Below are 288,358 nucleotides of genomic sequence, written 5' to 3'. Positions count from 1 at the left end.
CAGCCCAGGAGAGTCAACCCTCTGCTGACAGTGAGCCTGCCATGCCTGCGGTAAGCCAAAGGACCCGCAGATAGCTGCCTGCCCTGCCTGTAAGTCCAGCTGGTAGCTGTACCCCTAACGCTAGTGGAGAAAGCCAGGTCGGTCCACCACCAGACAGTGGGTTACGCAGGTCAACCAGGAGCACAAAGGGGCAGATACCCGCTCGCTGGAGAATATAGGGTGCACAAAAACTGTAAATAACCCTGTTGCCAAGTGTTGAAATGTTTGCAAAGTTACATGCATGATTGGTAATTGTGTGTTTCAGTTTCTTACAGTTACCCTGCGGACTCAAAGGTTATGGACTTTTAATAACCGGGACTTTGTATGGACTGCGTTCGGAGCCTGACCAAAGAATGAACTAAGACTGTAAAGGACTTGGGGTAGGACAGACCCCTACCTGGTTAAGGCTCCCCGTTGTGTTGGTGATATGGACACCCGGTCACAGACCACACTGTGACCTTAAGAACTCAACCTGTGCGTCGTTTGTCTAATAATGTTTTATGGTTATGCATATTGTTCTTGTTTCTTGTTTAGTCCCGGAGTACTAAATTTCACTAGGGAAAATGTGTCACCCTGGCCTGGATGCCACAAATATAATAAAGCTATGTCTGAGAGCAAGGGGGAGGTTCTCTGGTCAGGGGAACATTAGCATGCAATACCTCCAGTCTCAGGCCAGTAGGGGGAGCAGGCTGCCCCTATAAAAGCTGGAACTGGGGGCAGGGTTAGGGAGAACTGGACGACCTGTCTCTGGATTGAGAGGTGTCCCAGAGCAGAGAGAGACAGTTGAATTGCACCCTAAGAGGACGTGTGGCGGTAGGAGAGCCACAAGCCAGGGACAAGAGGTGAAGTGTGCCTGTCCTGGCAGACAAAGAACCCAATTTACCAGACTTTGGAGTCTGAGGATGTGAGGATTCCACGTCCTACAGCAGATAACCAGTCCGCAGGGGACTGTATGTTCCTTGGCCTAAGAAGCCCGGAGGTTCCGCCACACCAGAAGGGACCAGCAAAGCCATACCAGGCCGGGAATAGAAAGGGACCCAAGTCGTAGGCCATACGGGCGAGAAGACACGGTGAGCTCGGGAATGTGGGCTGTTACCCTATAGGGAGGAAATAGCCAGAAGGAGCGCAGAGAGCACGGTAGGCCTACACCCTCACCCTGACCAGGGCCAATTTCCCGTTTGTTCTCAGACGTCCAGGCCCCCCCCTCCTAGCCGGGCCTGTTTGTGGGTCAGTTCACCTGTTCTAGTAAAGACCCTGGACTTCAACCTGTTGTCTGTGTGCTCCTTGCTCCTCCAGCACTAACGGCGCTGGGACGCCCTACACCATCACCCCCATCTTCTACTATACTGCCCTGGGGCTGCACTCTTCCCGTGGGGAGTCACACTACCCCAGCTGCATACACCATCAGCCCCAGCGGTCTGCCTTGCAGCGGCGGTTCGCACTGACCGCAATCCACGGGTGGCGTAGTCGGACATTACCAACAGCGCATGGCAGACTACCACTGGTCTGACCACCCTGAGCCACGGAACCGGGTTGCCACTACTACCCCCATCGTTTCCCGATTGCCCGGCCCCGAGTGCCCCACGAGTCAGATACAACGAGGATGGACAACCCATCTGCCGCCGCTGCAATCAACCCGGACATATGGCAAGGTACTGTCATTTAAACGGGCACAACCTGGGGCAGAGGGCCAACCCCCAGGCATAAGATCATCAGGCCCATCGAACTGGCGTGATAAATACATAGGGGGACGTCCGGTCTTGCCTGTGGTACTGGATGGCATTCCTATGAGCGCCCTACTAGACACTGGGTCACAGGTGACTACCATCCCGTACGTGCTCTTTAACCGGTACTGGAATGACTCGGACATAACCAGCTACACAGATGACGACCTGAGTATCATCGCCAGCAATGGTCAGCCCGTGCCGCAGGTGGGATTCAAAGAGGTGACCATTAAGATCGGTAAAGTCGAACTAGCGGCACAAGGACTGATTATTGTGGACATTGACCGTCATGAGAGTCACCCTAAAATAACCTTGGGAACTAACGTGATTGAAAATTGTCTTGCAGAGATAATTCTCATTTTACAGCAAGTTGCCAAGAACGCCAGTTCCAGCCAGCAGCGTGTTCTCCAAAAAGAGATCCGGGCACTGATGAAACGGCAACAGGTGGAATTATCTGGTGGTGAGATTGGTAGCGTGAGAATGTGTGACCCGTTCCCTATTGCCATGCCCCCGAAAAGTGAGATGATGATCTGGTGCCGGGCAGCTATTGGTCTGAGAGGTAGAGACTACCAAGCAATGGTAGAGCCCGTTTACTCAGACAGTAGGCCCACCATTTTGACAGCACGGGGAGTGGTCGATGTACGCCATGGGAGGGTACCTGTCCGCATCGTAAATATCGGGAAGAGAGAAGTACACCTGCCCCGGTATGCCACGCTAGCCAAATTGTTCACCATAAACCAAAATTCTGTAAGGGCCGTGGAACCCTTGCCTCCATCTCAACCAGAGGAAGGTAACGGCTCTAAGAAACAAATGAAGGACTGGTGTCAGCAACTGCATTTGGGTACTGACTCCACTCCCTCACACCAAAAACAGGGAGTCTACCGGGTGGTTCAGGAGTACGAAAGAGTCTTTAGTAAACACCCGCTAGACTTCGGGCGAGTAAAGGGGGTAGAACATCCACCCATAAAGGAAAGATACCGACCTGTACCCCCTGCACACTATCAGCATGCAAAGGGGATGTTGCGGGACATGAAGGAGGCTGGGGTAATCAGGGACAGCTGTAGCCCCTGGGCAGCTCCACTAGTTCTAGTGAAAAAGAAGGACAACACAATGAGAATGTGTGTAGACTACAGAAAGGTCAACCGTATCACACACAAAGATGCGTACCCGTTACCTAGAATAGAAGAATCTTTAGCTGCATTAAAATCTGCTAACTTCTTCTCCACTTTGGATCTTACTAGCGGGTACTGGCAGGTTCCTGTAGCAGAGGAAGACAAGGAGAAGACTGCATTCACCACCCCGATGGGTCTCAGCGAATTCAACTGTATGCCGTTTGGGCTCTGCAATGCTGTCAGGGACACCGGAATTTCGAGACGGTCCTGTTATACCTGGACGATGTCATCGTTTATTCCAAAACCTACGAGGACCATTTGAAACACCTGGCAGAAGTGTTTGATGCCCTGGCAAGCAACGGCCTAAAGGTGAAACCATCCAAGTGTCACCTGCTGAAACCAAAGGTGCAGTACCTGGGACACGTGGTGAGTGCTGACGGAGTGGCTCCCGACCCCGATAAGATCACCGTGATTAAAGACTGGCCATGACCCTCCAGCATAAAGGAAGTGCGGCAGTTTCTCGGGTTGGTAGGCTACTACCGAAGATTCATTCCCGGTTTCACCAAAAAGGCAGCTCCTATGCAGGACCTCCTGATAGGTCAATCCAGGAAGGCCAAAAACCAGAAGCCTCCCTTCAGGTGGGAAAAGCTGGAAGAGGAGTCCTTCCGCCAGCTGAAGATGGCCCTCACGAGGGATGAAATCCTGGCATACCCTGACTACAGCCAGCCCTTTATCCTCCACACGGACGCGAGCAACATCGAGCTAGGAGCCGTATTGTCCCAGATACAGCAGGGGAAAGAACGGGTAATCGCTTACGCCAGCCGAAAACTACGGCCCACGGAGAGGAACCCTGAGAATTATAGCTCATTCAAGCTAGAGTTCCTGGCAGTGGTGTGGGCAGTGACCGAACTTTTCAAGCATTACCTTGCCTCTTCCAAGTTCACCGTGTACACGGATAACAGCCTGTTGACACACCTGGACACTGCAAGACTTGGTGCCCTGGAGCAGAGATGGATGGCCCGCCTGTCCAACTATGAATTCACCATCAAATACCGGGCGGGACGCTCAAATGCCAATGCGGATGCCCTGTCCAGAATGCCAAACTTACCGGACGTAGGGGAAGATCCAGAAGAACTGGAAGAAGTCGAACTCCCTGCGTTCCACCGTCAAGGGATTACCCTGTATTCCCACCGTGTAAGGGACAGACGCTCTGCCACGTTCAATCCCTTACCCCACTACAGCTGGGCGGAGACACAAGACAGTGATCCCGCAGTCCGTCTAGTGAAGGAAATGCTGACACAGGCTGATGCCCGTCTTGACCCAGACGCTCCGGAGGAGACCAAGCAACTGTGGAAGGAGAAAAGTAAACTGTTTCTTTACAAGGAGAAGCTGTGCCGGAGAATGGTCAACTCAAGAACACATGAGCTGGCAGGTAGTGGTCCCAAGACGAGACGCGGCTATGGTTCTGGAGGCATACCATGACGGAGCAGGTCACTTCGGATGGAAGAAGCTGGAGTTCCTGTTGCGTGGACGGTTCTACTGGGTAGGCATGAGAGGAGCCATTGAGAGGTGGTGTAGAGACTGTGGCCCGTGCAACCTAAGAAGGAAGGACCGCGCCAGCCAGAAGACTCCCCTGCAGCCCATCATCACCAGACAGCCACTGGAACTGGTAGCCCTGGACCATGTGAAACTGGCTCCAAGCAAATCTGGGTACGTCTACGCCCTCACCATCGTAGATCACTTCTCCCGGTTCCTGGTGGTGGTCCCTGTCAAGGACTTAACAGCTCAAACAGCAGCTAGAGCCTTCCAGCAGCACTTCTGCCGTCCACACGGGTATCCGGAGCAAGTGTTGACTGACCAAGGTCCAGCCTTCGAATCGGAGGTCTTCCAAGAGTTCTGCAATCTGTATGGCTGCAGGAAGATAAGAGCAACGCCCTATCACCCTCAGACCAACGGACTATGTGAGAAAATGAACCAGGTGGTGATAGACTTGCTAAAAACGTTGCCCCTGGAAGAACGCAGTCTGTGGCCTGAAAAACTGCCTGATCTGGTGGACTTGTATAATTACATCCCCGTAGGTTCCACCAACTGTACCCCGGCTTACCTAATGAGAGCAAGACCTGGTAAGCTGCCTATTGACCTGGATATGGGAGTCCTGACACCTGATGACACCTCGCCAGAGGCAGACTGGGATACAGAACGGCAGCAGCAGTATCAGAAAGTACAGGAGAGCGTCGAGCGAAGTCTGTCTCAAGCAAGAGAAAGGCAAGAGAAGACTTATAACCAGCATGCTCTCGCTGTTCCCCTGGTACCTGAAGAGCAGGTCTTGAAGAGAAAAAGGCGGCTCCACAAGTTGGAAGACCAGTGGGAGAAGGACCCGTACATGTTATGTTCTGCTACCAGAGCTAAGGAAAGAGAGGAGATCTGTCCCTACGATAGAACTCAGCTGAATCCCTACGATGTAACAGGGAACCTGATCCTGCGATCAGACCTGCTAAAGTCCTAAGCTAGTCTGTACGGAGACCTATAGATGTGGGGAAGGAATCCCTACAAGTACTAAGGACTGGGAGGAAAATGGGACACCTCCTAACAGAAACAGTAGCAGACAGACAAACAAACAAAATATAAAGAACAAAGAGGTCCGTAGACCAAGCAAACTAACAGAGTTAGATACAGAGCACAGGCTAGCTAGAAAGTAGTTATACAATGAAGTCCAGCAAAGCCAGAAGGGCGGAGCAGGATTAAATAGGCCAACGAGGTCATGTGACCAGCAAAGGAAAAAACCTAAGAGCAAGGTTCTAACAGTACCCCCCCTTCTAAGAGGATCCTCCGGATCCCCTAGGACCAGGCTTATCAGGAAATCTCCTGTGAAACGCTCTGATAAGTCTGGACGCGGAAACATCATCAGACCTCACCCAAGAGTTATCCTCGGGTCCGAAACCTTTCCAGGCCACCAGATACTGCAAACTACCTCTATACCGTCTAGAGTTAAGGATGCGAGAAATTTCATATTCCCCGTACTCCACCACCGGAGGAACAGAGGCAGAGGCGTCACCATCCGACACAACAGCTTTTTTTAACAGAGAGACATGAAATACCGGATTAATTCTCCAGGAGGTAGGAACCTCCAACCTAACAGCAGATTGGTTGACAACCTGAAGCACCTTAAAGGGCCCTACAAACTTGGGACCCAATTTCTTAGAAGGAATCCTCAACCGCAGATTCCTAGAGGACAACCAAACCATGTCACCAACAGCGAACAAAACCTCCTGTCGTTTCCTATCAAAGTAGTCTTTAGATTTTCTGTTGGCCTCCTGAAGATTACCACGCACATCCGTCCAAACTCTCTCCAAATCACCGGAAAAATTCTCCTCCTCAGGCACGGCAGATCCCAACTTGGAGAACGACCCAAACGACGGATGTCTCCCAGAACAACAAAAAAAAGGCGAACAACCAGCAGAAGAAGATGTATGATTGTTCAGAGCAAATTCAGCAAGTGGCAGAAACTCAGACCACCCCTCTTGATTGTCTGCCACAAAACAACGCAAGAACTGCTCAACATCCTGGTTTTTCCTTTCTGTCTGGCCATTAGATTCAGGATGATATTCGGATGAGAACGACAGATAAACTCCCAACCTGTCACAAAAGGCACGCCAAAAACGAGCCACGAACTGAGGACTCCTATCAGAAACAATGTCAGTAGGAACGCCATGAAGTCTGACAATTTCCTTGACAAAGGCCTTAGCGAGAGTTTTAGCGCAGGGCAGTTTGACGAAGGGAACCAAGTGACACATCTTGCTAAAACGGTCCACGACCACCCAGATGACAGTAAAACCCTCAGAGGGGGGAAGGTCAGTTATAAAGTCCATAGCCAAATGTGTCCAAGGAGCACTAGGAACCTCCAAAGGACAAAGCAACCCCGCAGCAGGAGTATGTGAGGACTTAGATCTAGCACATATAGTACATTGACGCACCCACTTAATGACTTCCTTCTGCCATCCAGGCCACCAAAAACTGCGACCCACCAGTCTCTTGGTCTCAGAGATTCCGGGATGACCTGCCAACCGAGATTCGTGACACTCAATAAACAAATCTCTCCTAAAGGTCCCAGGCACAAACAACCTCCCATGAGGAGTGTTAGATGGGGCATTCTCCTGTGCTTTAAGAATCTCATCTTCCAAAACGGAGTCCAAAGCAGCTATCACAACACCTTCTTGTAAAATGTTCTCCTCTTTCTCAGCACCGACTATGGGAGAAAAACTGCGAGACAAGGCATCCGCCTTAACATTCTTAGTACCAGGGATGTAAGTAACGGAGAAATTAAACCGCGAGAAAAACAGTGCCCACCTAGCCTGACGGGCATTCAGGCGCTTGGCAGCATCAAGATATATCAGATTTTTATGATCCGTAAGAACCTGAACGGGAAATTCCGCACCTTCCAAGAAGTGGCGCCAGTGTTCAAATGCGAGTTTAATAGCCAATAATTCCCGATTACCAATATCGTAATTCAGTTCAGTCTCCGAAAATTTTTTTGAAAAAAAGGCACAGGGATGTAATCCATCCCCGTTATCCTGAGACAATACTGCGCCAACCCCCACCGAAGAAGCATCAACCTCAACCAAAAACGGCTTAGTCACATCAGGCTGCATAAGGATGGGAGCAGAGGTGAACCTCTCCTTGAGATACACAAAAGCTTCAATGGCCTCAGAAGACCACTGAACCGCATCAGCACCTTTCCTGGTGAGATCGGTCAGAGGTTTGACAATACTAGAAAAATTTTTTATGAATTTTCTGTAATAATTGGCGAAACCTAAAAACCTCTGTATCGATTTCAAACCAATAGGCCTAGGCCATTCCTGTACAGCTTGAACTTTAACCGGGTCCATCTCAAAACCTTCGCTGGAGATAATGTAACCCAAAAAACTAATTCTCTGTACAGCGAACTCACATTTCTCCAGCTTAGCAAAAAGCGAATTGTCCATTAACAATTGTAATACCTCACGTACGCTCCGCCAATGAGACTCCAGATCCGGCGAATAAATCATAATGTCATCCAAATACACAACCACATTTTTGCCGATCAAAGGTCTAAGGATGTCATTAATAAGATTCTGAAAAAATGCAGGAGCATTAGTAAGACCAAAAGGCATAACCAGATTCTCAAAATGACCCACAGGAGTGTTAAAAGTAGTCTTCCATTCGTCACCCTCCTTCATGCGCAACAGATTGTATGCCCCCTTAAGGTCAATTTTAGAGAACCACTTGGCCCCCATTAACTGGTTAAACAGATCAGGAATCAATGGCAGTGGGTAAGGATTGCGTACAGTAATTTTGTTAATCTCACGAAAATCCAGACAATGACGTAAACCGCCGTCCTTTTTTTTTACAAAAAAAAATCCAACCGCCACAGGAGACTTAGAGGGCCTAATGTGACCGGCGGCCAAACTTGTCTGTATGTATTCATCCAAAGCCTTCCTCTCAGGAATAGTAAGGTTAAATAAACGACTTTTAGGAAGAGTCGCTCCAGGGACAAATTCAATAGAACAATCATAGTCTCTATGGGGAGGCAAAACCTGCGATTCCTTCTCAGAAAAAACTCTCCAAAAATCCTGAATAGGAACAGGCAATTCTCCCCTATCCAAAGCTGCAGTAATACAAAATTACTGTATTCATCCAAAGCCTTCCTCTCAGGAATAGTAAGGTTAAATAAACGACTTTTAGGAAGAGTCGCTCCAGGGACAAATTCAATAGAACAATCATAGTCTCTATGGGGAGGCAAAACCTGCGATTCCTTCTCAGAAAAAACTCTCCAAAAATCCTGAATAGGAACAGGCAATTCTCCCCTATCCAAAGCTGCAATACGCCCGTTACAACACTTGTCATAACATTTATGGCTCCAGGATTTAATTTCATTGGTAGACCAATCCAGTACAGGATTGTGAAATTTTAACCAGGGCAATCCCAATATTACTGGAGAAGGCAAGTTATTCAAAACTACCAAATCCAATTTCTCATGGTGAACACCATTAATAGTGAGAGGAAATTCACAGACCTTGAGAGTAATATTCTTCAAAGGGGAACCATCCACAGAAACCACAGCAATGGGGGATGATAAAGGTTCGGGTTTTAAATTGAGTCTTTCCAAGAATCCCCCATCAATTACATTCAGAGTAGATCCACAATCAACAAACACCCGAAATTCCATTAATTTTTCCTGAGCAATCGTGGAAGCAGCTAAAAATACACCCTTGGAATTTAAACAGGCAATACGGGCATGACTGACCATTTTTTTTTCTTTCTTCATACGAAGCTCACAGCCTTTAATCAAATGACCAGATTTTCCGCAATAGAAACACAAGCCTTCAGAAAATCGACGGTCTTTTTCTTGAGAGTGAGGTGCCACCGATCCAATCTCCATCGGTTCACCACTGTTAGTACACACATTCTCATAACCAGAAACTGACATAGCAGAGGATTTGCTCTCATTAACCCTTGCACGCAGTCTCCTATCCACCCGTATAGCTAATTGCATAGCCTGTTGCAAATCTTCAGGTGTAGGATAAGCAATTAGCAGGTCTTTAACCCTTTCATTGAGCCCAGCAAGAAATAGACTTTTCAGAGCAGAATCGTTCCACCCTGTTTGAGTAGACCAACGACGGAAATGAGTACAATATTTTTCCACATTACCTGATCCCTGTCTCAAACGTCTTAACTCAGTCTCAGCTGATGCGACACGGTCAGGATCATCATATAATAGTCCCAAAGCAGAAAAAAAACTATCCACTGATCTGAAGCATGTATCACTAGGTTGCAAAGAAAAGGCCCACTCCTGAGGCTCTTTGCGCAAAAGTGACATTATGAACCCTATGCGCTGGGATTCATCCCCAGAGGACTTGGGTCTCAAACGAAAATACAATAAGCAAGCATTTTTAAATGAAAAAAATTCTCGGTGTTCACCAAAAAATAAATCCGGCAAACATACCTTAGGCTCCAAGAAATGTGCTCCAGGACAGTTACTCACGTGCTGACGGAGCTCGGCCACCTCCAGAGAGAGTCCCTGCAGGCGATGAGCCACATCCTAAACCGACACCATGATGGAACAGAAAAATCTTTCCTTAGAGAATTTGCAGGCTGGACTTACTGTTATGTTCTGCTACCAGAGCTAAGGAAAGAGAGGAGATCTGTCCCTATGATAGAACTCAACTGAATCCCTACGATGTAACAGGGAACCTGATCCTGCGATCAGACCTGCTAAAGTCCTAAGCTAGTCTGTACGGAGACCTATAGATGTGGGGAAGGAATCCCTACAAGTACTAAGGACTGGGAGGAAAATGGGACACCTCCTAACAGAAACAGTAGCAGACAGACAAACAAACAAAATATAAAGAACAAAGAGGTCCGTAGACCAAGCAAACTAACAGAGTTAGATACAGAGCACAGGCTAGCTAGAAAGTAGTTATACAATGAAGTCCAGCAAAGCCAGAAGGGCGGAGCAGGATTAAATAGGCCAACGAGGTCATGTGACCAGCAAAGGAAAAAACCTAAGAGCAAGGTTCTAAGAGTACACAGTACTGCCTTCAAGTCATGATAACCCAATAGTCTGTGTAATCAGTAAGGATGGAGGAGAAACCACAGCCATTGTCTCCAGAGACCACCTGAAAAAGTGTCCCGAGCAGCTGCAAAGCCCTGACGAAGATGAAGAGAACCCTCAACCCGCAGAGGAAAGGGAAGAAAAGATCAGTACCGTACTCGGAGACTTTCCCCGGTCCTGGACTCAAATCAACAATGCAGTCGTGGTACCCATCCTCACCTTTCTCCAGCCAGCCCCTCAGGGGCCTACAGAAGAACAGGTTGTGTCAGAAGAGCAGCCGGCCCAGGAGGCAGAAGAATCCATACCAGCAGCCCAGGAGAATCAACCCTCTGCTAGTAGTGAGCCTGCCATGCCCCTAGTAAGCCAAAGAGTACGCAGAAAGCTGCCAGGCCTACCCGCAACACCTTCTACACCCTGTAGTGCAGAACCAGATAGTGGGTTACGTAGGTCCACCAGGAGCACTAGAGGACAGATGCCCGCTCGCTGGAGAGTCTAATGCCAAGTATATATTTAACTGTACATATGTAAATGCTGAAAAAGGTTTATGTTTTTGTTGCCTGTTCATTGATTATGTTTCTCTAGCTACCCTGCAGGTTTATTTGGACTGACAGGTTATGGACCAGAACTACATTGTAGATAGTTGCACCTTGGTGCCTCTTGCGAAGATGGCCGCGAAAGAGAAAAACCTGTCTGGCGTGGCCTCCTTGTGGCCCAAAGTAGCTAGCCTCAGCCTTGCAGCCACGCCCAGGGCCAACGTTTGGGGTTTGCTTTGGACAGGTCCCCTACTCTGTTCCAAGACTTCACCTTGTTGGGTGACATGGACACCCGGTTACGGACACGCCGTGACCTCTAAAGACTAAAACTTCTTGTACATATGTTATGCTACTGTTATACCATGTATTTGTGTTTTCTTAAAAATGTGTTTAGTCCCGGAGTACTAAAATTTACTAGGGGGGAATGTGGCACCTCAGGGGTCTGGTTACCACAGTAATAGAAATATTACGTCTGAGAGCAGGTGGGAGGTTTCCTGGTCAGGAGCCCTGAAACATGCAACACCTCCTGTCCCAGGCCAGATAGGGGAGGAACCTGCCCTATATAAACTGGATCTGGGGCGGGCTTAGTTAGACAGAGACTGGAGTGAAGTTCCAGACACAGGGCGAGAAACAGCTAGGAGCTCTGTAGGAGCAGGAGCTGAGTGCCAGGGACTGGAAGCAGATATTGCTCGTCCTGGCTGAAGAGTCTACGACCGGACAACGGAGTCTGAGGCTGTGGGAACCTCTAAGTCCAGCAGCAGAAACCAGCCGGCAGGGGATTCCAGGTCCTCTGGCCATAGAAGCCCGGAGGCTCAGTCACAAGGAAGGGACCAGCACCGCCATCGAGGAGCGGAGGCTATCAGAAGGCCCCAAGTCACCAGCCATACTGGTGAGCACCACACGGTATACCCAGGGACGTGGGCTACTTCCACTCGCTTACAGCAAGGTAGCCAGGAAGAGTGCAGATAGACGGGGAGGCCTACAACTCCACCTGGCCAGAGGAACTCCTGCTTGCTCACAGACTGACCAGGCCCCTTATGCTAGCCAGTGTTCCCGGGAGGGTCTGCCTTAATATCATCAGTAAAGACCCTGAACTCAACTGCAAAGACTCTGATTCGTTCCTGCTTTCTCACCACATACAGCACTACTAGTACTGGGACGCCCGCGCACCATCACTCCCATCATCCACATTCCCTGCCCTGAGGCCATACTCTTCCCGTGGGGAGTTATCCCATCTTTAGCTGCGCACACCACACCAGCCTCAGCGGACTGCCTCGCAGCGGCGGTACACCCTGACCGCAATCCATGGGTGGCGTAGTCGGACATTAAACCACAAAAACCCTATAAAGACTGCCACTGGTTTGACCACCCTGAGCCACGGGACCGGGTCGCCGCCACGGAGACTACAACCCCCAGAGACCCGGCTCCGGGTAACCCACACGCGTGCACACTCGGCCCAGGGGGCGCGTCATACTTTCAAGAAACTTTTCAGAATAAGCAGTTTTCTGTGGTCATGAGAAATAACATAATTTCTGGCCATCATATGACTTGTATTCTGTATTTTAACCAGTTGTCACATCCGCTGGCTCTATTTCTCAATTTGCAATTGGTTCTGAGCTGACGAGAGGAAACAATCTTCTGTGATCTCTCCCATACACAGCAGACAGGGATGAATTACTACTCTTCATTCCTTAGTTAGCACACAGATAGAAGAAGCAGCAGCATTGAGGAAATTATACAGCAATACTGACCAGTGTAGATAGGAATCCAGCTCTGAGGTAAAAGACTTGTTAGAATGCCCAGCATGATCTATATATCTCCTGCCTGTATAATCACTCCGCTCTTCACTCTTCCCCCTCTAGGAAACCTGACATGTCACTTTTCTGACGCACAAAAGTAAAAGACAGCGTCCATGTCAGGGTGTTCAGTTGCAAAAGAGGTGTTTATTCCACCATCCCAAAACACACAACTTTTCGACCCTGTGTGGGTCTTTGTCAAGTATAGGTGAAAAACATGGGGACGTCCTTATGTAGTGTGGTTCACAATAGTTCACCAATCACTGCAAAGGTTCAACCCCCACATCAATAATAATTAGATATAGTACAAAAAAAAACTAGATCCATACATTAACACAGAGGTTATGTTAAATACGAGATCCATAAAATACAATCTTACTCAAAACAAATATATTAGACCACATATGTATTGTACCTCAGTTCTACAGACCAATCACCATAGGTGTTTGGTTAGGCACCAAAGGAGTATGTCCACAAGCATCTGCATGAACTCCAATCGGATCACACCAGAATGACCTGCCACATCAAAGAAAAGTGATCACATGACCGCACCCATGTGACCTGCGATTCCATCACGTTTGCACAAGCAGCGTACATTATTGGTCTAAATGCACATTTTATTGCTAGAATAACCCCCACATTATGTATATAGACCTCCCCTAACGCCATTTAATATAAACCTTGTAATGGCATAAATTGTAAGTGCACACTGCCTGTCAGCTGCATCTGCAGGACCTACCACATCACTAAAGTGAAGTCACATGACCGAGCCCACATGATCAGCGGTTATTTGGGCGCAGCTATTTACCCGAGCTCCCATTCAGCACTAGGGTAACTACCACAAGGAATAGGTGTGGGAAAGGAGAGAGGGGAAAACACAACATAATGGCTCTGCCATCATTATAACTATGGCAATAATGCACATGCCTATGTACAAAAATGCATAAAAGCCAAGCAAAGAAAATAGTAACTCCACAATAAGACAATCATAGGAGGATCAAAATGCGGGGAAGGGGCCATAGTTTAGCCTACATGTAAATTTATATAAAAATAATAGATATCCCCTAAAGATGTAATTGCTCGATGTCTTCTTCCCCGTACTTTGATCCACCTCCAGATTCATCCCAACAACTGGTCTAAAGGAAGAAAAAGAAAAAAAGTGTTAAAATCACATATACATATTCTATAAAATAGATTTATGACATGTAACTACTCCAGGTGATGTAGAGTTAGAGTGGAGAATCGAAGGGAGTAAGGTTCAAATTAAGCTATTCTGTAAATTATATTCAATATTTGACCCTCTAGGTTGAAGAGTTTCCAATTCAAAAATCCATCTCAATTCCTTCCTCTTCAAAACCTTCAACCTGTCTCCACCCCTCCTCTGTACAGGGACACCATCGATAATCCTGAATTGCAATTGGTTTACGGAGTGTCTGTTCTCAACAAAATGTTGAGGAACAGGCAATTCAGTAAAACCAGTTCTGATTGTACTTTTATCCTTGCCCAGATTTCCATTGTCCTCTCCCCTACATAGTATAGGCCACACGGGCAGGATAAAACACATATATCACATAATTCCGTGGTCATAACACTACTCAGACAACACAGGGTGCGGGTAAAACAGCGTGGCAATACTTTATTAAACATCAAAGCGGACACTAAACACACAGAACAGTCCCTGCAAATACTCAAGATGGTACAAGGTTACACAGTCTCACACTTCCTTCTCCACCCGCCTGGGATAGAACAGCTGCGACTTTGGATACTTCCAGGGCCGACTACCCCAACTAGTGACCCCCCGCTTCTGGCAGGCCCCCACAGAGAGAAGGTAGTGATGCGCCCCCTGGGCCGTGTGTGGGGGGGGATACCCGGAGCCGGGTCTCTGTGTGATGCTGGGGGTTGTAGTCTCCGTGGCGGTGACCCGGTCCCGTGCCTCAGGGTGGTCAAACCAGTGGCGGATCTGTTTACTTGGTTTTTAATGTTTAAATGTCCAACTACGCCACCCGTGGATTGCGGTCACTGAGAAAAGCCGCTGCGGGGCAGACCGCTGAGGCTGATGTTGTGTGCGCAGTAGAGGGTAGTATAACTCCCCACGGGAGGAGTATAGCCTCAGGGCAGCGTGTGTAGATGGTGAGGGTTGTGGTGCATAGGCGCAGCAGAAATGACTCAAAGTCCGTGCAGTGCAGTTCAGGGTCTTTACTGTTGGTAATGAAGAAGGCCCTGCCGGAAGTACTGGCTAACATTAGAGGCCTGGTCAGTCTGTGAGCGAACAAGAGTCCCCCTGGCCAGGTGGAGGTGTAGGCCTTCCCGTCTGACTGCACTCTTCCTGGCTACCCTGCTGTAGTTGTGTAGTAGCCCACATCCCTGAGTGTACCGTGTGGTGCTCACCCGTATGGCGGGTGACTTGGGGCCTTTGGTTCCTTCCGCTCCTCGATGGCGGTGCTGGTCCCTTGCGTGTGACTGAGCCTCCGGGCTTTCTATGGCCAGAGGACCTGAAATCCCCTGCCAGGTGGTTTCTGCTGCTGGATGTAGATATCCCCACAGCCTAGGACTCCGTTGTCCGGTTCTCCGCGTCTTTCTGCCAGGACGAGCTCTGCTCCAGTCCCTGGTCTTCAGCTCCTGGCTCCTACAGAGCTCCTTGCTGCTGCTCTGTCCCTTCTCTGGAACTAGACTCGACTTTTCTCCTAACCCCGCCCCAGATCCAGTTTATAAAGGGCAGGTTCCTCCCCTCCCTGGACTGGGGCAGGAGGTGTGGCATGCAATATTGCTCCTGACCAGGAAAACCCATGCTCGCTCTCAGACATGGTATTTCTACCACTGTGGCAACCAGACCCCTGGGGTGTCACATTCCCCCCTAGTGAATTTTAGTACTCCGGGACTAAACACATATTATGTGTAGCATCGGCGTCTCTGCCCCTTGCTAGGCAGAGACGCCGTCCCTCTAACCTCCCCGCTCCTGGCGCGGCGTCCTCTAGCGCTTCTCTCCCCGCTGCTTCCGGCACGCGCTCCTTCCCCGGCTATGTGCTTATGGCGCGCGCGCTCCCCTCTCTTAAAGGGACCGCGCGCGCCGTCCTAAGGAGTCCCCGGCCAATTGCCGGAGGACCTCCCATATATAAGGCACCTCCTCCACAATGGAGGTGCCCGAGCAAAGTTGTTTGCACTGTGTCTGATCTGTACTTCAGCCCTCAGGTCCCGCTGCTAGCCTGACTTCTCGTCCTGCCTGCCAGCCTATTATCTGCCCGTTACCTGCCAGCCTGCTCACCTGGAGCGCTCACCTGTTACCTGCCGGTTACCTGCCTTCGCTATCTGTCCGCTCACCTGGGAGCATCCGCCTGCCTTGTCTGTCAGACCGCTCACCTGGGAGCGCCCACCAGTTACCTGCCAGTTACCTGCCTCGTCTGTCTGGCCGCTCACCTGGGAGCACCCGCCTGTTACCTGCCTCGTCTGTCTGCCCGCTCACCTGGGAGCACCCACCTGTTACCTGCCAATTACCTGCCTCGTCTGTCTGCCCGCTCAACTGGGAGCGCCCACCTGTTACCTGCCAGTTACCTGCCTCGTCTGTCTGCCGGCTCCCCTGGGAGCACCCACCAGTTACCTGCCAGTTACCCGCCTCGTCTGTCTGCCCGCTCACCTGGGAGCACCTGCCTGTTTCCTGCCAGCCTGCCTGGAGACCCTGCCGTCACTTGCTGTGACCACCTTCCTGGTAAACCTAAAGACTGCTACTTGCCCTGCTTTCTCGAACTGTGACCACCTGTCTGCTACCAGAGACTTCCGCCTGCTTGCCGTGTCCATCCGCCATACCGGTCAGTCCCAGCCATCTGACCCGTGGGAGCCACCTGCTCTCCTACAAGGTCGTCCCCAGAGTAGCACCTGGTCCCTCAGCCCGGATCCTCCCTGGTCACGGTGTCGTTTGCTGCTGTACGGCCAGGGTCGGTTCGGATGGATACCTAGTCACGCCCCTCTGGGTCCCTCCTTGCACCTCGGCACAGAGGTTCCACCACCCGGACCCGTAACAGTTTGCTCGGGCCATGGAACCCGGTGGCACCCAAGCTCCCTCGCTCTCTGACCTATACCAGGAAGTCTCCAGTCAGAGATCCCAGCAGGAGTCCATCCTGAACCACCTGCGGAATGTCAACTCCCGCCTGGACACACTGACTGCTCCACCTGCAACCACAGCAAGTCGCACGACTCGCACCCCGGCAGCACCGCTGCCCACCAATACCATGGCATCCTGCCCCGGCCCCGGACCCCGGCTTTCTGCACCTCCTCGTTTCGGAGGCAACCCCGCTTAGGCTTCATAAACCAGTGCACCCTGCACTTTGAACTGTTGACTCACCAGTTTATCTCCGACCGGGCCAAAGTGGCATTCATCATGTCCCATCTCACTGGGGAGGCACTGGCATGGCTTAACCCCCTGTGGGAGAGAGGGGACCCCCTGGTGTCCGACCTGTCGCCTTTCCTCACTGCTTTCCGGAGGGTCTTCGATGAACCGGGACGAAAGACCTCATCTGCCTCCTCTCTGCTACGTCTCCGCCAAGGGAGTCTCACCATGGGCCAATATGCCATACGGTTCCACACCCTCGCTTCTGAGCTTGCCTGGGATAACGAGGCCCTGGTGTCCGTCTTCTGGGAGGGTCTTTCCGGTCGGATTAAAGATGAGCTCGCCGGTCGGGACATTCCTACCACCCTGGATGACCTGGTATCGCTGGCTACCCGGATTGACATCCGGTTTCAAGAATGCACCAAAGAGACCACCCGTAAGAGAAGGTTTCCCCGCCTAGCTCCTACTTTCCAGAGACCTGTCTACTCTTCTGTCACTCCCCGGGCGCACTCACCCGAGCCCATGCAGATCGACCAGACCAAGATGGTCAAATCTCGCCAAAACTCACGCCGAGCCGAGGGGAGATGTTTCTATTGTGGCAGCAAGGAGCACCTGATCCGTTCTGCCCGGAGAGGCCGGGAAACTCCAGTGTCTAGGACCACTCGGAGAGGTCGCCCTAGACAAAAGTAAGTCCTCTCCAACCCTGACTTTGTCTGTATCTATCTCCTGGGGAGAGAACCGTCACTTTGAACTCGCCCACCTGGATTCTGGATCCGCTGGAAACCTCATCTCCCAATCGCTGGTTGAGAAATACCGTATTCCCACCAAGTCTTTGGCTGAACCTCTGTCAGTCGCCTCCGTGGATGGAATACTCCTTCCGGTGACCATCCTGCTCATCACGGAACCCATAACCCTGCAGGTGGGAATGCTGCACTCTGAGGTAATCTCCTTCCATGTGTTGCCCGGACTCTCCCACTCCCTATTGCTAGGTCTACCTTGGCTCCAGACACATGAACCCGTGTTGAACTGGCATTCCGGTGAAGTACTCCGGTGGGGGCCGCTCTGCCATAAGACCTGCCTGGTTCCGATTCGTCCGGTTCATCCTCCACCTACCCCAGCTAATTTACCCGGTCTTCCGGCTCCTTACTGGCCCTATGCTGACGTCTTCGGTAAAAAGGAAGCAGAGACATTGCCACCTCATAGGCCATATGATTGCCCGATCGACCTGGTACCTGGCGCCACTCCACCCCGTGGGCGTATTTATCCGTTGTCTGCAGCTGAAACCCGGGCCATGTCTGAGAACATAGAGGAGAATCTGGCCAGGGTATTCATCCGGAAGTCTACTTCCCCGGCTGGAGCCGGATTCTTCTTTGTCAAAAAAAAGGATGGCTCGCTACACCCCTGTATTGACTATAGAGGACTCAATCAGATCACGGTTAAAAATAAATACCCCCTTCCGCTCATCTCTGAGTTATTTGATCACCTTAAAGGCGCCAGGATCTTTTCCAAGCTGGATCTACGTCGAGCGTATAACCTGGTCCGTATCCGTCAAGGAGACGAGTGGAAAACGGCATTTAATACCCGGGACGGACACTATGAGTACCGTGTGATGCCCTTCGGCCTCTGCAATGCTCCCGCCGTCTTCCAAGAACTGGTCAACGACATCTTCAGTGACCTTCTTTACTCCTGCGTGGTGGTATACCTGGACGACATCTTGGTCTTCTCTCCGGATCTTCCCACACACCGGAGGGATGTTCGTCAGGTCCTGCTGAGGCTCAGGCAGAACCACCTCTATGCTAAATACGAGAAGTGCCTTTTTGAGCAGACCTCTCTTCCATTTCTAGGCTATGTTATCTCCCAGACAGGCTTGCGAATGGATCCCGAGAAGCTCTCTGCTGTCCTAAAGTGGCCCCGTTCGGAGGGCTTGAAAACGATACAGCGATTCCTGGGCTTCGCTAATTACTATCGTCTCTTCATTCCTCACTTCTCGTCTCGGACTGCTCCCATATCTGCGCTCACCCGTAAGGGAGAGAATCCCAAGGTATGGCCACCCGAAGCTGAGGAGGCCTTCCTTTCCCTGAAGCAAGTCTTCTCCTCTGCCCCTGTGCTGCACCGTCCGGACTGCAACAAACAGTTCTACCTGGAGGCTGATGCTTCCTCCTCTGGAGCCGGAGCGGTGCTCACCCAAAAGTCTTCATCCGGGAGAATGGTAACCTGCGGCTTTTTCTCCAAAATCTTCTCCTCCTCTGAGCGCAATTACTCCATAGGAGACCGAGAACTGCTGGCCGTCAAATTGGCGCTGGAAGAGTGGCGCTATCTGCTTGAAGGGGCTCTATACCCGGTGATCATCTACACGGATCACAAAAACCTGGCATATCTCCAAAATGCCCAGAGACTTAATCCACGTCAGGCCCGGTGGTCTTTGTTTTTTGCCCGCTTCGATTTCATCCTTCATTTCCGCCCGGCGGACAAGAATGTCAAAGCTGATGCCTTGTCCCGATCCTTCCTGTCCTCCAACCAAGAGGAGGAGCCTATGCACATTATCGACCCCTCCAAGGTGATGAATGTGGCCCCCTTGGATTTGTCTCGTCTACCACCCGGCAAGACGTTCGTGGTGGCTCCTGACCGTGAGAAGGTTCTTCGTTGGGGTCATTCTTCTAAACTAGCTGGTCATGCCGGCCAAAAGAAGACCTTCCTACTCATTTCCCGGCATTACTGGTGGTCTACCATGCGTAAGGATGTGGTAGACTTCGTCTCTGCCTGTTCATCTTGTGGACGCAACAAAGTTCCCAGACACTTACCAGCTGGTCATTTCCTGCCGCTTCCCATACCTGTTGCCCCGTGGCAACACATCGCTATGGACTTCATCACCGATCTCCCTGTTTCTGCCGGGTGTACTGTCATTTGTGTGGTCGCGGACCGCTTTTCTAAAATGGCCCACTTCATTCCCCTGCCTGGTCTCCCGTCTGTACCTGAGCTGGCTAAGGACTTTATCCGCCATATTTTCCGTCTCCATGGCCTACCCCTCCACATCTTGTCGGATCGAGGGGTTCAGTTCACCTCACGCTTCTGGAGAGCCACATGTAAACTGCTGGACGTCACCCTGGATTTCTCCTCCGCTTACCACCCTCAGTCCAATGGTCAAGTGGAGCGGATCAATCAGATCCTTACCAGCTATCTCCGGCACTTTGTTAATGCCCACCATTCTGATTGGGTGGACCTCCTTCCTTGGGCCGAATTCTCTTATAATAACCACGAGAGCGAATCCTCTTCCAAGTTCCCGTTCTTTATTGTCTATGGCCAGCACCCCCGGATTCCGTTTCCCGTCTCCGCCTCTGTGGACAACCCTGCCGCGCAGTCTCTTGTCAGCGAGTTTTCTACTATTTGGGAGAGCACTAGGTCCGCACTTCTTCTGTCCTCCGAGCGGATGAAGAGATATGCTGATAAGAGACGTCTGGATCCGCCTCAATTCCGTCCGGGAGACAAGGTTTGGCTCTCCTCCAAACATGTAAGGCTCAAGATACCCTCCTACAAGTTTGGTCCTCGCTTCATCGGCCCTTTCGAAATCCTCAGGCAAATTAATCCAGTGGCCTACAAATTAAAACTCCCGGCCACCTTACGGATTCCCAACTCCTTCCACGTATCTCTCCTCAAACCCGTTGTCTTTAACTCTTTTTCCAACAATCCAGGTACTCCCCCTGCTCCGGTTTCTGCTGAAGACGTCTTTGAGGTAGAGAGTATTCTGGCCACCAAGAGGGTAAGAGGAAAGACCTTTTTTCTGGTAGATTGGAAAGGGTTTGGTCTTGAGGAAAGAACTTGGGAACCCAGGGAGAACATCAACGCCCCGCTTCTCCTTGAAAAATTTCTTTCTGGCCTAAAAAAGAGGGGGCCTAAAGGGGGGGGGGGTACTGTAGCATCGGCTTCTCTGCCCCTTGCTATGCAGAGACGCCGTCCCTCTAACCTCCCCGCTCCTGGCGCGGCGTCCTCTAGCGCTTCTCTCCCCGCTGCTTCCGGCACGCGCTCCTTCCCCGGCTGTGTGCTTAGGGCGCGCGCGCTCCCCCTCTCTTAAAGGGACCGCGCGCGCCGTCCTAAGGAGTCCCCGGCCAATTGCCGGAGGACCTCCCATATATAAGGCACCTCCTCCAAAATGGAGGTGCCCGAGCAAAGTTGTTTGCACTGTGTCTGATCTGTGCTTCAGCCCTCAGATCCGGCTGCTAGCCTGACTTCTCGTCCTGCCTGCCAGCCTATTATCTGCCCGTTACCTGCCAGCCTGCTCACCTGGAGTGCTCACCTGTTACCTGCCGGTTACCTGCCTTGGCTATCTGTCCGCTCACCTGGGAGCATCCGCCTGCCTTGTCTGTCAGACCGCTCACCTGGGAGCGCCCGCCTGTTACCTGCCTCGTCTGTCTGCCCGCTCACCTGGGAGCACCCACCTGTTACCTGCCAATTACCTGCCTCATCTGTCTGCCCGCTCACCTGGGAGCGCCCACCTGTTACCTGCCAGTTACCTGCCTCGTCTGTCTGCCGGCTCCCCTGGGAGCACCCACCAGTTACCTGCCAGTTACCCGCCTCGTCTGTCTGCCCGCTCACCTGGGAGCACCTGCCTGTTTCCTGCCAGCCTGCCTGGAGACCCTGCCGTCACTTGCTGTGACCACCTTCCTGGTAAACCTAAAGACTGCTACTTGCCCTGCTTTCTCGAACTGTGACCACCTGTCTGCTACCAGAGACTTCCGCCTGCTTGCCGTGTCCATCCGCCATACCGGTCAGTCCCAGCCATCTGACCCGTGGGAGCCACCTGCTCTCCTACAAGGTTGTCCCCAGAGTAGCACCTGGTCCCTCAGCCCGGATCCTCCCTGGTCACGGTGTCGTTTGCTGCCGTACGGCCAGGGTCGGTTCAGGTGGATACTTAGTCACTCCCCTCTGGGTCCCTCCTTGCACCTCGGCACAGAGGTTCCACCACCCGGACCCGTAACATTATGAAAACATACATAACAGGGTATAAGCAATAACACAACATATATACAAGAAGTTTAGTCTTTATAGGTCACGGCGCTTCCGTAACCAGGTGTCCATGTCACCCAAGATGCATTTTGAGGGACCCATCCCAAACCCTCCACGTAGGCCCTGGGGTGGCTACAGGGCATCGATGATCCGGCGTTGGACCACGTCTTTAGCCACCTCCACGGGTTTTTGTTCTGTGGTCTGGGACAAAAAGGGGCACTTTACAGGTGCAACTATATACAAGGTACAGTTCCGGTTATTCATTGTCCATAACCTGTTAGTCCATGAACCCTGTCGGGTAACTAGAAAAACACAATTAATATGCAGGCAACAAACATTAAACGTTTCAACAGTTGCAATATACTGGTATATATATCACATTTAAATTCTCCAGCGGGTGGGTATTTGACCCCTGGTGCTCCTGGAGGACCTACGTAACACACTATGTGGTGGTGTTCTTTCTGGGTCCCCTGTTTCCACCCCTTGTGTAGTGGGCTCGCTATTGTCTGCACTACAGGTGTTTGGAGATGTTATGGGTAGGTTGGGCAGCTTTCTGCGTACTCTTTGGCTTACCACGGGCACGGCAGGCTCACTACTAGCAGAGGGTTGGTTCTCCTGGGCTGCTGGTATGGAATCTTCTGCCTCCGGGGCCGGTTGCTCTCCCAACACTACTTGCTCTTCTGTAGGCCCTTGAGGGGCTGGCTGGAGAAAGGTAAGGACGGGTACCACAATAGCGTTGATAATTTGTGCCCAGGACCGGGGAAATTCTCCGAGTACTGTACTGACCATTTCTTCCCTTTCCTCTGCGGGTTGAGGGCTATCTTGGTCTTCATCAGTGCTTTGCTGCTGCTCGGGACACTTCTTCAGGTGGTCTCTGGAGACAGTGGCTGTGGTCTCTCCTCCATCCTTACTGATAATGCATACTTTCGGATTGTCATGACTTGAGGGCAGTACTGTATACTGGTCTTTCTCCCACCAATCATCCAACTTATGGAGCCACCTCTTCCTCTTCAAGACCTGCTCTCCAGGTGCCAGGGGAACAGCAGGAGCATGCTGGTTGTAAGTCCTCTCTTGCCTTTCTCTTGCTTGAGACAGACTTCTCTCAACACTCTCCTGCACTTTCCGGTACTGCTGCTGCCGTTCTGTATCCCAGTCTGCCTCTGGCGAGGTGTCCTCGGGCGTCCGGACTCCCATATCCAGGTCAATAGGCAGCTTACCAGGTCTTTCTCTTATTAGGTAAGCCGGGGTGCAGTTGGTGGAATTTACTGGGATGTGGTTATACAAGTCCACCAGATCAGGCAGTTTTTCAGGCCACAGACTGCGTTCTTCCAGGGGCAACGTTTTCAGCAAGTCTATCACCACCTGGTTCATCTTCTCGTATAATCCGTTGGTTTGGGGGTGATAGGGCGTTGTCCTTATCTTCTTGCAGCCATACAGGTTGCAGAACTCCTGGAAGACCTCCGCTTCGAAGGCTGGACCTTGGTCAGTCAACACTTGCTCCGGATACCCGTGTGGACGGCAGAAATGCTGCTGGAAGGCTCTAGCTGCTGTATGAGCTGTTAAGTCCTTGACAGGGACCACCACCAGGAACCAGGAGTAATGGTCTACGATGGTGAGGGCGTAGACGTACCCGGACCTACTTGGAGCCAGCTTCACATGGTCCAGGGCTACCAGTTCTAGTGGCTGCTTGGTGATGATGGACTGCAGGGGAGTCTTTTGGCTGGCACGGTCCTTTCAGGTTGCACGGGCCGCAGTCTCTGCACCATCTCTCAATGGCCCCTCTCATGCCTACCCAGAAGAACCGTTCACGCAACAAGAACTCCAACTTCTTCCATCCAAAGTGCCCTGCTCCGTCGTGGTATGCCTCCAGAACGATAGCCGCGTCTCGTCTCGGGACCACTACCTGCCAGGTCAGCTCATGTGTCCAGGAGTTGACAATTCTCCGGCACAGCTTCCCCTTGTAGAGAAACAGTTTACTCTTCTCCTTCCACAGCTGTTTAGTTTCTTCCGGAGCGTCTGGGTCAAGGCGGGCATCAGCCTGTGTCAGCATCTCTTTTACCAGGTGGACGGCTGGGTCACAGTCTTGCGTCTCTGCCCAGCTGTGGTGGGGTAAGGGATTGAACGTGGCAGAGTGCCTGTCCCTTACACGGTGGGAACACTGGGTAATCCCACGACGGTGGAACGCAGGGAGTTCAATCTCTTCAAGTTCTTCTTGATATTCCCCTCTGTCCGGCAAGTTCGGCATCCTGGACAGGGCGTCTGCGTTGGCATTTGTGCGTCCCGCCCGGTATTTGATGGTAAACTCATAGTTGGATAGGCGGGCCATCCATCTCTGCTCCAGGGCACCAAGTTTTGCAGTGTCCAGGTGTGTTAACGGGTTGTTGTCCGTCTACACGGTGAACTTGGAAGAGGCAAGGTAATGTTTAAAGCGCTCTGTCACTGCCCATACCACCGCGAGGAACTCTAGCTTGAAGGAGCTGTAATTTTCAGGATTCCATTCTGTGGGCCGGAGCTTCCTGCTGGCATAAGCGATTACCCGTTCTCTGCCCTGTTGGATCTGGGACAGCACCGCCCCTAGCCCGATGTTGCTCGCGTCTGTGTGGAGAATAAAAGGCTGGCCGTAATCAGGGTAAGCCAGGACCTCATCCCCCGTGAGGGCCATCTTCAGCTGGCGGAAAGACTCCTCTTCCAGCTTGTCCCACCTGAAGGGCGGCTTCTGATTCTTGGTCTTTGACTGACCCAACAGGAGATCTTGCATAGGGGCTGCCATTTTGGTGAACCCGGAGATGAATCTTCGGTAGTAGCCTACCAACCCGAGGAACTGCCGCACTTCCTTTATGCTGGAGGGTCTTGGCCAGTCCTTAATCACTGTGATCTTATCAGGGTCTGGAGCTACTCCGTCAGCACTCACCACGTGTCCCAGGTACTGTACCTTTGGTTTCAGTAGATGACACTTGGAGGATTTCACCTTTAGGCTGTAGCCTGCCAGGGCGTCAAACACCTCTGCCAGGTGTTTCAGATGGTCCTCGTATGTTTTGGAATACACGATGAGATCGTCCAGGTATAGCAGGACCGTCTCTAAATTCCTGTGCCCCAGGCAGCACTCCATCAACCGCTGGAAGGTTCCTGGTGCGTTGCAGAGCCCAAACGGCATACAGTTGAATTCGCCGAGACCCATCGGGGTGGTGAACGCGGTCTTCTCCTTGTCTGCCTCTGCTACAGGAACCTGCCAGTACCCGCTAGTAAGATCCAAAGTGGAGAAGAAGTTAGCAGACTTTAATGCAGCTAAAGATTCCTCTATCCTAGGTAACAGGTTGCATCTTTGTGTGTGATACGGTTGACCTTCCTGTAGTCTACACACATTCTCATGGTGCCATCTTTCTTTTTCACAAGAACTAGTGGAGCTGCCCAGGGGCTTCAGCTGTCCCTGATTACCCCAGCCTCCTTCATTTCTCGCAACATTCCCTTGGCATTCTGATAGTGTGCAGGGGGTACAGGTCGGTATCTTTCCTTTATGGGTGGATGGTCTCCCGTGGGGATGTGGTGTTCTACCCCCTTTACTTGCCCAAAGTCTAGCGGGTGTTTGCTAAAGACTCTTTCGTACTCCTGCACCACCCGGTAGACTCCCTGTTTTTGGTGTGAGGGAGTGGAGTCGGTGCCCACATGCAGCTTCTGACACCAGTCCTCCATTTGTTTCTTGGAGCCGTTACCCTCCTCTGGTTGAAATGGAGGCAAGGGTTCCACAGCCTTTACAGAGTTTTGGTTAACGGTGAACAATTTGGCTAGAGTGGCATACCGGGGCAAGTATACTTCTCTTTCCCCAATGTTTAGGATGCGGACGGGTACCCTCCCATGGCGTACATCGACCACCCCCCGTGCTGTCAAAATGGTGGGCCTGCTGTCTGAGTAGACGGGTTCTACCATGGCTTGGTAGTCCCTTCCTCTTAACAAGATTGCAGTCCGGCACCAGATCATCATCTCACTTTTTGGGGGCATGGCGATAGGGAACGGGTCACTCATCCTTACACTACCAATCTCACCACCAGACAGTTCTACCTGTAGCCTTTTAATCAGGGCTCTGATCTCTTTTTGTAGGACACGCTGCTGGCTGGAGATGGCGTTCACCGCAACCTGCTGTAATATGAGAATTATCTCTGCAAGACAATTTTCAATAACATTAGTACCCAAGGTTATCTTAGGGTGGCTTTCACGATGGTCAATGTCCACAATGATCAGTCCCTGCACTGGCAGTTCAACCTTACCAATTTTGATGGTCACCTCTTTGAATCCCACCTGCGGTACAGGCAAACCCATTGCTGGCGATGATGCTCAAATCGTCGTCTGGGTAGCGGGTAATATCCGAGTCATTCCAGTACCGCTTAAAGAGCACATAGGGGATGGTGGTTACCTGCGACCCGGTGTCCAGTAGTGCACTCATAGGAATGCCATCCAGCACCACAGGCAAGACCGGTCGTCCCTCTACGTACTTGTCACGCCAGCTCGATGGGCCTTATGATCTTATGCCTGGGGGTTGGCCCTCTGCCCCAGGTTGGGCCCGTTTAAATGACAGTACCTTGCCATATGTCCTGGCTGGTTGCAGCGGCGGCAGATGGGTTGTCCATCCTGGTTGTAGCGGTCGCTGGGCCTTCCTCTGGATGATGGGATCCTCCTCTGTCGACTCCACAGGGACGTCCTCCGGGCTGGAAGCCAGCTGGATCTTTCCTGGGGAAGACACCTGTAAAGACTGCACAGTTCTGGTTAGCGCGGCAACGCTTTTGGTCAGTTCTTGGACCTGATGGTGCAGGTCTACAGCCTGGTCTTTGTCCAAAGCCTGTGCATCAGCTCCCACAGGCTCTGCAGACAAGGGCGCCGCCTCCTGGTGATAGGTGATAGCAGGGCGCTTGTGGGTTACAGCGCCACCTGGTGCCGGTTCTCGGAGCACCCGGATGGCCCAGTCTTTGAACTGCGCAAAGTCCAAATCAGGGTTCTGCAAGGCCATTACACGCAACTGGGTTCGGTGGGCGCTGGACTGTAGACCCTCAATGAACTGTTCAGTCAACAGCTTATCCTCATTCCGCAAGCTGTCAGGGTCTGCTTGCTTAATGGCTCTCAGGGCCTCCTGCAAATTCAAAGCATAGTCCCGTATACTGTCTTGTGTCCGCTGTTTGCATCCATAAAATTTTAGTTTAATCTCTGCTGAGGTGCAGGTATCAAAAGTGTCCTTTAGGCGGGCCAGTATTTCCCTTATAGTCCCCTTTTTCCTGGCTGACCAGGACTTTACTTCTCTTTGGGCTGCCCCGATTAACTGGCCTGTCAGGATGCTCACTTTTTGTTCCTCGGACAGGGGGTATACTTTGAATAGGCTATACAGTCTTTCTTTAAAGTCGCCCAGGGTATGCGACTCCCCTGAGTACTGGGGTAACCATGCCGCTCCGGGGATATACGGCATCGTGAACGGCATCACTGCGGCAGCAGCTGCGCTGGTGGTGGGAGCTCCCTCCATTCCTGGTGTCTTCCTCCCCCCTAGTTAACTGTGGCCTACCTTCCGTTGCTTCTTCTCCGTAGGCCGCGGCTCCGCAGGTGATCGTCGGGGTCGAGGACCTTGCGTCGCGCGCTGGTGACGTCGGCGTCCGCTGGGCTCCTTCCAGGACCTTGCGCAGTGTCAGTGCGTAAGGCGGGGCTTCAGGTCTCGCGCGCTTTTGGCGTCCACGCCCCTCTTCTTCCCGCGCGGCGTCCCAAAAATGGCGCCCAATGGCGGGAAAAATGGCGGCGGATGGCGGGAAAATGGCTGCGGATGGCGGGAAACTTCACCACGGTAAATATCACAGTCTTTCTTCAGGCACGCAGTACCCGGTGGTTGCGGGCACGAAATCCTGACGACTATGCCAAAGTTGACGCGCCCCCTGGGCCGTGTGTGGGGGGGAATACCCGGAGTCGGGTCTCTGTGTAATGCTGGGGGTTGTAGTCTCCGTGGCGGTGACCCGGTCCCGTGGCTCAGGGTGGTCAAACCAGTGGCGGATCTGTTTACTTGGTTTTTAATGTTTAAATGTCCGACTACGCCACCCGTGGATTGCGGTCACTGAGAACCACCGCTGCAGGGCAGACCGCTGAGGCTGATGTTGTGTGCACAGCAAAGGGTAGTATAACTCCCCACGGGAGGAGTATAGCCTCAGGGCAGCGTGTGTAGATGGTGAGGGTTGTGGTGCATAGGCGCAGCAGAAATGACTCAAAGTCCGTGCAGTGCAGTTCAGGGTCTTTACTGTTGGTAATGAAGAAGGCCCTGCCAGGAGTACTGGCTAACATTAGAGGCCTGGTCAGTCTGTGAGCGAACAAGAGTCCCCCTGGCCAGGTGGAGGTGTAGGCCTTCCCGTCTGACTGCACTCTTCCTGGCTACCCTGCTGTAGTCGTGTAGTAGCCCACATCCCTGAGTGTACGGTGTGATGCTCACGCGTATGGCTGGTGACTTGGGGCCTTTGGTTCCTTCCGCTCCTCGATGGCGGTGCTGGTCCCTTGCGTGTGACTGAGCCTCCGGGCTTTCTATGGCCAGAGGACCTGAAATCCCCTGCCAGGTGGTTTCTGCTGCTGGATGTACATGTCCCCACAGCCTAGGACTCCGTTGTCCGGTTCTCCGCGTCTTTCTGCCAGGACGAGCTCTGCTCCAGTCCCTGGTCTTCAGCTCCTGGCTCCTACAGAGCTCCTTGCTGCTGCTCTGTCCCTTCTCTGGAACTAGACTCGACTTTTCTCCTAACCCCGCCCCAGATCCAGTTTATAAAGGGCAGGTTCCTCCCCTCCCTGGACTGGGGCAGGAGGTGTGGCATGCAATATTGCTCCTGACCAGGAAAACCCATGCTCGCTCTCAGACATGGTATTTCTACCACTGTGGCAACCAGACCCCTGGGGTGCCACAGTAGCAGCAAGCTTAGGAAGCTAGCAGTCCATTGAGGTACAAGGCCAGGAGACTCAAGGGTCCCACCCTGTCTTCTCTGATTGTTTCCATGGGGCGAGGCGACCGGTGGGTCCCTCCTGACAACTCCAAATGTCCCCATGGGTTCTAGGCGACCGGTGGGTCCCTCCTAGCAACCCCAAAACAACATTCATGGGACCAGGTGACTTTTTTGTTCTCACCTGGTCTCCTCAAAAGTATCCATATCTCTCTGAAGGTCAATGGAGCAGATCCGAATCTTTCCATTCAGGGCCGATACCCTTAGGCTAGAATCGTGTAGAATACAAATCTGTGTCTCTTTGGATGCCATGCCATCCATCTACTTTCCTGAAGGATGTCTCTCATACTCCTTGTAAAGTCTTTCTGAATCTCTGTCCCAAGACTGACTGCTACAGAAGCACATCTCCTTTTTAAATACACATCCACAGGTCAAGGGGTTTTTGGAGGCCAGCCTCACATGGCTCAGCTCTCATTGTTTGAGATAGTCAATTTACATAGTTGGTATACAGTTGGCTCTTTAAATCAACATTCATCTGGATTTTAATACAATTAGCATATTAGCAAACAACATTGTTTCCAACCCCAAGAGAAGGTAACAATCATGGTTATACAAATACTGATCTGTTCTTATTGACCAGACACAAATGCACAAAGATAATAGGGTATTTCTCTTGGATTATCAAATCTAAATGTCTGGCTTATTAAGATTTTTCTCTGTATCGTCACATCTTTCTTTGAGGGTATAGTGTTTACCTGTGTGAGGGTGATAAAAGGTATCAACGTTAATCATATTACCACAGCAAGCACATCACAGACAAGGGAAATTACCCAGTCTGGGAGTGCTAAGCGTGGTTTGAACGGACACATGGGAAGGGCCAAAGTCAGACTTGACGAATCGATCTCTCAAATTACGATTACGTCTATAGGACAAAAGAGGTTGCGAAACAAACTCCTGAATATTTGGGAGACCTTTTTGTAAAAGGGGCCAATGTTTATGTAGGATGCTTCCAATTTGCATCCACTAGCTGAACTATACGTGGATACAAAAGGTATCCTTTTGGCATCCCTTTTATGGCCAGCACTCTTTAATAGATATTCACAATTTAATCCCAAAGCCTGAACTTTGCACCTATTGACCTCCCAACCAGGGTATCCCCTCATTCTGAAATAATGACACATCTGTTCCACTCTTGCATCCATCCTCTCCTCGCATGAAACAATCCGTCTCACCCTAATCAATTGACTACATGGAAAGGAACAGATCATCTTGCGGGGGGGTTGCTATCAAAGCGCAATAGGCTGTTTCTATCCGTGTCTTTAACATAAAGGTCTGTATACAAATGGCCCTCATAACTTGTATACCAACGTATCCAAGAACTGCAATTCAACAGTAGAATGGTATAGTGTGAACTGCAGCCCATGGAATACCCGATTCATCTCATTTTGCAATGTAAGGAGCTCATCCAGTCCGCCCTCCCATTTCAAAAAAATATCATCTATATAGCGCCACCAGGCCTAGACATGACACCAATGGGTGGAACTGTACACGTACTTGTCCTCGAACACCGCCATGTAGATGTTAGCATAAGTGGGGGCCACATTGGACCCCATGGCGGTGCCGCAGCACTGCAAGTAATAATCATCCCCGAAAAGGAAGTTGTGTGTTTTGGGATGAGGGAATAAACACCTCTTTTGCAACTGAACATCCTGGAATGGACACGGTCTTTTACTTTTGTATGCTGATGTTTTCTCGAATGGGTTCCTTGAAGATTATGGACGTGTGTCCCTTGCAGTGAGTGCTGCTGACCACCATCTTTCCAGGGCGATGTCACTCTTCTGACAGTCTATCATAGTTGAGTTGTTTTTTATAAACCATATCAAGTTTAGGAGGGAGGGAGAGAGGAAGAAGTGGCTTATAAGTGGAGAAAGAAGCAGACTTTCCTGCTAGGATATATTACCTAGTTACTTATATTCACCTGTATTATTGATTTATGCAAAGTGTGTTTAAAGTACCATTCCTTCTAAGCTCTTTGACTCCTTCCTTAACCAGCTCAAATATGTGACTTAACCTTCAGTTTTGATGGTAGAAGTTCTGTTCTCGCCTATTCCATGTGGATGTGTTTTGGCATTAAAAATTCAGTGTAGTGAGTTCGAACCTTGAATAACATTGAAAGTACCCTCCTAACAAGCCATGATTTAACCCCTTAACCCCCCAAGGTGGTTTGCCCTTTAACGACCATATAGTTGATAAATAACATTTCCCACGTGTCTACTTAACTTCAGCACAATTTTGGAACCATTTTTTTTTTATTAGGGAGCTATAAGGGTTAAAAGATGACCAGCGGTTTCTCATTTTTCCAACAAAATTTACAAAACCATTTTTTTAGGGACCACATCACATTTCAAGTCACTTTGAGGGGTCTTTATGACAGAAAATACCCAAAAGTGACACCATTCTAAAAACTGCCCCCCTCGTGGTGCTCAAAACCACATTCAAGAAGTTTATTAACCCTTCAGGTGCTTCACAGGAATTTTTGCAATGTGGAAGAAAAAAATGAACATTTAACTTTTTTCACAAACATGTTACTTTAGACCCAGTTTTTTTTATTTTTGCAGGGGTAATAGGAAAAAATGGACCCCAAAATTTGTTGTGCAATTTTCCCTGAGCACGCAGATACCCCATATGTGGGTAAAAAACACTGTTTGGGCGCACGGTAGGGTTTGGAAGGGAAGGAGCGCCATTTGACTTTTTGGATGTAAAATTTGCTTGAATAATTAGCGGATGCCATGTTGCGTTTGGGGAGCCCCTCATGTGCCTAAAAAGTGGAAACCCCCCACAAGTGACACCATTTTGGAAACTAGACCCCTCAGGGAACTTATCTAGATGTGTGGTGAGCACCTTGAACCCCCAGGTGCTTCACAGAAGTTTAGAACATTGAGCCGTAAAAATAAAATTTTCCCCTTTTTTGCAACAAAAATGTTTTTCAGCCTCCAATTTTTCATTTTCATGAGGGTAACAGGAGAAATTGCACCATGCAATTTGTTGTGCAATTCCTCCTGAGCACGCCAATACCCCATATGTGGGGTAAAACCACTGTTTGGGCGCACAGCAGGGTTCAGAAGGGAAGGTGCAACATTTGACTTTTTGATTGTAAAATTTGCTTGAATAATTAGCTGATGCCATGTTGCATTTGGGGAGCCCCTGATGTGCCTAAACAGTGGGAACCCACCACAAGTGACACCATTTTGGAAACTAGACCCCTCAGGGAACTTTTCTAGATGTGTGGTGAGCACTCTGAACCCCCAAGTGCTTTACAGAAGTTTATAACATGGAGCCAAAAAAATCAAAAAATCTAACTTTTTCCACAAAAATGATGTTTTAGCCCCAATTTTTTTACTTTCACAAGGGCAGGAGGAGAAAATGGACCCCAAAAACTTTTGTGCAATTTCTCCTGAGTACGCTAACACCCAATATGTTGGGAAAATACAGTGTTTGTATTTTTACAGAGTTCAGAAAGGAAGGAGCACTGTGTGACTTTTTGAATGCAAAATTGGCTGGAATCGAGAGTGGACGCCATGTCGCGTTTGGAGAGCCCCTGATGTGCCTAAATAGTGGAAACCCCCCACAAGTGACTCCATTTTGGAAACTACACCCCTCAAGGATTTTATCAAGTGGTATAGTGAACATTTTGAAGCCAGAGGTACGACACAGAATTTGATAACATTAGGTCATCATACTGAATAAGTTGTCATTAGTCTTGAGCGCAAGTGCTCGCTACTTGAGTTTGCATCGGGTAACCAGGTATACACCATGTATCGCGCGTGCTCGAGTGACATGCTCGAATCCCCGCTCACATGTTTCACGGTTATTAAACACGCAAAAAAAAACATGCGGGGATCGCTCGTGCATGGCAGGCAATCCTCGCAAGGTGTTTTTAGCTGCAAAGCATATGGGGCGGAGACTTGACCACCCGCGATACTCAGTGCATACCCGAGCACCCGATGCAAACTTAAGTAGCGAGCACTTGCGCTCAACACTAGTCGCCATATCGTCATCTTTTTTTTTACTTTTGAAAAAAATCCCAACCCTAACCCTAACCCTAGCCCAACCCTAACCTTAGTCTAACCCTAACCCTAGCACAACCCTAACCCTAGCACAACCCTAACCCTAGAGTTTATTTTTTACGCCGTTCTTCGTGCGGTATAAGTGATTAGACGACTTTATTCTTCGGGTCGGTGCTATTACAGCGATACCAGAATCATATCGGGTTTTTATGACTGACAGCTGTCACGCACTAAAAGACGCATTTTTTTGCAAAATCTAGGTTTTGCATCGCCATATTTTGAGAGCTATAATTTTTCCATATTTTGGCCGACAGAGTCATGTGATTGCTTGTTTTTGCGGGATGAGTTGACGTTTTTATCGGTATCATTTTCGGGCACGTGTCATTATTTGATCGCTTTCTATTCCGATTTTTGGGAGGCAGAATAAACAAAAACCAACAATTCAGGAATTGTTTTTCTTTTAATTTTTTATGCTGTTCCGCGTGAGGTAAAATTGATAAGGTAGCTTTATTCTTCGGGTCAGTACATTTACAGCAGTACCACATTTATATCGTTTTTCTATGTTTTATATAGCACTGTGCACTTACAATTGCTTATTTTTCCCTTCTACCCAGCTAATTCTTCTCTTTTCCATTAGGTCTAGGACATCATGTGATTGAAAATAGACTAGCTAAATCCTTCTAAGGTCTATGTAGAAACAGGAAGTCTATTTTCAATGCGTGAGTCATAAGTCACTGCAAACGTCCCTGGCAGGGGAGAAGAGGGAGCAGCTGGGTCAGGAGTTGAAGAGGGGAATGATTCATGCAGGGAAAGAGACTTCCTGTTTCTACATAGAGCAGAGAAAAGAGAAGAATTAACTGGGTAGAAAGGCAAAATGAGCAATTGCAAGTACACAGTGCTGTACAATATGATGGTTGCAATATATTAAGAGGGTAAAAACTTTGATGGGAGGAGTGCTTCTTTAAGTGCATCATATAGAGAACACATCTGTGACAATTTTTGAGACATTGACAATAATTGTATCTGTTTTGCATTACCAAGGATGTCCTAAAAGATGATCGGCTGGGGGTTTAATGTGGTGTAGGGCGGTAGCCGCGGGTGAGGCACTCGTCTTTAGCGCCCCAGCTTGTTACATGAAAGTGAGGGTCCTGGCTTGGTGTGTGAACTTGTCCTGTGAGGGCCTTACACCCTTGCAGGCCACATATTGTGTTGTGGGCTTGACAGGACCAGATGTTTCACAGTTCAAATTAGGGAAACTACCTTTTCAAAATAAACTCTTTACTAAATGCTAACTTGATAAGGGTTATATAAAAGGGATAGTGGGTACAAAGTATCTTTCCACACAATATCCTTCCTCTGTAGTATACTCTAGAGCTTTCAAGGCACACTATATCTCACTACTTCATCACAACCCAGTTTTAACACTACAGTCCTGATTAACAAGTCCTCCCTTCACTTGCTCAGCGGTCCCGCGTCCTATTTCTTCCACTACTGGTGCCCTGGATCTTCCACTCAGAACTCTTTACTAGTCCCAGTCTCTCAGTCCTGCTAAGGCCTTTTACCTTCTGTTTTGCAAGCTCAAGGTCTCATGACTAGGTGTCTACTAGGACCTGGAAGGCCGCTCTGTATCTTTTGTTACTTTTCCTCAGGATCATTCTATCCCTCTTTCTTTAATCTCCTCTCACACAGGATCACCCTCCAATGCAGCACTGCTTACTCTGCACTCCAAAAACCTATCTCCCTTCCTAGCAGGATGGAGACACTTTCCCTAAGACTATCCTCTCCCACTATGGGCTAGTCCCAAACATTATCTTACCCTATCGTCAACTATCTACATGTATTATACTATACATTACTTATCTAACATTGCTACACATATTGCTAATGCATTACACTATTCACATTACACATCACATCATATAACATCAAATAACATTATTTACAATAACACGATTGGTGTCTTCAGGGGTAGGAATGCAGCGGTCCACCATCCTTACAAGGGCACATGAAACCGGAGTTGAGAGTCATTGCACAAAAGATGAAGAAGGAATCTATTGTCTTCTAGTGATGTTAGTGGGACTGTGAGTTAGCAATTGTAGTTGTATATTGATTATGCATTATCCGATCCCTCATTGCACTATGAAGATGAGAGCAGTATGCCATTGGTTGTATGGTCATTTCTGAATTATTATTACAATGATAAAATTTTGTACAACTACTATACATTGCACCCAAAGGGAAAGTATTGCCTTCCCTCCCAACTGTCCCAACCTTGGCTATTGAATGTTTCTGTACACCTATAGCCTTAGTTCTTAACCATTTACTTTTCCATTCTATAACTTTTTTATGCTTGCTACTTTGATAGCTGTTACTTATAATACCACAGCCTGAAGGACACATATGAAACAATCATGAAAGAAAAATCAAATATACAAGTTTCATAGATCCATATATCACGAGATCATCTGAAAATGAATAGGTGTGGGTGGGTAATATAATCATGAAGGGAAATGTAAATACTGGCCCCATTAAAGCCTACCCCAGCCTTACCTAACTGCAGAGACGGGCAGCCTAAAATTTATAGATTTTATGGTGCCCCTACTCACAGTTGGCTTCCTCTATTAGCCCCTTTGTATATATGCCTATCTCTCACATAAATGGGCTGCCATTGAGAGAGCACTATAGTATTTACTAATGTAATAATGTAATGTCCTCTACCCTCCCCCTGCCTCTCTCCTAAGCTCCCTCTGGTGGTGGCTGACAGTAGCCAGAAGGTTATCTATTAAAGGGATTGTCCAGGTTTGGCATAAAAATCTGCAGGCATTCTATGTGACTGCAGACTTGTGAATCCTGATATTGCTGTCAGGATTCTCCGGTGCCGGCGCTGGAAGCGTGCGGTCATGTGGCCTCAAGTATGTGATTTGCATACTTCCCGCCACATTCCAAGTAGACGTGTATTGAGCGAGGCCGCACACTTCTAGTCAGAATGTGGCCGGGAGTATGCATGTCACATACTTGCGGCCACATGTCTGTCTGCTCCTGGCGCAGGCACTGGAGAATCCTCATAGTGCTGAGCGAGATGAGAAGATTCACAAGTCTGTAGTCACATACAGTGACTGCAGACTTTTGTGCCAAACCTGGACAACCCCTTTAAATCTAAGTCTATTGCTGGATTTGGGGCTCAGTAGTAGAAAAACAGAACTTGGACTACTCTAAAAATGTATTAATTAATACATAATTTTGAAACTGTTTAAAAAAACCTTTTATTGTTTGTTTGCAGCTGCAGAAATAGTTTGCATTGTGGAAACAAAAACTACCAGGACTATATAAAAAAAATCAATGATTATGGAAACAACCTGTTCTTTCCTAGAAATAAGTAAATGTTATAGTAAGAAATATAACTATATAAAAAGTATAATGTACTTTATATGGCACGCTGTGGCATTCATTTTAATTTTTTATTCCCTTTTAAAATTAGGTCAGTTTACATAAGAGCTAAATGGAAGCAATGAGGTGCAGAATGTTCTAGGTCAAATTTATACATTGCACAATCCTGCAAGCACTATTCATGAAAACGTTTGACGCCTAAGACCAAAATGGATTGAAAATTAAACCTCTAATTAAGGTTATTTGAAAGGAAACAGAATGTGTGCAAAATTTAATAGGGCAAATGGAATAAAAAAAAAAAACTAGACATAAATGAAAACATAACAATGAGTTTTAATTCCAGGTGCTAAGTCAAGACTGAAAGAATAACTTTTTTTTAATTTAATTATCCTTTAGACATTGTAAAGTTATAAATCTTTGAATACCCTCCGTTAATTATTTTGCTTCCCTTTCTCTCAAACATCATATTGAAGATGCTGTTTTAACTGCCTCGTTCATGCTCTTTTAAATGCTGATTTAAACAAATCCCGAAATTATGATTTTCTGTGTTTGTGTTTTCGTTTTTCCCCCCTTTTTCCAAGAGCCAGATGAAGTCTTGCTTTTTGTGGGATGAATTGTACTTTCGAATGACACCATCCATTTTACCATGTGATATACTGGAAAAATGGGAAAAAAAATTAAAAGTGTTGAGAATTTGAGAAAAAAAAATGCAATTCCGCAAATGTTTTTTTGGCTTTGTTTTTACAACATTGTGTGATAAAAAAATGTCCTGACATAGGGGTTGAGAGAGAAGGAAGCAAAAAAGGTAATGGCATATGTTAGAAAGATTCATAACTTTGCAAAGAACTGATCAATAATTAAATAAATATAAAGTTTTAAAACTCTAAAGAAAAGTGACTATCCACATCTGTTTTCATGTACAGTAGGCTAACAATGCTCTACATCAATGGGAAAAAAAACAGTGCTAGATTTGTGTTTTTTTTCATTCCACCCTAAAAAATTAATACAATTTAATTAATAAATTATAGATCTACCCCCAAATGATGACAATGTAAAAAACAACCTGTCCTGCAAAAAAGAAAACCATAGCTTTGTTGATGGAAAAATATTAGAGTTCTGTGGAATGTGTTCATTAAAAAAAATAATAAAAAAAAAATCCTACATCCTCACTGCTAACAATAAGAGGTTCATTTTATAATATGTATTCTTAGAACTCAAGTTTTTGTGATACAACACACCAAATCTCAATTCAGCCACCAGTGATAAAATTTTAGGAGCTTATTAAATTTAGCATAAAAACAATAGTACAGTAGAACAAACTGTTTTCTCACTAATGTTAATGATGAACCTTGTGTCAAAGTTGTAAAATGTAAAAAAAATAAATAAATTCATGTAAAAAAAAAAAAAAAATCCTAAATAATAAATTTGTTCTCACTACAATAGTGAACCTGCATTTTCTTCAAATGGTTAAACCCTTGTGGAAACAGCAATTTTAAGCTCTGAAGCAAAAGCGTTTTATTTTCTTTTTGTTTGTTTTATTATTGCTGAGTTCCAAGAGCCTTAACCTTTTAATATGTCCATCATTGTGGTCATCTGAGGATTTAATTTTTCCTACATTCATATTTTTTTATTAAAAGTATAACTACAATAGTTCACTTGGATTTCGTTTTAGCCTATTGTGGTAATAGGCACAAGAAATAAATGACAATACATGTAGAGATACAAAGATGGCCTATATATTACCAATGGCTTCCATTACTAAAGATAACCTAATATTGTAGAAGTACTAAAACATTCAGCTGTGCCAGATGGATAGGAGATAAGGGGTATTGTGTTCCTCTTATGTGCTCAGCTAAAGGCAAATAGATGCCCAAAGACCATACCCTAAAGGAAGTGCTCAAAGAAGCCAGACAATAATATCACAAATTCACAAAAAACGACAGAGGAACCCCCTCTCAGCTCATAGTAAACCCATACAAGGTGGAAAGGTTATACTGTACAGCAAAACATTGATGACCCATAATAATAATCAATAATCCCACAAAGTAATAAAATACTTAGCTTGGTGATGATTGCACAATCCTGACGCGCTTCCCACCCAGGTAGTTTTGGGGTTAATCAGGGGATCTATCAAAAGAGATACGGTAGATGCTGCTATGAACACACTGGGCTCCAGAAACATTGGGACGCACTAAAGTGCCGGTGTGCATGAAAATAAATAGTGCTTGAAAAAAGCATCATTTCCACCATTGTACCAGGAAATGACGCGGGTGCGTACTGGAACATATATTCGATCCAGCATCACCACGCGGTCACTTAGACAGTTCTTAAATGATATTACCTTTTCTTTTTTTTTAGAGATAAATAACACAATAGTTTTATAGTATGGGTTGTTATTGTTGTTTTTTAACATTTTTATTTTCACTTTTTTATATTCTTGTGTATTTACTACTTATGTTCCACTAAGGGACAAAAATAGGGGACTTGACCATGAAATTGCTTGATTGCAGATATACCGTGTTTTCTATTTTTCGGACTATAAGACACAACGGAGCATAAGACGCACCACAAATAAAAAATATATTTTACAAGATGGGGGTCCGTCTTATAGTCCGAATAGGTATGGTATCTTACCTGGGGGTGGTGGAGAGGGGGTCACAGAAGGCAGGGTCCTTCAGAAAGCTGGTGCTCCTGCAGAAGGGAGTTGCATTGGTGGTGGAGCAGCATCGCGGGGTCCTCCGTTCCCTCTCTCAGGAACCCGGCGGCTAGAGCAGAAGAGGTGAGATGGCTTGGGCCCGGTGTCTGGCTGGGGCGTGGCAGAGCGGCGTGGCAGAGCGGCGTGCATGGCTTTCTGGTGGTCGCGGCCATCTTCCTGAAGCTGTGATCTACAGGAAAATGGCCGCCCGAGCAGGCCCAGTGACAATCATTACAAAACCCATCAGTGATCACGTTATGGATGGTTAGACAGAGTTATCTTGCTTCCTGTGCCTAACTGCCTAGATGCCGCAGTCACTATTGACGGTGGCATGTGAGAGGTTGGGAAGCTGTGATAGGAGAGCTCCGATCCTAACCATTGGGCATTTGCTGCTGATGGCTAACATTGCAATTTAAGACATAAATAATTGAAGTATTTATAATGATTATATTACAGACTTACAGTGGGGAAAAAAGTATTCAGTCAGCCACCAATTATGCAAGTTCTCCCACTTAGAAAGATGAGAGAGGCCTGTAATTGACTTCATAGGTAGACCTCAACTATGAGAGACAAAATGAGAAAACAAATCCTGAAAATCACATTGTCTGATTTGGAAAGAAATTTTTTTCAAATTTTGGTGGAAAATAAGTATTTGGTCAATTACAAAAGTTCAACTCAATACTTTGTTATATATCCTTTAATGGCAATGACAGAGGTCAAATGTTTTCTGTAAGTCTTCACAAGGTTGGCACACACTGTTGCTGGTATGTTGGCCCATTCCTCCATGCAGATCTCCTCTAGAGCAATGATGTTTTGGGACTGTCGCTGGGCAACACGGACTTTCAACTCCTTCCAAAGGCTTTCTATAAGGTTTAGATCTGGAGACTGGCTAGGCCACTCCAGAACCTTGGAATGCTTATTACGAAGCCACTCCTTCGTTGCCCTGGAGGTGTGCTTGGGATCATTGTCATGCTGAAAGACCCAGCCACGTTTCATCTTCAATGCCCTTGCTAATGGAAGGTTTGCACTCAAAATCTCACGATACATGGCCCCATTCATTCTTTCACGTACACAGATCAGTCGTCCTGGTCTCTTGGCAGAGAAACAGCCCCAAAGCATGATGTTGCCACCCCCATGCTTCACATTAGGTATGGTGTTCTTTGGATGCAACTCAGTATTCTTTCTCCTCCAAATATGCCGAATTGTGTTTCTACCAAACAGTTATACTTTGGTTTCATCTGACCATATGACATTCTCCCCAAACTCTACTGGATCATCCAAATGCTCTCTAGCAAACTTCAGACGGGCCCGGAAATGTAATGGCTTAAGCAGGGCGACACGTCTCGGACTGCAGGATCTGAGTCCCTGGCGGTGTAGTGTGTTACTGATGGTAGCCTGTGTAACGTTGGTCCCAGCTCTCTGCAGGTCATTCACTAGGTCCCCCCGTGTGGTTCTGGGATTTTTGCTCACCGTTCTTGAGATCATTTTGACCCCACGGGTTAAGATCTTGTGTGGAGCCCCAGATGGAGGAAGATTATCAGTGGTGTTGTCTTCCATTTTCTAATTATTGCTCCCACAGTTGATTTCTTCACACCAAGCTGCTTGCCTATTGCAGATTCAGTCTTCCCAGCCTGGTGCAGGGCTACAATTTTGTTTCTGGTGTCCTTTGACAGCTCTTTGGTCTTCACCATAGTGGAGTTTGGAGTGTGACTGTTTGAGATTGCTGACAGGTGTCTTTTATACTGATAACAAGTTCAAACAGGTGCCAGTACTAAAGGTAACGAGTGGAGTACAGAGGAGCCTCTTAAAGAAGAAGTTACAGGTCTGTGAGAGCCAGAAATCTTGCTTGTTTGTAATTGACCAAATACTTATTTTCCACCAAAATGTAAAAAAAAATTCTTTCCAAATCAGGCAATGTGATTTTCAGGATTTGTTTTCTCATTTTGTCTCTCATAGTTGAGGTCTACCTATGATGTCAATTACAGGCCTCTCTCATCTTTTTAAGTGGGAGAACTTGCACAATTGGTGGCTGACTAAATAATTTTTTTACCCCACTGTAGATTCAATTACAGTGGGGAAAATAAGTATTTGATACACTGCCGATTTTGCAAGTTTTCCCACCTACAAAGAATGGAGAGGTCTGTAATTTTAGGTACATAGGTACACTTCAACTGTGAGAGACAGAATCTTAATAAACATCCAGGAATTCACAATGTATGATTTTTACATAATTAATGTGCATTTTATTGCATGAAATAAGAATTTGATACTGTAGGAAAACAGAACTTAATATTTAGTACAGAAACCTTTGTTTGCAATTACAGAGGTCAGACGTTTCCTGCAGTTCTTGATCAAGTTTGCACACATTAGACTTACAAAAGTATCGGGTCATTACAAAGTGGTTTATCAGAAGAAATATCCGCTAAAATGTAACTTTTAATATAACATGTTTAAAAATCTCCCCAAAAAATAAAAATGAGAAAAATACACCCAATCTGAAAGGGGATACCTATAATGTAATTAGTGATATGAATTGTACACATCTGAGGGGACACCGCCTAAAAGGAGATATCATAAATCCTCTGATATTTTATGTACTCAAAACAACAACAAACAATTGGTTTTGTGCCCAAAGAACGGTTATATAATAAACCTGTTTTCTATCTTACCCTCATGTATCCCTATAGTATGACCCTACCTTGCCTCGGAGGTTGGCACCCTATGCAAAATGACGCCCCCGCTCACCAATGGCTGACCCTAATAGATCCTGTTAATTGCTGTCCTTGATCCATAAAAACGAATAGCAGCAAATGCACTCAATACCATGACGGGTATGGTACTCCATAAAGCAGGCTAAATGTGATTGTACTGTGCCGCCCCAGCCGGCGGCTGATGCCACGGTACTGGTGCATGGTGGCCCGAGAGCTGGTCAGGCCCGACCGGGGGCGCACGACAGTCTTTGTCAATTGTGAGGGTTAATAATAAAATAATAAGAAGGTTTGTGACGCCAGTTGGGATTTTCGGTCTGGTATGGCCGGGCACTGATGAAGACCCCTAGTAGTTACATGGTGATGAGCAGTGCCAGATGATTAACCCTTCCTAACCAGGGCTGACTCCCAGGGTAATTGGAGCAAGAATGGCGCTGCAGAGAATAATCAGAGCTAGACAGGGTAATGGTCAGTTTGTACCTGTTACCGAAGTTCTGCAAACAGTTCCAGAAGATTCAATACAACTCACACAGAGGGTTTTGGTCAGACCTGCACGGTGAGAGTTCAGTTTCTCTGCTGTAATATAATTTAGCCTTCCTGCTGCTAATCTATTTCTAGTCAACGACTCCTTGGACCCTAGAGGTCCAAGATAGCCAGGTACTGGATCCGTGATCCCTTCCAGTGAGCTGGCAGCTCAAATCCTGTGGGAAAACACTTACATCTTCTTACAGCAGTGTCCCTGGCTCTATGCGCTGCTGAGCTCCTGGGCAAAAGCACTCTTCTGCTCATTGTATGAAGACTGAACAGTCTTTCAGTTTAGCATGGACCCTGGAAGTCTCTGTGCTCTAGGGACTGAGACCCTGCCTGATGCAGCTTGTTCTTGCATAGAGAGCACACTTCTCTCCCTTGCACCGGTAACTCCATGATGCTACTTCCTTCATCTTTACTGCTCTGCTCAAAACAACCTCTCAGGAAGCACCTCCTCTCCTCTGAGGGTTCATGCTCACTTCCTGGTTCAGATAAAAGTGCATAATGCCAAAGTAAGGGATCGGGTAACAATGTGTGGACGCAGTTATAACAGCAGAGAAATCAGCCCTCACCATAGCTGGCAATACAGATAAATTATATTACACATGTAGGCATTTTGTGGTGCTACAGACACGAGCGCCACAGTATCAGGAAGGAATAGAGAATAGAAAAGTGGCAGGATGATCATATATGAAAAGTGATATCATGTGCCATCCAGTCACACAGTATATAGTGTAATGGCATAAACTCCAAAAAACAGAAAGCAAGTGACAGGGCATCCAGATCTGTATGTAAATAAACTACAACTTCTGTCATGTACACATATATCTGCAGCCTCTGTCAAATGAACAGCCTCAACATTACAACACCAAATACATGGTTTAATGCCTTAAGAGAAGGTAAACACATATATACCTATTTCCTCTTTCACCTATTCTTTTCCTAAAGCATGTCCCTGCCTTGCTGTGGAGGTTGGCAACCTATCTTGAACGCAAATTGGCTCCCCTGCTCACTGGCGGCTGACCCTGATAGATCCTTTAGCTTGCTATCTTTATTAATCCATGTAAAGCAGGTATGGGTCATATAGACCATTCAAAAATAGTACACTGTTACAGACCATTAAAACAGATGAATGACGCTAGGTGTACTCAAAGCCACCCCGAGTGTGATACCCCAAAAGGTCAACAAACAGTAATTAGATAATGCAGGACATATGAATCAAAAAAGGAAATGATAGAATCACAGGATGATCACATGAGGGAGGTAATCAGATATACCACCCATTATTATACAGATTATGTTGTCATTTATTTGCTGCCTCTGTCACGTTAACAGCCCGGATGTGTTTCCTCTAAGTCATGTTGTTCTTCAGGAGGCTCAAGGAACAAGTGTTACCTGAATCTTGGCATCCATGGTATGCTGTGGCCTAGTTGTAGGTCCAGGAGAAACATGGACAGTCAGTACATTGTGCTCTATACATGGACCTCGAAAGTTGGATGTGTGAAATTAGACAAATGGTGCTTTCACACTGTGTTCTTACCCACGTTCAGTGGTCCCATCAGGATTTATGTCCGAATCCCTCACAGAATGGAGTTTGAGTATTTGCGCCGATGGGGCCATTGACTATGCTGGTGCAGAAGGAGTCACAGTGTGCTCTGTCGTGCATCATTTTTGGGTGTACAGTGGGTACGGAAAGTATTCAGACCCCTTTAAATTTTTCACTCTTTGTTTCATTGCAGCCATTTGGTAAATTCTAAAAAGTTATTTTTTTTCTCATTAAAGTACACTCTGCACCCCATCTTGACTGAAAAAAACAGAAATGAAGACATTTTTGCAAATTTATTAAAAAAGAAAAACTGAAATATCACATGGTCATAAGTATTCAGACCCTTTGCTCAGTATTGAGTAGAAGCACCCTTTTGAGCTAGTACAGCCATGAGTCTTCTTAGGAATGATGAAAAAAGTTTTTCACACCTGGATTTGAGTATCCTCTGCCATTCTTCCTTGCAGATCCTCTCCAGTTCCGTCAGGTTGGATGGTGAACATTGGTGGACAATCATTTTCAGGTCTCTCCAGAGATGCTCAATTGGGTTTAGGTCAGGGCTCTGGCTGGGCCAGTCAAGAATGGTCACATTCAGTTGTTCTGAAGCCACACCTTTGTTACTTTAGCTGTGTGTTTAGGGTCATTGTCTTGTTGGAAGGTGAACCTTCAGCCAAGTCTGAGGTCCAGAGCACTCAGGAAGAGGTTTTCATCCAGGATATTTCCGTACTTGGCCGCATTTAGGCTTCCTTCATTTGCAACCAGTCGTCCTGTCCCTGCAGCTGAAAAACACCCCCATAGCATGATGCTGCCACCACCATGTTTCACTGTTGGGATTGTATTGGGCAGGTGATGAGCAGTGCCTGGTTTTCTCCACAAATACTGCTTAGAATTATCACCAAAATTTTCTATCTTCGTCTCATTTGAACAGAGAATCTTATTTCTCATAGTCTGGGAGTCCTTCATGTGTTTTTGAGCAAACTCTATGCGGGCTTTCATATGTCTTGCACTAAGGAGAGGCTTCCGTCGGGCCACGCTGCCATAACAGCCTGACTGGTGGAGGGCTGCAGTGATAGTTGACTTTGTGTAACTTTCTCACATCTCCCTACTGCATCTATGGAGCTCAGCCACAGTGATCTTGAGGTTCTTCTTTACCTCTCTCACCAAAGCTCTTCTCCCACGATTGCTCAGTTTGGCTGGGCGGCCAGGTCTAGGAAGACTTCTGGTGGTCTCAAACTTCTTCCATTTAAGGATTATAGAGGCCACTGTGCTCTAAGGAACCTTGAGTAATGCAGAAATTATTTTATAACCTTGGCCAGATCTGTGCCTTGCCACAATTCTATCTCTGAGCTCCTTGGGCAGTTTCTTTGAGCTTATGATTCTCATTTGGTCTGACATGCACAGTGAGCTGTGAGTTCTTATATAGACAGGTGTGTGTGTGGCACCCTGCTACCCACAGGTACCACAGAACCCAAAAGGGTGCATGGACGGACTTCTCCACCAGAGGCCCTCATTACATAACAGACACCTCCACCCTTCCACCTCATACCACCAGAGGGAGCCCTGTTAGGGATATATATACTGGACGGTGGAGTTAGGTAGTCAGTGTGTGCTGGACTGAGATCAGTGAAGAAGCAGCATGTGAGCTGCTGTGCTGAGGGCCAGCCTGGGCCTAAAGCACGTGCTGGAGCCTTGGGGCTTAGAGCCGGGCCGGAGGCAAGGAGAGAGGAGTTAAGGAGGCAAAGGAGCATCTGAAGCTCACCCCAGAACACAAGCCGGACACTGGGTCCGCGACTACAGGGTCCTCTATGCCCAGTAGGAATAACCGGTATACCAGGAGGATTCTAAACCCCTGGTCAACCTGAAGCTATAATAATTTAAAGAACTTGGAACCACGAAGGCACCAGCATCCAGGGATAGTGGCAGCCAGAATAAAGTTCTTAGCACTAAGCATGCAGGTGAGGAGAGGGAAAGAGTACTGAAGCTAGGCCTAGTTTCAGGCTGGTCAGAAGCTTCAGAGAGAGAGGAAGAAAGAGATCAGGAGGCCTTATACCCACTCACTGGGGAGAGTCCAGAAGTGCACCCTTCCTATCAAGTACCCTGGACCGTACCTGCCGTCTACACCAGTAAAGGTACTGAAGCGAACCCCCTGTGTGCGTGTCTGTTATTCTCCCCTGGCCCAGCCAGGCCACCTCTCACCTGCATCCCTTCCATCAACCCTGCCCCGGGGGCCAGCTCCGCCTGTGGGGAGCAGAAACATCCCAGCTGCCATCCCATCACCCCCGGAGGTCTGCAGCAGCGCTGGTACCCATTACCAGGAGCCACAGGTGGCATCACAAGACAAAACTGTTAACAAACCCACTTTTAAAGAGTGACCCCAGGGTACGGGCCCGGGAGCCGACTGCCATGACATCCCACAGAAGGTAAAGGCCCGGGTACTGAGCTTCCCCCATATCCCCCTGGGCGAGTCATGTGCCTTTCCAAATCAAGTCCTTTCAGTTTAATTAAACACAGCTGGACTCCAATGAAGGTGTATAACCATCTCAAGCAGGATCACAAGGAAATGGACAGCATGTGACTTGAATATGAGTGTCTGAGCAAAGGGTCTGAATACTTATGACCATGTGATATTTCAGTTTTTATTTTTTAATAAATTTGCAAAAATTTCTACATTTCTGTTTTTTTTCAGTCAAGTTGGGGTGCAGAGTGTACTTTAATGAGAAAAATAAGTAAACTTTTTAGAATTTACCAAATGGCTATAATGAAACAAAGAGTGAAAAATTTAAAGGGGTCTAAATACTTTCCGTACCCACTGCATATGCCTGCTGGAGACAGACACCGAGACATAGTAGACTGCAACTGGGAGTCCGCCTCCATTAGAGGTATACGCTCTAAATAATGTACAACAGAGCATGTGGTGACTCCTTCTACAGCAGTATAGTCAATGACCACGTTGGTGAATCTGCCTGAATCCCGTTTTGCGGGGGAAGGTTCGGACATAAGCCTCGACATGACCACTGAATGTGGGGAAGGATGCAGTGTGAAAGCCCCTTAGGGTATGTGCACACGGAGTCTTTTAAACAGCAGTGTACATCATTTTTGAAGCAGACTGTTTTCCCTGAAGAGTCTTTTTTACCTACTTTTTGGATGTCTTGCAGCTTTTTAAGCGGTGTAAAATGGCCGCCGGACAGGTCCTTGAGGGGAGATATGTATCACCGAGGTTGGTAGCTTCGATGATGTAAACCCGGGAAAGCATGCTCCAGCATGTATAGTGCTGAGAGGGTTGATAGGGCGTATCAGGGCCATTTTTTACGAGCAGTCATAAGAGATGGGTTGAAATGGCTGCTCACATATCCCCACCACAGGGCATGGTTTTTGTACATAAAATGGAGACCAAGTGTCTCATTCAGTGTCTGTGGCTGGAGGTGTGGAGACCTCCAGTGTGTTTGTGCTAAAGGACACTGAACATGAGCGGGAGAACCTGCACTACTGAATGGACTGTTTATTTTCTGTTTTGTTACTCTGTGCCGGTCAAGGCTGTGTTTTGTTTTGCTTATGCGGAGCAGTTTGTGAAGTTATAATAAACCCGCCTTGGACATTTTTAAAGAAACCGCTTCCTGTACCTACCTCAAAAGCAGCAGAGTGAGTGAAACCCTACAGCGGTTAAAAGAAGTTACAAAAGACGAAACTTATGCACAGCAACTAGTTTTGACATTGCTGTACATTATGTTTATTCTTTATGGCATTTTCTTTAGCTCTTTTTCAGACAGGATCCAGGCAGAATAGGCTTGAAAAACCTAACGTATGCACATACCCTTAGAAGAAGTACAGTCCATGGCTGATCTTAGTAGACATTTACTGTACAGAAGGAATGAAAAGCCAGTCTTCTTACATGGGACTTGGATGCTGACATTCAGTTGAAATATTTTTCACATTGATATGGACAGACTTTAGTCTGCTGATGCACGTACAAAGCAGTGGGTGGATTTGTATTCCCCACAGGCCTGTAAGCATATTATTGAATCACTTCTGCTTGTTAACTAAGCAATTTCAATAATGAGAATTTACAGTATAAGGGTATTGTTGTTTATTCCATTTACTCATATATTAGTATAGTTACCAAAAGGTGATCAGAGTTCACAGCTAGAACAAGAGTAAGAATGTGGAATGACTGATAAAGTCGAGATTATGATGTGAAACAGCGTTTCTTCTGAGCTGTGCACCCTGGAGAGGATAGAGTTAAAACAATATTCGATAAGGTCACTGACCCCAATAGCAGCTAAAGTTATCTGCAGGGTTTGATTTTTTAACCTTATGGTTTCCGGGACACAGAGCTAAGAAAAAATAATAAAAATATATTTTTCCATCAGCTGAACAAATATGATGGTGCCAAAGAACTTACCATAATAGAGGCAATATGCTGACATTTCCAAAATGTTCTCCTAATTGTTTTTGTCAAGGGAGACATAGCCAAACTGTGACAATAGAAAAGTGTAGCAGTTATTCAAAGAATTAGATCAGGAATCTGTTTGATTATTATGGGCAATTGTTGGATTTCTTGGGATGAAGAAAATATGGTCTGCTGCTTGTCTCTGACTCACAAAATTCTCTGCCCGTGGCAAAACATACTTGCCATGGGAAATTAAGAGAAAATGAAGGGTAAAGTCATGTTCCTGGCGGTGTGGACTTGTTTCTAATATTGGAAATTAGTGAATGATGACTTCACTGAGACTAGAATCATAGAATGTTAGAAGGGACCTTCAGGGTAATCGTGTCCAATCCCCTGCTCAATGCGGATTCACTAAACCATCTCAGATAGATGTCTGTCCAGCCTCTGTTTGAAGACTTCCATTGAAGGAGAACTCACCACCTCTCGTGGCAGCCTGTTGCACTCATTGATCACCCTCACTGCCAAAATTTTTTTTCTAATATCTAATCTGTATCTTCTTCCATTCAGTTTCATCCCATTGCTTCTAGTCTCTTTGTACAAATGAGAATAAAGCTGATCCCTCTACAGTGTGACATCCCTTCACATATTTGTAGAGAGCTATTAAGTCTCTTCTCAATCTTCTATTTTGCAAGCTAAACATTCCCAAATCCTCTAACCGTTCCTCATAGGACAATGTTTGTAGACAGGAAACCATCCTGGTAGCTCTTCTCTGAACTTGCTCAAATTTTTCATGTCTTTTTTAAAATGTGGTGACCAGAACTGGACACAGTATTCCAGATGAGGTCTGACCAAAGAGGAGTAGAGGGGGATAATTACTTCACGTGATCTAGACTCTATGCTTCTGTTAATGCAACCCAGAATTGTGTTTGCCTTTTTTGCTGCTAATCGTGGAGAGCCACTGGAAGCCTTGGTTTAACCTCCTGTGGTCCTTGTGTCTGCTATATCTAACAGCCTGATTCCTTCTAAAATTAACTCCTTCGTCCGAAAGCCTGTTTTCACCTTATTGACCAAGCCAACCTTTACAATTCTGAGCAGTGTCAATTTATTTGGTAATTACTCTGGAATGTTTAAACGAATATCAGTGATTCTGAGAATGTTTTTTTCGTGACACATTGTACTTTATGTTAGTGGTAAATTTAGGTAGATTTTTTTTGCTGTTTATTTGTGAAAATATCAGAATTTTGGCGAAAATTTTGAAAATTTTGCAATTTCCATACTTTCAATTTTTTCTGTCCTTAAAGCAGCTAGTTATGCTGTACAAAATAATTTATAAATAACATTTTACCTTTGTCTACTTTACATCTGCATAATTTTTTTGCTAGGAAGCTAGAAGGGTTAAAAGTTTATCATCAATTTCAAATTTTTCCAACAAAACTTACAAAGCTTCTTTTTTTAGAGACCACTTCATGTTTGAGGTGACTTTGAGGGACTTATATGATAGAAAATACCCAAAAGTGACACCATATTAAAAACTGCGCCCCTCAAAGTGCTCAAACCCACATTCAAGAAGTTTATTAACCCTTTAAATGCTTCACAGGAATTAAAGCAATGTGAAAGGAAAAAATGTACATTTAAATTTTTTACCTAAAAAATGTTTACTTAGCCCCAAATTTGGCATTTTTACAAGGGTAGTTGCAGAAAATTAACCATACAATTTATTATGCAATTTCTCCTGAGCACACCGATACTCAATATGTGGAGGAAGATTACTGTTTGGACACATGGCAGGGCTTGGAAGGAAAGGAGCGCGAATTGATTTTTGGAACGCAAAATTGGCTGGAATAGATAGAGGACTCCATGTCGCGTTTACAGAGCTCTTGATGTGCCTAAACATTGGAAACCCCTCACAAGTGACCCCATTTTGGATACTACAACCCTCAAGGATTTTTTCTATAGGTGTAGTGAGCACCATGAATCCACAGGTGCTTCACAGAATTTTATAATGATGAGCTGTGAAAATGAATAAAGACATTTTTCCCACAAACATGTTCCTTTTGCCACAAATTTTTCATTTTCACAAGGGTCACGGGAGAAAATGGACCATATAATGTGTGCCTCAATTTGTCCTGAGTACGCTGATACTCCATATGTGGTGGAAAACAATTGTTTGGGCGCACAGCAGGGCTCAGAACGGAGGGATCTCCTTTTGTCTTTTGGAGGGCAAAATTGGCTCGAATAGAGAGCGAACGCCATGTCGTGTTTGGAGAGCCCCTGATGTGCCTAAACAGTGGAAACCCCCCACAAGTGACCCCATTTTGGAAACTACACCCCTCAAGGAATTTATCTAGAGGTGTGGTGAGCACCTTGAACTCACAGGTGCTTCACAGAAGTGAATAACGTAGAGCATTAAAATAAAAAAATACATTTTTCTCACATACATGTTCTTTTTGCCCCAAATTTTTCATTTTTACAAGGGTAACAGGAGAAAATAAACAGTAAAATTTGTTGTGCAATTTCTTCTGAGTATGCCGATACACCATATATGCTGGAAAACTACCTTTTGGGCACAAGACACTGCTCGAAGAGGAAGGAGCGCCATTTGGCTTTTTAGCGCAAAATTAGCTGGATTAGATAGCGGACACTATGTCTCGTTTGCAGAGCCCGAGATGTGCCTAAACAATGGAAACCCCCCCACATGTGACCCAATTTTGGAAACTACACCCTTCAAGTAATTTATCTAGAAGTGTAGTGAACACCTTGAACTCACGGGTGCTTCACAGAATTTTATAATTTTGAGCCATGAAAATGAAAAATGTTGCTTCAGCCCCAAATTTTTTTATTTTAGGGTAACAAGTGAAAGTGGACCATAAAATATCTTGTGCAATTTGACCTGAGTGCGCCAATACCCCATATGTGGTGGAAAACTACTGTTTTGGCAGACACAAGGGGCGGAAGGGAAGGGGTGCAAATTGAAGAGGCACTGACATGCAAAAACAGCAAAAATCCCCAAAAGTGACCCCATTTTGGAAACTACACCTTTTGAGGAATTCATCTAGTAGTATAGGGAGCATTTTTAACCCTCAGGCAATTCCATGAATTGTGTAATATTGGGCTGAGTCAATGGAATATTACAATTTTTTCCACAGAAATCTTACTTTGGCCTCAAGGTTTCAATTTTCAAAACGGATAATAGGAAAAAATTGACCACAAAATATGTTATTCAATTTTTCTTGTATACACCAATATTTCATATGAGGTCGAAATCTACTTTTGACGTAGAATACAAAGCTCAGAAGTGAAAGAGCGCCATATTGTAGTGCACATTTTGCTGGAATGGTTTGAGGCTGCCATATCACATCGCCAGAACCCATAAGGTGCCAGAACAGCAGAACCCCCATAAGTGACTTAATTTTACAAACTACACCTCTCCATGAATTCATATAGTGGTGCAGTGATCATATTGACACCACAGGTGGGTCACAGAATTTTATACCATTGGGCGACAAAGAAAAAATAATTACATTTTTATTACAAACATTTTGGTTTAGCCCCAGATTTTACATTTTCACATAGGAAAATGGGTAGAAATTACAACAAAATTTGTCACACAATTTCTGCTGAATGTGGCAATACGCCATATGTGGCTGTACAGTGCTGCTTTGCCACACGGTGAGACTCGAGAGGGACGGAGTGCTATTTGACTTTTGGAGAACACATTATCACAGAATAGTTTGCGGACTTCATATATAGAACTCAAATGCCAGAAGAGCAGAATCCCCCCTCAAGTTACCCCATTTTGTAAATTACAATTCTCTGGGAATTTATCTACAGGTGCAGTGACAATTTTGACCCCATGGGTGTTTGCCAGAAACAAGCAGCAATGAATGTTGTTGAGTGAAAATTTTCAATCCGCCAGTGTAGTGCCCGTACATTGTGCCCAGCTCGTGCTTCTGGAGACATGAACCCTATAAATTAAGCGGGCTGTCATAGCTACAGAAATGCCAAATGTGAATGCTAGCTGTGATTTAAGCACACTGGGGCCCAGAAGGGAGGGACATTAGGATTTGGGAGCGCAGAATTCACAGGATTTCTTTTGGGGAGTAAGGAGCCATAGCTCTTTTCCAGAGCCTTTGTACTACCAGTAGTGCGGAAGCACCCTATATTTCCATTGACAGATGACAAACCTGAGTGGAAACTTGCTTTTTTGTGGATTGAGTTGAAGTTTTTATTAGGGAACATTTTACATAACATTTTGTATCACATTTATCCTTTGCTTTATGCTGAGCACTTATATTGGGGTTTCCATCTAAATCTCAGAATGGCGTGATTCTGATGAAACACCGAACAGATCCATTCACTATAATAAGGCAACAGAGTTACTGTAGATTCTGTCTGGTCTCTGTTCAGCGGAGCCCTTCTTTTCAGACATACACAAAACTGTGGTCGACCGCGCTTTTATGCACGCATAAAAAGACGGACACCACCAGATCATAGGCCAGACAGCTTCCACAGTGCCACCATTTGACTCATTATAGATAATCTTCACCTGGTGTTCTGTCTGAATCACGTATTTCAGAAATTCACATGGAAACCCTGGTGTAAGCACTCAGCGTAGAGCGCAGGATAAATGTGAGCCGAGCCTTACCGCGATCTTTGTGAGGCAGAATGAACAAATCGACAGCAGGTAAAGAATTGGTTTTACTTATTTTTACGCCGTTTCTCTTACGGTATAAGTGATTAGGCGGCTTTATTCTTTGAGTCGGAAGGGAACTAGTGGAACAGTTTTATGGGTTGGGTTTTTCTAGAAGCAGCGATACCAAATATGTGTACTTTGTTTTTACATAAATATATGTATTTATTGGATTAATATTTGTTCTTTTTTTGTTCTTTATTTTGGGATTTTTTTCTAATATTTTTACAATTTTTAAATCCTTTTTTTTAACTTGTTTTACCTTGTCCCAGAATACAAGGAGGACAGGGAGGAGACGTGTCAGCTCCTGCTCTGAGCAGGAGCTTACAGGCTATCATATCTGAGTGATCCCACTGCCATCTTTCTGCTCGGAGTACCATGGAGACCATCGACACAACGCGATCGCAATCGCATTGTGCTGATCAGACCAGAGAGGGACTTTCTTCCCTCTGTATGCCGATCGATGTCGCTGTCACTATTGACAGTGTAAGATCATGTAACTAGACAGAGGAGCTAATGAGTAGGACTGAAAGGCAAGGTATTTGTGTGTTGAAGTAACAGAGTTGTGTGTGTTGGTGTAGCAGAACTGTGTGTGTGTACACTGTGGGGACATCATTCTATTTGGTGATTTCTATGGGGGGAATGTACTGTGACAGCATTATACTGTATGTGGTGATATAGGTGTATCATACTGTGTCTGTGGGCTTTGGGGTGATCTGTATGGACGTATGCTGTGTAGGGGGATGTACTGTAGGGACATCTTACTGTGTGTCAGTGCTGGTGGGACATCATACTGTGTGGGGGGAGGTTTTGAAGCATTAAATTGTTTGTAGGGTCTGTAGGAGAATTATATTGTGTGTGTGTGAGGCGGTATGTGTATTTTATTGTGTGTGGGGTGCTTTATACTATGTTAGGAGAAAAATATAGTTGGGCCATCATACTGTGTGTGGAAGAATGCACTCTGGTGTCATCCTACTGTATGGGGATACTGTAGGGTATCATTGTGAGTGTGGTGGGCAATTTTTAGGCAGCATACTGTATGGGGGGCACTGTGAGTATATCATACTCTGTGTAGGGGCAAAGAAAGTGGTATCATACTGTGTGGGCACATATAAAGGACTGAGTGAGATTAGGGTAGTGGCTTAGTGTAAAATTTAAAAATATGTGTCCATCTTTACTATGCTTTAAAGTTGGCACATATGCACACGTAGGAAAACTCCTCTTTTGTAGCTGTATCCAATAAAGGGCATCTGGGCAAGGGTTGGTTTCAAGATATAACTTAAGGTGAACATATATATACCTTAAAAAGCAGAGAGCCGGTCATTTGTTTGGCCGACAGCTATTTCTTCTGATTTCCCCATATATATTAATATTCAGGTGGTTTCAATAGGGAGAGAGGAATAAGACATTGCAGAAGCTAAAAAGATCAGGAGTTTGTATTTAGATTGCCAAACCTTCTCTCCCTCGACATTATAAGTCTGGGAGACATGTGAGGCCCTACACACATTATTGGCCATACCGTCAGATTCATCCTAGCATGTACGGGAGGATTTATTGTATGCAGGGACTGGTATGAGAGCATATCACTGTGTGACACCCCAGGGGTCTGGTTGCCACAGTGATAGAGATATTACGTCTGAGAGCAGGTGGGAGGTCTCTTGGTCAGGAATCCTATGCATGCCACACCTCCTGCCCAGTCCTGGGAGGGGAAGGACTTCCCCTATATAAACCTGGGGCTGAGGCAGGGTTAGAGAGTTGAGAGGGAGAGTTCAGCCAGGAGGGCTGACAGGGAGCTGTGGCTCCGGCTGGGCCCAGCTCCTGGGCCATGCCAGAAGTAGAGAAGAGAAGCAGCATAGGAAGAAACAACAGGAGCTCTGTGGGAGCAGTGTTACAAAGAGTCAGGGGCTGGCAGCTGCAGAGCTCGCCCTGACTGAGAAGATTTCTTAACGGACCCGGAGTCCGAGGCTGTGGGGACTAACTCCTACCCAGCAGCAGAATCCGTCAGGCAGGGGATTTCAGGTCCTCTGGCCAAGAAACCCGAAGGCACGGTCACACGCATGGGACCAGCACCGCCGTCGTGGAGCGGAAGCTACTAGAAGGCCCCGAGTCACCGGCCATACGGGTGAGCACCACACGGTACACTCAGGGACGTGGGCTACTTATACTCGCTTCTAGCAAGGTAGCCAGAAGAGTATCGTTAGTTTGGGAGGCCTACAACTCCGCCTGGCCAGGGGAGATCCCATCTGCTCAAGGACTGACCAGGCCCCAACCGCTAGCCAGTACTCCGGGAGGGTCTATCTTTGCCACCAGTAAAGACCCTGAACTACACCGCATCGTCTCTGAGTGGTTCCTGCTACCCCCATCATCCACGTCGGCTGCCCTGAGGCCATACCCCTCCCGTTGGGGGTTATACCATCCACGCTGCACCATCCTTCCACCGGCCTCAGCGGTCTGCCCTGCAGCGGCAGCTCCATAGCTGCATTCAACGGGTGGCGTAGTCGTCCATCATCTACCGCTGATACAGCGCCACTTAGTCTGACTCCCTGGGCACGGACCGGATCACCGCCACGAGACTACAACCCTCAAGAGATCCGGCTCCGGGTAAGCTCCCGCGTGCGCAACGCAGCACGACACAGGCCCAGGGGCGCGTCAACTGCATGGCTAGGAAGATTTCATACTCATGAGATCTAAACTTAAGGTAAAAACAAAATGAGCAAATATGCTATAGTAAGTAAGTAAATAATTAAATATTAATAGTACATGTGAATAACATAGGGTACTTAGTTGACACTGTTTTGATTAAAAAAAACTTAAACGCAATCCCACCGCGACAAGATGTACTCACTCAGGATGTTCCAATCTCTAATATGAAACTTCACCCTGTGTCAGCAGACCTCAGTGTACATGTCTGATATCAAGCAGTCAGTGCCTGATACATGCTGTCTGTGGATCGGGCATGTATCAGCTGTCAGCTTCCCTTTAAAGGTGTTGTCCATTATTGTCCTGCCACTTCTGAAAGGGAATCTGTCAGTAGGATCAACCCTGCTAAGTCGTCTATATGGGCATGTAGGTCATAAGAAGCTGAATAAAATGATACCTTGATATCTGCAATCCAATATGTTTGCATTAAGCATTAGTTGAAATTTCAATGAATCCATTCTTCCCTCTACCCGTGAAATGTTCCCTGTGCCATTGGCTACTACACAACCCCATGATTGATCTACCCCCATGCTTAATTGTTGGCAAGATGTTCTCTTCCTGAAATTCTGTGCCTTTTTTTTCTCCACACATACCTTTGATCATTGTGGCCAAAGAGTTCTATTTTAACCTCATCGATCCACAGGACTTGTTTCCAAAATGCATTAGGCTTGTTTAGATGTTCTTTAGCATACTTCTGATGCTGAATTTGATGGTAAGGGCGCAACAGAGGTTTTCTTCTGATGAATCTTCCATGAAGGTCATATTTGTGCAGGTGTCTCTGAACAGTAGAATAATGTAGCACAACTCCAGAGTCTGCTAAATTTTTCTGAAGATCTTTTGCAATCAAGTGATGGTTCTGATTTATCTCTCTAGCAATCCTACTAGCAGTTCTCACTGAAATTTTGCTTGGTCCTCCAGACCTTATCTTGACCTCCACTGTTCCTGTTAACTGCCATTTCTTAATTACATTTCGAACTGAGGAAAGGGCAACTTGAAAACGCTTTCCTATCTTCTTATAGTCTTCTCCTGCTTTGAAGGTCTCCACCATTTTTATTTTCAGAGTGCCAGGCAGCTGCTTAGAAGAACCCATGACTGCTGATTTTTGGCACAAGTTTAGAGGAGGCTGGGTTTTTATAAAGCTGGGAAATTTGCATCACCTGACCTTTCCTAACGATGATAGTGAACAAGCCATAACCCTAACAAGCTAATTAAAGTCTGAAACCTTGGTCAAAGTTATCTGAGCACACAAATCTCCAAGGGTGCCCAAAATTTTACACCTGCCCATTTTCCCTTTTGCAATTTTTTAAAATTTTAAAAATACCAATCTAATTTATTTTTGCCTAACATACAAAAGAAATATGTAATCTTTAACTTTAGGCCTTTAGGGGATCATTTCATCTTCAACTTGCTTAACTGTTCACAATAACAATAATTTTGACTAGGGGGGCCCAAACTTTTACATGCCACTGTGTCAGGTGTCAGTTTCACTTTATCTACAGTGCTCCATAAGCGTGTCGAGCGTGTGCCTCATTGTCAGACCGATAACAATGGTCCACTGAGTCATGTTGTGAAGGAACAGGGTTATTTCAATGGTAATATATTAAAAATGTATTATTTTGCATTGCATGTTCAGGAGAGGGTGTTGATTTTGCATAAGATTTCAGGAGCTTTAATGTGGTAAAACTACGGATTTGACAGTACCACATAATACATTGTGTGCACTACTTTTCTACGGCTTTTGTGATAGATGGCACTATTAACCGTCCTATTCTTGTAGGAACATTTTTACTATTGCTGAGTATTTAGTCATAATCTGGTCTGCAATACAATCTACAGACATAAATCACAAAAAACTCTTTTCTTTCTTATAATATTTTTGTTGACAAGTTTTTTGTCAATAAATGGCTAAAAGAAAGAAACGAATGTGATGAGAAGTGACTCTCGCTATGATGAAAGCCCCTCTGCAGGTTTGTTTCACTATGACTTGAATGTGTGATAAAAGGTGCCCGCTCTGCGTATGGAAACTGTTAGGTGGCTATTGTCAGGCGCTTATGTTGTGGGGGAGCCCCAGGTTTGGTCTCAGATGAGGACTTGACTAAAAACCTTATGTTCTCGTTCCACAATAACGGAATCTGTTTTTATTACGTTGTCACCTCTGTTCAGTTATTATCAGTTCACCCAAATGAGTTCTCAAGAATGAGAAGCAGAAGAGGAGGATGGGGAGTGATGGTGGAGAGGACACAACTATAGCAATGAGATGGGGTATATAATAAAAAAGGTGCAATAAAAAGATTAGCATATCCTAGATGTCACCCAGCTATCTTCGGGAATCTCCAGTGTCATAGACTTGATTAGAGCAGTGGAGGAAATACATGACCTGCTGCTCCATTCAATTCCTCCTAGCGGTGGTCTTGAGACCAAGGGAAGAATCTTGCGATTGGTTGGGGTCTCACTGAACAGATGATAACTAGTGATGAGCGAGCACGCTCGTTACTCGAGATTTACAAGCATGCTCGGGTGCTCGCCGAGTATAGTCAGTGTGCTCGGGTGTTATGTTTGAGTTGCGTCGAGTGCTTGATTTGCGTCTGTTTGACAGCTTTAATACATGTGTGGAATGCCTATTTCTTAGGCATTCCTCACATGTATTAAAGCTGTCAAACAGTCGCAAATCATGCGCACAGCACGACTCAAATATAACACCCGAGCATGCTGAAGATACTCGGCAAGCACCCGAGCATGCTCGCCGAAAGGGTTAACAGAACATACTCGCTCATCACTAATGATAATTAGTGATGAGCGAGTACCGTAATATTCATAATCGCTAAACTCGTAACGAGTACTTTGTAATAATCGTGTATTCGTTCCGAATAGCGAGTATAATGTAAGTCAATGGGAAATGCGAGTAATTTTCTGCTGGACCCTACAAACGGGTCTGGGGGCCTGAGGAACAGGCTGACATGGATGAAACAGAATGAGAAGAGCCTGGAGAATATGCCTGCATGCATTTCTGACTCACATATGATTTCTGGGAATAAGTTTGTCGCAGTATTACGCCACTTTTACAGACACACAAGAACAACTACCAAACCTAACCTAAATTGCATTTAACAGGCCAAAAAGGTTAAGAAACAGATTTTCTTGCACAATCACTTATATATAAGGCTAAATAAACCAGAGAAATCCCAAAAATATCCCTTTTGGCCTTTGTTCACGCATACTATTTTTTCACCTTTTACAATTGTGAGGGCCCTGACTTATACATTTTGTAGGTCCCTCTGTCATACATCATTTCTAGTTCGCTATTCCCCAGCACTTTACAAGCACAGCTAGAACGCACCAGTAGGTATGTTGATCTTTGACCTGACAGATCTCAGGTGGCTCTGTAACATGCGTTTTGGAGGGACAGCTGTTACTTAGACATTTCTAGATAGTGGAATGCATATTCCATAGCAGTTTACAATGAGCCCATTGTAGCATTGGGCTTGACCCTCCTCCTCCTCCTCCACCATGTGATACTGCGGCCCTAAATTTGAATGTTCAGAGGGCCTGCAGTAGACAGGAAAGCTGAGTTTTGAGAGAGCCCTTGTGAGGCCCTGTAAAATACATTTTGAAGTGCCCTCCTTTAGAGATTTTGGAGGTCCCTCTTGTGTACAATACATTTGAGAGTGCCCTCAATTATTCATATTGTAGGGCCCTCACTCTGTTATTTAACTCATTTAAGGACAGAGACTACAGAGAAAAAGTCCAAGAGACATGGAGAACTAGAAGGTAGCAGGAGTGTGGCCTGCAATCCTCAGGTATTGCTGAACTCTGTGAACTGGAAAAATAAAGCTGCACTAGTTAACTGGATGACGAGCTCAAATATATCAATTGTGCAAGTCAATGCACAAAGGATATATGGTGCCCCCCTCCAGGATGGGTTGGAGAAGCTTCTCCAAATGGCTCAGAGATTTTGATTGTCAATATTCCCCAGATTATATAGGAAGAGAAGACTTCTTGATACTGTACTACTTGGTCCAGTGCAGAATGTGCATCGTATTTCCAAAAATTATTCCTGGGGGCTGTGTCATAGGTGCAGGAAGATTTCATGACAAGGGCCTTCCTTGTCAAACATTATCTACGATGGAGTACTGTAGTAGTTGTGGCCCTCAATTCAAGTTTTCAGAGGGCCATCAATCGGTCATCAACAGTCAGTGTAAATTTCTATTGAATATATATCCCCTATCTCAGTCACAATGTGGCACAAGCCAGGCTTGTTTTTTTGTCAAATAGGGTGACTGACAGTACATTTCTATTGAATATGTATCCCCTATCTCAGTCAAATGTGGCACAACCTGTGACAAGGGCCTCCAATGTTAGTTTGGTAGGACCACTGTACATTCCAGATTTGTTCACTGCACAATGTGCATAGGGTTTGTAAAAATGAGCCCTATGGGCTGAGTCATGGTTGACGTAGGTAGCCACCATCCCAAGGGCCTCCAATCACAAATACTAGTTAGGCTGGAGTAGGAATACTGTCCTGGTTTGTCCACTGCACAATGTGCATAGGGTTTGTAAAAGTTAGCCCTTTGGGCTGAGTCATGGTTGACGAAGGAAGGAAATGGGTTTTTATGGGAAGGGGGTGACGTTAAAAGCAGTAGCATGAATCTGCATTTTTGGTGAATTTAGTTTGGCTTGCTGTCATCTGGAGGGATTACAAACTGTGGAGAAATCCAGTCCTTGTTGAATTTAATCAGAGTAAGTCTGTCTGCATTTTCCGTGGAGAGGCGTGTGTGCCTATCAGTGATGATTGCCCCAGCGGAACTGAAAACACGCTCAGACAACACACTAGCAGCCGGGCAGGCCAGCACCTCCAAAGCATATAAGGAGAGGTCGGGCCAAGTGTTCATCTTAGACACCCAATAATTAAAGGGAACTGAAGCATCAGAAAGGACGCACGTATGGTCACTTAATTACCCCTTGACCATGTTCTGCAACTTATCCCTTCTTGGCAGTGTAACAGGCAAAGAGAGCCCTCGCTGTTGTGCTGGTTTATTGAAAATTGCCCAATTTGTGCACATTTTCCCCCCACCTCTGTTGGAGCTGGTGTTCGTGTCTCTCCCCATTATCCCTTGGTATTGAAAAGAGTCGGTAACTCTGCCAGCAGCATCGTCTGAGGGTGATGTTTTCAGCAACTGATCTACAACGGCCCTCTTGAACGATTCCATTGTAAAACTCTTTGGTGACTCTAAAAGGAGAGAAGGAAATTTCTCCTTGTACTGTGGATCGAGAAAGGTGACCAACCAGTATAGGTTGTTGGATAAAATGTGTATCGCGCAAGGGTCTTGCCACAGACACTTACACATGAACTGTGCCATGTGGGCCAAGCTGCAAAAGGGGAAATGTTCTGTGTCCTCAACAGTAGAAAAAGTACCCATCCTCTCCTCAATCTGACTCGCCTCCTCCTCCTCCGCCTCCTCGTCCTCCTCTCCAGCCCATCCAGCCTGTACAGACACGAAGCTTGGGTTGGCTGTCCCCTCTGTAGCATTACGAGTCCCCTCGGTAGCACAGAAAAACAAGTCCTCTCCCTCCTCATCCTCCTCATGTTCCTCCTCATCACCCATTGTTGCCTCAGAATATTGGCTGGGCTGGGTAGTAACACCCACTGGGAAATTTGGCTCCATACCAACATGCTGGGCACTCAAAGCTTCCTCTTTGAGAATATGCAGTGATTGTTTCAAGAGACACAGCAGAGGGATGGTTACGCTGATAATAGCCTGATCACCGCTCACGAGCTTGGTGCAGTACTCAAAGTTCTCAAGAACCTCACAAATGTCAGCGATCCACACCCACTCGACAGTTGTTATGTGTGATGGCTGACTCTCAGTCTGACGGGCATGCTGAAGCTGGCATTCAGCTACTGCCCTCTGCTGTACACTAATCCTCGCCAACATATGATAGGTGTCGTTCCACCGCGTGGGCAGGTCGCAAATGAGTTGATGACTTCAAGTGCTTTTGCAGCGCTGTTAACGCAGCAAAAGCGTTAGAGGAATGGCGGAAATGGGCGCTAATATGGCGCACCTTCTCAACTAGGTACGGTAAGTCACGGTAAGTTTTCAGAAATTTCTGAACAGCTAGGTTCAGCACGTGAGCCATGCATGGCACGTGTACCAGCTTGCCGACCTTTAAAGCCGCCACCAGGTTACGCCCATTATCGCAGACGACCAGACCGGGTTGGAGGTGCAACGGGGAGAGCCACTGATCGGTCTATTGTTTTAAAGCTTGCCACAGCTCTGCTGCAGTGTGTGCTTTCTGGCCTAAACAGATCAGCTGCAGCAGAGCGTGTTGCCGCTTTGCCGATGCGCTGCTGCACAGGTCCCAGCTTGGCAGTGATGGGGAGGGTAATTCAGCAGAGGATGAGGAGCAGGAGGAGGGGAGAGAGAAAGTGGAATATGAAGAAGCGCAAACTCTGACAGAAGTTGGGCCTGCTATTCTTGGCGTGGGTAGGATGTGTGATGTTCCCGTTTGCGCCTTTGTCCCGTCCTCCACCAGGTTCACCCAGTGTGCCGTGACCGAAATGTATAGTCCCTGTCCACAACAACTTGTCCAGGTGTCTGTTGTTAGGTGGACCTTCCCGGTTACGGCGTTGGTGAGAGCACGGTTCAGATTGTTTAACACTTGCTTGTGTAATGCAGGGACGGCACACCGGGCTAAATAGTGGTGCCTGGGAACACTGTATCGTGGGGCAGCCACAGCCAAAAGATCACAGAAAGACTGTGTTCCCACAATCCTAAACGGCAACATCTCCACAGCTAGCAATTTGGAAATCTGCAAGTTTGGTATTTGTGCCTGGGTATTTACGCTTTCTTTCCAAGCTCTCAGGCACAGACAATTGGACGCTTTGCTGGGACAAGGAAGTGGATGTGGTTGATGTTTGTTGTGTGTGAGCAACCGCAGCTTGTGGGCAGAAGGTATGAGCGCCTGCTTCCTGATCAGCAGATTCTGAAGGACATAGCCCAGGAGACAAGGCATTGGTTTGACTCGCAGACGCAGATTTGGTACCCTTGTGTTCCACCCACCTACTGGGGTACTTGGCTGCCGTGTGATTTCGCGTACTGGTGCTGCTTAGGTTGCCTTTGCCCTGGCCTCTGCTCAACTTGTTATGGCAGATGCTACAGACTACAATGTTTTTGTCTGAAGGACTTTCAGAAAAAAAATCCACACAGCAGCTGAATGCCCACTTGCCCTGACTTGGCGCACAGCGGGGGGTGCTCTTGGGAACAGTTGACCCAGTTCTCACTCTGGGCAAACCACGAAACCACGACCCCTTGGTGCCTGTGTTGGTGCTACATATCCATCTTCCTCTGTGTTGCTGTCATGGCTATGCATGCCAACAGCCCAGGTCAGATCAGTGGACTCATCATCGACATCTTCGTCTTCCATCTCATCCTCCTTCCCAGTTGACATTGTAGGCTGACCTGATGGCAACTGTGTCTCATCATCATCAGCCTCCACCTCTGGAGGCAGTAAATGACGTTCCGCCAAGTGGCTTTCTTCTAGCTGTAGGTCCTCAAATACTTGAGCATCAACGCATGCCACCTCCTCTTGTCCCTCTTCAATGCTAACAGTGATAGGCCAGGGCCAACCAAAGTATAAGTACCAAACAGATCCTCAGAGTGGCCAAGCTTGGAGTCATATGTCTCCTGTGACTGATAATGGCAGGAGGAAGGAGAACCAGCTTCAGTATTGGATGAGCCAGCCTTCTGTGCATCCACAGTGGACTGTGTGGTCGTGGAAGATTTGTTCCTGCTTGACAAATGCATAGAGGCATTGTCTGCTATCCAAGACAGAATCTGCTCTCGCTCTTCTGGCTTCCACACACGTTTACGTTCCAGACCGGGAAATTTTTCCAGGAACATAGTGGATGCATCAAGCTTCTTCTGACCTGACACAGACTGAGTGCCTTCTCACGCACCACGTCCACGTCCCTTAACAACAGGCTTTTTTGGCATTTTGGGTTTTGTTGATAGATTTTCAGATGTTGATGGCACAAGCAAAGCTGGCTGTCACAGCCAAAATAGTGGTTAAAATGGCCTGGTGCGTGCTTTGTAGCGGGCAGTAGGAAATGTTTGGACTACTGCTTTGTGCAGGGCACTCAATGATTTTTTAAGTGGACTAATATGGACATAAGGCAGGCTGACACCCCAAAATAGTGGTTAAAATGACCTGGTGCGTGCTTTGTAGCAGGCAGTAGGAAATGTTTGGACTACTGCTTTGTGCAAGGCACTCGATTTTTTAAGTCAACTAATATGAACAGAAGGCAGGCTGACATCCCAAAATAATAGTTAAAATGGCCTCGTGCGTGCTTGGTAACAGGCAGTAGGAAATGTTTGGACTACTGCTTTGCGTAGGGCACGAAAGACCTTTTTAAGTGGACTAATGTGCACAGCAAAAGCCAGGCTCTGACTCCTAAAACAGCAGGGAAAATAGACTGGTGCTAAAAAAAAAAAAAAGGCAGCACAAAATGCTACTTCTGTGTGTGCTGGAAAAATATTGCTTTGCCTCTGACCATAGCTGTATTAAGATGGACACTGGAAGAACACTACCTAATACACTCCCTACCTAATACACAATCTCTCCCTCCCTGTACTCTGACTTTGTTGTGTGCCTTCAGCTCTGAAAAGAGCTATTTTTTAGAGGTATTATGGAGCTAGTGAGCGGCTCCTTTAAACACTGAGCTAGTATACATTGCAGGTAGCCCTTAAAAGGGCTTTTGTTTTATCAAGAGGCCTAAACACTCTCCCTAGCAGCTCTGCGATCTCTCCCTAGGCTATTACAATGCAGGCTCCAGATGCAATGTGCACCAAATGGCGGCAGCAGGGCTTAAATAGACCCTATGACGCTGGGCGGCCAGCCAATCACAGTAATGCCACAAGCAAGATGTCTGCAGCATTACTGTGATTGGTTAAGAAGCCCAGCATATTTAGTGGCTGCAAAGGAGGCGCCAAAACTGCAGGGCAGGACATCTGCATATAGTGAGGCAAGTACACAAATGCTCGCAATATAACGAGTAACCCGAATACTGTACTATCCGTGCGAATAGCGAATAGTAACAAATACACTCGCTCATCACTAATGATAACTTATTTAGACTGAAAAACTCTTTTAAGGTATGGGTTCACATATATCTGTTGAATCAGGCTCTGTGTTTTTTGCCTAATGCAACACAACAGATTGAAAGTGATGGCAATACTGATACAAAAATGTACCATTTGACATAGGGTATTTATTTTTTACCATTTACCCACAAGCACTGATCTGTTGCAATTAGTGATGAGTGAGTGTATTCGTTACTATTCGCTATTCGCACAGATAGTACGGTATTCGGGTTACTCATTATTCTGCGATCATTTCTGTACTCGCCTCGCTATATTCGGATGTCCCGCCCTGCAGTTTTGGCGCCTTCTTTGCAGCCACTAAACATGCTGGGCTTCTTAACCAATCACAGTAATGCCTCAGACATCTTGGTTGTGGCATTACTGTGATTGGCTGGCCGCCCAGCGTCATAGGGTCTATTTAAGCCCTGCCGCCACCATTTTGTGCACATTGCATCTGGGGCCTGTATTGTAATAGCCTAGGGAGAGATCGCTGAGCTGCTAGGAAGAGTGTTTAGGCCTCTTAATGAAACAAAAGTCCTTTTAAGGGCTACCTGCAGTGTATACAAGTTCTGTATAGAGTAGGGAGGGAGAGATACTCGAGCAGAGACAGTTTAAAGGAGCCGCTCACTAGCTCCATAAGACCACCAAAAAATAGCTCTTTTCAGAGCTGATGTGGCGCCCTGCTGTGCATTAGTGCCACAGATCCTAGAGGGGTGCATGGACGGATTCCTCCACAAGAGGCCCTCACAGCATACACACACCTCCACCTTCCACCTCAGACCACCAGAGGGAGCCCGTTAGGGATATAAACAGGGAAGGTGGAGCTAGGCAGTCAGTCAGTTCCTGCAGTAGATGAGCCGGAGAGGTCAGCCTGCAGTGGAGCTCAGTCTAGAGAACACAGCTAATAGTTCAGCAGTGGAGCACAAGGCTCCTGCAAGCTAGACTCAGGGAGCTCGGTTAGAGCCCAAGGCGTGCCGACGCCATAAGAGCGGTGAAGCGGGGCAAGCTGCCGCTAGTGTGTATAGCCTAGTGAGGGCCTCGAGCGAGGCCGAAGGCTAGAGGAGTGAATAGCATTGGGGGCAGAGGAGCTGTACAAGCTCACCCCAGAAAACATATACCGGACACCGGGTCCACGTCTACAGGGCCGCATATCCCCCTGTAGAGACAACCGGAGACCCCTGGAAGACTTCAGGTCCCAGGATCACCCAAGAGCTGATACGCACCAGAGCCAGGAGTCACGGAGGCCCCGCAAGTTGGGAGCGTGTACTCCAAGAGAAGGCCCTACCACAAAGTCAGCCAGAGCAGGACAGAGACAAAGTTAGGCCTAGCTCCAGGCAGGTCAGAAACTTACTACACAAAGGCAAGAAACAGGAGGCCCTATACCCACTCACTGGGGAGAATCCTGATATGCACCCTTCACCCTACAGTGCTCCGGAATGTGCCTGAACTTACATCAGTAAATGGTACTGAAGTGAACTGTATGTTTGCCTATCCTTCTTCAGACCCGGCTGGGTTCCCCCTGTCCTGCATCCCTACATACACGCTGCCCTGAGGCCTAGCTCCACCTGTGGGGAGCTATACCACCCAAGCTGCCTTAACACGGGCCTCAGTGGGCTGCCGCAGCACTGGTGATCCTCACCAGACACCACAGGTGGCGTCACGAACTTTCATATAATTATCCACCCTTTAAAAGAGAGGCCCAGGGTACGGGTCCGGGAGCCGACTATCGCGACATCCCCCAAAACTAACAACAAGGCCCGGGCGCCGAGTCGTCCCCATCCCCTGGGCGCGTCATCTCTTTCCTGGCGTCACGAACAGGATTCCGTGCCCGCTGCAACGACGGAGTGTTGTGCCCGTTGCCACCGGGTACTGTGCGCCTTTAATCAAAAAAACTGTGTATTTAACTGTGGCGAAGATTGCCGCCATTGTTGGGCCGCCGATCGGGAAGAAGGGCGTAACCGCGGGAAACTGAGAGGCGTACTTGCTGAAGCGCGCGAAGCCCCGGACACGCCCCACGCCTCGACATCAAACCAGGAAGCGCCAGGTCCTGGAAGGAGCGCCGGTGAACGCTCTGACGTAGGACGGAAGCGATGCAAGGTCCTGAAGAAGACCGTCACCTGCGGAGCTGCAGCCTACCGGAAGAAAAGAAAAGTAGGTAGGCCACGGTTCGCTAGGGGGGCGCCAGAATGTCCGAGGAACAGCACAACGCCGGAATACCGGTTAACCGCCCTGATGTTCAACCCGAGCTCGACGCCGAGCAGGCCGGAGCAGCCGCTCCACCAGCAGGGCCTGTAACCCCTGTCATACCCATGGCCCTACCGTACATCCCTGGAGCGAAGTGGCTCCCCTCAGTACAGCGGCAAACCAGATACCCTGTCTGGATTTAAAAGGAATATATGCGGTATACTGGACATGTACTCTATGACAGGCAAACAAAGAGCCTCTGTTGTATTAGGACAATTGACTGATGCTGCGGAGCGAGAAGTAGAAACCTGGTCGGCCGCAGATCAGGAGTCAGTGTCCGCAATCTTTAAAAAATTACAGACTGTATTTGAGAATCGTACTCAGACAGACCTCCGGATGAGGTTCTACAATTGCTCTCAGCAACCGGAGGACAGTGTTCGGGACTATGCCTGGCGTTTACAAGGGGCCCTGCGAGCTCTGAAACAGGTTAGTCCAACCAGCATCAATGATGAAAATAGAATGCTGAAGGAACAGTTTATCCGGGGGCTGAGGTCTCAAGAGGAGAGCAGGACTGTGCGTTGGTGGTCTTTGGATCATCCGGATGCCACCTTTGACACCCTTAAGGATATGGCTATAAAAGGACTGCAGCCCCTGGAAACAACTGCTATCCAATGTTACCAGGGTGGGGCCACCCCAGTGCCTGCAGCGTCCACCTTTTTCCCGGTGGCTGCTGAAGCCAAGGTTCCAGCAACGTTCCCTAGTGAGCTGGACAGCCTGCGCTCTGAAGTGCGTCAGTTGAGCAAAACTCTGACCACTGTACTGAGTGCCCTGCAGCTGCGGACGGAGCCCGAGGCAGAAGGAGGGATCCTGCTAGCCGACAGCCCTGAGGATGTCCCCTGGATGAGAAGGTGGAGGAAGACGACGCCACCCCGTGGAAGGACCAACAACCTGCGCCACCCTCAACGAGAGTTTGTCTGCCACCACTGCCAGAAAGCAGGCCACATAGTGCGCGATTGCCCTTTAAACAAGCAGACTCTGGGTCCGAGGGCCAACACCCAGGAATAGACTCAACAGGCCCCTCAGACTGGCACAGCAGGTACGTGGGAGGAAGACCTTTCCTGTCCATAAACCTGGATGGCATTGCGATACCTGCCTTGCTGGACACTGGATCTCAGGTAACAATTATGCCTGATGTCCTTTACAAGAGATAATGGTCCATGGACAGTCTCCAACCCCCAAACCCAGATTTTTCAGTATATGCCTCTAACGGCCTCCCTCTTAACCTAGTCGGGGTTAAGGATGTGACGGTAAAGGTGGGGAGAGTGGAGCTGAAGGACCAGGGACTCATAGTAGTAGAGACTGTCTCTGATGACTCAGGACTGAATATGGTACTAGGCACTAACATTGTTGGTAACTGTTTGGAGGAAGTGGTGTTTTTGCTCCAACAGCTCGCTAACGCCGCCAGACCGGGGCAGAGAAGAGCGATCCAGAAGGAGATCCGAGCCCTGATGTACCAGCAGCAAGTAAAGCTATCCGGTGGTGAGATTGGTAATGTGCGGGTAACAGACCCCATACCCATTGTGATTCCCCCAATGAGTGAAATGCTTATCTGGTGTAGAGCAGCACTAGGTCTTAAAGGACAGAGCTACCAGGAGGTAGTAGAACCCCTTAGCTCAGAGCACAGACCTACACTCTTAACTGCCAGAGGGGTAGTGGATGTACGCAATGGGAGGGTGCCCATCCGTCTTCTCAACTATGGGGAAGATGAGGTCAGATTACCACGCTATGCCACTGTTGCCAAGATACACGCAGTAAATAACAACTCCATACACACGGCGGAGTCCTTAACCTCACCAGACGAAGTGGAGGATAATGACCCGGCAACCCAGGTGGAGGATTGGTGTCAACAGCTCCATGTTGGGACAGACACCTGTTAGAACCTTGCTGTTAAGTTTTTTTTTCCTTTGCTGGTCACATGACCTTGTTGGCCTATTTAATCCTGCTCCGCCCTTCTGGCTTTGCTGGACTTCATTGTATATCTACTTTCTAGCTAGCCTGTGCTCTGTATCTAACTCTGTTAGTTTGCTTGGTCTACGGACCTCTATGTTCTATCTATTTTGTTTGTTCGTCTGTCTGCTACTATTTCTGTTAGGAGGTGTCCCATATTCCTCCCAGTCCTTAGTACTTGTAGGGATTCCCTCCTCACATCTATAGGTCTCCGTACAGACTAGATTAGGACTTTAGCAGGTCTGATCGCAGGATCAGGTTCCCTGTTACATCGTAGGGATTCAGCTGAGTCTTATAGTAGGGACAGATCTCCTCTCTTTCCTTAGCTTTGGTAGCAAAACATAACAGTAAGTCCAGCCTGTAAATTCTCTAAGGAAAGATTTTTTTTATTTATTTTTTTTTTTTTTGTTCCATCATGGTGTCGGTTCAGGATTTGGCTAAACACCTGCAGGGACTCTCTCTGGAAGTGGCCGAGCTCCGTCAGCACGTGAGTAACTGTCCTGGAGCATATTTCTTGGAGCCTAAGGTATGTTTGCCGGATTTATTTTTTGGTGAACATCGAGAATTTTTTTCATTTAAAAATGCTTGCTTATTGTATTTTCGTTTGAGACCCAAGTCCTCTGGGGATGAATCCCAGCGCGTAGGGTTCATAATGTCACTTTTGCGCAAAGAGCCTCAGGAGTGGGCCTTTTCTTTGCAACCTAGTGATACATGCTTCAGATCAGTGGATAGTTTTTTTTCTGCTTTAGGACTATTATATGATGATCCTGACCGTGTGGCATCAGCTGAGACTGAGTTGAGACGTTTAAAACAAGGATCAGGTAATGTCGAAAAATATTGTACTCATTTTCGTCGTTGGTCCACTCAAACAGGGTGGAACGATTCTGCTCTGAAAAGTCTATTTCTTGCTGGGCTCAGTGAAAGGGTTAAAGACCTGCTAATTGCTTATCCTACACCTGAGGATTTGCAACAGGCTATGCAATTAGCTATACGGGTGGATAGAAGACTGCGTGCTAGGGTTAATGAGAGCAAATCCTCTGCTATGTCAGTTTCTGGTTATGATAATGTGTGTACTAACAGTGGTGAACCGATGGAGATTGGATCGGTGGCACCTCGCTCTCAAGAAAAAGACCGTCGTTTTTCAGAAGGCTTGTGCTTCTATTGCGGAAAATCTGGTCATTTGATTAAAGGCTGTGAGCTTCGTATGAAGAAAGAAAAAAAAAATGGTCAGTCACGCCCGTATTGCCTGTTTAAATTCCAAGGGTATATTTTTAGCTGCTTCCACGATTGCTCAGGAAAAATTAATGGAATTTCGGGTGTTTGTTGATTGCGGGTCTACACTGAATGTAATTGATGGGGGATTCGTGGAAAAACTCAATTTAAAACCTGAACCTTTATCATCCCCCATTGCTGTGGTTTCTGTGGATGGCTCCCCTTTGAAGAATATTACTCTCAAGGTCAGTGAATTTCCTCTCACTATTAATGGTGTTCACCATGAGAAATTGGATTTGGTAGTGTTGAATAACTTGCCTTCTCCAGTAATATTGGGTTTGCCCTGGTTAAAATTTCACAATCCTGTACTGGATTGGTCTACCAGTGAAATTAAATCCTGGAGCCATAAATGTTATGACAAGTGTTGTAACGGGCGTATTGCAGCTTTGGATAGGGGAGAATTGCCTGTTCCTATTCAGGATTTTTGGAGAGTTTTTTCTGAGAAGGAATCGCAGGTTTTGCCTCCCCATAGAGACTATGATTGTTCTATTGAATTTGTCCCTGGAGCGACTCTTCCTAAAAGTCGTTTATTTAACCTTACCATTCCTGAGAGGAAGGCTTTGGAGGAATACATACAGACAAGTTTGGCCGCCGGTCACATTAGGCCCTCTAAGTCTCCTGTGGCGGTTGGATTTTTTTTTGTAAAAAAAAAGGACGGCGGTTTACGTCCTTGTCGTCTGGATTTTCGTGAGATTAACAAAATTACGGTACGCAATCCTTACCCACTGCCATTGATTCCTGATCTGTTTAACCAGTTATTGGGGGCCAAGTGGTTCTCTAAAATTGACCTTAAGGGGGCATACAATCTGTTGCGCATGAAGGAGGGTGATGAATGGAAGACTGCTTTTAACACTCCTGTGGGTCATTTTGAGAATCTGGTTATGCCTTTTGGTCTTACTAATGCTCCTGCATTTTTTCAGAATCTGATTAATGACATCCTTAGACCTTTGATCGGTAAAAATGTGGTTGTGTATTTGGATGACATTTTGATTTATTCGCCAGATCTGGAGTCTCATTGGCGGAGCGTGCGTGAGGTATTACAGTTATTAATGGACAATTCGCTTTTTGCTAAACTGGAGAAATGTGAGTTCGCTGTACAGAGAATTAGTTTTTTGGGTTACATTATCTCCAGCAAAGGTTTTGAGATGGATCCGGTTAAGGTTCAGGCTGTGCAGGAATGGCCTAGGCCTATTGGTTTGAAATCGATACAGAGGTTTTTGGGTTTCGCCAATTACTACAGAAAATTCATAAAAAATTTTTCTAGTATTGTCAAACCTCTGACTGATCTCACCAGGAAAGGTGCTGATGCGGTTCAGTGGTCTTCTGAGGCCATTGAAGCTTTTGTGTATCTCAAGGAGAGGTTCACCTCTGCTCCCATCCTTATGCAGCCTGATGTTACTAGGCCGTTTTTGGTTGAGGTTGATGCTTCCTCTGTGGGGGTTGGCGCAGTATTGTCTCAGGATAACGGGGATGGATTACATCCCTGTGCCTTTTTTTCAAAAAAATTTTCGGAGACTGAACTGAATTACGATATTGGTAATCGGGAATTATTGGCTATTAAACTCGCATTTGAACACTGGCGCCACTTCTTGGAAGGTGCGGAATTTCCCGTTCAGGTTCTTACGGATCATAAAAATCTGATATATCTTGATGCTGCCAAGCGCCTGAATGCCCGTCAGGCTAGGTGGGCACTGTTTTTCTCGCGGTTTAATTTCTCCGTTACTTACATCCCTGGTACTAAGAATGTTAAGGCGGATGCCTTGTCTCGCAGTTTTTCTCCCATAGTCGGTGCTGAGAAAGAGGAAAACATTTTACAAGAAGGTGTTGTGATAGCTGCTTTAGACTCCGTTTTGGAAGATGAGATTCTTAAAGCACAGGAGAATGCCCCATCTAACACTCCTCATGGGAGGTTGTTTGTGCCTGGGACCTTTAGGAGAGATTTGTTTGTTGAGTGTCACGAATCTCGGTTGGCAGGTCATCCCGAAATCTCTGAGACCAAGAGACTGGTGGGTCGCAGTTTTTGGTGGCCTGGATGGCAGAAGGAAGTCATTAAGTGGGTGCGCCAATGTACTATATGTGCTAGATCTAAGTCCTCACATACTCCTGCTGCGGGGTTGCTTTGTCCTTTGGAGGCCCCCAGTGCTCCTTGGACACATTTGGCTATGGACTTTATAACTGACCTTCCCTCCTCTGAGGGTTTTACTGTCATCTGGGTGGTCGTGGACCGTTTTAGCAAGATGTGTCACTTGGTTCCCTTCGTCAAACTGCCCTGCGCTAAAACTCTCGCTAAGGCCTTTGTCAAGGAAATTGTCAGACTTCATGGCGTTCCTACTGACATTGTTTCTGATAGGGGTCCTCAGTTCGTGGCTCGTTTTTGGCGTGCCTTTTGTGACAGGTTGGGAATTCATTTGTCGTTTTCGTCCGGATATCATCCTGAATCTAATGGCCAGACAGAAAGGAAAAACCAGGATGTTGAGCAGTTCTTGCGTTGTTTTGTGGCAGACAATCAAGAGGGGTGGTCTGAGTTTCTGCCACTTGCCGAATTTGCTCTGAACAATCATACATCTTCTTCTGCTGGTTGTTCGCCTTTTTTTTGTTGTTCTGGGAGACATCCGTCGTTTGGGTCGTTCTCCAAGTTGGGATCTGCCGTGCCTGAGGAGGAGAATTTTTCCGGTGATTTGGAAAGAGTTTGGACGGATGTGCGTGGTAATCTTCAGGAGGCCAACAGAAAATCTAAAGACTACTTTGATAGGAAACGACAGGAGGTTTTGTTCGCTGTTGGTGACATGGTTTGGTTGTCCTCTAGGAATCTGCGGTTGAGGATTCCTTCTAAGAAATTGGGTCCCAAGTTTGTAGGGCCCTTTAAGGTGCTTCAGGTTGTCAACCAATCTGCTGTTAGGTTGGAGGTTCCTACCTCCTGGAGAATTAATCCGGTCTTTCATGTCTCTCTGTTAAAAAAAGCTGTTGTGTCGGATGGTGACGCCTCTGCCTCTGTTCCTCCGGTGGTGGAGGACGGGGAATATGAAATTTCTCGCATCCTTGACTCTAGACGGTATAGAGGTAGTTTGCAGTATCTTGTGGCCTGGAAAGGTTTCGGACCCGAGGATAACTCTTGGGTGAGGTCAGATGATGTTTCCGCGTCCAGACTTATCAGAGCGTTTCACAGGAGATTTCCTGATAAGCCTGGTCCTAGGGGATCCGGAGGATCCTCTTAGAAGGGGGGGTACTGTTAGAACCTTGCTGTTAGTTTTTTTTTCCTTTGCTGGTCACATGACCTTGTTGGCCTATTTAATCCTGCTCCGCCCTTCTGGCTTTGCTGGACTTCATTGTATATCTACTTTCTAGCTAGCCTGTGCTCTGTATCTAACTCTGTTAGTTTGCTTGGTCTACGGACCTCTATGTTCTATCTATTTTGTTTGTTCGTCTGTCTGCTACTATTTCTGTTAGGAGGTGTCCCATATTCCTCCCAGTCCTTAGTACTTGTAGGGATTCCCTCCTCACATCTATAGGTCTCCGTACAGACTAGATTAGGACTTTAGCAGGTCTGATCGCAGGATCAGGTTCCCTGTTACATCGTAGGGATTCAGCTGAGTCTTATAGTAGGGAAAGATCTCCTCTCTTTCCTTAGCTTTGGTAGCAAAACATAACAACACCACTCCTGCCCACCAGAAACAGGGGGTACACAGGGTGGTTCAGGAATACGTGCAGGTATTCAGTAGTGTTGAGCCACCCCCGTAGTGTTCGAGTTCGGTTCGGTTCGTCGAACACCCGTGTGTTCGCCGAACTGTTCGTCGAACTGTTCGTCGAACACCTTCGAACACCGTTAAAAACAATGGCAGGCAAACAAAAACACATAGAAACACATAGAAAACACCTTCAAAGGTGTCCAAAAGCTGACAAACTGCTCAGAAGACATAACTAACACATGGAAAAGTGACAAGTACATATAGTCATGCGAAAATAAAAGAGGTGGAGGAGTAAAAGGAGGGGAGACACAGATATAGGCATGTCATGCCCTTCTAAAATCCAAAAAGTGAGAAGCCGACACGGCCAGTCCGCTCCTGCCCGTGCCACCTCCGTGTCGCCGGGTTTGTGCCAGAGCCGCGGTGAACCCTTACGGCCAGCCCCCCTCTCCCAATACTGGTGCCTGTCCGCTGGTGGGTCGAGCGAGCCCCCCTGTGGTGGAGGCAGCTCTAAGCTTTTTAATTTAAATTGTCTCTCTAATTTGACTGAATACACTTTAAATCCATTTACAAGGATCTATTGGAGGGCAAGTCTCATGCCAGCAGCCGCGTAATTCCAGCTCCAGTAGCGTCCACTAAAGCTGCTGCAGTTAAAAAGCTTTTATAAGGATCGAGCTCGGCTGTCCACCGCAAGGCATCCTAATGCCAGTCCCAGCCCCTATGCCTTGGGGTGCCTCCTGATGCTCTTCACTAAGTATCCCATGGTCCCGAATCATTTCCTTTGAAAAAATTAAGTGTCTAAACTACAGGTGGTGTAGCTTGCTTAACAGCCGGGATAATCCGCTGACTAGCAGACACTGCTACTAGGCACAAAGTATTTCCTGGGCTAGATGCAGTTAAAAATTTGTAATTAGATACTCTCGTTGGATGCTGAGAAAGCATTCCATAGAGTCTCCTGGCACGCCATATATGATTCTCTTAAAAAGCTTGGGGTAGGGGTCTAGGGGACCCTTTTATAGCCAAAATCACGGCCCTGTATCGCAATACGTCACCTAGGCTGAAGATAAATGGAACTGTAGCACCCTGAGGGCTCGGTTGCTACAGACGTATTGCACCTCACCCAGAGGTGTGATATCTCACTCTCAGGTAAGGATGGAGTGTGGATCAGGACCCGACACCTGCATGCATTACACCACATTGCCGTGGGGCAGGGCGACCAATATGCCCCTGAGATGGGCACGACAGTCCCTGTCCCTGGCTGGAGTGGGGGGAGGGAACACTGAGGAAGGGGAACACTGTAGTGCAGGAGCAGGGAGGAAGCAGTTCCTGGGTGCATTGAGAAGGGAGTATAAAAGGTGGGCACCATCTTAGTTCAGTGCAGAGAAGTCTGAGCAGAAGTGGCAGGGAGCAGGGGCTCTGCATGAGCTCTGCTCCGGAGGCGGGCCTAGTAACAGAGGCCCAGGCCTGGAAGAGGGAGAAGGAAGGAAGAGGAGCGGAGAAGGCTCCAGGAACGAGGAATGAAGGGATCCCAGGGGTGCGGACAGGCGAGTCGCCACCGCACGCCCGAATCCACCTGCTTGGAGGGGTCAGGCCAAAGGGGGAGACCGGTCCCCGAACTAGTGGAGGCAGGAAACGACCCTCAGCTAGAAACCGGAGGCTCTGACATTTTATGTGGCGCAGCCCCTCGCTACACCCGCTAGGAAGGCACCACATAGGGTCAGGGAAACTGGCGCCAAGTTTACCAAGAGGAGGCTCGAGGCAGCCGGACAGAAGTGTTGGTAAGAAAGGCCAGACAAAGGACACACAAAGGGGGTCCTGTGAAGTGCTCCAAAGTTATCTGGGAGTTGTCTGAGCCCCTCACCTGGTGAGCACAGTACGACGTGGGCAGCCGTTACCTGCAGACGTGGTCTGGATAATAAGAACTGTGAGTAAAGGCCCTGGACTGCATCACTGACTCCGTGTCGTTACTGCTGCTGCCCTGCACCATCACCCCCATCCTCCGCATACACTGCCCTGAGGCTATACTCCTCCCGTGGGGAGTTATGCTACACTCTGCTGCACCCACAACACCAGCCTCAGCGGTCTGCCCTGGAGCGGCGGTTCACTCTGACCGCAATCCACGGGTGGCGTAGTCGGACATTTAAACATCAAAACCACATAAATAGTTCCGCCACTGGTTTGACCGCCCTGAGCCACGGAACCGGGTCGCCGCCACGGAGACTACAACCACCAGCATCCACCAAAAAGGGTCCGGCTCCGGGTGTCCCAAGGCCCAGGGGGCGCGTCAGAACATTTTCATCACCTTTCACAATCACCAATGGGACAAGGCAGGGATGTCCTCTGTCCCCTCTCTTATACATCCTAGTGACGGAGCACCTGCTCTCATCAATTCGCCATAACCCCAATATTAGGTGGATTGAGGTGGGAGGCACCGAGTACAAGTGCTCTCTATTTGCTGATGATGTCCTAGTATATATCACTCAATCACATATATCCATCCCTGCTGTTATGGCTGAAATAGATCACTTTGTTACATGGTCAAATTTTAAAATCAATGCAGCGAAGTCTGAGGCCCTCGATGTCTCCCTCCCCAAATCCATATAGGATTCCATCCAGTCCAACTTTCCCTTTGCCTGTCCCTCACAGGGTATCAAATACTTAGGAATTCCTATTCATAGAGACCTCTCCCATCTATGTTATCTTAATTTTGGGCCCTTTATTGAACAACTCCATACAGACCACGGTTGGCAAGTTAGAACTGTAAGATTCACTACGTGAACCGCTGGTGTTTTGTGGAAAAGCACATGTACACTGCGTTCCAAATTATTATGCAAAAAGTGTTTAGGAGTGATAAGGGAAGAATTTGTTTGTTTGTCAGTTAAACTCATTGATGGTGATGTGTGTCAGGGCTCTTTATATCACTGTAAGCAATTGCAGACACCTGTGCTAATTAGTTTGGCAGGTGTGTCCAATGAAAGGCAAGACTACTTAAGAAGGCTCTCTCACATTATTAAGCAGCCTACATTTTCTGCCAAAATGGGAAAGAAAAAGGATGTGTCGGCTGCTGAGAAGCAACAAATTGTGGAGTGTTTAGGTCAAGGCATGACTACAATCAACATTGTGCGATGATCAGGATGAAGTGTCTTGGCAATCAAGAAGTATGTAGCTGATTCACAGTACACACGTGTGCGTGCTGATAAGGGCAAATTGAGGACTCTTTCCTACAGGCAATTACGTCAGGTTGAAAGAGCAGCGGCCAAAAAGCCTTGTCATAGCAGCAGACAAGTTTTTGAAGCTGCTTGTGCCTCCAACGTCCCCCGAACAACAAGATGCAGGGTCCTTCAGAGGTTTGCAGCTGTGCATACGCCATCCTGTCGACCTCCTCTATCCACTTCACACAAGCAGAAACGGCTCCAGTGGGCCAAACATTACATGAAGACTGATTTCAAAACAGTTTTGTTCACGGATGAGTGCCGTGCAGCGCTCGATGGTCCAGATGGATGGAGTGGAGGATGGCTGGTTGATGGACACCCCACGCAAACACGGCTACAGCGCCAACAAGGAGGAGGTGGAGTAATGTTTTGGGCTGGAATCATGGGGAGAGAGATTGTCGGCCCCTTTAGGATCCCTGAAGGCGCTAAAGATGAACTCCATAATGTATGTGGATTTTCTCAAACAGCACTTCCTGCCATGGTTCAAGAAGAAGAACCGTGTATTTCACAGCAAGATCATTTTTCTGCATGATAATGCACCATCTCATGCTGCACATAAAACATCTGCATCTCTGGCTGATATGGGCATAAAATGGGACAAACTTATGGTGTGACCCCCATGCTCCCCTGACCTCTACCCCATTCAGAACCTTTGGAGCATCATTAAAAGGAGTGTCTATGATGGCGGGAGGCAGTTCACATATAAGCAACAGCTCTGGGAGGGTATTCTGTCCTCATGCAAAACAATTGAAGCAGAAACCATCCAAAACCTGACAAATTCAATGGACGAGAGAGTTCAGAAGCTCCTTTCGAACAAGGGGTCCTATGTGAAAATGTAACATCACCTAGAATAAAGTTTTGAGTTGAAAACTGTTTGATTTCAGTTTCTAACAACCTGCTAATGCTTATAATTTCAAAAATGACCATTTTTTTGGTCTTTATTAAAATGAAAAGGTTGATCGAAAAGTTTGGGGGATCTAAGAGTGTGGCAACCCAGTAGTCATGATTACTTCGAATTCTAACAATATGAGGGTCATGCTGCAGGTAGTGCAGCAAGAAGGCACTTATGTGTCTTGCGCATCTCGGAGCCCCAAAATTATTTTCCGGGCTAGATGCAGCTAAAAATTATTTTTAATTTTAAATCTGGTGAAGCTTTAGTATAGATGGCCTAATAGGATCAGTGCTGCACACTGCTACAAAGCCCAAATTATTTTCCAGTCAAGATACAGATAAACATGATTAGTAATTTGAAAGCTTAAAACGGTTGGTAGGGTGATTTTAACCAATCATCAAGCTTTTACTCTCCCCAGGATGACACAGGGGTAGAAAAGTCGTTTCGGATCCATGATTTGTTCATCTTTATGAACGTGAGTCTGTCTACATTATCAGTGGAGAGCCGCGTGCGCTTATCTGTCAGCACACCACCAGCAGCGCTGAACACACGTTCAGACAGAACGCTGGCTGCGGGGCATGACAAGATCTCCAAGGCGTAAGTGGCTAGCTCCGGCCATTTATCCAGATTGGAAGCCCAAAAAGAGCAAGGGTCCAGTGACACAGTCGTGGCTTCAATGTTTACTTGGAGATACTCCTGTACCATCGTCTCTAGGCGTTGACTATGTGTCAGACTTCTTGTCTCCTGTGGCCTTGCAAAGGATGGGCTAAAAAAGTGGTGAAATGATTCCGCAAAATTGATGTTACCAGCAGATACTGTGGTTCTGTTACGGTTTGAGTGCTGAACACTTGACGGTCCCACGGTTGGCAAGTTGGAACTGTGAGATTCACTACGTGCACCACTGGTATTTTGTGGAAAAGCACATGTAAGATTCTGCAACAGTCTCTGCTGATACTCCTGCATGCGTGCATCCCTTTCTATGGCAGGAATAATTTCTGCAAATTTACTTTTGTACCGGGGATCTAACAGTGTGGCAACCCAGTAGTCAGGATTATTTCTAATTCTCACAATTCGAGGGTCATGTTGCAGGTAGTGCAGCAAGAAGGCACTCATGTGTGTTGCGCATCCAGGAGCACCAAGTCCCTGTTGTGTTGGTGGCGAGGTAACAATCATGCTTCCTTCCTCTGTCCTCTCCCCCCAACCTCGCACAACAGAAATGTGATCAAGGTCTCCCTCATCTGATGAGTCTTCCATCAGTTCGTCCTCCACTTCTTCCTGGGCTCCTGCACCTTCCTCACTAGTTTGGCTGCTACCATGCGCCCTGGTAAAACCATCTCCCCCACCCTCACATGCCTGCCGCCTTGGTGCTGCCGACCGTCTGGACCTTGCAGATGTTAGCCCTTCCGCATACAACTCCTCCTCCTCTACTTCCTCCACCTCCTCTTGTGCCACCACCTGACTCCGAATTCTGTTTAACATGTGCTCCAGCATGTAAATCACCGGAATAGTCATGCTGATAATGGCATCGTCAGCACTAAACATCTTCGTCGCCATTTCAAAACTGTGCAGAAGGGTGCATAGGTCCCTGATCTGAGACCACTCCTCCAGCGTGATTTGCCCCACCTCTGAATCTCGTTGGCCCAGGCTATACGTCAGAACGTATTGCACCAGGGCTTGTCGGTGCTGCCACAGTCGCTGCAACATGTGCAGAGTTGAATTCCACCGGGTAGGCACATCGCATTTTAGCCGGTGAAGTGGCAGGCCCAACGACTTCTGTAGAGATGTAAGTCGCTGAGCTGCGGGATGCGAACGGCGGAAGTGAGCACACAGCGACCGTGCCCTCTGCAGAAGGCCATCTAGTCTGGGATAGTGGGCTAAAAATTGCTGGACAACCAGGTTCAACACGTGAGCCATACAAGGCACGTGTGTGACATTGCCCCGGCGAAGGGCCGCACCCAGGTTTGCAGCATTGTCGCACACGGCCTTCCCTGGTTTCAGGTCCAGTGGAGACAACCATTCATGAAATTGGTTCTCCAGAGCTGACCACAACTCCTCAGCTGTGTGACTCACATTTCCCAGACATTTCAATGTAAAAACCGCCTGATGACGTTGAGCCCTACTGACAGCATAGTAAGGAGGTGTGCAGGATCCCTTCTGCGCAGTTAGAAAGCTTGTGGCATGACCAGACAGGCTTTCGGTGCAGGTGGAAGACCGAGAGGAGGTTGAGGAGGCAGAAGCAGTGGAGGAACTTTGACATAAAGAGGATTGACGCACAACTCGTGGGGACGGCAAGACTTGGACAGCAGCCCCATGTCCTGCTGTCACCATAGTTACCCAGTGCCCAGTCAGCGACATGTAACGCCCCTGTCCATGCCTACTCGTCCAAGTGTCTGTGGTGAAATGCACCCTGTCACACACAGAGTTTCTCAAAGAAGCGGTGATGTTGTGTGCGACATGCTGGTGGAGCGCAGGCACACCTTTCTTTGAGAAGTAGTGCCGACTGGGCATCTGGTACTGGGGCACTGCGACGGACATAAGGTCTCGAAAATCCTCTGTGTCCACCAGGCGGAAAGGCAGCATTTCTGTAGCCAAGAGCTTGCAGATGGTGAAATTCAACCTCTTAGCTTTCTCATGGCTAGGAGGAAATGGTCTTTTACTTGTCCACATCTGAGGGACCGAGGGCTGGCTATTGTGCTTAGACGGGGTTGATAAGGGTGTCCCCGGCAAACTGCCGGTCTGTGAGGAAGATGCAGGCGGACATGTTAGGTTGCCTTGATCCAAAGGTGGTGCTATCGATGTCGGACAGCGCTCAACACCAGCTGGTGTTCCCACCTCCAAAGAAAATGATGACCTGCCAATCACGCTGGCTGTTGCGGGTAAAGAGGTGGCAGGTCTGCGCCCCAAAACAGGTGTGACTGCTGTCCCCCCAGTCACAGAGGATGAAGAGGCCGCGGATGCACAAGATATGGCAGACGGTGGTTGGCCCGGCCGGCTAGGCCGCATTGTAGCACACTGAGCTTCCCACTGCAACTTATGCTTCATGTCCATGTGCCGGTTCATGCATGAAGTACTCAAACTCTGTATTTTTTGGCCTCTACTTAGCTTTTGCTGACAAATGTTACAGATAACACGAGTTGGGTCATCTTTATCGATCTGAAAAAATGCCCAGGCTATGCAAGGCTTAGCACCCATGCGACCTGAAGAGCCACCACGACTTGTGGTGAGAGGCAGAGTTGTGTTTGAGGATGCAGTTGTTGACGTGCTTCCAGTACTACGTCTCTGTCCAGGAAGGCGCAACCTGACCTCGTCGTCACTAGCATCTTCCTCCACCTCCTCTGCTGACCTCATCTCTTGGCTGACTGTGGGTTGACAGTAAGTGGGATCTCCAACCTCATCATCATCACCCTGTGTGTTATCACACCCGTCGTCCTCAGAGCCAACCTGTTCCTGCCCTGACAAAAAACTAAAGTTGTCGCTCCAATCAGGTATTTGAGTCTTATCATCGTCTTCCTCATTGTCTTCACCAACAGGAGTTACAGTTTGGGAATGAGGGTCTACATTATGGTCAGAACCTTCTGCGTCTGGTCCTGGATCCGACTCATAAAGATTCTGGGCATCAGTGCAGATCATTTCCTCGTCTGGATTCACAGAAGCGCTGGAGTCGACCTCTGATTCCCAGGCTATAGTATGAGTAAACAGCTCTGCAGACTCAACCATCTGTTCTACCTCATACTCAGACGGGCAGCTGGAGATTTGGGAGCTGTGAGGAAGCAAGTGCGATTTGGGTGACACCTTTGAGGACTGGAGTATTTGTGATGTTGAAGTTGATGTGGAGGAGAGCCCACTTAAAGGAGCACTTGATATCCGTTGAAGCACCTGCTGTTTTTGTGCCTCATCTGGAATTTGTAGCGATTGGCGTGGCCGTAAGAAAGGGATCTTATCACATTGTCCGCTAAAAGAAGTAGACATTTTAGTTTGGCTGGAAGATGGTCTTTCTTCTGCAGATGTTACTGTTGCTTTAACACCTACCCCACGGACACAACCTTTTTTCCCCTTCCCAACACGCCTATTCCCCTTTCCACCAGCAGCAGGCCTTTTTCCACTCATTTTGGTGGTTAACTAATTCACAACTCTGGAGTTGTTTGCACAAAAAAACAATGGATGGTAACCGAGCAGAGCTGAGTGGCCAAACTGTGGTATTAGGCCAAAACTATTGGCTGGGTTAGATGCAGAAAAAAATTATATTCAATTTGCAACCTGATGGAGGTCAGTATAGATGGACTAATACAACAAGTCCCACACACAGCTAGAAGCCCAATATTTTTTCAGAGGTAGATGCAGAAAAAATTGTATTCAGTTTGCAACCTGATGGAGGTCAGTATAGATGGATTAATAGAACAAGACCCACACACAGCTAGAAGCCCAATATTTTTTCAGAGCTAGATGCAGAAAAAAATTATATTGAGTTTGCAATCTGATGGAGGTCAGTATAGATGGATTAATAGAACAAGACCCACACACAGCTAGAAGCCCAATATTTTTTCAGAGCTAGATGCAGAAAAAAATTATATTCAGTTTGCAACCTGATGGAGGTCAGTATAGATGGATTAATAGAACAAGACCCACACACAGCTAGAAGCCCAATATTTTTTCAGAGCTAGATGCAGAAAAAAATTATATTCAGTTTGCAACCTGATGGAGGTCAGTATAGATTGATTAATAGAACAAGACCCACACACAGCTAGAAGCCCAATATTTTTTCAGAGCTAGATGCAGAAAAAAATTAGATTCAGTTTGCAACCTGATGGAGGTCAGTATAGATGGACTAATACAACAAGTCCCACACACAGCTTGAAGCCCAATATTTTTTCAGAGGTAGATGCAGAAAAAATATATTCAGTTTGCAACCTGATGGAGGTCAGTATAGGTGGACTAATAGAACAAGTCCCACACACTGCTAGAAGGCCAAATATTTTTTCAGAGCTAGATGCAGAAAAAAATTATATTCAGTTTGCAACCTGATGGAGGTCAGTATAGATGGATTAATAGAACAAGACCCACACACAGCTAGAAGCCCAATATTTTTTCAGAGCTAGATGCAGAAAAAAATTATATTCAGTTTGCAACCTGATGGAGGTCAGTATAGGTGGACTAATAGAACAAGTCCCACACACTGCTAGAAGGCCAAATATTTTTTCAGAGCTAGATGCAGAAAAAAATTATATTCAGTTTGCAACCTGATGGAGGTCAGTATAGATGGATTAATAGAACAAGACCCACACACAGCTAGAAGCCCAATATTTTTTCAGAGCTAGATGCAGAAAAAAATTATATTCAGTTTGCAACCTGATGGAGGTCAGTATAGATGGATTAATAGAACAAGACCCACACACAGCTAGAAGCCCAATATTTTTTCAGAGCTAGATGCAGAAAAAAATTATATTCAGTTTGCAACCTGATGGAGGTCAGTATAGATGGATTAATAGAACAAGACCCACACACAGCTAGAAGCCCGATATTTTTTCAGAGCTAGATGCAGAAAAAAATTATATTCAGTTTGCAACCTGATGGAGGTCAGTATAGATGGACTAATACAACAAGTACCACACACAGCTAGAAGCCCAATATTTTTTCAGAGGTAGATGCAGAAAAAAATATATTCAGTTTGCAACCTGATGGAGGTCAGTATAGGTGGACTAATAGAACAAGTCCCACACACTGCTAGAAGGCCAAATATTTTTTCAGAGCTAGATGCAGAAAAAAATTATATTCAGTTTGCAACCTGATGGAGGTCAGTATAGATGGATTAATAGAACAAGACCCACACACAGCTAGAAGCCCAATATTTTTTCAGAGCTAGATGCAGAAAAAAATTATATTCAGTTTGCAACCTGATGGAGGTCAGTATAGATGGATTAATAGAACAAGACCCACACACAGCTAGAAGCCCAATATTTTTTCAGAGCTAGATGCAGAAAAAAATTATATTCAGTTTGCAACCTGATGGAGGTCAGTATAGATGGACTAATAGAACAAGTCCCACACACTGCTAGAAGGCCAAATATTTTTTCAGAGCTAGATGCAGAAAAAAATTATATTCAGTTTGCAACCTGATGGAGGTCAGTATAGATGGATTAATAGAACAAGACCCACACACAGCTAGAAGCCCAATATTTTTTCAGAGCTAGATGCAGAAAAAAATTATATTCAGTTTGCAACCTGATGGAGGTCAGTATAGATGGATTAATAGAACAAGACCCACACACAGCTAGAAGCCCAATATTTTTTCAGAGCTAGATGCAGAAAAAAATTAGATTCAGTTTGCAACCTGATGGAGGTCAGTATAGATGGACTAATAGAATGATGCTATGCCCAAAAGATTTTACTTCACTAGGTGCAGTAAAAAAATTGGTATTCTATACACAGGTGGTATATCTTGCAACACAGATAGGCTACTCCACTGACTAACACACTCTGCAATACGCCAAAAAGGATTAGCTTTGCTAGATTCAGCCAAATGCTGTGAAAAAAACTTGCACAGCACTGGCACAGACCTGCCTGGCAAAAACTGATAGGAACTGATGCAACCTAGTCCTGAAAAGGACTCCAATTACAATTAGTCTTTACTCCCACAACCTATCTATTTAAGAGCACAGACCTGCCTGATAAAAGTCGTAGGAAATGCTGTAACCTAGTCCTTAAAAGGACTGCAATCACAACTATTCCCTACTCCCAAGCTATCTGTAGATTTGTGCGAAAATTGGCTTGAAATTAACAAGGTATAGCGCACACAGCAACAGCGGTGCCGTCTAACACGCAGCTGCAGCAGTGAGAAAATGGTGGCGACGGGGAAAATGGCTTGGTCTTATAGGGCAAGGACATGTGACATACACTGCCAATGACACATGCCCTTGCTTGTGTGAAAAAAAGCACTTCGCTCCGTGTGTGCGCTGCTGATAGGCTGACAGATTGCACCTCCCCACTGTAAATGCGGGAAAGAGAAAAAAAAATGGAGATCTTCATTGTTCCTGCAGAGATCCATCCCCTGCCCCTCCCCCCACCCCGCTGTACACTCAAACTGCGTATTAACATTAATTTTCATCATTACTGAGAAAAAATCCAGTTATGATTTTGGTGCACGAACAGTTATCGAACATAACCTCGAACAGCCGAATTTTTCTCAAATTGTTCGTGTTCGCCGAACGGCTCGAACACCGCCCAAAACAGCTCGAATTTGAGATTGGCGAACAGTTCGAGTAGAACAACGCTCATCTCTAGTATTCAGCAAGCACCCACTTGACTTTGGGAGGATTAAGGGGGTACAACATCACATCCCCACAAGCAATCATCCACCCGTCAAAGAACGTTACAGGTCTATACAACCAGCACACTACCAGAAAGCCAAGGAAACGTTGCACGACATTGAGAAGGCAGGGGTAGTAAGGGATAGTTGTAGTCCCTGAGCAGCTCCCCTAGTGCTAGTCAGGAAAAAGGATGGAAGCATGAGAATGTGTGTGATTACAGACAAGTAAATCACATTACACATAAAGATGCATACCCTTTACCATGTATCGAGGAATACCTGGCTGCCTTAAAGTCTGCAAATTACTTTTCCACCCTTGACCTCACTAGTGGGTACTGGCAAGTAGCTGTGGCTGAGGAGGATCGGGAGAAGACCGCCTTCACCACACCGATGGGACTCTGCGAGTTCAACAGTATGCCGTTTGGACTCTGCAATGCCCCCGGAATGTTCCAGAGATTGATGGAGTGCAGCCTGGGACACCGCAACTTCGAGACTGCGTTACTATACCTGGATGACGTGACAGTGTACTCCAAGACGTATGAGGACCACTTGAAGCACCTGGCGGAGGTATTTGAGTCACTGTCCCGGTATGGGATGAAGCTGAAGCCCTCAAAGTGCCACCTGCTCAAGAGAAAGGTACAGTACCTGGGGCATATTGTCAGTCCAGAAGGGGTAGCACCAGACCCGGAGAAGGTCACTGCCATCCAGAAGTGGCCGGAGCCAAAGAACCTCAAGGAGGTGCGTCAGTTGCTGGGACTAGTAGGATGCTACTGGAGGTTTGTAAAAGACTACACTAAGAAAGCAGCCCCTCTGCAAGACCTCCTGGTAGGACAGTCCCCCAAAGGCAGAAATCCCCCATTCCACTGGGGTAAGGAGCAAGCAGAGTCATTTCAGGAGATGAAGGAGATCCTGACAGGCAACAAGATCCTAGCCTACCCTGACTACAGCCAACCGTTCCTGCTGTATACTGATGCCAGCAACGAAGGACTGGGAGCTGTCCTAAGTCAGAAGCAGAATGGCCAAGAGAAAGTGATAGTGACGCACCCCCTGGGCCATATTCTTTAGGGGAATACCCGGAGCCGGATCAGATGGGGGTTGTAGTCTCCGAGTGGCTGTGACCCGGTCCGTGCCCAGGGTGTCAAGCTCAGAGTATGTGGCAGTCCTACAGATGTTACAAAGTTCGTTATGTCGACTACGCCACCCGTTGGATTGCGGTCACTACGGCCGCCGCTGCAGCAGGGTCCGCTGAGGCTGATGGTGTTGGTGCAGCTTTAGATAGTATAACCCCCAACGGGAGGGGTATGGCCTCAGGGGGTCAGGTGCAGAGGATGGGGGTTGTGGTGGTGCAGCGTAGATGAAAATTAAAGACAGAGTCGGGTTGTGCAGTTCAGGGTGTTTACTTACTGCAGATATTCCGGTCACTCCGGCCTTGAGTGACCACCCGAGCCGTGCTGCGTCCACCAGGTCCTGGATTCAGCCAACCCCCAAGCAAGTCCGGAGCGTGTCCCTGAGTCCTCCTTCTTGTCCTTTCTTCTGGCCGTCCCCACCAGGGATCCACCTAGGTCCAGCTCCCTCGGGCCTTCTGTTGGGAGACCCTTGGCCTTGGGTTCCCTGACCCTACACGTGGTTTGCCTTCAGGGTGGATGTGGTGGGTGGTCGTGGCAGATCCTGCCCACGGCCTCCGGTCTCTGGCTGAGGTATGCTTTAGCCCCCACCAGTTTGGGATCCGGTACCCTGTTGCCAACTCTTCACCCTGTGGTTGTATTTGGGGTCTCAGAGTTCCTTCTTTCTCCCCCTCTGGGTCTTTCTTTCTCTCCTCTCTCACTCTTGGGCTGGGGCTGCTCTGCTCTTCTGCTCTCTTCCACTGCTCTGCAAAGACTTACTTCTCACAGACTGACTGACTGACTGTGGCTGACTGACTGACCCTGATCTTAGATGGTGCCCACCTTAAATACTCCCTCTATGTGTGAGCTCAGGTGACCAGCACCCAATGAGCTCCTATCTTTACCCAGGCTGCTCCCCCTATCTGCCCCTACACTACTGGGATGTACCACCCCCCTCCCACTCCAGCCAGGAACAGACTCTGTCGTACCTGCACATTTATAAGTGGGAGTACCATTGGTCTGTTCCTCGGAAATGGGATGTGTGTAGTGCATGCAGCTTTCTGAGCTCAGCTCCACACTCCATCCTTACCCGGGAGTGGAATACCACACCTCGGGTTGAGGTGCAATACCCCTGTAACAGCCGAATCCTCAGGGTGCTACATTCCCCCCTGGTAAATCACAGCACGTCCTCGGGCTGTAAGATATAAAAACACCAAAACATACAATTTTTGCATAAACAACATAATAAAAACATATAAAACATATATATCAGCAATAAAACTTTTTTCATAAATAACATTCTCGTAGACTTCTCTTGCTTCTAGCTCCTCCTCCGGACACTGTGCAACGTGTGCCTGGGAAAAGTGCAACAGTTTCTCTAGAAAAATTGTTTTCCTATAAAACCGGTAGGGGGCGCTTTAGGAAGCGCAACTATATACAAGGAAATATGGCCGCTCTCAGTCCTCGGTCAGAGGGATTAAGGGAAATACGGGTAACAGTTCAATTCTCTGGTCCCAACGGGGACTATAATAGCAGCAACGGTTCACTGTGCCCCGACGGGCAACTATATACAGCTTCTACTCCGCTGTACTCAACGACGACGTCCTCCTGCTCTTTCTTTGTGATCCACTTTAGCTTCAGACCCGTCCGGGTCCTCTTGCTCCTCCTCACACCGCAGCTCCTCCTCCGTCAGGCGATGCACATGGAGGGTGTAGGGTCCTTTGGCACACTTGTGCCGGGTGAAGGTGACCTCGTCCCCTATATAAAGGTCACGACCTCTGTGTCCCTCCGGTAGGTGGGACTCAACGTCTCTTCTTGTCACGAAGACGTCACCTGGGGTGCGGTGATCTCGGATGAAGCCCCACCCGTGCTGCATATTGAACTTGATCACAGTCCCGGTGGAAGGGGGACCATGAGCTGCACGGGGACTCCTCCTGGCCCGGCTCTTCTGCTCCGCGCTCTTTATTTGGGCTTGTTGTTCCCGGACCCGCCTCTCTCTCCGCTCCCTCTCAAAGACCTCGAGCTGCTGCCGGCAGCACTCTGCACGCTCCGCTGCAGCTGCCCGGGTCTCCTGAGTGAACCCCATGAGATCTTCTCCGGTGGGGTCCCACTCAAACTGTGCCTCCTCTAGCGGGGGCGAGGTCCTTTTTACGGGCTTCGGAGCCGGGATCAGGGGCTCACACATGGGCCTTGCCCTCTTTTGGAGCTCTTGTTCGTAGTACTCCCTGGGCCAGACAAAGGGCTGCCCGTCCGGCCATGTGTGTTGGGCGAACAGATCTTCTCCCAGATGCGGCACTCTTGATGTTACGGGCGCTGCGGTGGTAGCGGCGCCCGGGTTGCCCAAGCCTTGCGACCAGGCTTGGGGCACTTTGAAAGTAAAGGGCACCGTAAGGACGGCGGCGCCCTGTGTTACTTGGCCCTGCGACCAGGCCGGTGGCTCCGCGGAGGTAGGGGGCGCTGTTGGTATTGCGGCGCCCGGGAGTACTAGGCCTTGCGACCAGGCTGGTGGTACTTCCTGCTTGGTCACGCTCGGGGTCGAGGCGTGTGACGTCACAGGGGTCGCGGCTCCCGTTTGAGGCCTAGTCTGCGGCGGTGACGTTGCAGCGACGGGCACGGCAGGGGATACTTCGGGCTCTGCGACGGGGAGCTGGGGCAGGTACGCGGTTTCCCGGTTTGGGGTAGAGACGTCCCCTTTACCTGCCTCCCTTCGTTCGGCTCCCTTCTCGGCGCCGTCTCCGGCCTTCTTTCCTCCTGCGCCATCCTCAGAGGTGGTCTGTCTCCTCGTCTCGGGTGGCGTGCTCCGCTGACGAGTTCTTGTCTGCTGGACCATCTCACGGCTCCATTCTGCTAACGTCTCTCGCTGCACCAGGGCCATCCTCCGTGCGAGGCCCTCCAGCGCGATCTGTGCACACTCCCGATCTCGGGGGAGCTGTGCCAGGACCTCCACTAAGCCTAGTGGGGTCGTTGCTTCTAGCAGGCTCCTGACCAACGGGTCGCTGCTGCTCTGCTCTCCTTCCGTTGTCTCCAGCAGGCTCCTGGCCAGCGGGCCGGTGCTGCTCTGCTCTTCTTCCATCTCCGGGTAAGCTTCTTCTGGACTCAGCTCTAGGCTTCTTGTCTCCGGGTGCGCTCTCTCCAGACTGCTCCAGGCGACACCCATCTTTGCTCTCTTGTTCTCAGTCCTCCCACTTCGAGGGCGGTCCCGGGGCCACTTGGTGATTGTCAGCTCCAGGGGCAGTTCTTTCACACTGACAGACACCTCTAGCATCACAGTCTCTGTTGGTGGGGGCGGTTTCCACTTTTGGCGCCATTTTCGGTCCTGGCCCACGATGGGAGGTGGCCTCTTGCCACCCTCTGGCACGCCCATAATGGCGTCCGCTCTTCCAAGGTGGGAAACCTTTGGAAATGGCGGGAATCGTCTCCCAGTGGCGGGAAACTCTGCAGATGGCGGGAAAAAGCTGTTAATGGCGGACAACCGGCGGGAATCGATCTGTGATGGAGTCCGATGGCGGGGACCCTCCGGAACCGGCAGGAGACTTCTTTTTGAGGTAAACTTGTTCTTTTCTTCAGGCACGCAGTACCCGGTTGTTGTGGGCACGTAATCCTGCCGGCTACGCCAAAGTTGACGCACCCCCTGGGCCATATTCTTTAGGGGAATACCCGGAGCCGGATCAGATGGGGGTTGTAGTCTCCGAGTGGCTGTGACCCGGTCCGTGCCCAGGGTGTCAAGCTCAGAGTATGTGGCAGTCCTACAGATGTTACAAAGTTCGTTATGTCGACTACGCCACCCGTTGGATTGCGGTCACTACGGCCGCCGCTGCAGCAGGGTCCGCTGAGGCTGATGGTGTTGGTGCAGCTTTAGATAGTATAACCCCCAACGGGAGGGGTATGGCCTCAGGGGGTCAGGTGCAGAGGATGGGGGTTGTGGTGGTGCAGCGTAGATGAAAATTAAAGACAGAGTCGGGTTGTGCAGTTCAGGGTGTTTACTTACTGCAGATATTCCGGTCACTCCGGCCTTGAGTGACCACCCGAGCCGTGCTGCGTCCACCAGGTCCTGGATTCAGCCAACCCCCAAGCAAGTCCGGAGCGTGTCCCTGAGCCCTCCTTCTTGTCCTTTCTTCTGGCCGTCCCCACCAGGGATCCACCTAGGTCCAGCTCCCTCGGGCCTTCTGTTGGGAGACCCTTGGCCTTGGGTTCCCTGACCCTACACGTGGTTTGCCTTCAGGGTGGATGTGGTGGGTGGCCGTGGCAGATCCTGCCCACGGCCTCCGGTCTCTGGCTGAGGTATGCTTTAGCCCCCACCAGTTTGGGATCCGGTACCCTGTTGCCAACTCTTCACCCTGTGGTTGTATTTGGGGTCTCAGAGTTCCTTCTTTCTCCCCCTCTGGGTCTTTCTTTCTCTCCTCTCTCACTCTTGGTCTGGGGCTGCTCTGCTCTTCTGCTCTCTTCCACTGCTCTGCAAAGACTTACTTCTCACAGACTGACTGACTGACTGTGGCTGACTGACTGACCCTGATCTTAGATGGTGCCCACCTTAAATACTCCCTCTATGTGTGAGCTCAGGTGACCAGCACCCAATGAGCTCCTATCTTTACCCAGGCTGCTCCCCCTATCTGCCCCTACACTACTGGGATGTACCACCCCCCTCCCACTCCAGCCAGGAACAGACTCTGTCGTACCTGCACATTTCTAAGTGGGAGTACCGTTGGTCTGTTCCTCGGAAATGGGATGTGTGTAGTGCATGCAGCTTTCTGAGCTCAGCTCCACACTCCATCCTTACCCGGGAGTGGAATACCACACCTCGGGTTGAGGTGCAATACCCCTGTAGCAGCCGAATCCTCAGGGTGCTACAATAGCATACACAAGCAGGAAGCTCCGCCCGACTGAGAGGAACCCAGAGAACTATAGCAGCTTTAAGTTAGAGTTCCTGGCCTTGGTCTGGGCCATCACTGAAAGGTTCAAGCACTACTTAGCCTCCAGCAAGTTCACTGCCTACACAGACAATAGCCCCTTGACCCATCTTGAAACAGCCAAGCTAGGAGCCATGGAGCAGCGATGGATGGCTCGGCTGTCAAACTACCAATTCATAATTAAATACCGGGCGGGCCGCAAGAACGCCAACGGCGATGCCCTGTCCAGGATGCCTCACCAGTCAGACACAGAAGAAGAAGTGGATGACCTGGAGGAGATTGAGCTACCTGCCTTTCACCGGAATGGGATGATCCACGAGCAACGAGCCTCCAGGAGGCAGCGTGGGAAGACGTTAAACCCTTTGCCTCACCACAGCTGGAAAGAGACCCAGGACAGTGACCCGGTTGTCAGCCGTATTAGGGAGCTGATAACCCAAGAAGGTTTCTCCCTGGAGAAGGATGCGTCTCTGCAGGCAAAGCAGCTGTGGAACGAGAGAAGCCGGCTGTTTATCTATCGTGAGAAGCTGTGCCGGAGGTACGTCAATCCAAAAACCCATGAGATGGTATGGCAGATAGTGGTCCCCAAGACAGACATCCAAATGGTGTTGGAGGCCAACCACGATCAGGCGGGGCACTTTGGCTGGAAGAAGCTAGAGACCCTGCTGAAGTGTCGATTCTACTGGGTAGGAATGCGCAGCTCCATTGAGCGGTGGTGCCGAAACTGTGGACCCTGTTGCCTCAGAAGAAAAGACTACAGCAGCCAGAAGGCACCCCTGCAACCCATCAAGACGACTCGACCCCTGGAGATCGTGGCCCTGGACCATGTCAAGCTGTCACCCAGCAGGTCAGGGTACTCCTATGCCCTGACCATGGTGGATCACTACTCCAGGTTCCTGGTGGTCGCCCCCGTCAAAGACCTGACAGCAGAGACAGCAGCAAAAACATTCCAGGCGTGTTTCTGCAGACCCCATGGATACCCTGAGCAGGTGCTGATGGACCAAGGCCCGGCCTTTGAAGCTGAGTTGTTCAAAGAGTTCTGCCATCTCTACGGGTGTAAGAAGATAAGAACTACACCGTACCACCCACAAACCAATGGTCTCTGTGACAAGATGAACAACATCGTCATCGACCTGCTGAAGACCTTACCACTTGAGGAGAGAAACCAGTAGCCAGACCTACTACCTGACCTGGTAGATCTGTACAATCACATACCTGTAAGTTCCACCAATTGCACTCCAGCATATCTCATGCGAGCAAGACCAGGAAAGTTGCCCATGGACCTGGAGCTCGGTGTTGTAGAACCAGAAGCAGATGTGACCACTGAGGACTGGGACAGGAGCAGTACAGAAGAGTACAAGCCTGTGTCGAAGACAGTCTCACTCAGGTGAGGGACAAGCAGGAAGCTCAATACAACAGAGGTGCCCCAGCAGAACCCTTCACACCTGGTGAAGTAGTGTTAAAAAGGAAGAGAAGAAACCACAAACTTGATGACCAGTGGGAGAAAGAACCCTACACTGTGTTGAATTCAAGATTTGATAATAAGAAAACCTGTTTGATTAGCAAAGACAGGGGAAGAATAACTGCTACGTTATCTAGAGACCACCTGAAGTTGTGTCCAGATCTGCTAAAGCCCCAAGGAGAAGTGCCTCTCATTATCCCGGAGGAACCTAAAGAAGCAGTAATCCATACTGATTTAGGAGACTTCCCGGCAGATTGGCCTCAAATAGGAGGAGCAGTAATAATACCTGTGATCCACTTCTTTCAACAGCCAGAGGACCCTCCACAGCAAGTTGAGCCTAGTGCTGCAGGAGAGCCAGCTCAAGAAGAATCCCCAGACGAAGGATCCCTGGCAGGAGAAGAGCAAGAAGGCCCAGCCAATGGTGAACTTGCCAGGCCCAAAGGGAGGTTAAGGCAGTTTCTCAATACCATCCCTAGTAGAACAAACCGTGTATCTGACAATAATGATACCACACAGACCACCACACTACGCAGATCTTCACGTACTACGAGAGGTCAACCCCCTGTCAGATACACTGAGTAAAATAGTTAAACATCTGACAAGTGTAGATAGTTATTGTATTGTATATTACTGTATTATCTTGTATATTGCCATGTATTCATTGCCTCTTATATGCATTTAACTTATATTTTTGCCTTCATTAATGGACAATTCAAGTGATATGGACACTTTACCTATTTACTTCTCATTACCCATATGGGTACCTAAGAACTCTGTGGCTGAGGACTATGCGCAGCCCAAAGACTTTTCTTTGTAAATATTTGCACTCCTTGGAGTGCCCCATTCAGCAGCCTCTCCGGAAGAGACTTGGACTTCTAGGTTGCTTATTCCAATACATATATCTATTCATTACTTATTAATGTTATATGCAACGTTTAAGAATGTGCCTGCCATAAAGGGAAGATTGTTGATGTTTATTGTTTTATAAAATGTACTTCAGCCCGGGAGTGCTGAGCTTTGCTAGGGGGGAATGTGGCGCCCTGCTGTGCATTAGTGCTACAGATCCTAGATGGGTGCATGGACTGATTCCTCCACAAGAGGCCCTCACAGCATACACACACCTCCACCTTCCACCTCAGACCACCAGAGGGAGCCCGTTAGGGATATAAATAGGGAAGGTGGAGCTAGGCAGTCAGTCAATTCCTGCAGTAGATGAGCCGGAGAGGTCAGCCTGCAGTGGAGCTCAGTCTAGAGAACACAGCTAATAGTTCAGCAGTGGAGCACAAGGCTACTGCAAGCTAGACTCAGGGAGCTTGGTTAGAGCCCACGGCGTGCCGACGCCATAAGAGCGGTGAAGCGCGGCAAGCTGCCGCTAGTGTGTATAGCCTAGTGAGGGCCTCGAGCGAGGCCGAAGGGTAGAGAAGTGGAGGCAGAGGAGCAGAGGGGGCAGAGGAGCTGTACAAGCTCACCCCAGAAAACATATACCGGACACCGCATCTACAGGTGGCATCACGAACTTTCACAAAGTTATCCACAATTTAAAAGAGAGGCCCAGGGTACGGGCCCGGGAGCTGACTACTGTTACATCCCCCAAAACTAACAACAAGGTCGTCCCCATCCTCTGGGCACGTCACTGAAGACACACAACAAAGTCAGAGTACAGGGAGGAAGAGATTGTGTATTAGGTAGGGAGTGTATTAGATAGTGTTCTTCCAGTGTCCATCTTAAAACAGCAATGGTCAGAGGCAAAGCAATATTTTTCCAGCACACACATAAGTAGCATTTTGTGCTGCCTATTTTTTTTTTTGCACCGGTCTATTTTCCCTGCTGTTTTAGGGGTCAGAGTCTGGCTTCTGTTGTCCACAATAGTCCACTTAAAAAGGCGTTTTTTCTGCGAGTAACATATCCAGAGCTATTCTGTTTTGGAAGACAATGGTAGATGTGGGTGCTAGTTGATCAGCTATCCCTTGTAAGGCATCTTTGGAGTAATTGACAAATCTTTGTTGGTTATAATATAGGTAATTTATCCAATCTACGTTCTTGTTAACATTTATTATGGGTATTATGGGCTCAAATCCTGCCTTCACTTGGTCTTGGGCCTTGAATTCGTTTGGCACCCCCCTAAGCACTCCGAGAACATCAATATATATATGTGGGTCAAAACTGCCTTTGGGGTTAACTTCTCTCTTGGCCCTGTATATACCTGCAAACGCAGCCTTTATTTCCTTTTTGGATTCCTGGGACTCAGATATAAGGTAAACAGACATTATTGCTTTAGTTAAGGCACATTCCCCAGTCCATTTGCCTTCCAGTCTAATCCTAATCTTCATACCACCACATTCAAGGAAGTGTTGTACCAGAAAACTGGAATATCATTCTCTTTAGTAATAATTGCTTGGAATGCATGTGTTACCGTAAGAAAGGCTTCCCCCCAGCTACTGTCATCAGAAACAGGAACATCAGGGTTGTGGGTCTGAGACCGCCTTCTTGCAATGGGATGCGTGGACCCATGATGTTCAGCCTTCGACCTTCACAGCCGTAGGTGATGTAAGCAACACTTGGTGTAGGGCCCTTCAAGTCTGGCATCCAGTGTGCCTCGCACGTGATTCTTTATCCAGACAAAATTTCCAGGCTGGATGCTGTGAGTACCTGGTTCAAGATCTGAGTCTGGAATAGAAGAGTATACTGTAGCATGTGTTAGTTTTAACTCTTTAGCAAGTCCGACAACAAAATTCACAAGCTTATCATTCCCTGAACTAAGCTGCTCTGGGTAATATCAACCTATTCTAAGTGGCCCCACAAACAAGATCTCATATGATGTGAGCCCTGTGGGTTGTCTCGGCGTATTTCGGACTGAGTATAGGGCAATAGGCAGCACCTCCGGCCATGGAAGTGACAATTCTTTACTGGCTTTAAGAATTTTGTTTTTTAAAGTGCCATTCATCCTTTCAACTTTGCTGCTACTTTGAGGATGATAAGGAGTATGCAGGCCCAAATCCGCCCTAATCATCTCCCTGATTGATTTGATAACTTCTGCAGTGAAGGCGGGTCCTTGATCACTTTCAATCACTTCTGGAATCCCGAATCTGCAGATAAGTTCTGTCAGAAGCCTTTTCACTGCAGTTCTAGCAGTCATGATGGTTACTGGGTATGCTTCTGTTCAGCCGGAAAACATATCCACCACCACCAGAACATATTCATATCTTCCACCCTTGGGTAATGGCATATGATCAATTTGGATTCTCTGGAAAGGATACTGTGACTTTGCCAGTTTCTTCTTTGTCACATGTTCTGTTCTTCCGGGATTACAAGTGTTACAAATCTCACAGCTCCTAGTATAGTTTGTAGCAAGAGCTGAGATCTCGGGTGCAATATAGAATTTATTGATAGCTGAAATGGTCTGATTCTTCCCTCTATGTACCTTTCCATGAGCCCACTGAACCACTGCAGGATACAGTGCTCTTGGCAGACATATTCTTCTTCCCACTCTCCAGATTCCGTCCTTACAAAACGTTCCTCCCCATCCTATCCATCCTTGTTTTTCTTCTTCTGTTACTGCATTTTGCCGGTCCATTTAAGTCCTGTGTGTCGGATTCTCTTCCAGTCTTTGCTCCTCTTCATCTTCCTCCTCTTCTTCTTCCAACCCCAAATTTCTCATTCCCGTTTCTTCCTCATCCCCTTGTTGTCTCTGACTTCTGGTGAGCACAAACACCTTCTCCCCCCCCCCCCCCCCCGACACCTCTGCTTCCTCTGGAAATATTGGTTCCATAGCTGCTGCTTTTGCTGTAATGTAAGCCCTTGGCTTCCTCTGAATTCAGTTTCCCATGAGCCTTAATTTTGATCACAGCCACTTGCCTAAGTAACTTCAGAGCTTCTAGCAGACTTCTCACTGCCGCTGCATTCCGGATTGGAGCTCCACTGGCTGTCTTGTAGCCCCTCAGGGCCCATATCAGGCCAAAGTTGTGGGCAATCCCGAATCCGTACCTCGAGTCCATGTAGATATTGGCCACTCGACTCTCTGCACACTTGCAGGCTTCGGTCAGAGCATACAGTTCGGCCTCTTGAGCTGACATATAAAATGACAGTGGTACAGCAGAAACAACCGTTGGTGGGGACACCACCGCATATCCGGTATGGTAAGTTCTATATTCATCTGCGTATCTGGACCCCTCAAAATACAGTATCAGATCCGCTTCAGGCAGTGGCTGCTCAGAGACAGTAGGTAGGTGAGAGGTTTCTGCCTTCATGACCTCAAGGCAATCATGGTCACTCGAATCAAGGTATTCATGGTCTTCTGAGGATCCCCCTAAGCCTTCAGGGCAGTCCCCCCTTGACAGAGGAAGCAGAGTGGAGGGGTTCAAGACAGTACATCGCCGAAGAGCTATATTTTCTGGTAAAAGGAGCTCACATTGGATTCTGACACAACGTTGCATAGATAGATGGTTGAGCTGGGTTTGTGCAAGGATATCTTTCAAATCATGAGGGGCCAGTATGGTTGTAGGGTGGCCAAGTACAGCATCTGCTGTTCTGTGGAGGAGTTCTGTAGCTGCCAGCACTGTTTTGAGACATGTTGGAGCTGTTTGCGCCACTGGATAGAATTTACTGGAATAATATCCGATGGGTCTCATGTGGCCTCCATGTTTTTGTGCCAGAACTCCTGAAGCATGGCCACACGCTTCGGAGATAAATAGAAAGAATGGAAATTTATAGTTGGGAATCCCCAGTGCAGGGGCTGAAATGATGAGTTCTTTCAATTGGTCCATTGCATCTTCAGCTTCTTGGTCAAAATGCAGGTCAAGCTCAGAAGAGTGGACCCGATCATATAGAGGTTGCATGAGAGCTGACGCATTAGGGATCCACTGCCTGCAGTATGTGACCATTCCTAGGAAAGCTTGGAGTTGTTTGACAGTTCTCGGGTACGGGATGTCACGGATGGCAGTTTTCCGCTCTTCAGTGAGATGCTTGGTACCTTGGGATATGCAATGACCCCAAAACACAACTTTGGTACAACACCATTGTAGCTTTCGCAGAGTAACTTTGCATCCGATGGTGGCCAGAAATTGGAGCAAAGAATAGCTGAACCTGTGGCAAGTTTGGTCGTCGGGACAACAGAGGAGTAGATCATCGACATATTGTATCAATGTGACTTCAGGGTTCTCACTCTTCCAGGGTTGGAGACAGGTAGTTAAGGTCAGTGTGAATTGATGAGGAGAGTTCTGAGATCCTTGAGGTATAACTGTCCTGGTGTACTGTACTCTTCTGTATGTAAGAGCAAAAAGATACTGACAGTCTGGATGCAGAGGCACAGTGAAGAAGGTGTTTGCCAAGTCGATTACTGTAAAATGCGTTGCCTCAGGGGGAATTTCACTGAGTAATGTATGTGGATTTGGCACCACTGGGGTCTCCAGGCTTGTAACTGCATTCACAGCTCTCAGATCTTGCACCATCCCGAATTTATCCGGCTCTCCTCTTGCAGTTTTCTTCTTCACTGGAAACAATGGAGTATTAGCAGGAGAAACACAGGGAATTAACCCCTTACTTACCGGGGACGTATTAGTACGCATATTTGCGTACCCCCCGTTCAGTGAGGGCTGCTGCGCTGAGCCCTCACTGAACGGAGCACATGTCAGCTGATTCTTACAGCTGACATGTGCCCGCAACAGCCGCGGGTGGAATCGCGATCCACCCGCGGCTGTTAACCAGTTAAATGCTGCTGTCAATCTCCGACAGCAGCATTTAACGCGCGCTTCCGGGTAGCGCGTCATAAGCCCCGCCCACCGGCGACCCCGTCACGTGATCGCGGGTCGCCGATGGGCGTGCATGACAACCCAGGGTCTGCAGCAGACGCCTGTGGTTGTCATGATCTTGTCGCTATGAGCGCCACCTAGTGGTCGGCGCTCATAGCACAGGACCATTTCTGCTGCATGCAGGGGACCTGCTCGTCCCCTGTATGTAGCAGAGGCGATCGGATAGTTGCTGCTTTTAGTCTCCTATGGAGACTATAGAAGCATGCAAAAAGTAAAAAAAAAAAGTTTTTAAAAATATAAAAAAAAATAAAAAAATATAAAAGTTTAAATCACCCCCCTTTCGCCCCATTCAAAATAAAATATATATAAAAAAAAACCCCACATACACATATTTGGTATCGCCGCGTTCAGAATCGCCCGATCTATCAATATAAAAAAAGAATTATTCCGATCGGTAAACGGCGTAGCGAGAAAAAAATTCTAAACGCCAGAATTACGTTTTTTGGTCGCCGCAAAATTGCAATAAAATGCAATAACGGGCGATCAAAACATCGGATCTACCCCAAATGTTATCAATAAAAACGTCAGCCTGGCACGCAAAAAATAAGCCATCAACCAGCCGCAGATCACGAAAAATGGAGACGCTACGGGTCTTAGAAAATGGCGCTATTTTTTTATTTTTTTTTTTACCAAATTTTGGAATTTTTTTTCACCACTTAAATATAAAAGAACCTATACATGTTTGGTGTCTATGAACTCGTAATGACCTGTAGAATAAGAAGGGCAGGTCAGTTTTAGCATTCAGTGAACATGGTAAAAAATAAAAATAAAAAACAACTGTGGTATTGCACTTTTTTTGCAATTTTACCGCACTTGGAATTTTTTTCCCATTTTCCGGTACAGGATATGATAAAACTAGTAATGGCGTTGAAAAGTACAACTCGTCCCGCAAAAAATAAGCCCTCACATGGCCAAATTGACCAAAAAATAAAAACGCTATGGCTCTGGGAACAAGGGGAGCAAAAACGAAAATGCAAAAACGAAAAATGCTCCGGGGCTTAAGGGGTTAATGCTCCTTTCTTGAGTAATTCTTGGATCTGGGCATATAATGACGCTACTTGGGCTGCTTTCAGTGGGTACTTTGGGAGTCTGGGAATCCATGCACCTTCTTTCAGGAAAACTTGGACTGGCGGGACAGGCAGCCGGCCTATATCATCAGGACCTTGAGACCAGAGTTCAGGTGGTATGCTGTCAAGATAATGCTGTGGTATGGCGGTTGTTGCAAATTGAATGACACACAATGGGAGGGCATGTACCTTTGTTTGTTCCTCTAAGGGTAACGGAGTAGAGACATCTAGATGCTTTCCATTCTCTTCATATGATATCTGAGCATTTAACTTCTGGAGTAGATCTGCTCCCAATATATTAAGCTGGCAGGTGTCTGAAACGAGCAATCTGGCCAGCAGCTTCTGTTCTTTCCCATTTGACAATGGAAATATTAGTCGGGATGAGTGTGATTTTCCATCCACTCCCACACATGAAAGGAAATCATCAGATATAAATGATTCATAGGGTAAATCTCTTGACAGTATTGCTGATCTGGCTGCACCCGTGTCTACTAGGAAAGGTAAAGTTCTGTCCTCTACATCAATTTTGACAGTAGAAATAAGTCCAGATTTAGTGGGGGCGTTTTCAACTGAGGTCAAGGTGAGCACGGGTTTGTCACTGTCCTATGCGGAGTAATTCTGGTCTTCCCCCGCAAACCAGCGTGGTGGGTCCCTGTTAATTTGGTACATCTGTTGCGGTGGCTGGTCTCTGTAATTCTGCACAGGTTCTCTTGGCGTTGTCTCATACTCTCTCTGTGGTGGCTGCCGTGATGGCTGTCTATACTCTTGGCGGGAGTACAGTGGATTTCCTTGGTAGCATGGAGAATCTCTTCTTTTAAATTGCGGGTTGTAGGAGAGTGGCATCGAGCCATAGAAAGCATCCTCTCTATTCTCTGGACATTTGACGCGCCCCTGGGCCTGTGTCGCGCTGCGTTGCGCATGCGGGAGCCTACCCGGAGCCGGATCAGTAGAGGGTTGTAGTCTCGTGGCGGTGACCCGGTCCGTGCCCAGGGAGTCAAACTAGACGGCAGTCTATTAGTAGTAAATAGTTGATGACTACGCCACCCGTTGAGTGCAGCCAGGGAGCTGCTGCTGCAGGGCAGACCGCTGAGGCCGGTGGTAGGATTGTGCAGCGTGATAGTATAACCCCCAACGGGAGGGGTATGGCCTCAGGGCAGCCGACGTGGATGATGGGGGTAGCAGGAACCACTCAGAGACGGTACGGTGTAGTTCAGGGTCTTTACTGGTAACAACGATAGACCCTCCCGGAGTACTTGCTAGCAAACGGGGCCTGGTCAGTCTTTGAGCAGATGGGATCTCCCCTGGCCAGGCGTAGTTATAGGCCTCACAAACTGACTGTACTCTTCTGGCTACCTTGCTAGAAGCTGATGTAAGTAGCCCACGTCCCTGAGTGTACCGTGTGGTGCTCACCCGTATGGCCGGTGACTCGGGGCCTTCTAATGGCTTCCGCTCCACGATGGCGGTGCTGGTCCCACGCGTGTGACCGTGCCTTCGGGCTTCTGGGCCAGAGGACCTGAAATCCCCTGCCTGACGGATTCTGCTGCTGGGTAGAAGTTAGTCCCCACAGCCTCGGACTCCGGGTCCGGTAAAGAATCTTCTTAGTCAGGGCGAGCGCTGCAGCTGCCAGCCCCTGACTCCTTGGAACTCTGCTGTTTCCTATGCTGCTTCTTGTCTCCACTCTCCTTGTCTGACTCACCCTGCCTCAGCCCCGGGTTTATACAGGGGAAGTTCTTCCCCTCCCAAGACTGGGCAGGAGGTGTGGCATGCACAGGATCCCTGACCAAAGGACCTCCCACCTGCTCTCAGACATAACATTACATTACTGTGGAAAACCAGACCCCTGGGGTGCCACATTCCCCCCTAGTGAATTTTAGTACTCCGGGACTAAACACATTTAGAAAAACATAACAAGGCAAAAACATTAATAATACAATAAGAAAACATATAAAGATGGTTACGGCGTGTCCGCAACCGGGTGCAGTCTCTGAAGAAAGCAAGGTGTCCATTTCACCAACACAGGGAGACGTAACCAGGTAGGGGTCTGTCCTACCCCGAGTCCTTAACAGTCTCTAGTCCATCCTGGGTTACGCTCCAACTATATACAAGGATTCCCGGTAAATCCACCAAGGTTTCCTAAAAACAACTGGAAACACAAAATTATTCACAAGCAACAATACACAGAAAAACATAAATAAAACAATTTATACACTTTAAATTCTCCAGCGTGCGGGTAACTGGCCTCTAGTGACCCGAGTGGACCTACGGAGCTGACTGTCTGGCCCTGAACTACAGTGTGTAGGAGCTGTCAAGGGTAAACTGGGCAGCTGTCTACCGGCTCTTTGTCTCACTAGGGGTACGGCAGGCTCACTATAAGCAGAGGGTTGATTCTCCTGTTCTGCTTGTGTGGAGTCTTCTGCCTCCTGGACCGGCTGTTCTTCCAGCTCTACCCGTTGCTCCGTAGGTTCTTGGGATGATGGTTGGAGGAAGGTGAGTACGGGTACCACAACTGCACCATTGACTTGAGTCCAAGACTGAGGGAAGTCCCCGAGCACGGTACTAACCATATCTTCCCTTTCTTCCACGGGTCGATGGTCTTCTTGTTCCTCTTCAGGGTTCCTCAGTTGTTCGGGACACTTCTTCAGGTGGTCCCGGGATACAATGGCTGTGGTTTCCCCTCCGTCTTTACTGATGGTACAGACCTTCGGGTTCTCGTGGCTTGAGGGCAGTACGGTGTACGGGTCCTCCTCCCACTGGTCATCCAACTTGTGGAGCCGTCTTTTCCTCTTCAAGACCTGCTCTCCGGGTACCAGGGGAACAGCGGGAGCATACTGGTTGTAAGTCTTCTCTTGTCTTTCCCTAGCCTGACAGAGACTTCGCTCCACGCTCTCTTGTACTCTCCGGTACTGCTGCTGCCTCTCTGTGTCCCAGTCTGTTTCTGGTGAAGTGTCCTCAGGTGTCAGGACTCCCATTTCCAGGTCAACAGGTAACTTACCAGGTCTCGCCCTCATTAGGTAAGCCGGGGTACAGTTGGTGGAACCTACCGGGATGTGGTTGTATAGGTCCACCAGATCGGGCAACTTCTCAGGCCACAGACTGCGTTCTTCCAGGGGCAATGTTTTTAGCAGATCCATTACCACCTGGTTCATTTTTTCACAAAGTCCATTAGTTTGCGGATGGTAGGGTGTCGTCCTTATCTTCCGGCTGCCATACAGATTGTAGAATTCCTGGAAGACCTCCGCTTCAAAGGCAGGTCCCTGGTCCGTCAGCACTTGGTCCGGGTACCCGTGTGGACGGCAGAAGTGCTGCTGGAAGGCTCTAGCTGCTGTTTGAGCCGTTAAGTCCTTGACGGGGACGACAACCAAGAACCGGGAGTAATGATCCACGATGGTTAACGCGTAGACGTTGCCACTTCTGCTTGGGGTCAGTTTTACATGATCCAAGGCTACCAGTTCCAACGGTTGCCGGGTGACGATGGACTGCAGGGGAGTCTTCTGGCTGGCCCGGTCCTTCCTTCTCAGATTGCACGGGCCACAGTCTCTGCACCACTTCTCGATGGTTCCCCTCATGCCTACCCAGTGGAACCGCTCGCGCAGCAGGAACTCCAGCTTTTTCCACCCGAAGTGTCCAGCTCCGTCGTGGTATGCCTCCATCACCATGGCTGCGTCTCTTCGTGGCACCACTACTTGCCAGAGTAGTTCATGCGTCCGGGAGTTGACCATTCTGCGGCACAACTTCCCCTTGTAAAGGAATAGTCGACTCTTCTCCACCCATAGTTGTTTGGCTTCCTCCGGAGCGTCTGGTTCAAGTCGAGCCTCCGGCCGAGTCAGCATCTCCTTCACCAGTCGGACGGCAGGGTCGCTGTCTTGCGTTTCCGCCCAGTTGTAGTGGGGTAAGGGGTTCAACGTAGCAGCCTGTTTACCCCTTACCCGGTGGGAATACTGGATAGTCCCATGACGGTGGAACGCAGGGAGTTCAACTTCTTCCAGTCCCTCCGGATCTTCTCCTTCGTCCGGCAGGTTGGGCATCCTGGACAGGGCATCCGCGTTAGTATTGGAGCGTCCTGCCCGGTATTTGATTGTGAACTCGTAGTTGGACAGACGGGCCATCCACCTCTGCTCCAGGGCACCGAGTCTTGCCGTGTCCAGGTGTATCAACGGGTTGTTATCCGTGTATACGGTGAACCGGGAAGAAGCGAGGTAATGCCTAAAGCGCTCGGTGACTGCCCATACCACGGCCAGGAACTCTAGCTTAAATGAGCTGTAATTCTCGGGGTTCCTTTCGGTGGGTCGCAGTTTTCGGCTGGCATAGGAGATCACTCGTTCTCTCCCCTGCTGAATCTGGGATAGTACGGCTCCTAGCCCGATGTTACTGGCGTCGGTGTAGAGGATGAAGGGCTGGCTATAGTCTGGGTACGCCAAGATTTCATCCCCCGTGAGGGCCATCTTCAGCTGGCGGAAGGACTCTTCTTCTAGCTCTACCCATTTGAAGGGCGGCTTCTGGTTCTTGGCCTTCCGGGACTGGCCTATCAGGAGGTCCTGCATAGGCGCTGCCTTTTTGGTGAAACCGGGAATAAACCTTCGGTAGTAGCCTACCAACCCTAGGAACTGCCGCACTTCTTTTACGCTGGAGGGGCTTGGCCATCCCTTAATTGCGGTGATCTTATCGGGGTCGGGAGCCACTCCGTCAGCGCTCACCACGTGTCCCAGGTATTGCACCTTTGGTTTCAGGAGGTGACACTTGGAGGGTTTCACCTTTAGGCCGTAACTCGCCAGAGCTTCGAACACCTCCGCCAGGTGTTTCAGGTGGTCCTCATAAGTTTTGGAGTATACGATGACATCGTCCAGGTACAACAGGACCGTCTCGAAGTTTCTGTGGCCCAGACAGCACTCCATTAATCGTTGGAAGGTTCCTGGGGCGTTGCAGAGTCCGAACGGCATGCAGGTGAACTCACTAAGTCCCATCGGGGTGGTGAATGCGGTCTTCTCCCGGTCCGCCTCTGCTACAGGAACCTGCCAGTACCCGCTAGTGAGATCCAAGGTAGAGAAGAAGTTAGCAGATCTTAAAGCAGCCAATGACTCCTCTATCCTTGGTAAGGGGTACGCATCCTTGTGTGTGATACGGTTGATTTTCCGGTAATCTACACACATCCTCATGGTGTTGTCTTTCTTTTTGACTAAAACTAGTGGGGCTGCCCAGGGGCTACAGCTATCCCGGATTACCCCAGCCTCCTTCATGTCTCTAAGCATCCCCTTGGCGTGTTGGTAATGTGCAGGGGGTACGGGTCGATACCTCTCTTTTATGGGAGGATGATCTCCCGTGGGGATGCGGTGTTCTACCCCCTTGACTCGCCCGAAGTCTAACGGGTGTTTACTAAACACTCTCTCATACTCTTGAACCACCCGATAGACTCCTTGTTTCTGATGTGAGGGAGTGGAATCAGTACCCAAATGTAGTTGCTGACACCAGTCCTCCATGTCTTTCTTAGAGCCGTTACCTTCCTCCGGGTGAGATGGAGGCAAGGGTTCCACAGATTGTATAGAATTTTGATTAGTGGTATATAATTTGGCTAGCGTGGCATACCGGGGCAGGTACACTTCCCTCTCCCCGATATTTATTATGCGAATGGGCACCCTCCCATGGCGTACATTGACCACCCCCCGTGCTGTCAAAATGGTGGGCCTACTGTCTGAGTAAACTGGTTCTACCATTGCCTGGTAATCTCTTCCTCTCAGACCAATAGCTGCCCGGCACCAAATCATCATTTCACTTTTTGGGGGCATGGCAATAGGAAAAGGGTCACACATTCTTACGCTACCAATCTCACCGCCGGAGAGTTCCACTTGTTGCCGTTGCATCAGTGCCCGGATCTCTTTCTGGAGCACCCGCTGCTCGCCGGAGCTGGCGTTCTTGGCAACCTGCTGTAAAAGGAAAATCACCTCTGCAAGACAATTTTCAATTACGTTAGTTCCTAGAGTTATTTTTGGGTGACTCTCATGTTTATCAATATCTACAATGATCAGTCCCTGTGCGGCCAGTTCGACTCTACCGATTTTGAGGGCCACCTCCTTAAATCCGATCTGTGGCACGGGCTGGCCATTGCTGGCGATGATACTCAAGTCGTCGTCAGGGTAGTGGGTAATATCCGAGTCATTCCAGTACTGCTTGAAGAGCACGTACGGGATGGTGGTGACCTGTGACCCGGTATCCAGTAGGGCACTCATGGGAATGCCATCCAGTACCACAGGCAAGACTGGACGTCCTCCCACATATCTGTCGCGCCAGTTCGATGGGCCTGGTGATCTTTTTCCTGGGGGTTGGCCCTCTACCCCAGGTTGTGCCCGTTTAAAGAACAGTACCTTTCCATATGTCCGGGTTGATTGCAGCGGCGGCAGATGGGTCGTCCGTCCTCGCTGTATCGGTCACTGGGTCTTCCTCTGGCCGGTGGGGTCCTCCTTGGTCGACGCCACGGGATGTCCTCCGGTCCGGATGCCAGCTGGATCTTCCCTGGGGTGGAAACCTGTAAAGACTGCACAGTTCGGGTTAGCGCAGCAACGCTCTTAGCTAGCTCTTGGACCTGATGGTGTAGGTCTGGAGCCGGGTCATTGTCCAAAGCCTGCGCATCAGCTCCCACAGGCCCTGCTGACAAGGGCGCCGCCTCCTGGTAGTAAGTGGTAGTGGGGCGTCTGTGGGTCACAACGCCACCTGGTGCCGGTTCTCGGAGCACCTGGATGGCTCTGTCCTTGAACTGTGCAAAGTCCAGATGGGGATCCTGTAAGGCCATTGCCCGCAACTGGGTTCGGTGGGCATTGCAATATAAACCCTCTATAAATTGTTCAGTCAACAGCCTGTCCTCGTTTCCCACCCCATCAGGGTCGGTCTGCTTTATGGCCCTCAGGGCCTCTTGTAGGTTTAGTGCATAGTCCCTTATACTCTCATGCGCTCGCTGCTTGCACCCGTAGAATCTAAGCTTAATCTCGGCTGAGGTGCGGGTATCAAAGGTGTCCTTCAGCCGGGTTAGTATCCCTGCGACAGTCTTCCTCCCAGGTGGCCAGGATTTTACTTCCCTTTTGGCTGCCCCGGTTAGTTGGGCCACCAGGATGCTCACTTTTTGCTCTTCTGTGAGGGGGTACACCTGGAAGAGGCTATCCAGCTTTTCTCTAAAGTCATGCAGGGTATGTGACTCCCCTGAATACTGGGGTAGCCAAGCTGCTCCCGGGATATAGGGCATGGTGAAGGGCATAACTGCAGCAGCGGTAGCGCTGGCGGGGGTTGGGGCAGTGAAGCTCTCCTCCGTATCCGACATCTTCCTCCCCCCTAGTGGACCGTGGCCTACCTTGCGATGATCCTCTTCCGTAGGCCGCGGCTCCGCAGTGGATCGTCAGGGTTGAGGACCTTCCGTCGCGCTCCTGTGACGTCGGCGTCTGCTGGGCTCCTTCCAGGACCTTACGCAACGTCCGGACGTGAGGCGGGGCTTCAGTTCTCGCGCGCTTTCGGAGTCCACGCCCCTCTTCTTCCCGCGCGGCGTCCCCAAGATGGCGTCCAACGGCGGGAAAACTCCACGGATGGCGGGAAGAAGGCCGAAGATGGCGCCGGATGGCGGGAAACTTCACCGATGGCGGGAAGAAGGTAGAAGATGGCGCCGGATGGCGGGAAACCTCCACGGATAGCGGGAATCTTCACCACTGGTAAGTTTGAACAGTCTTTGCTTTTCAGGCACGCAGTACCCGGTGGTTGCGGGCACGAAATCCTGCCGACTACGCCAAAGTTGACGCGCCCCTGGGCCTGTGTCGCGCTGCGTTGCGCATGCGGGAGCCTACCCGGAGCCGGATCAGTAGAGGGTTGTAGTCTCGTGGCGGTGACCCGGTCCGTGCCCAGGGAGTCAAACTAGACGGCAGTCTATTAGTAGTAAATAGTTGATGACTACGCCACCCGTTGAGTGCAGCCAGGGAGCTGCTGCTGCAGGGCAGACCGCTGAGGCCGGTGGTAGGATTGTGCAGCGTGATAGTATAACCCCCAACGGGAGGGGTATGGCCTCAGGGCAGCCGACGTGGATGATGGGGGTAGCAGGAACCACTCAGAGACGGTACGGTGTAGTTCAGGGTCTTTACTGGTAACAACGATAGACCCTCCCGGAGTACTTGCTAGCAAACGGGGCCTGGTCAGTCTTTGAGCAGATGGGATCTCCCCTGGCCAGGCGTAGTTATAGGCCTCACAAACTGACTGTACTCTTCTGGCTACCTTGCTAGAAGCTGATGTAAGTAGCCCACGTCCCTGAGTGTACCGTGTGGTGCTCACCCGTATGGCCGGTGACTCGGGGCCTTCTAATGGCTTCCGCTCCACGATGGCGGTGCTGGTCCCACGCGTGTGACCGTGCCTTCGGGCTTCTGGGCCAGAGGACCTGAAATCCCCTGCCTGACGGATTCTGCTGCTGGGTAGAAGTTAGTCCCCACAGCCTCGGACTCCGGGTCCGGTAAAGAATCTTCTTAGTCAGGGCGAGCGCTGCAGCTGCCAGCCCCTGACTCCTTGGAACTCTGCTGTTTCCTATGCTGCTTCTTGTCTCCACTCTCCTTGTCTGACTCACCCTGCCTCAGCCCCGGGTTTATACAGGGGAAGTTCTTCCCCTCCCAAGACTGGGCAGGAGGTGTGGCATGCACAGGATCCCTGACCAAAGGACCTCCCACCTGCTCTCAGACATAACATTACATTACTGTGGAAAACCAGACCCCTGGGGTGCCACACATTCTCTTCTGAAAATGACCTGGTTGGTTACAACGGTAACAGATTGGTTGCCTTAGTCTTAAACTCGGTCCTCTGTACATTTGTTTCTCTATAGCTTTAGCAATGAGGAGTACCTTTCGCGGGGACAAATCCACATATTCTGGTCTGAAGTCTGTAAGTTTCGCTGAGATTTCCTCTCTGAGCCCCCTAACAAATGAAGTGACTAGTAGATTTTGTTGGATCCTCTGACCTTCATCGAACCCTTGATCCTTGAACAGAGTATGGATTCTGGTGTAAAATTTTTCGACATTCTCCCCTGATTCTTGTGTACAGTCCGATACACTGGTAGATGAGTCTGTGAGTCTTGGCCCATTGCTGAAGTTGTTGACAAATAGCTCCTCCTGATTGGTAAGTCTCCTTGTCTGTCACTTGGCTGTCATTCGGAGCTACTTGAATTATTGGCCAGAAGGCATCTCTCACTTTAATGCTAGTGATTTCATGAAGATCTTTCCAAGTGGCTGAATAAGTTTGTTGAATTTGTCTGATTCTTCTGTAGAACGCCATAGGGTGTCTGTCTGGGTCAGGTAGTTGTCTAATCACTCCATAAACTTGCGAAGGTGTGAATGCCACATATCTATTATGGTAATCTGGCACTGGAGATTCTGACTGAGAAAATGTTGAGGGAGATACTAGCAACACAGCAACAGGAGGTGGGCTTGTTTGTCTAGGAAATAGTTCATTTGGGTTATCTTCTGAGGTCATCTGGCGACTGAGTGGGTCTGATCTAACTGTGGCACTTTGCACAGCTCGGGTGAGAGTTTGAGATTTATGATAGTCATTGCTGATTAGTCTTATCTCGTCCAACATAGTTAATCCTCTATACTCCCATATAGCTTGGACTATTGCTTGGGCACAGGCTTGCATAGGAAATCCATACATTCCAGAACTTATATCAGGAAGAGCAATAGAAGTAAGGTTCCTTGTTCCAACATAGTTGAGAATATTGATTGTAGCTCTAAGTTGTGACACACACTGATCATGATGATCTTCATCATAAACTGGACCTACTGCATGAATGATAAGCCTGCATGGTAATCTCCCAGGTCTGGTGGCTACCAGGTCTGTTGCCTCAACCGGTCCTGAAGAATGTACAATGCTGTTACAGTCTTCCTGAATAGCATTACCTCCAGCTTGCACAATAGTCTTAGCCACTCCTTCCCTATGTTGTAGTCTAGGGTTTGCTGCATTAACTATTGCATCCCCTCGCTGTGTTACTAGATTCCCCAGACCTGCTGTTAGTACCGTTGATGACTTCCAAATCATTCTTTCTGTTCATGGTTTCCACACCTGTGGGTATTCTTCATCTCAAAGGGTGGCACAGGAATCCTCCTGATCCGGAGGGAATTCTGATATTGGTGTACCAAATGTCACACGAGCCAGTTTATCTTCTGGATCACTTATTGGTGTGGATGCTGATGGTGGTGGTGGTGGTGCTGCCACCTCTTCATCCCATGGCTTCTCCGGTTCAATAGTATTTCTCCTTTGGTTAAGGTCCTGCAGGAACTCCGGACTATTAAATAGAGTTTCGCTGGGCAAATGAGGATAGAGAGGGACATAGTCTTTTGGGACATAGTATGCACCATCCGGAGTGACAACCGGACACACTGATATAGGAGTAAATGTTGCTGTTGATGTTCCGGGTGTAGTGTGTATTGTGGCCTGTATTCCGGGTGCGCCAAGATGGCCGCCACCGGAAGGAAGCACACTACAGGAATGGTGCGCCAAGATGGCTGCCACCGAAAGGGACATCTGGTCAGAGGCCGTAGGTGATGCAATGGGTGTAGCAACATGGCCGCTGCAGGAGGGGTTGAAACTTTTGGGCGGACATACCGTACAGACCAAAAGTTTAAACATACCTTCTCATTTAAAGATTTTTCTGTATTTTCATGACTATGAAAATTGTACATTCACACTGAAGGCATCAAAACTATGAATTAACACATGTGGAATTATATAGTTAACAAAAAAGTGTGAAACAACTGAAAATATGTTTTATATTCTAGGTTCTTCAAAGTAGCCACCTTTAGCTTTGATGACTGCTTTGCCCACTCTTGACATTCTCTTGATGAGCTTCAAGACGTAGTCACCCGAAATGGTCTTCCAACAATCTTGAAGGAGTTCCCAGAGATGCTTAGCACTTGTTGGCCCTTTTGCCTTCACTCTGTGGTCCAGCTCACCCCAAACTATCTCGATTGGGTTCAGGTCTGGTGACTGTGGAGGCCAGGTCATCTGGCGTAGCACCCCAACACTCTCCTTCTTGGTCAAATAGCCCTTACACAGCCTGGAGGTGTGTTTGGGGTCATTGTCCTGTTGAAAAATAAATGATGGTCCAACTAAACGCAAACCGGATGGAATAGCATGCCACTGCAAGATGCTGTGGTAGCCATGCTGGTTCAGTATGCCTTCAATTTTGAATAAATCCCCAACAGTGTCACCAGCAAAGCCCCCCAAACCATCACACCTCCTCCTCCATGCTTCACGGTGGGAACCAGGCATGTAGAGTGCATCCGTTCACCTTTTCTGCGTCGCACAAAGACACGGTGGTTGGAACCAAAGATCTCAAATTTGGACTCATCAGACCAAAGCTCAGATTTCCACTGGTCTAATGTCCATTCATTGTGTTCTTTAGCCCAAACAAGTCTCTTCTGCTTGTTGCCTGTCCTTATCAGTGGTTTCCTAGCAGCTATTTTACCATGAAGGCCTGCTGCACAAAGTCTCCTCTTAACAGTTGTTGAAGAGATGTGTCTGCTGCTAGAACTCTGTGTGGCATTGACCAGGTCTCTAATCTGAGCTGCTATTAACCTGCGATTTCTGAGGCTGGTGACTCGGATAAATTTATCCTCAGAAGCAGAGGTGACTCTTGGTCTTTCTTTCCTGGGGTGGTCCTCATGTGAGCCAGTTTCTTTGTAGCGCTTCATGGTTTTTGCAACTGCACTTGGGGACACTTTCAAAGTTTTCCCAATTTTTCGGACTGACTGACCTTCATTTCTTAAAGTAATGATGGCCACTCGTTTTTCTTTACTTAGCTGCTTTTTTCTTGCCGTAATACAAATTCTAACAGTCTATTCAGTAGGACTATCAGCTGTGTATCCACCAGACTTCTGCACAACACAACTGATGGTCCCAACCCCATTTATAAGGCAAGAAATCCCACTTATTAAACCTGACAGGGCACACCTGTGAAGTGAAAACCATTTCCGGTGACTACCTCTTGAAGCTCATCAAGAGAATGGCAAGAGTGTGCAAAGCAGTCATCAAAGCAAAAGGTGGCTACTTTGAAGAACCTAGAATATAAGACATGTTTTCAGTTGTTTCACACGTTTTTGTTAGCTATATGATTCCACATGTGTTAATTCATAGTAATGATGCCTTCAGTGTGAATGTACAATTTTCATAGTCATGAAAATACTGAAAAATCTTTAAATGAGAAGGTGTGTCCAAACTTTTAGTCTGTACTGTAGGTATAACAGATGAGGATGGGGCACTAGGAGTGGCTTGGGTAGTTGCAAGGGGTGGGCCTCCTGGACAGGGCGCGTGACATGCAACACAATAATCTGCTGACAATGGATTCTCCTGGCGACAATTAGAACACCCCCAACAATTCATTGCGCCGCCATTATAGGGCGAAGGTGGAGGCATGGTGAGGAGGGGAGGAACAGTGTGAGGTCTGGGTCGTGGTGCCCTGCATGCAAGAGAAGTATGTCTATTATCAGGATTCTGCTGACTGCAATATGTACAAGTCCATCCCCCTGTCCACAATTATTGGGCGGTGGCTGGAGAGCAGTATCTTTGTAATACACATAGCATGGCATCTTTCCCTTATTGTCTGTATTTTCTTCCTCCACCCAACCTTCTTTTGACAAATTCTCTGCTGTTCTATACCAAGCCAAAGCTGTTTGTAACAATCCTTCATATTCTAGCTTGCCCTTTTTCTTTTGCCATTCTAGCGGCTGTAACCAGTAGAGATGAGCGTTGTTCTACTCGAACTGTTCGCCAATCTCAAATTCGAGCTGTTTTGGGCGGTGTTCGAGCCGGTCGGCGAACACGAACAATTTGAGAAAAATTCGGCTGTTCGAGGTTATGTTCGATAACTGTTCGTGCACCAAAATCATAACTGGATTTTTTCTCAGTAATGATGAAAATTAATGTTAATACGCAGTTTGAGTGTACAGCGGGGCGGGGGGAGGGGCAGGGGATGGATCTCTGCAGGAACAATGAAGATCTCCATTTTTTTTTCTCTTTCCCGCATTTGCAGTGGGGAGGTGCAATCTGTCAGCCTATCAGCAGCGCACACACGGAGCGAAGTGCTTTTTTTCACACAAGCAAGGGCATGTGTGATTGGCAGTGTATGTCACATGTCCTTGCCCTATAAGACCAAGCCATTTTCCCCGTCGCCACCATTTTCTCACTGCTGCAGCTGCGTGTTAGACGGCACCGCTGTTGCTGTGTGCGCTATACCTTGTTAATTTCAAGCCAATTTTCGCACAAATATACAGATAGCTTGGGAGTAGGGAATAGTTGTGATTGCAGTCCTTTTAAGGACTAGGTTACAGCATTTCCTACGACTTTTATCAGGCAGGTCTGTGCTCTTAAATAGATAGATTGTGGGAGTAAAGACTAATTGTAATTGGAGTCCTTTTCAGGACTAGGTTACATCAGTTCCTATCAGTTTTTGCCAGGCAGGTCTGTGCCAGTGCTGTGCAAGTTTTTTTCACAGCATTTGGCTGAATCTAGCAAAGCTAATCCTTTTTGGCCTATTGCAGAGTGTGTTAGTCAGTGGAGTAGCCTATCTGTGTTGCAAGATATACCACCTGTGTATAGAATACCAATTTTTTTACTGCACCTAGTGAAGTAAAATCTTTTGGGCATAGCATCATTCTATTAGTCCATCTATACTGACCTCCATCAGGTTGCAAACTGAATATAATTTTTTTCTGCATCTAGCTCTGAAAAAATATTTGGGCTTCTAGCGGTGTGTGGGACTTGGTCTATTAGTCCATCTATACTGACCTCCATCAGGTTGCAAATTAAAAATAATTTTTTTCTGCATCTAGCTCTGAAAAAATATTTGGGCTTCTAGCAGTGTGTGGGACTTGGTCTATTAGTCCATCTATACTGACCTCCATCAGGTTGCAAATTAAAAATAATTTTTTTCTTCATTTATCTCTGAAAAAATATTTGGGCTTCTAGCAGCGTGTGGGACTTGTTCTATTAGTCCATCTATACTGACCTCCATCAGGTTGCAAATTAAAAATAATTTTTTTCTGCATCTAGCTCTGAAAAAATATTTGGGCTTCTAGCAGTGTGTGGGACTTGGTCTATTAGTCCATCTATACTGACCTCCATCAGGTTGCAAATTAAAAATAATTTTTTTCTGCATCTAGCTCTGAAAAAATATTTGGGCTTCTAGCAGTGTGTGGGACTTGGTCTATTAGTCCATCTATACTGACCTCCATCAGGTTGCAAATTGAATAAAAAAAATTTCTGCATCTAGCTCTGAAAAAATATTTGGGCTTCTAGCGGTGTGTGGGACTTGGTCTATTAGTCCATCTATACTGACCTCCATCAGGTTGCAAATTAAAAATAATTTTTTTCTGCATCTAGCTCTGAAAAAATATTTGGGCTTCTAGCAGTGTGTGGGACTTGGTCTATTAGTCCATCTATACTGACCTCCATCAGGTTGCAAATTAAAAATAATTTTTTTCTTCTTTTAGCTCTGAAAAAATATTTGGGCTTCTAGCAGTGTGTGGGACTTGTTCTATTAGTCCTTCTATACTGACGTCCAGCAGGTTGCAAATTGAATATAATTTTTTTCTGCATCTAGCTCTGAAAAAATATTTGGGCTTCTAGCGGTGTGTGGGACTTGGTCTATTAGTCCATCTATACTGACCTCCATCAGGTTGCAAATTAAAAATAATTTTTTTCTACATCTAGCTCTGAAAAAATATTTGGGCTTCCAGCAGTGTGTGGGACTTGGTCTATTAGTCCATCTATACTGACCTCCATCAGGTTGCAAATTAAAAATAATTTTTTTCTGCATCTAGCTCTGAAAAAATATTTGGGCTTCTAGCAGTGTGTGGGACTTGGTCTATTAGTCCATCTATACTGACCTCCATCAGGTTGCAAATTAAAAATAATTTTTTTCTTCATTTAGCTCTGAAAAAATATTTGGGCTTCTAGCAGTGTGTGGGACTTGTTCTATTAGTCCTTCTATACTGACCTCCAGCAGGATGCAAATTGAATATAATTTTTTTCTGCATCTAGCTCTGAAAAAATATTTGGGCTTCTAGCGGTGTGTGGGACTTGGTCTATTAGTCCATCTATACTGACCTCCATCAGGTTGCAAATTAAAAATAATTTTTTTCTGCATCTAGCTCTGAAAAAATATTTGAGCTTCTAGCGGTGTGTGGGACTTGGTCTATTAGTCCATCTATACTGACCTCCATCAGGTTGCAAATTAAAAATAATTTTTTTCTGCATCTAGCTCTGAAAAAATATTTGGGCTTCTAGCTGTGTGTGGGACTTGGTCTATTAGTCCATCTATACTGACCTCCATCAGGTTGCAAATTGAATAAAAAAATTTTCTGCATCTAGCTCTGAAAAAATATTTGGGCTTCTAGCGGTGTGTGGGACTTGGTCTATTAGTCCATCTATACTGACCTCCATCAGGTTGCAAATTAAAAATAATTTTTTTCTGCATCTAACCCAGCCAATAGTTTTGGCCTAATACCACAGTTTGGCCACTCAGCTCTGCTCGGTTACCATCCATTGTTTTTTTTGTGCAAACAACTCCAGAGTTGTGAATTAGTTAACCACCAAAATGAGTGGAAAAAGGCCTGCTGCTGGTGGAAAGGGGAATAGGCGTGTTGGGAAGGGGAAAAAAGGTTGTGTCCGTGGGGTAGGTGCAGAAGAAAGACCATCTTCCAGCCAAACTAAAATGTCTACTTCTTTTAGCGGACAATGTGATAAGATCCCTTTCTTACGGCCACGCCAATCGCTACAAATTCCAGATGAGGCACAAAAACAGCAGGTGCTTCAACGGATATCAAGTGCTCCTTTAAGTGGGCTCTCCTCCACATCAACTTCAACATCACAAATACTCCAGTCCTCAAAGGTGTCACCCAAATCGCACTTGGTTCCTCACAGCTCCCAAATCTCCAGCTGCCCGTCTGAGTATGAGGTAGAACAGATGGTTGAGTCTGCAGAGCTGTTTACTCATACTATAGCCTGGGAATCAGAGGTCGACTCCAGCGCTTCTGTGAATCCAGACGAGGAAATGATCTGCACTGATGCCCAGAATCTTTATGAGTCGGATCCAGGACCAGACGCAGAAGGTTCTGACCATAATGTAGACCCTCATTCCCAAACTGTAACTCCTGTTGGTGGAGACAATGAGGAAGACGATGATAAGACTCAAATACCTGATTGGAGCGACAACTTTAGTTTTTTGTCAGGGCAGGAACAGGTTGGCTCTGAGGACGACGGGTGTGATAACGCACAGGGTGATGATGATGAGGTCGGAGATCCCACTTACTGTCAACCCACAGTCAGCCAAGAGATGAGGTCAGCAGAGGAGGTGGAGGAAGATGCTAGTGACGACGAGGTCAGGTTGCGCCTTCCTGGACAGAGACGTAGTACTGGAAGCACGTCAACAACTGCATCCTCAAACACAACTCTGCCTCTCACCACAAGTCGTGGTGGCTCTTCAGGTCGCATGGGTGCTAAGCCTTGCATAGCCTGGGCATTTCTTCAGATCGATAAAGATGACCCAACTCGTGTTATCTGTAATATTTGTCAGCAAAAGCTAAGTAGAGGCCAAAAAATACATAGTTTGAGTACTTCATGCATGAACCGGCACATGGACATGAAGCATAAGTTGCAGTGGGAAGCTCAGTGTGCTACAATGCGGTCTAGCCGGCCGGGCCAACCACCGTCTGCCATATCTTGTGCATCCGCGGCCTCTTCATCCTCTGTGACTGGGGGGACAGCAGTCACACCTGTTTTGGGGCGCAGACCTGCCACCTCTTTACCCGCAACAGCCAGCGTGATTGGCAGGTCATCATTTTCTTTGGAGGTGGTAACACCAGCTGGTCTTGAGCGCTGTCCGACATCGATAGCACCACCTTTGGATCAAGGCAACCTAACATGTCCGCCTGCATCTTCCTCACAGACCGGCAGTTTGCCGGGGACACCCTTATCAACCCCGTCTAAGCACAATAGCCAGCCCTCGGTCCCTCAGATGTGGACAAGTAAAAGACCATTTCCTCCTAGCCATGAGAAAGCTAAGAGGTTGAATTTCACCATCTGCAAGCTCTTGGCTACAGAAATGCTGCCTTTCCGCCTGGTGGACACAGAGGATTTTCGAGACCTTATGTCCGTCGCAGTGCCCCAGTACCAGATGCCCAGTCGGCACTACTTCTCAAAGAAAGGTGTGCCTGCGCTCCACCAGCATGTCGCACACAACATCACCGCTTCTTTGAGAAACTCTGTGTGTGACAGGGTGCATTTCACCACAGACACTTGGACGAGTAGGCATGGACAGGGGCGTTACATGTCGCTGACTGGGCACTGGGTAACTATGGTGACAGCAGGACAAGGGGCTGCTGTCCAAGTCTTGCCGTCCCCACGAGTTGTGCGTCAATCCTCTTTATGTCATTTTTCCTCCACTGCTTCTGCCTCCTCAACCTCCTCTCGGTCTTCCACCTGCACCCAAAGCCTGTCTGGTCATGCCACAAGCTTTCTAACTGCGCAGAAGGGATCCTGCACACCTCCTTACTATGCTGTCAGTAGGGCTCAACGTCATCAGGCGGTTTTTACATTGAAATGTCTGGGAAATGTGAGTCACACAGCTGAGGAGTTGTGGTCAGCTCTGGAGAACCAATTTCATGAATGGTTGTCTCCACTGGACCTGAAACCAGGGAAGGCCGTGTGCGACAATGCTGCAAACCTGGGTGCGGCCCTTCGCCGGGGCAATGTCACACACGTGCCTTGTATGGCTCACGTGTTGAACCTGGTTGTCCAGCAATTTTTAGCCCACTATCCCAGACTAGATGGCCTTCTGCAGAGGGCACGGTCGCTGTGTGCTCACTTCCGCCGTTCGCATCCCGCAGCTCAGCGACTTACATCTCTACAGAAGTCGTTGGGCCTGCCACTTCACCGGCTAAAATGCGATGTGCCTACCCGGTGGAATTCAACTCTGCACATGTTGCAGCGACTGTGGCAGCACCGACAAGCCCTGGTGCAATACGTTCTGACGTATAGCCTGGGCCAACGAGATTCAGAGGTGGGGCAAATCACGCTGGAGGAGTGGTCTCAGATCAGGGACCTATGCACCCTTCTGCACAGTTTTGAAATGGCGACGAAGATGTTTAGTGCTGACGATGCCATTATCAGCATGACTATTCCGGTGATTTACATGCTGGAGCACATGTTAAACAGAATTCGGAGTCAGGTGGTGGCACAAGAGGAGGTGGAGGAAGTAGAGGAGGAGGAGTTGTATGCGGAAGGGCTAACATCTGCAAGGTCCAGACGGTCGGCAGCACCAGGGCGGCAGGCATGTGAGGGTGGGGGAGATGATTTTACCAGGGCGCATGGTAGCAGCCAAACTAGTGAGGAAGGTGCAGGAGCCCAGGAAGAAGTGGAGGACGAACTGATGGAAGACTCATCAGATGAGGGAGACCTTGATCACATTTCTGTTGTGCGAGGTTGGGGGGAGAGGACAGAGGAAGGAAGCATGATTGTTACCTCGCCACCAACACAACAGGGACTTGGTGCTCCTGGATGCGCAACACACATGAGTGCCTTCTTGCTGCACTACCTGCAACATGACCCTCGAATTGTGAGAATTAGAAATAATCCTGACTACTGGGTTGCCACACTGTTAGATCCCTGGTACAAAAGTAAATTTGCAGAAATTATTCCTGCCATAGAAAGGGATGCACGCATGCAGGAGTATCAGCAGAGACTGTTGCAGAATCTTACATGTGCTTTTCCACAAAATACCAGTGGTGCACGTAGTGAATCTCACAGTTCCAACTTGCCAACCGTGGGACCGTCAAGTGTTCAGCACTCAAACCGTAACAGAACCACAGTATCTGCTGGTAACATCAATTTTGCGGAATCATTTCACCACTTTTTTAGCCCATCCTTTGCAAGGCCACAGGAGACAAGAAGTCTGACACATAGTCAACGCCTAGAGACGATGGTACAAGAGTATCTCCAAGTAAACATTGAAGCCACGACTGTGTCACTGGACCCTTGCTCTTTTTGGGCTTCCAATCTGGATAAATGGCCAGAGCTAGCCACTTACGCCTTGGAGATCTTGTCATGCCCCGCAGCCAGCGTTCTGTCTGAACGTGTGTTCAGCGCTGCTGGTGGTGTGCTGACAGATAAGCGCACGCGGCTCTCCACTGATAATGTAGACAGACTCACGTTCATAAAGATGAACAAATCATGGATCCGAAACGACTTTTCTACCCCTGTGTCATCCTGGGGAGAGTAAAAGCTTGATGATTGGTTAAAATCACCCTACCAACCGTTTTAAGCTTTCAAATTACTAATCATGTTTATCTGTATCTTGACTGGAAAATAATTTGGGCTTTGTAGCAGTGTGCAGCACTGATCCTATTAGGCCATCTATAATAAGCTTCACCAGATTTAAAATTAAAAATAATTTTTAGCTGCATCTAGCCCAGAAAATAATTTTGGGGCTCCGAGATGCGCAAGACACATAAGTGCCTTCTTGCTGCACTACCTGCAGCATGACCCTCATATTGTCAGAATTCGAAGTAATCATGACTACTGGGTTGCCACACTCTTAGATCCCCCAAACTTTTCGATCAACCTTTTCATTTTAATAAAGACCAAAAAAATGGTCATTTTTGAAATTATAAGCATTAGCAGGTTGTTAGAAACTGAAATCAAACAGTTTTCAACTCAAAACTTTATTCTAGGTGATGTTACATTTTCACATAGGACCCCTTGTTCGAAAGGAGCTTCTGAACTCTCTCGTCCATTGAATTTGTCAGGTTTTGGATGGTTTCTGCTTCAATTGTTTTGCATGAGGACAGAATACCCTCCCAGAGCTGTTGCTTAGATGTGAACTGCCTCCCGCCATCATAGACACTCCTTTTAATGATGCTCCAAAGGTTCTGAATGGGGTAGAGGTCAGGGGAGCATGGGGGTCACACCATAAGTTTGTCCCCTTTTATGCCCATATCAGCCAGAGATGCAGATGTTTTATGTGCAGCATGAGATGGTGCATTATCATGCAGAAAAATGATCTTGCTGTGAAATACACGGTTCTTCTTCTTGAACCATGGCAGGAAGTGCTGTTTGAGAAAATCCACATACATTATGGAGTTCATCTTTAGCGCCTTCAGGGATCCTAAAGGGGCCGACAATCTCTCTCCCCATGATTCCAGCCCAAAACATTACTCCACCTCCTCCTTGTTGGCGCTGTAGCCGTGTTTGCGTGGGGTGTCCATCAACCAGCCATCCTCCACTCCATTCATCTGGACCATCGAGCGCTGCACGGCACTCATCCGTGAACAAAACAGTTTTGAAATCAGTCTTCATGTAATGTTTGGCCCACTGGAGCCGTTTCTGCTTGTGTGAAGTGGATAGAGGAGGTCGACAGGATGGCGTATGCACAGCTGCAAACCTCTGAAGGACCCTGCATCTTGTTGTTCGGGGGACGTTGGAGGCACAAGCAGCTTCAAAAACTTGTCTGCTGCTATGACAAGGCTTTTTTGCCGCTGCTCTTTCAACCTGACGTAATTGCCTGTAGGAAAGAGTCCTCAATTTGCCCTTATCAGCACGCACACGTGTGTACTGTGAATCAGCTACATACTTCTTGATTGCCAAGACACTTCATCCTGATCATCGCACAATGTTGATTGTAGTCATGCCTTGACCTAAACACTCCACAATTTGTTGCTTCTCAGCAGCCGACACATCCTTTTTCTTTCCCATTTTGGCAGAAAATGTAGGCTGCTTAATAATGTGAGAGAGCCTTCTTAAGTAGTCTTGCCTTTCATTGGACACACCTGCCAAACTAATTAGCACAGGTGTCTGCAATTGCTTACAGTGATATAAAGAGCCCTGACACACATCACCATCAATGAGTTTAACTGACAAACAAACAAATTCTTCCCTTATCACTCCTAAACACTTTTTGCATAATAATTTGGAACGCGGTGTACATGTGCTTTTCCACAAAACACCAGTGGTTCACGTAGTGAATCTTACAGTTCTAACTTGCCAACCGTGGTCTGTATGGAATTGTTCAATAAAGGGTCCAAAATTAAGATAACATAGATGGGAGAGGTCTCTATGAATAGGAATTCCTAAGTATTTGATACCCTGTGAGGGCCAGGCAAAGGGAAAGTTGGACTGGATGGAATCCTATATGGATTTAGGGAGGGAGACATCGAGGGCCTCAGACTTCGCTGCATTGATTTTAAAATTTTACCATGTAACAAAGTGATCTATTTCAGCCATAACAGCAGGGATGGATATATGTGATTGAGTGATATATACTAGGACATCATCAGCAAATAGAGAGCACTTGTACTCGGTGCCTCCCACCTCAATCCACCTAATATTGGGGTTATGGCGAATTGATGAGAGCAGGTGCTCCGTCACTAGGATGTATAAGAGAGGGGACAGAGGACATCCCTGCCTTGTCCCATTGGTGATTGTGAAAGGTGATGAAAATGTTCTGACGCACCCCCTGGGCCTTGGGACACCCGGAGCCGGACCCTTTTTGGTGGATGCTGGTGGTTGTAGTCTTCGTGGCGGCGATCCGGTTCCGTGGCTCAGGGCGGTCAAACCAGTGGCGGAACTATTTATGTGGTTTTGATGTTTAAATGTCCGACTACGCCACCCGTGGATTGCGGTCAGAGTGAACCACCGCTACAGGGCAGACCGCTAAGGCTGGTGTTGTGGGTGCAGCAGAGCGTAGCATAACTCCCCACGGGAGGAGTATAGCCTCAGGGCAGTGTATGCGGAGGATGGGGGTGATGGTGCAGGGCAGCAGCAGTAACGACACGGAGTCAGTGATGCAGTTCAGGGCCTTTACTCACAGTTCTTATTATCCAGACCACGTCTGCAGGTAACGGCTGCCCACGTCGTACTGTGCTCACCAGGTGAGGGGCTCGGACAACTCCCAGATAACTTTGGAGCGCTTCACAGGACCCCCTTTGTGTGTCCTTTGTCTGGCCTTTCTTACCAACACTTCTGTCCGGCTGCCTCGGGCCTCCTCTTGGTAAACTTGGCGCCAGTTTCCCTGACCCTATGTGGTGCCTTCCTAGCGGGTGGAGCAAGGGGCTGCGCCACATAAAATGTCAGAGCCTCCGGTTTCTAGCTGAGGGTCGTTTCCTGCCTCCACTAGTTCGGGGACCGGTCTCCCCCTTTGGCCTGACCCCTCCACGCAGGTGGATTCGGGCGTGCGGTGGCGACTCGCCCATCCGCACCCCTGGGATCCCTTCATTCCTCGTTCCTGGAGCCTTCTCCGCTCCTCTTCCTTCCTTCTCCCTCTTGCAGGCCTGGGCCTCTGTTACTAGGCCCGCCTCCGGAGCAGAGCTCATGCAGAGCCCCTGCTCCCTGCCACTTCTGCTCAGACTTCTCTGCACTGAACTAAGATGGTGCCCACCTTTTATACTCCCTTCTCAATGCACCCAGGAACTGCTTCCTCCCTGCTCCTGCACTGCAGGGTTCCCCTTCCTCAGTGTTCCCTCCCCCCACTCCAGCCAGGGACAGGGACTGTCGTGCCCATCTCAGGGGCATATTGGTCGCCCTGCCCCACGGCAATGTGGTGTAATGCATGCAGGTGTCGGGTCCTGATCCACACTCCATCCTTATCTGAGAGTGAGATATCACACCTCTGGGTGAGGTGCAATACGTCTGTAGCAACCGAGCCCTCGGTGCTACAGTTCCATTTATCTTCAGCCTAGGTGACGTATTGTGATACAGGGCCGTGATTTTGGCTATAAAAGGGTCCCCTAGACCCCTACCCCAAGCTTTTTAAGAGAATCATATATGGCGTGCCAGGAGACTCTATGGAATGCTTTCTCAGCATCCAAGGAGAGTATCTACTTACAAATTTTTAACTGCATCTAGCCCAGGAAATACTTTGTGCCTAGTAGCAGTGTCTGCTAGTCAGCGGATTATCCCGGCTGTTAAGCAAGCTACACCACCTGTAGTTTGGACACTTAATTTTTTCAAAGGAAATGCTTCGGGACCACGGGATACTTAGTGAAGAGCATCAGGAGGCACCCCAAGGCATAGGGGCTGGGACTGGCACTAGGATGCCTTGCGGTGGACAGCCGAGCTCGATCCTTATAAAAGCTTTTTAACTGCAGCAGCTTTAGTGGACGCTACTGGAGCTGGAATTACGCGGCTGCTGGCATGAGACTTGCCCTCCAATAGATCCTTGTAAATGGATTTAAAGTGTATTCATTCAAATTAGAGGGACAATTTAAATTAAAAAGCTTAGAGCTGCCTCCACCACAGGGGGGCTCTCTCGACCCACCAGCGGACAGGCACCAGTATTGGGAGAGGGGGGCTGGCCGTCAGGGTTCACCGCGGCTCTGGCACAAACCCGGCGACACGGAGGTGGCACGGGCAGGAGCGGACTGGCCGTCTCGGCTTCTCACTTTTTGGATTTTAGAAGGGCATGACATGCCTATATCTGTGTCTCCCCCTCCTTTTACTCCTCCACCTCTTTTCTTTTCGCATGACTATATGTACTTGTCACTTTTCCATGTGTTAGTTGTGTCTTCTGAGCAGTTTGTCAGCTTTTGGACACCTTTGAAGGTGTTTTCTATGTGTTTCTATGTGTTTTTGTTTGCCTGCCATTGGTTTTAACGGTGTTCGAAGGTGTTCGACGAACAGTTCGACGAACAGTTCGGCGAACACACGGGTGTTCGACGAACCGAACCGAACTCGAACACTACGGGGGTGGCTCAACACTAGTAACCAGCCCTTATCTGGTAGCTCGCATATTTTAGTTAACTGTTTAAGTTTCTGCACATACTTTTTCCCTTCTTTCGATAAACTCAGCGGTGCCTTTTTCCACATGTATTCACTTTGCAACAACCCATTAATCTTCCAGTTTTCCCATTTTCACAAATTGCTGCATTCAACATCTCATACTGTAATCTACCCCCCCCAGGGTACAACCCACACAATGACATTACTCTTTTGGTTTTCTCTACATATTTCCTTCCTTCTCTTCTAGCAACTATATCTTTGGGGTCCTGTCGCTCCTGATCGAGTGACCCCTGCGTCACAAACAATGTCTTTTGTTTTTTCATGATTTTGGCTTGAGGCGTTCCGTCTCCTTAGACTTATAATCAGACCAGGCAGCTAATACACAAGTAGAATTGTAACAAGTCCCTACATTCCCTACCAAGCACTGAATTGATTCTTTTACGACTTAATGAAGCACTGAACACCCCGCGCACCCGCGTTCTAGTGACGTCTTAATATACGACTTATCAATAACTTCACTCCCCGCGTGTCACATTACTTAATACACGACTTAATAGAGGATTGGTTTGCCCCACATGCCTGCGTCCTAATGACGACTTAATACATGACTTATCAGTAACTTCACTCCCCGCGTGTACCACGACTTAATGCATGACTTAATAGAGGATTGGTTGGCCCCGCGTGCCCGCATCCTAATGACGACTGAATACACGACTTATTAGCAACAATGTCACTCCCCGCGTGCCTGGGTTATAAACAAAGAAATTTTCCTAAATTCCCAAGTGTATACGTGTATGCCCCTGTGTACAAAGATCATTCTAATGGGACGGGAAACCTGATATACCACAGAGCATCAGTTAGCCAGGAGCGACTACACACCAGAGTTCTTGGAATCACACAGCGGGGACCTGCCCAGTCGCACGGGCTGTCCCTAAGGGCAAATCTAGACACCACAAACTCACCAAAGACTGCTCAAAATACGAGTAAGCGCTACGGATTCATTAAATCTGCAGACTTACCGTATTCAGTGATGAGAGTTGATCAGGTTCTCGCTTTGAGCAGTCCCGGCTCGTCCGTAGGTGGTCTGGTGATGGGCACCCCGAGACCATCCCCCTGTCCACAATTATTGGGCGGTGGCTGGAGAGCAGTATCTTTGTAATACACATAGCATGGCATCTTTCCCTTATTGTCTGTATTTTCTTCCTCCACCCAACCTTCTTTTGACAAATTCTCTGCTGTTCTATACCAAGCCAAAGCTGTTTGTAACAATCCTTCATATTCTAGCTTGCCCTTTTTCTTTTGCCATTCTAGCGGCTGTAACCAGCCCTTATCTGGTAGCTCGCATATTTTAGTTAACTGTTTAAGTTTCTGCACATGCTTTTTCCCTTCTTTCGATAAACTCAGCGGTGCCTTTTTCCACATGTATTCACTTTGCAACAACCCATTAATCTTCCAGTTTTCCCATTTTCACAAATTGCTGCATTCAACATCTCATACTGTAATCTACCCCCCCCCCCCCCCCCCCGGGTACAACCCACACAATGACATTACTCTTTTAGTTTTCTCTACATATTTCCTTCCTTCTCTTCTAGCAACTATATCTTTGGGGTCCTGTCGCTCCTGATCGAGTGACCCCTGCGTCACAAACAATGTCTTTTGTTTTTTCATGATTTTGGCTTGAGGCGTTCCGTCTCCTTAGACTTATAATCAGACCAGGCAGCTAATACACAAGTAGAATTGTAACAAGTCCCTACATTCCCTACCAAGCACTGAATTGATTCTTTTACGACTTAATGAAGCACTGAACACCCCGCGCACCCGCGTTATAGTGACGTCTTAATATACGACTTATCAATAACTTCACTCCCCGCGTGTCACATTACTTAATACACGACTTAATAGAGGATTGGTTTGCCCCACATGCCTGCGTCCTAATGACGACTTAATACATGACTTATCAGTAACTTCACTCCCCGCGTGTACCACGACTTAATGCACGACTTAATAGAGGATTGGTTGGCCCCGCGTGCCCGCATCCTAATGACGACTTAATACACGACTTATTAGCAACAATGTCACTCCCCGCGTGCCTGGGTTATAAACAAAGAAATTTTCCTAAATTCTCAAGTGTATACGTGTATGCCCCTGTGTACAAAGATCATTCTAATGGGACGGGAAACCTGATATACCACAGAGCATCAGTTAGCCAGGAGCGACTACACACCAGAGTTCTTGGAATCACACAGCGGGGACCTGCCCAGTCACACGGGCTGTCCCTAAGGGCGAATCTAGACACCACAAACTCACCAAAGACTGCTCAAAATACGAGTAAGCGCTACGGATTCATTAAATCTGCAGACTTACCGTATTCAGTGATGAGAGTTGATCAGGTTCTCGCTTTGAGCAGTCCCGGCTCGTCCGTAGGTGGTCTGGTGATGGGCACCCCGAGACCATCCCCCTGTCCACAATTATTGGGCGGTGGCTGGAGAGCAGTATCTTTGTAATACACATAGCATGGCATCTTTCCCTTATTGTCTGTATTTTCTTCCTCCACCCAACCTTCTTTTGACAAATTCTCTGCTGTTCTATACCAAGCCAAAGCTGTTTGTAACAATCCTTCATATTCTAGCTTGCCCTTTTTCTTTTGCCATTCTAGCGGCTGTAACCAGCCCTTATCTGGTAGCTCGCATATTTTAGTTAACTGTTTAAGTTTCTGCACATGCTTTTTCCCTTCTTTCGATAAACTCAGCGGTGCCTTTTTCCACATGTATTCACTTTGCAACAACCCATTAATCTTCCAGTTTTCCCATTTTCACAAATTGCTGCATTCAACATCTCATACTGTAATCTACCCCCCCCCCCCCCCCCGGGTACAACCCACACAATGACATTACTCTTTTAGTTTTCTCTACATATTTCCTTCCTTCTCTTCTAGCAACTATATCTTTGGGGTCCTGTCGCTCCTGATCGAGTGACCCCTGCGTCACAAACAATGTCTTTTGTTTTTTCATGATTTTGGCTTGAGGCGTTCCGTCTCCTTAGACTTATAATCAGACCAGGCAGCTAATACACAAGTAGAATTGTAACAAGTCCCTACATTCCCCACCAAGCACTGAATTGATTCTTTTACGACTTAATGAAGCACTGAACACCCCGCGCACCCGCGTTATAGTGACGTCTTAATATACGACTTATCAATAACTTCACTCCCCGCGTGTCACATTACTTAATACACGACTTAATAGAGGATTGGTTTGCCCCACATGCCTGCGTCCTAATGACGACTTAATACATGACTTATCAGTAACTTCACTCCCCGCGTGTACCACGACTTAATGCACGACTTAATAGAGGATTGGTTGGCCCCGCGTGCCCGCATCCTAATGACGACTTAATACACGACTTATTAGCAACAATGTCACTCCCCGCGTGCCTGGGTTATAAACAAAGAAATTTTCCTAAATTCTCAAGTGTATACGTGTATGCCCCTGTGTACAAAGATCATTCTAATGGGACGGGAAACCTGATATACCACAGAGCATCAGTTAGCCAGGAGCGACTACACACCAGAGTTCTTGGAATCACACAGCGGGGACCTGCCCAGTCACACGGGCTGTCCCTAAGGGCGAATCTAGACACCACAAACTCACCAAAGACTGCTCAAAATACGAGTAAGCGCTACGGATTCATTAAATCTGCAGACTTACCGTATTCAGTGATGAGAGTTGATCAGGTTCTCGCTTTCAGCAGTCCCGGCTCGTCCGTAGGTGGTCTGGTGATGGGCACCCCGAGACCTACAGTTACCTTCGCGTGTGATCCGAGTCAGTGCACCATTTGTGGAGGTTACACCAATTTTAGATACACCAGGTAACTGCTCTCCTCCAAATTAAAGATGTCCGAGTGCATGCAGAGAAGCTAATTAACCAAATCTGCTAATCTGGTTGACAAACTTCACTCAGAGACTGAACCACGCAAATGGCATAATTTTATCACGTAGACATGGGGTTAAATAGCATTCTCCTTCTAGGTGGGATTAGTAAAATTTATTGCTCTTTTCTGATAACTTGGCACACTGTAATTTGCTCATCTATGTATCTCTTGGTCTGAGTAATGCCTTAGGAATTCCGATGGGAGGGGGTGAGTTTGTCTCTCAGTGCCATCTTTGCCAACTCGACATGAATCTCTCTGTTATCTGCCATGCATATGCATACGTCATTCCCAGGAAATCATTTCTACAATAAAAATAGAAGCTATTAGTTATATATTTATTAACTATTAACATAATCCATGTTCATATACACATTTGCATACATACATACACATAGATTATTCCATCATCGGTATATTGATTTACACTGATTAGGTAATCTATTAAAAGAAACTAATTGATTTTCTATAATATATATATTTTACCTTGACACAAACATTTCCTACTGCCTGCTACAAAGCACGCCCCAGGCCATTTTAACCACTATTTTGGGGTATTAGCCTGCCTACTGTCTATATTAGTCCACTTAAAAAATCATTGAGTGCCCTGCACAAAGCAGTAGTCCAAACATTTCCTACTGCCTGCTACAAAGCATGCGCCAGCCCATTTTTACCATTGTTTTGGTGTATCAGCCTGCCTTCTGTCCATATTAGTCCACTTAAAAAAATCATTGAGTGCCCTGCACAAAGCAGTAGTCCAAGCATTTCCTACTGCCTGCTACAAAGCACACACCAGCCCATTTTAACTACTATTTTGGGGTGTCAGCCTGCCTTCTGTCCATATTAGACCACTTAAAAAATCATTGAGTGTCCTGCACAAAGAATTAGTCCAAACACTTCCTACTGCGTGCTACAAAGCATGCACCAGCCCATTTTAACCACTATTTTGGGGTGTCAGCCTGAATTCTGTCCATATTAGTCCACTTAAAAAATCATTGAGTGCCCTGCACAAAGCAGTAGTCCAAACATTTTCTACTGCCTGCTACAAAGCACGCACCAGGCCATTTTAACCACTATTTTGGGGTGTCAGCCTGCCTTTTGTCCATATTAGTCCACTTAAAAAATCATTGAGTGCCCTGCACAAAGCAGTAGTCCAAATATTTCCTACTGCCTGCTACAAAGAACGCACCAGCCCATTTTAACCACTATTTTGGGGTGTCAGCTAGTGTTGAGCGAGCACTAAAATGCTCGGGTGCTCGAAGCTCGGGCTGAGCTCACCATGATACTCGGGTGCTCGACCTGAGCAACGAGGCCAATTTTAGTCTATGGGAGACCCGAGCATTTTTGCGGCGGCACCCCCGTCAGTCTGTAGAAAGCCTAAAAAGTGCCCAAAACGATAGTGACAGTGCTCAAATGACATGGGGACAGCATGGGGATCGCCCCAGGAAGCATTTCTGACCCCCAGGTCACTGCTGTCAACAACGTGGTCAGAGGTATTAAGCCACTTTTATGGGCTCACAATAAAACATACAAAAAGGAAACTGAAACTGTTTTCCTGTGAAATATGTTAAGGAACATCCTTTTGTGGCGCCCAGCTACGCATTGGTGCCACAGAACCCAGACGGGTGCATGGATAGATTTCTCCACAAGAGGCCCTCACACATTCACACACCTCCACCCTACCACCTGAGACCACCAGAGGGAGCCCGTTAGGGATATATATATAGGGAGGGTGGAGCCAGGCAGCACAGATTAGTTCCTGCTCAGAGACAGAGAGGAACAGAGCTCAGAGTTGAGCTGAGGGCGTGCTGACGCTCAGAGAGCAGTGAAGAGAGCAGCAAGCTGGCTGCGGTGCTTAGGCGAGCCAAGGCCTACAGCACGTGTGAAGGCCTAATGATGGCCTTGAGTGGGCCGAAGGCGAGAGGAGAAGGAAGAAGTAGTGAGGGGGCAGAGGAGCATACCAGGCTCACCCCGATATATATACCGGACACTGGGTCCGCGCCTACAGGGACATTTATACTCAGTAGGAACCACCGGATCCCCTGGAGGACTACAGGTCCCAGGTTCACCAAACGCTGATTGCAGTACCAGGGCTAGGAGTCACGGAGGTCCCAGCGTCCAGCGAGAGTGAGCTCCAAAGAGAAGGCCCTACCACCAGGTCAGCAGGTGCCAAGAGAGACAGTAACCAAGCTAGGCCTAGTTCCAGGCAGGCCAGAAGCTTAGAGAGTAAAGCAACGGTTCAGGAGGCCCTATACCCGCTCACTGGGGAGAGTCCAAAAGTGCGCCCTTCACCTGGAGTACCCTGGAACGTGCCTGCAGCATCACCAGTAAAGGTGCTGAAGCTTACCCCCCTGTGAGTGTCCGTCTTTCCTTCGGGACTGTCCTGCCGTCTCTACCCTGCACCACCATCCATTTTACACCCCACGCTGCCCTGGAGCTAGCTCTACCTGTAGAGAGCCACACCATCCCTGCTGCCGTAACACCAGCTCCAGAGGACTGCTCTGCAGCGGCGGCACCCCTTAGCCGCATTTCATGGACCGGGCCAGCCACCGTGATATACCCCGGCAACCAGAGGCCCGGCTGCCGAGTACCCCACGGCCCTGGGGGCGCGTCATGTTTTGGCGTCACGAACAGGATTGCGTGCCCGTTGCCACCGGGTACTGTGCACCTTTATTGAACTGAACTGTGTGTTAAACTGCGGTGAGGATCGCCGCCATTATCGCACTGCAGCGCGGGAAGAAGAGGGGCGTAACCGCGGGAACCTGGGAGGCGTAATTGCTAAAGCGCGCGAAGCCTAAGACATGCCCCGCCCCTGACGTCGAACCAGGAAGTGTCAGGTCCTGGAAAGAGCCGAGAGGACGCTCTGAGGTCAGACGCGAGCGACGCAACGTCCCGGAAGAAGACCGTCGCCCGTGGAACTGCGGCCTACCTGGTAAAGAAAGTGAAGAAGGTAGGCTCCGGTTCACTAGGGGGGCGCAACCATGGCCGATGACCAGCAAGCCGCCGGAGCACCGGTTAACGCTCTTGAAGCCCAACTTGCGCCCGGCGCTGCACAGGCCGGAGCTGCTGCTCCACCAGCAGGGCTCGTGACCCCGTTATTACCTATGGCCCTGCCGTATATCCCTGGAGCGAAGTGGCTCCCCCAGTATAATGGCAAACCGGACACCCTGTCCGGATTCAAGAGAAAAATATGCGGTATGCTAGATATGTATTCTTTAACTGGCAAACAGAGAGCCGCTGTTGTGCGGGGACAATTGACTGGTGCCGCAGAGCGGGAAGTTGAAACCTGGCCAGCCGCAGACCAGGAATCGGTATTCATCATCTTTAAGAGACTGCAAACTGTGTTTGAAAACCGCACTGAGACAGATCTCCGGATGAGGTTCTACCACTGTGTCCAGAAAACTGCGGGCCCTGAAACAGGTTAGTCCAGCCAGCATACAGAATGAAAATAAAATGCTGACGGAACAGTTCATCCGGGGGTTGAGGTCCCAGGAAGAGAGCAGAACTGTACGGTGGTGGGCCCTAGATCATCCAGATGCCACCTTTGACACCCTTAAGGACACGGCTATAAAGGGTCTGCAACCCCTGGAAACATCAGATACTGCTATCCAGCGTTACCAGGGTGGGGCCACCCCAGTGCCCGCAGCACCCACTGCTCCTTCACTAATGGCCGAAACAAAGATGCAAACAGTGCCTCCTAGCGAGCTGAACAGCCTACGCTCTGAAGTACGCCAGTTAAGTAAAACCCTGGCCACTGTCCTGAGCACCCTGCAGCTACAGGAGGAGCCCGAGCCGGAAGGAAGGATACTACTCGCCAACAGCCCTGAGGATGTGTGGCGCCCCTGAGGGTTCGACCGCCACAGGGATGCTGCACCTCTTCAATGGGGTGTGGTGTTCCTCCTTCGAGGTAAGAACGGTGCAATGGTCAGGACCCCACCTCCACATCCAACACCACACTTCTCCCACCAGAGGGGGCTAGTAGGCACTAGTGTGCTGCCCCTACTGGAAAATGGGAGACTGGGGAACCAAGAGATAGGGGGAACCATTTAGTGGCTGAGGGTGGAGGACGCACATTTAGTTACACTTAATATTTCATATTTAATAAACAGCCATCTTGGGCACAGGGTTCTTTGATTGTGATCTCCATCCCTGAACGTGGCTTCTGGGTGAACCTGCAGCGGATGGAGACACGGCCCTCGTACTCCGGCCTTGAGTCGAGGGGCAGGTTGGAGTTAACAAATGTCTCAACCCGGTCAAGGACCATACCCAAGAAGGCCTGGAGCTTAGGAGTGTAGCTCCACCGCAAAAGGATCCCAGGGGGATGCAGACGGAGCGGTATACGCCACCTGTCCTCGCTATCCTGGCCTAGTCAGAGGGATTCCGGCTGCAAGAGGGGTACCGGCCCCTGACACCTGACTTTGCTACTCCACGTCCTAGTCAGGGAAGCCCAGCAGGCCCAGAGGATCCCACCGGGTAACGGAAGGAGCGGAGCTGCCACCCGTACCCTTTTTCTGAGCGTAGTCCAGAGGGAGACCCGGCCTATCTACACACACAGACAGGAAAGGACTCAGTCTGAAGTCTAGGAACACTCTGGTGCGGGGTCCTGATTAAGCACTGGAATTACTCGGAGGTTGTCGGACCCCCGTCTCTGGTGACTGCAGAACTCCGCGAGGAGCAGGGAGAAGTCTTTCAGCTGCACTCTCCCCCGTAGTAAAAACCCTGGAAGTCAACCCCTATGACCTCCGGACTCTTTATTTCTGCACTGCACCGCACCGCGCAGCACCAGACCTCCTATACTACCACTCCCTCCATCCTCGTCTCTGCCCTGAGGCCCTGCTCTGCCTGTGGGGAGTAGTGTCAACTATGGCTGCCACAACATCACGCCTCTGAGGACTGCAGCAGCGCTGGTGGCCTTCACCAGGTACCACAGGTGGCGTAGTCGTTAGCAACCACTCAACCCTGAAAGCCCATTACACCCTTTTTTTAGTGTGTCGACCCTGGGCACGGAACGGGTCCAGGCCACGGCTGCAACTCACCAAACATCTGACCCGGCTCCGAGTACCCCCCATCTCCCAGGGTAGGGCTGCGAGCGTCACACAGATGTCCACTGGATGAGATGAAGAAGGAGGACAATGCCACCCCGTAGGAGGACAACGCCACCCCGTGGGAGGACCAACGACCAATGTCACCCTCCAGGAGAATTCATCTGCTACCACTGCCAGAAGGCAGGCCACTCAGTGCGGAACTGTCCTTTAAACGAGCAAACCCTGGGGCCGAGGGCCGACACCCAGGAGTAAATCAAGCAGGCCCATCAAACTGGTACCATCGGTTCGTGGGAGGAAGACCTTTCCTGTCCACTGTGCTGGACGGCATCGCAACACCTGCCCTGCTGGACACTGGATCTCAGGTAACCATCATACCAGATGTCCTCTACAAAAGGTTCTGGTCCATAGACAAACTTCGCCCGCCAGCTCCAAACCTTTCCGTGTATGCCTCCAATGGCCTTCCCCTTAACCTAGTCAGGGTAAAGGATGTGGCAGTAAAGGTGGGAAGAGCGGAACTAAAGGACCAGGGACTAATTGTAGTAGAGACTAATCCTGATGATACAGACTTGTGCATGATGCTTGGTATAAATATTGTCGCTAACTGTTTGGGAGAAGTGTTGTTTTTGCTCCAATAGATGGCCGACACTGCCAAACCAGGGCAGAGGAGGATGCTCCAGAAAGAGATCCGAGCCCTTATGTACCAGCAACAGGTAAAGCTAACAGGTGGTGAAATTGGCTATGTACGGGTGACAGACCCGATACCCATTGTGATCCCCCCGATGAGTGAGATGCTGATTTGGTGTAGAGCAGCAATAGCTCTCAAAGGACGGAGCTACAAGGCGGTAGTAGAGCCCCTTAGCTCGGAGCATAGACCTACACTCTTGACTGCCAGAGGGGTAGTGGATGTACGCAATGGGAGAGTGCCCGTACGCCTCCTAAACTATGGGGAGGATGAGGTTAGATTACCACGCTACGCCACTGTTGCCAAACTGTACACAGTAGATAACAACTCCATACACACGGCGGAGTCCTTAACCTCACCAGAGGAAGTGGAGGATAATGACCCGGGAACCCAGGTGGAGGATTGGTGTCAACAGCTCCATGTTGGGACAGACACCACTCCTGCCCATCAGAAACAGGGTGTACACCGGGTGGTTCAGGAATACGAGCAGGTATTCAGTAAACACTCACTTGACTTTGGGAGGATTAAAGGGGTACAACACCATATACCCACAGGTGACCATCCACCCATCAAAGAACGTTACAGGCCCATACCGCCAGCACACTACCAGAAGGCAAAGGAGATGTTGCACGACATGAAGAAGGCAGGGGTAGTAAGGGATAGCTGTAGTCCCTGGGCAGCTCCCCTGGTCCTAGTCAGGAAAAAGGATGGAAGCATGAGAATGTGTGTAGATTACAGACAGGTAAATCGCATAACACACAAAGATGCATACCCTTTGCCCTGTATAGAGGAATCCCTGGCTGCATTAAAGTCTGCAAATTACTTCTCCACCCTTGACCTCACTAGTGGGTACTGGCAAGTAGCTGTTGCTGAGGAGGATCGGGAGAAGACTGCCTTTACTACCCCGATGGGGCTCTGCGAGTTCAACAGTATGCCGTTCGGACTCTGCAACGCCCCCGAAACGTTCCAGAGATTGATGGAGTGCTGCCTGGGACACCGCAACTTTGAGACCGTATTGCTATACCTGGATGACGTGATAGTGTACTCCAAAACGTACTAGGACCATTTGAAGCACCTGGCAGAGGTATTTAAGTCGCTGTCACGGTATGGGATGAAGCTGAAGCCCTCAAAGTGCCACATGCTCAAGCGAAAGGTACAGTACCTGGGGAACAACATCAGTCCAGAAGGAGTAGCACCGGACCCGGAGAAAGTCACTGCCATCCAGAAATGGCTGGAGCCGAAGAGCCTCAAGGAGGTACGTCAGTTCCTGGGACTAGTCGGGTATTACCGGAGGTTTGTGAAGGACTATACCAAGAAAGCGGCACCTTGGCAAGATCTCCTGGTAGGACAGTCTGGGAGAGGCAGAAACCCCCCATTCCAGTGGGGTAAGGAGCAAGCTGAATCCTTTGAGGTGATGAAGGAGATCCTGACCGGCGAAGAGATCCTAGCCTACCCTGACTACAGCCAACCATTCCTGCTGTACACTGATGCCAGCAACGAGGGATTAGGAGCTGTGTTAAGTCAGAAGCAGAATGGCCCAGAGAAGGTGATCGCCTATGCAAGCAGGAAGCTCCGCCCGACCGAGAGGAACCCAGAGAACTATAACAGCTTCAAGTTGGAGTTCCTGGCCCTGGTCTGGGCCATCACCGAGCAGTTTAAGCACTACCTAGCCTCCAGTAAGTTCACTGTCTACACTGATAATAACCCCTTGACTCATCTGGAAACAGCCAAGTTAGGAGCCATGGAACAACGATGGATGTCAAACTACCAGTTCACCATTAAGTACCAGGCAGGCTGCAAGAATGCCAACGCCGATGCCCTGTCCAGGATGCCTCACCAGTCGGACACTGAAGAAGTGGATGACCTGGAAGAGATTGAGCTACCTGCCTTCCACAGAAATGGGATGGTCCACGAGCAGCGCACCTCCAGGAGGCATCGCGGTAAGACGTTACTTTGCCTCACCACAGCTGGAAGGAGACCCAGGACAGTGACCCGGTTGTCAGCTGTATCAAAGAACTGATAACCCAGGATGGTTCCTCCCTATAGAAGGATGCGTCTCCGCAAGCCAAGCAACTGTGGAATGAGAGAAGCCGGCTGTTCATCTATAGGGAGAAGCTGTGCCAAAGGTACGTCAACCCGATGACCCATGAGATGGTATGGCAGATCGTAGTGCCTAGGACGGACATCCAGATGGTGTTGGAGGCCTACCACGATCAAGCGGGGCACTTTGGCTGGAAGAAGCTAGAAACCCTGCTGAAAGGTCGGTTTTATTGGGTTGGAATGCACAGTTCCATAAAGAGATGGTGCCGGGATTGTGGACCCTGTAGCCTCAGAAGAAAAGACTATAGCAGCCAGAAGGCACCCCTGCAACCCATCAAGACAACTCGACCCTTGGAGATCGTGGCCCTGGATCATGTCAAGCTGTCACCCAGCAGGTCAGGATATTCCTATGCCCTGACCATGGTGGATCACTACTCCCAGTTCCTGGTGGTCGCCCCCGTCAAGGATCTGACGGCAGAAACTGCGGCGAAGACATTTCAGGCGTACTTCTGCAGGCCCCATGGATACCCGGAGCAGGTGCTGACAGATCAAGGCACTGCCTTCGAAGCCGAATTGTTCAAGGAGTTTTGCCATCTGTACGGGTGTAAGAAGATCCGGACTACACCGTACCACCCCCAAACCAATGGGTTATGTGAAAAGATGAATAACATCGTCATCGACCTGTTGAAGACCTTACCGCTAGAAGAAAGAAACCAGTGGCCAGACAAGCTACCTGACCTAGTAGATCTGTAAAACCACATACCTGTGAGTTCCACCAATTGTACTCCAGCATATCTCATGTGAGGAAGACCCGGAAAGTTGCCCATGGACCTGGAGCTTGGTGTAGTAGAACCCGAAGCAGATATGTCCACTGAAGACTGGGACACGACACGACAGGAACAGTACAGGAGAGTACAAGATTGTGTCGAAGACAGTCTGAATAGGGTAAGAGACAAGCAGGAAGCACAGTACAACAAGAGTGCACCAGCAGAACCCTTTACACCTGGAGACTTTGTGCTAAAGAGAAAAAGAAGAAACCACAAACTTGATGACCAGTGGGAGAGGGAACCCTACACTGTGTTAAATTTAAGATTTGATAACCGGAAGACCTGTTTAATTACCAAGGACGGAGGAAGAACCACTGCGACGGTATCTAGAGACCATCTGAAGTTGTGCCCAGGTCTGCTAAAGCCCCAGGAAGAAGTGCCTCTCATCGTACCGGAGGAGCCTAAAGAAGCAGTAATACATACTGAATTAGGAGATTTCCTGGCAGATTGGCCCCAACTAGGAGGAGCAGTGATAATACCTGTGATCCACTTCTACCAACAGCCAGAAGACCCTCCACAGCAAGTAGAACCTGTTGGTGCCCCAGAAGAGCCTGCTCAGGAAGAATCCCCGGAATAAGGATCCCCGGTTGGAGCAGAGCAAGAAGGCCCAGCCAATGGTACACTTGCCAGTCCCGTAGAGAGGTTAAGGCAGACTTGCAGTCCCTCCACACCTAGAACTGACAAAATGGGAGGTAATACACACACCAGTACCACACGCATCCCAGTACTACGTAGGTCAACACGTAGCATGCAAGGTCAGACCCCTGTCAGATACAGAGAGTAGAAAGAGAAACCCTGACAGTATAGATAGTTGCCCCTTGGGGTATGTTATTCTTGTGTAATTTTCATGTATGTATTTATTGACTTATGTTTGCCTTACAATGGACAATTTAGGTGACATGGACACTTTTTTTTTGCATTTAGTTACCCGTAAGGGTATATATAAAGGACTCGGCTGAGGACTGTGTGCAGCCCAAAAACTGTTTACCTGTACATAATTGCACTCCCCGGAGTGCCCCCTTTTAGGTAACCACTGAACAAAAGCTTGTTTGGCGTGGCGGAAGACGTGGTCCAACTCCGGATTACCTATGCCCTGCAGCCACACCCAGGGCCTACGTGGAGGGTTTACGGACAGGTCCCTCAAGCTACCTTGTACTTTGCAGTGAAATGGACACCCTGTTAGGGGACTCACTGACAATTGCTCAAAAACTTTAACTATTGTACATATATTTATTATTGTATTATAATGTTATCTGTAACGTGCAAGCAAAGTGCCTCCCATAAAGGGAAGAAATGTTATTGTTGATATGTTTTGGAAAAAAGTGCTTCAGTCCAGGAGTACTGAGTTTTACTAGGGGGGAATGTGGCACCCTGCTACGCATTGGTGCCACAGAACCCAGAAGAGTGCATGGATGGACTTCTCCACAAGAGGCCCTCACACATTCACACACCTCCACCCTACCACCTCAGACCACCAGAGGGAGCCCATTAGGGATATATATAGGAAGGGTGGAGCCAGGCAGCTCAGATTAGTTCCTGCTCAGAGACAGAGAGGAACAGAGCTCAGAGTTGAGCTGAGGGTGTGCTGACACTCTGAGAGCAGTGAAGAGAGCAGCAAGCTGGCTGCGGTGCTTAGGCGAGCCAAGGCCTACAGCACGTGTGAAGGCCTAGTGAGGGCCTTGAGTAGGCCGAAGGCGAAAGGAGAAGGAAGAAGTAGTGAGGGGGCAGAGGAGCATACCAGGCTCACCCCGATATATATACCGGACACCGGGTCCGCGCCTACAGGGACATTTATACTCAGTAGGAACCACTGGAACCCCTGGAGGACTACAGGTCCCAGGTTCACCAAACGCTGATTGCAGTACCAGGGCTAGGAGTCACGGAGGTCCCAGCGTCCAGTGAGAGTGAGCTCCAAAGAGAAGGCCCTACCACCAGGTCAGCAGGTGCCAAGAGAGACAGTAACCAAGCTAGGCCTAGTTCCAGGCAGGCCAGAAGCTTAGAGAGTAAAGCAACGGATCAGGAGGCCCTATACCCGCTCACTGGGGAGAGTCCAAAAGTGCGCCCTTCACCTGGAGTACCCTGGACCGTGCCTGCAGCATCACCAGTAAAAGTGCTGAAGCTTACCCCCCAGTTAGTGTCCGTCTTTCCTCCGTGACTGTCCTGCCGTCTCTACCCTGCACCACCATCCATTTTACACCCCACGCTGCCCTGGAGCTAGCTCTACCTGTAGAGAGCCACACCATCCCTGCTGCCGTAACACCAGCTCCAGAGGACTTCTCCGCAGCGGCGGCACCCCTTAACCGCATTCCACAGGTGGCGTCACGAACTTTTCCAAATCCCATATAATATCCCCCCCTTTAACTGACCGCCCTGGGTCACGGACCGGGCCAGCCACCGTGAAATCCCCCGGCAACCAGAGGCCCGGCTGCCGAGTACGCCACGGCCCTGGGGGCGCGTCACTTTCCAGGGTAAAGACTTGTATATAAGGTAAATTAAATAACCAAAATCAAAAATACTCCTCCACACCTTGGGCTATGTTCACAAGTAGCATTTTTTATGCGTTTTTGCACTTTTGTATTGCTTTCAACCATGACAAATGCATTCACTGGGAAATGTAATTTTAACATTTTACAACCTTATCTGGCCATGTGCTGTGTGACACATGCATACAGTGCTGAAAAGACATGGGAACAGCATGGGGAAGACCCCTGGAAGCATCTCTGACACCCAGGTCACTGCCTAAAAGTGTGCCCATCAGAGGTGATCCTTGCCGCATCAGAAGATGCAGACTTGCAACTATCCCCGTGCAAGTCCTTGTCCCAGGGCAGTGTTCAATTGTACCTCCCCCATTCTTTGCAATACAAGCGCAAGTATGCAGACTGCCATCCACCCACCCCCAGGCTGCAATACCATACTGCTTGGTTGCTTGCACTTGAAATTGGGCCTTTTAGGCATGTGGAGGCGGAATCTGGCCACCACGTCATGGCTGCGTCGGCGGCCTGGTATCCATACTCAGTCCCCAGCCGCCCAGCGGCCGGGTGTCCACGCTTGGTCCCCAGCCGCCAGGGGGTGGCCAGGTGTCCATACTCGGTCCCCAGCCGCCCCGCGGCCGAGTGTCCATACTCGGTCCCCAGCCGCCCCGCGGCCGGGTGCCCACACACGGTCCCCAGCCACCTGGGGGCAGCCGGGTGTCCATAAACGGTACCCAGCCGCCCCTATTTGTCCCGGTGCGCCTTATACACAAGCGCGCATACCAAAACATTACCTGTGCCCTCCCCAGTGCATTCAGTGGGAAGGACAGCCTAACCACAAACACGTGGACAAGTGAATGTGGCCAGGGATGGTCCATCTCACTGACGCCTTCACACAGGGTTAATATTGTGGAAGCCGGGACACAGTTGGACACTGGAATGCAACACATCCTCCAGACATAGAGGATTGCGGGTCCTGGGTCAATCAGGCTTCAACTCAAAGTTCAGAAGGTAGACAGCAGCAGTGGTCGGCCTCCAACACCATGAGTAAATTATTCATGATCATGAGGCCATCCATCTCCTTAGCTTTCTGTTCCTTGGAATGCAAGCGCAAGTAATAATAATAATAATAATAATCTTTATTTTTTATATAGCGCTAACATATTCCGCAGCACTTTACATACATTATCATCGCTGTCCCCATCGGGGCTCACAATCTAGATTCCCTATCAGTATGTCTTTGGATGTATGTTGTAGCGGCTAGGCCTGAGGTGGTCAGCGTTTTGGCGCATATCCTACCTCCTCCGAGGATTGCTGGATGTTTTCCTGCTACTATCCCAGTTCTATGACTCCCGTTAAAACAAAGCTTCAGGTGCTGAATAATGGATGAGGTGGTGGCAAAGGAGAAAGAGCAGGAGGAACAGGGACCATTCACATCAATATCAGGCCAGTCAACCACACATGTCTTGTAAGATATGTTTCTGTACCAAAAGGAGTGGTTCGGTTACACAGTTATAGGGCATACAGTGAATGCAATGCCTACCAAAAATTTCGAGGCACTCCAATGCCCCTTGGAAGTGACATGGAGGTCAGAGGGCCTTAACTAAACCGTTTTTTCCATTTATAGTAACTGGGTCTCCTGTACACTGTTGGCCTAAGCAGTGAATGTAAGGCTTTCCAAAAATTATGAGGAACTGCAATGCCCCTTGAAATAGACGTGGATTACAGCGTACTAAACACCTTCTACCCATTATTGGGGAGTGGGTCTCCCTTAGTATTCGCCTATGCATTGAAAAGAAAAAGCTGACTAAAATTAGGAGGAAATGCAATGCCCATTGGAAGAGTCGTGGAGGTTAAAGGTAATTAAAAACAAGTATTCAATGCCCCTTGGAAGAGACGTGGAGTTCAGAGGGGTTTAACAAGACGGTTTTAATGCCCCTTGGAAGAGACATGGAGGTCCCAGTGGAATAAAAAGACAATATCAATGCCCCTTGGAAGAGTGGTGGAGGTCCCAATAGAATGAAAAGACAATATCAATGACCCTTGGAAGAGACGTGGAGGTCACAGTAGCTTAACAAGACGATTTTAATGCCCCTTGGAAGAGAACGTGGAGTTCAGAGTGGCTTAATAAGACGGTTTTAATGCCCCTTGGAAGAGACGTGGAGGTCACAGTAGCTTAACAAGACGGTTTTAATGCCCCTTGGAAGAGACGTGGAGGTCACAGTGGAATAAAAAGACAATATCAATGCCCCTTGGAAGAGATGTGGAGGTCCCAGTGGAATAAAAAGACAATATCAATGACCCTTGGAAGAGACGTGGAGGTCACAGTAGCTTAACAAAACGATTTTAATGCCCCTTACAAGAGCCATGCAGTACAGCATATTAAAAACATTATTCACATTATTGGGGAATGGGTCTCATATAGTCTTTGCCTATGCCTTCCAAGCAAAAGCTGCCAAAAATTAGGACGGAGGAACTTGCAATGCTGGCAACACGGACCCCAGTCACCCTGGTGGTATAGTGGTGGAGGAGGCTGAGGATAAGGAGAAGAGCAAAAAACAAGCGAAATGAGGAAGCGTATACCCATGTGTGGGTGTGAAGAGGTGCATGGGAATACACCTCCAGAAATAACACAGTGGATTTGACTTTATGTTACTCTGCTTTCATTTGGTGGTGATGAGAAGTCTGGCCCAATCCAGCCCTTGTTTATTTTGATAAGGGTCAGCTTGTCAGCATTGTCAGTTGACAGGCGAGTGCGCTTATCAGTTATAATTCCCTCAGCGGCACTAAAAACATGCTCCGATAACACGCTAGCGACAGGGCAGGCCAGGACCTTCAAGGCGTACAGAGCGAGTTCATTACAAGTGTCCAGCTTGGATACCCAATAATGAAAAGGCAAAAAGGAATCACGGAGGACGCTGGTACGGTCGGCAAGGTACTCTCTCACCATCTTTTGAAACTTTCCACTGCTTGTGAGAGTACCCTGCGCCTCAGGGCCTGTAAGCTGGGCGGATCTCAGAAAACTGTCCCAGAACGATGACAGTGTTTCCCTGCCTCTGCTGGATTGGAGTTGCGTCTCTCTCGCCTGTACGCCTTGGTTGGGCAACGAACTGTGACCTCTGCCGCTAGCGTGTTCAGATGGGAATTTTTTTAACAGTTTTGCAGCAAGGGCCTTCTGGTACTGCCCCATTTTTGTAGACCTCTCCACCTCAGGAATAAGAGAGTGAAAGTTCTCCTTGTAGCGGGGATCTAAAAGTGTCACCAACCAGTAATGACTGTTACCCAACATTTTGACAACGCGAGGGTCATGGTTAAGGCAGCGTAACATAAAGTCAGCCATGCGTGCCAGACTGGTAACGGGCAAGACTTCCGTGTCCTCACCAAGATGACGATTGACCATGCTCTCCTCCTCCTCCCCCTGTCCTCAGGCCACCCACGCTGAACCGACGGTATGACAGTTGTACAGGTACTACCATCTACAGCGCATTATACCACTTCTGTTCTTCCTCCTCCTCCTCCTCCTCTTCTCCCTCATTGTCCCCCAATGCACGTTGGGATGAGATGAGGCTGAGCTGTGTGTAATCGCCCGCTACAGCTTCTTGATCCATCTTATCATACTCTGGCTGCAATGCCTCCTCTATAATTCTCTGCAGAGAGCGTTGCAAAAGACAGACAAGTGGGATGCTGACGCTAATGATGGCTTCATCGCCACTCACCATCTTGGTGGACTCCTCAAAGTTTGTCAGGATGGTACATATGTCAGACATCCAGGTCCACTCCTGAGGTCTTATGTGTGGAGTCTGAACTGAATACCGATGGCCTTGTTGATGCTGGTACTCCACAACTGCTCTATTCTGCTCACAAATCCTTTGCAACATGTGGAGGGTAGAGTTCCAACGTGTGGGGACATCACACACCAGTTGGTGTGCCGGAAGCTGCAAACGCTGCTGCAACACAGCAAGGGCGGCGGAAGCTGTAGCCGACTTCCGAAAATGAGCTGACAGGCGGCGTACTTTGACGAGCAGATCTGGCAACTCTGGGTACGATTTAAGTTTACCCAGTGTGCCGTCAGGGAGATGTACCATCCCTGACCACAAGCACTTGTCCACGTGTCCGTTGTCAGGTGGACTCTCCCAGTAACTGCATTGTTGAGGGCACGGCAGATGTTTTGGGACACGTGCTTGTGTAGTGCGGGGATGGCACACCGGGCAAAATAGTGTAGACTGGGGACTGAGTACCGAGGGACGGCCACCGCCATAAGGTTGCGGAAGGATTCCGTCTCCACCAGCCTAAAAGGCAGCATTTCCAACGCAAGCAGTCGTGAAATGTGCGAATTTAGGACTGTGGCATGTGGGGCGTTGGCTGCGGATTTGCGCTTTTGTTCAAAGGTCTGGGATATGGACAATTGAACGCTGCGGTGGGACGTGGACGTTGATGCTGTCTCTTGAGAAACTGCCATAACAAGCAAAGACTGAGAGGAGGGGGGCATCTTTGCATACAGTATGGACAGGGGATTGCCTTGCACGCACAACAGGGGGTTCTCTTACACGCACAACAGCTGAAAAAGCAGTGGTGACACCCGCCCTGGGGCTCGCCCCACAAAAGTTGGGTGCTTTGCTGACATGTACCTGATCATGCTGGTGGTGGTCAGGCTGGTAGTTTTGTCACCCCTGCTGATGCTGGCCTGGCAGGTGGTTCAAATGGCCTTTTTGGGGTTATTAGCAGAGTCTTTAAAAAAATTCCAGACTCTGGAAGACTTATCAGTTGTACTGGCAACGTCCCTTGTGTTGGCGTTACAGGGAACGGTTGCCCGCCTTCTGTCTGCGACCACAACACTGCTTCTTCCTGCCTGTTGGGGTACTCTGCCTCCCTCCCACTGTGTGCTGCTGGCCTTGCTCTGCGTGTCCTCCTGCCATGTTGGGTCAGTTACTAGATCATCCACCACCTACTCCTCTTCCACTTCCGCACCACGGTCCTCCTCCTGACTTCGTGGCAAATGTGTCTCGTCATCGTCCACCTTTTGTGACAAATTGCCAGCGTCGCCTTCCTGTGGCTGTGGCTGTTCAAATATTTGGCCATCGCTACATGGGATCTCCTCTTCCACCACTTCAAGCGGAGCAGGCAAGGGTCAGAGTGTCCAACTGTGGGATCAGTTGCTGTCTGACGACACTCGGCATGGTGGGAGGAAGGAGCATCAGAGTGAGGAGGAGTATGCGGTCGAGACTCACGGCTACTAAGACTTGACCGTATGGAAGACAGACCGGAGGTGGTGGTGCCCAGGTGACTGGAAGTATTATCTGCTATCCAATTAATAACCTGTTCACACTGATTAGTTCGCAATAGTGGTCTTGTTGTGTGCTTCCCTAGTAATTCGATCAAGAACTGGGAGCGAGAAGATGTGGCTGTTGGTTGTGGCACATTTTCACCTTGGCCATGGCCCCCTCCTCTGCACTCACCATTAGTGTTGAGCCACCCCCGTAGTGTTCGAGTTCGGTTTGGTTCGTCGAACACCCGTGTGTTCGTCGAACTGTTCGTCGAACACCTTCGTACACCGTTAAAACCAATGGCAGGCAAACAAAAACACATAGAAACACATAGAAAACACCTTCAAAGGTGTCCAAAAGCTGACAAACTGCTCAGAAGACACAACTAACACATGGTAAAGTGACAACTACATATAGTCATGCGAAAAGAAAAGAGGTGGAGGAGTAAAAGGAGGGGGAAACACAGATATAGGCATGTCATGCCCTTCTAAAATCCAAAAAGTGAGAAGCCAACACGTTCAGTCCGCTCCTGCCCGTGCCACCTCCGTGTCGCCGGGTTTGTGCCAGAGCCGCGGTGAACCCTGACGGCCAGCCCCCCTCTCCCAATACTGGTGCCTGTCCGCTGGTGGGTCGATCGAGCCCCCCTGTGGTGGAGGCAGCTCTAAGCTTTTTAATTTAAATTGTCTCTCTAATTTGAATGAATACACTTTAAATCCATTTACAAGGATCTATTGGAGGGCAAGTCTCATGCCAGCAGCCGCGTAATTCCAGCACCAGTAGCGTCCACTAAAGCTGCTGCAGTTAAAAAGCTTTTATAAGGATCGAGCTCGGCTGTCCAACGCAAGGTATCCTACTGCCAGTCCCAGCCCCTATGCCTTGGGGTGCCTCCTGATGCTCTTCACTGAGTATCCCGTGGTCCCGAAGCATTTCCTTTGAAAAAATTAAGTGTCCAAACTACAGGTGGTGTAGCTTGCTTAACAGCCGGGATAATCCGCTGACTAGCAGACACTGCTACTAGGCACAAAGTATTTCCTGGGCTAGATGCAGTTAAAAATTTGTAATTAGATACTCTCGTTGGATGCTGAGAAAGCATTCCATAGAGTCTCCTGGCACGCCATATATGATTCTCTTAAAAAGCTTGGGGTAGGGGTCTAGGGGACCCTTTTATAGCCAAAATCACGGCCCTGTATCACAATACGTCATTTAGGCTGAAGATAAATGGAACTATAGCACCTTGAGGGCTCGGTTGCTACGGAGGTATTGCACCTCACCCAGAGGTGTGATATCTCACTCTCAGGTAAGGATGGAGTGTGGATCAGGACCCGACACCTGCATGCATTACACCACATTGCCGTGGGGCAGGGCGACCAATATGCCTCTGAGATGGGCACGACAGTCCCTGTCCCTGGCTGGAGTGGGGGGAGGGAACACTGAGGAAGGGGAACCCTGTAGTGCAGGAGCAGGGAGGAAGCACTTCCTGGGTGCATTGAGAAGGGAGTATAAAAGGTGGGCACCATCTTAGTTCAGTGCAGAGAAGTCTGAGCAGAAGTGGCAGGGAGCAGGGGCTCTGCATGAGCTCTGCTCCGGAGGCGGGCCTAGTAACAGAGGCCCAGGCCTGGAAGAGGGAGAAGGAAGGAAGAGGAGCGGAGAAGGCTCCAGGAACGAGGAATGAAGGGATCCCAGGGGTGTGGACGGGCGAGTCGCCACCGCACGCCCGAATCCACCTGCGTGGAGGGGTCAGGCCAAAGGGGGAGACCGGTCCCCGAAACTAGTGGAGGCAGGAAACGACCCTCAGCTAGAAACCGGAGGCTGTGACATTTTATGTGGCGCAGCCCCTCGCTACACCCGCTAGGAAGGCACCACATAGGGTCAGGGAAACTGGCGCCAAGTTTACCAAGAGGAGGCCCGAGGCAGCCGGACAGAAGGGTTGGTAAGAAAGGCCAGACAAAGGACACACAAAGGGGGTCCTGTGAAGTGCTCCAAAGTTATCTGGGAGTTGTCTGAGACCCTCACCTGGTGAGCACAGTACGACGTGGGCAGCCGTTACCTGCAGACGTGGTCTGGATAATAAGAACTGTGAGTAAAGGCCCTGGACTGCATCACTGACTCCGTGTCGTTACTGCTGCTGCCCTGCACCATCACCCCCATCCTCCGCATACACTGCCCTGAGGCTATACTCCTCCCGTGGGGAGTTATGCTACGCTCTGCTGCACCCACAACACCAGCCTCAGCGGTCTGCCCTGGAGCGGCGGTTCACTCTGACCGCAATCCACGGGTGGCGTAGTCGGACATTTAAACATCAAAACCACATAAATAGTTCCGCCACTGGTTTGACCACCCTGAGCCACGGAACCGGGTCGCCGCCACGAAGACTACAACCACCAGCATCCACCAAAAAAGGTCCGGCTCCGGGTGTCCCAAGGCCCAGGGGGTGCATCAGAACATTTTCATCACCTTTCACAATCACCAATGGGACAAGGCAGGGATGTCCTCTGTCCCCTCTCTTATACATCCTAGTGACGGAGCACCTGCTCTCATCAATTCGCCATAACCCCAATATTAGGTGGATTGAGGTGGGAGGCACCGAGTACAAGTGCTCTCTATTTGCTGATGATGTCGTAGTATATATCACTCAATCACATATATCCATCCATGCTGTTATGGCTGAAATAGATCACTTTGTTACATGGTCAAATTTTAAAATCAATGCAGCGAAGTCTGAGGCCCTCGATGTCTCCCTCCCCAAATCCATATAGGATTCTGTAGCACCCTGAGGATTCGGCTGCTACAGGGGTATTGCACCTCAACCCAGAGGTGTGATATTCCACTCCCGGGTAAGGATGGAGTGTGGAACTGAGCTAGTAGGCTGCATGCACTACACACATCCCATTTCCGGGGAACAGACCGATGGTACTCCCACTAGAGAAATGTGCAGGTACGACAGTGTCTGTTCCTGGCTGGAGTGGGAGGGGGGTGGAACATCCCAGTAGTGTAGGGGCAGATAGGGGGAGCAGCCTGGGTAAAGTTAGGAGCTCATTGGGTGCTGGTCACCTGAGCTCACACATAGAGGGAGTATTTAAGGTGGGCACTATCTTAGATCAGGGTCAGTCTGTGAGACGTCAGTCAGTCAGCCACAGTCAGTCAGTCAGACAGTCTGTCTGAGAGCCTGAGAAGCAGAGCAGAGGAGAAGAGAGAGAGACCCAGAGGCGCAGAGGGGACCCCAAGAGCCCATAAGAGAGCTAATAGGGTGAAGGGTCGGCAACAGGGTACCGGATCCCAAGCTGGCAGAGGCTACAGCACACCTTAGCCAGGAACCGGAGGTCGTGGGCAGGATCTGCCACGATCACCCACTAAATCCACCCGGAAGGCAGACCAAGAATAGGGTCAGGGAGCCCAGAGGAGGCTTGACCAACAAGAGGCCCGAGGGAGCCGGACTTAGGTGGATCCCTGGTGGGAACGGCCAGAAGAAGGGAGAGACAGAAAGGAGCTCAGGACCAGACTCCGGAGTTGCCTGGGAGTTGACCGAGTCCAGGACCTGGTGGACGCAGCACGGCTTGGGTGGTCACTGCTGTACACAGTGACCCGAGCAACACCAGTAAGTAAAGCCCTGGAACTGCATTTTATGCCTCTGAGTCTCCTTGCTGCACCTTCACAACCACCATCCTCCACGGCTGACCCCCTGAGGCTATACCCCTCCCGTTGGGGGTTATACTACCTAAGCTGCACTCACATCATCAGCCTCAGTGGACTCTGCTGCAGCGGCGGCCGTATTGACCGCAAATCAACGGGTGGCGTAGTCGACACAAAAGAACATCTAGTAACATCTATAAGGACTGCCACACACTGAGTTTGACACCCTGGGCACGGACCGGGTCACAGCCACTCGGAGACTACAACCCCCAGCTGATCCGGCTCCGGGTATCCCCAACAGCACTGGCCCAGGGGGCGCGTCAATTCCATCCAGTCCAACTTTCCCTTTGCCTGGCCCTCACAGGGTATCAAATACTTAGGAATTCCTATTCATAGAGACCTCTCCCATCTATGTTATCTTAATTTTGGGCCCTTTATTGAACAACTCCATACAGACCGCGGTTGGCAAGTTAGAACTGTAAGATTCACTACGTGAACCACTGGTGTTTTGTGGAAAAGCACATGTACACTGTGTTCCAAATTATTATGCAAAAAGTGTTTAGGAGTGATAAGGGAAGAATTTGTTTGTCAGTTAAACTCATTGATGGTGATGTGTGTCAGGGCTCTTTATATCACTGTAAGCAATTGCAGACACCTGTGCTAATTAGTTTGGCAGGTGTGTCCAATGAAAGGCAAGACTACTTAAGAAGGCTGTCTCACATTATTAAGCAGCCTACATTTTCTGCCAAAATGGGAAAGAAAAAGGATGTGTCGGCTGCTGAGAAGCAACAAATTGTGGAGTGTTTAGGTCAAGGCATGACTACAATCAACATTGTGCGATGATGAGGATGAAGTGTCTTGGCAATCAAGAAGTATGTAGCTGATTCACAGTACACACGTGTGCGTGCTGATAAGGGAAAATTGAGGACTCTTTCCTACAGGCAATTACGTCAGGTTAAAAGAGCAGCGGCAAAAAAGCCTTGTCATAGCAGCAGACAAGTTTTTGAAGCTGCTGGTGCCTCCAACGTCCCCCGAACAACAAGATGCAGGGTCCTTCAGAGGTTTGCAGCTGTGCATACGCCATCCTGTCGACCTCCTCTATCCACTTCACACAAGCAGAAACGGCTCCAGTGGGCCAAACATTACATGAAGACTGATTTCAAAACTGTTTTGTTCACGGATGAGTGCCGTGCAGCGCTCGATGGTCCAGATGGATGGAGTGGAGGATGGCTGGTTGATGGACACCCCACGCAAACACGGCTACAGCGCCAACAAGGAGGAGGTGGAGTAATGTTTTGGGCTGGAATCATGGGGAGAGAGATTGTCGGCCCCTTTAGGATCCCTGAAGGCGCTAAAGGTGAACTCCATAATGTATGTGGATTTTCTCAAACAGCACTTCCTACCATGGTTCAAGAAGAAGAACCGTGTATTTCACAGCAAGATCATTTTTTTGCATGATAATGCACCGTCTCATGCTGCACATAAAACATCTGCATCTCTGGCTGATATGGGCATAAACTTATGGTGTGACCCCCATGCTCCCCTGACCTCTACCCCATTCAGAACCTCTGGAGCATCATCAAAAGGAGTGTCTATGATGGCGGGAGGCAGTTCACATCTAAGCAACAGCTCTGGGAGGGTATTCTGTCCTCATGCAAAACAATTGAAGCAGAAACCATCCAAAACCTGACAAATTCAATGGACGAGAGAGTTCAGAAGCTCCTTTCGAACAAGGGGTCCTATGTGAAAATGTAACATCACCTAGAATAAAGTTTTGAGTTGAAAACTGTTTGATTTCAGTTTCTAATAACCTGCTAATGCTTATTATTTCAAAAATGACCATTTTTTGGTCTTTATTAAAATGAAAAGGTTGATCGAAAAGTTTGGGGGATCTAAGAGTGTGGCAACCCAGTAGTCATGATGACTTCAAATTCTGACAATATGAGGGTCATGTTGCAGGTAGTGCAGCAAGAAGGCACTCATGTGTCTTGCGCATCTCGGAGCCCCAAAATTATTCTCCGGGCTAGATGCAGCTAAAAATTATTATTAATTTTAAATCTGGTGGAGCTTAGTATAGATGGCCTAATAGGATCAGTGCTGCACACTGCTACAAAGCCCAAATTATTTTCCAGTCAAGATACAGATAAACATGATTAGTAATTTTAAATCTGGTGGAGCTTATTATAGATGGCCTAATAGAATCAGTGCTGCACTCTGCTACAAAGCCCAAATTATTTTCCAGCCAAGATACAGATAAACATGATTAGTAATTTGAAAGCTTAAAACGGTTGGTAGGGTGATTTTAACCAATCATCAAGCTTTTACTCTCCCCAGGATGACACAGGGGTAGAAAAGTCGTTTCGGATCCATGATTTGTTCATCTTTATGAACGTGAGTCTGTCTACATTATCAGTGGAGAGCCGCGTACGCTTATCTGTCAGCACACCACCAGCAGCGCTGAACACACGTTCAGACAGAACGCTGGCTGCGGGGCATGACAAGATCTCCAAGGCGTAAGTGGCTAGCTCCGGCCATTTATCCAGATTGGAAGCCCAAAAAGAGCAAGGGTCCAGTGACACAGTCGTGGCTTCAATGTTTACTTGGAGATACTCCTGTACCATCGTCTCTAGGCGTTGACTATGTGTCAGACTTCTTGTCTCCTGTGGCCTTGCAAAGGATGGGCTAAAAAAGTGGTGAAATGATTCCGCAAAATTGATGTTACCAGCAGATACTGTGGTTCTGTTACGGTTTGAGTGCTGAACACTTGACGGTCCCACGGTTGGCAAGTTGGAACTGTGAGATTCACTACGTGCACCACTGGTATTTTGTGGAAAAGCACATGTAAGATTCTGCAACAGTCTCTGCTGATACTCCTGCATGCGTGCATCCCTTTCTATGGCAGGAATAATTTCTGCAAATTTACTTTTGTACCGGGGATCTAACAGTGTGGCAACCCAGTAGTCAGGATTATTTCTAATTCTCACAATTCGAGGGTCATGTTGCAGGTAGTGCAGCAAGAAGGCACTCATGTGTGTTGCGCATCCAGGAGCACCAAGTCCCTGTTGTGTTGGTGGCGAGGTAACAATCATGCTTCCTTCCTCTGTCCTCTCCCCCCAACCTCGCACAACAGAAATGTGATCAAGGTCTCCCTCATCTGATGAGTCTTCCATCAGTTCGTCCTCCACTTCTTCCTGGGCTCCTGCACCTTCCTCACTAGTTTGGCTGCTACCTTGCGCCCTGGTAAAACCATCTCCCCCACCCTCACATGCCTGCCGCCTTGGTGCTGCCGACCGTCTGGACCTTGCAGATGTTAGCCCTTCCGCATACAACTCCTCCTCCTCTACTTCCTCCACCTCCTCTTGTGCCACCACCTGACTCCGAATTCTGTTTAACATGTGCTCCAGCATGTAAATCACCGGAATAGTCATGCTGATAATGGCATCATCAGCACTAAACATCTTCGTCGCCATTTCAAAACTGTGCAGAAGGGTGCATAGGTCCCTGATCTGAGACCACTCCTCCAGCGTGATTTGCCCCACCTCTGAATCTCGTTGGCCCAGGCTATACGTCAGAACGTATTGCACCAGGGCTTGTCGGTGCTGCCACAGTCGCTGCAACATGTGCAGAGTTGAATTCCACCGGGTAGGCACATCGCATTTTAGCCGGTGAAGTGGCAGGCCCAACGACTTCTGTAGAGATGTAAGTCGCTGAGCTGCGGGATGCGAACGGTGGAAGTGAGCACACAGCGACCGTGCCCTCTGCAGAAGGCCATCTAGTCTGGGATAGTGGGCTAAAAATTGCTGGACAACCAGGTTCAACACGTGAGCCATACAAGGCACGTGTGTGACATTGCCCCGGCGAAGGGCCGCACCCAGGTTTGCAGCATTGTCGCACACGGTCTTCCCTGGTTTCAGGTCCAGTGGAGACAACCATTCATGAAATTGGTTCTCCAGAGCTGACCACAACTCCTCAGATGTGTGACTCACATTTCCCAGACATTTCAATGTAAAAACCGCCTGATGACGTTGAGCCCTACTGCCAGCATAGTAAGGAGGTGTGCAGGATCCCTTCTGCGCAGTTAGAAAGCTTGTGGCATGACCAGACAGGCTTTGGGTGCAGGTGGAAGACCGAGAGGAGGTTGAGGAGGCAGAAGCAGTGGAGGAACTTTGACATAAAGAGGATTGACGCACAACTCGTGGGGACGGCAAGACTTGGACAGCAGCCCCTTGTCCTGCTGTTGACGCGCCCCTGGGCCTGTGTCGCGCTGCGTTGCGCACGCGGGAGCTTACCCGGAGCCGGATCTCTTGAGGGTTGTAGTCTCGTGGCGGTGACCCGGTCCGTGCCCAGGGAGTCAAACTGAGCGGCGACGTATCAGCGGTAGATGTTGTACGACTACGCCACCCGTTGAATGCAGCTATGGAGCTGCCGCTGCAGGACAGTCCGCTGAGGCCGGTGGACGGATGGTGCAGCGTAGATGGTATAACCCCCAACGGGAGGGGTATGGCCTCAGGGCAGCAGATGTGGATGATGGGGGTAGCAGGAACCACTCAGAGACGATGCGGTGTAGTTCAGGGTCTTTACTGGTGACAACGATAGACCCTCCCGGAGTACTGGCTAGCGATTGGGGCCTGGTCAGTCCTTGAGCAGATGGGATCTCCCCTGGCCAGGCGGAGTTGTAGGCCTCCCAAACTAACTGTACTCTTCTGGCTACCTTGCTAGAAGCGGGTATAAGTAGCCCACGTCCCTGAGTGTACCGTGTGGTGCTCACCCGTATGGCCGGTGACTCGGGGCCTTCTAGTGGCTTCCGCTCCACGGTGGCGGTGCTGGTCCCACGCGTGTGACCGTGCCTTCGGGCTTCTTGGCCAGAGGACCTGAAATCCCCTGCCTGACGGATTCTGCTGCTGGGTAGGAGTTAGTCCCCACAGCCTCGGACTCCGGGTCCGGTAAGAAATCTTCTCAGTCAGGGCGAGCTCTGCAGCTGCCAGCCCCTGACTCCTTGTAGTACTGCTTCTGCTGTTTCTTCCTAAGCTGCTTCTCTTCGCTACTCTTCTTAACTCCAGGCTCAGGCCCCTGGACAGGGCCTGCCTGTGGAGCAGAGCCCATAGAGCAGCTCTGCTCCCTGTCTTCTCCTCTCAGAACCTCCCTAACCCTGCCTCAGCCCCAGGTTTATATAGGGGAAGTTCTTCCCCTCCCAAGACTGGGCAGGAGGTGTGGCACGCACAGGATCCCTGACCAAAGGACCTCCCACCTGCTCTCAGATATAACATTACATTACTGTGGAAACCAGACCCCTGGGGTGCCACATTCCCCCCTAGTAAAATTTAGTACTCCGGGACTAAACATATTTTAGAAAAACATAACAAGATATAACAATAACAATACAATAAAGAAACACATAAAGGTGGTCACGGCGTGTCCGCAACCGGGTGCAGTCTTTGAAGGAAGCAAGGTGTCCATTTCACCAAAACAGGGAGACGGTGTCCATTTCACCAAAACAGGGTGACGGTGTCCATTTCACCAGAACAGGGAGACGTAACCAGATAGGGGTTTGTCCTTCCCCGAGTCCTTAACAGTCTTTAGTCCATCCTGGGTTACGCTCCAACTATGTACAGGGTGGCCACTCTCAGTCCTCGGCCAGTGGGGAAAAAGGGACGGCTGTTCACAGTCCTCAGCCTGGTAAGGGATAGGGAATGGCTGCTCACAGTCCTCAGCCTGGTAAGGGATAGGGACACACGGATAACAGTTCACACTTGTCCCAACGGGGACCACACTTCAATCATTTAACAGTTTCAGCAAGTTCTCATACCCTGACGGGTAACTATGTACAGCTCTTTATTTATGCTACTTCCCTTCAGTAGCGGTGTCCTCTCTTTGTCTCCTCCTGATGGTAGTCTTCAGACCCGTCCGGGTCCTCTTGGCTTTCCTCGTATTGGTAGTACTGCAGCTCCTCCTTGGTTAGCCGGTGAACGTGGAGGGCGTACAGTCCTTTTGCACCTGGGGAGTTCAGGCCTTGCGACCAGGCGTGGAGAGGGTCGCCGTTGATGACGCCCGGGGTCAGAGGGTGCAACTTTGGGCCTGGGCGCGGGCTGGTGGTGGTAGTGCCCAGGGCTGGAGGGCTTGGCCGCAGGGCTTGTTGCGGGGGCTGGAGCAGGTCGGTGTCTGCAGCGCCCGGAATCGGCGGCTCCACCAGGGGGCCCGGGAGCAGGCTGACGCTGGCAGCGTCCGGGACAGGGAGACTCCTCTTACCTGCTCCCGCGACCGCTCCTGCGTCACGCGTCTTCTCCCGGCGCTGGTCGGGGCCGGCGACGACTGGGGCACTGCCGATGCTGGGCAGCTTAGTCTGCTGCCGGTCCGCCATCTTGCTGTCCGTTCCTGGTGTCCTCCTCCCCCCTAGTGGACCGTGGCCTACCTTCCGGAGATCCTCTTCCGTAGGCCGCGGCTCCGCAGTCAATCGTCGGGGTAGAGGACCTGGCGTCGCGCTCCTGTGACGTCGGCGTCTGCTGGGCTCCTTCCAGGACCTTACGCAACGTCCGGACGTGAGGCGGGGCTTCAGTTCTCGCGCGCTTTCGGAGTCCACGCCCCTCTTCTTCCCGCGCGGCGTCTCCAAGATGGCGCCGGATGGCGGGAAAACTCCTCGGATGGCGGGAAGAAGGCAGAAGATGGCGCCGGATGGCGGGAAAACTCCTCGGATGGCGGGAAGAAGGCAGAAGATGGCGCCGGATGGCGGGAAAACTCCACGGATGGCGGGAATCTTCACAGATGGCGGGAATCTTCACCACTGGTAAGTTTGAACAGTCTTTTTCAGGCACGCAGTACCCGGTGGTTGCGGGCACGAAATCCTGCCGACTACGCCAAAGTTGACGCGCCCCTGGGCCTGTGTCGCGCTGCGTTGCGCACGCGAGAGCTTACCCGGAGCCGGATCTCTTGAGGGTTGTAGTCTCGTGGCGGTGACCCGGTCCGTGCCCAGGGAGTCAAACTGAGCGGCGACGTATCAGCGGTAGATGTTGTACGACTACGCCACCCGTTGAATGCAGCTATGGAGCTGCCGCTGCAGGACAGTCCGCTGAGGCCGGTGGACGGATGGTGCAGCGTAGATGGTATAACCCCCAACGGGAGGGGTATGGCCTCAGGGCAGCAGATGTGGATGATGGGGGTAGCAGGAACCACTCAGAGACGATGCGGTGTAGTTCAGGGTCTTTACTGGTGACAACGATAGACCCTCCCGGAGTACTGGCTAGCGATTGGGGCCTGGTCAGTCCTTGAGCAGATGGGATCTCCCCTGGCCAGGCGGAGTTGTAGGCCTCCCAAACTAACTGTACTCTTCTGGCTACCTTGCTAGAAGCGGGTATAAGTAGCCCACGTCCCTGAGTGTACCGTGTGGTGCTCACCCGTATGGCCGGTGACTCGGGGCCTTCTAGTGGCTTCCGCTCCACGGTGGCGGTGCTGGTCCCACGCGTGTGACCGTGCCTTCGGGCTTCTTGGCCAGAGGACCTGAAATCCCCTGCCTGACGGATTCTGCTGCTGGGTAGGAGTTAGTCCCCACAGCCTCGGACTCCGGGTCCGGTAAGAAATCTTCTCAGTCAGGGCGAGCTCTGCAGCTGCCAGCCCCTGACTCCTTGTAGTACTGCTTCTGCTGTTTCTTCCTAAGCTGCTTCTCTTCGCTACTCTTCTTAACTCCAGGCTCAGGCCCCTGGACAGGGCCTGCCTGTGGAGCAGAGCCCATAGAGCAGCTCTGCTCCCTGTCTTCTCCTCTCAGAACCTCCCTAACCCTGCCTCAGCCCCAGGTTTATATAGGGGAAGTTCTTCCCCTCCCAAGACTGGGCAGGAGGTGTGGCATGCACAGGATCCCTGACCAAAGGACCTCCCACCTGCTCTCAGACATAACATTACATTACTGTGGAAACCAGACCCCTGGGGTGCCACACTGTCACCATAGTTACCCAGTGCCCAGTCAGTGACATGTAACGCCCCTGTCCATGCCTACTCGTCCAAGTGTCTGTGGTGAAATGCACCCTGTCACACACAGAGTTTCTCAAAGAAGCGGTGATGTTGTGTGCGACATGCTGGTGGAGCGCAGGCACACCTTTCTTTGAGAAGTAGTGCCGACTGGGCATCTGGTACTGGGGCACTGCGACGGACATAAGGTCTCGAAAATCCTCTGTGTCCACCAGGCGGAAAGGCAGCATTTCTGTAGCCAAGAGCTTGCAGATGGTGAAATTCAACCTCTTAGCTTTCTCATGGCTAGGAGGAAATGGCCTTTTACTTGTCCACATCTGAGGGACCGAGGGCTGGCTATTGTGCTTAGACGGGGTTGATAAGGGTGTCCCCGGCAAACTGCCGGTCTGTGAGGAAGATGCAGGCGGACATGTTAGGTTGCCTTGATCCAAAGGTGGTGCTATCGATGTCGGACAGCGCTCAACACCAGCTGGTGTTCCCACCTCCAAAGAAAATGATGACCTGCCAATCACGCTGGCTGTTGCGGGTAAAGAGGTGGCAGGTCTGCGCCCCAAAACAGGTGTGACTGCTGTCCCCCCAGTCACAGAGGATGAAGAGGCGCGGATGCACAAGATATGGCAGACGGTGGTTGGCCCGGCCGGCTAGGCCGCATTGTAGCACACTGAGCTTCCCACTGCAACTTATGCTTCATGTCCATGTGCCGGTTCATGCATGAAGTACTCAAACTCTGTATTTTTTGGCCTCTACTTAGCTTTTGCTGACAAATGTTACAGATAACACGAGTTGGGTCATCTTTATCGATCTGAAAAAATGCCCAGGCTATGCAAGGCTTAGCACCCATGCGACCTGAAGAGCCACCACGACTTGTGGTGAGAGGCAGAGTTGTGATTGAGGATGCAGTTGTTGACGTGCTTCCAGTACTACGTCTCTGTCCAGGAAGGCGCAACCTGACCTCGTCGTCACTAGCATCTTCCTCCACCTCCTCTGTTGACCTCATCTCTTGGCTGACTGTGGGTTGACAGTAAGTGGGATCTCCAACCTCATCATCATCACCCTGTGTGTTATCACACCCGCCGTCCTCAGAGCCAACCTGTTCCTGCCCTGACAAAAAACTAAAGTTGTCGCTCCAATCAGGTATTTGAGTCTTATCATCGTCTTCCTCATTGTCTCCACCAACAGGAGTTACAGTTTGGGAACGAGGGTCTACATTATGGTCAGAACCTTCTGCGTCTGGTCCTGGATCCGACTCATAAAGATTCTGGGCATCAGTGCAGATCATTTCCTCGTCTGGATTCACAGAAGCGCTGGAGTCGACCTCTGATTCCCATGCTATAGTATGAGTAAACAGCTCTGCAGACTCAACCATCTGTTCTACCTCATACTCAGATGGGCAGCTGGAGATTTGGGAGCTGTGAGGAAGCAAGTGTGATTTGGGTGACACCTTTGAGGACTGGAGTATTTGTGATGTTGAAGTTGATGTGGAGGAGAGCCCACTTAAAGGAGCACTTGATATCCGTTGAAGCACCTGCTGTTTTTGTGCCTCATCTGGAATTTGTAGCGATTGGCGTGGCCGTAAGAAAGGGATCTTATCACATTGTCCGCTAAAAGAAGTAGACATTTTAGTTTGGCTGGAAGATGGTCTTTCTTCTGCAGATGTTACTGTTGCTTTAACACCTACCCCACGGACACAACCTTTTTTCCCCTTCCCAACACGCCTATTCCCCTTTCCACCAGCAGCAGGCCTTTTTCCACTCATTTTGGTGGTTAACTAATTCACAACTCTGGAGTTGTTTGCACAAAAAAACAATGGATGGTAACCGAGCAGAGCTGAGTGGCCAAACTGTGGTATTAGGCCAGAACTATTGGCTGGGTTAGATGCAGAAAAAAATTATATTCAATTTGCAACCTGATGGAGGTCAGTATAGATGGACTAATACAACAAGTCCCACACACAGCTAGAAGCCCAATATTTTTTCAGAGGTAGATGCAGAAAAAATTATATTCAGTTTGCAACCTGATGGAGGTCAGTATAGATGGATTAATAGAACAAGACCCACACACAGCTAGAAGCCCAATATTTTTTCAGAGCTAGATGCAGAAAAAAATTATATTCAGTTTGCAACCTGATGGAGGTCAGTATAGATGGATTAATAGAACAAGACCCACACACAGCTAGAAGCCCAATATTTTTTCAGAGCTAGAAGCAGAAAAAAATTATATTCAGTTTGCAACCTGATGGAGGTCAGTATAGATGGATTAATAGAACAAGACCCACACACAGCTAGAAGTCCAATATTTTTTCAGAGCTAGATGCAGAAAAAAATTATATTCAGTTTGCAACCTGATGGAGGTCAGTATAGATGGATTAATAGAACAAGACCCACACACAGCTAGAAGCCCAATATTTTTTCAGAGCTAGATGCAGAAAAAAATTAGATTCAGTTTGCAACCTGATGGAGGTCAGTATAGATGGACTAATACAACAAGTCCCACACACAGCTAGAAGCCCAATATTTTTTCAGAGGTAGATGCAGAAAAAAATATATTCAGTTTGCAACCTGATGGAGGTCAGTATAGGTGGACTAATAGAACAAGTCCCACACACTGCTAGAAGACCAAATATTTTTTCAGAGCTAGATGCAGAAAAAAATTATATTCAGTTTGCAACCTGATGGAGGTCAGTATAGATGGATTAATAGAACAAGACCCACACACAGCTAGAAGCCCAATATTTTTTCAGAGGTAGATGCAGAAAAAAATTATATTCAGTTTGCAACCTGATGGAGGTCAGTATAGGTGGACTAATAGAACAAGTCCAACACACTGCTAGAAAGTCAAATATTTTTTCAGAGCTAGATGCAGAAAAAAATTATATTCAGTTTGCAACCTGATGGAGGTCAGTATAGATGGATTAATAGAACAAGACCCACACACAGCTAGAAGCCCAATATTTTTTCAGAGCTAGATGCAGAAAAAAATTATATTCAGTTTGCAACCTGATGGAGGTCAGTATAGATGGATTAATAGAACAAGACCCACACACAGCTAGAAGCCCAATATTTTTTCAGAGCTAGATGCAGAAAAAAATTATATTCAGTTTGCAACCTGATGGAGGTCAGTATAGATGGATTAATAGAACAAGACCCACACACAGCTAGAAGCCCAATATTTTTTCAGAGCTAGATGCAGAAAAAAATTATATTCAGTTTGCAACCTGATGGAGGTCAGTATAGATGGATTAATAGAACAAGACCCACACACAGCTAGAAGCCCAATATTTTTTCAGAGCTAGATGCAGAAAAAAATTATATTCAGTTTGCAACCTGATGGAGGTCAGTATAGCTGGATTAATAGAACAAGACCCACACACAGCTAGAAGCCCAATATTTTTTCAGAGCTAGATGCAGAAAAAAATTATATTCAGTTTGCAACCTGATGGAGGTCAGTATAGATGGATTAATAGAACAAGACCCACACACAGCTAGAAGTCCAATATTTTTTCAGAGCTAGATGCAGAAAAAAATTATATTCAGTTTGCAACCTGATGGAGGTCAGTATAGATGGATTAATAGAACAAGACCCACACACAGCTAGAAGCCCAATATTTTTTCAGAGCTAGATGCAGAAAAAAATTATATTCAGTTTGCAACCTGATGGAGGTCAGTATAGATGGACTAATACAACAAGTCCCACACACAGCTAGAAGCCCAATATTTTTTCAGAGGTAGATGCAGAAAAAAATATATTCAGTTTGCAACCTGATGGAGGTCAGTATAGGTGGACTAATAGAACAAGTCCCACACACTGCTAGAAGGCCAAATATTTTTTCAGAGCTAGATGCAGAAAAAAATTATATTCAGTTTGCAACCTGATGGAGGTCAGTATAGATGGATTAATAGAACAAGACCCACACACAGCTAGAAGCCCAATATTTTTTCAGAGCTAGATGCAGAAAAAAATTATATTCAGTTTGCAACCTGATGGAGGTCAGTATAGATGGATTAATAGAACAAGACCCACACACAGCTAGAAGCCCAATATTTTTTCAGAGCTAGATGCAGAAAAAAATTATATTCAGTTTGCAACCTGATGGAGGTCAGTATAGATGGATTAATAGAACAAGACCCACACACAGCTAGAAGCCCAATATTTTTTCAGAGCTAGATGCAGAAAAAAATTATATTCAGTTTGCAACCTGATGGAGGTCAGTATAGCTGGATTAATAGAACAAGACCCACACACAGCTAGAAGCCCAATATTTTTTCAGAGCTAGATGCAGAAAAAAATTATATTCAGTTTGCAACCTGATGGAGGTCAGTATAGATGGATTAATAGAACAAGACCCACACACAGCTAGAAGTCCAATATTTTTTCAGAGCTAGATGCAGAAAAAAATTATATTCAGTTTGCAACCTGATGGAGGTCAGTATAGATGGATTAATAGAACAAGACCCACACACAGCTAGAAGCCCAATATTTTTTCAGAGCTAGATGCAGAAAAAAATTATATTCAGTTTGCAACCTGATGGAGGTCTGTATAGATGGACTAATACAACAAGTCCCACACACAGCTAGAAGCCCAATATTTTTTCAGAGGTAGATGCAGAAAAAAATATATTCAGTTTGCAACCTGATGGAGGTCAGTATAGGTGGACTAATAGAACAAGTCCCACACACTGCTAGAAGGCCAAATATTTTTTCAGAGCTAGATGCAGAAAAAAATTATATTCAGTTTGCAACCTGATGGAGGTCAGTATAGATGGATTAATAGAACAAGACCCACACACAGCTAGAAGCCCAATATTTTTTCAGAGGTAGATGCAGAAAAAAATTATATTCAGTTTGCAACCTGATGGAGGTCAGTATAGGTGGACTAATAGAACAAGTCCAACACACTGCTAGAAGGCCAAATATTTTTTCAGAGCTAGATGCAGAAAAAAATTATATTCAGTTTGCAACCTGATGGAGGTCAGTATAGATGGATTAATAGAACAAGACCCACACACAGCTAGAAGCCCAATATTTTTTCAGAGCTAGATGCAGAAAAAAATTATATTCAGTTTGCAACCTGATGGAGGTCAGTATAGATGGATTAATAGAACAAGACCCACACAGAGCTAGAAGCCCAATATTTTTTCAGAGCTAGATGCAGAAAAAAATTATATTCAGTTTGCAACCTGATGGAGGTCAGTATAGATGAATTAATAGAACAAGACCCACACACAGCTAGAAGCCCAATATTTTTTCAGAGCTAGATGCAGAAAAAAATTATATTCAGTTTGCAACCTGATGGAGGTCAGTATAGATGGACTAATACAACAAGTCCCACACACAGCTAGAAGCCCAATATTTTTTCAGAGGTAGATGCAGAAAAAAATATATTCCGTTTGCAACCTGATGGAGGTCAGTATAGGTGGACTAATAGAACAAGTCCCACACACTGCTAGAAGGCCAAATATTTTTTCAGAGCTAGATGCAGAAAAAAATTATATTCAGTTTGCAACCTGATGGAGGTCAGTATAGATGGATTAATAGAACAAGACCCACACACAGCTAGAAGCCCAATATTTTTTCAGAGGTAGATGCAGAAAAAAATTATATTCAGTTTGCAACCTGATGGAGGTCAGTATAGGTGGACTAATAGAACAAGTCCAACACACTGCTAGAAGGCCAAATATTTTTTCAGAGCTAGATGCAGAAAAAAATTATATTCAGTTTGCAACCTGATGGAGGTCAGTATAGATGGATTAATAGAACAAGACCCACACACAGCTAGAAGCCCAATATTTTTTCAGAGCTAGATGCAGAAAAAAATTATATTCAGTTTGCAACCTGATGGAGGTCAGTATAGATGGATTAATAGAACAAGACCCACACAGAGCTAGAAGCCCAATATTTTTTCAGAGCTAGATGCAGAAAAAAATTATATTCAGTTTGCAACCTGATGGAGGTCAGTATAGATGAATTAATAGAACAAGACCCACACACAGCTAGAAGCCCAATATTTTTTCAGAGCTAGATGCAGAAAAAAATTATATTCAGTTTGCAACCTGATGGAGGTCAGTATAGATGGACTAATACAACAAGTCCCACACACAGCTAGAAGCCCAATATTTTTTCAGAGGTAGATGCAGAAAAAAATATATTCCGTTTGCAACCTGATGGAGGTCAGTATAGGTGGACTAATAGAACAAGTCCCACACACTGCTAGAAGGCCAAATATTTTTTCAGAGCTAGATGCAGAAAAAAATTATATTCAGTTTGCAACCTGATGGAGGTCAGCATAGATGGATTAATAGAACAAGACCCACACACAGCTAGAAGCCCAATATTTTTTCAGAGCTAGATGCAGAAAAAAATTATATTCAGTTTGCAACCTGATGGAGGTCAGTATAGATGGATTAATAGAACAAGACCCACACACAGCTAGAAGCCCAATATTTTTTCAGAGCTAGATGCAGAAAAAAATTAGATTCAGTTTGCAACCTGATGGAGGTCAGTATAGATGGACTAATACAACAAGTCCCACACACAGCTAGAAGCCCAATATTTTTTCAGAGGTAGATGCAGAAAAAAATATATTCAGTTTGCAACCTGATGGAGGTCAGTATAGGTGGACTAATAGAACAAGTCCCACACACTGCTAGAAGGCCAAATATTTTTTCAGAGCTAGATGCAGAAAAAAATTATATTCAGTTTGCAACCTGATGGAGGTCAGTATAGATGGATTAATAGAACAAGACCCACATACAGCTAGAAGCCCAATATTTTTTCAGAGCTAGATGCAGAAAAAAATTATATTCAGTTTGCAACCTGATGGAGGTCAGTATAGATGGATTAATAGAACAAGACCCACACACAGCTAGAAGCCCAATATTTTTTCAGAGCTAGATGCAGAAAAAAATTAGATTCAGTTTGCAACCTGATGGAGGTCAGTATAGATGGACTAATACAGCAAGTCCCACACACAGCTAGAAGCCCAATATTTTTTCAGAGGTAGATGCAGAAAAAAATATATTCAGTTTGCAACCTGATGGAGGTCAGTATAGGTGGACTAATAGAACAAGTCCCACACACTGCTAGAAGGCCAAATATTTTTTCAGAGCTAGATGCAGAAAAAAATTATATTCAGTTTGCAACCTGATGGAGGTCAGTATAGATGGATTAATAGAACAAGACCCACACACAGCTACAAGCCCAATATTTTTTCAGAGCTAGATGCAGAAAAAAATTATATTCAGTTTGCAACCTGATGGAGGTCAGTATAGATGGATTAATAGAACAAGACCCACACACAGCTAGAAGCCCAATATTTTTTCAGAGCTAGATGCAGAAAAAAATTAGATTCAGTTTGCAACCTGATGGAGGTCAGTATAGATGGACTAATAGAATGATGCTATGCCCAAAAGATTTTACTTCACTAGGTGCAGTAAAAAAATTGGTATTCTATACACAGGTGGTATATCTTGCAACACAGATAGGCTACTCCACTGACTAACACTCTTTGCAATAGGCCAAAAAGGATTAGCTTTGCTAGATTCAGCCAAATGCTGTGAAAAAAATTTGCACAGCACTGGCACAGACCTGCCTGGCAAAAACTGATAGGAACTGATGTAACCTAGTCCTGAAAAGGACTCCAATTACAATTAGTCTTTACTCCCACAACCTATCTATTTAAGAGCACAGACCTCCCTGATAAAAGTCGTAGGAAATGCTGTAACCTAGTCCTTAAAAGGACTGCAATCACAACTATTCCCTACTCCCAAGCTATCTGTATATTTGTGCGAAAATTGGCTTGAAATTAACAAGGTATAGCGCACACAGCAACAGCGGTGCCGTCTAACACGCAGCTGCAGCAGTGAGAAAATGGTGGAGACGGGGAAAATGGCTTGGTCTTATAGGGCAAGGACATGTGACATACACTGCCAATGACACATGCCCTTGCTTGTGTGAAAAAAAGCACTTCGCTCCGTGTGTGCGCTGCTGATAGGCTGACAGATTGCACCTCCCCACTGTAAATGCGGGAAAGAGAAAAAAAAATGGAGATCTTCATTGTTCCTGCAGAGATCCATCCCCTGCCCCTCCCCCCACCCCGCTGTACACTCAAACTGCGTATTAACATTAATTTTCATCATTACTGAGAAAAAATCCAGTTATGATTTTGGTGCACGAACAGTTATCGAACATAACCTCGAACAGCCGAATTTTTCTCAAATTGTTCGTGTTCGCCGAACGGCTCGAACACCGCCCAAAACAGCTCGAATTTGAGATTGGCGAACAGTTTGAGTAGAACAACGCTCATCTCTAGTGCTGAATAGAGATGAGCGTTGTTCTACTCGAACTGTTCGCCAATCTCAAATTCGAGCTGTTTTGGGCGGTGTTCGAGCCGTTCGGCGAACACGAACAATTTGAGAAAAATTCGGCTGTTCGAGGTTATGTTCGATAACTGTTCGTGCACCAAAATCATAACTGGATTTTTTCTCAGTAATGATGAAAATTAATGTTAATACGCAGTTTGAGTGTACAGCGGGGTGGGGGGAGGGGCAGGGGATGGATCTCTGCAGGAACAATGAAGATCTCCATTTTTTTTTCTCTTTCCCGCATTTACAGTGGGGAGGTGCAATCTGTCAGCCTATCAGCAGCGCACACACGGAGCGAAGTGCTTTTTTTCACACAAGCAAGGGCATGTGTCATTGGCAGTGTATGTCACATGTCCTTGCCCTATAAGACCAAGCCATTTTCCCCGTCGCCACCATTTTCTCACTGCTGCAGCTGCGTGTTAGACGGCACCGCTGTTGCTGTGTGCGCTATACCTTGTTAATTTCAAGCCAATTTTCGCACAAATATACAGATAGCTTGGGAGTAGGGAATAGTTGTGATTGCAGTCCTTTTAAGGACTAGGTTACAGCATTTCCTACGACTTTTATCAGGCAGGTCTGTGCTCTTAAATAGATAGGTTGTGGGAGTAAAGACTAATTGTAATTGGAGTCCTTTTCAGGACTAGGTTACATCAGTTCCTATCAGTTTTTGCCAGGCAGGTCTGTGCCAGTGCTGTGCAAATTTTTTTCACAGCATTTGGCTGAATCTAGCAAAGCTAATCCTTTTTGGCCTATTGCAGAGTGTGTTAGTCAGTGGAGTAGCCTATCTGTGTTGCAAGATATACCACCTGTGTATAGAATACCAATTTTTTTACTGCACCTAGTGAAGTAAAATCTTTTGGGCATAGCATCATTCTATTAGTCCATCTATACTGACCTCCATCAGGTTGCAAACTGAATCTAATTTTTTTCTGCATCTAGCTCTGAAAAAATATTGGGCTTCTAGCTGTGTGTGGGTCTTGTTCTATTAATCCATCTATACTGACCTCCATCAGGTTGCAAACTGAATATAATTTTTTTCTGCATCTAGCTCTGAAAAAATATTGGGCTTGTAGCTGTGTGTGGGTCTTGTTCTATTAATCCATCTATACTGACCTCCATCAGGTTGCAAACTGAATATAATTTTTTTCTGCATCTAGCTCTGAAAAAATATTTGGCCTTCTAGCAGTGTGTGGGACTTGTTCTATTAGTCCACCTATACTGACCTCCATCAGGTTGCAAACTGAATATATTTTTTTCTGCATCTACCTCTGAAAAAATATTGGGCTTCTAGCTGTGTGTGGGACTTGTTGTATTAGTCCATCTATACTGACCTCCATCAGGTTGCAAACTGAATCTAATTTTTTTCTACATCTAGCTCTGAAAAAATATTGGGCTTCTAGCTGTGTGTGGGTCTTGTTCTATTAATCCATCTATACTGACCTCCATCAGGTTGCAAACTGAATATAATTTTTTTCTGCATCTAGCTCTGAAAAAATATTGGGCTTCTAGCTGTATGTGGGTCTTGTTCTATTAATCCATCTATACTGACCTCCATCAGGTTGCAAACTGAATATCATTTTTTTCTGCATCTAGCTCTGAAAAAATATTTGGCCTTCTAGCAGTGTGTGGGACTTGTTCTATTAGTCCACCTATACTGACCTCCATCAGGTTGCAAACTGAATATATTTTTTTCTGCATCTACCTCTGAAAAAATATTGGGCTTCTAGCTGTGTGTGGGACTTGTTGTATTAGTCCATCTATACTGACCTCCATCAGGTTGCAAACTGAATATAATTTTTTTCTGCATCTAGCTCTGAAAAAATATTGGGCTTCTAGCTGTGTGTGGGTCTTGTTCTATTAATCCATCTATACTGACCTCCATCAGGTTGCAAACTGAATATAATTTTTTTCTGCATCTAACTCTGAAAAAATATTGGGCTTCTAGCTGTGTGTGGGTCTTGTTCTATTAATCCATCTATACTGACCTCCATCAGGTTGCAAACTGAATATAATTTTTTTCTGCATCTAGCTCTGAAAAAATATTTGGCCTTCTAGCAGTGTGTGGGACTTGTTCTATTAGTCCACCTATACTGACCTCCATCAGGTTGCAAACTGAATATATTTTTTTCTGCATCTACCTCTGAAAAAATATTGGGCTTCTAGCTGTGTGTGGGACTTGTTGTATTAGTCCATCTATACTGACCTCCATCAGGTTGCAAACTGAATATAATTTTTTTCTGCATCTAGCTCTGAAAAAATATTGGGCTTCTAGCTGTGTGTGGGTCTTGTTCTATTAATCCATCTATACTGACCTCCATCAGGTTGCAAACTGAATATAATTTTTTTCTGCATCTAGCTCTGAAAAAATATTGGGCTTCTAGCTGTATGTGGGTCTTGTTCTATTAATCCATCTATACTGACCTCCATCAGGTTGCAAACTGAATATAATTTTTTTCTGCATCTAGCTCTGAAAAAATATTTGGCCTTCTAGCAGTGTGTGGGACTTGTTCTATTAGTCCACCTATACTGACCTCCATCAGGTTGCAAACTGAATATATTTTTTTCTGCATCTACCTCTGAAAAAATATTGGGCTTCTAGCTGTGTGTGGGACTTGTTGTATTAGTCCATCTATACTGACCTCCATCAGGTTGCAAACTGAATATAATTTTTTTCTGCATCTAGCTCTGAAAAAATATTGGGTTTCTAGCTGTGTGTGGGTCTTGTTCTATTAATCCATCTATACTGACCTCCATCAGGTTGCAAACTGAATATAATTTTTTTCTGCATCTAGCTCTGAAAAAATATTGGGCTTCTAGCTGTGTGTGGGTCTTGTTCTATTAATCCATCTATACTGACCTCCATCAGGTTGCAAACTGAATATAATTTTTTTCTGCATCTAGCTCTGAAAAAATATTTGGCCTTCTAGCAGTGTGTGGGACTTGTTCTATTAGTCCACCTATACTGACCTCCATCAGGTTGCAAACTGAATATATTTTTTTCTGCATCTACCTCTGAAAAAATATTGGGCTTCTAGCTGTGTGTGGGACTTGTTGTATTAGTCCATCTATACTGACCTCCATCAGGTTGCAAACTGAATATAATTTTTTTCTGCATCTAGCTCTGAAAAAATATTGGGCTTCTAGCTTTGTGTGGGTCTTGTTCTATTAATCCATCTATACTGACCTCCATCAGGTTGCAAACTGAATATAATTTTTTTCTGCATCTAGCTCTGAAAAAATATTGGGCTTCTAGCTGTGTGTGGGTCTTGTTCTATTAATCCATCTATACTGACCTCCATCAGGTTGCAAACTGAATATAATTTTTTTCTGCATCTAGCTCTGAAAAAATATTGGGCTTCTAGCTGTGTGTGGGTCTTGTTCTATTAATCCATCTATACTGACCTCCATCAGGTTGCAAACTGAATATAATTTTTTTCTGCATCTAGCTCTGAAAAAATATTTGGCCTTCTAGCAGTGTGTTGGACTTGTTCTATTAGTCCACCTATACTGATCTCCATCAGGTTGCAAACTGAATATAATTTTTTTCTGCATCTACCTCTGAAAAAATATTGGGCTTCTAGCTGTGTGTGGGTCTTGTTCTATTAATCCATCTATACTGACCTCCATCAGGTTGCAAACTGAATATAATTTTTTTCTGCATCTAGCTCTGAAAAAATATTTGGCCTTCTAGCAGTGTGTGGGACTTGTTCTATTAGTCCACCTATACTGACCTCCATCAGGTTGCAAACTGAATATATTTTTTTCTGCATCTACCTCTGAAAAAATATTGGGCTTCTAGCTGTGTGTGGGTCTTGTTCTATTAATCCATCTATACTGACCTCCATCAGGTTGCAAACTGAATATATTTTTTTTCTGCATCTAGCGCTGAAAAAATATTGGGCTTCTAGCTGTGTGTGGGTCTTGTTCTATTAATCCATCTATACTGACCTCCATCAGGTTGCAAACTGAATATAATTTTTTTCTGCATCTAGCTCTGAAAAAATATTTGGACTTCTAGCAGTGTGTGGGACTTGTTCTATTAGTCCACCTATACTGACCTCCATCAGGTTGCAAACTGAATATATTTTTTTCTGCATCTACCTCTGAAAAAATATTGGGCATCTAGCTGTGTGTGGGACTTGTTGTATTAGTCCATCTATACTGACCTCCATCAGGTTGCAAACTGAATATAATTTTTTTCTGCATCTAGCTCTGAAAAAATATTGGGCTTCTAGCTGTGTGTGGGTCTTGTTCTATTAATCCATCTATACTGACCTCCATCAGGTTGCAAACTGAATATAATTTTTTTCTGCATCTAGCTCTGAAAAAATATTGGGCTTCTAGCTGTGTGTGGGTCTTGTTCTATTAATCCATCTATACTGACCTCCATCAGGTTGCAAACTGAATATAATTTTTTTCTGCATCTAGCTCTGAAAAAATATTGGGCTTCTAGCTGTGTGTGGGTCTTGTTCTATTAATCCATCTATACTGACCTCCATCAGGTTGCAAACTGAATATAATTTTTTTCTGCATCTAGCTCTGAAAAAATATTTGGCCTTCTAGCAGTGTGTTGGACTTGTTCTATTAGTCCACCTATACTGACCTCCATCAGGTTGCAAACTGAATATAATTTTTTTCTGCATCTACCTCTGAAAAAATATTGGGCTTCTAGCTGTGTGTGGGTCTTGTTCTATTAATCCATCTATACTGACCTCCATCAGGTTGCAAACTGAATATAATTTTTTTCTGCATCTAGCTCTGAAAAAATATTTGGCCTTCTAGCAGTGTGTGGGACTTGTTCTATTAGTCCACCTATACTGACCTCCATCAGGTTGCAAACTGAATATATTTTTTTCTGCATCTACCTCTGAAAAAATATTGGGCTTCTAGCTGTGTGTGGGACTTGTTGTATTAGTCCATCTATACTGACCTCCATCAGGTTGCAAACTGAATCTAATTTTTTTCTGCATCTAGCTCTGAAAAAATATTGGGCTTCTAGCTCTGTGTGGGTCTTGTTCTATTAATCCATCTATACTGACCTCCATCAGGTTGCAAACTGAATATAATTTTTTTCTGCATCTAGCTCTGAAAAAATATTGGACTTCTAGCTGTGTGTGGGTCTTGTTCTATTAATCCATCTATACTGACCTCCATCAGGTTGCAAACTGAATATAATTTTTTTCTGCTTCTAGCTCTGAAAAAATATTGGGCTTCTAGCTGTGTGTGGGTCTTGTTCTATTAATCCATCTATACTGACCTCCATCAGGTTGCAAACTCAATATAATTTTTTTCTGCATCTAGCTCTGAAAAAATATTGGGCTTCTAGCTGTGTGTGGGTCTTGTTCTATTAATCCATCTATACTGACCTCCATCAGGTTGCAAACTGAATATAATTTTTTCTGCATCTACCTCTGAAAAAATATTGGGCTTCTAGCTGTGTGTGGGACTTGTTGTATTAGTCCATCTATACTGACCTCCATCAGGTTGCAAATTGAATATAATTTTTTTCTGCATCTAACCCAGCCAATAGTTCTGGCCTAATACCACAGTTTGGCCACTCAGCTCTGCTCGGTTACCATCCATTGTTTTTTTGTGCAAACAACTCCAGAGTTGTGAATTAGTTAACCACCAAAATGAGTGGAAAAAGGCCTGCTGCTGGTGGAAAGGGGAATAGGCGTGTTGGGAAGGGGAAAAAAGGTTGTGTCCGTGGGGTAGGTGTTAAAGCAACAGTAACATCTGCAGAAGAAAGACCATCTTCCAGCCAAACTAAAATGTCTACTTCTTTTAGCGGACAATGTGATAAGATCCCTTTCTTACGGCCACGCCAATCGCTACAAATTCCAGATGAGGCACAAAAACAGCAGGTGCTTCAACGGATATCAAGTGCTCCTTTAAGTGGGCTCTCCTCCACATCAACTTCAACATCACAAATACTCCAGTCCTCAAAGGTGTCACCCAAATCGCACTTGCTTCCTCACAGCTCCCAAATCTCCAGCTGCCCATCTGAGTATGAGGTAGAACAGATGGTTGAGTCTGCAGAGCTGTTTACTCATACTATAGCCTGGGAATCAGAGGTCGACTCCAGCGCTTCTGTGAATCCAGACGAGGAAATGATCTGCACTGATGCCCAGAATCTTTATGAGTCGGATCCAGGACCAGACGCAGAAGGTTCTGACCATAATGTAGACCCTCATTCCCAAACTGTAACTCCTGTTGGTGGAGACAATGAGGAAGACGATGATAAGACTCAAATACCTGATTGGAGCGACAACTTTAGTTTTTTGTCAGGGCAGGAACAGGTTGGCTCTGAGGACGGCGGGTGTGATAACACACAGGGTGATGATGATGAGGTTGGAGATCCCACTTACTGTCAACCCACAGTCAGCCAAGAGATGAGGTCAGCAGAGGAGGTGGAGGAAGATGCTAGTGACGACGAGGTCAGGTTGCGCCTTCCTGGACAGAGACGTAGTACTGGAAGCACGTCAACAACTGCATCCTCAAACACAACTCTGCCTCTCACCACAAGTCGTGGTGGCTCTTCAGGTCGCATGGGTGCTAAGCCTTGCATAGCCTGGGCATTTTTTCAGATCGATAAAGATGACCCAACTCGTGTTATCTGTAACATTTGTCAGCAAAAGCTAAGTAGAGGCCAAAAAATACAGAGTTTGAGTACTTCATGCATGAACCGGCACATGGACATGAAGCATAAGTTGCAGTGGGAAGCTCAGTGTGCTACAATGCGGCCTAGCCGGCCGGGCCAACCACCGTCTGCCATATCTTGTGCATCCGCGGCCTCTTCATCCTCTGTGACTGGGGGGACAGCAGTCACACCTGTTTTGGGGCGCAGACCTGCCACCTCTTTACCCGCAACAGCCAGCGTGATTGGCAGGTCATCATTTTCTTTGGAGGTGGGAACACCAGCTGGTGTTGAGCGCTGTCCGACATCGATAGCACCACCTTTGGATCAAGGCAACCTAACATGTCCGCCTGCATCTTCCTCACAGACCGGCAGTTTGCCGGGGACACCCTTATCAACCCCGTCTAAGCACAATAGCCAGCCCTCGGTCCCTCAGATGTGGACAAGTAAAAGGCCATTTCCTCCTAGCCATGAGAAAGCTAAGAGGTTGAATTTCACCATCTGCAAGCTCTTGGCTACAGAAATGCTGCCTTTCCGCCTGGTGGACACAGAGGATTTTCGAGACCTTATGTCCGTCGCAGTGCCCCAGTACCAGATGCCCAGTCGGCACTACTTCTCAAAGAAAGGTGTGCCTGCGCTCCACCAGCATGTCGCACACAACATCACCGCTTCTTTGAGAAACTCTGTGTGTGACAGGGTGCATTTCACCACAGACACTTGGACGAGTAGGCATGGACAGGGGCGTTACATGTCGCTGACTGGGCACTGGGTAACTATGGTGACAGTGTGGCACCCCAGGGGTCTGGTTTCCACAGTAATGTAATGTTATGTCTGAGAGCAGGTGGGAGGTCCTTTGGTCAGGGATCCTGTGCATGCCACACCTCCTGCCCAGTCTTGGGAGGGGAAGAACTTCCCCTATATAAACCTGGGGCTGAGGCAGGGTTAGGGAGGTTCTGAGAGGAGAAGACAGGGAGCAGAGCTGCTCTATGGGCTCTGCTCCACAGGCAGGCCCTGTCCAGGGGCCTGAGCCTGGAGTTAAGAAGAGTAGCGAAGAGAAGCAGCTTAGGAAGAAACAACAGAAGCAGTACTACAAGGAGTCAGGGGCTGGCAGCTGCAGAGCTCGCCCTGACTGAGAAGATTTCTTACCGGACCCGGAGTCCGAGGCTGTGGGGACTAACTCCTACCCAGCAGCAGAATCCGTCAGGCAGGGGATTTCAGGTCCTCTGGCCAAGAAGCCCGAAGGCACGGTCACACGCGTGGGACCAGCACCGCCACCGTGGAGCGGAAGCCACTAGAAGGCCCCGAGTCACCGGCCATACGGGTGAGCACCACACGGTACACTCAGGGACGTGGGCTACTTATACCCGCTTCTAGCAAGGTAGCCAGAAGAGTACAGTTAGTTTGGGAGGCCTACAACTCCGCCTGGCCAGGGGAGATCCCATCTGCTCAAGGACTGACCAGGCCCCAATCGCTAGCCAGTACTCCGGGAGGGTCTATCGTTGTCACCAGTAAAGACCCTGAACTACACCGCATCGTCTCTGAGTGGTTCCTGCTACCCCCATCATCCACATCTGCTGCCCTGAGGCCATACCCCTCCCGTTGGGGGTTATACCATCTACGCTGCACCATCCGTCCACCGGCCTCAGCGGACTGTCCTGCAGCGGCAGCTCCATAGCTGCATTCAACGGGTGGCGTAGTCGTACAACATCTACCGCTGATACGTCGCCGCTCAGTTTGACTCCCTGGGCACGGACCGGGTCACCGCCACGAGACTACAACCCTCAAGAGATCCGGCTCCGGGTAAGCTCTCGCGTGCGCAACGCAGCGCGACACAGGCCCAGGGGCGCGTCATCTTTGGCGTAGTCGGCAGGATTTCGTGCCCGCAACCACCGGGTACTGCGTGCCTGAAAAAGACTGTTCAAACTTACCAGTGGTGAAGATTCCCGCCATCTGTGAAGATTCCCGCCATCCGTGGAGTTTTCCCGCCATCCGGCGCCATCTTCTGCCTTCTTCCCGCCATCCGAGGAGTTTTCCCGCCATCCGGCGCCATCTTCTGCCTTCTTCCCGCCATCCGAGGAGTTTTCCCGCCATCCGGCGCCATCTTGGAGACGCCGCGCGGGAAGAAGAGGGGCGTGGACTCCGAAAGCGCGCGAGAACTGAAGCCCCGCCTCACGTCCGGACGTTGCGTAAGGTCCTGGAAGGAGCCCAGCAGACGCCGACGTCACAGGAGCGCGACGCCAGGTCCTCTACCCCGACGATTGACTGCGGAGCCGCGGCCTACGGAAGAGGATCTCCGGAAGGTAGGCCACGGTCCACTAGGGGGGAGGAGGACACCAGGAACGGACAGCAAGATGGCGGACCGGCAGCAGACTAAGCTGCCCAGCATCGGCAGTGCCCCAGTCGTCACCGGCCCCGACCAGCGCCGGGAGAAGACGCGTGATGCAGGAGCGGTCGCGGGAGCAGGTAAGAGGAGTCTCCCTGTCCCGGACGCTGCCAGCGTCAGCCTGCTCCCGGGCCCCCTGGTGGAGCCGCCGATTCCGGGCGCTGCAGACACCGACCTGCTCCAGCCCCCGCAACAAGCCCTGCGGCCAAGCCCTCCAGCCCTGGGCACTACCACCACCAGCCCGCGCCCAGGCCCAAAGTTGCACCCTCTGACCCCGGGCGTCATCAACGGCGACCCTCTCCACGCCTGGTCGCAAGGCCTGAACTCCCCAGGTGCAAAAGGACTGTACGCCCTCCACGTTCACCGGCTAACCAAGGAGGAGCTGCAGTACTACCAATACGAGGAAAGCCAAGAGGACCCGGACGGGTCTGAAGACTACCATCAGGAGGAGACAAAGAGAGGACACCGCTACTGAAGGGAAGTAGCATAAATAAAGAGCTGTACATAGTTACCCGTCAGGGTATGAGAACTTGCTGAAACTGTTAAATGATTGAAGTGTGGTCCCCGTTGGGACAAGTGTGAACTGTTATCCGTGTGTCCCTATCCCTTACCAGGCTGAGGACTGTGAGCAGCCATTCCCTATCCCTTACCAGGCTGAGGACTGTGAACAGCCGTCCCTTTTTCCCCACTGGCCGAGGACTGAGAGCGGCCACCCTGTACATAGTTGGAGCGTAACCCAGGATGGACTAAAGACTGTTAAGGACTCGGGGAAGGACAAACCCCTATCTGGTTACGTCTCCCTGTTCTGGTGAAATGGACACCGTCACCCTGTTTTGGTGAAATGGACACCGTCTCCCTGTTTTGGTGAAATGGACACCTTGCTTCCCTCAAAGACTGCACCCGGTTGCGGACACGCCGTGACCACCTTTATGTGTTTCTTTATTGTATTGTTATTGTTATATCTTGTTATGTTTTTCTAAAATATGTTTAGTCCCGGAGTACTAAATTTTACTAGGGGGGAATGTTGCACCCCAGGGGTCTGGTTTCCACAGTAATGTAATGTTATATCTGAGAGCAGGTGGGAGGTCCTTTGGTCAGGGATCCTGTGCGTGCCACACCTCCTGCCCAGTCTTGGGAGGGGAAGAACTTCCCCTATATAAACCTGGGGCTGAGGCAGGGTTAGGGAGGTTCTGAGAGGAGAAGACAGGGAGCAGAGCTGCTCTATGGGCTCTGCTCCACAGGCAGGCCCTGTCCAGGGGCCTGAGCCTGGAGTTAAGAAGAGTAGCGAAGAGAAGCAGCTTAGGAAGAAACAGCAGAAGCAGTACTACAAGGAGTCAGGGGCTGGCAGCTGCAGAGCTCGCCCTGACTGAGAAGATTTCTTACCGGACCCGGAGTCCGAGGCTGTGGGGACTAACTCCTACCCAGCAGCAGAATCCGTCAGGCAGGGGATTTCAGGTCCTCTGGCCAAGAAGCCCGAAGGCACGGTCACACGCGTGGGACCAGCACCGCCACCGTGGAGCGGAAGCCACTAGAAGGCCCCGAGTCACCGGCCATACGGGTGAGCACCACACGGTACACTCAGGGACGTGGGCTACTTATACCCGCTTCTAGCAAGGTAGCCAGAAGAGTACAGTTAGTTTGGGAGGCCTACAACTCCGCCTGGCCAGGGGAGATCCCATCTGCTCAAGGACTGACCAGGCCCCAATCGCTAGCCAGTACTCCGGGAGGGTCTATCGTTGTCACCAGTAAAGACCCTGAACTACACCGCATCGTCTCTGAGTGGTTCCTGCTACCCCCATCATCCACATCTGCTGCCCTGAGGCCATACCCCTCCCGTTGGGGGTTATACCATCTACGCTGCACCATCCGTCCACCGGCCTCAGCGGACTGTCCTGCAGCGGCAGCTCCATAGCTGCATTCAACGGGTGGCGTAGTCGTACAACATCTACCGCTGATACGTCGCCGCTCAGTTTGACTCCCTGGGCACGGACCGGGTCACCGCCACGAGACTACAACCCTCAAGAGATCCGGCTCCGGGTAAGCTCCCGCGTGCGCAACGCAGCGCGACACAGGCCCAGGGGCGCGTCAACAGCAGGACAAGGGGCTGCTGTCCAAGTCTTGCCGTCCCCACGAGTTGTGCGTCAATCCTCTTTATGTCAAAGTTCCTCCACTGCTTCTGCCTCCTCAACCTCCTCTCGGTCTTCCACCTGCACCCAAAGCCTGTCTGGTCATGCCACAAGCTTTCTAACTGCGCAGAAGGGATCCTGCACACCTCCTTACTATGCTGGCAGTAGGGTTCAACGTCATCAGGCGGTTTTTACATTGAAATGTCTGGGAAATGTGAGTCACACAGCTGAGGAGTTGTGGTCAGCTCTGGAGAACCAATTTCATGAATGGTTGTCTCCACTGGACCTGAAACCAGGGAAGACCGTGTGCGACAATGCTGCAAACCTGGGTGCGGCCCTTCGCCGGGGCAATGTCACACACGTGCCTTGTATGGCTCACGTGTTGAACCTGGTTGTCCAGCAATTTTTAGCCCACTATCCCAGACTAGATGGCCTTCTGCAGAGGGCACGGTCGCTGTGTGCTCACTTCCACCGTTCGCATCCCGCAGCTCAGCGACTTACATCTCTACAGAAGTCGTTGGGCCTGCCACTTCACCGGCTAAAATGCGATGTGCCTACCCGGTGGAATTCAACTCTGCACATGTTGCAGCGACTTTGGCAGCACCGACAAGCCCTGGTGCAATACGTTCTGACGTATAGCCTGGGCCAACGAGATTCAGAGGTGGGGCAAATCACGCTGGAGGAGTGGTCTCAGATCAGGGACCTATGCACCCTTCTGCACAGTTTTGAAATGGCGACGAAGATGTTTAGTGCTGACGATGCCATTATCAGCATGACTATTCCGGTGATTTACATGCTGGAGCACATGTTAAACAGAATTCGGAGTCAGGTGGTGGCACAAGAGGAGGTGGAGGAAGTAGAGGAGGAGGAGTTGTATGCGGAAGGGCTAACATCTGCAAGGTCCAGACGGTCGGCAGCACCAAGGCGGCAGGCATGTGAGGGTGGGGGAGATGGTTTTACCAGGGCGCAAGGTAGCAGCCAAACTAGTGAGGAAGGTGCAGGAGCCCAGGAAGAAGTGGAGGACGAACTGATGGAAGACTCATCAGATGAGGGAGACCTTGATCACATTTCTGTTGTGCGAGGTTGGGGGGAGAGGACAGAGGAAGGAAGCATGATTGTTACCTCGCCACCAACACAACAGGGACTTGGTGCTCCTGGATGCGCAACACACATGAGTGCCTTCTTGCTGCACTACCTGCAACATGACCCTCGAATTGTGAGAATTAGAAATAATCCTGACTACTGGGTTGCCACACTGTTAGATCCCCGGTACAAAAGTAAATTTGCAGAAATTATTCCTGCCATAGAAAGGGATGCACGCATGCAGGAGTATCAGCAGAGACTGTTGCAGAATCTTACATGTGCTTTTCCACAAAATACCAGTGGTGCACGTAGTGAATCTCACAGTTCCAACTTGCCAACCGTGGGACCGTCAAGTGTTCAGCACTCAAACCGTAACAGAACCACAGTATCTGCTGGTAACATCAATTTTGCGGAATCATTTCACCACTTTTTTAGCCCATCCTTTGCAAGGCCACAGGAGACAAGAAGTCTGACACATAGTCAACGCCTAGAGACGATGGTACAGGAGTATCTCCAAGTAAACATTGAAGCCACGACTGTGTCACTGGACCCTTGCTCTTTTTGGGCTTCCAATCTGGATAAATGGCCGGAGCTAGCCACTTACGCCTTGGAGATCTTGTCATGCCCCGCAGCCAGCGTTCTGTCTGAACGTGTGTTCAGCGCTGCTGGTGGTGTGCTGACAGATAAGCGTACGCGGCTCTCCACTGATAATGTAGACAGACTCACGTTCATAAAGATGAACAAATCATGGATCCGAAACGACTTTTCTACCCCTGTGTCATCCTGGGGAGAGTAAAAGCTTGATGATTGGTTAAAATCACCCTACCAACCGTTTTAAGCTTTCAAATTACTAATCATGTTTATCTGTATCTTGACTGGAAAATAATTTGGGCTTTGTAGCAGTGTGCAGCACTGATCCTATTAGGCCATCTATACTAAAGCTTCACCAGATTTAAAATTAAAAATAATTTTTAGCTGCATCTAGCCCGGAAAATAATTTTGGGGCTCCGAGATGCGCAAGACACATAAGTGCCTTCTTGCTGCACTACCTGCAGCATGACCCTCATATTGTCAGAATTCGAAGTAATCATGACTACTGGGTTGCCACACTCTTAGATCCCCCAAACTTTTCGATCAACCTTTTCATTTTAATAAAGACCAAAAAAATGGTCATTTTTGAAATTATAAGCATTAGCAGGTTGTTAGAAACTGAAATCAAACAGTTTTCAACTCAAAACTTTATTCTAGGTGATGTTACATTTTCACATAGGACCCCTTGTTCGAAAGGAGCTTCTGAACTCTCTCGTCCATTGAATTTGTCAGGTTTTGGATGGTTTCTGCTTCAATTGTTTTGCATGAGGACAGAATACCCTCCCAGAGCTGTTGCTTAGATGTGAACTGCCTCCCGCCATCATAGACACTCCTTTTAATGATGCTCCAAAGGTTCTGAATGGGGTAGAGGTCAGGGGAGCATGGGGGTCACACCATAAGTTTGTCCCCTTTTATGCCCATATCAGCCAGAGATGCAGATGTTTTATGTGCAGCATGAGATGGTGCATTATCATGCAGAAAAATGATCTTGCTGTGAAATACACGGTTCTTCTTCTTGAACCATGGCAGGAAGTGCTGTTTGAGAAAATCCACATACATTATGGAGTTCATCTTTAGCGCCTTCAGGGATCCTAAAGGGGCCGACAATCTCTCTCCCCATGATTCCAGCCCAAAACATTACTCCACCTCCTCCTTGTTGGCGCTGTAGCCGTGTTTGCGTGGGGTGTCCATCAACCAGCCATCCTCCACTCCATCCATCTGGACCATCGAGCGCTGCACGGCACTCATCCGTGAACAAAACTGTTTTGAAATCAGTCTTCATGTAATGTTTGGCCCACTGGAGCCGTTTCTGCTTGTGTGAAGTGGATAGAGGAGGTCGACAGGATGGCGTATGCACAGCTGCAAACCTCTGAAGGACCCTGCATCTTGTTGTTCGGGGGACGTTGGAGGCACAAGCAGCTTCAAAAACTTGTCTGCTGCTATGACAAGGCTTTTTGGCCGCTGCTCTTTCAACCTGACGTAATTGCCTGTAGGAAAGAGTCCTCAATTTGCCCTTATCAGCACGCACACGTGTGTACTGTGAATCAGCTACATACTTCTTGATTGCCAAGACACTTCATCCTGATCATCGCACAATGTTGATTGTAGTCATGCCTTGACCTAAACACTCCACAATTTGTTGCTTCTCAGCAGCCGACACCTCCTTTTTCTTTCCCATTTTGGCAGAAAATGTAGGCTGCTTAATAATGTGAGAGAGCCTTCTTAAGTAGTCTTGCCTTTCATTGGACACACCTGCCAAACTAATTAGCACAGGTGTCTGCAATTGCTTACAGTGATATAAAGAGCCCTGACACACATCACCATCAATGAGTTTAACTGACAAACAAACAAATTCTTCCCTTATCACTCCTAAACACTTTTTGCATAATAATTTGGAACGCAGTGTACATGTGCTTTTCCACAAAACACCAGCGGTTCACGTAGTGAATCTTACAGTTCTAACTTGCCAACCGTGGTCTGTATGGAGTTGTTCAATAAAGGGCCCAAAATTAAGATAACATAGATGGGAGAGGTCTCTATGAATAGGAATTCCTAAGTATTTGATACCCTGTGAGGGACAGGCAAAGGGAAAGTTGGACTGGATGGAATCCTATATGGATTTGGGGAGGGAGACATCGAGGGCCTCAGACTTCGCTGCATTGATTTTAAAATTTGACCATGTAACAAAGTGATCTATTTCAGCCATAACAGCAGGGATGGATATATGTGATTGAGTGATATATACTAGGACATCATCAGCAAATAGAGAGCACTTGTACTCGGTGCCTCCCACCTCAATCCACCTAATATTGGGGTTATGGCGAATTGATGAGAGCAGGTGCTCCGTCACTAGGATGTATAAGAGAGGGGACAGAGGACATCCCTGCCTTGTCCCATTGGTGATTGTGAAAGGTGATGAAAATGTTCTGACGCGCCCCCTGGGCCTTGGGACACCCGGAGCCGGACCCTTTTTGGTGGATGCTGGTGGTTGTAGTCTCCGTGGCGGCGACCCGGTTCCGTGGCTCAGGGCAGTCAAACCAGTGGCGGAACTATTTATGTGGTTTTGATGTTTAAATGTCCGACTACGCCACCCGTGGATTGCGGTCAGAGTGAACCGCCGCTCCAGGGCAGACCGCTGAGGCTGGTGTTGTGGGTGCAGCAGAGCGTAGCATAACTCCCCACGGGAGGACTATAGCCTCAGGGCAGTGTATGCGGAGGATGGGGGTAATGGTGCAGGGCAGCAGCAGTAACGACACGGAGTCAGTGATGCAGTCCAGGGCCTTTACTCACAGTTCTTATTATCCAGACCACGTCTGCAGGTAACAGCTGCCCACGTCGTACTGTGCTCACCAGGTGAGGGGCTCAGACAACTCCCAGATAACTTTGGAGCACTTCACAGGACCCCCTTTGTGTGTCCTTTGTCTGGCCTTTCTTACCAACACTTCTGTCCGGCTGCCTCGGGCCTCCTCTTGGTAAACTTGGCCCCAGTTTCCCTGACCCTATGTGGTGCCTTCCTAGCGGGTGTAGCGAGGGGCTGCGCCACATAAAATGTCAGAGCCTCCGGTTTCTAGCTGAGGGTCGTTTCCTGCCTCCACTAGTTCGGGGACCGGTCTCCCCCTTTGGCCTGACCCCTCCACGCAGGTGGATTCGGGCGTGCGGTGGCGACTCGCCCGTCCGCACCCCTGGGATCCCTTCATTCCTCGTTCCTGGAGCCTTCTCCGCTCCTCTTCCTTCCTTCTCCCTCTTCCAGGCCTGGGCCTCTGTTACTAGGCCCGCCTCCGGAGCAGAGCTCATGCAGAGCCCCTGCTCCCTGCCACTTCTGCTCAGACTTCTCCGCACTGAACTAAGATGGTGCCCACCTTTTATACTCCCTTCTCAATGCACCCAGGAACTGCTTCCTCCCTGCTCCTGCACTACAGGGTTCCCCTTCCTCAGTGTTCCCTCCCCCCACTCCAGCCAAGGACAGGGACTGTCGTGCCCATCTCAGGGGCATATTGGTCGCCCTGCCCCACGGCAATGTGGTGTAATGCATGCAGGTGTCGGGTCCTGATCCACACTCCATCCTTACCTGAGAGTGAGATATCACACCTCTGGGTGAGGTGCAATACGTCTGTAGCAACCGAGCCCTCAGGGTGCTACAGTTCCATTTATCTTCAGCCTAGGTGACGTATTGCGATACAGGGCCGTGATTTTGGCTATAAAAGGGTCCCCTAGACCCCTACCCCAAGCTTTTTAAGAGAATCATATATGGCGTGCCAGGAGACTCTATGGAATGCTTTCTCAGCATCCAACGAGAGTATCTAATTACAAATTTTTAACTGCATCTAGCCCAGGAAATACTTTGTGCCTAGTAGCAGTGTCTGCTAGTCAGCGGATTATCCCGGCTGTTAAGCAAGCTACACCACCTGTAGTTTAGACACTTAATTTTTTCAAAGGAAATGATTCGGGACCATGGGATACTTAGTGAAGAGCATCAGGAGGCACCCCAAGGCATAGGGGCTGGGACTGGCATTAGGATGCCTTGCGGTGGACAGCCGAGCTCGATCCTTATAAAAGCTTTTTAACTGCAGCAGCTTTAGTGGACGCTACTGGAGCTGGAATTACGCGGCTGCTGGCATGAGACTTGCCCTCCAATAGATCCTTGTAAATGGATTTAAAGTGTATTCATTCAAATTAGAGAGACAATTTAAATTAAAAAGCTTAGAGCTGCCTCCACCACAGGGGGGCTCGCTCGACCCACCAGCGGACAGGCACCAGTATTGGGAGAGGGGGGCTGGCCGTCAAGGTTCACCGCGGCTCTGGCACAAACCCGGCGACACGGAGGTGGCACGGGCAGGAGCGGACTGGCCGTGTCGGCTTCTCACTTTTTGGATTTTAGAAGGGCATGACATGCCTATATCTGTGTCTCCCCCTCCTTTTACTCCTCCACCTCTTTTATTTTCGCATGACTATATGTACTTGTCACTTTTCCATGTGTTAGTTATGTCTTCTGAGCAGTTTGTCAGCTTTTGGACACCTTTGAAGGTGTTTTCTATGTGTTTCTATGTGTTTTTGTTTGCCTGCCATTATTTTTAACGGTGTTCGAAGGTGTTCGACGAACAGTTCGACGAACAGTTCGGCGAACACACGGGTGTTCGACGAACCGAACCGAACTCGAACACTACGGGGGTGGCTCAACACTAGTGCTGAACACTTGACGGTCCCACGGTTGGCAAGTTGGAACTGTGAGATTCACTACGTGCACCACTGGTGTTGTACCGGGGATCTAACAGTGTGGCAACCCAGTAGTCAGGATTATTTCTAATTCTCACAATTCGAGGGTCATGTTGCAGGTAGTGCAGCAAGAAGGCACTCATGTGTGTTGTGCATCCAGGAGCACCAAGTCCCTGTTGTGTTGGTGGCGAGGTAACAATCATGCTTCCTTCCTCTGTCCTCTCCCCCCAACCTCGCACAACAGAAATGTGATCAAGGTCTCCCTCATCTGATGAGTCTTCCATCAGTTCGTCCTCCACTTCTTCCTGGGCTCCTGCACCTTCCTCACTAGTTTGGCTGCTACCATGCGCCCTGGTAAAACCATCTCCCCCACCCTCACATGCCTGCCGCCTTGGTGCTGCCGACCGTCTGGACCTTGCAGATGTTAGCCCTTCCGCATACAACTCCTCCTCCTCTACTTCCTCCACCTCCTCTTGTGCCACCACCTGACTCCGAATTCTGTTTAACATGTGCTCCAGCATGTAAATCACCGGAATAGTCATGCTGATAATGGCATCGTCAGCACTAAACATCTTCGTCGCCATTTCAAAACTGTGCAGAAGGGTGCATAGGTCCCTGATCTGAGACCACTCCTCCAGCGTGATTTGCCCCACCTCTGGATCTCGCTGGCCCAGGCTATATGTCAGAACGTATTGCACCAGGGCTTGTCGGTGCTGTAACAGTCGCTGCAACATGTGCAGAGTTGAATTACACCGGGTAGGCACATCGCATTTTAGCCGGTGAAGTGGCAGGCCCAACGACCTCTGTAGAGATGTAAGTCGCTGAGCTGCAGGATGCGAACGGCGGAAGTGAGCACACAGCGACCGTGCCCTCTGCAGAAGGCCATCTAGTCTGGGATAGTGGGCTAAAAATTGCTGGACAACCAGGTTCAACACGTGAGCCATACAAGGCACGTGTGTGACATTGCCCCGGCGAAGGGCCGCACCCAGGTTTGCAGCATTGTCGCACACGGCCTTCCCTGGTTTCAGGTCCAGTGGAGACAACCATTCATGAAATTGGTTCTCCAGAGCTGACCACAACTCCTCAGCTGTGTGACTCACATTTCCCAGACATTTCAAAGTAAAAACCGCCTGATGACGTTGAGCCCTACTGCCAGCATAGTAAGGAGGTGTGCAGGATCCCTTCTGAGCAGTTAGAAAGCTTGTGGCATGACCAGACAGGCTTTGGGTGCAGGTGGAAGACCGAGAGGAGGTTGAGGAGGCAGAAGCAGTGGAGGAACTTTGACATAAAGAGGATTGACGCACAACTCGTGGGGACGGCAAGACTTGGACAGCAGCCCCTTGTCCTGCTGTCACCATAGTTACCCAGTGCCCAGTCAGCGACATGTAACGCCCCTGTCCATGCCTACTCGTCCAAGTGTCTGTGGTGAAATGCACCCTGTCACACACAGAGTTTCTCAAAGAAGCGGTGATGTTGTGTGCGACATGCTGGTGGAGCGCAGGCACACCTTTCTTTGAGAAGTAGTGCCGACTGGGCATCTGGTACTGGGGCACTGCGACGGACATAAGGTCTCGAAAATCCTCTGTGTCCACCAGGCGGAAAGGCAGCATTTCTGTAGCCAAGAGCTTGCAGATGGTGAAATTCAACCTCTTAGCTTTCTCATGGCTAGGAGGAAATGGTCTTTTACTTGTCCACATCTGAGGGACCGAGGGCTGGCTATTGTGCTTAGACGGGGTTGATAAGGTTGTCCCCGGCAAACTGCCGGTCTGTGAGGAAGATGCAGGCGGACATGTTAGGTTGCCTTGATCCAAAGGTGGTGCTATCGATGTCGGACAGCGCTCAACACCAGCTGGTGTTACCACCTCCAAAGAAAATGATGACCTGCCAATCACGCTGGCTGTTGCGGGTAAAGAGGTGGCAGGTCTGTGCCCCAAAACAGGTGTGACTGCTGTCCCCCCAGTCACAGAGGATGAAGAGGCCGCGGATGCACAAGATATGGCAGACGGTGATTGGCCCGGCCGGCTAGGCCGCATTGTAGCACACTGAGCTTCCCACTGCAACTTATGCTTCATGTCCATGTGCCGGTTCATGCATGAAGTACTCAAACTATGTATTTTTGGCCTCTACTTAGCTTTTGCTGACAAATGTTACAGATAACACGAGTTGGGTCATCTTTATCGATCTGAAAAAATGCCCAGGCTATGCAAGGCTTAGCACCCATGCGACCTGAAGAGCCACCACGACTTGTGGTGAGAGGCAGAGTTGTGTTTGAGGATGCAGTTGTTGACGTGCTTCCAGTACTACGTCTCTGTCCAGGAAGGCGCAACCTGACCTCGTCGTCACTAGCATCTTCCTCCACCTCCTCTGCTGACCTCATCTCTTGGCTGACTGTGGGTTGACAGTAAGTGGGATCTCCAACCCCATCATCATCACCCTGTGCGTTATCACACCCGTCGTTCCCAGAGCCAACCTGTTCCTGCCCTGACAAAAAACTAAAGTTGTCGCTCCAATCAGGTATTTGAGTCTCATCATCATCTTCCTCATTGTCTCCACCAACAGGAGTTACAGTTTGGGAATGAGGGTCTACATTATGGTCAGAACCTTCTGCGTCTGGTCCTGGATCCGACTCATAAAGATTCTGGGCATCAGTGCAGATCATTTCCTCGTCTGGATTCACAGAAGCGCTGGAGTCGACCTCTGATTCCCAGGCTATAGTATGAGTAAACAGCTCTGCAGACTCAACCATCTGTTCTACCTCATACTCAGACGGGCAGCTGAAGATTTGGGAGCTGTGAGGAAGCAAGTGCGATTGGGGTGACACCTTTGAGGACTGGAGTATTTGTGATGTTGAAGTTGATGTGGAGGAGAGCCCACTTAAAGGAGCACTTGATATCCGTTGAAGCACCTGCTGTTTTTGTGCCTCATCTGGAATTTGTAGCGATTGGCGTGGCCGTAAGAAAGGGATCTTATCACATTGTCCACTAAAAGAAGTAGACATTTTAGTTTGGCTGGAAGATGGTCTTTCTTCTGCAGATGTTACTGTTGCTTTAACACCTACCACACGGACACAACCTTTTTTCCCCTTCCCAACACGCCTATTCCCCTTTCCACCAGCAGCAGGCCTTTTTCCACTCATTTTGGTGGTTAACTAATTCACAACTCTGGAGTTGTTTGCACAAAAAAACAATGGATGGGAACCGAGCAGAGCTGAGTGGTCAAACTGTGGTATTAGGCCAAAACTATTGGCTGGGTTAGATGCAGAAAAAAATTATATTCAATTTGCAACCTGATGGAGGTCAGTATAGATGGACTAATAGAACAAGTCCCACACACAGCTAGAAGCCCAAATATTCTTTCAGAGGTAGATGCAGAAAAAAAATATATTCAGTTTGCAACCTGGTGGAGGTCAGTATAGATGGACTAATAGAGAAAGTCCCACACACTGCTAGAAGACCAAATATTTTTTCAGAGCTAGATGCAGACAAAAAATTATTTTTAATTTGCAACCTGATGGAGGTCAGTATAGATGGACTAATAGAGAAAGTCCCACACACTGCTAGAAGGCCAAATATTTTTTCAGAGCTAGATGCAGACAAAAAATTATTTTTAATTTGCAACCTGATGGAGGTCAGTATAGATGGACTAATAGAGAAAGTCCCACACACTGCTAAAAGGCCAAATATTTTTTCAGAGCTAGATGCAGATATAAATTATTTTTAATTTGCAACCTGATGGAGGTCAGTATAGATGGACTAATAGAGAAAGTCCCACACACTGCTAGAAGGCCAAATATTTTTTCAGAGCTAGATGCAGAAAAAAATTATATTCAGTTTGCAACCTGATGGAGGTCAGTATAGATGGACTAATAGAACAAGTCCCACACACTGCTAGAAGCCCAAATATTTTTCAGAGGTAGATGCAGATAAAAATTATTTTTAATTTGCAGCCTGATGGAGGTCAGTATAGATGGACTAATAGAGAAAGTCCCACACACTGCTAGAAGGCCAAATATTTTTTCAGAGCTAGATGCAGACAAAAAATTATTTTTAATTTGCAACCTGATGGAGGTCAGTATAGATAGACTAATAGAGAAAGTCCCACACACTGCTAGAAGGCCAAATATTTTTTTCAGAGCTAGATGCAGATATAAATTATTTTTAATTTGAAACCTGATGGAGGTCAGTATAGATGGACTAATAGAGAAAGTCCCACACACTGCTAGAAATCCAAATATTTTTTCAGAGCTAGATGCAGAAAAAAATTATATTCAGTTTGCAACCTGATGGAGGTCAGTATAGATGGACTAAAAGAACAAGTCCCACACACAGCTAGAAGCCCAAATATTTTTTCAGAGGTAGATGCAGAAAAAAATTATATTCAGTTTGCAACCTGATGGAGGTCAGTATAGATGGATTAATAGAACAAGTCCCACACACAGCTAGAAGCCCAAATATTTTTTCAGAGGTAGATGCAGAAAAAAATTATATTCAGTTTGCAACCTGATGGAGGTCTGTATAGATGGACTAATAGAGAAAGTCCCACACACTGCTAGAAGGCCAAATATTTTTTCAGAGCTAGATGCAGATATAAATTATTTTTAATTTGCAACCTGATGGAGGTCAGTATAGATGGACTAATAGAGAAAGTCCCACACACTGCTAGAAGGCCAAATATTTTTTCAGAGCTAGATGCAGAAAAAAATTATATTCAGTTTGCAACCTGATGGAGGTCAGTATAGATGGACTAATAGAACAAGTCCCACACACAGCTAGAAGCCCAAATATTTTTTCAGAGGTAGATGCAGAAAAAAATTATATTCAGTTTGCAACCTGATGGAGGTCTGTATAGATGGATTAATAGAACAAGTCCCACACACAGCTAGAAGCCCAATATTTTTTCAGAGGTAGATGCAGAAAAAAAATATATCCAGTTTGCAACCTGATGGAGGTCAGTATAGATGGACTAATAGAGAAAGTCCCACACACTGCTAGAAGGCCAAATATTTTTTCAGAGGTAGATGCAGATAAAAAATATTTTTAATTTGCAACCTGATGGAGGTCAGTATAGATGGACTAATAGAGAAAGTCCCACACACTGCTAGAAGGCCAAATATTTTTTCAGAGCTAGATGCAGACAAAAATTTATTTTTAATTTGCAACCTGATGGAGGTCAGTGTAGATGGACTAATAGAGAAAGTCCCACACACTGCTAGAAGGCCAAATATTTTTTCAGAGCTAGATGCAGAAAAAAATTATATTCAGTTTGCAACCTGATGGAGGTCAGTATAGATGGACTAATAGAACAAGTCCCACACACAGCTAGAAGCCCAAATATTTTTTCAGAGGTAGATGCAGAAAAAAATTATATTCAGTTTGCAACCTGATGGAGGTCTGTATAGATGGATTAATAGAACAAGTCCCACACACAGCTAGAAGCCCAATATTTTTTCAGAGGTAGATGCAGAAAAAAAATATATTCAGTTTGCAACCTGATGGAGGTCAGTATAGATGGACTAATAGAGAAAGTCCCACACACTGCTAGAAGGCCAAATATTTTTTCAGAGGTAGATGCAGATAAAAAATATTTTTAATTTGCAACCTGATGGAGGTCAGTATAGATGGACTAATAGAGAAAGTCCCACACACTGCTAGAAGGCCAAATATTTTTTCAGAGCTAGATGCAGACAAAAAATTATTTTTAATTTGCAACCTGATGGAGGTCAGTATAGATGGACTAATAGAGAAAGTCCCACACACTGCTAGAAGGCCAAATATTTTTTCAGAGCTAGATGCAGATAAAAAATATTTTTAATTTGCAACCTGATGGAGGTCAGTATAGATGGACTAATAGAGAAAGTCCCACACACTGCTAGAAGGCCAAATATTTTTTCAGAGCTAGATGCAGACAAAAAATTATTTTTAATTTGCAACCTGATGGAGGTCAGTATAGATGGACTAATAGAGAAAGTCCCACACACTGCTAGAAGGCCAAATATTATTTCAGAGCTAGATGCAGATAAAAATTATTTTTAATTTGCAACCTGATGGAGGTCAGTATAGATGGACTAATAGAGAAAGTCCCACACACTGCTAGAAGGCCAAATATTTTTTCAGAGCTAGATGCAGAAAAAAATTATATTCAGTTTGCAACCTGATGGAGGTCAGTATAGATGGACTAATAGAACAAGTCCCACACACAGCTAGAAGCCCAAATATTTTTTCAGAGCTAGATGCAGATAAAAATTATTTTTAATTTGCAACCTGATGGAGGTCAGTATAGATGGACTAATAGAGAAAGTTCCACACACTGCTAGAAGGCCAAATATTTTATCAGAGCTAGATGCAGACAAAAAATTATTTTGAATTTGCAGCGTGATGGAGGTCAGTATAGATGGACTAATAGAACAAGTCCCACACACTGCTAGAAGGCCAAATATTTTTTCAGAGCTAGATGCAGAAAAAAATTATATTCAGTTTGCAACCTGATGGAGGTCAGTATAGATGGACTAATAGAACAAGTCCCACACACTGCTAGAAGCCCAAATATTTTTTCAGAGCTAGATGCAGAAAAAAATTATATTCAATTTGCAACCTGATGGAGGTCAGTATAGATGGACTAATAGAATGATGCTATGCCCAAAAGATTTTACTTCACTAGGTGCAGTAAAAAAATTGGTATTCTATACACAGGTGGTATATCTTGCAACACAGATAGGCTACTCCACTGACTAACACACTCTGCAATAGGCCAAAAAGGATTAGCTTTGCTAGATTCAGCCAAATGCTGTGAAAAAAACTTGCACAGCACTGGCACAGACCTGCCTGGCAAAAACTGATAGGAACTGATGTAACCTAGTCCTGAAAAGGACTGCAATTACAATTAGTCTTTACTCCCACAATCTATCTATTTAAGAGCACAGACCTGCCTGATAAAAGTCGTAGGAAATGCTGTAACCTAGTCCTTAAAAGGACTGCAATCACAACTATTCCCTACTCCCAAGCTATCTGTAGATTTGTGCGAAAATTGGCTTGAAATTAACAAGGTATAGCGCACACAGCAACAGCGGTGCCGTCTAACACGCAGCTGCAGCAGTGAGAAAATGGTGGCGACGGGGAAAATGGCTTGGTCTTATAGGGCAAGGACATGTGACATACACTGCCAATGACACATGCCCTTGCTTGTGTGAAAAAAAGCACTTCGCTCCGTGTGTGCGCTGCTGATAGGCTGACAGATTGCACCTCCCCACTGTAAATGCGGGAAAGAGAAAAAAAAAATGGAGATCTTCATTATTCCTGCAGAGATCCATCCCCTGCCCCTCCCCCCACCCCGCTGTACACTCAAACTGCGTATTAACATTAATTTTCATCATTACTGAGAAAAAATCCAGTTATGATTTTGGTGCACGAACAGTTATCGAACATAACCTCGAACAGCCGAATTTTTCTCAAATCGTTCGTGTTCGCCGAACGGCTCGAACACCGCCCAAAACAGCTCGAATTTGAGATTGGCGAACAGTTCGAGTCGAACAACGCTCATCTCTACTCACCATCACCAGAACGTCCATTTCCACGTCCCTTGCCACCCGCCTTGCCCGTTGTAAATGAAGTAAAATAGCTTACACTTGCACTATCGATGGCAAAAGGGTAATAAAAAGGAGATTAGAACCGTGGAAGAGGAAAACCACAGTTCTAGTTCTCTGGCCTACACTAGAATCTTTTAAACAGATATATTTGTGTCTGAACAGTCAGCGAGACACTCAAACTCTTTTTTTATGTAAAAAAGGCAAAAAGGTGGATTACACCCAGATTTGAACCGTGGAAGAGGAAACCCACAGTTCTAGTTCTCTGGCCTACACCAGAATCTTTTAAACTGATATATTTGTGTCTGAACAGTCAGCGAGACACTCAAACTGTTTTTTTTTATGTAAAACAGGCAAAAAGGTGGATTACACCCAGATTTGAACCGTGGAAGAGGAAAACTACAGTTTTATTTTTCTGGCCTACACCAGAAACTTTTAAACATATATATTTGTGTCTGAACAGTCAGCGAGACACTGAAACTTTTTTTTTATGTAAAAAAGGCAAAAAGGTGGATTACACCCAGATTTGAACCGTGGAAGAGGAAAACCAGTTCTAATTTCCTGGCGTATACCATAGGCGGATTATAATGAGGGCAATCCGGGCTACCGCCCGGGGCCCCGAGCCTGCAGGGGGCCCGCGGCTCCGGGCGGGGTGTCTAATGCCAGATTGCCCTCATTATATGTGCGGGCCGCCGCGGCACATACCGGTAGCAGTGGCGGGAGGGGGGGCCCCGGACCGCTCCCCCAGCAGCGGCCGCCGCTACTTCTTCATCGGCCGGGCCAGCACTGCAGCAGTTAACTTCCCTGTGCTGGCCCGGCCGCGTCACTGCTAGGAGACATGGCCCTCTGCGCGGCCGTGTCTCCTAGCTGTGACATCACGCAGTGCGCGCCCGGCCTGCACTGCTGCAACGGAGATGTCAGAGCAGGCAGGAGGAATGGAGCCGGGGGATGGTGGATGGTGAGTCTGTATGTGTGTGTATGTTTGTGTGTATGTGTGTGTATGTGTGTGTGTGTGCAGACAGATATCACTGTGTGATGTCTGTTCATATGTATTTTTGTGTTTCAAATGTGTTTATGCGTGTATGTATATGTCTGTATATGTTTGGGTGTGTGCGTGACTGCATGCGTGACTGCGTGCGGCCTCCTGCTGAGTATAGTTGGCGCCGTGCGGCCTCCTGCTGTCTCTGGGGGGGCGCCGTGCGGCCTCCCACTATGTATAGATGGTGCCGTGCGGCCTCCCTGCTATGTATAGATGGCGCCGTGCGGCCCCCTGCTGTGTATAGATGGCGCCGTGCGGCCCCCTGCTGTGTATAGATGGCGCCGTGCGGCCCCCTGCTGGGTATAGATGGCGCCGTGCAGCCCCCTGCTGTGTATAGATGGCGCCGTACGGCCCTCTGCTGTGTATAGATGGCGCCGTGCGCCCCCCTGCTGTGTATAGATGGCACCGTGCGGCCTCCTGCTGTGTATAGATGGTGCCGTGCGGCCCCCTGCTGTGTATAGATGCCTGCCTGATATTCGGTACGGATATTAGTCCTCAGAAGGACTGTTTGTATGATTTTGCAGACTTTAGAGACCGTACACTACCTATTTCGCAGTATAAATCTCTCCCTAGCTCAGCAGCACTCTCCCTACACTGTCTGATCCAGAGCGACTGTGTCCAAGATGGCGGCGCCAGGTTTTAAATGCTCGAGGTGACGCTGTGCGGCCAGCCAATCACTGTAATGCCCACAACCAACATGGCTGCAGCATTACAGTGACTGGCTGGCAATCCCTGCATGTTCATTTGCTCTGTAAAGAGCGCCAAACATGCAGGGAGGAGACCCGAACTCCCGCCCGAGTAACCCGAAAATGCTCGGTGCTCGACGAACATCCCGAGTAGTGAGATGCTTGGGCGAATACCGAGCAGTGTTGAGCATGCTCGCTCAACACTAATAAACACGCATCGTCAAACCTGCAGCGGCTCCTAACCGTGGCTACGTACCCAAACTCACCCGCTGCATATCAATTTCTGTAGCGGACACGCTAGTCTCCATTGCAGATTTTGACAGATTGAAGAATCATTATATGCGGTGGATTCACATTTACCGACATCAATGTGCGGCATTAGAACACAGCGTTTTGGATGCATCAAAATATGCTGCGTCCAAAGCACTGCTTCTTGCTGTTCATGCGGACGTAGCGGCTAACAAACCAGCTGTGAGCTGTTATTATTGGCCAGGGAGCAAGTTTGCATAGTGGCACCTCCCTAGGCTAAAAATAGCAGTTTACAGCTTCCACAGAAATTACATGAATGGAATGCTAATGGCATGAATGAAAATGCTAATGAAGATTGGGTGAATGGGATTAGCTGACACCTATATCTTTTGTTTGGTGATGAGAAGGTGTCAATCAGACCCTTTCATCACCAAAGTAAAGAAAAGAGTTAAATAAACACACAGACACAGAGTAAACACTTTATTTGAAATACAACAGACACATTCTTTAATCATTTAAATTAACCAATATACTCACCCCAGTTCTGAGGGTAATCCAAAAAGCAATGTCCCACCAAATAAGTTTATTTAGCTCCAAAAAGCCTTCATTGATGTACAAAAATGCTTAAAAAAATGCTTAAAAAAAACACATCAAAAGCAAAAAAAAGCAATGTCCCACCAAATAAGTTTATTTAGCTCCAAAAATCATTCATTGATGTACAAAAATGCTTAAAAAATGCATCAAAAATATGTAAAAAACGCATCAAATAACGCATCAAAACCGCGTTTTTCCTCATCGTTTTTCCTGCCAAAGTGATGCAGAAACGCTCAGGAAATTTCTGCTTCAAATCCTCATTGTGCCCACATAGCCTTAGGCTACAAAAGAGATAGGTGTCAGCTGATCCCATTCACCCAATTTGGCATTTCAATTCATGTCATTAGCATTCCCATTCATGTAATTTATGGGGTAGCTGTGAGCTGCTATTTTTAGCCTAGGAAGGTGCCACTAGGCAAACATTTTCCCTGGCTATAATTAACAGCTGTTTCATTAGCCGCTACATCCCCACGAATAGCAACAAACAGCGCTTTGGACGCAGGGTATTTTTGATGCATCCAAAACACTGTGTTCTAATGCCGCACATTGATGTCGGTCAAAATCTGCAGCAGAGACTAGCATGTCCGCTACAGAAACTGACATGCTGCGGGTGAGTTTGGGTACATGGCCATGGTCAGGAGCCACTGCAGGTTTGACGCTGCGTGTTTACACAGCATCAAAACCGCAGCATCCAGATGTTACAGCATAGTGGATGGGATCTCTAGAAATCCCATGTCCACTATGCGTGCATCAGAGGCTGAGGATCACCCATGGACACTGACAAGTAGTGTTGAGCCACCCCCGTAGTGTTCGGGTTCGGTTCCGTTCGTTGAACACCGGGATGTTCGAGGAACTGTTCGTCGAACTGTTCGTCGAACACCTTAGAACACCGTTAAAACCAATGGCAGGCAAACAAAAACACATAGAAACACATAGAAAACACCTTCAAAGGTGTCCAAAAGCTGACAAACTGCTCAAAAGACGCTCTCTTTAAAAAAGCCGGCCGGCAATTCAGCAGCGGCATTCACCGATACCCGACAATTTAGACAAGAAGGAATAGAGCATCACAAATAGATTAGATAGATAGAAACATGTCAGTCACATATATAAGAAGTACAGTGACATTGTTGTTTACTGTACTTGTCATTTAGTGTAAAGGATTTATTTAAAAAAATATTAGTATTTTCATGCACTGTCTCTTTAAAAAAGCCGGCCGGCAATTCAGCATCGGTACCCGACAATTTAGAACAGAAGGATAGAGCATCACACATAGATTAGTTAGATAGAAACATGTCAGTCACATATATAAGAAGTACAGTGATAGTGTTGGTTACTGTACTTGTCATTTAGTGATAAAATAAAGGATTTATTTAAAAAAAAATTGGCGTGGGGTTCCCCATAATTTTAGTCTCTAGCGGAGGTTAAGCAGACGGCTGGGGCAGATGTTTGAAGCCTGGGAAGGGGGTAATACCCATGGAGCTTCCCAGGCTACTAATATCAGCCCCCAGCTGAATACCTAGCCTTTACTAGCTAAAAAATGACGTGGGGTCCCCCCCATTTTAATACCTAGCAAAGGCTAGGCAGACAGCTGGGGGCTGATATTAATAGCCTAGGAAGGGTGCCATGAATATTGGCCCCCTCCCAGGCTAGAAACACCAGCCGTCAGCCGTCCCAGAAATGGCGCATCCATAGGATGCGCCAATTCTGGCACTTAGCCTCGCTCTTCCCACTGCCCTGTAGCGGTGGCAGTGGGTTAATAGGGCTGGGGTTGATGTCAGCTTATAACGCCAGCTGACATCAAGCCCAGGTTAGTAATGGAGAGGCGTCTATAAGACACCCCCATTACTAACCCCATAGTCAAAGTTAAAAAAAAACACAAACACCCAGAATAAAGTCCTTTAATTGAAATAAACACACAATTCTTTATTGTTCTAAATTAAACCATACTTACCATCACGCCCATTCCAGCTGAAGCCAACGATCTCCTGCAATAAAAGAAAAATAATAAAGCAACATCATCCTTACCTTTCGATGACAGGACAGCTCCAGCTCTGCTACATCGAGATGACAGGCTGGACCGCAGCAGAAATCTGCCATCCAGCCTGTCATCCCGCAGACACTAAGAAGCGCAGGCATGCTTGCGCTCCTCAGTGTCTGGCTGTGACGGCATAAAGATGAGCCGAGTTCATGTCCAATGAACTCGGCTCACCTCATGCATGTCACTGACAGCGTGGGAAAATTCTCCTGCACTCAGCTCTTCAGCGTGAGAATTTTCCCACGCTGTCAGTGACGTGCATGAGGTGAGCTCATGTCCAATGAACTCAGCTCACCTCATGTACGTCACTGACAGCGTGGGAAAATTCTCCTGCACTCAGCGCTTCAGCGTGAGAATTTTCCCACGCTGTCAGTGACGTGCATGAGGTGAGTTCATGTCCAATGAACTCAGCTCACCTCATGCACGTCACTGACAGCGTGGGAGAATTCTCACGCTGAAGCGCTGAGTGCAGGAGAATTTTCCCACGCTGTCAGTGACGTGCATGAGGTGAGCTCATGTCCAATGAATTCAGCTCACCTCATGTACGTCGCTGACAGCGTGGGAGAATTCTCACGCTGAAGCGCTGAGTGCAGGAGAATTTTTCCACGCTGTCAGTGACGTGCATGAGGTGAGCCGAGTTCATTGGACATGAACTCGGCTCATCTTTATGCCGTCACAGCGAGACACTGAGGAGCACAAGCAAGCCTGCGCTTCTCAGTGTGTGCGGCATGGCAAGCTGGATGGCAGCGTTCTGCTGCGATCCAGCCTGTTATGTGAATGTAGCAGAGCTGAAGCGGTCATGGGAACCATGGAAAGGTAAGGATGATGTTGCTTTATTATTTTTCTTTTATTGCAGGAGATCGTTGGCTTCAGCTGGAATGGGCGTGATGGTAAGTATCGTTTAATTTAGAACAATAAAGAATTGTGTGTTTATTTCAATTAAAGGACTTTATTCTGGGTGTTGTGCTTTTTTTTAAATACTTTACTAGAAATTCATGGCGGTCATGTCTAATATTGGCGTGACCCCATGAATTTCGGGCTTAGGGCCAGCTGATAATACTAAGCTGGCCCTAACCCCTTTATTACCCAGTGAGCCACCGCACCAGGGCCCTGGATGAGTTGGGTACAGCGCCAGAAGATGGCGCTTATATGAACGCGCCATTTTCCGGGGTGGCTGCGGACTGCATGTTGCATGTTTAAGGGATCCTGACCAGGAAACCTCCCACTTGCTCTCCGACGTAATATCTCTATTACTGTGGTGACCAGACCCCTGGGGTGCAACACATGGCTCTTGTAAGGGGCATTGCAGTTCCTCATAATTTTTGGAAAGCCTTCCATTCACTGCTTAGGCCAACAGTGCACAGGAGACCCAGTTGCTATAAATGGAAAAAAAGGTTTAGTTAACGCCCTCTGACCTCCATGTCATTTCCAAGGGGCATTGGAGTGCCTCGAAATTTTTGGTAGTCATTGCACTCACTGTATGCCCTATAACTGTGTAGCCGAACCGCTCCTTTTGTTACAGAAACATATCCTACAAGACATATCTGGTTGACTGGCCTGATATTGATGTGAATGGTCCCTGTTTCTCCTGCTCTTTCTCCTTTGCCACTACCTCATCCATCATTTATCACCTGAAGCTTTGTTTTAACGGGAGTCATAGAACTTGGATAGTAGCAGGAAAACGTCCAGCAATCCTCGGAGGAGGTAGGATATGCGCCAAAACGCTGACCACCTCAGGCCTAGCCGCTACTACATACATGCGCCTGCATTACAACAAAACAAAGCAGATGCTAACTTCTATCATCCTCATCATGCTCCTCACCTTGGCACTCTCAACTCCCCTGATGGAGAAGCCAGGGCCCACCGGAGGAGTCTGATAGTCCGGTGGGCTCGGCCAATGCTGCCCTAAAGCAGGCCAGGCTAAGAAATGTGTGGGAAAGGTTGCCGGGACAAATAGGGGTGGCTGGGGACCGAGTATGAACACCTGGCCACCCCCTGGAGGCTGTGGAGCAAGCGGGGACAACCGGCCACCAGGCGGCTGGGGACTGAGTATGGATACCAGGCCGCCGACACAGCCATGGCGTGGTGGCCAGATTCCGCCTCCACATGCCTAAAAGGCCCAATTTAAAGTGCAAGCAAGCAAGCAGTATGGTATTGCAGCCTGGGGGTGGGTGGGTGGCAGGCTGCATACTTGCACTTGTATTGCAAGGAATGGGGGAGGTACAATTGAACACTGCCCTGGGAATAGAACTTGCATGGGGATAGTTGCAAGTCTGCATCTTCTGATGCGGCAAGGATCACTTATGATGGGCACACTTTTAGACAGTGACCTGGGAGTCAGAGATGCTTCCAGGGGTCTTCTCCATGCTGTTCCCATGTCTTTTCAGCACTTTATGCATGTGTTACACAGCACATGGCCAGATAAGGTTGTAAAATGTTAAAATGACATTTCCCGGTGAATGCATTTGTCATAGTTGAAAGCAATACAAAAGTGCAAAAACGCATAAAAAATGCTACTTGTGAACATAGCCGAAGGTGTGGAGGAGTATTTTTGTTTTTGGTCATTTATTTTAACTTATACACAAGTCTTTTCCCTGGAAAGGATGTTCCTTAACATATTTCACAGGAAAAAAGTTTCACTTTAGTTTTTGAACGTTTTATTGTGAGCCCGTAAAAGTGGCTTAATACCTCTGACCACGTTGTTGACAGCAGTGACCTGGGGGTCAGAAATGCTTCCTGGGGCGATCCCCATGCTGTCCCCATGTCATTTGAGCACTGTCACTATCGTTTTGGGCACTTGTTAGGCTTTTAAAAGACTGCCGGAGGTGCCACCGCAAAAATGCTCGAGTTTCCCATGGACTAACATTGGGCTCGTTGCTCGGGTCAAGCACCCGAGTATCACAGCGAGCTCGGCCCGAGCTTCGAGCACCCGAGCATTTTAGTGCTCGCTCAACACTAGTTTCTATCTATCTAATCTATGTGTGATTCTCTATTCCTTCTATTCTAAATTGTCGGGTACCACTGCTGAAATGCCGGCCGGCTTTTTTAAAGAGACGGTGCATGAAAACACTATTATTTTTTTTCATAAATCCTTTACACTAAATGACAAGTACAGTAAGCAACACTGTCACTGTACTTCATATATATGTGACTGACATGTTTCTATCTAATTTATGTGTGATTCTCTATTCCTTCTATTCTAAATTGTCGGGTACCGCTGCTGAAATGCCAAGAGACGGTGCATGAAAACACTATTATTTTTTTTAATAAATCCTTTACACTAAATGACAAGTACCATAACCCACACTGTCACTGTACTTCTTATATGTGTGACTGACATGTTTCTATCTATCTAATCTATGTGTGATACTCTATTCTTTCTGTTCTAAATTGTCGGGTACCGGCATATGCCGCTGCTGAATTGCCGCTTTTCATGTTTCACTGTGAGCACTGTTCCCATCGATTTGGGCAACCACTGTAATGCCACAACCACCATGGCTGTGGCATTACAGTGAGTGGCAGACAATCCCTGCATGATTGGTGCTCTAAATAGCGCCAGACATGCAGGACACGCTTTTGGTGCAGGAACAGTTATCGAACATAACCTCGAACAGCCGAATTTTTTGCAAATCGTTCGGGTTCGTCGAACAACTCGAACACCGCCCAAAACAGCTCGAATTTGAGATTGGCGAACAGTTCTAGTCGAACACCGCTCATCTCTACTGACAAGCGATGCGTCTTTCAGGACCGCAGCATGTCAAATTCTCTTGTGGAGTCACTAGTCTCCGCAACAGAAATTTTGACCACTAGAAAGTATAGAATGAGGTAAATATTAGTGTTGAGCCACCCCCGTAGTGTTCGAGTTCAGTTCAGTTCGTCGAACACCCGTGTGTTCGCCGAACTGTTCGTCGAACTGTTCGTCGAACACCTTCGAACACTGTTAAAACCAATGGCAGGCAAACAAAAACACATAGAAACACATAGAAAACACCTTCAAAGGTGTCCAAAAGCTGACAAACTGCTCAGAAGACACAACTAACACATGGAAAAGTGACAAGTACATATAGTCATGCGAAAAGAAAAGAGGTGGAGGAGTAAAAGGAGGGGGAGACACAGATATAGGCATGTCATGCCCTTCTAAAATCCAAAAAGTGAGAAGCCGACACGGCCAGTCCGCTCCTGCCCGTGCCACCTCCGTGTCGCCGGGTTTGTGCCAGAGCCGCGGTGAACCCTGACGGCCAGCCCCCCTCTCCCAATACTGGTGCCTGTCCGCTGGTGGGTCGAGAGAGCCCCCCTGTGGTGGAGGCAGCTCTAAGCTTTTTAATTTAAATTGTCCCTCTAATTTGAATGAATACACTTTAAATCCATTTACAAGGATCTATTGGAGGGCAAGTCTCATGCCAGCAGCCGCGTAATTCCAGCTCCAGTAGCGTCCACTAAAGCTGCTGCAGTTAAAAAGCTTTTATAAGGATCGAGCTCGGCTGTCCACCGCAAGGCATCCTAGTGCCAGTCCCAGCCCCTATGCCTTGGGGTGCCTCCTGATGCTCTTCACTGAGTATCCCGTGGTCCCGAAGCATTTCCTTTGAAAAAATTAAGTGTCCAAACTACAGGTGGTGTAGCTTGCTTAACAGCCGGGATAATCCGCTGACTAGCAGACACTGCTACTAGGCACAAAGTATTTCCTGGGCTAGATGCAGTTAAAAATTTGTAAGTAGATACTCTCGTTGGATGCTGAGAAAGCATTCCATAGAGTCTCCTGGCACGCCATATATGATTCTCTTAAAAAGCTTGGGGTAGGGGTCTAGGGGACCCTTTTATAGCCAAAATCATGGCCCTGTATCACAATACGTCACCTAGGCTGAAGATAAATGGAACTGTAGCACCGAGGGCTCGGTTGCTACAGACGTATTGCACCTCACCCAGAGGTGTGATATCTCACTCTCAGATAAGGATGGAGTGTGGATCAGGACCCGACACCTGCATGCATTACACCACATTGCCGTGGGGCAGGGCGACCAATATGCCCCTGAGATGGGCACGACAGTCCCTGTCCCTGGCTGGAGTGGGGGGAGGGAACACTGAGGAAGGGGAACCCTGCAGTGCAGGAGCAGGGAGGAAGCAGTTCCTGGGTGCATTGAGAAGGGAGTATAAAAGGTGGGCACCATCTTAGTTCAGTGCAGAGAAGTCTGAGCAGAAGTGGCAGGGAGCAGGGGCTCTGCATGAGCTCTGCTCCGGAGGCGGGCCTAGTAACAGAGGCCCAGGCCTGCAAGAGGGAGAAGGAAGGAAGAGGAGCGGAGAAGGCTCCAGGAACGAGGAATGAAGGGATCCCAGGGGTGCGGACGGGCGAGTCGCCACCGCACGCCCGAATCCACCTGCGTGGAGGGGTCAGGCCAAAGGGGGAGACCGGTCCCCGAACTAGTGGAGGCAGGAAACGACCCTCAGCTAGAAACCGGAGGCTCTGACATTTTATGTGGCGCAGCCCCTTGCTCCACCCGCTAGGAAGACACCACATAGGGTCAGGGAAACTGGCGCCAAGTTTACCAAGAGGAGGCCCGAGGCAGCCGGACAGAAGTGCTGGTAAGAAAGGCCAGACAAAGGACACACAAAGGGGGTCCTGTGAAGCGCTCCAAAGTTATCTGGGAGTTGTCTGAGCCCCTCACCTGGTGAGCACAGTACGACGTGGGCAGCCGTTACCTGCAGACGTGGTCTGGATAATAAGAACTGTGAGTAAAGGCCCTGAACTGCATCACTGACTCCGTGTCGTTACTGCTGCTGCCCTGCACCATCACCCACATCCTCCGCATACACTGCCCTGAGGCTATACTCCTCCCGTGGGGAGTTATGCTACGCTCTGCTGCACCCACAACACCAGCCTTAGCGGTCTGCCCTGTAGCGGCGGTTCACTCTGACCGCAATCCACGGGTGGCGTAGTCGGATATTTAAACATCAAAACCACATAAATAGTTCCGCCACTGGTTTGACCGCCCTGAGCCACGGAACCGGATCGCTGCCACGAAGACTACAACCACCAGCATCCACCAAAAAGGGTCCGGCTCCGGGTGTCCCAAGGCCCAGGGGGTGCGTCAGAACATTTTCATCACCTTTCACAATCACCAATGGGACAAGGCAGGGATGTCCTCTGTCCCCTCTCTTATACATCCTAGTGACGGAGCACCTGCTCTCATCAATTCGCCATAACCCCAATATTAGGTGGATTGAGGTGGGAGGCACCGAGTACAAGTGCTCTCTATTTGCTGATGATGTCCTAGTATATATCACTCAATCACATATATCCATCCCTGCTGTTATGGCTGAAATAGATCACTTTGTTACATGGTCAAATTTTAAAATCAATGCAGCAAAGTCTGAGGCCCTCGATGTCTCCCTCCCTAAATCCATATAGGATTCCATCCAGTCCAACTTTCCCTTTGCCTGGCCCTCACAGGGTATCAAATACTTAGGAATTCCTATTCATAGAGACCTCTCCCATCTATGTTATCTTAATTTTGGGCCCTTTATTGAACAATTCCATACAGACCACGGTTGGCAAGTTAGAACTGTAAGATTCACTACGTGAACCACTGGTGTTTTGTGGAAAAGCACATGTACACCGCGTTCCAAATTATTATGCAAAAAGTGTTTAGGAGTGATAAGGGAAGAATTTGTTTGTTTGTCAGTTAAACTCATTGATGGTGATGTGTGTCAGGGCTCTTTATATCACTGTAAGCAATTGCAGACACCTGTGCTAATTAGTTTGGCAGGTGTGTCCAATGAAAGGCAAGACTACTTAAGAAGGCTCTCTCACATTATTAAGCAGCCTACATTTTCTGCCAAAATGGGAAAGAAAAAGGATGTGTCGGCTGCTGAGAAGCAACAAATTGTGGAGTGTTTAGGTCAAGGCATGACTACAATCAACATTGTGCGATGATCAGGATGAAGTGTCTTGGCAATCAAGAAGTATGTAGCTGATTCACAGTACACACGTGTGCGTGCTGATAAGGGCAAATTGAGGACTCTTTCCTACAGGCAATTACGTCAGGTTGAAAGAGCAGCGGCAAAAAAGCCTTGTCATAGCAGCAGACAAGTTTTTGAAGCTGCTTGTGCCTCCAACGTCCCCCGAACAACAAGATGCAGGGTCCTTCAGAGGTTTGCAGCTGTGCATACGCCATCCTGTCGACCTCCTCTATCCACTTCACACAAGCAGAAACGGCTCCAGTGGGCCAAACATTACATGAAGACTGATTTCAAAACTGTTTTGTTCACGGATGAGTGCTGTGCAGCGCTCGATGGTCCAGATGAATGGAGTGGAGGATGGCTGGTTGATGGACACCCCACGCAAACACGGCTACAGCGCCAACAAGGAGGAGGTGGAGTAATGTTTTGGGCTGGAATCATGGGGAGAGAGATTGTCGGCCCCTTTAGGATCCCTGAAGGCGCTAAAAATGAACTCCATAATGTATGTGGATTTTCTCAAACAGCACTTCCTGCCATGGTTCAAGAAGAAGAACCGTGTATTTCACAGCAAGATCATTTTTCTGCATGATAATGCACCATCTCATGCTGCACATAAAACATCTGCATCTCTGGCTGATATGGGCATAAAAGGGGACAAACTTATGGTGTGACCCCATGCTCCCCTGACCTCTACCCCATTCAGAACCTTTGGAGCATCATTAAAAGGAGTGTCTATGATGGCGGGAGGCAGTTCACATCTAAGCAACAGCTCTGGGAGGGTATTCTGTCCTCATGCAAAACAATTGAAGCAGAAACCATCCAAAACCTGACAAATTCAATGGACGAGAGAGTTCAGAAGCTCCTTTCGAACAAGGGGTCCTATGTGAAAATGTAACATCACCTAGAATAAAGTTTTGAGTTGAAAACTGTTTGATTTCAGTTTCTAACAACCTGCTAATGCTTATAATTTCAAAAATGACCATTTTTTTGGTCTTTATTAAAATGAAAAGGTTGATCGAAAAGTTTGGGGGATCTAAGAGTGTGGCAACCCAGTAGTCATGATTACTTCGAATTCTGACAATATGAGGGTCATGCTGCAGGTAGTGCAGCAAGAAGGCACTTATGTGTCTTGCGCATCTCGGAGCCCCAAAATTATTTTCCGGGCTAGATGCAGCTAAAAATTATTTTTAATTTTAAATCTGGTGAAGCTTATTATAGATGGCCTAATAGGATCAGTGCTGCACACTGCTACAAAGCCCAAATTATTTTCCAGTCAAGATACAGATAAACATGATTAGTAATTTGAAAGCTTAAAACGGTTGGTAGGGTGATTTTAACCAATCATCAAGGTAGAAAAGTCGTTTCGGATCCATGATTTGTTCATCTTTATGAACGTGAGTCTGTCTACATTATCAGTGGAGAGCCGCGTGCGCTTATCTGTCAGCACACCACCAGCAGCGCTGAACACACGTTCAGACAGAACGCTGGCTGCGGGGCATGACAAGATCTCCAAGGCGTAAGTGGCTAGCTCCGGCCATTTATCCAGATTGGAAGCCCAAAAAGAGCAAGGGTCCAGTGACACAGTCGTGGCTTCAATGTTTACTTAGAGATACTCCTGTACCATCGTCTCTAGGCGTTGACTATGTGTCAGACTTCTTGTCTCCTGTGGCCTTGCAAAGGATGGGCTAAAAAAGTGGTGAAATGATTCCGCAAAATTGATGTTACCAGCAGATACTGTGGTTCTGTTACGGTTTGAGTGCTGAACACTTGACGGTCCCACGGTTGGCAAGTTGGAACTGTGAGATTCACTACGTGCACCACTGGTATTTTGTGGAAAAGCACATGTAAGATTCTGCAACAGTCTCTGCTGATACTCCTGCATGCGTGCATCCCTTTCTATGGCAGGAATAATTTCTGCAAATTTACTTTTGTACCGGGGATCTAACAGTGTGGCAACCCATTAGTCAGGATTATTTCTAATTCTCACAATTCGAGGGTCATGTTGCAGGTAGTGCAGCAAGAAGGCACTCATGTGTGTTGCGCATCCAGGAGCACCAAGTCCCTGTTGTGTTGGTGGCGAGGTAACAATCATGCTTCCTTCCTCTGTCCTCTCCCCCCAACCTCGCACAACAGAAATGTGATCAAGGTCTCCCTCATCTGATGAGTCTTCCATCAGTTCGTCCTCCACTTCTTCCTGGGCTCCTGCACCTTCCTCACTAGTTTGGCTGCTACCATGCGCCCTGGTAAAATCATCTCCCCCACCCTCACATGCCTGCCGCCTTGGTGCTGCCGACCGTCTGGACCTTGCAGATGTTAGCCCTTCCGCATACAACTCCTCCTCCTCTACTTCCTCCACCTCCTCTTGTGCCACCACCTGACTCCGAATTCTGTTTAACATGTGCTCCAGCATGTAAATCACCGGAATAGTCATGCTGATAATGGCATCGTCAGCACTAAACATCTTCGTCGCCATTTCAAAACTGTGCAGAAGGGTGCATAGGTCCCTGATCTGAGACCACTCCTCCAGCGTGATTTGCCCCACCTCTGAATCTCGTTGGCCCAGGCTATACGTCAGAACGTATTGCACCAGGGCTTGTCGGTGCTGCCACAGTCGCTGCAACATGTGCAGAGTTGAATTCCACCGGGTAGGCACATCGCATTTTAGCCGGTGAAGTGGCAGGCCCAACGACTTCTGTAGAGATGTAAGTCGCTGAGCTGCGGGATGCGAACGGCGGAAGTGAGCACACAGCGACCGTGCCCTCTGCAGAAGGCCATCTAGTCTGGGATAGTGGGCTAAAAATTGCTGGACAACCAGGTTCAACACGTGAGCCATACAAGGCACGTGTGTGACATTGCCCCGGCGAAGGGCCGCACCCAGGTTTGCAGCATTGTCGCACACGGCCTTCCCTGGTTTCAGGTCCAGTGGAGACAACCATTCATGAAATTGGTTCTCCAGAGCTGACCACAACTCCTCAGCTGTGTGACTCACATTTCCCAGACATTTCAATGTAAAAACCGCCTGATGACGTTGAGCCCTACTGCCAGCATAGTAAGGAGGTGTGCAGGATCCCTTCTGCGCAGTTAGAAAGCTTGTGGCATGACCAGACAGGCTTTGGGTGCAGGTGGAAGACCGAGAGGAGGTTGAGGAGGCAGAAGCAGTGGAGGAACTTTGACATAAAGAGGATTGACGCACAACTCGTGGGGATGGCAAGACTTGGACAGCAGCCCCTTGTCCTGCTGTCACCATAGTTACCCAGTGCCCAGTCAGCGACATGTAACGCCCCTGTCCATGCCTACTCGTCCAAGTGTCTGTGGTGAAATGCACCCTGTCACACACAGAGTTTCTCAAAGAAGCGGTGATGTTGTGTGCGACATGCTGGTGGAGCGCAGGCACACCTTTCTTTGAGAAGTAGTGCCGACTGGGCATCTGGTACTGGGGCACTGCGACGGACATAAGGTCTCGAAAATCCTCTGTGTCCACCAGGCGGAAAGGCAGCATTTCTGTAGCCAAGAGCTTGCAGATGGTGAAATTCAACCTCTTAGCTTTCTCATGGCTAGGAGGAAATGGTCTTTTACTTGTCCACATCTGAGGGACCGAGGGCTGGCTATTGTGCTTAGACGGGGTTGATAAGGGTGTCCCCGGCAAACTGCCGGTCTGTGAGGAAGATGCAGGCGGACATGTTAGGTTGCCTTGATCCAAAGGTGGTGCTATCGATGTCGGACAGCGCTCAAGACCAGCTGGTGTTACCACCTCCAAAGAAAATGATGACCTGCCAATCACGCTGGCTGTTGCGGGTAAAGAGGTGGCAGGTCTGCGCCCCAAAACAGGTGTGACTGCTGTCCCCCCAGTCACAGAGGATGAAGAGGACGCGGATGCACAAGATATGGCAGACGGTGGTTGGCCCGGCCGGCTAGGCCGCATTGTAGCACACTGAGCTTCCCACTGCAACTTATGCTTCATGTCCATGTGCCGGTTCATGCATGAAGTACTCAAACTATGTATTTTTTGGCCTCTACTTAGCTTTTGCTGACAAATGTTACAGATAACACGAGTTGGGTCATCTTTATCGATCTGAAAAAATGCCCAGGCTATGCAAGGCTTAGCACCCATGCGACCTGAAGAGCCACCACGACTTGTGGTGAGAGGCAGAGTTGTGTTTGAGGATGCAGTTGTTGACGTGCTTCCAGTACTACGTCTCTGTCCAGGAAGGCGCAACCTGACCTCGTCGTCACTAGCATCTTCCTCCACCTCCTCTGCTGACCTCATCTCTTGGCTGACTGTGGGTTGACAGTAAGTGGGATCTCCGACCTCATCATCATCACCCTGTGCGTTATCACACCCGTCGTCCTCAGAGCCAACCTGTTCCTGCCCTGACAAAAAACTAAAGTTGTCGCTCCAATCAGGTATTTGAGTCTTATCATCGTCTTCCTCATTGTCTCCACCAACAGGAGTTACAGTTTGGGAATGAGGGTCTACATTATGGTCAGAACCTTCTGCGTCTGGTCCTGGATCCGACTCATAAAGATTCTGGGCATCAGTGCAGATCATTTCCTCGTCTGGATTCACAGAAGCGCTGAAGTCGACCTCTGATTCCCAGGCTATAGTATGAGTAAACAGCTCTGCAGACTCAACCATCTGTTCTACCTCATACTCAGACGGGCAGCTGGAGATTTGGGAGCTGTGAGGAAGCAAGTGCGATTTGGGTGACACCTTTGAGGACTGGAGTATTTGTGATGTTGAAGTTGATGTGGAGGAGAGCCCACTTAAAGGAGCATTTGATATCCGTTGAAGCACCTGCTGTTTTTGTGCCTCATCTGGAATTTGTAGCGATTGGCGTGGCCGTAAGAAAGGGATCTTATCACATTGTCCGCTAAAAGAAGTAGACATTTTAGTTTGGCTGGAAGATGGTCTTTCTTCTGCACCTACCCCACGGACACAACCTTTTTTCCCCTTCCCAACACGCCTATTCCCCTTTCCACCAGCAGCAGGCCTTTTTCCACTCATTTTGGTGGTTAACTAATTCACAACTCTGGAGTTGTTTGCACAAAAAAACAATGGATGGTAACCGAGCAGAGCTGAGTGGCCAAACTGTGGTATTAGGCCAAAACTATTGGCTGGGTTAGATGCAGAAAAAAATTATTTTTAATTTGCAACCTGATGGAGGTCAGTATAGATGGACTAATAGACCAAGTCCCACACACCGCTAGAAGCCCAAATATTTTTTCAGAGCTAGATGCAGAAAATTTTTTTATTCAATTTGCAACCTGATGGAGGTCAGTATAGATGGACTAATAGACCAAGTCCCACACACTGCTAGAAGCCCAAATATTTTTTCAGAGCTAGATGCAGAAAAAAATTATTTTTAATTTGCAACCTGATGGAGGTCAGTATAGATGGACTAATAGACCAAGTCCCACACACCGCTAGAAGCCCAAATATTTTTTCAGAGCTAGATGCAGAAAAAAATTATATTCAATTTGCAACCTGCTGGAGGTCAGTATAGAAGGACTAATAGAACAAGTCCCACACACTGCTAGAAGCCCAAATATTTTTTCAGAGCTAAATGAAGAAAAAAATTATTTTTAATTTGCAACCTGATGGAGGTCAGTATAGATGGACTAATAGACCAAGTCCCACACACTGCTAGAAGCCCAAATATTTTTTCAGAGCTAGATGCAGAAAAAAATTATTTTTAATTTGCAACCTGATGGAGGTCAGTATAGATGGACTAATAGAACAAGTCCCACACGCTGCTAGAAGCCCAAATATTTTTTCAGAGATAAATGAAGAAAAAAATTATTTTTAATTTGCAACCTGATGGAGGTCAGTATAGATGGACTAATAGACCAAGTCCCACACACTGCTAGAAGCCCAAATATTTTTTCAGAGCTAGATGCAGAAAAAAATTATTTTTAATTTGCAACCTGATGGAGGTCAGTATAGATGGACTAATAGAACAAGTCCCACACGCTGCTAGAAGCCCAAATATTTTTTCAGAGATAAATGAAGAAAAAAATTATTTTTAATTTGCAACCTGATGGAGGTCAGTATAGATGGACTAATAGACCAAGTCCCACACACTGCTAGAAGCCCAAATATTTTTTCAGAGCTAGATGCAGAAAAAAATTATTTTTAATTTGCAACCTGATGGAGGTCAGTATAGATGGACTAATAGACCAAGTCCCACACACCGCTAGAAGCCCAAATATTTTTTCAGAGCTAGATGCAGAAATTTTTTTTATTCAATTTGCAACCTGATGGAGGTCAGTATAGATGGACTAATAGACCAAGTCCCACACACTGCTAGAAGCCCAAATATTTTTTCAGAGCTAGATGCAGAAAAAAATTATTTTTAATTTGCAACCTGATGGAGGTCAGTATAGATGGACTAATAGACCAAGTCCCACACACTGCTAGAAGCCCAAATATTTTCTCAGAGCTAGATGCAGAAAAAAATTATTTTTAGTTTGCAACCTGATGGAGGTCAGTTTAGATGGACTAATAGAACAAGTCCCACACGCTGCTAGAAGCCCAAATATTTTTTCAGAGATAAATGAAGAAAAAAATTATTTTTAATTTGCAACCTGATGGAGGTCAGTATAGATGGACTAATAGACCAAGTCCCACACACTGCTAGAAGCCCAAATATTTTTTCAGAGCTAGATGCAGAAAAAAATTATTTTTAATTTGCAACCTGATGGAGGTCAGTATAGATGGACTAATAGAATGATGCTATGCCCAAAAGATTTTACTTCACTAGGTGCAGTAAAAAAATTGGTATTGTATACACAGGTGGTATATCTTGCAACACAGATAGGCTACTCCACTGACTAACACACTCTGCAATAGGCCAAAAAGGATTAGCTTTGCTAGATTCAGCCAAATGCTGTGAAAAAAACTTGCACAGCACTGGCACAGACCTGCCTGGCAAAAACTGATAGGAACTGATGTAACCTAGTCCTGAAAAGGACTCCAATTACAATTAGTCTTTACTCCCACAATCTATCTATTTAAGAGCACAGACCTGCTTGACAAAAGTCGTAGGAAATGCTGTAACCTAGTCCTTAAAAGGACTGCAATCACAACTATTCCCTACTCCCAAGCTATCTGTATATTTGTGCGAAAATTGGCTTGAAATTAACAAGGTATAGCGCACACAGCAACAGCGGTGTCGTCTAACACGCAGCTGCAGCAGTGAGAAAATGGTGGCGACGGGGAAAATGGCTTGGTCTTATAGGGCAAGGACATGTGACATACACTGCCAATCACACATGCCCTTGCTTGTGTGAAAAAAAGCACTTCGCTCCGTGTGTGCGCTGCTGATAGGCTGACAGATTGCACCTCCCCACTGCAAATGCGGGAAAGAGAAAAAAAAATGGAGATCTTCATTGTTCCTGCAGAGATCCATCCCCTGCCCCTCCCCCCGCCCCGCTGTACACTCAAACTGCGTATTAACATTAATTTTCATCATTACTGAGAAAAAATCCAGTTATGATTTTGGTGCACGAACAGTTATCGAACATAACCTCGAACAGCCGAATTTTTCTCAAATTGTTCGTGTTCGCCGACCGGCTCGAACACCGCCCAAAACAGCTCGAATTTGAGATTGGCGAACAGTTCGAGTAGAACAACGCTCATCTCTAGTAAATATGCATGGTTCAGTGAACACATGTGGATTTACCTGTGTTCAATAGAATGCAACATTTTAGCAAAAAATATGCGTCCAATGCACTGCTACGTCCGGATCGTGGGCACAGAGCCTAAAATTGAAAAAAAAATGGTGTGGGCTCCTGGGTCATTATAATAACCAGTAGAGGGAAAGTCAACCACTGAGGGCTGATATTAGTAGCTGGGGAAGGGGCCATTAGCCAACAATGTTCCCTGGCTATTAATATCAGCCCACAGCTATTTGCTTAGCCTTTACTGGCTAGATTACAGGGGGACCCCAGAAAAAAATTGACGTATGGTCCCCATATAAAATCTAACCAGAAAAGGCTAAATAGACAGCTGCGGGCTGATATTAATAGCCAGGGAAGGGGCCATGGATACTAGCCCCCTCCATGGCTAATAATATCACCCCTCAGCAGTCCCAGAAATGGCGCATCCATAATATGCACCAATTCTGGTGCTTAGCCTCTGCTCTTCCCACTACCCTGTAGCGATGGCGAGTTGGGTAATGGGGTTGGGGTTCACGTCAGCCTTGTATTGGCGGCTGACGTGAGAAAACAGCAATGTATACTGACAGGAGTGTAAAATCACTCCTATCAGTATACATTGCCGCTGAAGTGAGGTCACTGGGGTTCATCAGCTGAAGATCAGCTGATCAGCCCTGGTGAGCTCACCACCATTGAAACATTCTTGAGAACGGTCACGTGACCTCACCGTGGGAACAATCAGCTGACCGCTCACGTGACCGATCAGCTGACCGCTCACGTGACCGATGAGCTGACCGCTCACGTGACCGATCAGCTGACCGCTCACGTGACCGCTCAGCTGACCGATCAGCTGACCGCTCAAGTGACCGATCAGCTGACCGCTCACGTGACCGATCAGCTGACTGCTCAGCTGACCGCTCACATGACCGCAGGTCTTGGCAGTGCACTACTCTGCTGGAAGCTAGCGCACTCCCAGCAGTGTACCGCTGGCCGCTGGGCAGAAGACATCGTCGCCGGGGACCAGGAGGACACCGAGGGGCGCCAGACAGGTGAGTATAGAGGTTTTCTTTTAATTTGTACTTTTTTTTTTTCTTTTTTTTACTGCTGCGGGCACGCCGGTTCAGCTGAGGGGACTACTGCACCCCTCAGCCGCACCACTCTTGCTTTTATCAGCGGGAGCGGCAGTCATATGAGGGGAGTAGTACTCCTCCTCTGCCAACCGGGGCCCCCCGCAGCGCGTTTCCAGGGCGAATTTGCACTCATTAGCTTTAATTGAAACGCATTATACCTGCGGATTTGCTGCGGTTCAACTAAGTCAATGGCTGCGAATTCGCAGTGGAAATGCAGCAAACAATGGACATGCTGCGTTTTTTCCTCAACGGTAATCCTGAGTGGAATTTTCCGCATCATGTGCACAGCACAACAGAATTACCATTGCAATACCTGGCAGACGGATTACATACCATTTTTGCTGCGTTTCCACGGAAAAAAAACTGCTGCAAAAACGCTACGTGTGCACATAGGCTGTGGCCCTACTATCAGTATTTGGTCAGTATGCGGTCAGTTTTTTTTTCTCAGGAGTGGGAGCCAAAACCAGGAGTGGGTGATAAATGCAGAATTGGTGCACTTGTTTCTCTTATACATTTTCTCTGATTGTTCCTCACCTTTTTTTTTATACTGGCCGAATACTGATAGTAGGGCCATGGCCACTACAAGGACAACCCCTTCTCACTTTGAATGTTTGCACCCGTTAAACTAAAAACATCTATACTCACCTCCCAGGCCAGTGCCGTTTCAGCGGTGCCGGCACTCGCGTTCCTGGGGCTTACATTAGGTTATTTCACATGAGCCCTGCAATAAGTCAGTGCTTGCGTTGCTGTCCCCGCCTTCGGACGTATAAGTAATCAATAGGGAGTGAATGGCCAGCTGCAGTTCTCACTTCCGCTTCCTCATAGCAACCTCATGTGAGCCCTCCGCCTAATGAGCACTGGCATTGCTGTCCTCGCCTTCAGACATACCGTATAAGTAATCAAGAGGAAGCCAGAGCTGTGGCTGGCCATTCACTTCCTCTTGATTAACTATACGTCCAAGGAGGGGACAGTGACGCCAGCGCTGATTGATCACAGGGCTCATGTGACATAACAACCTCATGTGAGCCCTGGGAATATGAGTGCAAACACTGCTGGAACGGCATCGGCACGGAAGGTGAGTATGGGTGTTTTTATTTCAATGGGGGCAAAATGAGAAGGGGATGTCCTAAAGGACACTAAACTTCAGGAAGGCAAATTTCCAGCGGTTGAGAGATGATCTTAGTGCAATAAACTGGGACGATATCCTGAGACATAAAACTACACAAATCAAATGGGAGACATTTATTAGCATCCTGAATAGGACCTGTGCACAATATATACCCTATGGGAATAAACATGCTAGAAATAGGAGGAAACCACTACTGCTAAATAGAGCTGTAAGGGGCGCAATAAGTGACAAAAGAAAGTATTTAGAGAACTAAAGCAAGTAGGTAGTGATGAGGCATTAAATAAATGCAGAAAATTAAATAAATTCTGTAAAAAACAAATCAAGGCAGCAAAGATTGAGACAGAGAGACTCATTGCAAGAGAAAGTAAAAATAATCCCAAAGTATTCTTTAACTACATAAATAATAAAAAAAACTAAAAAATGATAGTGTTGGTCCCCTTAAAAATAGTCTGGGTGAAATGGTGGATGAGGATGAGGAAAAAGCCAATATGCTAAATGATTTTTTTTCAACCGTATTTACACAAGAAATTCGCATAACAGAAAACATGATTAGTGATGACAAAAATTCTCCATTAAATGTCACTTGCTTAACCCAGCAGGGAGTACGGCGGCTTCTAAAAATCACTAAAGTTGACAAATCCCTGGGCCCGGATGGGATACACCCGCGAGTACTGCAGGAATTAAGTAACGTCATAGATAGACCATTATTTTTAATCTTTAAATATTCCATAATAACAGGATCTGTACCACAGGACTGGCGTATAGCAAATGTGGTGCCAATATTCAAAAAGGGGACAAATACCGAACTTGGAAATTATAGGCCAGTAAGCTTAACCTCTACTGTGGGTAAAATCCTGGAGGGTTTCCTAAGAGATGGTATACTAGAGTATCTGAAGAAGAATAACCTCATGACCCAATATCAACATGGGTTTACGAGGGACCGTTCCTGTCAAACTAATCTGATCAGTTTTTATGAGGAGGCAAGTTCTGGACTGGACCAAGGAAATGCAGTGGATGTTGTGTATATGGACTTTTCAAAAGCTTTTGATACGGTTCCACACAAAAGGTTGATACATAAAATGAGAACAATGGGGATAGGGGAATATATATGTATGTGGGTTAAGAACTGGCTGTTTAAAAATTCCCCTGTGATGGAATTTTGGCAGAAAAAAAGTTGTAAGTCTAGACACATGTTTGTTTTGCGCAAAAATGAGCGCATTTTTCATTGTTACACCACTAAGAAAAGTGTGTGGGCTTTAGCAAAACAAATTTGCTGTACTATACACCAGAAAGTAGCAACAATTATAGAGTGAATATACACTAGCCCTAGGCTGGCTTAGATATAACTTTCAGACACACAGACAGGTGAAACTATGCATTTTAACTTGAACCTATCAGGTCCGATATAGTGTTAATCTGCAGGTTACTAGTGTTAGGAAGGTACCAGGATGAAGTACAGAAAGTGCAGCACCCAGGAGAAAATTTACTTTATTTCTACCGGGAGCCGTCGGCTTTCAGTCATGCAGGCGTGGCCGGAGCGGTGGCCACACCTCACAAATTTTGAAGACTAGAAAGAGGGATAGATCATGAGATGCACTATGTGTACCAGGGCAGGTTTTGATCCCGCTCCTAGGCACCCCCAAAGTCACACCTATTTAACATTTCTTTCTACCTTGGCAGGAGGAGATGTCAGAGGGGCGATGGAAGAGATGGACATTAGGCAGACGCCCGAAACGTAGACCCCCATCCAGGACTGTCCTGCTGTATCCAGAACATTTGGGACTAAAGATAAGTGTATCGATTCACGGGCCTGCAAATCTCTTACTTTTTGGTGTCTCCGGCTTTTGATCAGTCAGGGCTGGCGCGACATCATCTGTGTGTCATACCCATCTCTAGTTGGGGCCTGCGGGTTTATTTTATGTTCATTCATTCATTGTCTTAGCAGCCGGAATTTTCTCATCTTTATGTAGCTTCACTATATGACATGTTTTTTTTGTGTCTGTAAAGCAGTGTTCACACGTTGCTGAAATACTGTCTTTTGTTTTCTGCAGCTGTCTGTACCAAACTACAATAACAATTTTCTCTGGTTAATGCATTTTTGCTGGATTTTTTTGACTTTTTTTTGCCTTTTCACCCTTATTTGATGCATTTTTTATGCAGATGTGAAGCCACTTTTTATGTGTTTTTATAGTACAGAAATTATTCTACACTTTTTTTAGTCTCCACATAGAAGACTATAAATAAAGAAAAACACCAAAACCGCAAAGTTCAGCAGCATCTTTAGGCGCACACTGGGGGCAGTTTTCATGAAATCACATCTACTTTCATTGGACAGTTAAACACAGCAGAATTTCTGTGCAAAAAAATTACAGTATTCATGCTACATGTGAACACAGCCTAAATATCCAAGCAAAGTTGATGTGATTATATGAAAGCTCCTGCCCTTGGTGATGCTGAATTATGAAATTTTGGTGCTTTTTATCTACAGAGGCTTCTATGTGGAGCCTGAAAAAAAACATTTAAAAAATAAAAAAACACTGCTGCATTTTTAAGCTTAGAATCAAAGCATTTCTGTACTATTAAAAAAGTATTAAAAATGCGGCTTCTCATCTGCACCAAAAACGCAACAAATAAGGGGGAAAATGCATAAATGAAATGCAGTAAACAAGCAAAAATTAGAAAAGATTGTTATTGTGGCGTGTGGTGCGGACAGAAAAAAGCAATAAAACAAAAATAGCATTTACGCTATGTGTGAACATGACTTCAGCATTAAATTTTTATTACATTGTTTATGAGTTTAATACAGAGAAAAAATCAATCACGCCATTTTTTTAAAAAAGTGCACTAAAAATGTCTTTATTTTAATTGTTTTTCATTATTTTTTTTTAGTAATTTTATGGAAAGAAAAAAAATCTCTTTTTTTCCCCTCTTGAGTAGAGATGAGCGTTGTTTGACTTGAACTGCTCGCCAATCTCAAATTCGAGCTGTTTTGGGCGGTGTTCGAGCCGTTCGGCGAACACGAACGATTTGAAAAAATTCGGCTGTTCGAGGTTATGTTCGATAACTGTTCGTGCACCAAAATCATAACTGGATTTTTTCTCAGTAATGATGAAAATTAATGTTAATACGCAGTTTGAGTGTACAGCGGGGTGGGGGGAGGGGCAGGGGATGGATCTCTGCAGGAATAATGAAGATCTCCATTTTTTTTTCTCTTTCCCGCATTTACAGTGGGGAGGTGCAATCTGTCAGCCTATCAGCAGCGCACACACGGAGCGAAGTGCTTTTTTTCACACAAGCAAGGGCATGTGTCATTGGCAGTGTATGTCACATGTCCTTGCCCTATAAGACCCAGCCATTTTCCCCGTCACCACCATTTTCTCACTGCTGCAGCTGCATGTTAGACGGCACCGCTGTTGCTGTGTGCGCTATACCTTGTTAATTTCAAGCCAATTTTCGCACAAATCTACAGATAGCTTGGGAGTAGGGAATAGTTGTGATTGCAGTCCTTTTAAGGACTAGGTTACAGCATTTCCTACGACTTTTATCAGGCAGGTCTGTGCTCTTAAATAGATAGGTTGGGAGTAAAGACTAATTGTAATTGCAGTCCTTTTCAGGACTAAGTTACATAAGTTCCTATCAGTTTTTGCCAGGCAGGTCTGTGCCAGTGCTGTGCAAGTTTTTTTCACAGCATTTGGCTAAATCTAGCAAAGCAAATCCTTTTTGGCCTATTGCAGAGTGTGTTAGTCAGTGGAGTAGCCTATCTGTGTTGCAAGCTACACCACCTGTGCATAGAATACCAATATTTTTACTGCACCTAGTGAAGTAAAACCTTTTGGGCATAGCATCATTCTATTAGTCCATCTATACTGACCTCCATCAGGCTGCAAATTGAATATAATTTTTTTCTGCATCTAGCTCTGAAAAAATATTTGGCCTTCTAGCAGTGTGTGGGACTTGTTCTATTAGTCCATCTATACTGACCTCCATCAGGTTGCAAATTGAATATAATTTTTTTCTGCATCTACCTCTGAAAAAATATTTGGGCTTCTAGCTGTGTGTGGGACTTGTTCTATTAGTCCATCTATACTGACCTCCATCAGGTTGCAAATTGAATATAATTTTTTTCTGCATCTACCTCTGAAAAAATATTTGGGCTTCTAGCTGTGTGTAGGACTTGTTCTATTAGTCCATCTATACTGACCTCCATCAGGTTGCAAATTGAATATAATTTTTTTCTGCATCTACCTCTGAAAAAATATTTGGGCTTCTAGCTGTGTGTGGGACTTGTTCTATTAGTCCATCTATACTGACCTCCATCAGGTTGCAAACTGAATATAATTTTTTTCTGCATCTAACCCAGACAATAGTTTTGGCCTAATACCACAGTTTGGCCACTCAGCTCTGCTCGGTTCCCATCCATTGTTTTTTTGTGCAAACAACTCCAGAGTTGTGAATTAGTTAACCACCAAAATGAGTGGAAAAAGGCCTGCTGCTGGTGGAAAGGGGAATAGGCGTGTTGGGAAGGGGAAAAAAAGGTTGTGTCCGTGGAGTAGGTGTTAAAGCAACAATAACATCTGCAGAAGAAAGACCATCTTCCAGCAAAACTAAAATGTCTACTTCTTTTAGCGGACAATGTGATAAGATCCCTTTCTTACGGCCACGCCAATCGCTACAAATTCCAGATGAGGCACAAAAACAGCAGGTGCTTCAACGGATATCAAGTGCTCCTTTAAGTGGGCTCTCCTCCACATCAACTTCAACATCACAAATACTCCAGTCCTCAGAAGTGTCACCCCAATCGCACTTGTTTCCTCACAGCTCCCAAATCTCCAGCTGCCTGTCTGAGTATGAGGTAGAACAGATGGTTGAGTCTGCAGAGCTGTTTACTCATACTATAGCCTGGGAATCAGAGGTCGGCTCCAGCGCTTCTGTAAATCCAGACGAGGAAATGATCTGCACTGATGCCCAGAATCTTTATGAGTCGGATCCAGGACCAGACGCAGAAGGTTCTGACCATAATGTAGACCCTCATTCCCAAACTGTAACTCCTGTTGGTGGAGACAATGAGGAAGACGATGATGAGACTCAAATACCTGATTGGAGCGACAACTTTAGTTTTTTGTCAGGGCAGGAACAGGTTGGCTCTGAGGACGACGGGTGTGATAACACGCAGGGTGATGATGATGAGGTTGGAGATCCCACTTACTGTCAACCCACAGTCAGCCAAGAGATGAGGTCAGCAGAGGAGGTGGAGGAGGATGCTAGTGACGACGAGGTCAGGTTGCGCCTTCCTGGACAGAGACATAGTACTGGAAGCACGTCAACAACTGCATCCTCAAACACAACTCTGCCTCTGACCACAAGTCGTGGTGGCTCTTCAGGTCGCATGGGTGCTAAGCCTTGCATAGCCTGGACATTTTTTCAGATCGATAAAGATGACCCAACTCGTGTTATCAGTAACATTTGTCAACAAAAGCTAAGTAGAGGCCAAAAAATACATAGTTTGAGTACTTCATGCATGAACCGGCACATGGACATGAAGCATAAGTTGCAGTGGGAAGCTCACTGTGCTACAATGCCGCCTAGCCGGCCGGGCCAACCACCGTCTGCCCCATCTTGTGCATCTGCGGCCTCTTCATCCTCTGTGACTGGGGGGACAGCAGTCACACCTGTTTTGGGACGCAGACCTGCCACCTCTTTACCCGCAACAGCCAGCGTGATTGGCAGGTCATCATTTTCTTTGGAGGTGGTAACACCAGCTGGTGTTGAGTGCTGTCCGACATCGATAGCACCACCTTTGGATCAAGGCAACCTAACATGTCCGCCTGCATCATCCTCACAGACCGGCAGTTTGCCGGGAACACCCTTATCAACCCCGTCTAAGCACAACAGCCAGCCCTCAGTCCCTCAGATGTGGACAAGTAAAAGACCATTTCCTCCTAGCCATGAGAAAGCTAAGAGGTTGAATTTCACCATCTGCAAGCTCTTGGCTACAGAAATGCTGCCTTTCCGCCTTGTGGACACAGAGGATTTTCGAGACCTTATGTCCGTCGCAGTGCCCCAGTACCAGATGCCCAGTCAGCACTACTTCTCAAAGAAAGGTGTGCCTGCACTCTACCAGCATGTCGCACACAACATCACCGCTTCTTTGAGAAACTCTGTGTGTGACAGGGTGCATTTCACCACAGACACTTGGAAGAGTAGGCATGGACAGGGGCGTTACATGTCGCTGACTGGGCACTGGGTAACTATGGTGACAGCAGGACAAGGGGCTGCTGTCCAAGTCTTGCCATCCCCACGAGTTGTGCGTCAATCCTCTTTATGTCAAAGTTTCTCCACTGCTTCTGCCTCCTCAACCTCCTCTCGGTCCTCCACCTGCACCCAAAGCCTGTCTGGTCATGCCACAAGCTTTCTAACTGCGCAGAAGGGATCCTGCACACCTCCTTACTATGCTGGCAGTAGGGCTCAACGTCATCAGGCGGTTTTTACTTTGAAATGTCTGGGAAATGTGAGTCACACAGCTGAGGAGTTGTGGTCAGCTCTGGAGAACCAATTTCATGAATGGTTGTCTCCACTGGACCTGAAACCAGGGAAGACCGTGTGCGACAATGCTGCAAACCTGGGTGCGGCCCTTCGCCGGGGCAATGTCACACACGTGCCTTGTATGGCTCACGTGTTGAACCTGGTTGTCCAGCAATTTTTAGCCCACTATCCCGGACTAGATGGCCTTCTGCAGAGGGCACAGTCGCTGTGTGCTCACTTCCGCCGTTCGCATCCCGCAGCTCAGCGACTTACATCTCTACAGAAGTCGTTGGGCCTGCCACTTCACCGGCTAAAATGCGATGTGCCTACCCAGTGGAATTCAACTCTGCACATGTTGCAGCGACTGTGGCAGCACCGACAAGCCCTGGTGCAATACGTTCTGACATATAGCCTGGGCCAACGGGATCCAGAGGTGGGGCAAATCACGCTGGAGGAGTGGTCTCAGATCAGGGACCTATGCACCCTTCTGCACAGTTTTGAAATGGCGACGAAGATGTTTAGTGGTGACGATGCCATTATCAGCATGACTATTCCGGTGATTTACATGCTGGAGCACATGTTAAACAGAATTCGGAGTCAGGTGGTGGCACAAGAGGAGGTGGAGGAAGTAGAGGAGGAGGAGTAGTATGCGGAAGGGCTAACATCTGCAAGGTCCAGACGGTCGGCAGCACCAATGCGGCAGGCATGTGAGGGTGGGGGAGATGGTTATACCAGGGCGCATGGTAGCAGCCAAACTAGTGAGGAAGGTGCAGGAGCCCAGGAAGAAGTGGAGGACGAACTGATGGAAGACTCATCAGATGAGGGAGACCTTGATCACATTTCTGTTGTGCGAGGTTGGGGGAGAGGACAGAGGAAGGAAGCATGATTGTTACCTCGCCACCAACACAACAGGGACTTGGTGCTCCTGGATGCGCAAGACACATGAGTGCCTTCTTGCTGCACTACCTGCAACATGACCCTCGAATTGTGAGAATTAGAAATAATCCTGACTACTGGGTTGCCACACTGTTAGATCCCCGGTACAAAAGTAAATTTTCATAAATAATTCCTGCCATAGAAAGGGATGCACGCATGCAGGAGTATCAGCAGAGACTGTTGCAGAATCTTACATGTGCTTTTCCACAAAACACCAGTGGTGCACGTAGTGAATCTCACAGTTCCAACTTGCCAACCGTGGGACCGTCGAGGGTTCAGCACTCAAACCGTAACAGAAACACAGTATCTGCTGGTAACATCAATTTTGCGGAATCATTTCACCACTTTTTTAGCTCATCCTTTGCAAGGCCACAGGAGACAAGAAGTCTGACACATAGTCAACGCCTAGAGACGATGGTACAGGAGTATCTCCAAGTAAACATTGAAGCCATGACTGTGTCACTGGACCCTTGCTCTTTTTGGGCTTCCAATCTGGATAAATGGCCGGAGATCGCCACTTACGCCTTGGAGATCTTGTCATGCCCCGCAGCCAGCGTTCTGTCTGAACGTGTGTTCAGCGCTGCTGGTGGTGTGCTGACAGATAAGCGCACGCGGCTCTCCACTGATAATGTAGACAGACTCACGTTCATAAAGATGAACAAATCATGGATCCGAAACAACTTTTCTACCCCTGTGTCATCCTGGGGAGAGTAAAAGCTTGATGATTGGTTAAAATCACCTCACCAACCGTTTTAAGCTTTCAAATTACTAATCATGTTTATCTGTATCTTGGCTGGAAAATAATTTGGGCTTTGTAGCAGTGTGCAGTACTGATTCTATTAGGCCATCTATACTAAGCTCCACCAGATTTAAAATTAAAAATAATTTTTAGCTGCATCTAGCCCGGAAAATAATTTTGGGGCTCTGAGATGCGCAAGACACATAAGTGCCTTCTTGCTGCTCTACCTGCAACATGACCCTCAGATTGTCAGAATTCGAAGTAATCCTGACTACTGGGTTGCCACACTCTTAGATCCCCCACACTCTTCGATCAACCTTTTCATTTTAATAAAGACCAAAAAAATGGTCATTTTTGAAATTATAAGCATTAGCAGGTTATTAGAAACTGAAATTAAACAGTTTTCAACTCAAAACTTTATTCTAGGTGATGTTACATTTGCACATAGGACCCCTTGTTCGAAAGGAGCTTCTGAACTCTCTCGTCCATTGAATTTGTCAGGTTTTGGATGGTTTCTGCTTCAATTGTTTTGCATGAGAACAGAATACCCTCCCAGAGCTGTTGCTTAGATGTGAACTGCCTCCCGCCATCATAGACACTCCTTTTGATGAAGATCCAGAGGTTCTGAATGGGGTAGAGGTCAGGGGAGCATGGGTGTCACACCATAAGTTTGTCCCCTTTTATGCCATATCAGCCAGAGATGCAGATGTGTTATGTGCAGCATGAGACGGTGCATTATCATGCATGAAAATGATCTTGCTGCAGAATACACGGTTCTTCTTCTTGAACCATGGCAGGAAGTGCTGTTTGAGAAACTCCACATACATTATGGAGTTCATCTTTACCCCTTCAGGGATCCTAAAGGGGCTGACAATCTCTCTCCCCATGATTCCAGCCCAAAACATTACTCCACCTCCTCCTTGTTGGCGCTGTAGCCGTGTTTGCGTGGGGTGTCCATCAACCAGCCATCCTCCACTCCATCCATCTGGACCATCGAGCGTTGCACGGCACTCATCCGTGAACAAAACAGTTTTGAAATCAGTCTTCATGTAATGTTTGGCCCACTGGAGCCGTTTCTGCTTGTGTGCAGTGGATAGAGGAGGTCGACAGGATGGCGTATGCACAGCTGCAAACCTCTGAAGGACCCTGCATCTTGTTGTTCGGGGGACGTTGGAGGCACCAGCAGCTTCAAAAACTTGTCTGCTGCTATGACAAGGCTTTTTGCCGCTGCTCTTTTAACCTGACGTAATTGCCTGTAGGAAAGAGTCCTCAATTTGCCCTTATCAGCACGCACACGTGTGTACTGTGAATCAGCTACATACTTCTTGATTGCCAAGACACTTCATCCTGATCATCGCACAATGTTGATTGCAGTCATGCCTTGACCTAAACACTCCACAATTTGTTGCTTCTCAGCAGCCGACACATCCTTTTTCTTTCCCATTTTGGCAGAAAATGTAGGCTTCTTAATAATGTGGGACAACCTTCTTAAGTAGTCTTGCCGTTCATTGGACACACCTGCCAAACTAATTAGCACAGGTGTCTGCAATTGCTTACAGTGATATAAAGAGCCCTGACACACATCATCATCAATGAGTTTAACTGACAAACAAACAAATTCTTCCCTTATCACTCCTAAACACTTTTTGCATAATAATTTGGAACACAGTGTACATGTGCTTTTCCACAAAACACCAGTGGTTCATGTAGTGAATCTTACAGTTCTAACTTGCCAACCGTGGTCTGTATGGAGTTGTTCAATAAAGGGCCCAAAATTAAGATAACATAGACGGGAGAGGTCTCTATGAATAGGAATTCCTAAGAATTTGATACCCTGTGAGGGCCAGGCAAAGGGAAAGTTGGACTGGATGGAATCCTGTATGGATTTGGGGAGGGAGACATCGAGGGCCTCAGACTTCGCTGTATTGATTTTAAAATTTGACCATGTAACAAAGTGATCCATTTCAGCCATAACAGCAGGGATGGATATATGTGATTGAGTGATATATACTAGGACATCATCAGCAAATAGAGAGCACTTGTACTCGGTGCCTCCCACCTCAATCCACCTAATATTGGGGTTATGGCGAATTGATGAGAGCAGGTGCTCCGTCACTAGGATGTATAAGAGAGGGGACAGAGGACATCCCTGCCTTGTCCCATTGGTGATTATGAAAGGTGATGAAAATGTTCTGACGCGCCCCCTGGGCCTTGGGACATCCGGAGCCGGACCATTTTTGGTGGATGCTGGTGGTTGTTGTCTCCATGGTGGCGACCCGGTTCCGTGGCTCAGGGCGGTCAAACCAGTGGCGGAACTATTTATGTGGTTTTGATGTTTAAATGTCCGACTACGCCACCCGTGGATTGCGGTCAGAGTGAACCGCCGCTGCAGGGCAGACCGCTGAGGCTGGTGTTGTGGGTGCAGCAGAGCGTAGCATAACTCCCCACGGGAGGAGTATAGCCTCAGGGCAGTGTATGCGGAGGATGGGGGTGATGGTGCAGGGCAGCAGCAGTAACGACACGGAGTCAGTGATGCAGTCCAGGGCCTTTACTCACAGTTCTTATTATCCAGACCACGTCTGCAGGTAACGGCTGCCCACGTCGTACTGTGCTCACCAGGTGAGGGGCTCAGACAACTCCCAGATAACTTTGGAGCGCTTCACAGGACCCCCTTTGTGTGTCCTTTGTCTGGCCTTTCTTACCAACCCTTCTGTCCGGCTGCCTCGGGCCTCCTCTTGGTAAATTTGGCGCCAGTTTCCCTGACCCTATGTGCTGCCCTCCTAGCGGGTGTAGCGAGGGGCTGCGCCACATAAAATGTCACAGCCTCCGGTTTCTAGCTGAGGGTCGTTTCCCGCCTCCACTAGTTTCGGGGACCAGTCTCCCCCTTTGGCCTGACCCCTCCACGCAGGTGGATTAGGGTGTGCGGTGGCGACTCACCCGTCCACACCCCAGGGATCCCTTCATTCCTCGTTCCTGGAGCCTTCTCCGCTCCTCTTCCTTCCTTCTCCCTCTTCCAGGCCTGGGCCTCTGTTACTAGGCCCGCCTCTGGAGCAGAGCTCATGCAGAGCCCCTGCTCCCTGTCACTTCTGCTCAGACTTCTCTGCACTGAACTAAGATGGTGCCCACCTTTTATACTCCCTTCTCAATTCACCCAGGAACTGCTTCCTCCCTGCTCCTGCACTACAGGGTTCCCTTTCCTCAGTGTTCCCTCCCCCCACTCCAGCCAGGGACAGGGACTGTCGTGCCCATCTCAGGGGCATATTGGTCGTCCTGCCCCACGGCAATGTGGTGTAATGCATGCAGGTGTCGGGGTCCTGATACACACTCCATCCTTACCTGAGAGTGAGATATCACACCTCTGGGTGAGGTGCAATACCTCTGCAGCAACCGAGCCCTCGGGGTGCTACAGTTCCATTTATCTTCAGCCTAGGTGACGCATTGCGATACAGGGCCGTGATTTTGCCTATAAAAGGGTCCCCTAGACCCCTACCCCAAGCTTTTTAAGAGAATCATATATGGCGTGCCAGGAGACTCTATGGAATGCTTTCTCAGCTTCCAATGAGAGTATCTAATTGCAAATTTTTAACTGCATCTAGCCCAGGAAATACTTTGTGCCTAGTAGCAGTGTCTGCTAGTCAGCGGATTATCCCGGCTGTTAAGCAAGCTACACCACCTGTAGTTTGGACACTTAATTTTTTCAAAGGAAATGCTTCGGGACCACGGGATACTCAGTGAAGAGCATCAGGAGGCACCCCAAGGCATAGGGGCTGGGACTGGCGGTAGGACACCTTGCGGTGGACAGCCGAGCTCGATCCTTATAAAAGCTTTTTAACTGCAGCAGCTTTAGTGGACGCTACTGGAGCTGGAATTACGCGGCTGCTGGCATGAGACTTGCCCTTCAATAGATCCTTGTAAAAGGATTTAAAGTGTATTCATTCAAATTAGAGAGACAATTTAAATTAAAAAGCTTAGAGCTGCCTCCACCACAGGGGCCTCCACCACAGGGGGCTCGCTCGACCCACCAGCGGACAGGCACCAGTATTGGGAGAGGGGGGCTGGCCGTCAGGGTCCACCGTGGCTCTGGCACAAACGGAGGTGGCACGGGCAGGAACGGACTGGCCGTGTCGGCTTCTCACTTTTTGGATTTTAGAAGGGCATGACATGCCTATATCTGTGTCTCCCCCTCCTTTTACTCCTCCACCTCTTTTCTTTTCGCATGACTATATGTACTTGTCACTTTTCCATGTGTTAGTTATGTCTTCTGAGCAGTTTGTCAGCTTTTGGACACCTTTGAAGGTGTTTTCTATGTGTTTCTATGTGTTTTTGTTTGCCTGCCATTGGTTTTAACGGTGTTCGAAGGTGTTCGACGAACAGTTCGGCGAACACAAGGGTGTTCGACGAACCGAACCGAACTCGAACACTACGGGGGTGGCTCAACACTACTCTTGAGTACAGGGACGTAGAAATACACTGCTTTGTACAGATGTACCTCTATGTACCAGTATAATCTGCTTCTAAGTTCACTGCCTTCAGTGCAGCTTCAAGTATACCAAATTCTCATATTTTCATCAGTGTAGGCTGTGACTCATAGCTTTAGCTACTGCCTGCAAAGATAGATGTTGTGGGTCTGAATCCCAGTGGAAACCAGATCAGAAGATAATTGTTTATTTAATTTATGCAAGTGTGCGCAGAGAAGAGAGATGCGGGCCCTGTCCTCCGAGCAGTAGCTATGGAGCAATGAAGAAGTCGAAGAGAAATGAGTATTGGAAGTCAGGCCAAAGCCCTGACAGGTAAGGACAGCGGGGCTGACCCTGAAATTGGAACAGTCCTGCTGAATCCGGGACGGTTGGGAGCTATGGCGGTGAATGTAATTGCTCCGGGCACTTTCAGTACTGCGGCCGGGCACCGCCATAACATTTTTAACCTGCAGATTAACCGTATATATATATATATATATATATATATATATATATATATATATATATATATATATGTGTGTGTGTAGATATATATGTATATATATATATACAGTTAATCTGCATTTTAATAAAGATATTTAATAAAGGTACTGCGTATGTTACATGTTTATATAAAAATGCTATCAAATGCCAAATGAACAAAGCAGGAAAAAAAACACTGCATGTAGGTGAAGCAGTCTCTAACTTGTGGCAATAGTTCATGCAGACACCACTAAAATCTTCTCTGCCTCTAGTCCCACTTCCTTTTCCACCACCATAAACTACACAGTCTCATTATATAGACAGAATTACTGGACTTTGTAGTGGTCCCCAGACTATAGATCTCATGTAAAATAACATAATCAGATAGTTCTCACCCTCCCAGGGTCCAGTGCCTGCTCTCTGCAGCTCTTGTCACTGCTGCAGCCAATCACTGAGATCAGCAGTATTTCTGATGTAGACAGCACAGGCTGCAGAGCTCAGCAATTGGCTGCAGCGTTGATGTGCGATGTTGACATGATGTCACTGCTGCAGCCAAAACACAGAGACAGGAGCATCAACAGAGAGCTGAGTACTGTATGATTTTATGATTTTCCATGGTGAATAGATCGATCCGTGGAGTAAAATGTTTTGAGATTCGATTCACAGTTTGCAAAAAAAAAACTTGCCCGACCCCATTTTCCACACTTCTGAAGCATCAGAAATTGGGCTAACACAATTTTGCATTGCAGCTTCCCCATAATGCCCTGCAGCTAATGCATCTAGCGGATTATTATGCCTTGTGCAGTAGTGGTCAATACTGAGGTCATCACGGATCAGCAGTTCCCAGTGAAGAACAGTTTGTAAGGCAGTGTCGTCTAACCTCTCCAGTGTCACTTGATAAGTCCCTTTCTCCTGTAGAGTGTAAGCTCTTATAGCCAGTGGGGTCCTGTCTCTTCTCTCTTCTGTACCGTGTAAGATCTTATGGTCAGCAGGGTCTCTCTTGCCTGTAAAATGTGAGCTCTTATCTGGGGGGGGGGTTCTCTCTCTCCTGTAGACTGTAAGTGACGCGCCCCCTGGGCCATGTTGTTAGGGATACCCGGAGCCGGATTAGATGGGGGTTGTAGTCTCCGAGTGGCTGTGACCCGGTCCGTGCCCAGGGTGTCAAACTCAGTGTGTGGCAGTCCTACAGATGTTATTAGAGTTCTTTGTGTCGACTACGCCACCCGTTGATTTGCGGTCAAAAGGCCGCCGCTGCAGCAGGGTCCGCTGAGGCTGTTGGCATGTGTGCAGCTTTGGTAGTATAACCCCCAACGGGAGGGGTATAGCCTCAGGGGGTCAGATGTAGAGGATGGTGGTTGTGAAGGTGCAGGATGAATCAGCAAGAAGACTCAGAGTCGGGCTGTGCAGTTCAGGGGTTTTTACTTACGGGTGTTCTTATGGTCACTCTGGCCTGAAGCGACCACCCGAGCCGTGCTGCGTCCACCAGGTCCTGGACTCGGCTAACCCCCAGGCAGTTCTGGAGCGTGGTCCTGAGCTCCTGTCTGACTTTCCCTCTCTTCTGGCCGTTCTCACCAGGGATCCACCTATGTCCGGCTCCCTCGGGTCTCTTGGTGGGTACACCTCCTCTGGGTTCCCTGACCCTATGCTTGGTCTGCCTTCCTGGTGGATTTGGTGAGGGTCGTGGCAGATCCTGCCCACGACCTCCGGTCTCTGGCTAAGGTGTGCTTTTCTCTCTGCCAGCTTGGGATCCGGTACCCTAGGTGCCAACCCTTCACCCTGTTGTTTGTATTCTGGGGTCTTGGGGTTCCTGCTTGTTTTCTCTGGGTCCTTCTGACTCCTCTCTCTCTCTCTTGGCCTTGGAGCTGGGCCCAGCCGGAACCACAACTCCCTGTCAGCCCTTCTGGCTAAGCTTCTCTGCTCTGCTCCTCTGATTAAACTCTGACAGACTGACCCTGTCCTAAGATGGTGCCCACCTTATATACTCCCTCTATGTGTGAGCTCAGGTGACCAGCACCCAATGAGCTCCTAGCTTTACCCAGGCTGCTCCCCCTATCTGCCCCTACACTACTGGGATGTTCCACCCCCCTCCCACTCCAGCCAGGAACAGACACTATCGTACCTGCACATAAACTGGTGGGAGTACCGTCGGTCTGTTCCCCGGAAATGGGATGTGTGTAGTGCATGCAGCTAACTGAGCTCAGTTCCACACTCCATCCTTACCCGGGAGTGGAATATCACACCTCTGGGTTGAGGTGCAATACCCCTGTAGCAGCCGAATCCTCTGGGTGCTACATTCCCCCCTGGTAAATCACAGCACGTCCTCGGGCTGTAAAATAACAAAACATCCAAAAACATACAATTTTTTTTCATAAGCATCATAAACATATAAAACAATATATATATATCATAAAACTTTTCATATAAAACTCCTCATTAGAAACATTCTTGTTCCTCCGGCCACGGTGCAACTTGTGACCGGGTAAAGTGCGACAGTCTCTCTTGGAAGAAAACAGTTTCCTATAAAACCAGTAGGGGGCGCTTTAGGAAGCGCAACTATATACAAGGGAATTATGGCCGCTCTCAGTCCTCGGCCAGGTATTAGGGAGGATTGACCGCTCTCAGTCCTCGGTCAGTGGGAATAGGGACACACGGGTTTCAGTTCAATCTGCTGGTCCCAACGGGGACTATATTTTAACTAGAACAGTTCTTATACCCTGACGGGTAACTATGTACAGTCTCTCTCTACCGTACTTCAACGACGGCGTCCTCCTGCTCCTTCTTTAGATTCAGACCCGTCCGGGTCCTCTTGCTCCTCCTCACACCGCAGCTCCTCCTCCGTCAGGCGATGCACATGGAGGGCGTAGGGTCCTTTGGCACACTTGTGCCGGGTGAAGGTGACCTCGTCCCCTACGTACAGGTCACAACCTCTGTGTCCCTCCGGCAGATGGCTTTCTACGTCTCTGCGGGTTACAAAGACGTCGCCGGGGGTCTGATGGTCTCTAATAAAGCCCCATCCGTGCTGCATATTGAATTTTATCACAGTCCCGGTGGCACGGGGACCATGAGCTGCACGGGGTTTCCTCCTGGTCCGGCTCTTCTGCTCCGCGCTCCTTATCTGCATTTGCTGTTCCCGGACCCGCCTCTCTCTCTGCTCCCTCTCGAAGACCTCGAGCTGCTGCCGGCAGCACTCTGCATGCTCCACTGCGGCCGCCCGAGTCTCCTGAGTGAACCCCATGAGGTCTTCTCCAGTGGGGTCCCACTCAAACTGTGCCTCCTCCAGCGGGGGCGAGGTCCTCTTTACAGGCTTCGGAGCCGGGATCAGGGGCTCGCACATGGGCCTTGCTCTCTGGAGTTCCAGCTGAATATACTCCTGGGGCCATACAAAGGGCTGCCCATCCGGGCACGTATGCTGGGCGAACAGGTCTTCACCCAGGTGCGGCACTCTAGATGTTGAGGGCGCGTTGATGGTAGCGGCGCCCGGGTCGACCAGGCCTTGCGACCAGGCTTGGGGCACCCTAAAGGCAAAGGGCACCGTAAGAACGGCGGCGCCCTGGGTTACTCGGCCCTGCGACCAGGCCGGTGGCTCCGCGGAGGTAGGGGGCGCTGTTGGAATAGCGGCGCCCGGGGGTACTAGGCCTTGCGACCAGGCCGATGGTATTTCCTGCTTTGCCGCGCTCAGGGTCGAGACGCGTGACGTCACAGGGGTCGCGGCCACGGTTACTGCTTGAGGCCTAGTCTGCGGCGGTGACGATGCAGCGACGGGCACGGCAGGGGGAACTTCGGGCTCTGCGACGGGGAGCTGGGGCAGGCGCGCGGTTTCCCGGCTCGGGGTAGAGACGTCCCCTTTACCTGCCTCCGTCCGTTCAGCTCCCTTCTCGGCGCCGTCTCCTGCCTTCATTCCTCCTGCGCCATCCTCAGAGGCGGTTCTCCTCGTCTCGGGTGGCGTGCTCCGCTGACGGGTTCCGGTCTGCTGGGCCATCTCTCGGCTCCACTCCGCCAACGTCTCCCGCTGCACCCGGGCCATCCTCCGTGCGAGGCCCCCCAGCGCGGTCTGTGCACACTCCCGGTCTCGGGGGAGCTGTGCCAGGATCTCCACTAAGCCTAGTGGGGTTGCTGCTTGCAGCAGGCTCCTGACCACTGGGTCGGTGCTGCCTGTCTCTCCCTCCATCTCCGGGTACGCTCTCTCTGGACTCTCCTCCAGACGTCTTGTCTCCGGGTGCGCTCTCTCCAGACTCCTCCAGGCTGCACCCATCTTCGTTCTCTTGTTCTGTCTCCGCCCACATTGAGGGTGGTCCCGGGGCAACTTCAGTTCCAGGGGCAGTTCTCTCACGCTGATGGACACTTCCAGCATCACAGTCTCTGTTGGTGGGCGCGGTTTCCGCTTTTGGCGCCATTCTTCGACCTGGCCCACGATGGGAGGTGGCCTTTTCCCACCCTCTGGCACGCCCATAATGGCGTCCGCTCTTCCAAGGCGGGAAATCTTCGGAAATGGCGGGAATCGTCTCCCAGTGGCGGGAAACTCCATGGATGGCGGGAAAAAGCTGCAAATGGCGGACAACCGGCGGGAAACGACCTGTGATGGGGTCCGTTGGCGGGGACCCTCCGGAACCGGCGGGAGACTTCTTTTTGAGGTAACGGTGAACTTTTCTTCAGGCACGCAGTACCCGGTTGTTGCGGGCACGTTATCCTGCCGACTACGCCAAAGTTGACGCGCCCCCTGGGCCATGTTGTTAGGGATACCCGGAGCCGGATTAGATGGGGGTTGTAGTCTCCGAGTGGCTGTGACCCGGTCCGTGCCCAGGGTGTCAAACTCAGTGTGTGGCAGTCCTACAGATGTTATTAGAGTTCTTTGTGTCGACTACGCCACCCGTTGATTTGCGGTCAAAAGGCCGCCGCTGCAGCATGGTCCGCTGAGGCTGTTGGTATGTGTGCAGCTTTGGTAGTATAACCCCCAACGGGAGGGGTATAGCCTCAGGGGGTCAGATGTAGAGGATGGTGGTTGTGAAGGTGCAGGATGAATCAGCAAGAAGACTCAGAGTCGGGCTGTGCAGTTCAGGGGTTTTTACTTACGGGTGTTCTTATGGTCACTCTGGCCTGAAGCGACCACCCGAGCCGTGCTGCGTCCCCCAGGTCCTGGACTCAGCTAACCCCCAGGCAGTTCTGGAGCGTGGTCCTGAGCTCCTGTCTGACTTTCCCTCTCTTCTGGCCGTTCTCACCAGGGATCCACCTATGTCCGGCTCCCTCGGGTCTCTTGGTGGGTACACCTCCTCTAGGTTCCCTGACCCTATGCTTGGTCTGCCTTCCTGGTGGATTTGGTGAGGGTCGTGGCAGATCCTGCCCACGACCTCCGGTCTCTGGCTAAGGTGTGCTTTTCTCTCTGCCAGCTTGGGATCCGGTACCCTAGGTGCCAACCCTTCACCCTGTTGTTTGTATTCTGGGGTCTTGGGGTTCCTGCTTGTTTTCTCTGGGTCCTTCTGACTCCTCTCTCTCTCTCTTGGCCTTGGAGCTGGGCCCAGCCGGAACCACAACTCCCTGTCAGCCCTTCTGGCTAAGCTTCTCTGCTCTGCTCCTCTGATTAAACTCTGACAGACTGACCCTGTCCTAAGATGGTGCCCACCTTATATATTCCCTCTATGTGTGAGCTCAGGTGACCAGCACCCAATGAGCTCCTAGCTTTACCCAGGCTGCTCCCCCTATCTGCCCCTACACTACTGGGATGTTCCACCCCCCTCCCACTCCAGCCAGGAACAGACACTATCGTACCTGCACATAAACTGGTGGGAGTACCGTCGGTCTGTTCCCCGGAAATGGGATGTGTGTAGTGCATGCAGCTAACTGAGCTCAGTTCCACACTCCATCCTTACCCGGGAGTGGAATATCACACCTCTGGGTTGAGGTGCAATACCCCTGTAGCAGCCGAATCCTCAGGGTGCTACATAAGCACTTATGATCAGCGGGTTCCTCTGTCTTTCTATCCCAGTGGAGTGCAAGCTATTATGGTCAGTGGAGTCCTCTCTCTGTCTCTCTGCAAAGTTTTCTCTCTTTCCTCTCCCTCACTTGTATTTTTCAAGCAATTACAAACTTTCCAGTATTGAAATACACTCAAATTTAGAAAAACCCTTTAAAGAAATAATTAACATAATTATTTTTAATAAATGTCATATCATATGATTTATTGTTGTTAAAAACTTCAGTTTTCAAGTTTCCAAATTGTGAAGATGAAATAATAAATTCACTTAAAGGAAACCTGTCCTTGCTTTATTCCTCAGCGTTAGCAGCGTTCATAGTTCAGTCATAGGGGTGGTGCTAGCACGGTTTCAGTCAATGCTCTGTGTATAGAGAGAGGTGGCTGTAACCGCGCCCACAGCACTGAGTGACAGCCGGCTCTAATGCCACACCTGCTGTCAGTCAGTGCGTGGTTACAGACGGCGTTCTGTATACACAGAGAAGTGACTGAAACCCTGCCTGCCCCTTTGACTGAAAGCCCGAGCTTTCAAGGAGGAATGAAGTTCATTTCCTCCCAGGGGTGGGGAGGCAGACACTTGCACAATGTCAGAATGCTATTAACCTGCCGATTAACCCCATATTTGCAGATTAATAGCGTTATTTTTCATGACAGGTTCCCTTTAAACATGGAAGACAGTTTTGCCTACACCACCTTCTGGTTGATATATCTAATACAGGTTTTCCAAGAATTGGGAAAATTGTATAATTGAATGAAGTTGAATAAAATAACACAAGCACCTATACTTATCTGATAAATCTGCTACTGCACTAGCTCCACTGCCTCGATACATCTCTACAGTCTTAGTTTACATTGACATGACTGCTGAAATTAATTTCTGGGCAGCAATGGATTTATGAGGTGAATATGGGATATTTTGTTATTTTATACCATTTCCTTTATTTGGCTTTTTTTCTTATTTGAAAAATTCCTTTAAGTCAATGTTTCGCGTCCCTTGCTGTTTAATAGTTGACAATTTTACAAATCCTCTTAGTCACGGCCTTTTGGAAGACTTTTTGAAAACTATAATTAAGATGCAAAATTAACTTCATAAACTCAGCTGGTCTAAGGGGTAATGTTTCTCTTTGTGGAGAGTTTCAAGTTGGTGTAAGGAGACTTATAGGTCATGCAACACTCCTCTGAAAATTTAAATATGCAAATAGCTACATAATTACATAGGTTCAAAAAAGACCTACTGTAGGTCCATCAAGTTCAACCTTCCTCCACCACTTGTACATTTGGTCTCTAATTTAACTATAACCCACAATGTTATGTGTATTGAGGAAATCATTCAGCCCTTATATAAAAGCTGTTATAGTGTCGGCCATCACTACCTCCTGTGGTAAGCCATTCCACAGTCTGACTGCTCTGACCGTAAAGAACCCTTTCCTGTTTAGGTGCCGGAATCGCCTTTCTTCCACCTGTAATGAGTGCCCCCTGGTTCTTAGTATGGTCTTTGGAAGGAATAAGTCATCTGCCAGTCCTTTATACTGACCACACATCATGTAAATGAGATCTTCTTTGAGGCGTCGTTTTTCTAAGCTAAACAAGCCCAACTTTTCAAACCTCTCATGATATGAGAGGCCTTCCATCACTTGTAATAATCTAGTTGCCCGCCTTTGAACTGACTCGAACTTCTAAATATCCTTTTTAAAATGTGGATCCCAAAACTGGATCCCATATTCTAGATGTGGCCTCGCCAGTGATTTATAAAGGGGTAACAATACATTGGGATCGCAGGATTTTATTTTATCTTTTTATACATCCTAAAATCTTGTTTGCTTTAGCAGCTGCTTCCTGACATTGAGTACTGCTGCTCAGCTTACTTGTAACCAGAATACCCAAGTCCTTCTCCTGTTCTGTACTCCCGAGTACACTCCCATTTAATGTGTTTTGCAGCAATAGGATTACTCCGTCCTAGGTACATTACTCTACATTTATCTACATTAAACCTCATCTGCCAAGTGTTTGTCCATTCAGACATCTTATCCAGATCGTTTTGTATTATTATAACGTCAAGGTCAGTTTTTAATATCCTACATAGTTTGGTGTCAGCTTCTTCAGAGAGAAAGAGAAGGGGAATTCTAGTGCCAATTTGGATCTAATTTAGATCCAATTTGTGCAATTTGTTTTTCCAAAAATAATGTGCAACTTTCCTAGTAAAATGGTTTAAGAAACATAAAATGAAAGGTTTGCAATGTGACCCAAGTCAGATTTTTGAAACTTTTGTTTCAAACAGTATTATTTAAGAAAATCTTTTTATTTATTAAAAACCACAGTATAAAATAAAACTATGCAGTGTAACCATTAGTTTATGGTTAAGCTATCACTCATTATATTCGTGTTTATTTTTGGGGGGGTCTTTTAGTCATTTTGCAAAAAGAACAATAGTTTCCTATTCCTGTTATCATGAAGAAACTGATATGCTGAATATCATAACAATCTAAAATAATAAGTACAGGTAAAACTTTACTCATTTAAAGGGGTTCTCCACTAATTTTATATTGATCATCTATCCCAAGTATAGGCCACTAATATCATATCGGTGGGAGTCTGACGCCCAGCACCCCCTCTGATCAGCTCTTCTCATTACCGACATTGACCGAATATTAGCAGTTGAGCAGCTGAACAGTACAACTGCTTAGTGTCCGCTGTCAGGTATGGAGCATCCGCACCTACTTGATTGAATGGAGGAGTGGATCTGCAGTACCTAGCACAGGCCACTAAACAGTTGATGGAGGTGTAGATTTCTGCTTTGCAATTGCTAAAATCTAATATAAAAGTAGTGGAGAACCATTTTAATGTATGCAAAGTTTTGCATATACTAATCCCTTTACTCCCTTCTATAAGAAACTGGAAAACCCATTCGGACAAGAGAAATTTTAAAATTTCATATCCAAACTCTAGAACTTTTTTTATTTCTTTTTCTGTAGCTGCATGTCATCATGTTGTTGTGGGACATCTTGGTGAATTTTTAGAATTAATTTAGGGGTACATCTTAAGTAGTGTGTATACTATATTTTAAAAGTATTTTGTTATTTTTTTTAACGTCTTAAAGTTTTTTTTTAAACAATTTCTTTAGGACAGCCCTGACAGCCTTATTTATGCCCAGACTATAAGGCAAAACTACCAGATTTGTAGATTACAATGCCAGGATTTATGTGGGTGTTACTCAACTGTCCTGGCTTAGGCACTAGCTCTTAGTTCCTAATCCTGGAGTGAGTTCCCTTTGTGCTGTGACCCGGCAACTACATTTGACATCATCATCCAAGACCTTTTAAGGCAGACTCAGACAGCAATGTATTGCCTGAGTATTCAGTAAATGTTGCATTCAGTTCCACATGTACTTATGGAGTTTTCTTCACCAACCATCCATTTCTTTCAGCTGACCAATCATGTATTCAGTGAACTCCTGCTTGTTTATCAACCCAGTACATTTACTTCCTAGCTCCGACCTGCCGCCTACCTTTTGTCTGCTGTGAGTATAACAAAATCTTCTCTTCTTCCAATGATGCTGTTCACACTACAACTCTGTTTCAAAAGTGAGTTATTTTCCGTGCAATTAAGTATCCTCTTTGCCTGCTCATCAATGCTGTTCTGCCATTAAAGGGATTGTTGAGCATTATGCTGCAAATTTGCAGTCACTCTATATGACTGCAGACTTGTGAATCCTTACATTTCATGCACTGTGTGTTGTCAGGATTCTCTGGTGTCACTAGTATGGGATTTGCATACTTCTGGCCAAATTCCAACTAGACTGTGTCTGGCCTCACTCAGCACACTTGCATTGAGTGAGGCTGCGCCCATCTAGTCGGCATGTGACTGCATGTATGCATACTTACGGTCACGCACCCGCTGCACCTGGTGCCAGCACTGGAGAATAATCACAGAGTGCAATGCGTGCCATGTGAGGATTCACAAGTCTGTAGTCACATATAATGATTGCAGTCTTGCAGACTAAGACCGGACAGCCCCTTTAACTATGTCTGTTGTGAGCATAATACACTGTTCACTGTTAAAATTGGTGCTTTTTACACTACAACTCTTTTGCAAAAGTGAGTTATTTTCTCTGCAATCAAGTATCTAGTTTGCCTGTTTATCACTGCTGCCTAGCATTAACTATTTTTTTGCTGATTGCATTAGTCTCTGCAATTGACTATCTAATTGCTGATAGCTTACAACTCCTCTATTAACCATATGTCTGTTGCGATTGCGTGTCCTGGATCAAGCATATAACTACAGTTTTTGTATGTGTCCACACTCCTGGCTATGTGTCTTCTAGTCTTCCTGCCATCCTACATATCCTACTGATCCACATGCTGTTCAGAAAGTCCTACCCTACTGCTCCATCACCTGTGGTCTATGTTGCTCACCCTGATCTACAGCTTAGAGAATCCACCCACCAGGTGAGCCCATAACATTGGGTTATACAAAGAATGCCCCTACCTTTGCTTAAATATGCTCAGTATTGATCTTGACACCTAAGTTGTTAAACTACTAGAATAAGAGGTTCCTCCAATTCCATCCATTACATTGGGAGTTCAGATGTCAATCACAGCTAGGCTCCACCTCTACTTTCTGGCATATGAAGGGGTAAAGCAATAATCTTTGGTGTAACAACATTCATTCAAAAATGTTAAAGTCATTTTTGACTTGTTGTTTTAATTGAACTTATACAATATAAGAGAAGAGCTACCAGGATGGTGAGCGGACTGCAAACTATGTCCTACGATAAACAGTTACTGGATCTGGGAATGTTTAGCTTTAAAAAAGAAGGCTAAGAGGAGACTTAATAGCTGTCTACAAATATCTGAAGGAATGTCACAGTGTAGAAGGATCATCCTTATTCTCATTTGCACATGGAAACACGAGAAGCAATGGTATGAAACTGAATTGATAAGATATAGTGTTGAGCGAGTATGTTCTGGTCCGAGTATGCTCGGGCCGAGCTCCGAGTATTTACAGCTGCTCGGTGATATGGTTGAATCGCTCCCGTGTGCATGATTTGCAACTGTTTGACAGCTTTATTACATGTGAGGAATGTGTAATGGTTAATAGACATTCCTTGCATGTACTAAAACTGTCAAACAGTTGCAAATCATGCACACGGGAGCGATTCAACCATATCACCGAGCAGCTGTAAATACTCGGAGCTCGGCCCGAGCATACTCGGCGAAAGGGTTAATAGAACATACTCGCTCAACACTAATAAGATACAGATTTGATATTACAAAAAACTTTTTGACAGTGAGGGTGATCAATGAGTGGAACAGGCGGCCATGAGAGGTGGTGAGTTCTCCTTCAATGGAAGTCTTCAAACAGAGGCTGGACAGACATCTGTCTGAGATGGTTTAGTGAATCCTGCATTGAGCAGGGGGGTTGGACCAGATGACCCTGAAGGTCCCTTCCAACTTTAACATTTTATGATTCTATGTTGTACTTCACCTTTCTGTGTGCCCCATAGAGTTAGTCTACTTAGCTAGTTGGTTGTGGACACGATGACTGATCTATGATTCTATGAATATACATTTTACATTTTTATGGCATATACTATACAAATAGTGGTGTACCTATGATATGCATAAAGACTGAAACCTAGAAGAGTTATTATTTATAATGTGCACTTTTAGAGAAGTATAAGAAAGTGAAGACTGAGAATACAAGTAGGTCAGAAGAATTTTGTCTCACTTAGCACACTAAGATTGCTTTTCTCTCTACGCTCTCAAGGTCACTTGTGGTTAGACTTTGACACATTCGCATTGACCACCCCAGAGATAGCCAGATAGTAACAGGAACAGCACGCATGGCCTATGTACTTACCGCAGCCCCTTCCTGTGTATTCGATATAGTAAATATCATGTGTATAAACGTTGTATTTGTTTAATGCACATTTAACATTCAGCACGTAAACAATTTGTTATACCGATTTTCCATTTTCATGTATGTTTTTGCACAGCTCTAAATATGCAGATCAGGATATTCCTTGTAATTTCTGTAGTATCTCGCTGACCATATATTTATCTCACTTCTACTTGTGCCTTTGCAGTGTTACTTCCTCTCTAAAATTTCGATAAACAACTCAGCTCTGCTATTTCACACCTCTATTAGGAACTATACACGCTATAATTATACACATATCTATTAATTTAACTGTTCAAAGCAAGGATATTATAGAAAACTACATTATGTCACATATAAAACTACTAAAAGTGTTTTTTTAAAAGAGATACTCACTATATGGTTAATGTATCATGGATATAAAAACAACATATTTTCATCAAAATCAATGTGAATTATAAAAAAATGCTTAAGGATATAAGAAATTATATGCACAGTATTTCCCTTGGTAGAGCAGCAGTTTGAGTTCCTGGGTTACACAGTGTAAGGAAATGTGCACATTGACAGGTTTTTTTAGGGGTTTTGGAGCAGAAACTTAGTGGAAACTCTACAAATACTCTTAAAAAAAAAAAAAAAAAACTTGTTAAAAGTGTGGAGTTTCTGCTCAGGATTCTTGCCCGATAAACTTAGCAAAAAAGACTCAGTGTGCACATACCCTAATACTTCATTGCAGGCAAAAAGTTGTAACACTAGTCTAGCATTTTGGAGACTATTGTCTTTGGTCATTCAGCCACCCATTTTGGTACAAGTATACAGAGATACTTTTTTTGCTATCTCTCTCCCATCCATCTGCCATTTTGACCAATACCAAAATCTGGATGGTTGGTCTAAATTGTTAATGTATTGAGCAAATTCATATCCTTCATTATACTATAGTGCAGTCTAATATAGTACCCCAAGCCTGAAAACCCCTTAATAGTGTCTTATTATTATTATTATTATTATTATTATTATTATTATTATTATTATTTATTATTATAGCACCATTTATTCCATGGCGCTTTACATGTAAAAAGGGGTATGCATAATAAAAACAAGTGCAATAATCTTGAACAATACAAGTAACCGACTGGTACAGGAGGACAGAGGACCCTGCCCGTGAGGGCTCACAATCTACAAGGGATGGGTGAGGAATACAGTAGGTTAGGGAAGAGCTGGTCGTGCAGCGGTATGGTGGAGCGGTGGTTACTGCAGGTTGTAGGATTGTCGGAAAAGGTGGGTCTTCAGGTTCCTTTAGAAGGTTTCCATGGTAGGCGAGAGTCTGATGTGTTGGGGAAGAGAGTTCCAGAGTAGGGGGGATGCACGGGAGAAATCTTGTATTCAATTGTGGGAAGAGGAGATAAGAGGGGAGTAGAGAAGGAGATCCCGTGAGAATCGGAGGTTGCGTGTGCAGGTAAGCACCGGGAGACTAGGTCACAGAAGTATATGTGGCGCCCCTGAGGGTTCGGTCGCCACAGAGGTACTGCATCTCACCCAGAGGTGTGGTATCTCACTCTCAGGTAAGGAAGGAGTACTGCCCGGGACCCTAGCATCTGCATCCAACACTACATTACTCCAGACCAGCTGGAAGGGCAAGATGTGTTGCGCTTCCTGCTGAGCCCTGTCCCTGGCTGGAGTGGGGGGAACCAAAGTAGGGGGAACCATGTAGTGGGTGTGGGTGGAGGAAGTAGATCAGGGGAGCATTGAAAGAAGTGATATAAAAAGAGGGTGGAACAATATAAAAGGGTATCTTCAGTGAGAGGAAGAGTTGGGAGCAGGAGCTCTGTAGGAGCTCTGCTCAGGAGGAGGGCCTGAGGAGAGGCCCTGGACAGACTGAGGAGGAGAGGAGCAGGAGAGAGGCTCCAGGAACGTGGAAGGGATCCCAGGGGTATGGGAAGTGCTGGAGGCCACCCATACGGTACGCCCGAATCTGCCAGGCGGTGGAGGGGTCAGGTCGCATAGAGGGGATCAGTCCCTAAACTAGCAGAGTTCTTTAAGTCTCAACTAGGAAACCGGAGGCTTTAGTATTTCAGGTACTGCAGTCACAATCCACATCTGTCTCATCACCACAAAGGTAGCCATAGAGGACCCAGGGGACAGAGAAGACGTCGCCCGACAAGGTCCGCGGTCACTGGATTGGGACACTAGGTGTGAGGTGCAGGGAGACGGCCAGAAGGAACACACAGAAGGGGGTCCCGCTATGTACTCGGGAGGTACCTGATGGTTGGCTGAACCCCTCCCTGAGTAAGCACAGGACGACGTGGGAAGTTACCCTGGCCCTGGTAACTTGGAGTCTGAAAATCGTGAGTAAAACCCTGAAGACTGCACCCCACCGTCTCAGTCCGTTATTGCTGCTGCGCCATCACTCCCTGCACTACACTGCACCACGAGTGCTACTTCATATCAACAACATCTACACTGCCCTGGAACTAATGACGTGCCCCCTGGGCCGTGGGGTACACGGCAGCCGGGCCTCTGGTTGCTGGGGGATATCACGGTAGCTGGCCCGATCCGTGACCCAGGGCAGTCAGTAAAAGGGGGAATAGTTTATAGGGGATTTGGGAAAGTGTTCGTGACGCCACCTGTGGATTGCGGCTAAAGGGTGCCGCCGCTGCGGAGCAGTCCTCTGGAGCTGGTGTTACGGCAGCAGGGATGGAGTGGCACTCCACAGGTAGAGCTAGCTCCAGGGCAGTGGGGGTAGTGTGAGTTGCGCTGGGCGTTGTAGAGCCGTGAGGGAGAGATGGCGCAGATGAAAGAAGGGATGGAGGCAGTGCGGTGCAGTCATCCGAGTTTTTACTCACAGTTCTTATGACAGTTCAACTGGTGCACTGTACAGCTGTCGGCCTCCCACGTCGCACTGCGTTCACCAGGCAGGGGTTCAGCACTTCCTCAGGCAGATTAGGAGTACTTGACAGAACCTCACTTTCCCGTGTTCCTAACTAGACCATCTTCACGCTGGGTCTTTCTCCCTCCTGCCCTGCGCTTCCCCCTCTCAATCCTGCTCGGGTGCTCTGAAGTCCCTCCTGTCTCGTCGGAGTTCCTGGACCTGCTTGACCCTCACGGGGATTAGAATGAGGCTTCAGCAACTGACTATAGAAGCCAGAAGCCTCCGGTTTTCCCAGCCGAGACGTAGAGTAACACGGCTTGACCAGGGGCCGGTCCCCTTCTTGCAGCCTACGATCCCACTGTCTTCTGACAGATGCAGGGCGTACGGGTGCCGTCCTGCACTCACCGTACCCCCTAGGATCCCTTCTTAGAACGGAGCCTACCCCTCTGCTACCCACCTGGGCCTCTAGGACTGGGCCCTACTTGTAGAGCAGAGCTCCTAAAGAGCCTCTGCTCCCAGACTGTCTTCCTGAACTGTTCTTCTGAACTGAACTGCCACCCTAAGATGGCTTCCCTTTATATATCTCACACTATAGTGCTCCCCTAAACTGCTTCCTCCACCCACACCCACTACTGGTTCCCCCTACCTTTGGGTTCCCCTCCACTCCAGCCAGGGTCAGGGCTCAGCAGGAAAACGCATTGCATCTTGCCCTTCCAGCCGGCCTGGAGCAGTGTAGTGTTGGATGCAGGTGTTGGGGTTCCAGGCAGCACTCCCTCTTTACCTGAGAGAAGTAGACACCACACCTCTGGGTGAGGTGCAGTACCTCTGTGGCGACTGAACCCTCAGGGGCGCCACACTCGCCCCTGGTAAAACACAGCACGTCCGCGGGCTGGAACAGAGCAAAACAGGGTATATTATTGACATGCAAATTTTTAAGAATGCATTTGCATATAAGATAATAAAACTTTCTTCCCTTTATGGGAGGCACATTACTTTAACGTTACAGAGTATCATAACATCATAAAACACTTTTCATAACGTTCTTGTAAACGAGTGCAAACATAGCAGCATGAGGGACCCGTCTGCAAACCCTCAGCGCAGGCCCTGGGCGTGGCTGCAGGGCATAAGTGATCCTGCTGCTGGACCACGTCTTCCGCCACGCCAAACGGGTTTTTTTTCTGAGGCCCTGGGTTGCTAATATAAAACCAATAGGAAGCACCTTAAGAAGTGCAGAACTATTTACAAGGTCAGTCTTTGGCTGTTCACAGTCCCCAGCCTGGAGTCTGTATACTCTTACGGGTAATTATGAAAAGACACGCTCTAAGAAAAACATTATTTCCAACTTCAACTACTGTACCCTTACGAGTGACTATGTACAATTAGTCCCAACTACTGGCCTAGTAGTGGGGTCCCCGCCTGGGGTACTGCTGATTTTTACCTGACCCAGCCGGGTCATAGGGTATGTCCTGTGGGGGTGTGTCCTCGATGACGCGGTACACTTGCAGGGCGTACCACCCACGCTCCCCGTGGTGACGTGTGTAGGTGACCCTGTCACCGAGGTATAGATTCCGGTCGGGATGGCCCTGTTCCAGCTCGGGCTCCACATCCCGCTGGTTTACGAAAATGTCCCTCGCAAAGTCGGGATCCCATATGAGGCCCCACCCAGCTTTGAGGTCGAACTTCACTAAGAGTCCTTCTTCGTGGGGGTGGGGTTGGCTGACTCCGCCTGACGCACTTGAGCCTTTGTGGCCTTGTTCCGGGCCTCCAGACGTTATCAGCGCGCCCGCCGAGCGCGCCGCTCCTTCTCCAGCTGCTGGAGCTCCCGCCTGCAGAATTCCTTTCTCCGTAGGGCTTCGGCCTTGGTCTCCTGCGGGAACCCCATCAGGTCCCCCCCCCCCCCCCGGTTGTCCCAGCAAAACTCCACTCCGCTGGTGTAGGCAACCGGGGGCGCTGGTGTCGGGAGTAGCGGGCACGGCTGCTGGTCCTCGAACCAGGCGGACCAATCAAAGGCCGGCGCGCTGCACACCCACTCGGGTGCCGGGAGTGGAGGCTCCAGGATGGCGTCAAGTAGAGGGCCCCTGATTTCGGCACCCAGGAGTGGAGGTTCCTGGAGGGCACCAGGTGGAAGGTCCTTGAGTTCAGCGCCGGGGGTGGAGGTTCCGGGCTGAGCAGCTGCTCCAGAGAGGGCATGGCGGAATACGGGAAGTGCTGATGAAGGAGGCCCAGGAGCAGTTCGGCGCTTACAGCGTCCGGGACAGGGGATTCCTTCCTACCTGCTCCTGTGCTGCTCGCGGCCTTCTGGTATTCAGCGGGCTCCGCCGGGGCTGGGGTGCCGCTGCTGGCTTCCGGTGCTGCTCTCCGCCGTGCTGCCATCTTCTCCAACAGCTCGCTCCTCCATCTGGTGACCGCTGCTTGCTGAGCCTTCTCAACTTGCTGGCTCAGCTCCAGGATTTCACTCTGGTGGAACTCCGCGTCCTCCGGGGACAATTTTCCGGCTTCTCCCTCCAGGGTGAGGGGAGTCGCTGGCCACTGCAGCAGGCCAGAGGCAGAGGCGTGCTCCTGGCGTCCGTCCATGCTGGCAGCCGGGTGCGGTCTGTCTAGACTGGTTAAGACCACACCCTGTTTCCATTCCTTTTCTCTTCTTCCCCTCCCCTTTCGGAGGCAGTCCCATGGCTGGTTGCCGTCGGTTACTCCCTGTGACGTCCTCCCTGCCTTGACGGACAAATCTATATGGACAGTCACTGCTGCAAGGGGCAGGGTGTGCTTTTGGCGCCATTCTGGGAGCCGGCCCACGATGAGAGGTTCCATATGGTTGTCTTTGATCACGCACATAAAGGCGCCCGTTCTTCAGGGGCAGGCGCCACATTCAGTAACATAACACAGTTCTTTAGGCACACTTCACCTGCCGATAACGGGTTGGTCACGTATCCTGTTCGTGGCGCCAAGGCTGACGCGCCCCCTGGGCCGTGGGGTACTTGGCAGCCGGGCCTCTGGTTGCTGGGGGATATCACAGTAGCTGGCCCGGTTTGTGACCCAGGGCAGTCAGTAAAAGGGGGAATAGTTTATAGGGGATTTGGGAAAGTGTTCGTGACGCCACCTGTGGATTGCGGCTAAAGGGTGCCGCCGCTGCGGAGCAGTCCTCTGGAGCTGGTGTTACGGCAGCAGGGATGGTGTGGCTCTCCACAGGTAGAGCTAGCTCCAGGGAAGTGGGGGTAGTGTGAGTTGCGCTGCGCGTTGTAGTGCCGTGAGGGAGAGATGGCGCAGATGAAAGAAGGGATGGAGGCAGTGCGGTGCAGTCATCCAAGTTTTTACTCACAGTTCTTATGACAGTTCCACTGGTGCACTGTACAGTTGTCGGCCTCCCACGTCGTGCTGCGTTCACCAGGCAGGGGTTCAGCACTTCCTCAGACAGATTAGGAGTACTTGACAGAACCCCACTTTCTCGTGTTCCTAACTAGACCGTCTTCACGCTGGGTCTTTCTCCCTCCTGCCCTGCGCTTCCCACTCTCAATCCCGCTCGGGTGCTCTGAAGTCCCTCCTGGACCTGCTTGACCCTCACGGGGATTAGAATGAGGCTTCAGCAACTGACTATAGAAGCCCGAAGCCTCCGGTTTTCCCAGCCGAGACGTAGAGTAACACGGCTAGACCAGGGGCCGGTCCCCTTCTTGTGGCCTACGATCCCTCTGTCTTCTGACAGATGCGGGGCGTATGGGTGCCGTCCTGCACTCGCCGTACCCCCTAGGATCCCTTCTTAGAACAGAGCCTACTCCTCTGCTCCCCACCTGGGCCTCTATGACTGGGCCCTACTTGCAGAGCAGAGCTCCTAAAGAGCCTCTGCTCCCAGACTGTCTTCCTGAACTGTTCTTCTGAACTGAACTGCCACCCTAAGATGGCTTCCCTTTATATATCTCACACTATAGTGCTCCCCTAAACTGCTCCTCCACCCACACCCACTACTAGTTCCCTTTACCTTTGGGTTCCCCCCCACTCCAGCCAGGGTCAGGGCTCAACAGGAAAACACATTGCATCTTGCCCTTCCAGCCAGCCTGGAGCAGTGTAGTGTTGGATGCAGGTGTTGGGGTTCCGGGCAGCACTCCCTCCTTACCTGAGAGAAGGAGACACCACACCTCTGGGTGAGGTGCAGTACCTCTGTGGCGACTGAACCCTCAGGGGCGCCACACTAAGCTCTGCCTGTGGAGAGCTAAACCAACTCTGCTGCATTCACACCAGCTCCAGAGGACCTGCTCCGCAGCAGCAGCTCCACATAGCCGCATACCACAGGTGGCGTCACGAACTGTATATAAAAACTATAAATCTCCTGTAAATATTCCCTTTTATCGACCACCCTGGGTCACGGTCCGGGTCACCGCCACTGTGACCTCTCCCCTAGCAACGACCAGCCCGGCACCAAGTAGCCCACGGCCCAGGGGGCGCGTCATATACAGGAGACAGGTTGTGGATGGCTTTGTATGCCATGGTTAGGGTTTTGAACTGGAGTCTCTGGGTAATGGGGAGCCAGTGAAGGGATTGACAGAGAGGAGAGGCCGGGGAATAGCAGGGGGACAGGTGGATTAGGCGGGCAGCAGAGTTTAAGATAGATTGGAGGGGTGAGAGAGTGTTAGTAGGGAGGCCACAGGGCAGGAGGTTGCAGTAGTTGAAGCGGAAGGTGGTGAGGGCATGCACTAGTGTTTTTGCAGATTCTTGATTAAGGAATGTGAGGATCTGGAAAATATATTTGAGTTGAAGTCAGCAAGAAGTCAAAAGCGCTTGGATATGTGGTTTGAAGGAAAGATCAGAGTCCAGGGCTGATTTTAGACATAGTGGGGCCCCGGGCAAAAGTTTAAAGTGGGGCCCCAATTGCTAACATATTGCACCACAAACAGAAACATTTTGGTTGTATTTACGTGTGTTGAGTTCAGGCCGATAAACGAGCGTGATCAACAATATTGAAGTTGTTCGGCACCCGACCTCTTTATATCGGCTGAGGACAAATGATGGGCAAAGAACAATCACTAATAGATAACTCTGTCCCCATACAGTATCATGTTGTCAGCAGTATACTGCAGCTTACACTGGACGATGTGCTGCTGAGAACAATGATTTTTGTTCAGGCATAAATAATGTGACATGCAAAAGTAGTGCTGTTGCTTCAAAAGCATCCAGCAACTATTACAAATAACACAAGCACAGTAGACAGGAAGAGTTGTGCTTCAGAAGCATCCAGCAACTAGAGGGGTTATCACAGTCACAGGAGACAGGGAGTGTTTTAGCAGAGCCCCAGGGGGATTGTGGGCAACTTGTTATTGTAGTCTGGCTGAAGCCATAGAGAAAGGTAGTGTGTTATCTGGATCTGACAGAAGGCAACTGAGCAGGATTCAGATCAGGAGAGAAACTAAACACAGGTCAGATAAACTCCCTGAACTAACAGTGCAGAGTATTATCAGGCAGGAAGATAAGGACTGGAATGAATTGTGTCACAGGGATCATCTCCCTCATCAAATCCCCCCCCATCTCCATGCAGGATAAAGAATGCTATGTACTATTGTGTCCTTGTGAAGGAAAATCCTGTGGTTGTGTATGCATAGAAGTGTGCTGCTAAGAGATCTAATCTATGTTGAATTATGCTACTGAAGAGACTGTAATACTGTGCCTTGTGAAGAAACTACTGTATTGTTACTGGAGCCGGTTGCTCAAGAAACTCAGACTGTACTGTAATGTAATGTAATTGTTGCTGTAATATCCCTGAATTGCACTGGCTGTGCTTCAGATTACATTCCACTGTTTAACTGTTGAAAAAGACTCTTGTCAGATATGTCTGGTCAGCAATTGAATCTATCGTGTGCCTGAGAGAAGCTGCAGCCTATCATTAACCCTGAGTAACGGTTCCCCCAGGATTCCAAAGAATTAATGAAACCCGTCTCGCCCTATCTGAACCGCGGTGTGCGTGTAACAATAATAGAATCACTCAGTGAAAAGGCAGCATTTTGCTTCTTTAGTATAATACACCCCATAGTCCCCCACATAGTATAATGCATACCCCATGGTCCTACATATAGTATAATGCACTCCATAGTCCTCCATATAGTGTAATGTGTCCATAGCCTTCCATACAGTATAAAGCATACCTCATAGCTCTCCATATAGTATAATATACTCCCCATAGCCCTCCATATAGAATAATGCACTTTCTATAGTCCTCCATATAGTGTAATGCATCTCATAGCCCTCCATACAGTATAATTCACACCCCATAGTCCTCCATACAATATAATGCACTCACCATATTCCTCCATACAGTATAATGAACACCCCATAGTCCTTCATATAGTATAATACACTCCCCATAGCCATTCATATAGTATAATGCACATCCCATAGTTCTCCATATAGTATAATGTACTCCTCATAGTCCTCCATATTGTTTAATTAACTCCTCTTAGTCCTCCATATTGTATAATACACTCCTCATAGTCCTCCATATTGTATAATACACTCCCCATAGTCCTCATTATTGTCTAATACACTCCCCATAGTCCTCCATATTGTATAATGCAAAGCACCATATCCTTCCTATAGTATAATGCACACCCAATAGTCCTCCATATAGTATAATGCACTCCCCATAGTTCTTCATATTGTATAATACACTCCCCATAGTCCTCCATATAGGATAATGCAGAGCACGATATCCTTCCTATAGTATAATCCACACTCAATAGTCCTCCATATAGTATAATGTACTCCCCGTAGTTCTTCATATTGTATAATACACTCCCCATAGTCCTCCATATAGGATAATGCAGAGCACGATATCCTTCCTATAGTATAATGCACACTCAGTAGTCCTCCATATAGTATAATGCACTCCCAATAGTTCTTCATATTGCATAATACACTCCCCATAGTCCTCCATATTGTATAATACACTCCCCATAGTCCTCTATATTGTATAATGCACTCCCCATAGTTATCCATATAGGATAATGCACAGAACCATATCCTTCCTATAGTGTAATGCACTCCCCACTGTCCTCAATATAGTATAATGCACTCTCCATATTGCTCAATATAGTACAATGCACTCCCCATAGTATAATGCACCCCATGGTCCCTTATATATTATTATGCATTCCCCATAGTCCTTCATATAGTATAATGCAGGTCCCATATAGTAAAACAGTATAATATACTCCCCACATACCTTGATTGAGGTTCATGTACCCCCCCTCATAGAGTATAATGCAACCCCCCTCATAGAGTATAATGCAGCCCCCTCAGAGTATAATGCAGCCCCCTCATAGAGTATAATGCAGCCCCCTCATAAAGTCTAATGCAGCATTCTCATAGAGCATAATGCCGCCCCCTCATAGAGTATAATGCAGCCCCCTCATAAAGTATAATGCAACCCCCTCATAAAGTATAATGTATCCCCCTCAAAAAGTATAATGCAACCCCCCTCATGAAATATAATGCATCTCCCTCATAAAGTATAATGCAGCCCCCTCGGAGTATAATGCAGCCCCCTCATAAAGTATAATGCAGCCACCCCTCATAAGGTATAATGCAGCCCCCTCATAAAATATAATGCAGCCCCCTCATAAAGTATAATGCAGTCCCCTCATAAAGTATAATGCAGACCACTCTTAAAGTATAATGCAGGTACTCCTCATAGTATAATACAGCCCCCTCATAAAGTATAATGCAGCCACCCCTCATAAGGTATAATGCAGCCCCCTTATAAAGTATAATGTAGCCCCCTCATAAAGCATAATGCAGCCCCATCATAGAGTATAATGCAGCCCCCTCATAGAGCTTAATGCAGCCCCCTCATAAGGTATAATGCAGCCACCACTCATAAAGTATAATGCAGCCACCCGTCATAAGGTATAATGCAGCCCCCTCATAATGTATAATGCAGCCCCCACTGTATAAAGCAGTGATTATATCACACCTGCTGTACCCAGTAAGCAAAGTGACACATCACTGGAATCAAGGTCTCTGTCTGTGCATAGAAAAAACCTGCTGACAGATTTCCTTTAATTTGTTAGCTCTTGCTAAAATCTTTTATTCTGCTATGTTTTATATTCCCATATTGGTATAGACGTGAATTAATCATATACATATGCTCGTATATAATTACAGGGCAATATCTAGGGTATATTACCAGATACAACCCATAAACATGATAAGTGTTGTTTTTTGTTCTTCTAATCTTGGATGAGTAAATAAAAAATGGTGATGGTTGACTATACTAAACAAACTTAGCTTAGAAATGAGCTTGAACACTGAGTAGATAAATGGTATAAGCTACTATAGATACACACAGAGGCATGGAGCCCAGAAAGAGCTGTAAGACCTACATCCAATACGCAACATCTTCAGTGTCAATGCAGTGCGTCTGAGATTGAGCGTGTAACAACCCATTTATTTTTCACGAGAGCTTTAATCCATTGAATAGCACTTGAGTGGCAGCTTAGCTTGCAGTGACTAACGTTATCTCATCACTTGATGCAGAAGGACACTTCAGGATATAATTTAGTAAATCAGAAGAAGGTTACAATCCTCCTTCACGGTAATACCAGGTCTGCAATGGACATTCATGCTTTATAATTTAACAGTTGCTTTTAAATTGTCAACAATGTTTTATACCCGATGAATTCATTAACCAGTTCGTTTCTTCGATAAAAAAAAAAAAAGATCACTTTATATACAGGTGCTTCTCACAAAATTAGAATATCATCAAAAAGTTAATTTATTTCAATTCTTCAATACAAAAAGTGAAACTCATATATTATATAGAGTCATTACAAACAGAGTGATCTATTTCAAGTGTTTATTTCTGTTAATGTTGATGATTATGGCTTACAGCCAATGAAAACACAAAAGTCATTATCTCAGTAAATTAGAATACTTTATAACAACAGCTTGAAAAATGTTTTTAAAATCCGAAATGTTGTCCTACTGAAATGTATGTTCAGTAAATGCCCTCAATACTTGGTCAGGGCTCCTTTTGCATCAATTACTGCATCAATGCAGCGTGACATGAAGGCGATCAGCCAGTGGCACTGCTGAGGTGTTATGGAAGCCCAGGTTGCTTTGATAGCAGCCTTCAGCTCGTCTGCATTGTTGGGTCTGGTGTCTCTCATCTTCCTCTTGACAATACCCCATAGATTCTCTATAGGGTTAAGGTCAGGCGAGTTTGCCGCCAATCAAGTACAGTGATACTGTTGTTTGTAAACCAGGTATTGGTACTTTTGTCAGTGTGGACAGGTGCTAAATCCTGCTGGAGAAGGAAATATCCATCTCCAAAAAGCTTGTAGACTGAGGGAAGCATGAAGTGCTCTAAAATTTCTTGGTAGACGACTGCGCTGACTTTGGTCTTGATAAAACACAGTGGACCTACACCAGCAGATGACATGGCTCCCCAAACCATCACTGATTGTGGAAACTTCACACTAGACCTCAAGCAGCTTGGATTATGGCCTTTCCACTCTTTCTCCAGACTCTGGGACCTTGATTTCCAAATGAAATGCAAAATTTACTTTCATCTGAAAACAACACCTTGGACCACTAAGAAACAGTCCAGGTCTTTTTCTCCTTGGCCCAGGTAAGACGCTTCTGGCGTTATCTATTGGTCATGAGTGGCTTGACACAAGTAATGCGACACTTGTAGCCCATGTCCTGGATATGTCTGTGTGTGGTGGCTCTTGAAGCAATGACTCCAGCAGCAGTCCACTCCTTTTGAATCTTCCACAAATTTTTGAATGGCCTTTTCTTAACAATCCTTTAAAGGCTGGGGTTATCCCGGTTGCTTGTGCACCTTTTTCTACCACACTGTTTCCTTCCACTCAACTCTCCATTAATATGCTTGGATACAGCACTCTGTGAATAGCCAGCTTCTTTAGCAATGACCTTTTGTGGCTTACCCTACTTGTGAAGTGTGTCAATGGCTGCCTTCTAGACATCTGTCAAGTCAGCAGTCTTCATCATGGTTGTGGAGCCTACTGAAACAGACTAAGGGACCTTTTTTAAACACTTAGGAGGCCTTTGCAGGTGTTTTTGTTGATTATTGTAATTTACTGAGATAATGACTTTTGTATTTTCATTGGCTGTAAGCCATAATCATCCACATTAACAGAAATAAACACTTGAAATAGATCACTGTTTGTAATGACCCTATATAATATATGAGTTTCACTTTTTGTATTGAAGAACTGAAATAAATTAACTTTTTGATGATATTCTAATTTTGTGTGAAGCATCTGTATTTTCATGATGTGCCCATCTCACGTAACATTGCGAATTAAATTCTTAAGCCAAATGATGTAATTGTTTACAAATTTTGTTCAAAATTTAGGGGACTGAAGAGGGTCATATAGAAGTTGAGCTATTGAGCCAAATTTTTCATAGTACCCCAGTGATAGCTCAAGTGCTATTATAGCTGCAACAAATTTTCCCTCATAATAGTGATAACTGAAGTGATTACTAGCAATGACATCAACATTCACCTTTAAAGGATTGTCCAGGTTTGGAGTTCAAGTCTGCAGTCACTCTATGTAACTTCAGACTTGTGAATCCTGACAGCGTGCAGTGTGCGCATTGTCAGGACTCTCCGGCTCAGGACCCAGGTGATTTGTATACATGCGGTCACTTTCCAACTAGACTTGCGTGGCCTTATTTAATAAAAGTGAATTGAGCAAGGCCAGAGACATCTTGTTGAAATGTGGCCAGAAGAATTCAAATTGCATACTTGCAGTCACATGACCGCTCACTCCCAACGCCAGAGAATCCTTAAAGCTTGCATTGTGCTCGATGGAGGATTCACAAGTCTGCAGTTCCATAGAATGGCTGCTCACTTGAATCCCAATCCTGGACAACCCCTTTAAGCACAGTGTCCACATAACCTTGATAGTAACAATTTCCCCTAACAAGACAGCCATAGTAGCCGCTAAAGTGGACAGCCATATTGCTCATAGGCAGATTATAATGAGGGCAATCAGGGCTACTGCCTGGGGTCTGAAGCTCTGGGGGGGCCCATGGTCCGAGAACTAATTGCCCCCATTTAACAGCGTTGTCCGCATGTAACCGCCGCGGCCGCAGGTCCTTTATGCTGGGCCCGCCTTCCACATGACATCTGGCAGGATGCAACCAGCATAGAGAGCGTGGGCGCTGGGGCTGAAGCCACGCCTACCGAAGAGGAGCTTCTGCTTGTATTGGTGACTCTGCCGGCTCCCGCACCTGAAGACTGGGGAAAAGCTGCCACTCCTGCCTGCCAGGTTTCCCTCCTCAAGTCCTCGCTCTGCACAGTAGCTGCTGCCTCCACTGGGTCTGCCACTATTTAAAGTATTACAAGATTAACAGGTACCTCATAGAGTGTGTGCCTGCAAACATATTTAAACCTATAGATATGGCGCACACGCAACACAAACACTAATAAAAATCCTTTTATTGATTATATTAAAATATACATACTCAAGCATCACAAAAAAAACAGCAAATAAATCCTCAATCAGAGTAGAAATAACTCTGGGATTGCATCCTATTCCAAATGTTATATATATATACCTCAGTATAATATTACCACAATTCATCAATAGTGCATCATCTGGTTATTAAGGTATTAATGCTCTGGATTACATTCTATCAAGAGTGGGTACTGTGGTAAAATACCCATTTGCTAATTAAATATTATATCAGATACTATAATTATAAACAAATAAAGTGAACAGTGCATAAAGCCTACTATGAAAATGATACATAATACATGAGTTTATTATTTCAAATTATGTGTCTAATTATAAAATGACCAGTGCACAGTTGTATTAGCAGAGAGAAAAATTAGCAAAGTACCAAATTTCCATATTCAGTTAGAGAAAGAATGCCAGAAAAAAGATATAAGGATACAGACCCACCGCTATTGCAACATGCCCGACGCACATTTTGCCTAGCTTTCACGATGCAGGGGGGGCATTATTTTAATTTAAAATGTGTATAAATTATGGGGGATGGGACTAAGAGTAGACTGAAACTACATGGGGCAAATGCCCATGCACACTATGTGCCTTTGAAATTTTGCATGCATAATGTCAAATGCCCCTGCACACTATGTGCCCCTTTACTTTGGAAATTTTGCATGCTTTATGTATTTCTATGTATGATACAAGCAACATTTTCAAGGTGGAGGGGCACAAAGTATGCAGGGGCATTTGACATTATGCAAGCAAAATGACCAAGGCACATACACTGAGTTCCAAATTATTATGCAAATAATATTTTCTCAGATTTTCCCAAATTACCTATATGAATTGCAGTCATTGTAATTTTCCAGTCAAATAACTATTAGAGTACAATTGAAAGGTTTTTGTACAAACTGCTTATGATAACAGTATATTTTAAAAAAAATAAAAAACTCAAACTGCACTCAAAATGCATGTTCCAAATTATTATGCACAGCAGAGTTTTCAACCTTTTCATTTTAATAAAGAACAAAAAAATGGTCATTTTTGAAATTATAAGCATTAGCAGGTTATTACAAACTGAAATCAAACAGTTTTCAACTCAAAACTTTATTCTAGGTGATGTTACATTTGCACATAGGACTCCTTGTTCGAAAGAAGCTTCTGAACTCTCTCGTCCATTGAATTTATCAGGTTTTGGATGGTTTCTGCTTCAATTGTTTTGCATGAGGACAGAATACCCTCCCAGAGCTGTTGCTTAGATGTGAACTGCCTCCCGCCATCATAGACACTCCTTTTGATGATGCTCCAGAGGTTCTCAATGGGGTTGAGGTCAGGGGAACATGGGTGCCACACCATAAGTTTGTCCCCTTTTATGCCCATAGCAGCCAGAGATGCAGATGTGTTATGCGCAGCTTGAGACGGGGCATTATCATGCATGAAAAGATCTCGATGGTCCAGATGGATGGAGTGGAGGATGGCTGGTTGATGGACACCCCATGCAAACACGGCTACGGCGCTAATAAGGAGGAGGTGGAGTAATGTTTTGGGCTGGAATCATGGGGAGAGAGATTGTCAGCCCTTTTAGGATCCCTGAAGGGGTAAAGATGAACTCCATAATGTATGTTGAGTTTCTGAAACAGCACTTCCTTCTATGGTTCAAGAAGAAGAACCGTGCATTCCGCAGCAAGATCATTTTCATGCATGATAATGCACCGTCTCATGCTGCGCATAACACATCTGCATCTCTGGCTGCTATGGGCATAAAAGGGGACAAACTTATGGTGTGGCCCCCATGCTCCCCTGACCTCAACCCCATTGAGAACCTCTGGAGCATCATCAAAAGGAGTGTCTATGATGGCGGGAGGCAGTTCACATCTAAGCAACAGATCTGGGAGGGTAATCTGTCCTCATGCAAAACAATTGAAGCAGAAACCATCCAAAACCTGACAAATTCAATGGACGAGAGAGTTCAGAAGCTCCTTTCGAACAAGCGGTCCTATGTGCAAATGTAACATCACCTAGAACAAAGTTTTGAGTTGAAAACTGTTTGATTTCAGTTTGTAATAACCTGCTAATGCTTATAATTTCAAAAATGACCATTTTTTTGTTCTTTATTAAAATGAAAAGGTTGAAAACTCTGCTGTGCATAATAATTTGGAACATGCATTTTGAGTGCAGTTTGAGTTTTTATTTTTTTAAAAATATACTGTTATCATAGGCAGTTTGTACAAAAAACTTTCAATTGTACTCTAATAGTTATTTGACTGGAAAATTACAATGACCGCAATTCATATAGGTAATTTGGGAAAATCTGAGAAAATATTATTTGCATAATAATTTGGAACACAGTGTAGTGTGAAGGGGCATTTGCCCCATGTAGTTTCAGTCTACTCCCATCCCCCACATTTTATACACCACAATAAGGGTATGTGCCAATGATCAGGAAGTAACAGGGCTTTGGATGCAGTATATTTTCGCTACGTTCAAAGTGCTGCATATGATCAAGCAGGTAAATCCATATGTGTTCATTGAACACATGCGGAGTTACCGCATCCTATACATTCTGTTGGAGATATTTCTGTTGCAGAGACTAGCATCTCCACAACAAATTGGAGCTGTAAATACTGATCGTGGGTCTTTTATGGTACGTGCCCACGATCAGTATTTACAGCGATTTGGACACAGCTCACCAGCGCTGCGTACAAAACGCTGCATTGTACAGTACAAGTGTAAGGGGGAAGACCGGGGTGTGAGTGCTTTCAAAGCAAGGGATCCGGAACTGCCGGGGCCGTGCCTCTGGTTGCAGGGGGAAGACAGACTGCAAGCAGAGGAGTCATGTGACAGGGAAGCAGGGGGTGTGTCGAGAGAGAGAGCTGGGAGGTCAGGTGACAGGGGAACTCCTGGTGTGACTGGAGAGAGGAAGAGACGAGTACGTTTTGCGCGGGAAAGCGGAGCTGGATCAGGCTCAGCAGAGCAGCGTGAGAGGGTCCAGGCTCCTGGCTCCAGGACTGGGAGCAAGAGCCGAGTGCAGTGGACCGGAGGAGTCAGGCCGACTAGAGAAGAGACGCAGGGTCGGTGGAGCCGGGCACGTGAGGTGCCGTGTTATGGACTAGGAGCTCAGCGGGTAAAACTGGAGACCGCCCGCTGCCGCCAGAAGACAGAGCATTGTTTGGGCGGGGACGCCTGAAAAATCAACACCGGCATCAGCGTGCATCTGCCTTGTGAGGAGCGAGAGTCAGCTAAGTGAAAAAAACTATTGATTATAACCGGTTTGACTCTGCTACATCTAGTTAAACTGTGAACTGTCAGTGATAGACTTTGACCTGCTTTTCCCTTGTTTTTCCCCCATATATTCCCCTGATACTCCCTGCGTGGAGATTCATCTTGTTATTATAAACGTCCCCTGTTTATTAACCCCGTATTGGCTGCTCTGTGTTTCTGTGTCGCTGCATGTAAAGTACCCGTGTTACACAAGCACAGTGGATGGGATTTATAGAAATCTCATGCCCACTGTGCTTCTATTTGACGCAGAGTAAACTCACCGGCGGCGCTGCTTTATGAGGCACAGCATGTCAATTTGTTGTGGAGATGCTAGTCTCCGCAACAGAAATTTCCCCAACAGAATGTATAGGATGCGGTAACTCCACATGTTTTCAATGAACACATGCGGATTTACTTGCGGGATCAGACGCAGGTAAAATTCTGCTTCTACGCAAATATACTACTGTCACTATGTCATGGTCTGTAGTCACATAGAGTGACTGCAGACTAATGTTAGGAAGCGAGAAGCCCTTTACAGGGAAACTGTATAGTAAAATACAGTATATGCTATTAACCTGCAGATATAGGGTTAATCTGCAGGCTAATAGCGTTCTGAAGTCGTGCGGCCACCACAGTTAGGCCACAGACACATTAGAGTATATGCGGTATCCTAATGACACTCGTACTTATAGACTTTTATAGGTACGTGCAACCCAAATTTCACACGCAATCGCAGCATGCTGCGTTTTTTTTTTTCAGTCCCATCTTGATCCGATCGGAGCTGAAAAAAAACACACACATAAGCATACCAACATAGATTAACATTGGACCAAATGCAATCCAATTTTTTATCAGATTGCATATGTTAGATTTAATCACAAGTGGGAGTGAGCCCTTACAGTTCCGCTGCCTGGAGGAAATGAACTTTCATCCTCCCGGCAGCCTCAGGCTTTCAGTCATAAAGGTGCTGCTGGGTGACTTCAGTAACCACTCAGTGCATAGTGAGCAGCAGCTGTAACTGCGCCCCTGCACTGACTGACAGCCGGCTCCAATGCTGAGAAGTCTGTCAGTGCTGGGGCGTGGTTATAATAATAATAATAATAATTTTTATTTATATAGCGCCAACATATTCCGCAGCACTTTACAATTAAGCGGGGACATGTACAAACAATAAATTCAATACAAGGTGAGACAGTTTAACAGTTACATCAGGAGTGAGGTCCCTGCTCGCAAGCTTACAATCTACATGGAAATGGGGGGACACAATAGGTGGAAAGTGCTTGTTATTTCAGGTCTGGCAATTATAATAAGTCGGGATTATCAAATAAAGCTGTATGATCCGGTCATCAGCCTGTATGTTAAAGTGCAATACTCAATTACCGAGTGCAGTTATCGAGTGCATGGAGGGTGTAGAAACAGATGAACAGTAGGGTGCAGATTCTGAATAGTATTTAGGAGGGAACAGGGGAAGGTTAGTTTACTGAGTAGTTGAGGTGGTAGGCTTGTTTAAAGAGATGGGTTTTTAAAGCGCGCTTGAAGACATCGGGGCTAGGCATCAATCGGATCGTCTGGGGTAGAGCATTCCAGAGAACTGGTGCAGCACGAGAGAAGTCTTGGAGACGGAGGTGTGAGGTTCGGATTATGGGGGATGTTAGCCTTAGGTCATTTGTGGAACGGAGGGCACGTGTAGGACGATAGACTGAGATGAGAGAGGAGATATAAGGTGGTGCAGAACTGTAGAGAGCTTTGTGGGTGAGAGCAATGAGTTTATATTGGACCCTGTAGTGAATGGGTAACCAGTGTAATGACTGGCACAAGGTGGAGGCATCGGTGAAGCGGCTGGACATAAATACGACCCTGGCTGCCGCATTCAGGACAGATTGGAGAGGGGAAATTTTGGTAAGAGGGAGACCGATCAGAAGAGAGTTGCAGTAGTCCAGACGAGAGTGAATAAGAGCGACAGTAAGAGTTTTAGCAGTTTCCAAAGTGAGAAAAGGTCGGATTCTGAAGATGTTTTTAAGATGCAGGTGACAAGAGCGAGTGAGTGATCGGATATAGGGAGTAATGGAAAGGTTAGTGTCGAATATGACCCCAAGGCAGCGGGCGTGCTGCTTGGGAGTTATGGTTGACCCCTCCAAGGTAATTTCGATATTAGGTAGAGTTAGGTTACTAGAGGGGGGTTACTAGTGGTTACAGCCAGGATCTGTCTCTCACAGCCACGGGTGGAGCTGAGCTCCACCGGCTGCTGTTAGCTCCTTTAAGACGTTTTCCACTACTCAACCCCATCTCAATCCGTATGTTTCTCTTTTGTAAAATAACAATACTCACCGCCGGCGCCATACCAACGGTGCTGCTGGTACGTCACCGGCAGTGAGTACAAGTGTTGTTATTTTACAAGGGGGAACACACAGATTGAGATGGGATTGTCTGAGTAGTTGAAAACCCCTTTAAAGGGAACCTGTCATGTCGAATAATTCTACTAACTTACAGATGTAGGGTTAATCTGCATGGTATTAGTGTTAGAAAGGTGCCCGACAGCTGCACTGAAAGAGCAGCTCATGGGAAAAAAAGGAACTTTATTTATCCCAGGAACCATTGGCTTTCAGTCAAACAGCTGGCTCTGCAATGATGCACTTCAGCGGGAGCTATCAGTCAAAGTGCCAGGGCATGCTTACAGGCAGTAAACTATGTGAGGGTTCATGCTATATGTGCAGGGCTGTGTGTGGACTCATGCTGTATGTACGGGGCTGTGTGTGGACTCATGCTATATGTGCAGGGCTGTGTGTGGACTCATGCTATATGTACAGGACTGTGTGTGGACTCATGTGGGGGCATATTCCCTGGACCTGTGAGCTGTTATCCTCATTGCAGTACCTCTTATGGTCAAAAGAGGGGAAAAAGTGTTGGAAGAAGATGCCATTAAGCTAAGTACATAGCTGTTCAGGCCACATAGGATCTATATATAAATATGATAGTCCATGTCCATAGAAATGTGACTATGAGGGAGGTATATGGATGTTTTGTGGTGTTGTTAATTTCGCTGCCACATGACCGGCCATTTATGATCTCAAGGGTTATTCTTTGTTTGACAAGGGCATCATATGTTTCTTCTTGGACTTTGTTAGAGTTTTTTTCTGGTCAGATAGTTGATAAATATTGAAAAAAAAAAAATATATACACTGCTCAAAAAAATAAAGGGAACACTTAAAGAACAGAATATAACCCCAAGTAAATCAAACTTCTGTGAAATCAAACTGTCCACTTAGGAAGCAACACTGATTGACAATCAATTTCACATGCTGTTGTGCAAATGGAATAGACAATAGATGGGAATTATTGGCAATTATCAAGACACCCTCAATAAAGGAGTGGTTCTGCAGGTGGGGACCACAGACCACATCTCAGTACCAATGCTTTCTGGCTGATGTTTTGGTCACTTTTGAATGTTGGTTGTGCTTTCACACTCGTGGTAGCATGAGATGGACTCTACAACCCACAGAAGTTGCTCAGGTAGTGCTGCTCATCCAGGATGGCACATCAATGCGAGCTGTGCCAAGAAGGTTTAGTGTGTCTGTCAGCGTAGTGTCCAGAGGCTGGAGGCACTATCAGGAGACAGGCCAGTACACCAGGAGACGTGGAAGGGGCCTTAGGAGGGCAACAACCCAGCAGCAGGACCGCTACCTCCGCCTTTGTGCAAGGAGGAACAGGAGGAGCACTGCCAGAGCCCTGCAAAATGACCTCCAGCAGGCCCCAAATGTGCATGTGGCTGCACAAACGGTTAGAAACCGACTCCATGAGGGTGGTATGAGGGCCCGACGTCCACAGATGGGGGTTGTGCTCACAGCCCAACACCTTGCAGGACGCTTGGCATTTGCCACTGAACACCAGGATTGGCAAAGTCGCCACTGGCGCTCTGTGCTCTTCACAGATGAAAGCAGGTTCACACTGAGCACATGTGACAAACGTGACAGAGTCTGGAGATGCCGTGGAGAGCGATCTGCTCCCTGCAACATCCTTCAGCATGACCGGTTTGGCAGTGGGTCAGTAGTGCTGTGGGGTGGCATTTCTTTGGAGGGCCGCACAGCCCTCCATGTGCTCGCCAGAGGTAGCCTGACTGCCATTAGGTACCGAGATGAGATCCTCAGACCCCTTGTGAGACCATATGCTGTTGCGGTTGGTCCTGGGTTCCTCCTAATGCAGGACAATGCCAGACCTCATGTGGCTAGAGTGTGTCAGCAGTTCCTGCAAGATGAAGGCATTGAAGCTATGGACTGGCCCGCCCGTTCTCCAGACCTGAATCCGATTGAGAACATCTGGGACATCATGTCTCGCTCCATCCACCAACGTCACGTTGCACCACAGACTGTGCAGGAGTTGGTGGATGCTTTAGTCCAGGTCTGGGAGGAGATCCCACAGGAGACCATTCGCAACCTCAGCAGGAGCATGCCCAGGCATTGTAGGGAGGTCATACAGGCACGTGGAGGCCATACACAATACTGAGCCTCATTTTGACTTGTTTTAAGGACATTATGACTCGCCCCCTGGGCCGTGGGGTACTCGGTGCCGGGCCGGTCGTTGCTAGGGGAGATGTCACAGTGGCGGTGACCCGGTCCATGACCCAGGGCGGTCAATAAAAGGAGATATTATTTACAGGGGATTTATAGTTTTTATGTACAGTTCGTGACGCCACCTGTGGTATGCGGCTATATGGAGCCGCCGCTGCGGAGCTGGTTCTCTGGAGCCGCTGTAAATGCAGCAGAGTTGGTTTAGCTCTCCACAGGTAGAGCTTAGCTCCAGGGCTGTGCTGAGATGTTATGGATGCTGCGATGTAGTGCAGGGGCTGATGGCGCAGCAGTAATAATTGACAGAGACAGTGGGGTGCAGTCTTCAAAGTTTACTCACAGTTGTTAAGTTCCTCAGGTTGCACTGTCCAGCTTACAGCCTCCTACGTTGTGCTGCGTTCACCAGGCAGGGGTTCAGCAATCCCTCAGGTATTTCAAGAGTGCCTGAAAGGACCCTATTCTATATGACCTTCTCAGCCATCTTTCTGTGCTGGCCCTCACCCTTCTTACCCTGCGCCTCACCAAACAATGTCCCAAGGCGGTATCCTCGGATCTTTCTAGGCAACCTGGAGTTCCCTGGATCCTATGTGGTTACCTTTTTGGCGACTTGAGTGTGGATGTGACAACTGCACCCTGAAAGTACAGAAGCCTCCGGTTTCCAGTTGAACTTTGTAATTCTCACTGATTAGGGGCCGGTCCCCTCTGCGGCTTGATCCCTCCACCGCCTGGCAGATTCGGGTGTACGGGTGTCCTCCAGCACTGCCCGTACCCCTGGGATCCCTTTCCCGTTCCTGGAGCCTTTCTCCTGCTCCTCTCTCCTTCCTCCTCTCCTTCTCAGTCTTGGGCCTCTCTACTAGGCTCTCCTCCCGAGCAGAGCTCCTGCTGATTTCCGGCTCCCACTACTTCTCCTCTCAGACTTATCTGTCCTTTCAAGATGGTTCCCTCTTTTATATCAGTTCTAACAAGTTCTCCCCTGATCTACGTCCTCCACCCACACCCACTACACGGATCCCCTTCTTTGGTTCCTCCCACTCCAGCCAGGGACAGGGCTTAGCAGGAAGCGACGCATCTTGCCTCTCCTGCTGGTCTGGAGTAGTATAGTGTTGGATGCAGGTGTTAGGGTCCCAGGCAGCACTCTATCCTTACCTGAGAGTGAGATACCACACCTCTGGGTGAGATGCAGTACCTCTGTGGCGACTGAACACGCAGGGGCGCCACAATTACATCAAAGTTGGATCACCCTGTAGTGTGTTTTTCCACTTTAATTTTGGGGGTGACTCCAAATCCAGGCCTCCATTGGTTAATAAATTTGATTTCCATTGATGTTTTTTGTGTGATTTTGTTGTCAGCACATTCAACTTTGTACAAAACAAAGTATTCAATGAGAATATTTCGTTCATTCAGATCTAGGATGTGTTATGTGAGTGTTCCCTTTATTTTTTTGAGCAGTGTACTTGAACTCCAATGCCCCTTGCAAGAGACGTAGAGGTCGGAGAGCCTCCTGAAAAATATGTTCCCATTATTAGGAAGTGGGTCTCCTATACTGTTTGCCTATGCACTGAAGCAACGGCCGCAAAAAGTTTGGAGGAACTCCAATGCCCCTTGCAAGAGACGTAGATATGTTGATATGGTACATATGGTGGTGATATGGTGGTGGAGGATGAGGATGCGGAGAAGGAGGAGGACAAGAGCAAATAGACAAAGTCAGGAAGCGTATACCCATGTCTGGGTGTGAATACAGAGGTGCATGGGAATAGAGTTAGACCACCCCCAAAAAAGGCACTGTATTTGAGTTTATGTTACACTGCTATTGTAGCGCCCCGAGGGCTCGGCCGCTACAGGGGTATTGCACCTCTGCCAGAGGTGTGATATTCCACTCCCGGGTAAGGATGGAGAATGGACCAGGGCTCAGTTAGCTGCATGCAGCACACACACCCCATTTCTCAGGGACAGCTCAACGGTGCTCCCACTAGACAGAAGTGCAGGCACGACCGACCATGTCCCTGCTGGAGTGGGGAGGGAGGGGTGGAACACCCAGTGCTGTAGGGGCAGATAGGGGGCGGTTCCTGAGCGTAGGTAGGAGCCCATTGGTTGCTGGTCACCTGGGCTCATGGCTAGAGGGAGGTATAAAAGGTGGGCACCATCTTAGATCTAGATTCAGTCTGTGAGGAGAGGAGAGCTGACAAGGAGCAGCAGCTCGGGCTGAGTGCTGCTCCAGAGGCAGGCCTAGAGAAGAGGCCATAGCCTGAGAGGAGAAGGAGAAGTGGGCCTGGAGAAGAGGCCAAGGGAAGGAGGAGAAGACAGAACAGGAGAGAAGGAGAATAGAGAGAAACAGAAGGGCTCAGGAACAAGAAGGTGGAAGGGACCCTAAGAACCCACGAGAATCCAGGGTAAAGGGTCAGGCAGATTAAGGGTACCGGATCCCAAGTTGGTGGAGGAGAAACTACCCTCAGCCAAAGACCGGTCGTCGTGATCATATATTGGTGCGACACCTCATCAAACCTGCTAGGAAGGCACCATATAGGACAGCGGAGGACGGGGCCCACGTTTAACCGCACAGGTCCGCGGCAGCTGGACAAAAGTGGGTCACTGGTGAGGCAGGCCAGAGAAAGGATAAAAGGGGGTCCTGTGCCATGCTCCTGAACTGCCTGGGGGTTGACCGAGCCCCGCACCTGGTGGACGCAGCACGGCTCGGGCGGTCACTGCCGACAGAAGTGACCTGGAGTACCTGAACTGTGAGTAAAGACCCTGGACTGTAACTTGTCGTCTGTGTGCTCCTTCGCACCTCCAGCACTACCAGTACCGAGACTCTCACTACCATCACTCCCACCATCCACTACACTGCCCTGGGGCCGCACTCTTCCCGTGGGGAGTCACATCATCCCAGCTGCACACATCACCAGCCCCAGCGGACTGCCTTGCAGCGGCGGTTCCTAATAACCGCAATCCACGGGTGGCGTAGTCGGACATTACCTAAAGTACGTACCAGACTACCATTGGTCTGACCACCCTGAGCCGCGGGACCGGGCCGCCACTACTACCCCCAACATCTCCCTATCGCCCGGTTCCGCATGCCCCACGGCCCAGGGGGCGAGTCACTATCATTCGGTGATGTTGAGAAGTCTGGCCCAATCCAGCCCTTGTTCCTTTTCATAAGAGTCAGCCTGTCAGCATTTTCAGTTGACAGGCAGATGCGCCTATCGGTTATTATTCCACTGCCCCATTTTATTAGGTTTGTCCTGAAAAGCACTGTAGCATTGGTCTAGAAGCGTCACCGACCAGTAATGACTCTCACCCAAAATTTGGACATCGAGAGGGTCACGGTAAAGGAAGTGTAACATAAACTCAGCCATGTGTGCCAGACTGCAAGGAGGCAAAACTTCCGTGTCCTCACCAAGAGGACGACTGACCATACTCTCCTACTCATCCTACTCCTGTTCCTCCCCCTCCCTGTCCTCAGGCCATCCACGCTGAACAGACGATATAACAGTTGTGCAGGTAGTACCATCTATAGTGCAGGAAACTAGCTCCTGTTCTTCCTCCTCCTACTCCTCTTCCTCATTGTCACCCAATCCACATTGGGATGAGATGAGGCTGGGCTGTGTGGAATCACCCTGTATGATTCCTTGCTCCATCACATTGTGCTGCGCCTGCAATGCATCCTCTTTAATTGAGAGCAGAGAGCATTTCAGAAGACAGAGAAGCGGAATGGTGACGGTAATTATGGCGTCATTGCCGCTCACCATCTTGGTGGAGTCCTCAAAGGTTTGGAGGATGATACATATGTCTGACATCCATGTCCACTCATGAGGTTTTATGAGTGGCGTCTGACTTGAATACCGACGGCCTTGTTGATGCTGGTAGTCAACAACTGCCCTCTTCTGCTCACAAATCCTTCCCAACATCTGCAATGTAGAGTTCCAACGCGTGGGGACATTGCAGATCAGTTGGTGAGCAGGAAGCTGCAAATGCTGCTGAAGCACCGCAAGGGCGGCGGATGCTATAGCTGACTTTCTAAAATGGGCACACAGACAGTGTACTTTGACAAGCAGATCCTGCAGATCCGGGTAGGTTTTGAGAAACCGCTGAACCACGAGGTTAAGCTCATGGGCCAGGCATGGTACGTGTGTGAGCTCACCAGCCTGTTGCCGCTTGGCTGAGGCAGTGCTGCAGTGCTTCCAGCTTGTGACTGATGTGGTCATTTCAGAGATGGAGTCTGAAGAGGAGGAGGATGAGGTGCAGGAGCTGTAGAATGTGGGGGCAACCCTAATTGACCTAGGGCCCACAATCCTCGGCGCCGGGAGGACGTGTTCCGTCCCAAGGTCCGACTGGGTCCCGGCTTCCACTATGTTAACCCAGTGTGCCATCAGCGAGATGTACTGTCCCTTCCCACAATAACTTGTCCACGTGTCCGTGGTTAGGTGGATTTTCCCAGTAACTGCATTGTTGAGGGCACGGCTAATGTTATGGGACACGTGCTTGTGTAATGCGGGGATGGCACACCAGGAGAAATAGTGGCAGCTGGGGATAGAGTACCGAGGGACGGCTGCTGACATCAGGTTGCGGAAAGCTTCCGTCTCCACGAGCCTAAAAGGCAACATTTTGAGTGCAAGCATTCGCAAAATATGTGAATTTAGTAGTGTGGCCTGTGGGGTGTTTGCTGCGTATTTGCGCTTGCGTTCCAAGGACTGGGGTATGGATAACTGAAAGCTGGGACAAGGACATGGATGTGCTTGCTGTTGGTGCTAGTTGAGAGTTGAACGACAGGTGCAGGGCGGGAGGCATCTTGGCATACGCCATGAACAGGGGATTGGCGTGCACGCACAACAGTGGAAGAAGCAGTGGTGTCACCCGCAGACACTGTTGCTGAACCCTGAGGTTCGGCCCACTTAGTCGGGTGCTTTACTGCCATGTGGCTGATCATGCTGGTGGTGGTCAGGCTGCTAGTTTTGTTACCCCTGCTGATTCTGGCCTGGCAGCTGGTGCAAATGGCCTTTTTGGGGTTATCGGCAGAGTCTTTAAAAAACAACCAGACTCGGGAAGACCTAACAATTGTACTGGCAACTTCCGTTGTGTTGGCGTTATGAGGAACGCTTTCCCGGCTTGTGTCTGCGGCCACCACACTGCTTCTTCCTGCCTGTTATGGTGCTACGTCTCCCTCCTCCTGTGTGCTGCTGTCCTTGCTCTGTGTGTGCCCCTGCCAGGTTGGGTCAGTTACTATATCATCCACCACCTTGTCTTCCACTTCTGCACCCTGGTCCTCCTCCTGACTTTCTGGCAACTGTGTCTCATCATCATCCACCTCTTGTGACAGTTTCCCATCGTCATCTTCGTGTGACCGTGGCTGCTTAAATATTTGGGCATCTCCTCTTGACGGGGGGTCAAGTAGACCGGGTGAGAGGCCCGAATCTATAAATGGAAAAGTGAACAGCTCTTCGGAGTGTCCAAGTGTGGGATCAGTTGTCTCCGGGCACTCATTTGAGGGTATCCACATTAAAATTGGATGAAGGGTTTAGGAGTTTCAGCTCCTTAACATATGCCACCCTGTTTTTAAAGGGACCAAAAGTAATTGGACAATTGACTCCAAAGCTATTTCATGGACAGGTATGGGCAATCCCTTCATTATGTCATTCTCAAGTAAGCAGATGAAAGGCCTGGAGTTGATTTGAGGTGTGGTGCTTGCATTTGGAAGGTTTTGCTGTGAAGTAAACATGCGGTCAAAGGAGCTCTCCATGCAGGTGAAACAAACCATCCTTAAGCTGCAAAAACAGAAAAAAACCATCTGAGAAATTGCTACAATATTAGGAGTGGCAAAATCTACAGTTTGGTACATCCTGAGAAAGAAAGAAAGCACTGGTGAACTCATCAATGCAAAAAGACCTGGACACCCATGGAAGACAACAGTGGTGGATGATCGCAGAATAATCTCCATGGTGAAGAGAAACCCCTTCACAACAGCCAACCAAGTGAACAACACTCTCCAGGAGGTAGGCGTATCAATATCCAAATCTACCATAAAGAGAAGATTGCATGAAAGTAAATACAGAGGGTTCACTACACGGTGCAAGCCACTCATAAGCATCAAGAATAAAAAGGCTAGACTGGACTTTGCTAAAAAACATCTAAAAAAGCCAGCACAGTTCTGGAAGAACATTCTTTGGACAGATGAAACTAAGATCAACCTCCACCAGAATGATGGAAAGAGAAAAGTATGACGAAGGCGAGGTACAGCTCTTGATCCAAAGCATACCACATCATCTGTAAAACACGGCGGAGGCAGTGTGATGGCTTGGGCATACATGGCAGCCAGTGGCACTGGGTCACTAGTGTTTTTTGATGATGTGACACAGGACAGAAGCAGCCTAATGAATTCGGATGTATTCAGAGCCATACTGTGTGCTCAGATCCAGCCAAATGCAGCCAAACTGATTGGTCGTCATTTCATACTACAGGTGGACAATGACCCAAAACATAAATCCAAAGCAACCCAGGAGTTTATTAAAGCAAAGAAGTGGAATATTCTTGAATGGCCAAGTCAATCACCTGATCTCAACCCAATTAAGCATGCATTTCACTTGTTAAAGACTAAACTTCAGACAGAAAGGCCCACAAACAAACAGCAACTGAAAACCACTGCAGTGAAGGCCTGGCAGAGCATCAAAAAGGAGGAAACACAGCGTCTGGTGATGTCCATGAGTTCAAGACTTCAGGCCATCATTGCCAACAAAAGGTTTTCAACCAAGTACTAGAAATGAACATTTTATTTACAATTATTTAATCTGTCCAATTACTTTTGGTCCCTTTAAAAACAGGGTGGCATATGTTAAGGAGCAGAAACTCCTAAACCCTTCATCCAATTTTAATGTGGATGCCCTCAAATGAAAGCTGAAAGTCTGAACTTCAACTGCATCTGAATTGTTTTGTTTAAAATTCATTGTGGTAATGTCTAGAACCAAAATTAGAAAAATGTTGTCTCTGTCCAAATATATATGGACCTAACTGTATATACCGGACACCTAGTCCATGCCTACGGGGTCCCTTTATACCCAGTAGGGACCACCTGAACCCCTGGAGGACTACAGGTCCCAGGTTTACCAAACGCTGACTACAGTACCATGGCTAGGAGTCACGGAGGCTCCAGCGTCCAGGGAGAGTGACCTCCAAGAGAACGCCCTACCACCAGGTCAGCAGGTGCAGGGGAGAGAGAGACCGTAACCAAGCTAGGCCTAGTTCCAGGCAGGCCAGAAGCTTAGTGAGTAAAGTCATGGATCAGGAGGCCCTATACCCGCTCACTGGGGAGAGTCCAAAAGTGCGCCCTTCGTCCGGAGTACCCTGGACCGTGCCTGCATCATCACCAGTAAAGGTACTGAAGCTTACCAGCGCGTGAGACGGACATCTTTCCTCCGGGACCATCCTGCCTCTCTCCCCAGCATCCACCATCTACCCCTACACTGCCCTAGAGCTAGCTCTACCTGTGGAGAGCCACACCATCCCTACTGCTGTAACATCAGCTCCAGAGGACTGCTCCGCAGCGGCGGCTCCCTTTAGCCGCATTCCACAGGTGGCGTCACGAACACTTTCCAAATCCCCTATAAATATCCCCTCCTTTTACTGACCGCCCTGGGTCACAGACCGGGCTATCCATTATCTGTGACTATCGTCACATTATCTGCTGTCCAATCAATAACCTTTTGACACTGCTCTGTGTTCAATAGTGGTGTTCTGCGGTCCCCTATTAATTGGGACTGGAAAGTCGAGGGACAAGATGTAGATGTTTGTTGTGGCACAATTTCAGCTTGCCCTCGTCCTCTGCATGCACCATCACCATCACGTCAACTTCCCCGTTCCTTGCCACGTGCCTTGGCCATTTTAAATGGAGGACAATATTTTCCACGTTCGCTACAAATGGCTGGATTTGAACTGCAGTGATATGTGATACGTGTGATGGAAAACCCCAGTTTTAAATAGCTGGCCTGTAGGTTACTATTTTTCACAGCGGCCTCGTGTCAATAACTTCACTGACACACTGCATCAAAATTTAAATGGAGGCCAGAAATGGCTGAATTTGGAGCGCACTTATATATGATACGTGTGATGGAAAACCACAGTTTTAAATAGCTGACCTGTAGGTTACTATTTTTCACAGCGACCTCGTGTCAATAACTTCACTGACACACTGCAACAAAATTTAAATGGAGGCCAATATTTTCCATGTTCACTACAAATTTCTGGATTTTTATCACTGTAATATGGAAAGGACCTGGCTGTATTCTGCAGTGCCAACAAGCAAATGGAGCAGAAAAATGGTGTACTCTGGATTTCTTTTTAAGCAAATAATCAGGATTAAGATAAATAAAAATTCCCAGGCCCCTGATATCTGGAGCTATGTCTACAAATATCAGTAAGAACAGCAGCAGAAGGAGTGTTCAATGGACCCTCTTGCACTATATGCACTGCAGTCTGGCACATACATTGCCTGCCTGCCAAGCACTGATTATTTGCAGCTGGATTAGTCCTCAGAAGGACTGTTAGTTCAGGTGGATATAGATGAATATGTTATGGATCCGGGTGTTGGAACCTTTGTGCTGAGATGCAAGGAGGGACCAGAGGGGCGTAACTAAGTGCCAACTCGGACTGACCCTGGCCACATGGCAGCTTCGTCGACTCCGTGAACCAGGGAGGGACCAGGCAGGTGAACCAGGTGCCACTCTGGGACCGACCTTGTGTGAGAGCAGACGACTCCCACGGGTCAGGTGGCTGAAGCTGACAGGTATTGCGGATGAGCACGGCAGGTAGCCTGACAGGTGATCCGGGTAGGCAAGCAGACGGGCACAGCAGGTAGCCACACAGGTGATCCGGGTAGGCAAGCAGGCGGGCACAGCAGGTAGCCAGACAGGTGATCAGGGTAGTCAAGCAGGCTGGCACAGCCGGTAACCTAACAGGTGGTCCGGGTAAGCAAGCCGGCAGCACGGTAGGTAAACAGGCTTGCGGGCATGGCTGATAGACAGACTGGTGGTCACTGGAACCTGAGGGCTGAGGAGAGTGTTAGCACACAAACAACAACCTTGCAGAGGCACCTCCATTTTGGAGGAGGTGCTTTAAATAGGAGTGGTCCTCCGGCCATTGGCCAGGGAATCTTTAGGATGGTGCCCGCGGCCCGTTTAAGAGGGAGGTAGCGCACGCGCGCCCTAAGCACAGTGCCCGGGAAGCTGCGCGCGGTACGCGCAACAGCAGCAGGGGAGCTGGAGAACGCCAAACCAGGACCGCAGCGGTGAGGAGAACGGTGTCTCTGCCCGGCAGGAGGCAGAGACACCAGTGCTACAGTACCCCCCTTTACGCCCCCTCTTCTTTAGGCCCGCAAGAAATTTTTCTAGAAGACGAGGGGCATGAATGTTCTCCCTGAGCTCCCAAGATCTCTCCTCAGGACCAAACCCCTTCCAATCCACAAGAAAGAAAGACTTTCCTCTTACCCTCTTGATGGCCAAAATGTTTTCTACCTCAAAGACGTCCTCAGCGGAGACTGTAGCTGGAGTGGTATCTGGATCGTCAGAGAAAGAATTAAGGACAACCGGTTTGAGGATCGACACGTGAAATGAGTTGGGGATCCGTAAGGAGGCCGGGAGTTTCGGCTTGTAAGCCACTGGATTTATTTGGATCAGAATCTCGAACGGACCGATGAACCACGGACCCAACTTGTAAGATGGTATCTTGAGGCGGACATATTTGGAGGAAAGCCAGAACTTGTTTCCCGGACGGAATTGAGGAGGATCCAGACGTCTCTTATTAGCATGCTTCTTCATCCGCTCGGAGGACTGAAGGAGAGCAGATCCACAGTAGTGTCTTCCCAAATCACAGAAAATTCACTGACGAGAGACTCCATGGCAGGATTGTCCACTGAAGAGGAGACGGGAAACGTAATCCGGGGGTGTTGACCGTAGACCACAAAAAACAGAGACTTAGCAAAAGACTCACTCACATAATTGTTATAGGAAAACTCGGCCCAGTTGCGGAGCTGAACCCAATCGCTATAGTGAACGTTGACAAAGTGCCGAAGAAAACTGGTAAGGATCTGATTGATACGTTCCACTTGACCATTGGACTGAGGATGATTGGCCGAAGAAAAATCCAAAGAGACATCCAGCAGTTAGCACGTGGCTCTCAAAAAGCGAGAAGTGAACTGAACTCCTCGGTCCGAGACAATGTGGAGGGGTAAGCCGTGGAGACGGAAGATGTGACAGATGAAGTCCTTAGCCAGCACAGGTGCAGACGTAAGACCAGGCAGAGGGATGAAGTTAGCCATCTTGGAGAAGCGGTTGGCGACCACCCAAATGACAGTACAACCAGCCGATACAGGAAGATCCGTGATGAAATCCATTGCAATACACCGCGTGCAGAATTATTAGGCAAATGCGTATTTTGATCACTTTGATACTTTTTATACATGTTGTCCTACTCCAAGCTGCATAGGCTTGAGAGCCAACTACCAATTAAGTAAATCTGGTGATGTGCATCTCTGTAATGAGGAGGGGTGTTGACTAATGACATCAACACTCTATATAAGGTGTGCTTAATTATTAGGCAACTTCCTTTCCTTTGGCAGAATGGGTCAGATGAGAGATTTGACGGGCTCTGAAAAGTCCAAAATTGTGAGATGTCTTGCAGAGGGATGCAGCAGTCTTGAAATTTCCAAACTTTTGAAGCGTGATCATCGAACAATCAAGCGTTTCATGGCAAATAACCAACAGGGTCGCAAGAAGCATGTTGGCCAAAAAAGGCGCAAAATAACTGCCCATGAATTGAGGAAAATCAAGCATGAAGCTGCCAAGATGCCATTCGCCACCAGTTTTGCCATATTTTAGAGCTGCAACGTTATCAAAAAGCACAAGGTGTGCGATACTCAGGGACATGGCCAAGGTAAGAAAGGCTGAAAAACGACCACCTTTGAACAAGAAACATAAGATAAAACATCAAGAATGGGTCAAGAAATATCTTAAGACTGATTTTTCAAAGGTTTTATGGACTGATGAAATGAGCGTGACTCTTGATGGGCCAGATGGATGGGCTAGAGGCTGGATCAATAAAGGGCAGAGAGCTCCACTCCGACTCAGACGCCAGCAAGGTGGAGGTGGGGTACTGGTATGGGCTGGTATCATCAAAGATGAACTTGTGGGACCTTTTCGGGTTGAGTGAAGCTCAACTCCCAGACCTACTGCCAGTTTCTGGAAGACAACTTCTTCAAGCAGTGGTACAGGAAGAAGTCGGTATCGTTCAAGAAAAACATGATTTTCATGCAGGACAATGCTCCATCACATGCATCCAACTACTCCACCGTGTGGCTGGCCAGTAAAGGTCTAAAAGATGAAAAAATAATGACATGGCGCCCTTGTTCACCTGATCTGAACCCCATAGAGAACCTGTGGTCCATCATAAAATGTGAGATCTACAGGGAGGGAAACAGTACACCTCTCGGAACAGTGTCTGGGAGGCTGTGGTGACTGCTGCACGCAATGTTGATCGAAAACAGATCAAGCAACTGACAGAATCTATGGATGGAAGGCTGTTGAGTGTCATCATAAAAAAAGGTGGCAATATTGATCACTCATTTTTTTGTTTTTTGTTTTTGCATGTCAGAAATGTTTATTTCTAAATTTTGTGCACTGATATTGGTTTACCTGGTGAAAATAAACAAGTGAGATGGGATTATATTTGGTTTTTATTAAGTTGCCTAATAATTCTGCACAGTAATAGTTACCTGCATAAACAGATATCCTCCTAAGATAGCCAAATCTAAAAAAAAAACACTCCAACTTCCAAAAATATTAAGCTTGAATATTTATGAGTCTTTTCGGCTGATTGAGAACATAGTTGTTGATCAATAATAAAAATAATCCTCTAAAATACAACTTGCCTAATAAATCTGCACACAGTGTATGCTGCCAAGGAGCGGGAAGAAGAAGGAGGCGACCGGCTGGAAGGTGCCTAGGTATCTTGTTACGGGCACAAGAGGAACAAGCCTCAACAAAATCCGCAACAACCTTGCACAGGGTGGGCCACCAATAGTGCAGGGCAATGAGCAGAAGTGTCTTCCTCTGGCTGGCATGGCCAGCCAGTTTGGACGAATGGCCCCAGACTAAGACCCTCTTCCGATCCTGAGCCGCTACAAAGGTCTTACCAGGAGGTAGATGAGACAGGTCAAATGGAGCAACAGTCATAATTCTGGAGGGATCAATGATGTGAAGAGACTCCTCCTCCAGGTCGGAAGACAGAAAAGAGTGGGATAGAGCGTCGGCTTTAATGTTCTTGTCTGCCGGGCGGTAATGGAGATTGAAGCAGAATCGAGGAAAGAACAAAGACCATCTGGCCTGACGCGGGTTTAGTCTTTGGGCAGTCTGCAAATAAGCAAGATTTTTATGGTCAGTATAGATGACCACCAGGTGCAGAGCCCGCTCAAGCAAATAGTGCCACTCCTTCAGCGCTAATTTGATGGCCAGCAATTCTCGATCTCCTATGGAGTAATTGCGCTCGGACGGAGAGAAGAGTTTAGAAAAGAAGTTGCAGGTCACCATTTGTCCGGACGAAGATTTCTGGGTAAGCACTGCTCCGGAGGAAGAGGCATCAACCTCCAGGAAGAACTGTTTATTGCAATCCGGACGGTGTAGCACAGGAGCGGAGGAGAAGGCTTGTTTAAGAGAGATAAAGGCATTCTCTGCCTCGGAAGACCACTCCCTGGGATTTGCTCCCTTATGGGTAATAGCAGAGATGGGAGCTGTCCGGGAGGAGAAATGAGGAATTGGTTTTTGGTCTTTTGTCCCTTGGTCCTTGTAGTTTAGTTCTTTGACGGTCCTGGTTAGTTAACCTGCCTGGCTGTCATGTACTGTGATCTCCTACCCTGAAAGTGGATCCTGTGTGGACCTGTAGTGGATGGGGACACAGCCCTCGTACCCCAGCCTTGGGACGACGGGAAGGTTGCAGACGAGGAATGTCTCAACCTGGTCAAGGACCACGACCAAGAAGGCCCGGAGCTTAGGAGTGTAGCTCCACAGCAAATGGATCCCGGGGAGGATGCAGACGGAGTGGCGTACGCCACCTGTCCTCACCACCTGATATATTCAGAGGGAGTCCGGCTGCAAGAGGGGTACCGGCCCCCAACACCCGACCTTGCTACTCTATGTCCTGGTCAGGAAAGCCCGGTAGGCCCTGAGGATCCCACCGGGTATCGGAATGAGCGGAGCTGCCACCCGTGCCCTTGTTCTGAGAGGAGCTCAGAGGGAGACCCGGCCTATTCACACACACACAGACAGGAGAGGATACTGTCTGTAGTTCAGGAACACTCTGGTGTGGGGTCCCGATCGAATGCTGGACTTGCTCGGAGGTTGTCGTATCCCCGTCCCTGGTGACCGCAGGACTCCGCGGGGAGCAGGGAGTCGCCTTCCTACTGCCATCTCTAATGTGAGTAAAGCCTTGGAAGTTCACCCCTATGGCCTCCGGACTGTTTATTCTGCGCTACACCACATGACGCGGCACCCGTCATCCTCTATTACTACCCCCTCCATCCTGTCCCTCTGCCCTGAGGCCTTGCTCCGCCTGTAGGGAGTAGTAATAACGACGGCCGCCAGAACACCATGCCTCAGCGGACTGCAGCAGCGCTGGTGACCTTCACCAGGTGCCACAGGTGGCGTAGTCGGAATCAGCCACTCAACCCGGATAAGCCCATACCATCCTCTTTTTAATGTGACGTCCCTGAGCACGGGTCGGTTCCGGGCCACGGCTGCACCCCATCTCTCCATCATAGGACCCGACTCCGAGTCCCCCATCTCCCAGGGTAAAGAAAAGGGCTTCCGAGTAGAGGCGTCACAATATCGTCCAGGTACACCACCACGCAGGAATACAGGAGATTTTGAAAGATATCGTTTACTAACTCCTGGACATGGCTGGAGCATTACAGAGACTGAAGGGCATCACGTGGTACTCGTAGTGACCATACTGAGTGTTGAATGCCGTCTTCCACTCGTCTCCTTGGCGAATCCGGACCAGATTGTACGCCCCACCCAGGTCGAGCTTAGTGAAGATCTTTGCGCCTTTTAGGTGATCAAACAGCTCCGAGATGAGAGGCAGGGGGTACTTATTCTTGATGGTAATCTGGTTTAGGCCCCTATAGTTGATACAAGGACGAAGAGAGCCATCTTTCTTTTTGACAAAGAAGAATCCTGCTCCAGCTGGAGAAGTGGATTTCTGGATAAATCCCCTAGCAAGATTTTCTTCAATGTATTCAGACATGGCACGGGTCTCGGCCAGCGACAAGGGGTAGATTCGCCCGCGAGGAGGTGAAGCACCAGGTATTAGGTCGATGGGGCAACCATACTGCCTATGAGGTGGTAGTGTCTCTGCCTCCTTTTTATTGAAGACGTCCACATAGGACCAGTAGGGTGCTGGCAGGCCAGGTAGGTTAGCCGGAGTAGACGGCGGTCGAGCAGGATGAACCGGAACCAGACAGGTCTTATTGTATTCCTGACCCCAACGGAGCAGCTCACCTGAGCTCCAATTCAAGACAGGCTCATGTCTCTGTAACCAAGGCAGGCCCACAAGAGGGGATGAGAGAGACCGGACAGTACGTAAAAGGAGATCTTCTCCGAGTGCAGCATTCCCACCTGAAGAGTTACTGGCTCAGTGACCAACAAGATGGTTTCAGGGAGAAGCTTTCCATCCACAGAGGAAACCGCTAAAGGATCCGCCAGACGAATGGTAGGAATCTGAAAACGCTCCACAACGGCCTGTTGGCTGAGATTCTCAGCGGCTCCAGAATCCAGATGGGCAGTCTCGAAGAAGCGGGTATCACCACTGGTAAAGGAAACAGACAGAGTCAAGGGCTCAGAGGAAGAACTCTTGCCTAGGATGACCTCTCCGAGCGGTCCTAGACACTGGAGTTTCCCGGTCTCACCGGGGAAGAGAGGATCTGATGCTCTATATTGTCACAATAGAAGCAACTCCCCTCGGCACGACGGGTCTCCTGGCGAGACTTGACCATCTTTACTTGGTCAATAGGCTCTGGAGAAGACACCCAGGGGAGTGTAGGTTGCGAGACTGGACTTTGGAGGACTGGAGTGAGGAGCAGAGGTTTCCTCTCACGGGTCATCTCCTTAGCGCGTTCCAGAAATGTCAATTCGGGTAGCTAATGACACCAAGTCGTCCAGGGAGGGAGGTATGTCATGACTGGCTAGCTCATCCTTGATCTGTCCAGAAAGGCCCTCCCAAAAGGTGGACACCAGGGCCTCATTGTTCCAGGCAAGTTCAGATGTGAGGGTTCGGAAATGCACGGCATACTGGCCCACAGAGAGACTCCCTTGGCGGAGTCGGAGAAGTGAGGAGGCAGTAGAAGATTTTCGTCCGGGCTCATCGAACACCTTCCGGAAAGCCATGAGGAAATCCTGGAGATTGGACACCAGAGGATCCCCTCTCTCCTACACAGGGTTAAGCCACGCCAACGCCTCTCCGGTGAGGTGAGACATGAAGAATGCCACTTTGGCCCGTCGGAGGTGAACTGGTGTGCCAGGAGTTCAAAGTGCAGCGTGATTTATGAAGCCTCGACATAGGACAGGGTCACCACCAAAACGTGGAGGCGCAGAAAGCTGGGGTTCAAAGCCGGGTGCCTCAGCGCCACTGGGTTGAGGTGCCGCCGGAGCGGGTGCCGCTCGGTCAGAGGCGGACACAGTCGGGGTGGACAGCGCGTCCAAGCGGGAGTTGACTGTCCGCAGATAGGACAGGATGGTATCCTGTTGGGATCTCTGGCGAGAGACCTCTTCGTACAGGTTGGAGAGCGAAGGAGCCTGGGAGCCACCGGGTTCCATGGCCTGTGCAAACTGTTACGGATCAGTGTGGTGGAACCTCTGTACTGAGATGCAAGAGGGACAAGAGGGGCGTAACTAAGTGCCAACTGGAACCGACCCTGGCCACACGGCGGCTTAGTCGACTCCGTGAATCAAGGAGGGATCGGGCAGGTGGACCAGGTGCCACTCTGGGACCGACCTTGTGTGAGAGCAGGCGACTTCCATGGGTCAGATGGCTGAAGTTGACAGGTACAGCGGATGAGCATGGCAGGTAGCCTGACGGGTGATCTAGGTAGGCAAGCAGGCGGGCACGGCAGGAAGCCAGACAGGTGATCCGGGTAGGCAAGCAGGCGGGCACAGCAGGTAGCCAGACAGGTGATCCGGGTAGGCAAGCAGGCTGGCACAGCAGGTAACCTAACAGATGGTCCGGGTAGGCATGCCGGTGGGCACGGCAGGTAGACAGGTTGGCGTGCACGGCTGATAGATAGGCAGGCGGGCACGACTGATAGACAGACTGGTGGGCACTGAAACCTGAGGACTGAGGAGAGTGTTAGCACACAAACAACAACCTTGCACAGGCACCTCCATTTTGGAGGAGGTGCTTTAAATAGGAGTGGCCGGGGACTCTTTAGGACAGCGTGCGCGGCCCCTTTAAGAGGAAGGGAGCTCACGCGCGCCCTAAGCACAGTGCCTGGGAAGACGCCGGCGCTGCAATATGTTGTGGAATACCTATACTAACAGGACGTTCAATGGACCCTCTTTTGCTGTATCATGCACTGCAGTCTGCAACATACACTGCCTGCCTGGTTAGCACGGATTATATGTAGCTGGATTAGTCCTCAGAAGGACTGTTAGTTCAGATGGATATTATAGATATATGTTGTGGAATAACTATACTAACTCTAAACAAGCAAATATGTCCCTGACAAAGCAGCACCTCTCCCTACTCAGCCTGATTCCGGGGTAGACTGTGACAAGCATGGCAGCGCCCAGTCTTATGTATACTGATGATGCTGTGCTGCCAGCCAATCACTGTAATGCCTCAACCAACATGGTTACCGAATTACAGTGTGTGGCAGGCAATCCCTACATGTTCAATGGCTCTCTAAAGAGCGCCAAACATACAGGGAGAAGACCAGAGCTCCCGCCTGAGCAACCCGGAAATAGTCGTTGAGCGCTGAGCATCTCGAGCAGTGAGATGCTCGGGTGAGTACCGAGCAGTGGCGAGCACGTTTGCTCATCACTAGTATACACCAAGCTTGTGGTAGCAGATGAGCATCTCATCCATCAACTCTTTGTAATTGGACGTATGTTTGCTTCCGAAAAATCCTGTTTCCCAAACACTCTTAAAACGATTCCATGCTGCCTTTTCGACAACCTGAAGTACATAATTGAACTTAATGTCCTTGTAAAGCTCCCTAATATGTGGGCCAACAATGACACCCTCTTTAAACTTTCAATTTCCATCCTAATATGAAAAAATGTCTTCGCTTCCATACATTTACTAAACTTGTAAAATAAAAACTAGAGCTAATTATCAATTTTATCTGTCATTTTAGTTTTTAGCAGCATCAAATCTATGCTACCTTTGTTCAATTTACAATTTTGTTGTTGAACAGTGATCAGATCACATACACCCATACAAGTCTATGACATGTCTATGACATTCAATGACGTCAATGACATCCGAGTGCAGTCCGATTTCCACGGACTCACAGAATGGAGAAGAGGGAGAAATGTTGTTCTCCATCTTCTCCTCACCTGTGCTATGATCCTCTCATTTGAGGGAATCTGATCACATTAAGCTGTCATTCTCAAACTCTGATAATTCACATAATCTATCCGATTCTCTCGCATGAGAGAATATAAGCTCATGTGATCCAAGCCTTAAGCATCTTCTGATAGAAAGACGTATTTCTTTGCCTGCTGGAAAATAACGCAGTGTAAACATACACTAAAGGTAGTTTTGAGTGTCTTCATTACTTCTTCACTGGTACTCTACATTCTGTATTGTCCACAGGCAGAACATGAAAGGTTAATAGCTTGCATATTTCCTGATAAGTTAAATATAAAAAGGCCATGAGACTGAAAGAAAAACTCAATTAATTGACCAATTATACTCCTATCACACAAATACATCCTGAGCCAGAAAAACAAGAGTGTTTTATCTTCTGTCTCAGCTGGACAAGTTTCTATATTCTTTAACTGTCTTCAAATTGGTCTCGAGCCATGGCTACTTGATGGATGAATGCTCTATAGGAAGATTGATCTTGTACATGCCTAGATAGGTCTACCAGGGTCTTCTCCACCATTATCTTGATAGTATCAAGCTATCGAGATTCTGGTCTTCTCTTTGTCTTGTTCCTTCTATTCTTCCAACCATGATGTCCTTCTCCAGTGATTGCTCTCTTCGTATGATGTGTCCAAAGTAGGCAAAATGTAGCTTGGTGATCCTTGCTTCGAGTGACCTGTTTGGCTTGATTTTTTTTCAAAATTGATTTGTTTGTTCTTCTTGTCATCCATGTTATTGATAACAACATTCTCCAGCACCACATTTCAAAGGCATCAATTCTTCTTCTGTCTTCTTTCTTTATCGTCCAGGTTTCGCATCCATTACCACTGAAAAGACCAACCTATGAATCCGCCGTGTTTCATCTCAAGTGAAATGTTCTGCGATTTGAAAACCTTGTCCAGTGACTTCATTGTTGACTTGTCCATAGCTATTTTCCTATTGACTTCCAGTGTCATCGCTGCGTCTTGAGCTATCATCGATCCGAGTAGTCTTGAAGTCCTTTACAACTCTCAGTTCATCGCCTTCCACCTCAAATGTGTTCCAGTTGTTACACTCACGCCGCTAGGTTCAGATAGGGCGAGATGGGTTTCATGAATTCTTTGGAATCCTGGGGGAACCGTTACTCAGGATGACCATAGGCTGCAGCTTCTCTCAGGCACACGATAGATTTGTGACACCCCAGGGGTCTGGTTGTCACAGTGATAGAGATATTACGTCTGAGAGCAGGTGGGAGGTCCTTTGGTCAGGGATCCTGTGCATGCCACACCTCCTGCCCAGCCTTGGGAGGGGAAGAACTTCCCCTGTATAAACCCGGGGCTGAGGCAGGGTTAGTGAGTCCAGGAAGAGTAGAGACAAGAGCAGCATAGGAAGCAGCAGAGTCACAAGGAGTCAGGGGCTGGCAGCTAAAGAGCTCGCCCTGACTAAGAAGATTCTTTACCGGACCCGGAGTCCGAGGCTGTGGGGACTAACTTCTACCCAGCAGCAGAATCCGTCAGGCAGGGGATTTCAGGTCCCCTGGCCCAGAAGCCCGAAGGCCCGGTCACACGCGTGGGACCAGCACCGCCATCGTGGAGCGGAAGCCATTAGAAGGCCCCGAGTCACCGGCCATACGGGTGAGCACCACACGGTACACTCAGGGACGTGGGCTACTTACATCAGCTTCTAGCAAGGTAGCCAGAAGAGTACAGTCAGCTTGGGAGGCCTACAACTACGCCTGGCCAGGGGAGATCCCATCTGCTCAAGGACTGACCAGGCCCCGTTCGCTAGCAAGTACTCCGGGAGGGTCTATCGTTGTTACCAGTAAAGACCCTGAACGCTACCATACCGTCTCTGAGTGGTTCCTGCTACCCCCATCATCCACGTCGGCTGCCCTGAGGCCATACCCCTCCCGTTGGGGGTTATACTATCACGCTGCACCATCCTTCCACCGGCCTCAGCGGTCTGCCCTGCAGCAGCAGCCCCCTGGCTGCATTCAACGGGTGGCGTAGTCATCAACCATTTTCTACCGCTAACAGACTGCCGTCCAGTTTGACTCCCTGGGCACGGACCGGGTCACCGCCACGAGACTACAACCCTAAACAGATCCGGCTCCGGGTAAGCTCCCGCGTGCGCAACGCAGCGCGACACAGGCCCAGGGGCGCGTCAACTTTGGCGTAGTCGGCAGGATCACGTGCCCGCAACCACCGGGTACTGCGTGCCTGAAAAGCAAAGACTGTTCAAACTTACCAGTGGTGAAGATTCCCGCCATCGGTGAAGATTCCCGCCATCCGGCGCCATCTTCAGCCTTCTTCCCGCCATCGGTGAAGTTTCCCGCCATCCGGCGCCATCTTCAGCCTTCTTCCCGCCATCCGTGGAGTTTTCCCGCCATTGGACGCCATCTTGAGGACGCCACGCGGGAAGAAGAGGGGCGTGGACTCCGAAAGCGCGCGAGAACTGAAGCCCCGCCTCACTTCCGGACGTTGCGTAAGGTCCTGGAAGGAGCCCAGCAGACGCCGACGTCACAGGAGCGCGACGGAAGGTCCTCAACCCTGACGATCCACTGCGGAGCCGCGGCCTACGGAACAGGATCATCGCAAGGTAGGCCACGGTCCACTAGGGGGGAGGAAGATGTCGGATACGGAGGAGAGCTCCACTGCCTCAACCCCCGCCAGCGCTACCGCTGTTGCAGTTATGCCCTTCACCATGCCCTATATCCCGGGAGCAGCTTGGCTACCCCAGTACTCAGGGGAGTCACATACCCTGCATGACTTTAGAGAAAAGCTGGATAGCCTCTTCCAGGTGTACCCCCTCACAGAAGAGCAAAAAGTGAGCATCCTGGTGGCCCAACTAACTGGGGCAGCCAAAAGGGAAGTAAAATCCTGGCCACCTGGGAGGAAGACTGTCGCAGGGATACTAACCCGGCTGAAGGACACCTTTGATACCCGCACCTCAGCCGAGATTAAACTTAGATTCTACGGGTGCAAGCAGCGAGCGCATGAGAGTATAAGGGACTATGCACTCAACCTACAAGAGGCCCTGAGGGCCATTAAGCAGACCGACCCTAATGGAGTGGGAAACGAGGACAGGCTGTTGACCGAACAATTTATAGAGGGTTTATATTGCAATGCCCACCGCACCCAGTTGCGGGCAATGGCCTTACAGGACCCTCATCTAGAATTTGCACAGTTCAAGGACAGAGCCATCCGGGTGCTCCGAGAACCGGCACCAGGTGGCGTTGTGACCCACAGACGCCCCACTAAAACTTACTACCAGGAGGCGGCGCCCTTGTCAGCAGGGCCTGTGGGAGCTGATGCGCAGGCTTTGGACAATGACCCGGCTCCAGACCTACACCATCAGGTCCAAGAGCTAGCTAAAAGCGTTGCTGCGCTAACCCGAACTGTGCAGTCTTTACAGGTTTCCACTCCAGGGAAGATCCAGCTGGCATCCGGACCGGAGGACATCCCGTGGCGTCGACCAAGGAGGACCCCACCGGCCAGAGGAAGACCCAGTGACCGATACAGCGAGGACGGACGACCCATCTGCCGCCGCTGCAATCAACCCGGACATATGGAAAGGTACTGTTCTTTAAACGGGCACAACCTGGGGTAGAGGGCCAACCCCCAGGAAAAAGATCACCAGGCCCATCGAACTGGCGCGACAGATATGTGGGAGGACGTCCAGTCTTGCCTGTGGTACTGGATGGCATTCCCATGAGTGCCCTACTGGACACCGGGTCACAGGTCACCACCATCCCGTACGTGCTCTTCAAGCAGTACTGGAATGACTCGGATATTACCCGCTACCCTGACGACGACTTGAGTATCATCGCCAGCAATGGTCAGCCCGTGCCACAGATCGGATTTAAAGAGGTGACCATCAAAATTGGTAGAGTCGAACTGGCCGCACAGGGACTGATCATTGTAGATATTGACAAACATGAGAGTCACCCAAAAATAACTCTAGGAACTAATGTAATTGAAAATTGTCTTGCAGAGGTGATTTTCCTTTTACAGCAGGTTGCCAAGAATGCCAGCTCCGGCGAGCAGCGGGTGCTCCAGAAAGAGATCCGGGCACTGATGCAACGGCAACAAGTGGAACTCTCCGGCGGTGAGATTGGTAGCGTAAGAATGTGTGACCCTTTTCCTATTGCCATGCCCCCAAAAAGTGAAATGATGATTTGGTGCCGGGCAGCTATTGGTCTGAGAGGTAGAGATTACCAGGCAATGGTAGAACCAGTTTACTCAGACAGTAGGCCCACCATTTTGACAGCACGGGGGGTGGTCAATGTACGCCATGGGAGGGTGCCCGTTCGCATAATAAATATCGGGGAGAGGGAAGTGTACCTGCCCCGGTATGCCACGCTAGCCAAATTATATACCACTAATCAAAATTCTATACAATCTGTGGAACCCTTGCCTCCATCTCACCCGGAGGAAGGTAACGGCTCTAAGAAAGACATGGAGGACTGGTGTCAGCAACTACATCTGGGTACTGACTCCACTCCCTCACACCAGAAACAAGGAGTCTATCGGGTGGTTCAAGAGTATGAGAGAGTGTTTAGTAAACACCCGTTAGACTTCGGGCGAGTCAAGGGGGTAGAACACCGCATCCCCACGGGAGATCATCCTCCCATAAAAGAGAGGTATCGACCCGTACCCCCTGCACATTACCAACACGCCAAGGGGATGCTTAGAGACATGAAGGAGGCTGGGGTAATCCGGGATAGCTGTAGCCCCTGGGCAGCCCCACTAGTTTTAGTCAAAAAGAAAGACAACACCATGAGGATGTGTGTAGATTACCGGAAAATCAACCGTATCACACACAAGGATGCGTACCCCTTACCAAGGATAGAGGAGTCATTGGCTGCTTTAAGATCTGCTAACTTCTTCTCTACCTTGGATCTCACTAGCGGGTACTGGCAGGTTCCTGTAGCAGAGGCGGACCGGGAGAAGACCGCATTCACCACCCCGATGGGACTTAGCGAGTTCACCTGCATGCCGTTCGGACTCTGCAACGCCCCAGGAACCTTCCAACGATTAATGGAGTGCTGTCTGGGCCACAGAAACTTCGAGACGGTCCTGTTGTACCTGGACGATGTCATCGTATACTCCAAAACTTATGAGGACCACCTGAAACACCTGGCGGAGGTGTTCGAAGCTCTGGCGAGTTACGGCCTAAAGGTGAAACCCTCCAAGTGTCACCTCCTTAAACCAAAGGTGCAATACCTGGGACACGTGGTGAGCGCTGACGGAGTGGCTCCCGACCCCGATAAGATCACCGCAATTAAGGGATGGCCAAGCCCCTCCAGCGTAAAAGAAGTGCGGCAGTTCCTAGGGTTGGTAGGCTACTACCGAAGGTTTATTCCCGGTTTCACCAAAAAGGCAGCACCTATGCAGGACCTCCTGATAGGCCAGTCCCGGAAGGCCAAGAACCAGAAGCCGCCCTTCAAATGGGAAAAGCTAGAAGAAGAGTCCTTCCGCCAGCTGAAGATGGCCCTCACGGGGGATGAAATCTTGGCGTACCCGGACTATAGCCAGCCCTTCATCCTCTACACCGACGCCAGTAACATCGGGCTAGGAGCCGTACTGTCCCAGATTCAGCAGGGGAGAGAACGAGTAATCTCCTATGCCAGCCGAAAACTGCGACCCACCGAAAGGAACCCCGAAAATTACAGCTCATTTAAGTTAGAGTTCCTGGCCGTGGTATGGGCAGTCACCGAGCGCTTTAGGCATTACCTCGCTTCTTCCCGGTTCACCGTATACACGGATAACAACCCGCTGACACACCTGGACACGGCAAGACTCGGTGCCCTGGAGCAGAGGTGGATGGCCCGTCTGTCCAACTACGAGTTCACAATTAAATACCGGGCAGGGCGCTCCAATACCAACGCGGACGCCCTGTCCAGGATGCCCAACCTGCCGGACGGAGGAGAAGATCCGGAGGGACTGGAAGAAGTTGAACTCCCTGCGTTCCACCGTCATGGGACTATCCAGTATTCCCACCGGGTAAGGAGTAAGCAGGCTGCTACGTTGAACCCCTTACCTCACTACAACTGGGCGGAAACGCAAGACAGCGACCCTGCCGTCCGACTGGTGAAGGAGATGCTGACTCGCCCGGAGGCTAGCCTGGAATCAGACGCTCCAGAGGAAGCCAAACAACTATGGGCAGAGAAGAGTCGACTGTTCCTTTACAAGGGGAAGTTGTGCCGCAGAATGGTTAACTCCAGGACGCATGAACTACTCTGGCAAGTAGTGGTGCCACGAAGAGACGCAGCCATGGTGATGGAGGCATACCACGACGGAGCTGGACACTTCGGGTGGAAAAAGCTGGAGTTCCTGCTGCGCGAGCGGTTCCACTGGGTAGGCATGAGGGGAACCATCGAGAAGTGGTGCAGAGACTGTGGCCCGTGCAATCTGAGAAGGAAGGACCGGGCCAGCCAGAAGACTCCCCTGCAGTCCATCGTCACCCGGCAACCGTTGGAACTGGTAGCCTTGGATCATGTAAAACTGACCCCCAGCAGAAGTGGCTACGTCTACGCGTTAACCATCGTGGATCATTACTCCCGGTTTCTGGTTGTCGTCCCCGTCAAGGACTTAACGGCTCGAACAGCAGCTAGAGCCTTCCAGCAGCACTTTTGCCGTCCACACGGGTACCCGGACCAAGTGCTGACGGACCAGGGACCTGCCTTTGAAGCGGAGGTCTTCCAGGAATTCTGCAATCTGTATGGCTGCCGGAAGATAAGGACGACACCCTACCATCCGCAAACTAATGGACTTTGTGAGAAAATGAACCAGGTGGTAATGGATCTTCTAAAAACGTTGCCCCTGGAAGAACGCAGTCTGTGGCCTGAGAAGTTGCCCGATCTGGTGGACCTATACAACCACATCCCGGTAGGTTCCACCAACTGTACCCCGGCTTACCTAATGAGGGCAAGACCTGGTAAGTTACCTGTTGACCTGGAAATGGGAGTCCTGACGCCCGAGGACACTTCACCAGAAACGGACTGGGACACAGAGAGGCAGCAGCAGTACCGGAAAGTACAGGAGAGCGTGGAGCGAAGTCTCTGTCAGGCTAGGGAAAGACAAGAGAAGACTTACAACCAGTATGCTCCCGCTGTTCCCCTGGTACCCGGAGAGCAGGTCTTGAAGAGGAAGAGACGGCTCCACAAGTTGGACGACCAGTGGGAGAAGGACCCGTACACCGTACTGCCCTCAAGCCACGAGAACCCGAAGGTCTGTACCATCAGTAAAGACGGAGGGGAAACCACAGCCATTGTATCCCGGGACCACCTGAAGAAGTGCCCCGAACAACTGAGGAACCCTGAGGAGGAACAGGAAGACCATCGACCCGTGGAAGAAAGGGAAGATATGGTTAGTACCGTGCTCGGGGACTTCCCTCGGTCTTGGACTCAAGTCAATGGTGCAGTTGTGGTACCCGTACTCACCTTCCTCCAACCATCATCCCAAGAACCTACGGAGCAACGGGTAGAGCTGGAAGAGCAGCCGGTCCAGGAGGCAGAAGACTCCACCCAAGCGGAACAGGAGAATCCACCCTCTGCTTATAGTGAGCCTGCCGTACCCCTAGTGAGACAAAGAGCCGGTAGACAGCTGCCCAGTTTACCCTTGACAGCTCCTACACCCTGTAGTTCAGGGCCAGACAGTCAGCTCCGTAGGTCCACTAGGGCCACTAGAGGCCAGTTACCCGCACGTTGGAGGATCTAAATGTTTAAGTTGTTTTACAATGTTTACCTGTTTATTGTTGCTTGTGTGTAATTTTGTGTTTCTAGTTGTTTTTAGGAGTCTTCGGTGGATTTACCGGGAATCCTTTGTATATAGTTGGAGCGTAACCCAGGATGGACTAGAGACTGTTAAGGACTCGGGGTAGGACAGACCCCTACCTGGTTACGTCTCCCTGTGTTGGTGAAATGGACACCTTTGCTTTTCTTCAAAGACTGCACCCGGTTGCGGACATCCGTGACCATCTTATTGTGTTTCCTTATTGTATTTTATTGTTCTTTGATATACCTTGTTATATTTTTCTAAAAAGTGTTTAGTCCCGGAGTACTAAATTTCACTAGGGGGGAGTGTGACACCCCAGGGGTCTGGTTGTCACAGTGATAGAGATATTACGTCTGAGAGCAGGTGGGAGGTCCTTTGGTCAGGGATCCTGTGCATGCCACACCTCCTGCCCAGCCTTGGGAGGGGAAGAACTTCCCCTGTATAAACCCGGGGCTGAGGCAGGGTTAGTGAGTCCAGGAAGAGTAGAGACAAGAGCAGCATAGGAAGCAGCAGAGTCACAAGGAGTCAGGGGCTGGCAGCTAAAGAGCTCGCCCTGACTAAGAAGATTCTTTACCGGACCCGGAGTCCGAGGCTGTGGGGACTAACTTCTACCCAGCAGCAGAATCCGTCAGGCAGGGGATTTCAGGTCCCCTGGCCCAGAAGCCCGAAGGCCCGGTCACACGCGTGGGACCAGCACCGCCATCGTGGAGCGGAAGCCATTAGAAGGCCCCGAGTCACCGGCCATACGGGTGAGCACCACACGGTACACTCAGGGACGTGGGCTACTTACATCAGCTTCTAGCAAGGTAGCCAGAAGAGTACAGTCAGCTTGGGAGGCCTACAACTACGCCTGGCCAGGGGAGATCCCATCTGCTCAAGGACTGACCAGGCCCCGTTCGCTAGCAAGTACTCCGGGAGGGTCTATCGTTGTTACCAGTAAAGACCCTGAACGCTACCATACCGTCTCTGAGTGGTTCCTGCTACCCCCATCATCCACGTCGGCTGCCCTGAGGCCATACCCCTCCCGTTGGGGGTTATACTATCACGCTGCACCATCCTTCCACCGGCCTCAGCGGTCTGCCCTGCAGCAGCAGCCCCCTGGCTGCATTCAACGGGTGGCGTAGTCATCAACCATTTTCTACCGCTAACAGACTGCCGTCCAGTTTGACTCCCTGGGCACGGACCGGGTCACCGCCACGAGACTACAACCCTAAACAGATCCGGCTCCGGGTAAGCTCCCGCGTGCGCAACGCAGCGCGACACAGGCCCAGGGGCGCGTCAGATTCAATTGCTGACCAGATACATCTGACAAGAGTCTTTTTCAACAGTTTAACAGTGGAATTTAATCTGAAGCACGGCCAGTGCAATTCAGGGATATTACAGCAACAATCTTCATTACAGTACAGTCTGAGTTTCCTGAGCAACTGGCTCCAGTAACAATACAGTAGTTTCTTCACTAGGTACAGTATTACAGTCTCTTCAGTAGCATAATTCAGCATAGATTAGATCTCTTAGCAGCACACTTCTATGCATACACAACCACAGGCTTTTCTTCACAAGGACACAATAGTACACAGCATTCTTTATCCTGCATGGAAATGGAGGGGGGGAGGGTTTGATGAGGGAGATGATCCCTGTGACACAATTCCTTTCAGTCTTTATCTTCCAGCCCAATAATACTCTGCACTGTTAGTTCAGGGAGTTTATCTGACCTGTGTTTAGTTTCTCTGAATCCTGTTCAGTTGCCTTTTGTCAGCTCCAGATAGCACACCACCTTTCTCTTCAGCTTCAGCCAGACTATAATAACAAGTTGCCCACAATCCCCCTGGGGCTCTGCTAAAACACTCCCTGTCTCCTGTGACTGTGTTAACCCCTCTAGTTGCTGGATACTTCTGAAGCACAACACTTCCCGTCTCCTGTGCTTGTGTTATTTGTAACAGTAGCTGGACGCTTTGGAAGCAACAGCACTTCTTTTGTATGTCACACGGTCATACCTGACAGTAGTCAATATCTTTGTCTTCCTTGTGTTGATTAGCAGTCCCAAGTTCGAGCTTTCTATCTTGACACTCCATAATAAGTCCTTCATTCTATCTATGCTTGTTGCTATCAATTTTGCTATCAATGTTGATATCAATGTTGTATCTATATTCCTTACAAGGTTTTAGTGTGTTGTTTGTCCTTCACTTGCCGAGGACTTCAAAATGGAAGCCTGGTGTGTCCTTTAGCTTTCCTATATGTTCATTTGCCTATGTCTTGAGGGGAATGCCAGTAAATCGTGACACCAAGCACACTACAGACTTTCACGATTTAGCAGTCAACAGTGACAGAGACTGTAGACTCTTCTTATAAGACTGGACAACCCCTTTAACAATCTGGATGCCGCAGTCAATAGCAACAGCAGCATCTGGATGGTTGACAGAGGGAGGAGGCTCTTTCTGCATCCATGTCACCCTCGCCCAGTGACGTGATTGTGTGGTGCCGATGTTTGATATGGCCTAAGAATGGCGTCCTAGCTTGCAATTTAAGGAAGCTTATTAGGCAGCTTATTAGGCTCTGCCAGTGACAGAGTCTAATAAGCTGTTTTGTCAGAGTAAGGTCATGTTCACACTGTCAGTATTTGGTCAGTATTTTACATCAGTATTTGTAAGCCGAAACCAGGAGAGGGTCAATCAGAGGAAAAGTATCATAGAAACAAGTCATCACTTCTGCATTTTTCACCCACTTCAGGTTTTGGCTTACAAATGCTGATGTAAAATACTGACCAAATACTGAACATGTGAACGTGGCCTAAGGCGTCTATCCATTTTTTTTGCTTTTTTTTCGATGTGAAAAAAACATCCCAATGTTCATCAGCATGATCGTTCATATTTTCGTCAGTGGTTGCTTAATGTGTTACATTTTTCCTTTCATGTTTCATCAGTGATTTTTTTTCACGTGCTAAAAAAAAAGAAGCAAAGCTTCTCCTATCCATTGCAATTATAAAAACAAACAGCAGACAATTCCATCTGTGTGCTGTCTGTGATTTTCACGGCATCATAGACTTGCATGGGTAATTTTGATCCATGACTATCACAGACGTGATAAAATTCTGTCTGGCATATCACATATAAGACTATTCCAAAATCAGACATTTCTTCCATTTCCATTCAGTTGCAGTGTGTCGATCAAGCTATTCACACTAGGTCTTTGTGTAGAATAATATTAGTAAATTATAGGACTGCTATTTAAAATCGTGGTTCTCTATCAGACGTATCACATATAACTGAGTTCCAAAATCAGCCATTTCTCGTGAACGCGGAAAAAATTGTCCTCCATTTAAAATGGGTAAGGTGTGTGGCAAGGGACAGGGAAGTGGATGTGATGGTGCATGCAGAGGCTGAGGACGTGGCTGTGGGCAAGCGGAAATTGTGCCACAACAAACATCCACATCTTGTCACTCGACCTTCCTGTCCCAATTACTAATGGACCGCAGTACACTACGATTGAACCCAGAGCAGTGTCAAAAGATTGTTGGTTGGATAGCAGATAATGCTTCCAGTCACTTTACCCCCACCACCACCCTGTCTTCCACACGGTCAAGTCTCAGTAGCCGTGAGTCTGGACCGCATATTCCTCACCCTGATCCTCCTTCCTTCCTTCCACCATGCCAAGTGCCCGGAGACAACTGATCCCACACTTGCACACTCAGAAGAGCTGTTCACTTTTCCATTTGTAGATTCGGGCCTCTCGCCCAGCCAGCTTCAAGCGAGGCAAGAGGAGGACGCGTGTAGCGATGCCCAAATATTGGAGCAGCCACGGTCACATGAAGGCGATAGTGGGAGAGTGCAATTACTGTCGCAAGAGGTGGATGATGATGATGAGAAACAATTGCCAGAAAGCCAGGAGGAGGACCAGGGTGTGGAAGTGGAAGACGAGGTGGTGGATGATATAGTAACTGACCCAACCTGGCAGGGGGACATACAGAGCGAGGACAGCAGCACACAGGGGGAGGGAGGTGTAGCACCACAACAGGCAAGAAGAAGAAGTGTGGTAGCCACAGACACAAGGCGGGAAAGCGTTCCTCGTAACGCCAACACTACAGAAGTTGCCAGTACAACTGTTAGGTCTTCCCGAGTCTGGTTATTTTTTAAAGACTCTGCAGAAAATTCCAAAAAGGCCATTTCCACCACCTGCCAGGCCAGCATCAGCAGGGGTAGCAAAACTAGCAGCCTGAACACCACCAGCATGATTAGCCACATGGCAGCAAAGCACCCAACTATGTGGGCCGAACCCCAGGATCCAGCAATAGTGTCTGCGGGTGACACCACTGCTTCTTCCACTGTTGTGCGTGCATGCCAATCCTCTGTCCATGGCGCATGCCAAGATGCCTCCCGCCCTGCAACTGTTATTGCACACTCTAAAGTAGCACCATCAGCAAGCACGTCCACGTCCTTGACCCAGCGCAGCGTTTTGTTGTCCCTATCCCAGTTCTTGGAATGCAAGCGCAAATACACAGCCAACGCCACACATTTTGCAAATGATTGCGCTCAAAATGTTGCCTTTTAGGCTCATGGAGATGGAAGCTTTTCGCAACCTGATGGCAGTGGCCGTTCCTTCGTACTCAGTCCCCAGCCGCCACTATTTCTCTCGGTGTGCCGTTCCTGCATTACACAAGCACATGTCCCACAACATTAGCCGTGCCCTGAACAACGCAGTTACTGGGATGAGCCTAAGATGCTCCTCTGCCCCCTTAACTCCTCCCTCCTCTCCTTGCCTCCGGCCACACTCTAGGCCCTCGGCACAGCAGCTCAAAAGGTGCTGCCTCTTCACTGATCTAAAGTGCCAGCACACTCTCTCTACCTAACTCCACCCTCCAGTATATATATCCCTAACAGGGCTCCCTCTGGTGGTATGAGGTGGAAGGGTGGAGGTGTCTGTGTGTAGTGAGGGCCTCTTGTGGAGAAGTCCATCCATGCACCCTGTTGGGTCCTGTGGTACCTGTGTGTAGCAGGGTGCCACAAATGCAATCCAACAGAGGCAGGGGAACACTGTCAAAGTTCAGGGACAGATTTCTCAAACCCTCCCATCTTACAGGCCCTGAGGTGCGGGGTACTCTCTCAAGGAGGGAAAAGTTTCAGAAGATGGTGAGGGAGTACTTTGCCAACCATACCAACGTCCTCTGTGATTCTTCTCTGCCTTATAATAATTGGGTATCCAAGCTGGACACGTGGCATGAACTGGCTCTCTACGCCTTGGAGGTCCTGGCCTGCACTTCCGCTAGCGTTTTGTTAGAGTGGGTTTTTAGTGCCACGGGTGAAATTATAACCACATCTGCCTGTCAACTGAAAATGCTAACAGGCTGACTCTTGTAAAAATGAACAAAGGGCTGAATTGGGCCAGACTTCTCAACACCACGGAATGATAGCAGCGTAAAATAAACTCAAATACAGTGTTTTTTTTTGGGACGTCTAACTCTATTCCCATGCACCTCTGTCTTCACACCCAGACATGGGTATATGCTTCCT

The sequence above is a fragment of the Phyllobates terribilis genome, unplaced genomic scaffold (genome assembly GCF_046119375.1).
Source record: "Phyllobates terribilis strain yellow unplaced genomic scaffold, ASM4611937v1 Scaffold_8__6_contigs__length_399053987, whole genome shotgun sequence".
Classification (NCBI taxonomy): Eukaryota; Metazoa; Chordata; class Amphibia; order Anura; family Dendrobatidae; genus Phyllobates; species Phyllobates terribilis.
Note: the sequence above shows the minus strand (reverse complement) of the source record.